This window comes from Thalassophryne amazonica, chromosome 1 (assembly GCF_902500255.1).
Source record: "Thalassophryne amazonica chromosome 1, fThaAma1.1, whole genome shotgun sequence".
NCBI classification, from domain to species: domain Eukaryota; kingdom Metazoa; phylum Chordata; class Actinopteri; order Batrachoidiformes; family Batrachoididae; genus Thalassophryne; species Thalassophryne amazonica.
In genome coordinates, this window is record NC_047103.1 from 125,415,194 (window position 1) to 125,703,551 (window position 288,358).

General features: G+C 41.9%; 3 protein-coding genes, 1 long non-coding RNA gene, 9 other non-coding genes and 1 pseudogene across 13 annotated transcripts; 3 read left to right on the top strand and 11 right to left on the bottom strand.

The window, feature by feature from the left end:
• Window positions 1-79,314: 79,314 nt before the first annotated feature.
• On the bottom strand, window positions 79,315-91,642 carry LOC117513204 (coiled-coil domain-containing protein 122-like). Its single transcript, XM_034173517.1, has 6 exons — window positions 91,637-91,642; window positions 85,561-85,668; window positions 81,538-81,936; window positions 80,615-80,731; window positions 80,376-80,449; window positions 79,315-79,666 (listed from the first exon to the last, which is right to left on the bottom strand). The coding sequence occupies exons 1-6, from the start codon at window positions 91,640-91,642 to the stop codon at window positions 79,570-79,572; spliced, it is 801 nt and encodes a 266-aa protein (XP_034029408.1). The 3' UTR covers window positions 79,315-79,569.
• Window positions 91,643-91,765: 123 nt separating this feature from the next.
• Window positions 91,766-94,472, top strand: LOC117513321 (annotated as a pseudogene).
• LOC117513433 (peptide chain release factor 1, mitochondrial-like) lies at window positions 94,472-103,481 on the top strand. Its single transcript, XM_034173644.1, has 4 exons — window positions 94,472-94,496; window positions 97,813-98,085; window positions 103,190-103,287; window positions 103,374-103,481. Exons 1-4 carry the CDS (start codon window positions 94,472-94,474, stop codon window positions 103,479-103,481), a joined length of 504 nt encoding a protein of 167 aa, XP_034029535.1.
• Window positions 100,566-181,388, top strand: mtrf1 (mitochondrial translational release factor 1). The gene is made up of 11 exons (XM_034174230.1): window positions 100,566-100,577; window positions 116,494-116,503; window positions 121,637-122,116; window positions 127,242-127,339; window positions 127,426-127,507; window positions 132,390-132,497; window positions 156,155-156,327; window positions 156,515-156,632; window positions 173,034-173,170; window positions 173,248-173,346; window positions 181,109-181,388. The coding sequence occupies exons 3-11, from the start codon at window positions 121,726-121,728 to the stop codon at window positions 181,223-181,225; spliced, it is 1,323 nt and encodes a 440-aa protein (XP_034030121.1). The 5' UTR covers window positions 100,566-100,577; window positions 116,494-116,503; window positions 121,637-121,725; the 3' UTR covers window positions 181,226-181,388.
• Window positions 152,020-166,634, bottom strand: LOC117513973. The gene is made up of 3 exons (XR_004561759.1): window positions 166,404-166,634; window positions 152,640-152,649; window positions 152,020-152,031 (listed from the first exon to the last, which is right to left on the bottom strand). It is a non-coding gene; the product is annotated as an uncharacterized LOC117513973 (long non-coding RNA).
• Window positions 181,389-182,340: 952 nt separating the features above from the next.
• On the bottom strand, window positions 182,341-182,503 carry LOC117521188. Its single transcript, XR_004563907.1, has one exon. It is a non-coding gene; the product is annotated as a U1 spliceosomal RNA (small nuclear RNA).
• A 3,035-nt stretch (window positions 182,504-185,538) lies between these two features.
• LOC117521211 lies at window positions 185,539-185,701 on the bottom strand. The gene has a single exon (XR_004563910.1). It is a non-coding gene; the product is annotated as a U1 spliceosomal RNA (small nuclear RNA).
• Window positions 185,702-188,737: 3,036 nt separating this feature from the next.
• LOC117521204 lies at window positions 188,738-188,900 on the bottom strand. The gene has a single exon (XR_004563909.1). It is a non-coding gene; the product is annotated as a U1 spliceosomal RNA (small nuclear RNA).
• Window positions 188,901-191,936: 3,036 nt separating this feature from the next.
• On the bottom strand, window positions 191,937-192,099 carry LOC117521242. Its single transcript, XR_004563914.1, has one exon. It is a non-coding gene; the product is annotated as a U1 spliceosomal RNA (small nuclear RNA).
• Window positions 192,100-195,135: 3,036 nt separating this feature from the next.
• On the bottom strand, window positions 195,136-195,298 carry LOC117521196. Its single transcript, XR_004563908.1, has one exon. It is a non-coding gene; the product is annotated as a U1 spliceosomal RNA (small nuclear RNA).
• Window positions 195,299-198,334: 3,036 nt separating this feature from the next.
• LOC117521219 lies at window positions 198,335-198,497 on the bottom strand. Its single transcript, XR_004563911.1, has one exon. It is a non-coding gene; the product is annotated as a U1 spliceosomal RNA (small nuclear RNA).
• A 3,036-nt stretch (window positions 198,498-201,533) lies between these two features.
• LOC117521227 lies at window positions 201,534-201,696 on the bottom strand. The gene has a single exon (XR_004563912.1). It is a non-coding gene; the product is annotated as a U1 spliceosomal RNA (small nuclear RNA).
• Window positions 201,697-204,730: 3,034 nt separating this feature from the next.
• LOC117521234 lies at window positions 204,731-204,893 on the bottom strand. The gene has a single exon (XR_004563913.1). It is a non-coding gene; the product is annotated as a U1 spliceosomal RNA (small nuclear RNA).
• Window positions 204,894-255,895: 51,002 nt separating this feature from the next.
• On the bottom strand, window positions 255,896-256,058 carry LOC117521182. Its single transcript, XR_004563906.1, has one exon. It is a non-coding gene; the product is annotated as a U1 spliceosomal RNA (small nuclear RNA).
• Window positions 256,059-288,358: the final 32,300 nt, after the last annotated feature.

Below are 288,358 nucleotides of genomic sequence, written 5' to 3' on the forward strand. Positions count from 1 at the left end.
CAACCCACAAGACGAACGGTCTTAGGGCCAGTGAGGTTGGGGTTAGGGAAGCAGGGAAATAAAAAACAACAAAACAAAACGACCCCATACCCAAACAGAAAATACCTAAATACAAACAATAAAAACTAACGATTAACTGAGTCCAGCCGAGCTCTGAACCACCTGTTGTTCACTCCACCAGAACCGCCTCTGAATCCCCAAACAATTTATAACCCCTTTCAAAAAAAGACAAGCAGCCCAAATAAATTTTTTTTATTTTTTTTTTATTTTTTGTGTGTACTATTTTGCCTGTCCCAGAACACCTGGAGATACGTCACCACTATTTTTCTTGACGCTTATATGACGGGGCAATATAGCGACTTCAGCTCGTCCAAGCTGCATGGACTCATCCGCAAGAGGAGCCAGAGGTCCCGTCGGAGGAGTCTCAGTGGAGCGAAGAAGAGGCAGCCCAGACCTGTGTCGGGGAAAGCCCCGAGACGAAAAAACCCGTTCTGATGGCCGCCCTCTCTCGCGTCCACGCTCCTTTATCCGATCATCTAGACGAATCACCAAAGATATTAGCTCATCTAAATCATTTGGTTCGTCACGGACTACTAGCTCGTCTTTTAATGGATCATTTAAACCATCCACAAACACTCCGCTTAATGCTGCGGCATTCCAACCGGACTGAGCAGAAAAAATTCGGAAATCCACAGAATAATCCGCCGCACTCCGCCTCCCCTGCCTGAGATTCAGCAACCGTTGGGCAACGGTATAAGCAAAAACAGAAAACATTGCATCAAAAACAGAGCACAGGCTTCAACGTTTCCCGCATAAGGCTCCGGACGACAAACAATCAGTTCGGAAGCCGAATCTCTGGGTGACGGAATTATCTGCACCGGTATCGATGGTGCCGCAGCTGGAGCAGCAGGAAGCGGAACGGCTTGCGCTGCAAGCTCCATAACGCGGGCATCTGTTTGTTTAATTTGGTTTGCGAGATGCTGTAATTGCTCCCATATTTTCTCCAAGTGTTCTTGAACTCTTTCGGCAAATGGAACCGCCTCTGCCGCTGGGTCCATTTTAGAATGGCCGGGAACTACTGTTATGTGTCGACGCGGGTTGAGGAGTGGACCTGCGTCTGACTGAACCCAGCGCCAAAACAACCAGAAAGCAGTTCCAATAACAAAACAATTTATTTTCCCCCTTCTGTGCAATACAAAGTGTACAAACGTAAAATGCGTCTGTCTGGCGGAGTGAAGGACGGCGCGCTCTCCAGCGCTCAAAAGGATCGAAGCCCGGCACTTCTGGACCCACGTTCACCGCCAAACACCCCCCAGGTGGACACGACAAACCGACTCTGCGAAGGATAGAAAAGGTGAGGTAAGTCAGCAGCTACAACTAATATCCTTCAAAGGCACACACTATCAGCAACACATTCAGGTCTGAATTTAAGCTTTATGTAAATGAGCAGCTTCTCACAACAGGTGGAGGATCATCAGTCCGCACGCCACGGCAGTGAGAAGCGAGCTGCACAACTCTCATCAATATTCACATATACTGCGTAACAAAATACCAAGTTACTGTTAACAATTATTCAGACAATCAAATCACCTCTGATGTGTGCTGACAGCATGTGTCCCTCACCCGTCCTCCTTCACAGGCACGATGTGTCAAACCCAGGCGCGGTCCTCAGCGTCTCACAAACGAACATCACAAGGTTGACTTCCTGGCAATTCTAAATAAATCCAACTGGGCCATCTGTGTCATCTGCCATGAGGACCCGCAACGACATCACTTCCGGCTTACTTCCATGTCAGATCGCGGAGCCTTACTTCTGGTTTTCTTCCGTGTCAGATCAGTGTCTGCCTCATCCACCTTAAGGACCCCTAGAACTGAAGGTCACATGATGTGATCTAAAATAGCATTGGGGAACAACTGATTTTGTCACCGCATATATATATATATATATATATACGAGGTCTGTTAGAAAAGTATCTGACCTTTTTATTTTTTTCAAAAACCATATGGATTTGAATCACGTGTGATTGCATCAGCCAAGCTTGAACCTTCGTGCGCATGCGTGAGTTTTTTCACGCCTGTCGGTTGCGTCATTCGCCTGTGAGCAGGCTTTGAGTGAGCACTGGTCCACCCCTCTCGTCGTTAAGGAAATGGCGGAATGATTTAGAGCTTTGCTGCATCAATTTTTTCCTGAAACTGTGAGAGACCTCCAGGTGGACACCATTCGGAAAATTAATATGGCTTTCAGGGACGATTTTATGGGGATTACACAGATTAAGGAGTGCTCCAGCCAGTTTAAAGACCACCCACAGCGTCTGAGAGCACAGCGCGCTCTGAGCGCCGGTCGACAGGCTCAAACCCCGCTGAAACAACCAGATCATTTCCAATGTGAAGGCTTTGTTGATCTAGGACGTCGTCTGACTTTCACAAAAAGGCAGAAGGCGTGGACATCAGCACTTTTTCGGCACATTCCACTGTTACAGGAGTTTTTTCATGGAAAAAGAAGCGGATGAATGTGCCACCGTGCCGCTCATGGTGCGGGACAAAACCACCTCCATGTTGGTCTCTCAGGGCGGCTTTCAGGTGGCTTTCAGACGGCTTCTGGTTGCTTTTCAGTCGTGTGAATATCCGAGAAATTGAGCATGAGCTGGACATGCCCCAACATGTCCTGTGAGGCTTCATCACGGCGTTGCTTTGCGCCATGCGGCTCCGCTGAACTGAGCCTAGCACCCACAGCTATAGGTATAGCTATAGGTATAAAGCTTTGCTACTGGCCTGCTGGTCCAGCACACAGCACAACACACTCAGCACAGCACACTCAGCACAGCACAGCCACAGCACATTCAACAAAACAACAACATGCTTAGGCTGAGGGTGTGGGTATGAACAGGTAGATTCAAATTTCCAGGCCTGTATGTGTGTTGGCCATCTCTGTTTATTTAATCCCTTTCTTCAGTTACTTTATGTTCTCAACCTGACTGTCCTGTACAACCCAGTTTGCCTTCCTGTTTGAATACATACACCACTACCTCAATTTTGATTCATTGATATTTACATTTATTGTTACCTACCTTTTGTGTGTAATTTTGTTAGAAATTTGATTGCAAAACAAAGTCTGCATGAAGGACTTCAAATGTGTTTGTATTTAACCAAGTATTTCCACTTAGTTTGGGGAGTCCACCTCTTATATTTCTGCTGGACAAACTTTAGCCCATTAACTATTATATTTATAAGACATCAGCATTACAAAAACAAATGTTGGGCAATTGTTTTGATTAAAATGATTGGCATTCGGCTTATGTCTAAAACAGGTTAACCCGGGCAGCGCCGGGTACATATATATATATATATATATATATATATATATATATATATATACACACTCAACAAAAATATAAATGCAACACTTTTGGTTTTGCTCCCATTTTGTATGAGATGAACTCAAAGATCTAAAACTTTTTCCACATACACAATATCACCATTTCCCTCAAATATTGTTCACAAACCAGTCGAAATCTGTGATAGTGAGCACTTCTCCTTTGCTGAGATAATCCATCCCACCTCACAGGTGTGCCATATCAAGATGCTGATTAGACACCATGATTAGTGCACAGGTGTGCCTTAGACTGCCCACAATAAAAGGCCACTCTGAAAGGTGCAGTTTTATCACACAGCACAATGCCACAGATGTCGCAAGATTTGAGGGAGCGTGCAATTGGCATGCTGACAGCAGGAATGTCAACCAGAGCTGTTGCTCGTGTATTGAATGTTCATTTCTCTACCATAAGCCATCTCCAAAGGTGTTTCAGAGAATTTGGCAGTACATCCAACCAGCCTCACAACCGCAGACCACGTGTAACCACACCAGCCCAGGACCTCCACATCCAGCATGTTCACCTCCAAGATCGTCTGAGACCAGCCACTCAGACAGCTGCTGAAACAATCGGTTTGCATAACCAAAGAATGTCTGCACAAACTGTCAGAAACCGTCTCAGGGAAGCTCATCTGCATGCTCGTCATCCTCATTGGGGTCTCGACCTGACTCCAGTTCGTCGTCGTAACCGACTTGAGTGGGCAAATGCTCACATTCGCTGGCGTTTGGCACGTTGGAGAGGTGTTCTCTTCACGGATGATGCGAAGGAGATGTGTTGCACTGCATGAGGCAAATGGTGGTCACACCAGATACTGACTGGTATCCCCCCCAATAAAACAAAACTGCACCTTTCAGAGTGGCCTTTTATTGTGGGCAGTCTAAGGCACACCTGTGCACTAATCATGGTGTCTAATCAGCATCTTGATATGGCACACCTGTGAGGTGGGATGGATTATCTCAGCAAAGGAGAAGTGCTCACTATCACAGATTTCGACTGGTTTGTGAACAATATTTGAGGGAAATGGTGATATTGTGTATGTGGAAAAAGTTTTAGATCTTTGAGTTTGTCTCATACAAAATGGGAGCAAAACCAAAAGTGTTGCGTTTATATTTTTGTTGAGTAAAGATTCAGTCACTGAATGTCGCTTCTGGGTTGCTTCTGCATCATGTCAGTGTCCGGCATTGCTAAGCGCATTCCTAAAACCTCACAGACGGAGTGCCCAGATGTGTGACCAAGTCAATAGACCAAAAGTCCGTTTTGGATTTCAAAGTAAGTAGTGGGCAGTGACCAAACTACTTAAATTTAAGCAAAAACAAATGAAAAAGCTGGATTTTAATACGTAGTGGTGCTGTGGCATGTTTTGTTTTTATGTGATGTTTTAACTTGATTGTATGTGTGTTTTGTATGCTTAAAATGGTCTTGGGAGTCAGGAGGGCCCTGGTTGGGGCTGAAGGATTTTAGCCATGCTAATGTTTCCCAGAACCATTTTACTGAAAAAAGTCTGAAGGGCCGAAATGACAAAGCTGAAGGGTTTTAGCCATGTTAATGCTCCTCAGAGCCATTTTACTGGAAAAAAATGCCTGAAGGACCCAAATGTCATGGTGAGATGGTGAGGAGGTTCGCTTATTCATGGCAACATAAACATATTATTTACTGTTGTTGTAAATTACATTGGTCATTCAATAAATATATTGATCTTGAGAATACAGAAGTTTCTGTTCTCGATATTGTACTTAGCAATGATATTTTCATAAATACCTTTAATAAATCCATATATGTATGTACCATTAAAGCCTACAATAGTCTGTCATTAACAAATCATTTCAGTCTATTTTAAAGTACCTTCATCTAAAGACCTTCATACACCAAAGCAATTTGGTGTATCACATACAATCGACACAATATATTTACATCAACCTATTTCGATGTTCGGTCCAAGGCTTTGCTTTAGTTATATTATCACATGAAAGTTATTGAACTGCTATATACAAGGTCTGTTAGAAAAGTATCCGACCTTTTTATTTTTTTCAAAAACCTGATGGATTTGAATCACGTGTGCTTGTGTGAGCAAACCTTGAACCTTCGTGCGCATGCGTGAACGTTTTCACACCTGTCGATTGCATCATTTCCTGGTAAGCAGCCTTTATATGAGGTGTGTGTCGTGCGCTCTGCGTTTTTTCATTCCAAGGAAAAAGACAGAACGACTGGAGCAGCGCCGCATCAAATTTAGTCAGAAACTGGGCAACAGCCAGGTGGAAACCATTCGGAATATTCAGACGGCTTTCGGTGACGATCCTATGAGCATCACACAGATTAAGGAGTGGTACAACCGGTTTAAAGACGTCCGCACAACGGTGGAGAGTGAGCCACGCTCCAGTTGGCCATCAACATGCTGAAACGATCAGATCATTTCCAAAGTGAACGCTGTGGTGATGCGGGGCCGTCGTGTGACTGTCCGAAAATTGCGGAAGAGGTGGACATCAGCACTTTTTCGGAACATTAGTAAATCACTGCATTTACTCCATATAATACACAGCGGTGAAATTCAGAGTGATACCTGCTCATCATCACATCATAAGAGAAGGCGAATATTTTGGGGATGAAATGGCTGTACAGGCTGTGGAAGAATTCCAGCAGCCATGTTTGATGCACAAGTGAAAGACGTCAGATATTGTTGTGTGGGCCGCTGAAGAGGAGGTACTGCTGGCCCACCACCAGAGGGCGCCCTGCCGGAAGTGCGGGCTTCAGGCACGAGAGGGCGCCAGAGCAACTGGGAGTGGCAGCTGTCACCCATCAACAACTCCAGCTGTCACTCATCATCATCAATCACACATCCATAAGAGCCGGCAGCATCTTCACCTCACTGCCGAGAAATCGTCTACCGATTCAGGTAAACCGCTCAGCCTGTATCAACAACAGTAGTAACGTATTTGCTTCTGTGTGTGACATTGCTTTTGCAGACTATCCTGTTTATAAGTAAGGAGTAGTCGGGTGTTTGGGGAGTTTGCGTATTCCGCTCCTCGGTTAAGGACTACTGAGTCTACCAACAGGTTCTGCACGTAATTCTGGATCGCTGTGATTGAGAGGTGGAGGTGCTTTCCACCTTTGTACTGAACTGTTTGCTGGGTGTTCACACACCCACCATCACCTGTCTGTTCTTTCTGCCAGCAGTACCCGATCTGACAGCTGGAGGCAGTGGCCACCTGGGGACCCAGTGCTTGGAGGCTCCAGGGTTGCTTCAGATCCAGTGGAAGTGGAAGGCGTGTGGGATCCGGCTCTTTTCTGGATGGGCGTCTTCTATCCTCGAGCCTGCCCACACATCACTGTGACTAATTTGACTGTTGATCTCAATTGTGTTGTCTGTTGCTCTGTTGTGCACATTCATAACATTAAATTGTTATATTTTTGTCTTATTCCATTGTCCATTCATTTGCGCCCCCTGTTGTGGGTCCGTGTTCCTACACTTTCACAACAGATATCGTGGTACAGGTTTTTTAGTTGCAGATGATCTTTTCTAGTTCAGATGTCAGTTTTGTGGTAATGAATCTGAAAGGAAGGATATGGATTAAAATCTAGCTAATTGTCATAATGGCAGTATGGATGATAAAGTAACAAATGGGTATTGTGTCACTAAACACAGGTCAGTTTTTTAAGTATTTGATAATCTAGACATTTACACAAAGGAAAGATATGAGTAAAGTTGTTTACTCACAAGGGGTAAAAAAAGACAGAACAATGTTTACACTGGCAAACAATTTCCTTTGGGATTAATAAAGGTCTTTCTTATTCTTGTTCTTATTCTTAAGCCACTGTTTCTTCCATTCACGACCTTCCAAATCACCATGGGCGCACTTGGGGAAGCTCCCTGGAAATGTACCATGATAATTCTGAACATGACTGAGGATGGACTTCCACTTGTCAACAGAAAGTTCTGGATTTCCTGGTGGTGTTGAAACTACTGACCAATAAAGGTGATTGATGATACTACCAGTCCATTGTGTCAGGGCTTCACATCCTCGGAGCTTCCTCAAAGTTTGTAGTTTTTTCTTGATCCCTGTATACAAGAGCAAAATCAAATTATGCATTGAAATCATAGATACAAATAGGCCCAACGTCCTTAGGCTCATCGCTAATATAGATATCAGTATATAAATTTGATGGGACCATCAGAATTACAGTCTGGTTGAGTTACATAATGTTACCATTGGCAACATGTCAAATGTCGAAGAGATGTTTGGATGTGTGGATATTTCTGCCTGACCGTCTTGTTGATGCTCATATGCCAGTCACTCACCAAGGTGACAGTCTGCACCTATTCTTCCAGCATACAAAGCGACCTGGAAGGCTTTTCCTGTTCTGTGTAGTAGCTCCTGCCAAATTCATTGCTCTGAGTGTTTAAAGATAAGAAGAGGGACGACTTGAAAGTGAAAACCAATAATTGTCACAAATGTATGCAGTTCTATACCTGCACAACTTGAACATCCAGGATTGCTTTCTTCTGGAGCTCCAGCATGGTATATGTTCCAAATTTAGCACTATGTCCAGGGGAGTCGGCTCTTTTGTCTACTCCAAAAACGCAGCCTTCCCCTTCAGATGGAAAGTGCTAAGCATCCATATCTGATGCTCTTTCCATAGACTTATGACATCTCTGTGCAGGTACTGCTGTTGGTGTTGGAAGTATGATCGTGCGGAGAAGACAGCAACACCAATATGGGACAACACACAAAGCACTTTTGTAACAGAGGCACCAGCAAATAAGATAGCTGCAGAGAGGAAAATGTTACCAGCGGCAATTTTACTGATGTATGGTTGACTATTCCAGGAAGAATTGTAGCCACACCCAGCTTCTGAACACCTCAATACAAGCACCAACATGGGCCCATTCTCAGTGGAAGTCCAAGTCACTCATCGACATCTGCATGATGGACAACTGCCCCATAGAATGATGAGCTGACTTAGGGCAACCCAGTAGATCAGGTACACCTTGCTGCTTGGGTTGTTAGATGTTGCGTCGGCTTTAGCATAACTGCCACTGTCTTCAGTGTCGGACGGAGCATCGGAAGGCTCATAATCTGCATCTTCAATGGACATTTCAGATGCAGTGTCACTGCTGTCCATGGGGACATCCGGCTCGGGGTCAAGGAGCACCGACTGGCACCATTGCAGGCCATAGTGTGTCTGAACACCTGAAAAATATCTAGAAACATCGCTGGAACTCAGATGTTATTCTCAGAACAACATGACCGAATTTACAAACCCCATGCACCAAGCTCCGGCAGCAGGCACCTGGTGAGGAAATGAATGACAAAACTTGCAACAAGAAACCTCAAACTATGTAGCATCAGCTCCTCTGCAGATCAGCAAAACATTTTAAATTAGCAACTAAAACAACACATCAAACTTATATGTAAAATCTTAACAGCAATCCTTCCAAAAAAAAAAATGTTTTTTTTTTTCAAATTACCTTTACTTCGTCTGTGTTTGCGCAGTCTTGCATTCACTGCTACAGTACGACACGGAGGCCGACATGATGCAGACATGAAGCATCAGCCTGTGAAAACAGAGTACAAATATACTTTGTAACTAAAGCACTGGACATACACGCACACACAGACAGACATACGGACACAAACACACATACATGCACACACACATACACGCACACATACACAGACAGATATGCACACACATACACACACACGCACACACAGACATGCGCACACACATACACACACACAGAGACAGACAGACATACATGCACATGTAACGGAGGCCAGCAGGTGTCGCTGTGCAGATGTAGTTAGTAAAGCTCACTCCCAACAGATCAAAAGGATTCTCTGGTCACAAGGCCAGAGCCCTGGGTTTTGGCCTTCTGGTTAGAGAGTCCGACTCCCATGCTGGAGCTCGTGAGTTTGCGTCCCGAGGGGAGCAAATGGGCGGAGTCATAACAACACAACGCAGAGTGCAACCGCTAGGCACACACAGACAGACATACATGCACACACGCACACATTCACACACAGACAGACATACGCACACACACAGACACGCACACATTTTATGTGGTTTTATGTGGACACCGACAAAAAAGAAAAAAATATTCACATTGTGACCAAATCTTAATACAGATTCCACCTCTTACAGGGTGGGAAACTGCTTAATAAAGATCAGTCAGAAATGCTAAATACTCTGGAATCCACATTACCAAACTCACGTGAACGACGGCAGCCTGATCAAAATCGGCAGTGTCGACATCAGATCACCCTCAGCAGTGACAGTCCCTCTAGCTGTTTCTTCCAGAGCCTCTCTCAATGTCTGAAAATAAATAAATCCATTAAGTGAGCAGATCAGATTAATACAACTCACAGCTTGACTGCAACATTTGTTCGTACACTAGTCATGTGGTTAAGGGCCACATTTATTGGAAGGAACTGCTTGAAGCCCATGTCCAATTATGATCACTAAACTGGAACATGTTATTTGAATGCTATTAGTTCCGTTTCCGTCCACGGATATTCATGAATGTCCACGACGTTTTTTGGATGTGTCAGCTATGTGGTCATAAACGATTGATAATGAGAAGGCCAGCTTGCAATCTGCTCACTGCCTGTTTAGCCCGCTTGTCCACAGCTTTTGAACTTCTGGTTCCAGCAGCTTTCTCACCCTGTTGACAAGGCAGCGGAAATACGAGGTCTGTGAGTAAAGTATCGGACGTTTTCATTTTTTTCAAAAACTATATGGATTTGAATCACGTGCAATTACATCAGACAAGCTTGAACCCTCGTGGGCATGCAAGAATTTTTTCACGCCTGTCGGTTACGTCATTCACCTGTGGGCAGGCTTTGAGTGAGGAGTGGTCCACCCCCCTCATCAGAATTCCTTTGTCTGACTTCTTCCTGAGAGACTGGTGCTTTGCTTTATCCAAATTTTTTCAGAACCTGTGAGGCAGATCGAAGTGGACACCATTCGAGAAATTCAGCTGGTTTTCGGTGAAAATTTTAATGGCTGATGAGAGATTATGGAGTCTTACTGTTGCTTTAAGGACTTCCCATGGTGCGGGACGTTGCGCCGCGCTCTGAGGCACTGTCGTCAGCCTGTTTCGAGCTGAAAACCTCCAAATTTAAGCCTCGGTTGACCCAGGACGTCGTGAGAGAACAGAGAACTTTCAGAAGAGGTCGGGATCAGCAGTTTATCCGGACATTCCACTGTTAACGGAGATTTTGTAATGAAAGACGTGCGGACGGATTGGTGCATCGGCAGGCAGCCGCCACAGGAAAAACTTAAGGACAAGTTGGAACATGTCCAGCTGTTAAACAATTTCTCAGATACTCACTCTACTGAAAACCATCAAAAGCCGCCTGGTTTACAAATGGTTATCAACACGGAGGTGTTTTTCCTGTGGCAGCGCGCCGCGCCGGCTGCCTGCCGATGCGCCAATCCATCCGCACGTCTTCAAATCTCGAGCCTCATTCCCAAGTTTTGAGTTTTTAATGGTGCACATTTCAAAATCTGAATATTTATCACTTTAGTAACTTTGAACCGGGAAATTATTAATTTCAAACTCTTGTTTAATTTTAGTATTAAATACTCAAAAATACATTAAATATCATGTCACCTACTCTTTAAACATCAAAATCCCAGCAATTTTTTCCAAACTGGGAACAAAAACTGCAGATGTACATGGAGAGACTCCCCCCCCCCCCCCCACCTCCTCTACAGTTTGCTATTAAGCTTGACAATGTAAATATGATAAAGACAGCATAAACTGGTGCATGCTCACAAGCAGTGTTACATATTTTATAATTGAAGAGATGCAGCCATTCAACAGTTGAAAAACCAGTGTTTGAAATGATGACCTTGAATTATTGTGCTATATAATTATATCAATGGCATAAAATGTTCTTAAAATAACAACAATAATATCACAATATTATCGATAATCATGATATTTTCTGAGGCAATATATTATCCTGCAAAATTTATTGTGACAGGCTTAATCACAGCATTTCCAAGTCTCAAGACCAAGAGTGCGAAGTATCATCAAGAAGTTCAAAGACATCTACACTGTACACAACAAGCCTGGCAATGGTAGGAAGCGAAAGAGTTCACAGACTCTGGAAAGAAAAACTAGTGAGAGATGGGTCTAAAGACCCCAGAACAACTGTCAACACACTAGTTAATGCCTTAGTCAAGTTTGGCAATGTAGTCTCAAAGACAATAACTAGTTCTCTGGACAGGAAAGGACTCTGAGGTTGCAGACCAAGAGGAACTCCACTTCTGCAGTCAAGACACCATCAAACCAGACTAAAGTCATGTACTAAAGTACACTAAGGACAGAATGCAGAAAGATTATGTATACTGGAAGAGTGTCCTGTTGTGGCATGCTGCATATGTTTGAAGAAAGAAGTTGAAGGCGTATAACTCAAGGAACAGCATCCCCACAGTGAAACATGGCAGTGGGAGTATTATGCTGTTGGGATGCTTCGGTATGTCTGGAAGTGGGAATCTCCTCAAGGTGGAAGGAATCATAAAGAAAGAAGGATATATGAAGATTTTGAAAGAAAACAGTCCACAGCAAGGCTGTGTCTGGGTCGTTGTTTTGTCTTCCAACATGACAACAACCCAAAACATGTTACTACTGGTGAAGAACTACCTCCAGAAGACCAAAGTGAATGTTACTGACCTACACAAAGTCCTAATTTGAATCCATTGAAAATCTGTGGGGTGAACAGAAGACCAAGGTCCATGCCAGAGGACCATCAAATCTGGAGGAGCTTGAGAGATTCACCAAGTAAGACTCAGCTGGGATTCCTCAGGAGACATTTCTGAGACTTGTTATAAACTACAGCAAATAACCTCAGGCTATCCAGCAAAAAGGACACACAATTAACTATTACCATCAAGTGGGCTAATAAGTTTTTGTTTCTGTGTACAAAGTAAAATAATGTTGTTGTCTATTCAGCTGCTCCCGTTTTGTGTTCGGGGTTGCCACAGCGAATACAGCCAGATCCGCATTGGTAGTTGGCACAAGTTTTGCACCAGATGCCCTTTCTGATGCAACTCCAGTTTTACCTGGAGAAACACACACAGCCACTGGTGTTCCAAAAAGGTCTCCCATCCAAGTACTAACCAGGTCCCACACTGCTTAGCTTTTGAGATCTGATGGGATCAGGCTGACACAGAGCAGACCGGCTGCAAAGTAAAATAATGTAAGCATCCAAAATAAAACTAGGATGTTCAGAAATGCTATTGTTTGATATATCTGCGTGTTTATTTTGTATTATGTGTGTTTATCTTTCTATATCAGGAGAGATGATGGTCTAGTGGTTAAAGTGTTGGGCTTGAGACCAGAGGATCCTCGGTTCAAATCCCAGCCTGACCTGAAAATCAATAAGGGCCCTTGGGCAAGGTCTTTAATCCCCTAGTTGATCCCGGTGTGTAGTGAGCACCTTGTATGGCAGCACCCTGACATCGGGGTGAATGTGAGGCATTACTTGTAAAGTGCTTTGAGCGTCTGATGCAGATGGAAAAACGCTATATAAATTCAGTCCATTTACCATTTATTTTGTTATTTTGTTTTAATATAAAGTATTTGATTTACTTAAATAGTCATACTTTTATGAGTTCCCGTTACCTGTTTAAACGTGCATGTGAACTGGTGAACATGCACTGTGCACGCGTGGGCTTCAGGCATAGGGTGGGCTTCCCCCTCTGCCTACGGGAAGCCAATAAGGTCAGGAGTTGTGAGAATAAAGTCCGCCCATCGTACTGCCTACAATTACCTTTTATAAAAAGTACTTGCATTCTTTGTTCGTGATTCTTACTGGGTGAAACTCGTACGTGAGCAACATCTGTTAGAATCCAGGCCTGTATCTCACCGCAAATTTGAATAAATTTAACCTGAGAAATAGTTTGTTTACGGACCTTATTTGGGACTGAATAAAAAGAACCGTGAGAAGTTAACACTATATTGAAAATTCAAAATCCTTGCTCTGTTATAAAGCACTTGGGAAATTAAAAAAAAAATGTTAAAATTCATGGTGGGGTACTCTAGTAATATTGTCCTCATCTGTAGTGCATTATCTACAGTCTTGTTGTTTAAAGCATAACAAACCATGTCAGTTGCACTTTAACACAGGCTGCAAAAAAGCACTGCTCAGTGCAGCTCCATGTTTTCTACAGCCCTTACTCAAACTTTTCTTTGAAAGTGATGAATGCAATTTGAATATAAGATAAGTGAAGTGCCGCTCAATGGTAGATGAAGGCACAAACCAGAAATGGCACAAAAAATCTGCCCATGGGAGATGAAGCCACAAACCGGACAATATTGTCATAAAAAGCCGCAAACCGATGGTAGATGAAGCCAGTACTTTGAGGTTCTGCAACAATTATTCAATTTTAAATTATTGATTGATGATATGGAGTGTCCTTGCCTCAAGTGGAGGAGTTTAAGTATCTCGGGGTCTTGTTCATGAGTGAGGGACGGATGGAGCGTGAGATCGATAGACGGATCGGTGCAGCATCTGCAGTGATGCGGTCGCTGTATCGGACCGTCGTGGTGAAGAGAGAGCTGAGTAGGAGGGCAAAGCTCTCGATTTACCGATCGATATACGTTCCGATCCTCACCTATGGTCATGAGATTTGGCTCATGACCGAAAGAACGAGATCGCGAGTACAAGCGGCCGAGATGGGTTTCCTCCGCAGGGTGGCTGGGCGCTCCCTTAGAGATAGGGTGAGGAGCTCGGTCACTCGGGAGGAGCTTGGAGTCGAGCCGCTGCTCCTCCACGTCGAAAGGAGTCAGTTGAGGTGGCTCGGGCATCTTTTCCGGATGCCCCCTGGACGCCTCGCTGGAGAGGTGTTCCGGGCACGTCCCACTGGGAGGAGGCCCCGGGGAAGACGGACACGCTGGAGGGACTACATCTCTCGGCTGGCTTGGGAACGCCTTGGGGTTCCCCCGGAGGAGCTAGAAGAGGTGTGTGTGGATCGGGAGGTCTGGGCGGCTTTGCTTGAGCTGCTGCCCCCGCGACCCAACTCCGGATAAAGCGGAAGAAAATGGATGGATGGATGGATGGATGGATGGATGGATGGATGGATGGATGGATGGATGGATGGATGGATGATTGATGATATATGCACAGATAGTGAAGAGCTTCACTCATTAATGTCGGCGACATCGAACATATAATGTGTGAAATACCAAGTGTTCCAATACTTTTGGAGGGCACAGTATCCTGACCTTATGATGAATGCAAAATGAGTGTGGTATTATTACTGTTTTGTTTAAGAATGTCTAATTTTCACTGTTGCTGCACTTTGTGCGAAATCATAGTCATATTGTATATCATATTGCTCCACCCCCCAGAAGCTGAAAGGCAAAAACTAAAAAAAAAGAATTTAAAAGGTGGGGGGTAAGGGGGGGGGGGGTGGCGCTCTGCCAGAAGCTGAGAGGCAAAAAAAATATAAATTTTTAAGAGGTGGGGAGTCGGGGGGGGGGGGGGGGGCAGTAGCTGAAAGGTTTTAGCCATGCTCATGCTCCACCGAAGCATTTACTCAAAAAGAAAAGAAAAAAAAAATTAAAAAGTCTGAAGGACCTAAATGATACGGTGAGATGCTGAAGAGCTTCGCTCGTCATGTCCGCGATGTATACATATAAGACTTCCCCCTGAGTGTAGTCTTGCGTATTCCTTTGGAATGTAGTTTCTACTGTGCCTCCCTTCAGGTCAATCTGGCCTCAGACGATCAGACACTGTTGGGCTGTTGTTGCTCCCCTTCTTCTGTCCAGATGGCACTTTCACAAATCCCCTGTCATCAGCAAAAGGTGTTTTCTTCAGGCTGGCCATCGTGTGGACAGGATGTCCTCAGCGGCTGAAGGATCACATGTGGATTAAGCTCCTCTACTTGTCAGCAGTGATGTTAGGCAGCACAAAAATAGACGGTGGTTTTTACTTCGGTCAAGGAGGTTGTTTTGTTCACACAGTAAACGAAGACATTTTTCTGAAACTTGATGAACAGGAAAATTCTCATACTGTGACTGGAGACAAATTCAGTTTGGACCAGACAGAGATCCTGATCTGTCAGATCACTCTTTGGTTTGGAACCTTTCATGTAATCACACCAATAAACACAATATGTAGGTCCCAGACATGAAAGAACCCCTCTGTCCCAGAACACACCCCTAAAATCCTCTTTGTGTCTCTGTGGCATGGATGGTGTCTTTATTGTTCACAAAGCAGGTGGCCTGCTGGTTAAAGTGCGACTGTCCGGACTGAAGCCTCATCCTGTGAGTCCCCAGACCCCCGTGATGCTGGGATTAGCTTGTCCAGTATGCAGCATCAGCAACATGGGACATGTTTGCACACACAAGCAGTGTGCTAACACACAAACACTAAATCCTCAATTTGTAGCTGACAGCAACAAAACACAGTAACTTGAAATACAAATTATAATCCGGATGGTCTCAAACTGTCTGAAGTGTAAGTGGCAGCAGGTTACACGTTGTGTTACAGTTTTCTGAGTACAGAGATCTGGTCACACATGGACTTCACAAAATTGGAAATTCTGATGTTTTTTGACACGACAGGTGGGAGTATATGCCAGCAATATGTTGCCACATATGGAAGTCTCACAGGACAAGTTGTGGCATGCCCAGCTGTTACACAATTTCTCGGATACTCACTCGACTGAAAAGCCACCGAAAGCCGTCTGAATCTTTTGAATGGTTTCCAACACGGAGGTGTTTTTTGTTGTGCGCCATTAGCGGCTCCGTCCAGACGCGCGAATTCCTCCGCACGTCTTTCATTACAAAATCTCCTGTAACAGTGGAATGTGCCACAAAAGTGCTGATGTATACCTCTTCCACAATTTCTCTGGTAGTCAGACGACGTCCTGGATCAACACAGCCTTCACTTTGGAAATGATCTGGTCGGAGCGCAGCGCACCCTGCGCCACTGTGGGCCGTCTTTAATCCGGTTGTAATGATCCTTAATCTGTGTGACGCCCAGAGTATCTTCACCGAAAGCCGTCTGAATCTTCCGAATGGTTTCCACCTGGCTGTCTCTCACAGTTTCTGGAAAAATTTGATTCAGCGCTGCTCCAATCGCTCAGCCATTTTCCTGACAATGAAAATCCGACGCGGGGGGTGGACCAGTGCTCACTCAAAGCCTGCCCACAGGCGAATGACGCAACCGACAGGCGTGAAAAAACTCACTCATGCGCACGAAGGTTCAAGCTTGGCTGATGCAAGCGCACATGATTCAAATCCATATAGTTTTTTAAAAAAATAAAAAGGTCAGATAGTTTTCTAACAGACCTCGTACACACACTGACTCCCACGACTCCAGAACACAGTGAGCGTGATACATACAAAAACAGACATGTTTGGAATATTTACTACTTGAACATGTAAAACATTGAAATCATGATTAATTAGCATTTGTTTGCACCACAGAGTAATATTTTTAGGCTCCTAATGTTATCTAATAATCTGAAATCAAAATGGCTTACTGACGTCTAGCTGGTTTGGAAACATTCTCAAAGAATGTGTGGACGTGCGTGTGTCAGTGATACGCTGCATTCTTTGCGTTGGCTAATAGTGGCCATATTGTGAGGGGCATGACAGCGTTTTAAATAAGGCCCCATTAAAAAAACATACAAACAATAACAAAAAATTAGCCTTCGCCTTGTTTATAATAGCTCTCCTTCAGTCCATTGTTTCCCACGCCAGGCGAGTGAACTGTCCAAAAAAATGCCCTCAGACCCCAGAGGGTTAACCACTGAATCTGAAACATGATGGTAGATGCATGAAATGACGTGGAATAAGTCTCTTTGCCAAAGGGTACCCCATGTGACGTCAGTGACCCTATGGCCTTGGCGGAGGTTTGCACTCTCCAAGTGCTTCTAGTTTCTGTTAGGTTCACGTTTTTTCCTGAAAGAGTCGTATTTTATTTCCTGGTTTACTGTTCATCTGTGTTTTTACCTTTATGAATACCGTGATCATGGTTTATTTTCTAGGTTCCCTCTGATGTCACTTAGTCCTCACAAGCTTGTGTTCATTCTTTCCCAGATTGATCATACCTGTCACTCATTGATCTGGGCTTATTTACTCACACCTTTGTGTTTGCCGGTTGCCAGTTGATTGTAAATGTTTAACCCAGGTTTTCTGCCACACGTCCTGTTTCGTCCACTTTGAAATTTCAACTATTTGTAAGTCATCCACTCTGTCAGGGTTTTGAACAGTTGTTTTTATAATCACGTTTGTTATAATTCTTCCTTGCTGGAGTTTAGTCTCACTGTCAGTTTTGACAGTCATCTTTAGTTCATTCTTTTTTACTCTATAGTAGAGAAGCTTGAATCTTCGACTGGACTGGGTTGCTTGAACACGAGGATGTTTCGCTTCTAATCGCAGAAGCTTCCTCAGCTAAAATTCTTGCTCTGGTAGTCTGACTTCTGTCTTGACTCTTGAAGAGAAGAATAACAGAAGCCAGCAAAGCTGGAGTTATTAAACCTAACCAGACCCCTCCTACCTACAGGCAGACTGCTATTGGCTAGTGACTAACAATTGCTCTAATTAGCACCTATTGTTCTCTAGTTAGCACCCTCCTAATGACAGGGCAGCTGTCCCTCCTAACGATGGGACTGACGCCTCTCCTGACAACTTTCCTGATGACTCTCCTGATGACGTGAATGACTCATTACCATGAACAAAAGACTGAAACTGCTTTGACCTGAGTACCCCATTGTAAACAGGGGACAAAGTGTGTCTCAGACCCCCTTCCCAGTTAAGGTTGGGTTTCAACTGTTTCACATACAATGCTTCCTTCACTCCCCTCTCAAACCATTTATTTTCTCTGGCTAAAATTTTAACATTCTTGTTCTCAAACTTGTGGTTAGTGTCTTTAAGGTGGAGATGAACTGCAGACTGAGGTCCACTGGTGCCCTCTCTACGGTGCTGGTATAGCCTTTTGTGCAACGGCTGTTTAGTCTCACCTATGTAGTGTTTGTTACAGTTTTCCTGACATCTGATAGAATACACTACATTGCGTTCTTTGTAACTAGGGATCCTGTCCTTAGGGTGAACTAATTTCTGTCTCAAGGTGTTAACAGGTTTAAAGTAAACTGGGATTTTGTGCTGTCTGAAGATCCTCAGTAGTTTTCCCCCTACTCCTGCTAAATAAGGGAGAGACACTCCTCTTCTTCTTGGCTCTGTCTCCTGTCTGTCTGGTCTCTTTGTTCTTTGGGACTTCTGCACTTTATCCAGGGACCATCGTGGGTACCCACATACTGTGAGGGCTTTCCGTACATGTTGTTGTTCTTTAGCCCTTCCCTCTGTAGCTGTGGGCACCTGTAGGGCTTTGTGTTGAAGAGTCCTGATCACCCTGAGCTTGCGTTCAAGGGGTGGTTTGAGCCAAAGAGCAGATATTGGTCAGTGTGAGTGGGTTTTCTGTAAACCCCTGTCTGGAGCTGCCTGTTCTCTCCAATCATAACATCACAGTCCAAGAGGCCTAAATGGTTGTTTCTGGCATCCTCACATGTGTGAACTTGATATTGGAGTGGATGTGCTCTGTAAAGGCCTCCACTTCCTGTTGCTTGATTTTAACCCATGTATCATCGACATATCTGAACCAGTGTCTGTTTAAACCATTTTTGATACTGTTTGTTTTTTTTGTTTTTCTTTACTTTTTTCCTGTCTTTGCCCTCCACACCCGATGGCCTCCTACGACTATTCTTCTCACCACCCTGACCATTGCAGTTTTTCTGTTAAAGAAATCACTTATCATTTTTACTAGCTTATATCAGGTCTGGTTGACGGAAATGGCTGGACACAAATGCAGGACTCAGACAAAGAGCTCTGTATGTAATACAGTTTACTGAAGCAGTAAGCAGCGTCCGGTACACAAAAAGGCAGTCCAACAAGAGCAAAAATACATGGAACATCAGGCTTAGGCGTGGTCGGTAATTCAGGCAGGTGGTCAAAACACACAAGAGGCAAGCAGGTCGAGAATACACAAAACACAGCTGGAGAGAAGGTACAAGGCACATCAATCTGGCGAAGATGCAGAGCAGAATGAAGAGCTTATATACACCAAAGTGATGAGCTGCAAATTGAGAACAGGTGAGTGTGGAAAGCATCAGAATGAGGGTGTGGCCAGACAGCGAGAAAGACACCCATCACCAAGAACTGAGAGACAGACAAGAGATACAGGGACAGACAAACCCAAGCAAGAAAATTTAACCAAAGCATAAAAATAAAACATGGCAAAACTCACATCCTGACAGCTACAGTTTTTGTCTGCATATTGGGGTCTGATCCTCACATTAGAATCTCACTGATGGGTGATTGGTGGAGAGTAGGCACAGACAAAAAAAAAGTGTCAAAACATGCAAAAAGACATTAATTCTTTCATGTGGAATGTCACTGAATTGGTCCCCCTGACACATGCACTAATGGTGGCCGTCTATCCACTGAATGACTTCCGGAGTGGTGGCGAAAATATGGCACACATGCGAAAGTCAAACTGCAATGGCACGGCCTTTATAGGTGCAAGGATTTGCGTGTGAATACCACGCACCACTCTGACGGATGTTGAGCATCACTGGCGCCCCTGAAATGATGACATGTTTATGCACACAGTGCTCAGTGCTCCTTCACCGGCTAAGCACCATGATCCGCTTGAAGCGCTGCTTGATACGTGCATGGGCTCTGTCTTTTAGAAGCAGTCCAATAAAAATAAAATAAAAAAATTAAGTCGAAGTACAGGCGTTGTCCTCAACCCCTGTGCAGGTGATGTCCAGCACGTTGTCCATGTGTGCACAAAGGGTCTTGAGCCTTAAGCTTATTTCTAATGTGGTGCTTAATAAAAATAATAAAAAAAATGAAGCCAGAGCACTCGCATTGTCCTCATCTTCCACACAGGTGACGCCCAGCACATTGTCCATGCATGCATAGCAGCTAGCCTCTGGTCAACAGAATTACACTTATTTCCACTGCTGTCCTCAGAAAAATAAATAAAAAGAGGAAAACACAATAAATCCAGTTCGTGTGGCTCCTTCATAGCCGGACAGGACGCATCCAATCCGCTGATGCGCGTGCATGGTGGGTGGGTGCCAGCATGGCTGCAGAGCCAGGTGCCTGAAGGCTGATGGACTTGTTTGACCACTTCCAGAAACACTGTTCCTCTTCGATCATATAACAGTAAAAGTGTATGTCAAGTTGTCCCACATGTTGTGCAAGTTCTGTGTCATGGAGACTATGTGGTACAAGAGTACAAGGCGCCCCACCTCACTATTTAGTGAGGATGTTTGTCATCATCATCATCATCATCAATTTTATTTATATAGCGCCAAATCACAACAAACAGTTGCCCCAAGGCGCTTTATATTGTAAGGCAAGGCCATACAGTAATTACGTAAAAACCCCAACGGTCAAAACGACCCCCTGTGAGCAAGCACTTGGCAACAGTGGGAAGGAAAAACTCCCTTTTAACAGGAAGAAACCTCCAGCAGAACCAGGCTCAGAGAGGGGCAGTCTTCTGCTGGGACTGGTTGGGGCTGAGGGAGAGAACCAAGAAAAAGACATGCTGTGGAGGGGAGCAGAGATCAATCACTAATGATTAAATGCAGAGTGGTGCATACAGAGCAAAAAGAGAAAGAAACAGTGCATCATGGGAACCCCCCAGCAGTCTAAGTCTATAGCAGCATAACTAAGGGATGGTTCAGGGTCACCTGATCCAGCCCTAACTATAAGCTTTAGCAAAAAGGAAAGTTTTAAGCCTAATCTTAAAAGTAGAGAGGGTGTCTGTCTCCCTGATCCGAATTGGGAGCTGGTTCCACAGGAGAGGAGCCTGAAAGCTGAAGGCTCTGCCTCCCATTCTACTCTTACAAACCCTAGGAACTACAAGTAAGCCTGCAGTCTGAGAGCGAAGCGCCCTATTGGGGTGATATGGTACTATGAGGTCCCTAAGATAAGATGGGACCTGATTATTCAAAACCTTATAAGTAAGAAGAAGAATTTTAAATTCTATTCTAGAATTAACAGGAAGCCAATGAAGAGAGGCCAATATGGGTGAGATATGCTCTCTCCTTCTAGTCCCCGTTAGTACTCTAGCTGCAGCATTTTGAATTAACTGAAGGCTTTTCAGGGAACCTTTAGGACAACCTGATAATAATGAATTACAATAGTCCAACCTAGAGGAAATAAATGCATGAATTAGTTTTTCAGCATCACTCTGAGACAAGACCTTTCTAATTTTAGAGATATTGCGTAAATGCAAAAAAGCAGTCCTACATATTTGTTTAATATGCGCTTTGAATGACATATCCTGATCAAAAATGACTCCAAGATTTCTCACAGTATTACTAGAGGTCAGGGTAATGCCATCCAGAGTAAGGTGTTATGTGTCGGACGCAGCTCGGAGAACCGACCAGCGTTTGAAGGACCCAGTATGAAATAAGCAGAGCACGGTACAAAGGCTAACTGAATTTAATACATAACAGTGATACAAAAATAACAGAAAGTGCGGTCTGGCGTGGTGCGCTCCCAGCAGCGCTAACGGTCCGGAGCCAGAAGCTGTTCGGACCCAAGGACCCCGCCGACACCCCCCAGGTGGCCGCAACAAACCGAGTCTGTGAAAGAAGGAACCATTATGTGAGTCCACACTCTACACACAGAGAGAACACTTAAAGGTGTACAAACAGCAAATACTTCCTGGCTTGATTACTAATCAGCTTCCCAACCTGCAGGCATGGAACATCCAGTTCACAAAACTCCACTGCAGTGGAAGCCGATACATGACTAACATACAGCTCAATATAATAAAGGTGTGAGGGACACCACATTTACTGACTGTATAAATGTTAGTCACAAAATCTAACGTACCTCAGGAAGTGTGCTGACGAGCGTGAGACCTCACCCCCTCCTCTTTCACAGACCGTGCATCAAACCCTGGACGTTCTCTGCATCCACTGATGATGAGATGGCTCCCGAGACGACGATCTCACCCGTCTGGTCACAAGGTCGAGTCTCTGGCAAATACACACTGTATACGCCAGTCTTAAATGCCACCATGTTCCAATCCATATAGATGCACCTCAGCTGTGAGTCCTGACGAGCCGCAGGTGATCAGGGTGAGGTCCTGATAACCGCAGCAACACAGCCACTCAGTCCCAAATGCAAGCCACCTGGAAGGAAAAACAAAAGACAGAAACAAAAAGGCAGCCAGGCCCCCCAGCCATACAACATAAGGATCTGGTTAGACACCATGTTTCTAAGATTTGTGGGGCCAAGTACAATAACTTCAGTTTTATCTGAGTTTAAAAGCAGGAAATTAGAGGTCATCCATGTCTTTATGTCTATAAGACAATCCTGCAGTTTAGCTAATTGGTGTGTGTCCTCTGGCTTCATGGATAGATAAAGCTGGGTATCATCTGCGTAACAATGAAAATTTAAGCAATGCCGTCTAATACTGCCTAAGGGAAGCATGTATAAAGTGAATAAAATTGGTCCTAGCACAGAACCTTGTGGACCTCCATAATTAACCTTAGTCTGTGAAGAAGATTCCCCATTTACATGAACAAATTGTAATCTATTAGATAAATATGATTAAAACCACCGCAGCGCAGTGCCTTTAATACCTATGGCATGCTCTAATCTCTGTAATAAAATTTTATGGTCAACAGTATCAAAAGCAGCACTGAGGTCTAACAGAACAAGCACAGAGATGAGTCCACTGTCCGAGGCCATAAGAAGATCATTTGTAACCTTCACTAATGCTGTTTCTGTACTATGATGAATTCTAAAACCTGACTGAAACTCTTCAAATAGACCATTCCTCTGCAGATGATCAGTTAGCTGTTTTACAACTACCCTTTCAAGAATTTTTGAGAGAAAAGGAAGGTTGGAGATTGGCCTATAATTAGCTAAGATAGCTGGGTCAAGTGATGGCTTTTTAAGTAATGGTTTAATTACTGCCACCTTAAAAGCCTGTGGTACATAGCCAACTAATAAAGATAGATTGATCATATTTAAGATTGAAGCATTAAATAATGGTAGGGCTTCCTTGAGCAGCCTGGTAGGAATGGGGTCTAATAGACATGTTGATGGTTTGGATGAAGTAACTAATGAAAATAACTCAGACAGAACAATCTGAGAGAAAGAGTCTAACCAAATACCGGCATCACTGAAAGCAGCCAAAGATAACGATACATCTTTGGGATGGTTATGAGTAATTTTTTCTCTAATAGTTAAAATTTTATTAGCAAAGAAAGTCATGAAGTCATTACTAGTTAAAGTTAAAGGAATACTCGGCTCAATAGAGCTCTGACTCTTTGTCAGCCTGGCTACAGTGTTGAAAAGAAACCTGGGGTTGTTCTTATTTTCTTCAATTAGTGATGAGTAGTAAGATGTCCTAGTTTTATGGAGGGCTTTTTTATAGAGCAACAGACTCTTTTTCCAGGCTAAGTGAAGATCTTCTAAATTAGTGAGACGCTATTTCCTCTCCAACTTACGGGTTATCTGCTTTAAGCTGCGAGTTTGTGAGTTATACCATGGAGTCAGGCACTTCTGATTTAAAGCTCTCTTTTTCAGAGGAGCTACAGCATCCAAAGTTGTCTTCAATGAGGATGTAAAACTATTGACGAGATACTCTATCTCACTTACAGAGTTTAGGTAGCTACTCTGCACTGTGTTGGTATATGGCATTAGAGAACATAAAGAAGGAATCATATCCTTAAACCTAGTTACAGCGCTTTCTGAAAGACTTCTAGTGTAATGAAACTTATTCCCCACTGCTGGGTAGTCCATCAGAGTAAATGTAAATGTTATTAAGAAATGATCAGACAGAAGGGAGTTTTCAGGGAATACTGTTAAGTCTTCAATTTCCATACCATAAGTCAGAACAAGATCTCAGATATGATTAAAGTGGTGGGTGGACTCATTTACATTTTGAGCAAAGCCAATTGAGTCTAATAATAGATTAACTGCAGTGTTGAGGCTGTCATTCTCAGCATCTGTGTGGATGTTAAAGAGAAGCTGCAGAGAGGTGTGTAAGACTACAACTCTGCTTCCTGGTCCCAACCCTGGACAGTCACGGTTTGGAGGATTTCAGAAAACTGGCCAGATTTCTATAAATGAGAGCTGCTCCATCTAAAGTGGGATGGATGCCGTCTCTCCTAACAAGACCAGGTTTTCCCCAGAAGCTTTGCCAATTATCTATGAAGCCCACCTCATTTTTTGGACACCACTCAGACAGCCAGCAATTCAAGGAGAACATGCGGCTAAACATGTCACTCCCGGTCCGATTGGGGAGGGGCCCAGAGAAAACTACAGAGTCCGACATTGTTTTTGCAAAGTTACACACCGATTCAATGTTAATTTTAGTGACCTCCGATTGGCGTAACCGGGTGTCATTACTGCCGACGTGAATTACAATCTTACCAAATTTACGCTTAGCCTTAGCCAGCAGTTTCAAATTTCCTTCAATGTCGCCTGCTCTGGCCCCCGGAAGACAATTGACTATGGTTGCTGATGTCGCTAACTTCACATTTCTCAAAACAGAGTCGCCAATAACCAGAGTTTTAGCCTCGGCGGGTGTGTCGCCGAGTGGGGAAAAACGGTTAGAAAGGTGAACGGGTTGGCGGTGTGAGGAGGGCTACGCTTCCTCCTCACAGTCACCCAGTCGGCCTGCTTTCCCGGCTGCTTGGGATCTGCCAGAGGGAAACTAACGGCGGCTAAGCTACCTTGGTCCGCACTGACTACAGGGGCCTGGCTAGCTGTAGAATTTTCCACGGTGCGGAGCCGAGTCTCCAATTCGCCCAGCCTGGCCTCCAAAGCTATGAATAAGCTACACTTATTACAAGTACCATTACTGCTAAAGGAGGCCGAGGAATAACTAAACATTTCACACCCAGCGCAGAAAAGTGCGGGAGAGACAGGAGAAGCCGCCATGCTAAACCGGCTAAGAGCAAGTAGCTGTGCTAAGCTAGCGGATTCCTAAAAACACACAAAATGAATAATGTGTAAATAATTTAGAGGTGATTCAGCAGAGGGAGTGCTTTAGTTCAGGCACGTGCAGATTACACTGTGAAGCAAATCGTTATCTAGGTAACTAGATCAATCTAACCGTGCAGATTAAACAGCTAACAGATACAGCAAAACACTGCTGTGCTCCGGAACAGGAAGTGATACAATACCGCAGTGAGAGCCAACCACCAGTAGAGGCAAGTTTGTCACACGAATTGTTTGGTCTGTTCAAAAATCAAGCGACACGTGGGTGCCACCTTGCGACTCAGGCGGGGGGAAGGAGAACAGCTGCAAATGTCACATGGAATTGCACAAATTTCCTTACGGATGCATTCGCAGGTTGTCACAGCCCAGTAAGATACTACCCTTCCATCTGCATCACAGAACAAATTGGCCAACATGGACCCTGCAGACACAGTTCAGTGACCTGCATCCTATCAGGGACATCTTCTTGATTAACATGATCAGCTCATTAAGGCTTTCAGTGAGAACACATTGAAGGTAGCTAGTCAGACAACCGAAATGGTTCGACGGATTACCCATTTTATCACTTCAAGCCCGCCTCATCCAGAAGCACCAGCACCTTGAGCTGCCAATAGGGACACTCCTTGAGTTCCTCTCAATGTTGAGGAACCAGGACCAAGCACTTTGTGGGGAATTCTTTCATCAGATGCTGTTAAATCTGTGCTTTTGTTTCTGGGTCTTCAAAGTTTGGTGATTTCACGGTTGGCTGGTAAAGCAGGCTGGACAGAAATACAGGATGCAGGTACACAGCTCAGTGGCATTAAAGCATTTACTTGGTTTGTTAGCTGGGGTCGGTACACAAATAGGCTGTCCAAAAGAAGCAACAGTAACAAAATCATCAGGCTTAGGCATGGTCGAGGTACACAGGCAGGCAATCAAAAACATGATGAAGCAATCTAGGCAAGGCAAAAAAAAAAAACAGCTGGAAAGAGGCACAAGGCACATCAATCTGGTGAGGGACAAAGGCAAACTGTGAGACTTATAAAGCACCTAGGTGATTCATTGCAAATCAAGAACAGGTGTGTGGAGAAGCTCCCAGAACCAGGGTGTGGCCAGACAGAGAAAAACACCCACCAGCAAGAGCCAAGAGAGAAACAAGAAAGAGCAGGACAGAGAAAACCCAAGCAGAAAGACAGATCACAAAGGCATATCAAACAAGACAGTAAAACAGAACACAGCCTAAATGGATCCAAAACTTGACAGTAACCCAAAAGGGCCGACTCCTGACAGCCTAGGAGCAGGGTGAGAAGCATGAAAACTCACAAATAGGGTTGGGTATCAAGAGTTAGGCTAGGGTTGGGTTCTTTTCGGGTATCGTTAAGAAATGATTCGATCCACCGATATCAATAGTCTTTTTGCTTAACGATTCCCTTATCGATCCTTCAGAGCGGCCGTTGTGTTTGAGGGTGTTTGTCGGGAAAATGATCATTCCTCTACGTTGATTACAGACCCTGCAGACACTTTTGTGTGGGTTAAAGTCACTAACTGGGACTCTTGTTTTGTTGCAGTCAAGAAACAATAATCATCCTCCATTCCGTTGGCACAGCTCCAAATGCTGCGTGGCTCTCTGTCAAGACAGAGTCTGGTCGGAATTAATAACTTCAAAACGAATTGCCGCTTCAAATCAAATCAAATCAATTTTATTTATATAGCGCCAAATCACAACAAACAGTTGCCCCAAGGCGCTTTATATTGTAAGGCAAAAGCCATACAATAATTACAGAAAAACCCCAACGGTCAAAATAACCCCCTGTGAGCAAGCACTTGGCGACAGTGGGAAGGAAAAACTCCCTTTTAACAGGAAGAAACCTCCAGCAGAACCAGGCTCAGGGAGGGGCAGTCTTGTGCTGGGACTGGTTGGGGCTAAGGGGAGAGAATCAGGAAAAAGACATGCTGTGGAAGAGAGCAGAGATCAATCACTAATGATTAAATGCAGAGTGGTGCATACAGAGCAACAAGAAAAAGAAACACTCAGTGCATAATGGGAACCCCCCCAGCAGTCTAAGTCTATAGCAGCATAACTAAGGGATGGTTCAGGGTCACCTGATCCAGCCCTAACTATAAGCTTTAGCAAAAAGGAAAGTTTTAAGCCTGATCTTAAAAGTAGAGAGGGTGTCTGTCTCCCTGATCCGAATTGGGAGCTGGTTCCACAAGAGAGGAGCCTGAAAGCTGAAGGCTCTGCCTCCCATTCTACTCTTAAAAACCCTAGGAACTACAAGTAAGCCTGCAGTCTGAGAGCAAAGTGCTCTATTGGGGTGCTATGGTACTATGAGGTCCCTGAGATAAGATGGGACCTGATTATTCAAAACCTTATAAGTAAGAAGAAGAATTTTAAATTCTATTCTGGAATTAACAGGGAGCCAATGAAGAGAAGCCAATATGGGAGAAATATGCTCTCTCCTTCTAGTCCCTGTCAGTACTTTAGCTGCAGCATTTTGAATTAACTGAAGGCTTTTCAGGGAACTTTTAGGACAACCTGATAATAATGAATTACAAAATGACACCTGTTTCCAAAAGCTGTAATACAGACAATAAACTACAATTGACTAAAACGTTTTTTTCCCTCCCAAAATGAGACATGCTGCATTCTTTATGAATTACATCCTGACGTGCAGCACAGCCAGCTGCAAGAACTCAGATGTATGGAAAGACATTCATGCCAGTAATGTCTGAAAGCAAATGCTTTTGACAAAAACGACAGATTTTATTTTTGTTTATGTCTAGAGATCAAGGATCCACCATGTAGAGTTTATTATGTCCAGAGTTTAAGGATCCAGTGACCAATTTCATATTTATTTACTTTAAGACTCAATAAAATGTTGTTGACATAGAAAACCTGTAAAGCCCACTTTTAGTACACAGAAAATTCACACGAGGTATCGATAAGCGGAATTGATAATGGTATCGATATCGATAAAATCTTATCAATACCCATCCCTACTCACAAATAAGGGCGGAGTCCAAAACAAACCGGGAGGAAATCCAGGACCACACCTCGGGGCCATAACCTTCCCAATCCACCAAATACTGGAAACCACGACCCCACCAGTGGGAACCCAGGAGGCGCCGCACCGTGAAGGCGGGCCCCCATCCGCGGAACCGGGCGGACGGTGGAGGATTGGCAGGTGGGCACAAAGAGCTTGACCATACAGGCTTCAGGTGGCTGACATGGAATGTTGGGTGAACCCTCATGGACCTTGGAAGGCGGAGACGGACAGAGATAGGGTTAATGATCTTGGATACTGGGAATGGGCCAATGAATGGGCCAATGAACCTGGTAGCCATTTTCCGAGGCACATCTTGCAGTGGCAGGTGGCACGTGGAAAGCCAAACCCATTGTCCCGGGGTGTAGGAGGCGCTATGGACCATTTGTGATCCATCTCAGTCTTGTAAGCCTGCGAAGTTGGTGGATATTTTAGGGGTGAAATCTCAAATATTAAAGTAGTAATGTGTGTAACACATGCTTCAACAGAAGAATGACTCATGCTTGTAACAAAACTGCTCCAAGTTCAATTATTAGTTTTATATAACAGCTGAGTGGATCCTTGTAATTTGATTGGTGCTTTGCATGTCACATGACATGGATTCATTCATCCCATTTGTGTTGCATTGCATTTAGAGTGTGGCTTGGTTCCATTTAGAGTGCAAATTTGGTTCCATACATTTGGTACCATTGTACTCTGCACACACACGCACACATGTGCACGCGTAGGTCCTCATGCATGCACGCACACATGATCGCGCATGCACATGCGTGCGCACGTCATCATGCTTCGCCTCCTTGAATGGTTTGTTCCAGCTTTCACCTCATGAAATATTCGTACCATTGAACTGATAAACATTCATTATTTGTATAGCAAATGACAAACATTTGCCATTTGCTATCACTCTAATTGTGACAAAGCATAGTTTAACCAGTCATAAGTAAATGTGTGCCAAGCATCAAATTCAAGGCAGTAACCAAGGAGCTAATTGCTCCTCCCTGTAAGATATAAAGTTATTTAGCATGTAAGGGCATGTTTATTCTCCAGCAGACCGTTTAATGATCAACCACAACCAGCATGCATACAATGCTGTCAAACTGCCAGCACGAGCTGTAAATGCATCCTTCCTCTGCCTTCTACTGACTTTGAACTGGATGATGTTGGACATTCCACCTGCAGTGGCTCAGCAGTGTGACATATGGGGGACATGATGGTCTGAAGGGTAAAGTGCTGGATTAAACCCAGCAGATGTTTACTACAAATCCATATTAGTCCAGAAAAACACCAAGGACAAGGTCCTTAATCCTCAGGTTGGTCTGCCTGAATGTGTGTACACATGCATTTGCTTCATGTAGAAAAGTGCATAGAAATGCAGCACATCCACTATTTCCACATAACATTCAATGTCAATAATGTTCACTGGCGACAGTCATGTTCACCTACTGTGATGGTGTTCAGTCAAATCCATGCATGATGCGATTTTTTTTTTTTTTTTTGGAGATACAGTTTTTCCTTCATCTGCACATTCACCATGTACTTCAGCAGGTGTGCACCAAACTTTGGACAAGCCTAAGGTTGAGAATGTGATCAGGGCAAAGTGCAAGTCCAGAATAACCACATGAATCCTCTAAATCTGATTTCAGACACTTTGTGTAAAGAGGCCAACAAAGATGCAGACATCATCTGCATGGGGGACATCTGGAGTGACTAGAAGAATACACAAAGGCCTTGACAGAAACTCTCACATCCTCTGTTTCTTTCAAAAGGATGAGCACAGTGTAAAGTTTGATTCAGCAAAGTCAAGGCACATTTGCTTTGAGGTCATGTTTTCTCTCGTTTCAACAATATAACACATTGCTTCATCTGTACCTTCTCTTGCAAACTGGAGTATAACATTTGATCCTGATCTACATCATTAAGCCACACTTTTTTTCAGTGTTGGTTTGTTGCCGTGTCTGAAGCCTTCATTCAGTTTCAGAATTTGTCTTTGTTTCTGTCCTCAAACCCTGACGTCTTCGAGGTATGACTCGTGTGGAGCTCAACCTTGCCTGTGTGTAAACAGACATAAACAGTCTGAGGTCGTTTCCTGTTTGTTTTCTGAGACAGGAAGAGAAATGACCAGCCTTCTTTTCTTTCTCTTGATGCACACAGTTCTCACTCTCATTTCCACTTCTATTAGTTTTGACATAGACAGTGTGCAGCAATTACATTTTTTCACCACATTGAATCCCGAATCATGACTTCTTTCCCTTTCATGTTCCTCTCATGCTATTTTAGATACCAAATGATGTCATTTTTCCATCTTCCATATTGATGCCATTAGCAGATCCGGGTGTTTACAGATGGTGCTGTGAAGCTGATCCATCGTTTATCAACCGTTCAGACATACAGATTTGTGATTTAACCATGCGCATGAACATTTCTATACAAAGTGGGGAACTTACCAACTGTGTGTTAATATACACACAGCTATGACCACGCATACGCAAAGCATCTAGTGGCAGAAGAGGGGAACTGCAAATACGAGGTCTGTTAGAAAAGTAGCCGACCTTTTTATTTTTTTCAAAAACCTGATGGATTTGAATCACATGTGCTTGCATGAACCAACCTTGAACCTTCGTGCTCATGCATGAATTTTTTCACGCCTGTCGATTCCGTCTGAATCTTCCGAATGGTGGACATCATTTTTTGGAGTCCAGCATGTCCTGTGAGAATTCGTGTCCTGTGGCGCTTTTGCTCCGTCAGCAGCTTTGTGCCGAAGCCATCGGCATGAATTTCGCTGCAACTCTTTTCATGGCAAAATCTTCTGTCACAGTGGAATGTGCTGAAAAAGTGCTGATGTCCACCTCTTCCACAATTTCTCGGATAGTCACACGACGGTCCCACATCATCACAGCGTTCACTTTGGAAATGATCTTTTGTCATTTCAGCATGTTGATGGCTGCCGGGAGCGCGACGTGCTCTCCACCATTGGGCGGACGTCTTTAAACCGGTTGTACCGCTTCTTAATCTGTGTGATGCTCATAGCATCGTCACTGAAAGCCGTCTGAATAATCCGAATGGTTTCCACCTGGCTGTTGCCCAGTTTCTGGCAAAATTTGATGCAGTCGAGCTGCTCCAGTTGTTCTGCCATTTTTCTTGCAAAGAAAATCCGACGAGAGACTCCACCCATCCTCACACAAAGGCTGCTTACAAGCAAATGACGCAATTGACAGACGTGAAAGGTTCAAGGTTGGCTCATGCAAGCACACGTGATTCAAATCCATCAGGTTTTTGAAAAAAATAAAAAGGTTGGATACTTTTCTAACAGACCTCGTATAATGCATTGCTACCTTTAGAGCATTTCCTTAAATTAATAAGTATACAATTAGTAATTATGTCTTGTTAGAAAGAGACATGTAGCCACATTGGTGTCAAAACCTACAAAAGACATCTGTGTGAACGAAACAGCAGTTTTTGGCTTCAACCTCACCAACAAGCACCTTGAGCTCTGCCTGCTGCTACAAGGGATGAAGCAAATCATTTCCCTCCTGCAATTTTCAATTAAAGATGGGACTACTTCACCCCCCCCCCCCCCCCCCCCCCCCCAAAAAAGAACTAGGTTAGATCATTTAAATTCAGCAGCTTTTACATTCTCAGTCCAGCTCAAAGCAGGAGAAGGCAGCACGTGGAGTCCACATCAGCAGGAAGAAAATGAAGGCAAGAGTGAAGAAATGAGGACAAGCACAAGCTGAGAAAGACACACGTGCCAATGTGGACAAAAACAAACAAAAAAACAAGTCTCAGCCAGGAGACATTTCTTATCAGGACATGCGGTCTCTAATTATTGATGTAGCATCTGAATGTTCCATTAAAGAAGATAAAGTGCCAAAGACAAAAGGGAAGAAAGAAACAGAAACAGAAAGAATGAACACCTGTTTTGTTCAAACAAAGATTCTTCTCATCACAATCTTTTGATTTCCATAAATCCCACTGTAACACTAACTGCCCTCTGTTTGGATGTTTTTAGGAAGAGCACAGTCTGAAACTGCTGTGCTGATGCATCCTGTACATATTCACAAACAACTTTTTAAAAAGGGGTTCTTGTTTCTGTAAAACTCTGTTTGCACTGAAGAATGAAGTAAACTGATGATGATGCACCTGACCACATGTGCCTTCAGGCATCCCAAGGTTTCACTCACGCCTACTTCTCATTCCTATAGTCACTAATTATATCAGAAGGATTGTCTGAGCACCTTGTTCCTTGTTACGCCTGTTGCTGTGTTGCAGCCGCCTGCTTTTTTGTCACCTACGGGTGTAGCTACTGCATAGGGACATTAGTGAGTTAGCCAGATATGTTAAACCAACATGATTTTCAGGGACACGTACGTGGCTCTCTGTTAACCTGGCTGGATCACTGTGGTAACCTTTTCAACCTGGCCTCGATTTTTGGAAGTTGCAGGGTTCATCATTTCACTCAGGATAAAAATGAACTGTAGACAAGCCCCTTGTCAGCAATCAAACTGTCATGCCTCAGTGGGCAGCAGCTCCAGCCATTCGAATGAGCATGAATGCCGTACGAATGGTCACTTGAACGACATTCGTGGAATTCGTGCTGCATTCAAACTACACTCGAACGTCTCGTACAGCATTCCTACAGCAGTCAGCACATACATGCACTCTACACTTGTGTGTCGCTTGTGCTGGAAAACATTCAAATGGTGGTCAAGTTGCAGTCGTACCACATTATTACTGCTGTACGAATACAGTATGACATTCATATGGCAATTCGTATGCAACTCGAACCATTCGACCTGCGTTTGAGGGGCTGTGTGAATCATTTGAGCAGGTTGAATCCTGGCTGAATGTCTCAACCATCCTCCCCATCACACTAGAGCACGAATGAGCACGAATGCCGTACAAATGGAAATTCAAATGTCATTTGTGCAATTCGACCTGCAGTCAAACTGCATTCAAGTTCCTCGGACAGCATTTGTGTGGAAAATACCCTGAATTTGCAAGGCAAGCACTAATGTAGAGAACAGGCATACTATTGTTGTGCTGCATTTGAACTGGAAAATATTCGTACAGCGGTCGTACTGCTATGTAACTGCTTCTTCAAATGGCATTTGAACTGGCATACAAACTGGCATCTGAAATGGCAACCCACCAGCATTTGTAGCAGTCTGACCGCGTCGGCATGTCCCGATTGTGCCCAAAATGAGGTGGACCCCCTCCCCCCCAAGTGCATCCTGTGAGGGGAATGCGCAAAGGAAATATTGTAATGTGCAAAGTCTTTGGCACGCAATCATTACGTGCAGTAGACAGGAATGTTGCGCAATCACACCAAATACGACATGTGTCACAACGTGTCAGTGTGTCTCTGTGACTCGCTGACGCATAGTGCTGCCATCTAAACAGGGTTTAACAGCCATGTTAACATGAGATTACAGATACATCCTCTGACACATGAGGTGGACTGGCAATGGATCTGTAATATCATGCACATTATGGGTGTAAGTGGTGCATCACACAGAGCCTTTGACTCGCCATGGGACAGGGTGCCACACAACTGCACATGATGTTACAGCTAAGATGATGATCATAATCCACATATGTTGTGTAACCCATGACAGGGCATGACCATGTATCTGTAACAGCCTGGTCAGGTGAGCTGTGCAACGAGTCAGTGCACCTCAGAGCGGGCTGAATAGGCTGGCACTGTGATGCTGAGCATGTTGACCCCCAAAACGTGAATCTGCTGCAAATTGTGAACTATACATACACCAAATCGTGAAAAAATTCACGTGTTTGCAACTTATTTTGTGAGACCCGCGTTCACATTTTGGGAAATATTTTTTTCAGTATTCATGTTTTGCAATTCACAGTTTGTGGATAATTCAAGTTTTAAGCATCAAGTGCTGTGTTTGACTGTGACATGAAACAAGTTTAAAGGGCAAAAAAAAAACAACAAGATGGTAGGTTGAATTTGCGTCACCGCTAAGGAAGAGGATACTGTGGAGAGTGAAAAGGGGGCCATCTGCACTCTGTACTCCAAATGTGCACACACTGATGCACACACACATAAACACATATCGGCTCCCAATGAAGTGGAGCGCACAATCGTGTTAACACACACTTAGAGGAAGAACATCAGTACTGAAAAAACTGCCCGGCGTGACTGTTTTGTTTCATTTATTTTATTTTAAATTTTCACTGAGAAGCACTGTGTAAAAGCAGTTTGGATTCGAGAGGGCAAAAGAGCGCCCGAAAGCTGATAATAATCGTCTTTCCCTGTCGATTGTCTCTGCTCAATGCCACAGGTGGGTTAAGAGCGGTCTTTAATATCTTTAATATGATGGGAGCATGAAACCCAGCAGGGTGATACGGCAGGTCTTCTAAAGAGCAGACCACAGCGCTCACCTTGCCATGCTTGCTTTCTGCCCAGATCTCGGGTAGCATGTACAGCTTTGGAGGGGCATTCTGCATATTCCTGCTGCATTCTTCCAGCATTGTGGGGTTCTTGTTTCTTGTTCAATGCCTTCTTCTTTCTACATTCTTTCTGTCACCGCACACTGTCTGGAATTAGCACTAATTTATGATCTATAAAATATATAGATCCACTGTGGAAACACTCGGATCTCCTCATCATGTTCTCAGACAAGACACTTCCTCCCCAGGGCTTATATCTGTCCGACGTCTTTTCTCTCATCGTTCAATAGGCCCACTGATACTGTAACTTTAGAAATGTGAGAATTGACGCTCTATAAAAGAAGTTAGAGAGCGAGCAGATGGCACAAAGAATCACAGATGCAGCGACCACAGAGGAAGCATTGAGAGCTGACACACAAAGGTAGAGGCAGGGCTACAACTGTGTCTGGTTTACAGTTTGTTACAGCTTTGTGTTTTCATCAGTGTGTTGTGTGTGTGCACGTGTGTGTTGTGTGTGTGTGTGTGTGTGTGTGTACGTGTGTGTTTGCAGGATTACACAAAATCTTCCAGGCAATCTCTTCAGAACACTGGGAAATTATCATATTAATAATTTCAGTCTTGACTGAGCTTGTAGTTTTTATTATTATTATTAGTATTAGTAGTAATATGATTATTATTAATATTACTGTATCCGGCTGGATGAGGGTTCTTGGCAGGCGTGTTAAATATTAAAAAGGTACGGGATGACTGTGGACCGTTCGAGCGCAGCAACAGCATGGCTCCTTTATTGCACATTCCCGCGCACGTGCACACACACACACACACAAGCAGGAGCATGTCACTCTGCACCTCCCGTTCTACGGCAACACAACAGTGCCAAAATTAAACTGTGCAGCCTCACAGTAAATAAAGCAAAGACATCAGAAAGTCTGTTACACATGTCTCTCCCCCCCTCCACTGCAAAATAAAATGTCCCCATTTCTGGTACCACAGTAAACAAAACAGATAAATAAAAACAGCATAACAGACTCCCAAATACCCAAATCAACATCCACCAAACAACAGTAAAACCATAACAAAACCTAACAAAGACGTCGCACCACTCTCTGGGCAGGCAGCCTGAGACCCCCCCCCCCCATAGGTGAGACCCCCCCCCCCCCCCCCCCATAGGTGCTCTTGGGCTTGGAACAGGGCACCGGCGGGTCTCACACTGCTCGCACCAATGTTTAATGTCTCTCAACATAAAGGGCCAATAGTAAGACCGTCTGGCCGTCTCCCACACTCACTCTGCGGAGAAGTGTGCCACGGTAGTTTCACCATGCAGGAGCTCAGGCACAATGGACGAGAGGACCACCACCTGAATTTAATCCTCTCCCGACGCTGTCAGCCGCACAGTTCGACACAACAGTCCACCTACCATCGACAGGTGAGAGTTTGACAGACCCTGGCCAGTCGTAAAGGCTGTCTTCTCGCAGTCCTCCTCAGCTACTTCAACCTGCCAGTAACTGCTAGAAAAGTCAAGTGTGCTGAACCAGGCCAAGCCTTCCAAGCCATCAAGGCTGTCATCCACATGTGGTTGAGGATGTGAATCTTTAACCATCGCCACATTAAGGCGATGATAATCAATACAAAATCTCCACTGTTCTCCTTTTTTCCTAACCAGCACCACCGGGGATACCCAGGGGCTGCAACTCTCCTCTACCACTCTGTCTGCCAGCAGGCCAGCTCCCTACCACTCAGTCTCTGCTCTTTTCTCTGGAGATGTGCAATAGAGACCTTGTTTAACAGGGGGGTGGTCACCAGTTCTAATGCGATGCCACACCAATGTGCACTTGCCCGTGTTCCTGTCACACAGGTTGAAAACATCAGAAAACCTAAGAAGGGGCTCCAAGAGCTCCTCCCGTTGCTGTGTCATGATTGGGTGAATCATCCAAGACAAATGTGCCCCTCGGCATCGCCGGCGTGGCGTACCCCCATATTAACAATACTAGGGAGTGCTACCATGTCATCTCTCCCCACCAACTGGAGCTGACCAAGGTGCAGCCCCTGCTGAAGTTCAACGGCTCCCCCAGATGAATTGAATACCCGGACTAATGTGACCCCATTTTTCACACTATTCACCAAATGAGCTACAACTAGCCCTGTCGACTCAGGGGCATTGGGTTCGAGATACCCTTCACCCTTTAGCAGGCAGCATAGCACCACTGAGAGAACCAACGTCACTGGCACCAGGGCCTCACTTAAGGGGGGTATAGTCACAAGATTCGCCACCAACATGTTATAGTCGGGGTGAGCTCCCTGCCTCGCAGCAGGGGCACAGCGACATCCCATAATTGCAGTACTCCCCGCCACAAGTCCAGCAACGCACAGTTCTTAGTCAAAAAGTCAAGCCCAAGTAGGACACTCTGAGTAGACTCTCTCAGCACATAGAAGCTGTGCTGCCAACAGGTCCGACCCAATCGAAATGTAACCTCAATGGCCCTCTGAAGGCCATCCGCAGCTGACACAGACTGGACAGCTGTACTCTGACCCAGGTAAACACCCGTGAATGAACCCACACTGTCTCTCAGTAGGGCCTCCCTGGCGTTTCCACAGTGCTCAGCCACAGCCAGGGCCTCTTCAACATTCGTCATGCCCTGTTCCAGGCACTTAGCTTTCAATGCTGGGTCCAGGCCGGCCAGGAAGCGTTGAAACTTCTCCTGTCGCTGTGCATTGCCACCATAGTCCAGGAACGCCTCCACCACTAGCTGGCTCATGTCAACTGCATACACCTCTAGACTCTCTCCCGGAGCACGCACAGGTGTAGAGAGACTGTCTCTGAAGCGGACCATGAGCTGTCTCTGCCAAAACGCTGGCCGGAGCTTGTCCTTAACAGCAGAATAGGTCGACTTACTGAGGCAAGTAGACAGAATACGCGCCAATTCATCACTGCAGTCACTGCCGACAGATGTCGCACGGATGGCCATCTCCAGCTGCCACATAACAGCTGCGGAAACTGTGTGGCAGGTCGACTCTAGCTTCCCCACCAAGTGAGCTCCTGGTGGTCCACGTCATGCAGGGCTTCAACGGGTCCTTGTCCCCACTCCACATGTCACCAAATCACTGCGCTCGTTAGCAGGTTAGCTAAACTGAAACAGCTAAGTTAGCACGGCCACAATTCAGAATAACCATTCAGCACGAATGCCAAAATGTGCAACAACCTGCACATATATATTATAATAGCATAATAATATAAATAAGTGGTTAATGCACTTGGTTTCAGTTCAGAAGGTTCCGGGTTCAAATCCCACCCCTGCCACATTTCTCCATGTAATGTGGAGTTGCGTCAGGAAGGGCATCCGGCGTAAAACTTGTGCCAATTCAACATGCAGATCCACCTTGGATTTGCTGTGGCGACCCCAAGTGCAAACAAGGGAGCAGCCGAAGGGACTTACTTTAATATAAATATCATAGTATAAAATATGAAGAAACAAGAGCAATCACAGATTTCTGACATTAGCCAATCCGGATCCGGCTCACCTCCAAAATTCAGTGGATTCTTCCATGCCCTAATATCTATCTATGGTGAAAAATTCATCAAAAGTCATGCAGTAGTTTTGATGTAATCCTGCTAAGACAGACCATTTTCAATTTTTCTTTTTTTTTTTTTTATTTATATAGCTCCAAATCACAACAACGTTGCCTCAAGGCGCTTCACACAAGTAAGGTCTAACCTTACCAACCCCCAGAGCAAGCACACAGGCAACAGTGGTAAGGAAAAACTCCCTCTGACGAAGAAACCTCAAGTAGACCATACTCAAAGGGGTGACCCTCTGCTTGGGCCGTGCTATCGATACAATTTATAAAACAATTCACAAAATGAATATACAGGAGATGTTGCCAGTACACAGGAAAGGAGGGCTCAGAAAACAGACACCACACCCATCCCTGGATGGAGCCGCACCTGAAACAGAGAGAAAAACAGAATCAGGCATCAGAAAGACAATAAATACAGTATAATTTGTCAGCATTAAGCAACAAGAAAAACAAAAGAAATACTAACGTGACTGCCGACCACCAGCCCTAAGCTTCACTAAAAGACCTAGAAATTGGATAAAGTTGAGGCCGAGGCCCGCTCCGTTTCCTAATAAAATGAATTAAAAGAGTAAAAAGCATAGTAACATACTATGCCAGTATACTAGCCATACAAAAGGTAAAATAAGTGCGTCTTAAGTCTGGGGTCTCAGCATCAGCCATAGACAGGATGGGACGAATCTTCGCTATATTTCGCAGGTGGAAGAAAGCAGTCCTCGTAATATCTCTAATGTGGAGGTCAAAGGATAATGTAGGATCAAAAATTACCCCAGGGTTCCTCACTTTGTCAGTGTAATGTATGGCACATGAGCCTAGGCTAAGTGTTAGCTGTTCAAATTGATGCCGATATCTCACTGGACCAGGAACCTGTTATGTGCCGACGCGGGTTGAGGAGCGGACCTGCGTCTGACTGAACCCAGCGCTAAATAACCAGAAAGCGGTTCCAAAAACAAAATAATTTTATTTTCCCCTCTTGTGCAATACTCGGTGTACAACATAAAATATGTTTTGTCTGGTGGAGTGAAGGACGGCGCGCTCTCCAGCGCCCAAAGGGATCGAAGCCCGGTGCTTCTGGACTCACATTCACCCCCAAACACCCCCCAGGTGGACACGACAAACTAACTCTGTGAAGGATAGAAGAGGTGAGGTAAGTCAACAGCTACAACTAATATCCTTCAAAGGCACACACTATCAGCAACACATTCAGGTCTGAATTTAAGCTTTATGTAAATGAGCAGCTTCTCACAACAGGTGGAGGATCATCAGTCCGCACGCCACGGCCGTGAGAAGCGAGCTGCACAATTCTCATCAATGTTCAAATATACTGCGTAACAAAATACCAAATTACTATTAACACTTATTCAGACAATCAATCACCTCTGATGTGTGCTTACAGCATGTGTCCTTCACCCGTCCTCCTTCACAGGCACGATGTGTCAAACCCAGGCGCGGCCCTCAGCGTCTCACAAATGAACGTCACAAGGTTGAGTTCCCGGCAATTCTGCTTGAACCACTCATGGCTTAAATGCAGAACGCCATCTAATTATCTGCTTCAGCTGAAAGTCCTTAAGTCTGCACGTGAGCATCATCCACAGGTGTTGCGAGTCATTAGGCCTGCACGTGGACATCCTCCACAAGTGCAGCCAATAATGTTGATGAGGGTGAAGGATTCTTCTGCCAGCACCGTCTCCACAGACAAAAAACAGTTTGCATACCACCTGGAGAGCAAAGAAAAGAAAACAACACAAAAACATCCAGCCAAACCCCCCAACACACAACAGAACCATCATTTCAGTCTTATGAGAGTTTAAAATTAGGAAGTTGCTAGACATCCAGCTTCTCACTGATGCAAGGTAATCTTCTAAGGATTTCATGTGGAAGAGATTACCAGCAGTTATCAGCATGTATAACTGAGTATCATCAGCATAGCAGTGAAAGGTAATCCCAAAACACCGCAATATGTGCCCAAGGTGTGCTATATAAAGGGAGAAAAGCAGGGGGCCTAAGACAGACCTCTGTGGAACCCCAAATTTCATGTCACAAAGGTTAGAGGTAGTGTTATTGTACAAAACACAGTGAGAACAACTGGTCAGGTATGATGTCAACCATGCAAGGGCACTCCCAGTAATCCCAAAATTATTCCCAGCCTATCGAGTAGAACATGATGATCCATGGTATCAAATGCAGCACTGAGATCTAACAGCAGCAGAACTGTAGTGGTGTCCGAATCCATTGCAAGTAGAAGATCATTCACCACTTTAGTGAGAGCTGTCTCTGTGGAATATTTTCTAAAAGCAGACTGCAGTTTTTCAATACACTAGGGTCAAGATTAGATTTCTTAAGTAATGGTTTAATCACTGCAGATTTGAAACATTTAGGAACAGATCCAGAGGTTAATGAGAGATTAATAATTTGCAGCACAGTTGGTCCAAGAGTGGGCCACAGGTCCTTAAACAGTTTTGTTGGTATGGGATCAAATAAGCAGGTTTGTCAGGAATGGCACAAACTGGACAGACGCAGTTGCAAACTTAAAGGGCCAGATCATGACAGTACCCCCCCAAGGGACTAACCCCGATGGCTCCCCCGAAGACCATGGCCCCAAACCGACCACGGGTGGAGGGATGGGGGAATGGCCAGAGGAAACCAAACTCCCTGAAGATGGGCCGGAACTGAAGGGAACCACCTACAAACCAGGAAACATCAGGCGCACGGCTGCAAAGCTGACCAGAAACAAACATCCCTACAAAGGGCGAGCCAGCACACAGTGGGAGACAAACGGGCAGGCAGTCAAATGGACCACAGAGGAATCTGGAAGGTGACCATTAGGCAGACTAAAGTAAAAAGGCAAAGTCAGAGGTTGGCTACGGTCCACAGCAGAAAAAAAATGGCAGGACTGATGGAAGGACAGGAGGACCCCCTGACCACCACTGGTGAGTCAGGGGGTTGGACCTGATGGCACAGGTCCGACCCCCCGAACTGACAATTCAGGGGAATAACCTGGAGTTTGGCTGGGACAGTTGGCGAGCACATAAGCTGAACCCAGGTCAGATGTGGGACATAAATAGTCAGAGTACTCAACACCCCTTCGGGCAATGGACCTATGGGACTGCAAAGGACATCGTGACAAGAGCGACATGACTGCACTGCAGAGGAAGGGAAAACCTGTCTCATGAACAGAACAAGTGAATGGAATAACCAGATGTAACAAAAACTTGAACAAAGAAAAACAGCCAACCCATGTAATCCCTGAATAACCAAGACATGAAAGCCAAACTAAACACAAACTCCCCAGACACATAATAAAGCAACTGGCCAATGAACAGAATGAAAAATAAATGGTGAAATGAGCTGAGAGAAAAACTGGCTTCATGAAGGAACTGAAAAAGAAAGAAACCAATCAAATGGAAGGCTGTGAGGCCCAGGTAAATTCAATACCTTAAAATGCCCATTAGGGGAGCAGAACTGTGGGACAATGGATCGGAATATAGAAAAACCTTTGTGCAAAGGATTGAGGATGCCTTCAAAAGGGGACAAATCAACAAAACAATAACAAGGGGAGAAAAACTAATTAACCAAAGCTTGCATGTAGGGAAAAATACCTAGGGCATAACCAAAAATCGGGAGTCTTAAAAAGGACCTGGGTGAGAACTTAACAAGACTAAAAGATGGGTGGTGGATCATTTTCAAACCAAAATGAGAATGGTGCACATTCATAAACATAAAGATACACAGAGAAACAAAATGAACAAACACCCTGTCAAACCAATAAGGACAAAGTCCTAAGACAACCCAAGAAGGTACTGACAGGAGAGAAATAAGTGTTTTCTTGTCGGACCCAACAGGTGGAATATTACTCCAAAAACCATTATTAAGCAAGAAGACAAACTAACAGTCCTACCACCAAAGTGATCTGTATTCTTCTTCTGAAATGGTACTATAAGTATGGTGGAAGTGCAGGTGTGGCAGACTTGACTGGATCTCCTGGAGATGGATATGGTGCAGGTTCTCCCACGGACACCTACAATGACTTTGGAGGAGGTTGTGTTGAGGGTGATTCAGCACACAAAGTGGTGACATTTTCCACAAGTCCTTTTGGCAGTTCAGAAGGAATGAAAACAGCTGAGAGCTGAGGAGATGTGTGTGTCTTCAGAGTTTCTGCTGGTGCTTCAGTCGACATGGTTAGACCTTACTTGTGTGAAGCACATTGAGGCAACCTTGTTGTGATTTGACGCTATATAAATGAAAATGAATTGAAATTGAAACTGACCCTGCAGAAGAGCAGGCTGCAGAAGAGAAAGCTGTGGCAATGTCCTGGAGCACCTGACCTTAGGCCTCAGATGACGTATCATCATCAACGTCCTCCCACTTGGAGTCGCTGTGAATGGGAGGTTGGATGACAGGTGGAGTTTGGACTGTCTGATTCAGGCTGGGAGTCTCTCTGCAGCAAAAAAGTCATCCAGACTTTCCAGGTCTGGGAAAAACTGATACAGCCAAGTGTTAGCTTCTACAATGTCCCAAGCTTGGTCAAGATAATCAAACTTCTTCTTTGGTGTGAAACAGGAGTGAAAACAATCAAAAAAAGAAGTAGATTTCTGAAAAAATGTCTTTGATGGCGGCCAGGTCGTTGGCTGTGATGGCAGGTGAAGAGTTCGCTGCGTCCATGTTTGGCAAGATTGTTATGTCAGGCGTGGCACAAACCAGGTGGACACAATTTCAAACTCTCACAGCGAATACAGTTAGAATTCGGTTTAATAGAAGAAACACGCAGGGATTCAGTACACGTGTGTTCCAGCAGCAAAGTGATGGTACAGACAGGTGGGAGACTAAGGCTAGGTCCAATAAACAGGCTGAGGTCAAAGTAAACAGCGTGGTGGCATTCAGAGGCAAAGATAAAATTGTGGTCATGGACTAAACAAGGTCAAATACCAGCAGGCTGATCACAAGGCAAAACAAGACAAGGTGTGAGGGCTGGAAAGTGAAATACATTCAACAATCTGACAGGGGAGTGTGAGACTGTGAGGGTTTAAATAGTGGCAGGCTAATTAGAGCGTGGAATGAGGAACAGGTGTGCAGAATGTTCTAGAAGGGGCATGGCCACAAAAGAGAAGAGCAGGTGCAAGATGGTGCAGTGAGACAAAGAGCAAAGAGGACTGGAGCAACAGTGTGAGTAGTTGCGTCAGTGCACCGCATCAGAGTGCAGCTCGTCTGAATGATTATAATGAGATGTTAAATCTCTCATAAACATACTTTAACAGCTGCACACAAGAAGGAAAGAACACACAACTGTTTTACCCAGCCATGACAATGTAAACATAACAAATAATTACCTTTTTAGGCACGCACGCGCGAACGGCTGAAGCTGGAGCGGTCCACTGTGATTCAGAAAGTGAATACAGGCATTTTCAATGGCCAATTTGCAGAGAAAATGATTAATCCCACACAAAATAAGTATTTTATATACACAGCGTCACACCAGGCCTGTTTCAAGTTGCTTCATGCGGTGTCATGACTACGCAGAAATGTCTGCGCCAGGTGCGTGCAGCAGGGGGGCAGAGAGGAGGTGAGAATGTAGAGGAGGATCTGCAGGCAGTCTGGCTGCAACCACACTGTGCACTCTGATTTCTCTTCTAGTTTATATTTGTTCTTGTGCAGGGCTGCGCTTTGATTTCTGTTATAGTTTATCTTTCTTCCTTTGACCGCAAGCTGCGTCCATGAGTAAATGTGGAGATGTCTGAAGTTATACTTGATGTGGACATGTCCTGTCTCCTGCAATCAGTCTGTGAGCAGGACCTATGTCTTTTGTGTCCTTTATTTAACACATTTATGAGAGAGTTTAAGGAGAGAGCGAGGAAGTGCCTGCAGTCAGCCAATTTTTTTTCTTTTAATTGTTCACGTGTGCATGCGAACAAATCGTCTGTGAGTGGACTGAAGATGTCTATTGGGGTGAGCCATTAAATGTAACAGTGGAAGTGGTAGTTTTGGCTGTATTCCCTCTGCCATTGTACCGAAATGAACTTCTTCAGTGAAATGAGGTGAGTGCACACGCAGAGGGAGGGAAGGACAGAGGGGGCGTTGAGCCGGGTGACGCAAGCGGGAAGAACTAGACATGAAGGCATCTGATTGTTTTTTTGAGAGCGGACCGCGGGGCTCATACTGGTCGAAGGTTTATCGATCCTACAGCTGCTGCAGACATCTGATTTTTTTTTTGTTCCATTTTCTGAATACATAATGTATTGATGACTGTTAGGATAGATCATAGGTGTCAAACTGATTCCAGAAAGGGCCAAGAGGGTGCAGGTTTTCTTTGTAACCACCAACTCCACCAGGTGATTTCACTGATGAACATCAATTTGAGCAGATGGGTAGAGTTCATCAGTGAAATCACCTGGTGGAGTTGGTGGTTTTGTCAGCCGAGTTTCTGAGTTTTGTCAGCACGCCTAGTGAGATACTATCAAAATCTGTAAATCTAGGTAATACCTCAGTGATGGCACCCACCTCAATAGCAGGGTGTAGTGGCTGGGTTAAGGCATGCTGAAATATGTTTAACCTAATGTCATCTATTTTCTTCAAGAAATCTTGTGCTGTAAAAGGAGAGTGAGTTATAGGTGGTTGTCCATGAATAAGTGTTGCCACGTGATGAACAAGAAGTTTGAGTTATGCTTGTTTTTGTTTATCAAATCAGAGTAATAAGCTCACATTGGTTTGGAGGAAACCAGGCATCATCCCTACAGCAAAGCATGGTGGTGGCAGCGTCATTCTGTGTGGGGATGTATTTCAGCGGCAGGAACTGGGAGACTAGCCAGGATTGAGAGAAAGATGAACGCAGTAATGTACAGATGAAAACCTGCTCCAGAGCTCTCCAGAGTTCTCAGACTGGGGCAACACTTCATGTTTCAGCAGCACAATATCCCAAAACACACAGCCAAGATATCAAAGGAGTGGCTTCAGGACAACTCTGTGAATGTCCTTGAGTGGTCCAGCCAGAGCCCAGACCTGAATCCAATTGAACATCTTTGGAGAGATCTGAAAATGGCTGCATACAGATGCTCCCCATCCAACCTGATGGAGCTTGAGAGGTGCAAAGAGGAATGGGCAAAACTGCCAAAAGATAGGTGTGGAAGACTTGGGGGTGTAATTGCTGCCAAAGGTCCATCAACAATGTATTGAGCAAAGGGTGCGAATACTTATATACGTGTGATTCCTTAGTTTTCTTTTTCTTTTTAATAATTTTGCAACAATTAAAAAAAAACTTTTTTCATATCGTCATTATAGGGTGTTGTGCGTAGAATTTTGAGGGAATTTTTTTACTCCCCTTCAGAATAAGACTGTAGCATAACAAAAAGTGAAAGTGGAAAAAGTGAAGCACAGTGATTTGTAAATTAAATATTTTGACCATTTGTAAGTTTTATTCTTTTACCGATTTACACAACATGAATGATGATAGCTAAGTATCTCAAGGGTCTTGTTACAGAGTGGGGGGAAGAGCATGTGAGATTGATAGATGGATTTGGGGTGGCAGGCCATCATGGTGAAGAAACAGCTGACCTAGAAGGCAATGTAGGCTCCTATCCTGTCCTATGGCCACGGGCTTGACTGAAAGAACAAGGTCGCGGGCACAAGTGGCAGAAATTAGATTCCTCCATCAGATAACTGGGCTTACACTCCAGGACAAGGTGAGAAACTCCAATATCTGTGACGGACTCTGAGTAGAGTCGTTGCTGCTTCACTTTGAAAGGAGCCAGCTGAGGTGGTTTGGGTATCTGGTGAGGATGCTCCCTGTTTGTTTTCCTAAGGAAGTCTTACAGGCACATCCAACTGGGAGGATGCCCTGGGGAAGATCCAGGCCATGCTGCTTTCCCAGCTGGCTTGGGAACACCTGTGGATCCCTCAGGAAAAGTTTGAGGACTTGGCCGAGGATAAGGAAGTGCGGTGTGAGCTGATTGGTCTACTGCCACCACAACCCAGACCTGGATAAGCAGCAGAAAATGATGATAATGATTGGAAATTTATCTGAAGGCAACACTAAGGGTAAGCGTGTCCCCTGGGCTGTCACAACAATAGACAGCTGTTGTCACTGGGAAACAATCACTTTACATCAGAATGATAATAATGGAGCAGATTATTGCTTTTTGTGTAGAGAGAATTGTATGCTCAAACTAAAGCCCCCCTGACACTTGCATGACTTTGATCTGCACACTTACACGCACATCGTCGTGAAGATCCCACCCGCTATGTTCCCAGCTGGACTCCGTGCTTTGTTCCACTGGCTACCATGCATTGTGTGCTGAACGCTGCATCTGTAAAATAATTATTTCTTAACGGATTAATCATTTTCTCTGCAAGTTGGCTGTTGAAAACGGCTCTAGTCACTTCCGGAATCATAGAGGACTGCTCCAGCCGCAGCTTTGCTCGCTCGCACACTGAACTACGTAGAGAAAGCATTTGGAGCCATCTTAAAAGGTAATTATTTGTCACGTTTACATTGTCATGGCTTGGTAAAACAGTTGCGAGTTCTTTCCTTCTTGTGTGTAGCTGTAAAAGTATGTTCATGAGAGATTTAACATCTTGTTATAATCATTCAGACGAGCTGCGCTCTGATGTGGTGCGCTGACGCAACCACTCACACTGTTCACTTTATTCAACTTGACAAACTGCACGTAGTGCTGGCGAGTAGATTGCGCAACATTGCACGACATTTATGAGTGAATGATTTTTTTCAACATTTCAAAATTCTCTTTGTGCAATTGCATGTGTTGACGCACCTCTCACATTCAATCTACACCCGTTAACGACAAGCTTACTCTCCTGCATGACACAGTGCATGCAAGTGCATGCATCAAAGTTGTGCAAGTGTCAGGGCACCTTAACAAGCATTTCTGTCTCGATATAAGAGAGAGGAAAATGGTTGAAGACTCTGAATCTTCAGGTCCTGCATGCTGATGGAGCCTTCTAGGCTTCATTTATAATTTACTGCACAAGTATTCTGTCTGCAATTAGGACACAAGGAGAAAACAAGCTAAGGCAAGTTCTCTCTCTTCCCAATCTGGCTCATATGATGTCAGTGTGGACTCGGACTCCCCGCTGCTCCTTCTAGCTGGCCTACTTTCTGGGTGTGGAGAAACAATTTCAGCATCTCATTTCCAGTGCTGCAAATCCAAAGGAAGCTCAGGGTTTTGTTTTGTTTGTTTGTTTGTTTTGTTAACACTCTGCAGATGGCATTTGAAGCATTTGGTACCATCCCCTCCAAAAATATTGGGGTCCGTATTCACAAAGATTCTCCAAGTCTTCTCAGAGAGCTCCCACGTTAGCAAGATTCTTAGCAAGGAATCTAAGCCTAATGCCGCGTTCACACTGCACGTGACACGACGCCACAAATTCGCTTCCTTCGCCTGCCGATGGACGCGCCACCATCGCTGCTGCCCCTGTGGTTCCTCGCTCTCTCTCCCCTTAAATTCTGTCATCATTGTGTTATAAACCAGCCACCATTTGTTTTATTATGCATCTGTGTAGTTAATAAAATTATCTTCACGGATGATTCATTCGTGCGTGCACATGTAAACAAAGAAAAAAAAACGGCTGCTCCTGTGGTTCCTCACTCTCTCTCCCCTCAAACTCTGTCATCATTGTGTTATAAACCAGTCACCATTTGTTTTATCATACATCTGTGTAGTTAATAAAATGATCTTCACGGACGATTCGTTCGCGTGCGCACGTGAAAAAAAAACAACAACTAGCTGCTGCTGCGGTGCTGCTCACTCTCCCCTCAAACTCTGTCATAAGTCCTGCTCACAGGCTGGCTGCCAGACACAGGACATGTCTACATCAAGTATAAACTCCAGACATCTCCACGTCACTACATATCCAGTCCCTGATTGGTCATCGCGGCGTGACAAGACGAAAAAGTTCAGATTTTTCAACTTGGGGAGGATGGCAACGCGACACGATATTGCGCCGCAAATGCGGCAATTGCTCAAAATCGCTTCATTCGCGTTGCTTCATTCAGGTCCATCGCGTCGCATTGTGTGGCTTGAACTTTTGTGGCACCACAACGTGTCCTTCCATAGGGATTACATGGCAACCTGTCGCCGCCGTCGCTCGTGTCGCGCCGGTGTGAGCGCGACATAAGAGTGGTCCAGGAAGTGTCTGAGAGCAACTCTGAGCAAAGAGGGGACAAAAACCTTTATCTTTGTGAGGAGGCGGGATTGACCCTGTTGCTAGGTATGACACAGTCTTCTAAAAGCTGTGATTGGTTGTCACAATAAGGGAAAGAGAAAAAAGTGAATGCACTCCTAGTTATGAATGGACAGTAAAATCAAATGATCATATAACCTGAAAGAAAGGGCTGGAGAGGACTGGCAACTAGATCCCCTAAAACTGGGATGTCGGAGATCATGTCCGCTGAACCGCTATTCTGGTACCTGGAACAGCAGTCTTAGGGCTGGGAACAGAAATCTGTCAGGACTTCCTGCCACAGGATATTACTCAAAATGCGAATCTCTGGGATTGTCGTGAAGCATAGTGTCTTCTTCCCCATCCTGGAGGAGGGAGGAGTAGGACTCCCCACAGGACCCCCCTCTGGGACCTATTAATTATCTCAGGAACTGCACATTGTTGAGGAAGACACTAAAGGACAGTATCCCAAAAATTTCATGAGGGATTCTCAGGGTTATAACACCCTGAGAATATGTAATGCCCGTGCTCAGTGCCGCACTCACCGCAGGATCCCAGTGGTAAGAACATGCCATTGTGAACCATGATGGTGGTTCAGCAGGTTTTGGCAGTGGACCCCCAGTATGAATTTGTGAGACACTGAGTGAAATAAGCACAAGAGTGATTACATAAGGACAATAAAGCAGAAGCCAAAAGCCAATAGTATACTATGGTACTAAAGAAGGTGAGAGCTAACCCGTAAGAACCACTCAAACAGAAAAATCTCGCTACATGCAGGATCATTAATAAGGTGTGTAACTAAACTTCAATCTACAAAACACTGCTTATCCAAACTCGGGACTAAACTGTAATTTGGAAAGAAAGAAACAATCCACAACTGTGATTAACTTAAGGGAAATGAGGAAGCAGTAAAGACTGCAGTTCAAAGTTCAAAGTGACAGTGTCCAAGTCAGCAGGCTGCGTCAAGGTGAAAGACAATGTCCCGGCAGAGAACACACATGAGTCAGTGTCTTTAAGGAAGCTAAAAACAAAAGTGTGTGTGAAAAAAAAAAAAGAGAGTAATCTAAGGAGCACCTGCTCACTAATACACACGGGGAGGAGGTGAATGAGGGCCAATACTGAACTGGGACAAACTAAGACAAAGGTCATCAAGGAAATGTGAGGTAGGACCAGTGTTGCCATAGTTACTTTGAAAAAGTAATCCAATTACTGATTACTTACTACTCTTTGAAAAAGTAACTTAGTTACTTTACTGATTACTCAATTGTAAAAGTAACTAAGTTAGATTACTAGTTACTTTTTTAGTTACTTTCCCCAGCTGTTGACAACAACCCTCTGCCACCTCAACATGACAGTGATACTTGTTTTGCCAAAACTCACTTTATAGTCATTCTTTCTTGACTTCAATGAAAATAAATACTTGTTTTATAAAAAGTAAAATAAAGACCTCTTTCTTGACCTCATATTTAACTGTTGACAGCACTGTAACAGTAAAACTTGCAATTTCTAACCTACATTGTTTATAAATGTAACTATTACATTGTTTCTAACATTTAAATTCTCTCTAAACATTTTACTTGTCAAAATTATTATTGTTATAAGTAGTATTAGTAGTTGTAGTAAAAAAGGCTTCAAATCTGGACCTTTAATCTAGGGGTGTTGTGGGGGGCACATCCTTGCCCATGCCCCCATTCCATCTGGATTTGCCCCTGCTTTGGCGTTTGAGCACAAAGAATGGATAACATTTATTTATGCAGAAAACATGACCAGATTTACAGGTAAGAAAGTTTTTTTGTGTTTTCACATTATGTTGTCCTCAGAAAGAGAGTTTAGGTGCATTTGAGTGGAAAATAGGGTTAGTTGCTGATGTCGCGGAGGATCAGCTGTTTTTAACGAACAGATATGGAGCGGCTCAGCTCAGAATTCTAAATAAAGGAGGAAAAAAAAAGCATAAAAATGTCTTTGTAAAGCTCAGTGCAGGTGTGCTGTTGTCACCGTGCTTTAAGAGGTAAGGACGAGTCATAGCTGCAGAAATCCACGGATGAAAAGCTCACAGCTCGCTTAAAGTGGGCAGTTCAGTCGAACCCCGACCTCCTGCCCACGGACCAAGTTTAATGCTGCTATTGACCCACAATGCAAAAATAATAGTAACGCACAGTGACTTGGAGAAGTAACTTTAATCTGATTACTGATTTGGAAAGATTAACGCGTCAGATTACTTGTTACTAAAATAAGTGGTTAGATTAGAGTAACCGGCATCACTGGGTAGGACACAGTGGACGTGGAGAACAAAGGTCTGAAATTGGGTGCATTGAAACCGCAAGTAAACTAAAGAGAAACCACCTCGCTGACCCGTGCTATACAAATGTGCAGAGATGGAGACAGAAACAAACCACAATACTGGGAAATAAAACTAGAAAGGAACAAAAAGCAAGATGTAGAATGTGACACTAATATGATTATGATGATCATTCATTTGGATATTTTGGTGCTCCATACACACTGTATGATGGGAGCAGTGTATCTGAGTAAGAATATCTTCATCAATACCTTACAGCGAATCACTCAATAATGACACAAACCTGTGCCCCCTATCAGTCTATGTATCAGTGTACAGGGAGGGCCAGCTGTGATTCAGATGGCTACGATTAATTTGGGGCCTGTATGTTTCAATACTACATGCATGCAGGTCAGTACATTCTCATACATAATGGTTGTAATTCTAAATGTCACACATCAACCTCACAAGAAGTAGGTGATACTCCTGCTGCTGTGTGCACACGCTGAATCATAGCATTTGGACAGCAGAAGCAAATGGTTCTGCAGGACCTCAGGTCTTCACATTGTATGACTTAAATTAAAGTTGCAGGCAGAGCTTCCCCTCCGCTTTGCAGCTACTGTAGGAGACATTTAATTATTGTTGGAAGGTTTAAGAGGGCAAAATTTTAAACAGTATTTTCTGAAATAGTTCACTGGGGTGTAGGTGCATGGGATGCTTTGACTCTGCACGCTTCCAAACTTGCATTAAATTGTTGCTTTTTATGGTTCCCTCAAATGTGGCAGGGGAACAAAAAACATACAAAATGCCGTATATGTTTGCATGGATTGATGACTCATGTGAGCAACTGTTGTTGCCATGAGGACGCAAGTGGTTGAGAACAAAATACTCCACCCACATGTATTAGAGGAGAGAAGCTTGTTTTATGGACTGATTTGCATCACGTTTATAACTTATTAGCTCTCACAAATTGAAATATGTTCTTAACTGGTCCTGGATACCAGTTATGAAAGCATTTGCATTGCTCAGGTACATAGAGCAGTAGGGTGTGGTTTAGTTTGTTTATAGATCAAGTGGTTAATTTAATACATCTGTTTTTGGTCTATACTGTTTGATGTGAGACCATTCAGCATCATGATTGTAAATACCCTCCTCCCACATTCCCATGTATAGTTTGCCAAGAGTGGGCACACTTCTGACTGGAAACATTAACCAAACACATAAAACTAAAAACTGATATATTAAGAAACTTTTAGTCATTAATGTGAACAATGGTGGGCACAGCTAATCAAAAAGCTAGCTTTGATAACTGGTAATCAGCAAACTGAAAAGTTATCATTTTTAACTCTAAACCAATAAACTGCCTAAAAACTTATCAGAAGCTACAGAACAGAGGTGGGCGGATCGATCCTAATATCGATAATATCGATACCAACGCTGGTATTGATGTTGAACGATCCTCGTGTAAAAAGATCGATACTCGTGCTTTTTTCTCTCTCACACGCACTGACTGCTCCGCACGCAGATTCATCAAAGTCTACTCTCTGTCTGTAAGAGCAGCGCTGCGCTGTGTCACACAACACAGAGCAGTGCACCCTCCCCCCTCTGGTCTTTTGTTGTTGCGCCGTCACGTGGCTCAGTGGCGCCAGCCAACAGCCATGCAGGTAGGCTCAGCCTGGCCTGCCCACTCAGCGCTCTCCTCGAGTCAGCCCTCTACCTCAGGAGATTTTGTTTTAAGTTGTGTTGAGTGATATTTTTTAAACAAAAATGTTGATTGTGATAAAGTATTTTGTTGTCATGTACAATGTTTGGTGAAATTCTATCCTAGGTCTTTTAGATCCTTTGGATCTATGAAGCTTAAATATGAAAAAGTATTGGTATCTGTATTGTTATCAGCATCAATATCAGCAATACTGGGCCTGTATTTACTTGGTATTGGATCAACAGCAAAATTCCTGGTATCGCCCACCTCTACTACAGAAAACCAATAACCTTCCATTTTGCCTCCTTTACACTCTCAGCTACTAAGAAGCTGATTTTGAGTTTAAACACCACCAAACAAGCCAGCCTTTGTACACTCTGCCCCCCTGCTGTAGTTGTCCAATGATGAGGCAGAGGTCTTGAAATGGAAAGCATGTTTGAATTATGGTTTTGCTTTATAAATAAAATTATTCTGAATAGAATAACTACATTAATGTAAACTCTTAAAATGTACAAAGTGATATATAACACATATCTGTTGATTTTAAAATAATGCACTAATTCTGAAGATTTGATCATTAACACACAGATGCCCAAAGGGATTATGGGTAAACTAAGCCTCCACTCATACTGATTGGTTGATTCATTCATTCTATGTAAAAACCAACACAAGTGAATCAATTTGTGTTGATGTTTACAAATAAATGTGCTTTTGTAAAATATGTCATTTTTTTCCATTTGTGTAAAAAAAAAAAAAAAAAAAAAAAAAGCATTTGCAAAGCCAAAAAGTCTGTTAAATTGTGATTCAGGCTGAGGTTTTAAAATTTATCTGAAAAGCTAATCTGCTAACAAAAGCATTAGCTTCGATAATTATCTGGTATTGGATTAGCTGAACAGTGCCCACCACTGAATGTGAGTTACATTTCAATGAAAATTTTAAATGAATGTAACCACATTTTACCAATGAAGTCAGAGTTGAGGTGGAACGCAGACAAACCGATCACATCTCCTTCAGAGTTTAGTGTGATTACTGGAGACACATTAATACCAGATGTAAATATACAAGTAATCAGGTTCAAATCATATTTAGATACAACCATGATACCGAGCCTCAGTCACAAAGTATTGGCTAATTTGACTGGCCACAATCCTACCTGTTTTGTTTATTTTTTTAAACTCTTGAAAATTTTCACTTACATTAGATTACATTTAGTGAAGGGAACATGCACACATTTACCACAGATAAAAATGTCTTTAGTGGTAACAAGATTCAGTTTATTCTTGAGTTCTTTGTGCCTCATACAATAATATTAATTAGCCCATTAGCCTCTGCTCACAAATGAGGTGTTTGAGATATAAATTAATCATGTGTGGATTTTGCCTTTTGTTGCATAAATCAACAGTATCACATTTTAAAAAATAAATGTGACATTTGTTTTTCTTTTCATGGTGCACAGATGTGACTGGTACTCTGGTGTGACATATGGTCCAGAAATACTTGCATGTAAAGGCCATCTGAGTGTTGCACTTTTGATGATGCTGCAAATGCATTCTGGTACCAGATGATACAAACATGCCAGCTCTGTTCTGGTCAAGAATGTTCTTGGGTAAAACCTATTTCTCTGCTTGATACATGATGGAGAATGATCCCTTTCAGTGTTGCTATAATGGCTTAGAGAATAATAAATGAATGCATTTGTCCTTCATCATTTCAATATTTTCCTGCCGACCAATATATTTGCCGACCGAGGGAGGACTGACGACTTGGTGGGATATCGATTGAACTGCGACCCGCAAGGAGAAGCCGGGATTTGGGGCATCATCCCTGTGTAGAGCAAGGTAGGCAGCCGGGGGGATGGAGCAAACCTACTAAGTCCGAAACCTCCCACTTTTTGGATATATGCGAAGTCCCAGTTTGCCCAACGGAGTTTAGTTCTGCATCTTTATCGAGGTGAGAATAATATAAAAATAAAACGTGACGTTTACTGCGCTGCTGTGAAGGTTTAATGATCGGCTAACGTTAGCTTAGCCTTTTAGCACAGTTGATCTGAATGAATTTTGTAAATGGTTCACTCTTTTTTATTTTTAACAAATAAAGCTACAGCTTTTTTGGAGAGAACAAAAGCTCAACTTTTTCCATCGTTTTCCATTTTTTTCTTTTTATATATATATATATAAACTGTTTAGTGTTTCTTTATATTTAAAGAAATATTTTTATTTGTCCCAATTAGGAACATTTGCTGTGCAGACAACCAAACTTCCACTGATGAGCTGAACACCATGAAGTCCAGTTGAAAGAAAACATCTCTGTTCTTCAGCAACACCACCACAGTTCAAAGCTGCAGAAGAGACCTTCATCTGGTCCCGAGAATTCAGCAGAACATCACCTGCTTCTAAATAAAAGGCTCTTCCAACAGCAACTATTTTATTATTTTTTAAAAAGCTTTTTCATTTTATATTTTCTTTTCAAAATCTTTTTATTAAATTTCCCAAAGCGAACATATATATATATATATATATATATATATATATATACTCAACAAAAATATAAACGCAACACTTTTGGTTTTGCTCCCATTTTGTATGAGATGAACTCAAAGATCTAAAACTTTTTCCACATACACAATATCACCATTTCCCTCAAATATTGTTCACAAACCAGTCTAAATCTGTGATAGTGAGCACTTCTCCTTTGCTGAGATAATCCATCCCACCTCACAGGTGTGCCATATCACGATGCTGATTAGACACCATGATTAGTGAACAGGTGTGCCTTAGACTGTCCACAATAAAAGGCCACTCTGAAAGGTGCAGTTTTGTTTTATTGGGGGGGGGATACCAGTCAGTATCTGGTGTGACCACCATTTGCCTCATGCAGTGCAACACATCTCCTTCGCATAGAGTTGATCAGGTTGTCAATTGTGGCCTGTGGAATGTTGGTCCACTCCTCTTCAATGGCTGTGCGAAGTTGCTGGATATTAGCAGGAACTGGTACACGCTGTCGTATACGCCGGTCCAGAGCATCCCAAACATGCTCAATGGGTGACATGTCCGGTGAGTATGCCGGCCATGCAAGAACTGGGACATTTTCAGCTTCCAAGAATTGTGTACAGATCCTTGCAACATGGGTCTGTGCATTATCCTGCTGCAACATGAGGTGATGTTCTTGGATGTATGGCACAACAATGGGCCTCAGGATCTCGTCACGGTATCTCTGTGCATTCAAAATGCCATCAATAAAATGCACCTGTGTTCTTCGTCCATAACAGATGCCTGCCCATACCATAACCCCACCGCGACCATGGGCCACTCGATCCACAACATTGACATCAGAAAACCGCTCACCCACACGACACCACACACGCTGTCTGCCATCTGCCCTGGACAGTGTGAACCAGGATTCATCCTTGAAGAGAACACCTCTCCAACGTGCCAAATGCCAGCGAATGTGAGCATTTGCCCACTCAAGTCGGTTACGACGACGAACTGGAGTCAGGTCGAGACCCCGATGAGGACGACGAGCATGCAGATGAGCTTCCCTGAGACGGTTTCTGACAGTTTGTGCAGAAATTCTTTGGTTATGCAAACCGATTGTTTCAGCAGCTGTCCGAGTGGCTGGTCTCAGACGATCTTGGAGGTGAACATGCTGGATGTGGAGGTCCTGGGCTGGTGTGGTTACACGTGGTCTGCGGTTGTGAGGCTAGTTGGATGTACTGCCAAATTCTCTGAAACACCTTTGGAGACGGCTTATGGTAGAGAAATGAACATTCAATACACGAGCAACAGCTCTGGTTGACATTCCTGCTGTCAGCATGCCAATTGCACGCTCCCTCAAATCTTGCAACATCTGTGGCATTGTGCTGTGTGATAAAACTGCACCTTTCAGAGTGGCCTTTTATTGTGGGCAGTCTAAAGCACACCTGTGCACTAATCATGGTGTCTAATCAGCATCTTGATATGTCACACCTGTGAGGTGGGATGGATTATCTCAGCAAAGGAGAAGTGCTCACTATCACAGATTTAGACTGGTTTTATGAACAATATTTGAGGGAAATGGTGATATTGTGTATGTGGAAAAAGTTTTAGATCTTTGAGTTCATCTCATACAAAATGGGAGCAAAACCAAAAGTGTTGCGTTTATATTTTTGTTGAGTGTATATATATATATATATATATATATATATATATATATATATATATATATATATATATATATATATAATGTCAATGAATTTCCCCGGGATCCCAAACCCCTCAAGACACTGGCGATTTAATTCTACACTACTTTCAGATGATAGCTTTATCAAGTTTATAGAGGAACATATCTCTCTATGTCTTGAAACTAACAATACTGTCATCATCAGGATGACGATGGCGCCAAACGTCGGAGATTCCACCTTCTAACAGAAACGATTGAATGTACGATGCTGACTTAGTCCTCGTAGTTGGCTTGGAGGAAGAGCGATCTAGTACTGGATCAAGCCAGCAATTAAAGTCCCCGCCCATGATTAGATAATGTGAGTCCAACTCGGGAAGCTTAGAAAAAAATTTTTTCAAAGAAGGTAACATCTGCATTTGAAGCATAAATGTTAACTAGGACAACACTGGTATCAAAAAGTTTTCCAGAGACAAAAACCTAAACCTTAAAAACCTGCCATCTCTGTCAGCCATGACGTGAGTTGGTTCAAACAGTACATCCCTAGACATAAGAATGGCCACCCCCTTGCCCTGGCCCGGAAGGTAGAATGAAAACACAGCCCTGGCTAAGCTCCTCTAGTAGCTTAGTCAGGGCCACCATGTTAGCACCTGCAGACTCTTTTTTCCCGTCTTTCCTGGCTGACTTTGACTCCATTCAGACTCCGGGCAGTAGTAGATTGGCAGTAAAGGCAAACACCACTATGTGAACACACAGTCCTTGTTAAATATTAATTTACATCGAAATGTTGCGGGAGCGCGAGCAACGAGCGTCTACTCCATTCGTGACCCGGAAGTCCCTCCTTTCATTTTATATTTTAACAATAAATGAACGGATCATTAAAAATGTCCACGAATCAAAGTCAAAAGACATTTGCACAGGTAGAAGCTCTCCATATTGTGCTCAAATTCATATTTTAGAAATGACTCTGTCCTGATAACAACATTAAAGGCAGTTACATATTTTGACAAGATTACAAGTTGAAATGACCATTAAAAAAAAAATTCATCATGTCACAGAAATCCTACTTTACAATCACACTGCAGTCATTGTTAAATTATTTCCTGTTGCATTTATAATAAACATTTGTATTTATTTACAGTGTCTGTTTTTCTGGTTGAAATGAGATATAAATAATCTACCAGACTTAAAAAATGTACAAATTTCCATGTTATTTTATTTGTCTAAATATAAATGTCCGAGGTTCCTTATGTTAAACAAGAAATGATCTAATCTGAAATAACAGGTGGCTTTAATTTACAGATGAAAGATTTCTAAAGAACCATTTATTGATTTATTTAGCTATTTTAATTACAAGTGTTCTAAACTTTTTTTTAACAGTAATCAGAAATTTTGAGGTAACAAACAACAACAACAAAAAACATTTCCAAGGATTTTTCTTCAGACACGTTTCTGTTTTGTACAGATCAGTGGTTTCTGCACCAACCTGTTTTGTACAGATCAGTGGTTTCTGCACCAACTTGTTTTGTACAGATCAGTGGTTTCTGCCACTAGTCTTCCATGTTTTGGCCCGACGCGTCATTCCTGTTGGACAGCGCAAAGCTACGTCACAGCTCACAGCGTTGAAAGTTGGATTTAGTTGAATTTGACTGCGTCAGCCTGCCGACAAGTGACAATACGCGCTCTTATCAGAAGCATCACTTTAGCTCGGCTTTTGACGTGACGCTTCTGACGTATCTAAAAAGCAACGCGTCTTATTGAAAATAATGCTTTTTAGACCGATTTTTGATGCATTTGATGCTTCTGACATGTTCAGTGTGAAAGGCCCATCAGTGTGAGCTGCAGCTGAAGTTGTGGTGCTGTCTCGGATCTGCTCTTTGCTCTGCTCCCCCTCCCCTCCCCTCTCTCCAGGTGTCGCGTCATTAAGCTGATTGGGAACAACTGCCAGCACTCATCTAGCAGCAGCATTTGAACCCTGGTTCTGCCACTCCACAAATGCCAGAAACTCAATTCTACCCGTGTGTTATCCTGGTCTCAGCTTCTCCAGTTTGTCTTTTTGCTCATGTTTAATTCCAGCATTTCTAACAAACTATTTCCTGTGTTTTCAGTAACCTCATCTCCAGTCAGCTCTGATGCAGCCACCTGGTCCTGGCTCCAGGCACCATCCATTTTGGGAACTCTGCAGCAGCTTTGGGTCTGGTCGGTGCCTCCCCCTCCCAGCACCTCGCTCCACGGATTTGTAGATTTATCATTTACCATTTCTTGTTCAATAAATTGTTATTCCGTTTATCTCTGGTTGTTGGCTCCCTGCATTTTGAGACCTAAACTGTTTTCTGGTTTGCACCATAGCACAAGTGGAGTAAATGATGTAACTGAAGTAACTGGAAGTGGAGATACGCAGGGATATTTTATTAAGAGGAGGTGATGGTCCAGTGGTTAAGGCATTGGGCTTGAGACCAGAAGATCCTCAGGTCAAATCCCAGCCTGACTGGAAAATCACTAAGAGCCCTTGGGCAAGGTCTTCAATCCCCTAGTTGCTCCCAGTGTGTAGTGAGTGCCTTGTATGCTGCCATTGGAGTGAATGTGAGGCATTATTTGTAAAGCGCTTTGAGTGTTTGATGCAGATGGAAAAGCGCTATATAAATGAAGTCCATTTTTTTGGTACCCTGTCAATCAGAATAAACATGAAGCGGAAGCAACACGCACACACACTGAATGTGTCATGGCTGATACAGGGTGAAAAGGAGGAGGGGGGTGGTCTGGGGGAGGTTGTGGTTAGGGCAGGGAGATACAGTTAGAAATAGTAAAATAAAAAAGCAATGTTACTCATTTTGTGACGGGAGGATCAAGAAAACCCAACCAGGCTGTTAGTCAGGTTGAATGAGTCGTGCGTTGAACCAGGCCACCTAGCCACGATGCTAGTTAGATGCATTTGTGCATCACATATGATTTGAACATTCTGAAATAAAAATTGTTTCCTATTAACAAAAACAAATTTATCATGTGATGGTGCCTGTATAGCAATATGTGTGCAGTCAATAGCTCCCATTACATTAGGCAACCTGGCTCTCGGTGCAAATTGCACTTTAATGTTGGAATGTGATGTACCTGGATGACATTCAGACGACTGTGTTACCAGTGATGCCGGTAACGCGTTACTTAACGCGTTACTCTAATCTGACCACTTTTTTTTAGTAACGAGTAATCTAACGCGTTAATCTTTCCAAATCAGTAATCAGATTAAAGTTACTTCTCCATGTCACTGTGCGTTACTATTATTTTTCATTGTGGGTCGATAGCAGCATTAAACTTGGTCCGTGGGCAGGAGGTCGAGGTTCGACTGAACTGCCCACTTTCAGTGAGCTGTGAGCTTTTCATCAGCGGTTTTTTGCAGCTGCTCGACTCGTCCTCACCTCTTAAAGCGCGGTGATCAGCACACCTGCACTGAGCTTTACAAAGCCATTTTTATACTTTTTTTCCTCCTTTATTTAGAATTCTGAGCTGAGCCACTCTGTATCTGGTCGTTAAAAACAGCTGATCCTCCGCGACGCGTCAACAACTAACACTATTTTCCACTCAAATGCACCTAAACACTCTTTCTGAGGACCACATGATGTGAAAACGCAACAAAACTTTCTTACCTGTAAATCTGGTCATGTTTTCTGCATAAATAAATGTTAACCATTCTTTGTGCTCAAATGCCAAAGCAGGGGCGAATCCAGATGGAATGGGGGCGTGGGGCAAGGATGTGCCCCCCACTCCCACAACACCCCTAGATTAAAGGTCCAGTTTTGAAGCCGTTTTTTACTACAACTACTAATATTGCTTAAAATAATAATAATTTCGACAAGTAAAATGTTTAGAGAGAATTTAAATGTTAGAAAAATGTTAGAATTTAATAGTTACATTTATAAACAATGTAGGTTCAAAACTGCACGTTTTACTGTTACAGTGCTGTCAACAGTTAAATATGAGGTCAAGAAAGAGGTCTTTATTTTACTTTTTATAAAACAAGTATTTATTTTCATTGAAGTCAAGAAAGGGTGACTATAAAGTGAGTTTTGGCAAAACAGGTATCATTGTCATGTTGAGGTGGCAGAGGGTTGTTGTCGGCAGCTGGGAAAAGTAACTAAAAAAGTAACTAGTAATCTAACTTAGTTACTTTTACAATTGAGTAATCAGTAAAGTAACTAAGTTACTTTTTCAAGGAGTAATCAGTAATCAGTAATTGGATTACTTTTTCAAAGTAACTATGGCAACACTGTGTGTTACACACAACTGGCATGACTCAGCTCAAGGTTGACTGACACACTCCTGACTGATTGGCCAGCTTCTGCTGGAATGCCCCTGTTGCCAGGAAGCCCAGCGTGGTCAGGACCTGTGTGGGCACGCACAACCTGTATGGTGCATTGCGCTCTAGGGCCAGCCACAGTTCTGCGCACAACTCCAGTAACAGTGTCCTTGGTAAACAAACTCGGCTTATGAGGTAATTATCATCATTTGCAAGTAAATCCTTGTGTTCCCTGAATACATGCTCATGTCAGATTGCACCAATTGCAATTACCTCTAACAACACTAACGCAGCCATTGTTAATGCGATTTTATGCAACACTTTGCGCATGCTTTTATATCGACCCATATAATTGCATACATGTTGGCGTATTAATTGTTCATAAGTGTGTCTCAGATGTTCACATCACTCTGATGACTTGATGTTTTCACACTTAACAGTTTCCCAGCATCACCTCTACACATTGGCAGTGGAACAATAGCTGTAGAAACGTGCACACGCTGACCAGGATTTTTGCATGACGCACTGCACATTTCCAAGGTCATTTCACTTTTGACACACCTGAACATTAGAGTTGAGATGGGCATATGCCACATTTTTATGCGTACGCATACTTTGTACATGAGGTCCCAGTTGGGATGTGATCTCAGGGCCTTCTTGTTGTGAAGCAACAGTACCAACCACTAATCCACTGTGCCCCCCTTATTCAGAGTGCAACAATACAAATAATTATTATGAGTCTGAACAGACAAAAGCAGTGGAAAAATAATCCAGGATGTTTAAAGCAGCTTTAAGTGTCACCACATCTTGTTGGCAAACTAGAAGGCGAGGGATACGCTGTTATTTAGTTTAACAAGGATCATGGGAGTACTTAAAGGCTGGCAGAGTCCCAGTTGTTTCCCCTGTGTTTGACCTCACCTTCTGAGGGATATCCCCTGTCTTTTTTTATTTCCATGCGCAAGCTACACAATTAAGATTAACTGTGCTAACACAGAAGAGGGTTTGGCTGATGAATCAGGATTAGTGTGAGACAGGCCTTCAGAGTTAAAGTAAATGGATGCACAAACAAAACGTGCCATGATCAAGAGCAACCAAACACTGCTTTCTGTCCGGACTTGTCAGTCTGTTGCTGCCATACAGGTAGAAGTGAGATCAAGAACAGTTTCAGAAACACACAGCAGTTAATCATTTCTCACCTACGGCCATCTGATGTGAAAAAACTGCTAATGTCACAAAGGGAAACTTTGCTGTGTTCACACCAGGTCAGCTGATTGTGTGTGCAGTGCCGTCCTACGTTCACCAGCTGCTGTCTGAGTGAAACTGAATGTGTGAGAGACTCAAAGTCAGCAATAATACGACTTGATCACTTGGATGTGGGCAGCAATCACAAGCACAAATTCTCTTCAGAAACACAGTGGAGTTGTGGAGCATGACTCATCCCAACCTACGCCGCCCTCACCCATGTGGACCAGCTTCACCTACGACTGAATAAATCCCAGCAACATAGAAACCAGGAGCAGATCACTGGGAAATAGAAAATGTCTTTCAGCAGACATCCATAACTGGCATTAAATACAAAAGTGGCTTTACATGAAGAGTGAGGTTAGCCAGGCTACACAAAATCAGATTTATCTCCACCACTGTTTGTTTATGAACAGTCTGTAACCCACAGTTTGGCATATATCGTTATAAATGTTTTATAAAGGATTCATATCCTGACAGGCAAGAACTGATTCAATCTTCAAAGTCATAGGTCAAAGTCAGGAAAAATCTTGGAAAATTTGAAAAATTCCTATCTAACATTGAACAAATTTTAAAAAATTCATAACTCTGTCAATAAAGATCAAATTTCTTTCATATTTATGTAGGATGGTAACTTCTAACGACTGACAAAGTTTGATCCAGATCTAAACCAGATTACAGATTTTGTGGCCAATTAAATTTACCATTGAAATTCCATTTAATGTATATTTTATATTATATCTTAATCAAACCGATTGGCCAGCCCTGTTGCCTGAATGCCCAACGTGGTCAGCACCTGTGTGGGCACAGACAACCCCTGGCTTCTTGCCGTATTGCACTCTGGGCCAGCCGCAGTTCTGCGCACAACTCCAGTAACACTGGCCTTGGTACAGGAAATCAGCTTATAAGCCAATTATTATCATTTGCAAGTAAATCCTCACTTTCCCTGAATACTCGCTCACATCGGACTGCACCATTTGCAAGGTCCTCTAACAACGCTAACGCAGCCACTGTTCATACCTTTTTCTTCATCACTTTGTGCGTACTTTTATATCCACCCATATAATTGCAAACATGTGGGTGTGTTAATTGTTCATAAATGTGCACATCACTCTGATGACTTCTTGTTTTTGCACTATTAACAGTTTCCCAGCATCACCTCTATGTGTCGCCAAAGAAACAATAGCAGTAGGAACGTGCGTACACCAGCCATGAACTTGGCGTGGCGCACCACACATTTCCATGGTCATTTCACTTTTGATACATCTGAACATTTGCGAGACAGATGTACACCACGTTGTTGTGTGTACGCAACCTTTGTACATGAGGCCCCTAGTGTTCTGTGTTGTGCTGATTACCTTCCTGTCTAGAATGCTGTTTTCTGGCTTGCCTGCCTCTCTGGACTCTGGTGCCTGGTTCGACTGCCTCACTGACCCCATGCCTGATCCCTTACTGGTTTGATTGCTGTGTGTAACCCACACTGTTACATCCTCTGAACTTGTGCTGGTCTTGATTAAAGAATGTTTAAACTACTTCTTTCTCTGTAAATGAGTCCTAGTTATACTTGAGCCAGTGCAGAACTCACTACTAAAGATTACTTCAAGTTTGAATTACAAAGTATATACGAGGTCTATTAGAAAAGTATCCGACCTTATTATTTTTTTCAGAAACCATATGGATTTGAATCACGTGTGATTACATCAGACATGCTTGAACCCTCGTGGGCATGCGAGAGTTTTTTCACGCCTGTCGGTTACGTCATTCGCCTGTGGGCAGTCTTTGAGTGAGGAGTCGCCCAGCTTCTCGTCGATTTTTTCATTGTTTAGGAATGGCTCAGAGACTGCTGCTTTGTTTGAACAAAATTTTTTCAAAACTGTAAGGCACAACTGAGTGGACACCATTCAATAAATTCAGCTGGTTTTCGGTAAAACTTTTAACGGCTGATGAGAGATTTTGGTCTGGTAGTGTCGCCGTAAGGACGGCCCACGGCGCCTGACGGCGATCTGCGCTTCGAGGTGGCAGCGTCTTGCCGTTTCAAGTTGAAAACTTCCACATTTCAGGCTCTGTTGACCCAGTAAGTCATCAGAGAACAGAGAACTTTCAGAAGAAGTCGGCATGAGGAGTTTATTCAGACATTCCATTGTTAACGGACATTTTGTAATGAAAGAACATGCGGGCAGAGTCGCATGTCGGGCCGGACCCGACCGCGGGGGGTCGCGACAGGAAAAACACCTCCGTTGGAAACCTTAACGGACAAGTTGGAACATGCCCAAGCTGTTAAACAATTTCTCAGTTACTCACTTGTTGAAAGCCATCAAAAGCCGCCTGAATTTTACAAATGGTTTTCAACACGGAGGTGTTTTTCCTGTCGCGGCGCACACAGATTTGCCGAGTCGTCACGGAAACGACTCGGCGAATTTGCGCGCACGTCTTTCATTAAAAAATGTCCTTAAACAGTGGAATGTCCACATAAAGTCCTCATGCCGGCCTCTTCTGAATCTTCTCTGTTCTCTCACGATGTCCTGGGTGAATTAAGCCTTAAATTAGGATGTTTTCAGGTCGAAATAGGCCGACAACGGCACCTGGAAGCGCTGCGCGACGTCCCGCTCCGTGGGAAGTCCTTACAGCGACAGAAACACCCCATAATCTCTCATCAGCCGTTAAACTTTTCACCGAAAACCAGCTTAATTTCTCGAATAGTGTCCACTCGGATATTCCTCACAGGTCCAGAAAAATTTTTGATAAAGCAACGCGCGCCGTCTCGAGCAGCGTGTGAAACAAAGGAATTCAGCCGAGAGGGCGGGACCACATCTCACTCAAGGCCTGCCCACAGGGAAATGACGTCACCGACACGCGTGAAAAAACTCACGCATGCGCACGAGGGTTCAAGCATGATTGGTGTAATCGCACGTCATTCAAATCCATATAGTTAAAAAAAAATAAAAGTGTCGGTTTCTTATCTAATAGACCTCGTACAAAATTCATTAGTGGTATTGCAGTTCTTTTATGTATTCCTAGATGGCCCGTTGTGCTCCACACAACCAATGCCTGGAGTGTTTTTTTCCAGATAAGATTTGTTGAATGGATTATTGATTCCATGTGACATCGCACTGCCATAATTGCTACTTCTTAAACAGTCCCCCTTCTCCCACTACATCACCAGAGGTACAGAACCACCATACTCTGGGCCCTGCGATCCCTTCAATGAAATGAATCAATCGTCACTTTGACAAAAGAATTTAATCTTATCTTTTCATCTTGGGAGGTGAAGGTCTTGTGGTTGAGTTGGGCTAACCAGAAGTCCAGCATTCAAACCCCAGCCTGACCAGAAAATCACTAAGAGCTCTTGGGCAAAGTCCTTAATCCCCACAGGAGATCCGAGGTGAACCCGCAAGTTGATTTGGCTCCAGTTTTACGTCAGATGCCCTTCTTGCCGCAACTCCATATTACATGGAGAAATGGGCAGTGGTGGGTATGAAACAGGAACCTTCTGCACTGAATACAAGCACACTTAACTGCAGGGGTGGTGGCTCAGTCCCTTTTTGGTGTGGCCCGGCTCTGTCTGGATTCCCTAGTTCTGACCTCTGGCCTGACATCGACTCCCGCACCCTGTCTGTTGAACTAAGTGAGTCACTCTAAATTATTATTGTTAAGTCCACTTGCAGTGAAGAAGATTATTGTTGATTGTGAAACTACTTACCAGCCTGCACATTGGTGAAGAGGAGTTACTCTGCTGGTTTTGCCATGATTTATGGGGGCCTATGAATGTCATGTCTGTGATAACCACTTCCTGTGTGCAGGTTTTCCACTCACCTGTCTTCTTAAAAGTGTGGTTCAGACCTCAGCTTTTGTCTTTCCCAAACCATTGCCAGCACATTTTCACAGTCCTAACAAATATGTTAATAAATCCATTTTACCTTAATCACTTGTGTTCTGTGTGCTGCATTTGGGGTTCTCATCTGTGTAACACTGTGCTCCAGACCAAACAGCAAAAAGATAAAATGCTGATGAGTCCATTTTTCTGTTGAGTGAGTGCTGACTTGCTGGCACCGACCAAATGTCTGTGACATGACTGTTTGTTTAACTTATTATTATGAATACTACTGCTTGGAAACTTTTCTCCAGGTAAAACTGGAGTTGCGTCAGGAAGGGCATCCGGCGTAAAACTTGTGCCAATTACCAATGCAGATTTGACTGTGTCCGCTGTGGCAACCCCAAACGAAACTGGGAGCAGCTGAATGAACAACAACAACTGGTTGGATAATACAGTCTTCCATTCATTCAGACAACATTTAGGTTAAAAACAAGTCTGGTTTTGCGCCTTATTGATGAACAGGAATTATTGTCAGCACATAAAAGCCACAAATTATTTCCTCTTCTGCCTCAATGAAAATGTTATCATGCGTCCAGAATGATTGATAATTGATTGATAAATCTCTTATTGTATAGTTTATTTGGACAGCTTTATATGGGGAAGTGGAGTGAAGTAAATATTACCAGAAATCCTCAGTAGTTTGTGGCATCCTGAATGGTACATGCAGACTGCGCTCATCCATGCAGTTAATTTTTTTTTTTCCTTCTGTAAAATTTCAGCTGCTCCCATTAGGGGTCGCCACAGCAGATCAATCATATCTATCACAGCCTGTCCTCAGCATCTTCCTCTGTCATCTGCATGTCCTCCCTCAGCACATCCATAAACCTCCTCTTTGGCCTCCCTCTTCTCAGCATCCTTCTCCCTATATACCCTGGGTCCCTCCTCTGCACATGTCCAAACAATCTCCATCTCGCCTCTCTCACTTTCTATCCAAATTGTCCTACCTGTGCTGTCCCTTTGATATGGTCATTCTTAATCCTGTCCATCCTCCCAAAGAGAATCACAGCATCTTCAGCTGTACTTACTGTCTTTTTGTTAGTTCCACTGTCTCTAAGTTGTACAACATAGCTGGTCTCACTATTGTCTTTCAGACTTCTCCTTTACTCTTGCAGATATTCTTCAGTCACAAATCACTCCTGCCACCTTTCTCCACCCACTCCACCCTGTCTGCATTCTCTTCTTCACCTCTCCACCACACTCTCCATTACTTTGGACAGTTGAAACCAAGTATTTAAACTCATCTGATTTCTTCACTTCTACTCCTTGTAACTGCACTATTTCACTGGGCTCTCTTTCATTCACACATGTACTCAGTCTTGCTCCAACTGAGTTTCATTTCCCTTCTCTCTAGAGCATATCTCCAGGTTAGACTCAGCCTGCTCTCTACTCTCACTACAGATCACAATGTCATCAGCAAGCATCGTAGTCCGTGGAGACTCCTGTCTGATCTGGTCTGTCAACCTGTCCATCACCACTGCAAACAAGAAAGGGTTCAGACACAATTCTTAGTGCCATCCCACCTGCACCTTGAATTAATGTTATTTCTGCCACACATCTCACCCCTGTCACATTGTCCTTGTACATATCCTGCACCACCTTCATGTATTTATTTGCCACTCCAGACTTCCTCATACAATACCGAAACCTTTCTCTTGGAAACCTGTCATAACATTTCTCTAAATCCAGAAATGCACAGTGCAACTCCTTTTGGCTTTCTCTATACTCCTCCATCAACACTCTTAGAGCAAACATTGCATCTGTAGTGCTCAGATTCTTACCTCCTTTCTCAGCCAAGCTTCTACTACTCTTTCCCTTAACTTCATGCTGTTGCTTATCAACTTTATAGATGGACAGATTAACTTTATTCATCACCAAAGGGAAGTTTCAGATGTCATAGTAGCCAGGCACCTCAGAAAGATAGAAACAAAAACATAAAAAACAAAAAATAGCATAGCAGCCAGGTACCTCAGAAACATAAAATTAGAACAGGTACCTCTAAAAGATAAAACATAAAACAATACAAACAATAAGAATACAAACAAGCAATAAGAAAAACTGATGTAGGAACCCATGTGCAACAGATAAATAGTACAGGCTTTTTAATCTAGTTCAGAGACCACAGGTCTAGCAGAAGCAGATGTATTAAAAAGTCTGATGGCACTGGGCAGGAACAATCTCCTGTACCATTCCCTTAGGTCGCATGGTTGTATGAGTCTGTTGCCAAAGCTGTCTTAAGATTTATGCCCCTATAGTTACTGCATCACCCTTGTTCTTAAAAATGGGAACCAGCACACTTCTTCTCCACACCTCAGACATCCTCTCACTTTCCAAGATTTTATTAAACAATCTGGTTAGAAACTTCACTGCTATCTCTCCTAAACATTTCCATGCCTCCACTGGAATGCCATCAGGACCAAATGCCTTTCCATTTTCCATCTTCGTCTTCATAGCTGCTCTCACTTCATCCTTATGAATCCCTTGTACTTCCGGATTTTCTCTCTCCAGGACATCCAACTTTTTCTCTCTCATTTTATTCATTAGCTCCTCAAAATATGTCCTCCACCTTCTCAACACGCTATCCCCGCTTGTCAACACATTATCAGCATCCTTTATCAACCTAACCTGCTGTACATTCTTTCCAGGTTTGTCCAGTACGAAGCTGGAAAGAACTCCAGCCAGTTTGTCAGCGCACCTGGCCAATCGGTAAACATCCTTTTCTCCTTCCTTGGTGTCTAAACTCATGTACAGCTCAATGTAGGCCTTTTCTTTAGCTTTTGCCACTTCTCTTTTACATTACACCACATTTCCTTGTACTCCTGTCTACTTTCTTCATCTCTCTGACTATAACAGTTTATTTTTGCCAACCTCTTTTTCCTTGTTTTCCTGAAGATCTTCGTTCCATCACCAAGTCTCCTTGTCTTCTTCCACTGTCCAGATGTCACACCCAGTACCTTCCTAGCTGTTTCACTCACTACATCTGCAGTACTTTTCCAGTTGTCCAAAAGTGCTACCCCTCCATTCATTGCCTTCTCACCTCCTTTCTGAATTTCACACACATTTCTTTTTTCAGCTTCCACTATCTGATCCTTTGAGCTCTCACTCTCTTCCTCTTCTTTACCTCTAAACTTGTCCTACAAACCGCCATCCGATGCTGTCTAGCAACTCTCTCCTGCCACCACCTTATAGTCTCCCATTTATTTCAGGTTGCATCTCTTACAAAGAATGTAGTTCACCTGGTTGCACCTTCCTCTACTCTTATATACTGTGGCTAAAATAAATATTGAACATGTCACCATTTTTCCCTGTATATGTAATTGTAAAGGTGCTTTTGACATGACATTTTCACCAGGTGTCAGTAACTACCCAATTACTACATACATGCACAGACCTCTCCATTCTTTGTAGGTGGGAAAATTGACAGTGTATCAAACACTTATTTGCTTCACTGTATATAGGGAAGGGATTACTGGCAAATGTACTGAAAGACTTATACCAGTGCTTTGATCATCAGAATCAGAATCGCCTTTATTGTCATTGTAATTTGCATTGCAACAAGATTTGAGTGCAACTCCAAAAGGTGCTTTTCTGAGGTGCGAGTAATTGTTAGCCAAATGTTGTGTGGGCCGCCGGAAGAGGAGGTACTGCTGGCCCACCACCAGAGGGCGACCTGCCTGAAGTGCGGGCTTCAGGCACGAGAGGGCGCTGCCGCCTCCAGGAACTGCCGAAGTGACAGCTGTCACCCATCAACCATGACAGCTGTCACTGATCATCTACATTACACCAGGAATAAAAGCAGGAAGACACCTCCACCACATCGCCGAGATATCAACTTCATTGAAAGGTAATATCCTCAGCCGTTTGTGTGGTACAATATAATTTGTATATTGTGAGTGTTTGCAGGAGTACCGGTACCTCTGTCGGTGGAAGCTGAGAGAGTGCTGGACGGCACTCTTTTCCCCTGAGGAATCACTGCGGTACTCTGCAAGATATTGAGTGAGAGGTGGAGGTGGAATTCCCACCATAATTGTTACTGGGTGTACACACACCCACACTTGACTGTTTTTGTTTTCCGCCAGCAGTACCAGATCCGACACGCCGAGACGGTGGCCACCTGGGGACTTCGGGACTTGGCGGCTCCAGTATCCCTCGGGTTCGGTGGCGGTGGAAATCGTGTGGTTCCGGTTTGTCTCCAGACGGGCGTCTCCTATCGTCGAGCCTGCCCACACGACACCTTTATTGATTGACTTGTATTCATTCTGTAATCTGCTGTGTTTGGTTGTGGCATTCACAACAGTAAAGTGTTCTAATTTAACTCCTTCTATTGTCCGTTCATTTACGCCCCCTGTTGTGGGTCCGTGTCACTACACTTTCCCAACACCAAATAGAAGATAATAAAATTTAACAATAAATTATTCAAAGTATATGTACAACTAAATAAAATAAAATGTGGACCAAATAAAATGTAAAACGAGAATTATATACAACTGTGGGATAATATTGCACATGGTTTACAGATATTGCACAAGAAACTTGAAAAGTGCAGATTAAAGTGGTTTGTTATTGTTCAGTGCAGTGATCACTCTGGGGAGAAAGCTGTCCCTGAGTCTGTTTGTCCTGGTTTTGAATAAACCTATACCGTCAGCCGGAGGGTAGTAGGTCAAACAGGTGGTTGCTGGGGTGGGATGTGTCTTTGCTGATGCTGGCAGCTCTGCTGAGGTAGCGAGAGCTGGCAATGTCTTCCAGTCTGGGCAGAGAGCAACCAATGATCCCCTGGGCCGTTTTGATCATCCTCTGCAGCACTCTCCTGTCTGCTGCTGATCACCCCCCCGTACCACGCTGTGATGCAGTACGTCAGGATGCTCTCGATGGTGGCTCTGTAGAACAACACCAGCAGCTTCTCCTCTAGATTGTTCCTCCTGAGCACCCTCATCAAGTGGGGTCGCTGCTGGGCTTTCTTCACCACCACTGTGGTGTTGGCAGTCCAGGAGAGGCTGTCACAGAGCTGTACTCCCAGGAACCTGATGAAGCTGACCCTTTCCACACAGTCCCCATGGATGTAGAGCGGGGGCTGGGTCCTCCCTGCCCTTCCTGAAGCCCAGTATTATTTCTTTTGTTTTTGTGGTGTTCAGCGGCAGGTTGTTAGCTGAACACCACGCTGTCAGTCGATTGACCTCATCTCTGTAATTGGACTCATCCCCCCCCGAGATGAACCCAACCACGGTGGTATCATCCGCTAACTTTATGACTGTGTTTGAGAGATGGGTCGGAGAGCAGTCGTGTGTGTAAAGGGTGAACAGGAGGGGGCTCAGTACACAGCCTTGAGGGGAGCCAGTGCTGAGTGTGATGGTGGAGTAAAGGTAGGGGCCAAGTTTCATGGACTGTGGACGGTTTGTGAGGAAGTCCTTGGCCCACTGGCAGATGGGGGTGGAGATGCCCAGATGCTGGGCCAGGATCTCCGGGATGATGTGGTTGAAGGCTGAGCTGAAGTCCAGGAAGAGCATCCTCACATAGCTCCCCTGGTGCTCCAGGTGGCTCAGCGTGGTGTGGAGAGCTGTGGTGATAGCGTCCTCTGTGGAGCGGTTTGGCCTGTAGGCAAACTGGTGGGGGTCCAGAGTGGGAGGCAGATAGGCCCTGATGTGCTGAGAGGCCAGTCTTTCAAAGCACTTCATGACCACAGGCATAAGTGCCACAGGCTTGTAGTCATTTATGCTCTCTACTGCTGACTTCTTTGGGACTGGGATGATGGTGGAAGATTTGAGGCAGAGTGGGATGATGGCCTGTGACAGGGACAGGTTAAAGATGCGGGTGAAAACTCCAGCCAGTTGGTCAGCGCACGCTTTGAGTACGTTGCCAGGTACACCATCGGGGCCAGCCACCTGCCTGGGGTTCACTGCCTTCAGCACACGTCTCACTTCATGCTCCTGAAGTGTTAGCGTGCTAGTGCTGGAGGGTGGTGGGTGTGGAGTTGCTGCTGGTCTGTCTGCTTCGAAGCGGGCAAAGAAGCGGTTCAGCTCCTCTGCCAGCAAGGCATCAGACCTAGCATTTCCTGGGTTGCTGCTTTTGTAGTTGGTTATATGATTTATTCCCTGCCACATCCTTCTGGGGTCATTCACAGTGAAGTGGTCCTCTATCTTTTTCTTGTAGGCAGCCTTGGCCTCTCTGATGCCTCTTTTCAGGTCAGACCTGGCTGCGCTGTACAAGGCCCTGTCCCCTGATTTAAAGGCGGTGTTGCGGCTTTTTCATAGGGACTGGACTGCACTGTTCATCCAGGGCTTCTGGTTTGGAAAAACCCTGACCCTTTTGTTGACAGTGACAGTGTCAACACAGTTCTTAATGTAAGAGAGTACGGTGTCAGTGTACTCCTGCAGGTTGTGGCTGGAAAATAAATCCCATACAGTTTGTGAGAAGCAGTCCTGTAGCTGGGAGAGCGCTCCCTCAGGCCAGGTTTGGATTGTCTTTCGTTGAGGCTTTGTTTGCCTCAGCAGGGGGGTGTAGGTGGGGGTGAGCGACAGGCAGAGATGGTCTGATCGAGCGAGATGGCAGAGGGGAGTGACTTTGTACGCATGTTTTATGTTTGAGTAAACAAGGTCCAAAATATTTTCCCCTCTGGTGGCACACTTCACGTACTGGACGAACTTAGGGAGCACAGTCTTTAAACACGCTTGGTTGAAGTCACCAGCAACAATACAAACGCCATCCGGGTGGGCCAGCTGCTGTTTGTTTACACAGGCAAGCAAGAGGCAAAGGGCCGTGCTAACGTTAGCATCGGGTGGGATGTAAATAGCAGACACAATGACTACTGTGAACTCCCTTGGGAGATAAAAAGGTCTGCACGAGACTGCCAGCACCTCTAAATCAGGAGAACAGTGAGAGTCAATGAGCCTGCTGTTACAGCACCACTTGCGGTTCACATAAACACAGAGCCCCCCCACCTTTGCGCTTACCCGAATCACTGGTTCTGTCCTGCCGGTGTAGCGTGCGGCCTGCTAGCTCAACTGCAGCGTCGGGGATCAGCGGATGAAGCCACGTCTCCGTGATGAAAATAACACTGCAGTTCCGCACAAAGCTGTTTGTGGCCATCTGTAGCGCCAATTCGTCCATTTTGTGGGTGATGGATCTAGCATTTGAGAGGAAGATGCTCGGTAATGCTGGCTTGTGAGGTTGTTTACGTAGCCTAGAATCGGAGCTGGGCCGACATCCTCACTTCTGCTTCCTGTCGCTGCGTCACCTTCTCCGCCTGCTGGGCAAGCTGGTAATCCATGGAGAGCCAGATGTTTTCGCTATGTCCTCCAGGATGTAGTGGTACTGGTGGAATTCGCTTGTAACTGACAATTTGTACCTCAGAGCGAAGTCAATAAGGTTCTTTCGGCTAAAGCTGTGGGTCGCTTTATAAAACTCGAAGAATATACGCAAAAAAAGTAACAAAAACAAGCACCAAATTGGAGAGCTAAAAGCTGCTGCACCCGTGCGAGCCGCCATCTTACAAATACCATGCCTGGTGTAGACCCCTAACCATGACGAAACAATGCCATGGGGGCAGGCTGTGGGTGTGTCCAGAAGACAAACCAACTGCCAACATGTAAGATTCCCAATGCACCATGTTTTGTGTCACAAAATGTGTCCTAATTGCTGTTGTATTGCCAATCAAGGTGCACCCATTTAATGTTGTCTGGGCACACCTGATCTCAGACGTCCTGCAGAGTAGGTCCAGATTATTACTTGGCTGGGAGACCGCCTACCAGGAGCTTTGTGTTCTCAACACAAAGCCTTTTTTTCATGTTTATTGTGGCTCGTAAGTCCCCAAGTGTGTGCAAAAATTGTCAGGATATATAGTAGGAAGGAAATATGAAGTCATGCGTAACCTTTTTATGGACGTGAAAGTGCTATAAAATTCCAATAAATTTCCCATGTGAGTTACAGAAAGTACAGACTGAGTACAGACCATTGATTTCTATTTAATCCACTAGATGGCGGATGTAGCCTGTGAGCTGTTGCCAGCAGCCTCCATCTTGCTTAGCGTTATTACGCATCGTCATTCATTAGATTAAATAGAAATATGATGATGCACTGATGTAAATTTTGGTTAAAGTGATCTGAAAATGCTGTTTTGTGCAGTGTTCAGGTGCTGCGATAAGCTAATAAAGGACTATCAGCTGGTTAAATAAATAAAAAATAATAAATGGAGTGAGCTTTCATAAGTGAGTATTATATGTAATATAAGTGATGTCGGGAAATGACTAACATTGCTGAATAAAGGTTAGAAAATGATTTATTTTTTGTGTCGATCTGTATTCTGCAGTGACTTTGATTTTACTGCCTGAATGCTTCGTTGTGATAAATATCGCCATTTGTTTACCGATTGAATTACAACCCCAATTCCAGTGAAGTTGGGACATTGTGTAAAATCCAAATAAAAACAGAATACAATGATTTGCAAACCCTCTTCATTCTATATTTAATTGAATACACCACAAAGACAAGATATTTCGTGTTCAAACTGATAGACTTTTGTTTTTTGCAAATATTTGCTCATTTTGAAATGGATCCCTGCAACATGTTTCAAAAAAGTTGAGACAGTGGTATGTTTACCACTGTGTTACATCACCTTTCCTTCTAACACTCAATAAGTGTTTGGGAACTGAGAACACTAATTGTTGAAGCTTTGTAGGTGGAATTCTTTCCCATTCTTGCTTGATGCACGATATCAGTTGTTCAACAGTCCGGGGTACCCATTTGTTGTGAGTGTCATGATAGGGTATAAAGGAGCATCACCAAAAGGCTCAGCCGTTCACAAGCAAAGATGTGGCGAGGATCACCACTTTGTGAACAACTGCATGAAATAATAGTCCAACAGTTTAAGAACAATGTTTCTCAATTTTCAATTGCAAAGAATTTAGGGATTCCATCATCTACAGTCCATAATATAATCAGAAGATTCAGAGAATCTGTAGAACTTTCTACATCTAAGCGGCAAGGCCGGAAAACCAACATTGAATGCCCATGACCTTTGATCCCTCAGGCAGCACTGCATTAAAAACCGACATCATTGTGTAAAGGATCTTACAGTGTGGGCTCAGGAACACTTCAGAAAACCATTGTCAGTTAACACAGTCCGTCGCTACATCTACAAGTGCAAGTTAAAACTCTACCATGCAAAGTGAAAGCCATACATCAACAACATCCAGAAACACCGCCGCCTTATTTTGGCCTGAGCTCATTTGAAATGGACACACGCAAAGTGGAAAAGTGTGCTGTGGTCTGATGGGTCCACATTTCAAATTGTTTTTGGAAATCATGGACGTCGTGTCCTCTGGACAAAAGAGGAAAGAGACCATCAAGATTGTTACCAGCACAAAGTTCAAAAGCCAGCATCTGTGATGGTATGGGGGTGTTAGTGCCCATGGCATGGGCAACTTAGACATCTGTGATGGCACCATCAATGCTGAATGTTACATTCAGGTTTTGGAGCAACACATGCTGCCATCCATGAAACGTCTTTTTCAGGGACGTCCCTGCTTATTTCAACAAGACAATGCCAAGCCACATTCTGCATGTATTACAACAGCGTGGCTTCATAGTAAAAGAGTACAGGTACTAGACTGGCCTCCTGCAGTCCAGACCTGTCACCCATTGAAAATGTGTGGCACATTATGAAGCGCAAAATACGACAATGGAGACCCCGGACTGCTGAACAACTGAAGTCGTACATCAAGCAACAATGGGAAAGAATTCCACCTACAAAGCTTCAACAATTAGTCTCCTCAGTTCCCAAACGCTTACTGAGTGTTGTTAGAAGGAAAGGTGATGTAACATGCTGCAGGCATCCATTTCAAAATGAGCAAATATTTGTACAAAAACAATAAAGTTTATCAGTTTGAACATTAAATATCATATTCAATTATCATATTCAATTAAATATAGGTTGAAGAGGATTTGAAAATAATTGTATTCTGTTTTTATTTACATTTTACACAACGGCCCAACTTCATTGGAACTGGGGTTGTACAAGTCACACTTTCATAAGTCTCAGTTTATCCCTTTTTAACTAGCCTCGGGTTATTTCTTCACATCAGGTTTTCCATCCTGAGATATTCTGTAATAGCAAAATCCATCCATCCATTTTCTTCCACTTTATCCGGAGTCGGGTCGCGGGGGCAGCAGCTCAAGCAAAGCCGCCCAGACCTCCCAATCCACACACACCTCCCCCAGCTCCTCCGGGGGAACCCCAAGGCGTTCCCAAGCCAGCCGAGAGATGTAGTCCCTCCAGTGTGTCCTGGGTCTTCCCTGGGGCCTCCTCCCAATGGGACGTGCCCGGAACACCTCTCCAGCGAGGCATCCAGGGGGCATCCGGAAAAGAAGTCCGAGCCACCTCAACTGACTCCTTTCAACGTGGAGGAGCAGCGGCTTGACTCCGAGCCCCTCCCGAGTGACCGAACTCCTCACCCTATCTCTAAGGGAGCACCCAGAATGGAAATGCTTTTACTCTCAATTTGGTGGGTGACATGACAGTCACTTTGACATATTTGACAAATATAAGAATATACACAAATGACATTAATATTTTCACCGTGGCTGGCGTGGATGTTCCATTTTATTTGATATTTTCATGAAGAAGCGCTTTGCAAAAGCGGCACCGCAGGTGGGTTAAGAGCAGTCTTTAATAATAATATTTTTAATATGATGCGAGTGCATGAAGCTCTTATTTTCACCTCTGATTATTTCCCTTCTTTAACTTCATAATGAAATGAATTAAGGATCAGACTGGTATCTGGTGTCGTGGCAGACAGAGTGTGTTTGACAAACTGATGGTATTATTTTCTATCTGGACTGGGACAAACAAATTCATTCAAGTCTATTATATAAATAGTATTTGTATTCTGTATTTGTTTTGACAAATAGTGGCTGTACAAATATGGGACTGAGTTTGAATAAATGTAACAGCACAGAAAATGCAGATTTACGGTGAAACTCTATTAAAAACATTGATCATGTCCACAATGATTTCTATTATGTCTGGTTGTTGGACGCTAACCAAGATGGTGGCACTCTGGCAACAGCCAGTGAATGAGCGGATCCCCGCGATCCTCCTTCCAGTGAGCAAATAGAAATCAATGGTACAGACCATAGGCGTAGGAGGTGGGGGGGCAGGGGGGCAACCACCCCCCGGGCTTGGTAAAATGCTCAAATTCGGGCAGATGGGCTGGGAAATTTGGGCATGGGCCATGTAGACTCTGAATACAGAATAGAATAACCTAAAATGTTGTCAGACTTATTTTCGCAATTAATGTAAGCAATAAAACCGCTATTTGGTCACCAATATAAATATAAATATGGGTGTATAAATATATGGTAATTTAAAGAATCATGGGAGTTTCTGAAATTCGGGCAAATTTGGTGTCGCCCCCCCCCCCCCCAAATAGACCCCACCTCCTACGCCTATGGTACAGACTCATTTGTTGGTGCTAAAAAAACTGGTACTTTTGGTGTAAATTTCATTCTCTCATGGGGTTTAATTACAAGGACATGGAGGATTCTTTGAATGTTTCACTGAACAAAATTTATTATAACCACTGTTCAGCATGGAAGCTGCTCATGTTACCACAACAGTGTGCATGACGCTCAGCATTGTTACTTAAGAACTCAGTGCTGTGGTTTAATGGGACATTTCATGCCTGCACAATAGGAAACTTATTTTATTATATTCTTTTTTGACATACAAGTCACTATGAGGAAAGCAAACATGAGCGCAAAGAGGGTGAGCAGAAACAAGCTCATCTCATGTCATTCAAAAGGTCACAATAAGGAGTGACTTTGTGGGTGTGAGTGTACACGCACGTGCTTGTACTGTACAATGTGAATGCTGGGGTGAAACATTGCATTATGTTCTACAGTACACACTACTGTTTCTAAGAGGATTTTTTTTTTTTTTTACTTTTCTGGACTTTGTTCATTCGGCAAAGTCCTGTCTTATTTGAAAAATGCTTATTTTTATGTCACACTGTGACTGCGTAATTTGAGCAGCAGAAGCTCAGAGTGGAATTCACAGGAGAGAGCAGTTAAGGTGAGAACATGTTCACCAGGTCAAAGCATTGGCAGCTTGCCACGCAGTCTTTGTGCACTTTAAGGAAACAGCCCACTGAACAGCAGATTGTGGTTGAGTGGATAATGAAACCAGAAATTCAGCAAACTTTAACCTTCACCACCCACACGCTCTGCATCCCTGACTACACAACAAAACATGTATGATGACATACTTTGCTACACACAGCCCAAAATACTTCTACAGATAGTAAGTCCCTTCGGCTGCTCCCTTGTTTGCACTCGGGGTTGCTACAGCAAATCCAAGGTGGATCTGCATGTTGAATTGGCACAGGTTTTATGCCGGATGCCCTTCCTGACGCAGCTCCACATTACATGGAGAAGTGTGGTAGGGGTGGGATTTGAACCCGGAACCTTCTGCACTGAAACCCAGCGCATTAACCACTTGGCCACCACACCTCAAAATACTTCTACAGATACTTTACATAAAATATTAGTTTCATGCTGAATAGTTGCAATTATTTTATGTTAAAATCCTTTAAAATTATGTTGTTAATCTGTTTTGTGTTCCTTATGAATAATCTGCATCTATCAACTATAAAATTTCATTTAACTTGGGAAATATACTTCGATGCTTTTATTGAATTTAAGTTATTGTGTTGTTCATGATACTGATACCAGAACCTTATGTATCGGGAGGATCAGAAAGTTCCAGTATAAGTATCATAGCAGTATCATATCAGAAAAAGTGGTATTGTGCCATCCCTAGACTAAAGGAGCATTCGTGCCCTGTCAGAGTCTGAAGGAATGCATTGTGATGATGAGTCATTCTCTGAATAGGAAATCTGACTGTTCAGTTAACGTGGAATTGTGGTTGAATTAACAAAGTTCCACCCATATTAGCTGGAACTGGGACCGTCATGTTGCTGTTTGACCACAGGTAGAGTGAAGCACAAGCTGAGACAGGCCTGTACCAGGACAGCACGGCCACTTTGGCAGTTACAGTAGACACTTTTGTACTGGATGGGTCACTGTGAGGGACACGGACTGGACAAGCCGATGCTCTTTTACCATCTGATGCATAGTGCTTGTGTCAGAATAATTTCTGTGCCAAAACTGCAGCACAAAATTAAAAAGGCAGCCTCATAAAATGTCCTTACAACCAAAAAGCAAATGATGTGATAACAAATATTTTAATATGACTTTGTGTTTCTCTCCTGACAGACCTTCAACATGCTGATATCATCAAACTACATAACATACAAGGTCATGGGTTCCACAAAGACATTTCCTTGACTCTACTGCCCTCAACTGGGCAATGGTAGTAACAGCTTAAATTCTTCAGTTAAGTCATGGGCAACTACTTCAATAAATAACAACTTTCATCCACAAAACGGGGAGATAATACATTTTTATGTGTATATACGTATGTCTGTACTTTTAATTTCCACTATCCACTGAGTCCTGCCATGACTCCAGCTGCCTCTTGAGTTCAGTTATTTGTCTCTCCATGTGGTAAATATCTGCAGACATTTGCCTGAGTAAAAACACACAGAGTTCAGAGTTCATACAATATATTATTCAAAACAACATCCAAAACATTCACAAATATCCTAAAAACAATTCAATTCAATATAGTGTTTTGAAATCATACACCTGTGATAATCAATGTGATTACAGTTGATTCAAATGTGCTATTTAACATGACCAATTTGTTTACCATCATGTGCCTTTTAAAGCCAGTTATTTATGAAGGAAAATAATGTAATCATGCTTGGGTTGCTGTTTTTAAAATTTTAGGATTTATCTCATTATTGCTTTTCTTTTCCCACAGAGACCCCAGTTATACCATTGTTTATGACTGAGTTACGGAATGCTGAGTTAAGGAATTTTCACACGCACGCATGCACGCATGCACACACACATCCATTTATATTCTTATTAAATGGCAACAACCATATAGCCTCATATATGTATTTTTGTAAGTCTAGACTCTAGAGTATCAGTCTTGCAGCAAATAATTAATTCATTGTGTTTTCAGTGCTTCCTCTGCCAAGTAACTGTCAAATCATGTTTTTCTTTTCACAAATATTGGAATGAGAGTTTAAAATGCATAATTTTAGATAACGGTAAAACGGTATAAAAATTTTCTGCTGGCCTAGTGTCCGGCTATGGGGTGGTGGGGGGGGTGAGTGCCAAGTAACAGCGACTACAGAGTGCTGTGTGGCTGTTATACTCATATGTACCTGTGCACAGCTTGGGCTTTACTCCGCTGGCAGTGGAGGCGCTTTATGATGGCTTCATAACGTCTGTTCTGGATCTGAATAAGCAAAAAAACAAAACAAAAGTAAAATAATCAGTGCCATGAGTTTTTGTGGGGCAGGTTCCCTTTAAACTCCAATACCATCCTTTGTTAAATTGATTTATTGTCATTTGTTGTAGTATGTGCTTTTAAATACACATTAACAAAGCAGTAATTTCAGACCTCTATGTCTTTCTTTAGCTGTGTCTGAGTGTCAAACTCCTCTTGCAGTTTTGCCCTCTTTTCAGCAACAGCAGTTTTCAGTATGTCAATCTGCTCTTTCACAGCGTCAATCTCTCCCTGCGGATAACAAGTAGAAAAAAATATATTGGACACAGAAAATCTGGCATATGTTAAAGTGAGAGAGGAGGAAAGAAACAAAACTGTTCACTTAAACCAAAGTAAATGCTGTCACTGGTGTTATGTAGATACACAGGATAAGGACATGATTTGTTTTTATATTTATTAGACCAAAAAGCTGCACCACAAGCTCAAGTTTTCAGCCTTACTTATAAAAATTAAACACAGGGAGGTGATAGTCTCCTCCTGCTCCATGCCCCCTTCCAGCATGAAGTAACATTACAAAAACTGTCACTGTCACATAACAAAAAGTGGAAAAATGTGCAGCACTGTGAAAACTTTCCAGATGCACCGTATCTGGAGAAGGCAGTTCTCAAAAAACTGAGTGCTTGTGCAAGAAGGAGACTATTGAAGGAAGCCATCAAGACATCATGACAACTATGAAGGAGTTCTAGGTTTGTGTGGCTGAGGCTTAAGAAGTGCCAGTTGCATTACCAGGGTAACATTAATGTAAGAAAACAAATGAAATCTAAACTGAATTATTATTTTTTTTGTCTCTCTGCCACTTCGCCATGAAACTGTATAACTGGTGAAAGTCTACACTACAAGCCCATTTTGATTGATTCATTCAACTCCATTCCAATGGTGTAAAAATGCAAAATTACAAATACGAGTGTGTGGGTTGCAAATAAAATAGAGTGGCTCTTTCAGTTCACATTTTCAAAAAGAATCAAGATTATATGGTTGTATACACACACACACACACACACACACACACACACACACACACACACACACACACACACCTTCTCTACACTCAGTGTGTTTCCATTTGGATTTTCCAAATCTTCCATGAGCTCTTGTTTTTTTTGAGTCATTATCCTGACCCGTGCTTTCTTCTCCTCCAGCTCTTTGTGGGCCTCCGTCTGCCTCAGTGCATGCAAAACAGCAGCTCTGTGCCCCTCCATTTTCTTTTGGTAAACTTCATAGCCTGCCAGTGCTGTACAGGCTTTCTCCTCCTCCTCGTTTACACGAAGCCGCAGGTTGGTGATATCAACGCTGATGGATGTGCAGCGAACCTGCAGCAGGTAAGTCTGACGCTCCAGTTGCTCCATGTTCTCCTCCAGCATGAGGCTCTCCCTCACCTTGGACTTCAGCTCCAGCTCTGCTTCATTACCCCTTTTTTCCACATCTGACAGAATTTGCTTGGGGAAAAAAAGAACAACTTCAAAGTAAGAAAGTGTTTTGGTTGAGTTCTGAAAGCCTCTGAAAAAAGGATTAAGTAAAACATTTGTACCCTGTATAACTCATGAGGAGCAGTTCAAGAGAAACGACTTTGATGCTCCTTTCATTCACCTTGAAAACCTCATGTTAATATAAAATGTTGTGTTTTTAGTTCACACGGTCATCTTCACAAACTACAATTTAAACATTTCAGCACCAAAAACCAGAAAAATGTGAAAATGACAAAGAATAAGTATGATGTTTATTTCAAGATTTGTTGCTCAAAATACTTAGGTTGGATTGTTTTTAAGCCCCAAATGAGACAGATGTCTCATTCAGTGGTTTATAGCATGGAAGCATGGACTTCAAATATACTGAACAAACCCTGCACAATGTCACCTGGAGATTTTTTGGAAAAGCTGTTTTGAAGCTCAAATAGTGCAGCTTTAGAGGTTGGCATCTGGGCAGCACTTAACTCTGCTTAGCTCCTGGTCAACCCATAAATGGGCAAAGAGGTGGGCGGTGGGCAAGAACCTGACCAGGGTGGGATAAAAGAACAGTAATATGCGGCCCTGCACAAGTACCCAAATGGGCAAAGCTATGGCTGACAGGCTAACTGTGGTTTGGGTGTTTAATTAAGCCATATTTTTGTTAACTGGATGTGGTTTTCATAACAGATGAAACAGGCTTGGGTGTGGGTATTAAAAGAGATGACCGGCATATTGTCTTAGGAGTCATCAACTATCAGCGAACCTAATGTCACCAAACCACTTGCTAATTAGTGCTAATGGTGCTAATAAACAGTACTATGAAAGACATTAGAGGACTGATCTACCCCAACACACTATGATAGAAATGCCCAAGTAAATATACTCGTACATGTGTCTGTAATGGTGGTTTTTTTTTTTTGACTATGTATGACTTTATTCATACCATTCATTCATTTTCCGGACTTGCTTGCACCAATCAAGGGTCACAGGGTGATGGAGCGTATCCCAGCAGTCATAGGGCGAGAGACGGGTTACACCCTGAACAGGACACCAGTCTGTCCAGGGTCACATACAGACAAACAAACACAACCACACGCACAACTATGGTCAATTCAAAGTTTCTGATTCACCTTATTCACAAGTCTTTGGAAGTTGGAGGAAGATGGAGCACCTGGAGGGAACCCACACAAACATTGGGAGAACATGCAAACTACACAGAAAGGGCCGCATGTGATCCCAGGACCTTCTTGCAGTGAGGCAACAGTGCTAACCACTAACTACCTCATTTGTACCAGAACATCAAAATTTTTAGCTGATGAATATATAATCTAGAGTGTCTATCTATACATCCTGATTGTTGAGAATTACAAAAAAACATGGTTTTTGCAGACCAGTGTCCCGATGAGATGATCTACCTATCGAGAGGATCTCCACTGCGCAACTGCGCATTCGGTTCTCTCTACCCCGGACTTTAACACCTCCCCCCGTCTGGTTTATCTACCTTTCTTTACTACGCAACTGCACATCTCCCCGTCAAGATGATCTCTCCATCATCTAACGACAATATTCGGCTTTAAAGACAGTGTGTACATGCAAGGCATTACTTTTACAAATTGAAAAGACACATTTTATGTAAAGATATTTTTATGTAAAGACAAAACTTACGTGGGTTTTAAATGGTAAATGGACTGTATTTATATAGTGCTTCTCCATCTGCATCAGATGCTCAAAGTGTTTTACAATTATGCCTCACATTCACCTATTCACACAAACACACACACAATGTCAGGGTCGCAGCCATGCAAGGTACTCATTACGCACTGGGTGTTATGTGTCGGACGCAGCTCGGAGAACCGACCAGCGTTTGAAGGACCCAGTATGAAATAAGCAGAGCACGGTACAAAGGCTAACTGAATTTAATACATAACAGTGATACAAAAATAACAGAAAGTGCGGTCTGGCGTGGTGCGCTCCCAGCAGCGCTAACGGTCCGGAGCCAGAAGCTGTTCGGACCCAAGGACCCCGCCGACACCCCCCAGGTGGCCGCAACAAACCGAGTCTGTGAAAGAAGGAACCATTATGTGAGTCCACACTCTACACACAGAGAGAACACTTAAAGGTGTACAAACAGCAAACACTTCCTGGCTTGATTACTAATCAGCTTCCCAACCTGCAGGCATGGAACATCCAGTTCACAAAACTCCACTGCAGTGGAAGCCGATACATGACTAACATACAGCTCAAAATAATAAAGGTGTGAGGGACACCACATTTACTGACTGTATAAATGTTAGTCACAAAATCTAACGTACCTCAGGAAGTGTGCTGACGAGCGTGAGACCTCACCCCCTCCTCTTTCACAGACCGTGCATCAAACCCTGGACGTTCTCTGCATCCACTGATGATGAGATGGCTCCCGAGACGACGATCTCACCCGTCTGGTCACAAGGTCGAGTCTCTGGCAAATACACACTGTATACTCCAGTCTTAAATGCCACCATGTTCCAATCCATATAGATGCACCTCAGCTGTGAGTCCTGACGAGCCGCAGGTGATCAGGGTGAGGTCCTGATAACCTCAGCAACACAGCCACTCAGTCCCAAATGCAAGCCACCTGGAAGGAAAAACAAAAGACAGAAACAAAAAGGCAGCCAGGCCCCCCAGCCATACAACACTGGGAGCAATTTGGGGATTAAGGATCTTGTCCAAGGACCCTTACTGATTTTCCAGTGAGTTTGGGGTTTAAGCCGAGGATCCTCTGGTCTCAAGCCCAACGCTTAACCACTAGACCATCACTTCCCCAATCAAAAAGTTTTCTACTTTTCTTCGGTGGGTGAGCTCACCTCGACGGGCGAGGTGTACATGCGCAGGTGCTTAGTGGAGCTCATCTTGAGGGGCCACAGTCAGTCGGTCACCTGTTGAGAGGTAGCTCCACTACCGAAGAAAACCCATGTAAGTTTGTATTTACATAAAAATACAGTAATAACTGTTTTTTTTTTTTTTCAATTTTAAAAAAAGTAAAGATATGCATGTACACATGCTGTCGTTAAAGCAAAATGTCATTAGATGACGCTCCCCCCTTCCCCCCATACCCTTGTCATGAAGGAGGAAACTAGCTAAACAGCAAAACCATTTTTTGTACCAGGAAGCAGGAAGGTCATGGGATTGATTCTCACCTTTGACCTTTCTGTGTGGAGTTTGCATGTGCTCCCCGTGTTTGCTTGGGTTCACTCCGGGGGCTCCGGCTTCCAAAGACATGCAGGTTAGGAGAATTGGAAACTTTGAATTCTGCGTGCAGGTGTGAATGTGTTTGTTTGTCTGTATGTGGCCCTGTGACAGACTGGCATCCTGTCCAGGGTGTACATCACCTCACACCCTATGACTGCTGGGATAGGCACCGGCCGACACCCCCGTGACCCTTAATTGGGGTAAGCGTTTGAAGATGTGTGAGTGAGTGAATACTATTAATGCCATTTTACCATTCCCAAGAATAGTTTATTACAACCATTCCTAAAGTTCATAATATAGCCTTCTGGTATACAGAGAAATACAAAGGAATGTTTTATGTACACAATGAACAGAAAATTAAAAGAAGTTAAAGTCATAAAGCTGAACCTGGAGTTTGACGAGGAACTTTTCATTCTCTTTCAAAACTTCACTCTGGGTGTGCCCATGTTGATTAATGTCCTGTACGGCTTTGGTTAATGAACAGTCAGAATTCTCCTGTGTTAATGAAAACAGTTCATGAAAAAATGGATTATGACAATAAAATGTACACAGAGTAACGCTAGCAGAGTTAAGAGCAACCTCAAAACAAGTGAGCGAGTTAGCCAAAATTAGCTATGTGGCTAGGTGAAACTAATTTAAAAAACTATTCTAGCATAATTTTTTCTTCTATTCAAGTAAGAAAAATAAATGAATAACATCCTACCATGCTCACTGTGGCATTCAACATTTTTAACAACAGTTAGCTCAACAAGCTAATGTTAAATGCTGATGAAGCTGTACTGACTTAAACTAATGTTCAACATTTACATTGTAAACTGTGAAATTAACAGTGAAATACTAAAATTTTGAAAGAAAACGTGTAAACAGAAAAATAAGGACGAAGTGTGATAATTTACAGTATGCCACAGTAGAATACTTAACAGAGCTGTTAATTTTATGGAAATAAAACATGAAAAATGTCATATCTATTTGTAGAATTTATTACTGCAAACACAGAAAAATTTGAATACAAAAAGCAATACAGTGTTGTTCAAAAATGCAGGTAGATTTAGGTTTTTTAAACACAGAATAAAACCTGAATTCTATTTTACAAATAATAATATGTACAAATACAGTAAAACTATGATAATATTTTGAAAATTATGTCTGTTTAGATGAGTATGAGTATTCTAAAACAGATTATTATGTGACCAATATATTAATATACTAGCTGGGGTGCCCGGGTTAACCTGTTTTAGACATAAGCCAAATGCCAATCATTTTAATCAAAACAATTGCCCAACATTTGCTTTTATAATGCTGATGTCTTATAAATATAATAGTTAATGGGCTAAAGTTTGTCCAGCAAAACTATAAGAGGTGGACTCCCCAAACTAATTGGAAATACTTGGTTAAAAGACAGACACATTTGAAGTCCTCCATGCAGACTTTGTTTTGCAATCAAATTTATAACAAAATTACACACAAAAGCTAGGTAACAGTAAATGTAAACATCAATAAATCAAAATTGAGGTAGTGGTGTATTTCACTGTTTTTACATTGCAGTTTTACAAACATAAAATGAATGTATTCAGCCAGGAAGGAAAACTGGGTTGTACAGGACAGTCAGGTGCTTAACAGTTGAGAACATAAAGTAGCTGAAGAAAGGGATTAAATAAACAGAGATGGCCAACACATATACAGGGCTTGAAATTTGAATCTGCCTGGTCATACCCACAGCCGGCTATTTTGGGGGTAATTTTCAGTTCCATTTTTAAAAAAATGGTACCAGTTTGTTCCCCATGCCATGATGATTAAGAATATATATAGCTTTTAGGGCTACATATTATAGTTTGGGAGTTTGTCCCGGACAGACAGAAAGACAGACAGAAGTGGCAGCATGAAAAGTACATGGTACAACACTGTATGGTCTTACATAAAAGGCTATTTCTTACATAAAAGGCTATTTTGAGGGTAATTTTCAGTTCAACTTAAAAAAAAAACAGTACCAGTTTGTTTCCCATGTCATGAGGATTCAGAATATATATATATTTTTTAGGACTACATATTATAGTTTGGGTGGGGTGGATTTAGAATTGACCACTTTATACTTTTTGTACTCAGGCTTTCTTGATGACATCTTCAGGATTGGGGGGGGGACTTGATGACATCATCAGGATGAGAGGGGAGATTAGAATTCTGACCACTTTAAAAATGGTACCAGTTTGATCCCCATGTCATGGGGATTCAGAATATATATAGTTTTTAGGGCTACATATTATAGTTTGGGTGGCGTGGATTTAGAATTGACCACTTTATACTTTTTGTACTCAGGCTTTCTTGATGACATCATCAGGATGGGAGGGGGGATTAGAATTCTGACCACATTCTAATTCTTGTACTCAGGCTTTCTTGATGACATCATCAGGATTGGGGGAGTGGAACTTAATGACATCATCAGGATGAGAGGGGGGAATAGAATTCTGACCACTTCCTAAATGTTGTACTCAGGCTTTCTTGATCAGGATTGGGGGGGTAATGGAATTAGAATTCTGACTGCTTTAGAATTTTTGTACTCATGCTTTCTTGATGACATCATCAGGATGATGGGGGGGGGGGGGGTGGAAGCTGAATTCTGTAATAGATAAAGAGAATAGAATAAAGTATTAAATTACTGGTTGAACAGACCTTTTAATAAATGGTACCAGTTTGTTCCCCATGTCATGATTCAAAATATACAACCCTGGCAATAAGATGTTCATTCAGTTGTTTAATTTTGTAGAAAAAAAAAGCAGATCACAGACATGACACAAAACTAAAGTCATTTCAAATGGCAACTTTCTGGCTTTAAGAAACACTATAAGAAATCAGGAAAAATAATTGTGGCAGTCAGTAACGGTTACTTTTTTAGACCAAGCAGAGGGAAAAAATATGGACTCACTCAATTCTGAGGAATAAATTATGGAATCACCCTGTAAATTTTCATCCCCAAAACTAACACCTGCATCAAATCAGATGTGCTTGTTAGTCTGCATCTAAAAAGGAGTGATAACACCTTGGAACCTGCAAAGATGATCTGGCAACAGCAATCAGAGAAAGTTGGAGCCAGATTGATGAAGAGTACTGTTTGTCACTCATGAAGTCCATGCCTCAGAGACTGCAAAGCTGTTATAAAAGCCAGAGGTGGGTGCAACAAACTACTAGTGATGTGTGGAGCGTTCTTTTGTTTTTCATGATTCCATAATTTTTTCCTCAGAATTGAGTGATTCCATATTTTTTTCCCTCTGCTTGGTCTAAAAAAGTAACCGTTACTGGACTGCCACAATTTTTTTTTCCTGATTTCTTATAGTGTTTCTTAAAGCCAGAAAGTTGCCATTTGAAATGACTTAGTTTTGTCATGTCCGTGATCATCTTTTTTTCTACAAAATTAACAACTGAATGAACATCCTCCAAGGCCGGTGATTCCATAATTTTGCCAGGGGTTGTATATACGAGTAGCTGAATTCTGTAATAAATAAACAGATAAAGAGAATAGAATAAAGTATTAAATTTTTGGTTGCCCCAGTAACCATAAAGATAAATAAATAAAGAGAATAGATTAAAGCATTAAATTATTGGTTGCCCAGAACTTAAAAAAAAATGGTACCAGTTTGTTCCCTATGTCATGAGGATTCAGAATATATACAGTTTATAGGGCTACATATTATAGTTTGGGAGTTTATCCCGGACAGAGAGGATTCAGAATATATATAATTTTTAAGGCTACATTTTATAGTTTGGGAGTTTATCCCGGACAGACAGACAGAAGTGGTAGCATGAAAAGCACATCACTCTTACATAAAAGGCTATTGGGGGTAATTTTCAGTTCAGCTTAAAAAAAAAATAGTACCAGTTTGTTTCCCATGTCATGAGGATTCAGAATATATATAGTTTTTAGGGCTACATAATATAGTTTGGGAGTTTATCCCGGACAGACAGACAGACAGAAGTGGCAGCATGAAAAGCACATCACTGTATGGTCTTACATAAAAGGCTATTTTGGGGATAATTTTCAGTTCAACTTAATAAAAAATAGTACCAGTTTGTTTCCCATGTCATGAGGATTCAGAATATATATAGTTTTTAGGGCTACATATTATAGTTTGGGTGGCGTGGATTTAGAATTGACACTTTATACTTTTTGTACTCAGGCTTTCTTGATGACATCATCAGGATGGGAGGGGGGAATTAGAATTCTGACCACTTTCTAATTGTTGTACTCAGGCTTTCTTGATGACATTAGATTGGGGGGGGGAGTGGAATTAGAATTCTGAGCGATTTATACTTTTGTACTCAGGCTTTCTTGATGACATCATCAGGATGATGGGGGGGGGGGGGTGGAAGCTTAATTCTGTAATTGATAGAGAATAGAATAAAGTATTAAATTATTGGTTGCACAGTACCCATAAAAGTAGAGAAGCTTGAATCTTCGACTGGACTGGGTGCTTGACGTGAGGACGTTTTGCTTCAAATCACAGAAGCTTCCTCAGCTACAATTCTTGCTCTGGTAGTCTGACTTCTGTCTTGACTCTTGTAGAGAGGAATAAACCAGAAGCCAACAAAAGCTGGAAGTTTTTTTAACCTAACCAGACCCCACTACCGAGAGGCTGGACTGCTATAGGCTAGTGACTAAACAATAGCTCTAATTAGCACATGAGGGGGTAGTGGAATTAGAATTCTGACCGCATTATACTTTTTGTACTCAGGCTTTTTAACATCATCAGGAATGGGGGGGGGGGGGGGGGGGGGAGCTGAATCCTGTAATAGATATAAGAGAATAAATTAAAGCATTAAATTATTGGTTGCCCAGAACTTTTTTAAAAATGGTACCACTTTGTTCCCTATGTCATGAGGCTTCAGAATATATATAGTTTTTAGGGCTACATATTATAGTTTGGTAGTTTATCCCGGACTGTTGTGAAAGTGTAGTGACACGGACCTACAACAGGGGGCGCAAATGAACGGTCAATAGATGAGCCAAAAAGTAACAATTTAATGTTGTGAAATGTGCACAACGAATATACAGCCAATCTCAGAATATGATTACAGTCAAATTACAAAGGTGACGTGTGGGCAGGCTCGAGGATAGAAGACGTCTGTCCTGAGAAGGGCCGGAACCACACGATTTCTGCCACCACAGAACCTGGTGAATACTGGAGCCGCCAAGTCCCGAATTCCCCAGGTGATCACCGTCTCCGACTGTCGGATCTGGTACTGCTGGCGAAGAACAAAGACAGTCAAGTGTGGGTGTGTGTACACCCAGTAACAACAACGGTGGGAATGCCACCTCCACCTCTCACTCAATATGTGATGAGTACCGCAGTGATTCCTCAGGGGAAAAGAGTGCCGTCCTGCACTCACTCAGCTTCCACAGATAGAGGAACCGGTACTCCTGCAAACACTCACAATATACAGATATATTGTAACACAAAACGGCTGAGGATATTACCTTCAATGAAGTACGATATCTCGGCGATGAGGTGGAGATGACGTCTGGGTTTTATGGAGTGAGGTGATGAAGAATGAGTGACAGCTGTCAGGAAGTAATGAGTAACAGCTGTCACTCCCGGCTGTGTCCGTGGCGGCAGAGCCCTCTCGTGCCTGAAGCCCGCACTTCAGGCAGGGCGCCCTCTGTTGGTGGGCCAGCAGTACCTCCTCTTCTGGCGGCCCACACAACACGGACAGATGGACAGACAGACAGACAGACAGACAGAATTAGCCCTTTATGTATTTAGAATACCATTTAATGAAGAGCCCAAAAGGTCATGGCACTATTATGTGCAATTCATTATATTTCAGAGTAGTTCCCCAAGTGTGACATCATAGCAGTGTAAACAATTAGTGCACTTGCCTCCAAAACAAAACATTCCTGCTTCAAAGCAGTCTGTGGCTAGTTCCTCTTGTACAGTGTAATGGGAAAAGCCATATCAACGTGTGGTAACCCTGAGAAATATCAGAGAAGCTCAAAGAAATCTCACTGATTGCTTCAATGTGCAATAAGTGATAACTACACATACAGTGAGGCAAATAAGTATTTAATTCGATGGCAGTATGCATGGTGTCTCTGCTCAGTGTTTGTCTGTTTTAATCATTTTTACTTTTTTATACTGGTTTTTAGTATCTTTTGACAGTTTCACTCATCCTTTTAAGCATAATAGCTTTTATTGCTGAGCTACAATTACTTGATTTCCAACAAGCTCTGTGGAATTAGACAATTTTGTGTCTGTCTTGGGAGACGATCCCTCTCTGCATGTCTGACTACTCCATAGGGCTAGAGTTAGTTAGCATCTAGGATTAGCCTCTACTTTGGGCTACCATAGATTGCCTCCTCTGCCTGTTCTAAGACTTTGGGAGCTGCTGCAGTGTGGCTAGTTTTCAGCCTAGAACTGCAGAAGTACAGCAGCCTGAGGCCTACCTCCATCCAGCTTTGAGGCCTGGGGCCTACCTCCATCCTCCCAGCTCTGCACCCAAGGCCTATTTCCATCCACCCAGCCCTGCAGCCTGAGCCTCACCTCCGTCCGTCCATCTGGCCGTCCATCCATCCATCCAGCTCTGCACCTGTGTCAACTCCATCATGGGCTGGAGGTAGTTAGCATCCAGGATTAGCCTCTACTATGGGCTACCATAGATAGCCTCCTCTGCCTGTTCAAAGACTTTGGAGCTGCTGCAGTGTTGCTGGTTTTCAGCCTAGAATATGGAGCAGTAGCCTGAGGCCTACCTCTATCCACCCAGCTCTGCAATCTAAGGCCTACCCCCATCCACCAGCTCTGCAGCCCGAGGCCTTCTTTCATCTATCCAGCTCTGCAGCCTGAGCCCTACTTTCATCCATCCAAGCTCTGCAGCCTGAGGGCCTACCCTCCATCCACCCAGCTCTGCAGCCCGAGGCTTAACTTCATTCACTCAGCTCTGCAGTCTGAGGCCTACCTCCATCTACCCAGCTCTGCAGCCCGAGGCCTTAACGTCATTCACTCAGCTCTGCAGTCTGAGGCCTAACTTCATCCACTCAGTTTGCAGTCTGAGGGCCTACCCCCATCCACACCAGCTCTGCAGCCCGAGGCCTACCTCCATCCACCCAGCTTTGCAGCCCGAGGCCTAATTTCATTCACTCAGCTCTGCAGTCTGAGGCCTACCCCCATCTACCAGCTCTGCAGTCTGAGGCCTAACTTCATCCACCCAGCTCTGCAGTCTGAGGCCTAACTTTATCCACCCAGTTCTGCAACCTGAGGCCTTCTTTCATCTATCCATCCCTGCAGCCTGAGGTCTACTTTCATCCATCCAGCTCTGTGGCCTGAGGCTTACCTTCGTCCAGCCCGTCCATTCATCCAGCTCTGCACCTGTGCCAACTCCATCATGAGAATCCCTGTAATCTACAAGAGACGCAAGCCTTTCTACCAGATTTATCAACACAGACACTTGTCCAATCTCCGGCCACTGCAACCAGCTCCTTCACTGTTGGACTCTGGAACTGCCAATCTGCTGTCAACAAAGTGACTTCGATCTCCAGCCTATGCCAGTAGCCTCTCTGTAGACCTGTTGGCATTAACAGAAACCTGGTTGAAGCCTGAAAACACAGCTTACCCCAGCAGCACTGTCCTCTACCCACTCCTTCTCACACAACCCCGCGTCTAATACAACGAGGAGGAGGAACGGGGATCCTAATCCACAATCAATGGAACTACACTCCCCTGCTACCCAAACTAACTACAGCTCCTTCGAATACCATGCCATCAAGGTGACGGCTCCAATCAAGGTGTCTGTAGTTGTGGTCTACTGTCCCCCAGGTCCACTAGTTGACTTTGTTGATGACTGGACTCACTGATCTCCTCCATCCCAGACCTGGACTGTCCCCTACTCATCCTCTGTGATTTCAACATACACCTAGACAAGCCATATGCCTCTGACTTTAAGGTCCTGATGAACTCATTTTACATTCAACTAGCCAGCTCACAAAAGACTCACAAAATGGAAATCACTCGACCTGAGCCTGACTAAGAACTGTCAAGCAAATGACATGAAGATCACACCATTGCACGTGTCAGACCATTTTTTCATTCATTTCACAACTACTGGACCCAAAAGAATCCGGCTTCAGAAGTGGACACTCAACTAAAACCGCTTTATTGTCAGTAACTGAAGCTCTGAGGACTGCAAGAATGGAAGGACTATCCTCTGTCCTCATCCTACTAGACCTATCAGCAGCCTTTGACACAGTCAACCACAAGATACTCCTTAGGATACTGACAACCATGGAATCACTGGTGCTGTCCACTCCTGGTTCAACTCGTCTCTGGACGCTCCTTCGGTGTGTCATGGCAAGGAAAATTGTCTTCAACTCACACCCTCACCACAGGTGTACCCCAAGGATCTGTGCTGGGGCCCCTTCTGTTTGCATTGTACACCAGCTCCCTGGGACACGTCATTTGAGCACATGGGTTCTCCTATCACTGCTATGCTGACGATACCCAGATGTATCTGTCGTTCCAATCAGATCACTCCACGGTTTCAGCATGCATCTCAGCCTGCCTCTCTGACCTGTCAACATGGATGAAGGAACACCACCTACAGTTGAACCTGTCCAAGACAGAGCTCCTAGTGATCCCAGCTAAAGAGTCAATCTGTCACAACATCAACCTCAAGATGAGCTCTGCCACTGTGGCCCCAAACAAAGTCACCAAAAACCTTGGCGTCATGATTGATGACCATCTGGCATTCAACCATATTGCATCTGTCACCCGGGCCTGCCGATTTGTGCTGTACAACATACAGAAAATCAGACCCTACCTGACCCAACACGCAGTGCAACTACTGGTTCAGGCCATGGTTATCTCCCGTCTGGATTACTGTAACTCCCTCCTGGCAGGTCTAACTGCTTGTGCAATAAAACCACATGCAGATGGTACAGAACGCGGCGGCGGTTTGGTGTTCACTCAACCCAAAAGAGCCCATGTTACTCCTCTATTAATCGAGTTGCAATGGCTTCCAGTGGCTGCCCCGATCAAGCACAAGGCCCTAACCCTTGCCTACAAAACCACCTCAGGAACGGCCCCCTTATCTGAAGGACATGCTAAGGCCGTATGTTCCTGCCAGAGATCTGCGCTCCTCCAACACAAACCGTCTAGCCATGCCCCCTGCTCGCTCTAAGCGATCCCAGTCAACTGTTCTCTGTCACTGTCCGTCAGTGGTGGAACAAACTTCCAGAAGCAACAAGACTAGAATCATCTCTCTCAACCTTCAAGAAGCAAGTAAAGACTCTCCTTTTTCATGACTATTTACTGCACTGATGCTTGAGCTGGCCCAGACCTGGGGTAGACTCTAAGGCATGTTGTGTTTGGGTTTGTGGGTGTGTGTGTGTATGTGTGTCTACTCTACTTAACCCTGTGTTAATGTACTTAAATTAAAAAAGAAAAAGGAAAAGAAAAAAAAGAAAAAAAAAAAACTAACCCCATTTGGCATTTGCACCTATTGTTCTGTATATTTCCTGTGCACTTTGTATTTGCAAGTGTTATATGCTATGATTATGTCCTCGATTGTAAGTCGCTTTGGATAAAAGCGTCTGCCAAATGTAATGTAATTCACTGTCGATTTTGCAAGTTTTCCCACCTACAATGAATGGAGAGGTCTGTAATTTTTATCTTTACACTTCAGCTGTGACAGACAGAATCTAAATAATATAATAATCATCATCATCATAATAATCATAATAATAATAAGAAATAATTAATTTGCATTTTATTGCATGAAATAAGTCTTTGATCACTTACCAACCAGCAAGAATTCTGGATCTCACAGCCAGGCTTCTGGCTCTCTTCATTAAGAAGCCCTCTTATTCTCCACTCTTTACCTGTATTAATTGCACCTGTTGGAACTCATTACCTGTTTAAAAGACACCTGTCCACACAATCAATCACACTCCGACCTATCCACCATGGCCAAGACCAAAGAACTGTCTAAGGACACCAGGGACAAAAAGGCTGGGATGGGCTACAGGACAACAGGCAAGCAGCTTGGTGAGAAGGCAACAACTGTTGGCACAATTAATAGAAAATGGAAGAAAACAAGATGACTGCCAATCTTCCTTGTTCTGGGGCTCCATGCAAGATCTCACCTCATGGGGTAAGGATGATTCTGAGAAAGCCCAGAACTACACGGAAGGACCTGGTCAAAGACTTGAATGAGAGCTGGGACCACAGTCACAAAGATTACATTAGTAACACACGATGCTGTCATGGTTTAAAATCCAGCAGGGCAGCAAGGTCCCCTGCTCATGCCAGCACATGTCCAGGCCCCGTTCGAAGTTCACCAGTGACCATCTGGATGATCCAGAGGAGACATGGGAGAAGGTCATGTGGTCCGATGAGACCTAAATAGAGCTTTTTGGTATCAACTCCACTCACCGTGTTTGGAGGATGACAACAACCGTGAAACATGGGGGTGGAAACATCATTTTTGCGGGTGCTTTTCTGCAAAGGGTACAGGATGACTGCACGGTATTGAAGGGAGAATGGATGGAGTCACGTTTCTTGAGATTTTAGCAAAACAACCTCCTTTCGTCAGTAAGAGTATTGAAGATGGGTCATGGCGATGGGTCATGGCTGGGTCTTCCAGCATGACAATGACCCCAAACACACAGCCAGGGCAACTAAGAAGGGGCTCCATAAGAAGCATTTCAAGGTCCTGGAGTGGCCTGGCCAGTCTCCAGACCTGAACTCAATAGACAATTTTTGGAGGGAACTGATACTCAAAACCTGAAAGATGTGGAGAAGATCTCTGTGGTGGCATCAAATGTGCAAAATACCTGCTACAGTGTTTACAATCTTGGCCAAGAACTACAGGAAACGTCTGACCTCTGTAATTGCAAACAAAGGCTTCTGTACCAAATACTTATTTCATGCAATGAAATGCAAATTAATTATTGAAAAATCATACAATGCCATTTTATGATTTTTTTTTATTAGGATTTTGTCTCTCACAGGTGAAGTGTACCTACAATACAAATTACAGACCTCTCCATTCTTTGTAGGTTGGAGGACTTGCAAAATCAACAGTGGGTCAAATACTTAGTTGCCTCACTGTAAGGTCTTCATGGATTGTGATCAAACATGATACTGTAGATTATATGTTGTTATGACCTTGTACAAGTTCGAGTTTTAGTTTGGAAATTCATATATTAATAGCCAAGTGGCCTCTGTATGCCTGCATGCTTGCATGCGTGTGTGCGTGCATGTGTATAACTTTGATCACGGACAAACTGGGGAGAGATGACATTTGTCCTTTGGTATGCTTATGTATTTTGGGTCAAGGATGATCACCGCCAAAATGGAATGTTGATAGGACTGATATTTTTGGAGAAACTATATTGGCTCACAAAACTGAACATTGGATGTTGACAGTTACATTTTGGACTCGCACTTTATTCCAGCAGGGGTCGGTAAATCATCTATGTATTAAAAGTGAAGTGGTGTGTGTGTGTGCGTGCGTGCGTGGTTTTATTTAGTAAGTTAAATGTAAGTACATGATATAATTGTAAATACATTAAAAATACATATGTGTCATCCATATATGACACAAGAAATACATAGATTTTTGTATGCCACATTAATTCTGGATTCACATCAGAATTAATGTGTGCCATTAATTCTGGCACACATTAATTCTGATGTGTGCCAGAATTACGGTAAACAAGTAATAATTGTGGACTAATTGCTGTCTGAGGTAACTGGAGTGTAAACGTAATTCTTCTCCATTGTGAGATCAATAAGTATCTATCTATCTATCTAAACCACTTATTTCCACTGTGGTCCATTTAAAATCAAATGACAAAATAGAAGGAATAATAATAATAATAATAATAATAATAATAATAATAGTGTGTATATGATAACAGAACTAAACAATTTATAAATACACACCTTACTTAATACTTAGAAGTAAAATTAACATTAAAAAATTCTGTAATTAACAGTAAATAAAAGGGTTGAGTTCTCCTCGTGTAAAACATGTTGAGGTCTAGGTTTCTAAAAACATTCTAGACTCGCACACCATTCCAACTCATTACAGAAACTTTGCATAATTTATTTGTTTGTTTTGTTTGCTTGACATAAAAAAACTTTATTTTGAAAACACATCCGACGTCACCATACTTTAAAGTATTCTTTATTCTTGAGAAATTAAATTGGACTTTATTGTTTTTTTTTCTCTATACATTATAACTTTCATTTTTATTGTTCTGCCTGACAAAAATAATTCTCACAATAACACCTAATAGCTCTTTTGCCCTGGGAATTTACGTATTTAATTTGTAAACGAAGAAAAATTGTACAAAACTACAACTCCTTCGAATAAAACTACAATTCCCTAACTGTCACGGCTTATTTTTTTACATCCGGTTTCCGGTTTATAGTAGCGAGGTTGAAGTATATCCCTTGGTGTCAAGTGAAGACAGTGAAATTAAACGTTTGAATATCACTCTTCTTTTTTTATTTTACTGTTTAAATGCGGTCGAATGTTCGTAGTTCGATGTGTTAGGCTCTGCGTCTTTGGCAGCCGTGTAGGAAGACGGTGGACACCCACTTACGCGGCACAGCAGTGTCAGACGTTGCTAACCATGCTAACTGCTTCCAGAGGAGCTGCAGCACTGCGGGGCTGCAGCCACAAAACGCTTCTGTCACACTGATTTGCAGATTTGTACAAGAATTGAGTCGGTGCAGAGGTATCTCCAGCAGCTCATGGAGGAATATGGGGAAGTCAGTAAGAAACTGCAGTATGCACATCTCAGCGACTCGGAGAGAAAATTGCTGATGAAGAAACGCACAAAGCTGCTGCCACTGGCGAATGTATTTCACAAAAGTGAGCAGGCTTTAAAAGACCTGCAGGAGGTTTCGTCAGGTCTGGATGGTGAGCATTTTTCTGTAGTCAGTGAGGTTTGTTGTTGATACATAAGAACTTTTGAACGTTCGACTGTATACTTTGTGCGCATTATGTGGAAAAGCTCCCAACACTGAACGCGTTTTTGCCAAGAACTTAGCTTCAGTGGAATTTCTGTACTCAGCCATCAGAAGTGCTGCTGTACACAATGAAAGTTGTGGAACCATATAGAATCGTTCAGACGTTATGGAGGCGTGAGATCACCAGACAGGGTTTTTTTTTTTTTTTTTTTTTTTCCTGATACCGATGCCTGGGTAGGGGAACGAAGGTCCAAGTTTGTGCTTTCTCTTTTTACCCTATGATTGTTGAGACTTGAATGCTAATCTGATGTAAATTGTTGACTGGTTGTCTTTGATCCTAGGTACCTCTAGAGTGTCTTTGGTTACCACTTGAGTCAAATTACATTTGCATAGGCAGACGCACAGGAGGAATGTCACGTGCCAACAAGAATTTGGTATCATGGTGCATTTCTCTGGGCATGATCCAAGATGTAGGCGCCTACTTCAGACTTCAAACAACTTTATTGATCCCAAAAAGGGCAATTACGTTTACACTCCAATTACCTCAGACAAGATACAGCAATTAATCCACAATTATTACTTGTTTACCGTAATAATGGCACACATCAAATTAAAGACAGCACATATACATTTGACATTAGTGCACTGAACTTGAAGTATCTGTCTTCCGAATTGAGGCAAAGTAGGTGAAGGCCACCGCAGGAGGGGGCCCGCGCCCGCCCAGCCTGGGGGTTGAAGGCTGCAGCAGTAACGCTGCCTTCGCGGTGGCAAGGAGGAAGCCAGGTGGGGGGAGTGGCGAGACACGGGGGGGGGTAAAGGGATGGAGGGAGGGAGACATGCGTCGTGTGCAGATGAGTTAAATTTCTGTCAATTTCTGTCCGTGTGTGCGTAAAGTCTGACAGTTTCTGTCCGTGTCCGTGGGGAGATGAGAAGGGTGGGGGGGCGAATTCCTTCACCAAGGCTGTAGATCCTTCTGGGGGAAGAGCAGGGAATTTGGCCTTCAGGAGCCGATAAGGCCGCCATGTTGATGTTTGGCGGAGAGATACAGAATTCTATTTACTGCCCCCCTGACCGTCGAGAGTCCAAATTTATGAAGAATATTCTCTGGTCCTCAGCAGTACATTTCTTTGCAATGCAGTGATTTGCTCCGACTTGAATCCATTTTGCGTTTGAGTTCAAGAGTTCACGCAGTCTGAGATTACACAGCATTGCCCAACTCATTAATTATGACGGACTGATGAGGGGACAAAATTCTGGAAGCAGCCATCTTGCTAATATTCCTGTGGGTCAGGGCAGCGCACAAACCAATCAGCACCAAACCTCCCACCATAAAAGCGAATCGAATGAATCCTCAACATCTTCCACAGAGAGTGGAGTCGTATGTCACACTCCATTCTCTCAGCCATCGAGAGCAAAGCCCGCTGGGTAGGTTCCATCAGGGCACGCAGGGTCCCCAAACCCTGATCTCCTTGTCGAAACAAATGGTATCAATGGCGTTGAGAGACCAGCTGATCAATTCCATAGTTAATCCCAATCATAATTTGAAGAATTCACAGTCTGGTGAAGCTGGGACTTTGAAGGTCGGAGCAGAGATAGAGAGCAGAAAGGAGGAGAGGGGAGGAATGCGACCGTCCTTGCTGGAGGCCAAGCTGTTCTCCAAGCCTAAGCATTGACCCCCAGCAGGTGTGGAGACCAAGGGGATGTACACTTTACACCTGGCTGCATCAGAGAGATGGTTAGCTTCTAGAGGGGTAACCAGAGCAGTTGTTCTACATGGGTGGTTGCCATCCAGGACTCAAAGTGATCCTGTGGTGAGGTGGATCTGGCCCAGAGCAGCACCAGTGCATGCACCCAAGACCTGACAAGACCTTCTGGTGTGGAATGAGGTGCTAAACATGATGTGTCCAGCTGTTGAGCAAGCTTAGAGATCTCTTTAAGATAAGCAATTTCTGACATTTTTTAACTTTGTGTTTTTAGATTGTTTTGGGTTTGTAAAAGATTTTAATTGATCTGTATTTACTTTGTTTAAACTGTCATGAGCTCTAAATAGCTATATAAGAGCTGTTTGGTGCAATCAGAAAATACAGCATTACAGGACATGGCTGCCCAGAATTCATAACAACTCAGATTTAGGGTAGGAGTACACCATGTGATTATATACGTGTATTAAATGTGTGCACTGCTGTGAACTAGTCTTAACACATACGCCAATCAAAACAACAGCTACGGAGACTGCCAAAACAAAGTACTAATTTTTCCAAGTGTTCCAGCAGCATTTATGCCACTATGGGCAAGCATGCCAGTGCGCGTTGGATTGGAGTTTAGACAAACTGTTGCTAACGTTACGAATGGAGCTTTGGTTAGTTGTAACGTTTACATAAGTTTGATGCCGTGATGATTCATTTTTGAAGTGATAGCTGTGTTAACTTTGATGAAGTCACTGTAAAAGCAGCAGCCGCTCTCTTTGAGAATACTTACTGTCTATTTGCCATGAATGCGGTCTGTTAAAAATAGTCTCTGCTAGAGGCACAGCTTGTGCATGGTCATAAATGTTGTCATTGATGCCATAACTGTGAAAGTCTAAGGGCCCCTTCACACATAGTGCGAATTTGGTCGAAGTGCGCATGAAGCAGGAATCGTATGCAAAACGTATAAATTCATAGCTGCCTCAAATGCCTTGTACACCTGTTGCTACAATTATTAGCGCAGACCAGTGGCTGAAAGACAGTGTGCAGTGCGCAAGCCCATCAAACCCTCTCACAGCAGGTGCCGGCCAAATTCCAGCTGACACACACAAACATCTAACACACTCGTTTGGCACTTTGAAAATGTGTGGCCATTCGCACTATCATCACGAAAACATTCAGCAGACAACCATTGTCAGCTGGATATGAAATTTATCTAAGTTCCCTACGACTGTGGAGTTGCCAAGTGCACGTGACGTGCCAGAGTGCCGGCTTCCCCACAACACGCCAGCCACAGGATGAATATGTCCAGCTGTCCACGGCATCAAGGTCCTGGCTGGAACCGTTGCACAAGGATGACGCCCGACATCCCCCTGTGGACAGATGGCCTCCTTGGTTCTGGTGTGCTGAAGCCCACTTCTGTGCATGGGCTGACCATGTGTGCACACGGCTCTTGCCCGCCAGCATGAGACGTTCGGTTTGGCCATTGTGGTCCTGATTTAGAAGGAAAAAGATAATCCCTGCTGACCATGAGCCATGGCTGCTGGGATCCCTCGGCCACTTCCATAAGTGCTGTGTCTCTCAGATTATCGCTGCTATTTTGGAACGCCCCAGGGCAGCCTGTGTGTCTCCCACAAGGAATGTCAGATCCTCATTTTTGTTTCCAATCACTCCCAATCTAGTTTCATGTGTCGTTTGCCCCTCACAAAGTTCTCTCACAATTCGCGTATGTTAGATAGAAAGTCCATTATCTCTAGAAAATAACATATTCCCAACTTTTTCCAATGTAAGAAATACAGCTGCATTTTTAGGCAGCCTGTAAAACAGCATTGTGGTGGCGTTTCAGATACACATACACACAGCTGGGTTGAAAAGAGCATTGCAGAGAGAGCTTCATGTGCGCTTTCACAGTGGCAGTTATAACAGGATTAAAATAGCGTCCTGCTCCACAGATAGCAGACTTGGCACACATCAGGATCTGAAATCTGACAGACTATCTAAAAAAAATTAAGAGTTTTGGGAAGAAGTGTGTCATCTCCTCTGTACGTACGGAGTACTGAACTAGGTGGTGAACGTGATGCTTGTTGACAATGGTAGGAAGTCCATTATCTCCTGATATAGTATTCCCAACTTTTTACAAGCATCTTCTCGCAGGTCCACTGATCTGAATGAATGCTGAGCCATCAGTTTGTATGACTGGTCAGTACTTACATTTGTTTCATTCTGGCTGTTATTGTGCTGCTGTTTTGCTCAGACTGATGTCACCCACCAAGAAATGCCGAGTAAAATGTTTTCTGGAATTGCACCTGCTGACTCACAGAGCGAGAGGTTTAATCAGCAATAAAACACAGGGAACACTAATCGTGACCACATGCACGGATACATAGAATCACAAATACTTTGATGTTGTGCTGTTGAACGGCACATTAAATAACATGAGATGTCATTTAAAATGCTTCTTGTTGACACTAGATTAGATGTGTCAGGGAGCCTGGAACAGATCCCTGCAAATATGCATATTTACTTCAGTAAATGTAAATAAATGTTTTAAACCATTCTAATTAGAAAGGCAACACCTTTCCTCAGTATTTGTCTGGTGGCGCTGAAGCATTACAGTAAGTCCACACACACGTTCACCCTTAATATTGTGTGTGTGTTGTGTGTGTGTTTTTGTTTGTTTTTTATGAATACCAAAGAGATGGTAAAGTCTGTTTTCAAAATCATAGCAGAATATTTAGATCATTTTGCAAGTAGAGATTTGCCATTTAATTTGTATGGCTGTCCAAATTAACTTGAACAAAATCTACTGATGAACATGTGACTTGCAGCAGCAGATTGTCCGTTTATGCTGCATGGTGTTGGCAAGTTATTCTGAGCAGAAGCTGCCATAGCCAGATTGGTTTTTGCTAAATGTCATTGCATGAAGAAGTCATCACAATGCTGCAGAACAGTGGCCATGACAAAAATGATTTTCACAAATAAAATGTGTTAAATTAATACATTTATGGTTGTACTTGTCACAGAATTTTTTTGCTGACACTGTTCTGTTACACATGATGTCATGACATAACAAATGAAGTGAAACAAGCAAGATGTGCTTATTAGTGTAGATTTTTAAATTTAATGCATTTTCCAGGGTATCTGCAGACCCAACAGGAGAGAGACAATGGAGAGTTTATATGAATCAGTACATCATTTGTATCCAAACTGCATCAGTGATGTTAGCATAATCCCTGTGAAAGACTGGCGTCCTGTCCAGGGTGCACCCTGCCTCACACCCTTCCACAGTGAGGCTTACAGAAAATTGAGGGATGCATAACTGTTCAGGAAACATGCTAATATAATGTTTTACTTTGCACTTGATTGCAGGTTCTTCTGGGGCCACAGAGGAAGATGCACATTTGACAGAGCTGTTGAAAGAGGAGGAAGCTCAGATTTCTCACAAGATTTTGACTTTAAGAAGAGATGTAAGAACACCGACTCATAACCAGACATTTGTAGAAAAGTATGTGGAGTGATACAATATCTGACTGTTTTTTTTTTTTTCCTCCAGCTTATCAAGGCTCTTGTGCCCACTGACCCATTGGACTCCAGTAACATTGTGCTGGAGGTTGTGTCAGGACGAACAACAGGAGGTAAGTGTTACATACCATTTTTTTAAAAATTTGTAATTATTACAGACTTCTTTGCAGTGAATGTTCACTTTTAGATACATTCTGTGCAGATGTTTGTGCAGACTTCCCACTTCTGAAAAGCAGCGAAGCAATGAACCAACAAAGCAGGGGCAGAGCACTACTCTGATGCTTCAAACTTCAAGAACAGCCATTACAGAAGCGGTTGATTACAGACCTGCTGCAGGGTCTGCAATCAGCGTAAAGAAATTATCATTTTCCTGATCATTTCCTGTACAATATCTGTAACCATGTGCAATATTTCAAGTGCAATATTATTCCGCAGTTGTAAATAGTTCTCGTTTTACATTTTACTTTGGTCCACATTTTATTTAGTTGTACATATACAGTATTTAAATAATTTATTGTTTATATTCATTATCTTTTATTTGGCTAACAATTACTCGCACCTCGGAAAAGCACCTTTGGAGCTGCACTCAAATCTCGTTGCATTGCAAATTACAGTGACTACGTTTACATGCTGTTAATATTCGGCTTAAGGTCAATATTCCGGTTTCTGAATCATTAAGAATAACCCATTTACATGCTTAAGCAGACAGAGTTACTCCTGTATACATGGTCACTGGTATCATTTGGAATATCCCCATCTAAACAGCGACGCATGGACAACGTCCAGACGCACGGAGAATGTCATGACGCAAATATGCGTCATTTCCGTTTCTTCTTCCTCTTTCTACCGTCAATAAAAGACATTATATTCATGTCTTTCACAATACTAATGAAGTATTCGGTTTCCTCCTCGCTCCAAAAGTGTGGTGCTGTGCTGTCGTGTCTGGATTTCGCCATACTTCTTTACCTCTGCTTCTGTAGTGTCCGGTGGGTTGCGCGTGCCGCATACAAGTGGTTGCCGTACTCAAAAGACCAAGATTCCTTGCAGATAGGACATGCGCAGAACACAAAATAATGTTCCTTTCTATGGGGATATTCTGACATGCGTTTTATATGACCTGATATTCAGGTTAGAAAAGGAGTAACCCAGGATCATATTTGGGTTTTTAAAAACTGGAATATGAGCATATTCGGGTTTTTGCGGGTTGTTTACATGGCCGTGCGCAACCGGGTTATTGCTAATATTCTGGTTATGAAAGGGTTATTGGTTGCATGTAAACGTAGTCAATGATTCTGATTCTGATTCAAACACCCTCAAAAACAATGGCTGCTCTGAAGGACCGATAAGGGAATTGTTAAGCAAAAAGGCTATTGATGTCGGTGGATCAAATAATTTAACGATTCTCGAAAAGAACCAGTTCTCAATACCCCCCAAAGAACTCTGGCACCCCCCGGGGGAGAGGGCTCACACTTTGAAAACCACTGGTCTACTCCATACAGATTTACCATAGAGTGTCATACTGTTTGTATTTCTTCATAATTGATGTAAATAAAGTCCGAGAGACATTCATTGACTTGGAAATGTTCATGTATCAATCCCCTGACTTGTGTAAAGAAAACTGGTAATCAAACTGATTATTTACAGGTATTATACCGAAAGGTCCCACTACGTTTGCAACCTATCATCTTGGCTTTTATATTTGTAATTAATTTAGATCAAGTTGTGGAGATTTGCTTTCAATTTGAGTTTAATGAAGATAGCTTTAGAATTGTATTTTATTTTTATTTTTATTTATTATATAGTTTGTATTTCAAATGGCATAAACAAATTAAAATGTGTGAAATACCAAGTATGTTCCAATACTTTTGGAGGGCGCTGTATGCATGTTCCATCTTTCAAGTCATGCAAAATTCTTACCATTGCACTCAAACAGTCATTATTAATATCTGAACAAAGATCAACTGTCAGTTTAATTTTTTTTCATTTATATAGCGCCAAATCACAGCAAGGTTACCTCAAGGCATTTCACACAAGTAAGGTCTATCCTTACCAACCCCCAGAGCCCTCCACTTGGGCCATGCTACAGACACAAATTACGAAACAATTCACAAAACGAACATACAGGAAATGTTGCCTGTGTACAGGACAGTTTCCGGAATAGACACCACACTCATCTCTGGAAGGAGCCGCACCTCAAACAGAGAGAAAAGGAAAAAGCAGAAGGAAGCATTAGAAAGACAACAAATACATTGTAATTTGTCAGCATTAAGCAACAAGAAAAACAGAACAAATACTAAGGTAAATGCCAGCTACTAGCCCTAAGCTTCACTAAAAGACCCAGAATTTAGATAAAGTTGAGGCTGCGGACTGCTCCATTTCTTAATAAAATGAATTAAAAGAGTAAAAAGTATAGAAACATACTATGCCAGTATACTAGCCTTACAAAAGGGAAAATAAGTGGGTCTTAAGTCTGGACTTAAAAGTCTACAGAATCTGACTGTTTTATTGACACAGGGAAATTATTCCACAGAACAGGGGCAAGATAAGAGAAACCTCTGTGACCTGCAGACTTTTTATTCAGCCTAGGGAAACATGAGAATGCAAAGCCCGGGCCGGTACTTAGGGTTTAATTAGGTCAGCTAGGTAGGGAGGTGCCAGTTCTTGAACAATTTTATAGGCTAGGAGCAGAACCTTAAAATCTCATCTCATTGGGACAGGAAGGCAGTGAAAAGATGACAAAATGGCATTTTAATTTAGTTCATTATAGAGATTAATAGATCAGTTTCTACAACCCCAATTCCAATGAAGTTGGAATATTGTGTAAAATGTAAATAAAAACAGAATACAATGATTTGCAAATCCTCTTCAACCTATATTCAATTGAATACACCACAAAGACAAGATATTTAATGTTCAAACTGATAAACTTTATTGTTTTGTGCAAATATTTGCTCATTTTGAAATGGATGCCTGTAACACTTTCAAAAAAGCTGGGACAGTGGTATGTTTACCACTGTGTTACATCACCTTTCCTTCTAACAACGCTCAATAAGTGTTTGGGAACTGAGGACACTAATTGTTGAAGCTTTGTAGGTGGAATTCTTTCCCATTCATGCTTGATGTACAACTTCTGTTGTTCAAAAGTCCGGGGTCTCCACGCTGTTGTAACGTGCAGAATGTGGCTTGGCATTGTCTTGCTGAAATAAGCAGGGACGTCCCTGAAAAAGATGTTCCTTGGATGGCAGCATGTGTTGCTCCAAAACCTGGATGTACCTTTCAGCATTGATGGTGCCATCACAGATGTGTAAGTTGCCCATGATGTGTAAGTTGCCCATGCTATGGGCACTAACACACTCCCATACTATCACAGATGCTGGCTTTTGAACTTTGCGCTGGTAACAATCTGGGTGGTCTTTCCTCTTTTGTCCGGAGGACACGGCGTCCATGATTTCCAAAACCAATTTGAAATTTGGACTCATCAGACCACAGCACACTTTTCCAATTTGTGTCTGTCCATTTCAAATGAGCTCGGGCCCAGAGAAGGTGGCGGTGTTTCTGGATGTTGTGTTATGGCTTTTGCTTTGCATGGTAGCGTTTTAACTTGTACTTGTAGATGTAGCGACGAACTGTGTTAACTGACAATGGTTTTCTGAAGTGTTCCTGAAACCACACGGTAAGATCCTTAACAACATGCTGCCATCCAAGGAACGTCTTTTTCAGGGACGTCCCTGCTTATTTCAGCAAGACAATGCCAAGCCACATTCTGCACAAGTTACAACAGCGTGGAGACCCCACTTTTGACAACTGAAGTTGTACATCAAGCATGAATGGGAAAGAATTCCACCTACAAAGCTTCAACAATTAGTGTCCTCAGTTCCCAAACACTTATTGAGGTGTTGTTAGAAGGAAAGTGATGTACACAGTGTAAACATACCACTGATCTATACATCCTGATTGTTGAGAATTACAAAAAAACATGGTTTTTGCAGACCAGTGTCCCGATGAGATGATCTACCTATCGAGAGGATCTCCACTGCGCAACTGCGCATTCGGTTCTCTCTACCCCGGACTTTAACACCTCCCCCCGTCTGGTTTATCTACCTTTCTTTACTACGCAACTGCACATCTCCCCGTCAAGATGATTCTCTCCATCATCTAACGACAATATTCGGCTTTAAAGACAGTGTGTACATGCAAGGCATTACTTTTACAAATTGAAAAGACACATTTATTGTAAAGATATTTTTATGTAAAGACAAAACTTACGTGGGTTTTAAATGGTAAATGGACTGTATTTATATAGTGCTTCTCCATCTGCATCAGATGCTCAAAGTGTTTTACAATTATGCCTCACATTCACCTATTCACACAAACACACACACAATGTCAGGGTCGCAGCCATGCAAGGTACTCATTACGCACTGGGTGTTATGTGTCGGACGCAGCTCGGAGAACCGACCAGCGTTTGAAGGACCCAGTATGAAATAAGCAGAGCACGGTACAAAGGCTAACTGAATTAATACATACAGTGATACAAAAATAACAGAAAGTGCGGTCTGGCGTGGTGCGCTCCCAGCAGCGCTAACGGTCCGGAGCCAGAAGCTGTTCGGACCCAAGGACCCCGCCGACACCCCCCAGGTGGCCGCAACAAACCGAGTCTGTGAAAGAAGGAACCATTATGTGAGTCCACACTCTACACACAGAGAGAACACTTAAAGGTGTACAAACAGCAAACACTTCCTGGCTTGATTACTAATCAGCTTCCCAACCTGCAGGCATGGAACATCCAGTTCACAAACTCCACTGCAGTGGAAGCCGATACATGACTAACATAAAGCTCAAAATAATAAAGGTGTGAGGGACACCACATTTACTGACTGTATAAATGTTAGTCACAAATCTAACGTACCTCAGGAAGTGTGCTGACGAGCGTGAGACCTCACCCCCTCCTCTTTCACAGACCGTGCATCAAACCCTGGACGTTCCTGCATCCACTGATGATGAGATGGCTCCCGAGACGACGATCTCACCCGTCTGGTCACAAGGTCGAGTCTCTGGCAAATACACACTGTATACTCCAGTCTTAAATGCCACCATGTTCCAATCCATATAGATGCACCTCAGCTGTGAGTCCTGACGAGCCGCAGGTGATCAGGGTGAGGTCCTGATAACCTCAGCAACACAGCCACTCAGTCCCAAATGCAAGCCACCTGGAAGGAAAAACAAAAGACAGAAACAAAAAGGCAGCCAGGCCCCCCAGCCATACAACACTGGGAGCAATTTGGGGATTAAGGATCTTGTCCAAGGACCCTTACTGATTTTCCAGTGAGTTTGGGGTTTAAGCCGAGGATCCTCTGGTCTCAAGCCCAACGCTTAACCACTAGACCATCACTTCCCCAATCAAAAAGTTTTCTACTTTTCTTCGGTGGGTGAGCTCACCTCGACGGGCGAGGTGTACATGCGCAGGTGCTTAGTGGAGCTCATCTTGAGGGGCCACAGTCAGTCGGTCACCTGTTGAGAGGTAGCTCCACTACCGAAGAAAACCCATGTAAGTTTTGTATTTACATAAAAATACAGTAATAACTGTTTTTTTTTTTTTCAATTTTAAAAAAAGTAAAGATATGCATGTACACATGCTGTCGTTAAAGCAAAATGTCATTAGATGACGCTCCCCCCTTCCCCCCATACCCTTGTCATGAAGGAGGAAACTAGCTAAACAGCAAAACCATTTTTGTACCAGGAAGCAGGAAGGTCATGGGATTGATTCTCACCTTTGGACCTTTCTGTGTGGAGTTTGCATGTGCTCCCCGTGTTTGCTTGGGTTCACTCCGGGGGCTCCGGCTTCCAAAGACATGCAGGTTAGGAGAATTGGAAACTTTGAATTCTGCGTGCAGGTGTGAATGTGTTTGTTTGTCTGTATGTGGCCCTGTGACAGACTGGCATCCTGTCCAGGGTGTACATCACCTCACACCCTATGACTGCTGGGATAGGCACCGGCCGACACCCCCGTGACCCTTAATTGGGGTAAGCGTTTGAAGATGTGTGAGTGAGTGAATACTATTAATGCCATTTTACCATTCCCAAGAATAGTTATTACAACCATTCCTAAAGTTCATAATATAGCCTTCTGGTATACAGAGAAATACAAAGGAATGTTTTATGTACACAATGAACAGAAAATTAAAAGAAGTTAAAGTCATAAAGCTGAACCTGGAGTTTGACGAGGAACTTTTCATTCTCTTTCAAAACTTCACTCTGGGTGTGCCCATGTTGATTAATGTCCTGTACGGCTTTGGTTAATGAACAGTCAGAATTCTCCTGTGTTAATGAAAAACAGTTCATGAAAAAATGGATTATGACAATAAAATGTACACAGAGTAACGCTAGCAGAGTTAAGAGCAACCTCAAAACAAGTGAGCGAGTTAGCCAAAATTAGCTATGTGGCTAGGTGAAACTAATTTAAAAAACTATTCTAGCATAATTTTTTTCTTCTATTCAAGTAAGAAAATAAATGAATAACATCCTACCATGCTCACTGTGGCATTCAACATTTTTAACAACAGTTAGCTCAACAAGCTAATGTTAAATGCTGATGAAGCTGTACTGACTTAAACTAATGTTCAACATTTACATTGTAAACTGTGAAATTAACAGTGAAATACTAAAATTTTGAAAGAAAACGTGTAAACAGAAAAATAAGGACGAAGTGTGATAATTTACAGTATGCCACAGTAGAATACTTAACAGAGCTGTTAATTTTATGGAAATAAAACATGAAAAATGTCATATCTATTTGTAGAATTTATTACTGCAAACACAGAAAAATTTGAATACAAAAAGCAATACAGTGTTGTTCAAAAATGCAGGTAGATTTAGGTTTTTTAAACACAGAATAAAACCTGAATTCTATTTTACAAATAATAATATGTACAAATACAGTAAAACTATGATAATATTTTGAAAATTATGTCTGTTTAGATGAGTATGAGTATTCTAAAACAGATTATTTATGTGACCAATATATTAATATACTAGCTGGGGTGCCCGGGTTAACCTGTTTTAGACATAAGCCAAATGCCAATCATTTTAATCAAAACAATTGCCCAACATTTGCTTTTATAATGCTGATGTCTTATAAATATAATAGTTAATGGGCTAAAGTTTGTCCAGCAAAACTATAAGAGGTGGACTCCCCAAACTAATTGGAAATACTTGGTTAAAAGACAGACACATTTGAAGTCCTCCATGCAGACTTTGTTTTGCAATCAAATTTATAACAAAATTACACACAAAAGCTAGGTAACAGTAAATGTAAACATCAATAAATCAAAATTGAGGTAGTGGTGTATTTCACTGTTTTTACATTGCAGTTTTACAAACATAAAATGAATGTATTCAGCCAGGAAGGAAAACTGGGTTGTACAGGACAGTCAGGTGCTTAACAGTTGAGAACATAAAGTAGCTGAAGAAAGGGATTAAATAAACAGAGATGGCCAACACATATACAGGGCTTGAAATTTGAATCTGCCTGGTCATACCCACAGCCGGCTATTTTGGGGGTAATTTTCAGTTCCATTTTTTTAAAAATGGTACCAGTTTGTTCCCCATGCCATGATGATTAAGAATATATATAGCTTTTAGGGCTACATATTATAGTTTGGGAGTTTGTCCCGGACAGACAGAAAGACAGACAGAAGTGGCAGCATGAAAAGTACATGGTACAACACTGTATGGTCTTACATAAAAGGCTATTTCTTACATAAAAGGCTATTTTGAGGGTAATTTTCAGTTCAACTTAAAAAAAAAACAGTACCAGTTTGTTTCCCATGTCATGAGGATTCAGAATATATATATATTTTTTAGGACTACATATTATAGTTTGGGTGGGGTGGATTTAGAATTGACCACTTTATACTTTTTGTACTCAGGCTTTCTTGATGACATCTTCAGGATTGGGGGGGGGACTTGATGACATCATCAGGATGAGAGGGGAGATTAGAATTCTGACCACTTTAAAAATGGTACCAGTTTGATCCCCATGTCATGGGGATTCAGAATATATATAGTTTTTAGGGCTACATATTATAGTTTGGGTGGCGTGGATTTAGAATTGACCACTTTATACTTTTTGTACTCAGGCTTTCTTGATGACATCATCAGGATGGGAGGGGGGATTAGAATTCTGACCACATTCTAATTCTTGTACTCAGGCTTTCTTGATGACATCATCAGGATTGGGGGAGTGGAACTTAATGACATCATCAGGATGAGAGGGGGGAATAGAATTCTGACCACTTCCTAAATGTTGTACTCAGGCTTTCTTGATCAGGATTGGGGGGTAATGGAATTAGAATTCTGACTGCTTTAGAATTTTTGTACTCATGCTTTCTTGATGACATCATCAGGATGATGGGGGGGGGGGGTGGAAGCTGAATTCTGTAATAGATAAAGAGAATAGAATAAAGTATTAAATTACTGGTTGAACAGACCTTTTAATAAATGGTACCAGTTTGTTCCCCATGTCATGATTCAAAATATACAACCCCTGGCAATAAGATGTTCATTCAGTTGTTTAATTTTGTAGAAAAAAAAGCAGATCACAGACATGACACAAAACTAAAGTCATTTCAAATGGCAACTTTCTGGCTTTAAGAAACACTATAAGAAATCAGGAAAAATAATTGTGGCAGTCAGTAACGGTTACTTTTTTAGACCAAGCAGAGGGAAAAAAATATGGACTCACTCAATTCTGAGGAATAAATTATGGAATCACCCTGTAAATTTTCATCCCCAAAACTAACACCTGCATCAAATCAGATGTGCTTGTTAGTCTGCATCTAAAAAGGAGTGATAACACCTTGGAACCTGCAAAGATGATCTGGCAACAGCAATCAGAGAAAGTTGGAGCCAGATTGATGAAGAGTACTGTTTGTCACTCATGAAGTCCATGCCTCAGAGACTGCAAGCTGTTATAAAAGCCAGAGGTGGGTGCAACAAAATACTAGTGATGTGTTGGAGCGTTCTTTTGTTTTTCATGATTCCATAATTTTTTCCTCAGAATTGAGTGATTCCATATTTTTTTCCCTCTGCTTGGTCTAAAAAAGTAACCGTTACTGACTGCCACAATTTTTTTTTCCTGATTTCTTATAGTGTTTCTTAAAGCCAGAAAGTTGCCATTTGAAATGACTTTAGTTTTGTCATGTCCGTGATCATCTTTTTTTCTACAAAATTAAACAACTGAATGAACATCCTCCAAGGCCGGTGATTCCATAATTTTTGCCAGGGGTTGTATATACGAGTAGCTGAATTCTGTAATAAATAAACAGATAAAGAGAATAGAATAAAGTATTAAATTTTTGGTTGCCCAGTAACCATAAAAGATAAATAAATAAAGAGAATAGATTAAAGCATTAAATTATTGGTTGCCCAGAACTTAAAAAAAAATGGTACCAGTTTGTTCCCTATGTCATGAGGATTCAGAATATATACAGTTTATAGGGCTACATATTATAGTTTGGGAGTTTATCCCGGACAGAGAGGATTCAGAATATATATAATTTTTAAGGCTACATTTTATAGTTTGGGAGTTTATCCCGGACAGACAGACAGAAGTGGTAGCATGAAAAGCACATCACTCTTACATAAAAGGCTATTGGGGGTAATTTTCAGTTCAGCTTAAAAAAAAAATAGTACCAGTTTGTTTCCCATGTCATGAGGATTCAGAATATATATAGTTTTTAGGGCTACATAATATAGTTTGGGAGTTTATCCCGGACAGACAGACAGACAGAAGTGGCAGCATGAAAAGCACATCACTGTATGGTCTTACATAAAAGGCTATTTTGGGGATAATTTTCAGTTCAACTTAATAAAAAATAGTACCAGTTTGTTTCCCATGTCATGAGGATTCAGAATATATATAGTTTTTAGGGCTACATATTATAGTTTGGGTGGCGTGGATTTAGAATTGACACTTTATACTTTTTGTACTCAGGCTTTCTTGATGACATCATCAGGATGGGAGGGGGGATTAGAATTCTGACCACTTTCTAATTGTTGTACTCAGGCTTTCTTGATGACATTAGATTGGGGGGGGGGGGGGGGGGGGGGGGGGAGTGGAATTAGAATTCTGAGCGATTTATACTTTTTGTACTCAGGCTTTCTTGATGACATCATCAGGATGATGGGGGGTGGGGGGTGGAAGCTTAATTCTGTAATTGATAGAGAATAGAATAAAGTATTAAATTATTGGTTGCACAGTACCCATAAAAGTAGAGAAGCTTGAATCTTCGACTGGACTGGGTTGCTTGACGTGAGGACGTTTTGCTTCAAATCACAGAAGCTTCCTCAGCTACAATTCTTGCTCTGGTAGTCTGACTTCTGTCTTGACTCTTGTAGAGAGGAATAAACCAGAAGCCAACAAAAGCTGGAGTTTTTTTAACCTAACCAGACCCCACCTACCGAGAGGCTGACTGCTATAGGCTAGTGACTAAACAATAGCTCTAATTAGCACATGAGGGGGTAGTGGAATTAGAATTCTGACCGCATTATACTTTTTGTACTCAGGCTTTTTTAACATCATCAGGAATGGGGGGGGGGGGGGGGGGGAGCTGAATCCTGTAATAGATAAAGAGAATAAATTAAAGCATTAAATTATTGGTTGCCCAGAACTTTTTTAAAAATGGTACCACTTTGTTCCCTATGTCATGAGGCTTCAGAATATATATAGTTTTTAGGGCTACATATTATAGTTTGGTAGTTTATCCCGGACTGTTGTGAAAGTGTAGTGACACGGACCTACAACAGGGGGCGCAAATGAACGGTCAATAGATGAGCCAAAAAGTAACAATTTAATGTTGTGAAATGTGCACAACGAATATACAGCCAATCTCAGAATATGATTACAGTCAAATTACAAAGGTGACGTGTGGGCAGGCTCGAGGATAGAAGACGTCTGTCCTGAGAAGGGCCGGAACCACACGATTTCTGCCACCACAGAACCTGGTGAATACTGGAGCCGCCAAGTCCCGAATTCCCAGGTGATCACCGTCTCCGACTGTCGGATCTGGTACTGCTGGCGAAGAACAAAGACAGTCAAGTGTGGGTGTGTGTACACCCAGTAACAACAACGGTGGGAATGCCACCTCCACCTCTCACTCAATATGTGATGAGTACCGCAGTGATTCCTCAGGGGAAAAGAGTGCCGTCCTGCACTCACTCAGCTTCCACAGATAGAGGAACCGGTACTCCTGCAAACACTCACAATATACAGATATATTGTAACACAAAACGGCTGAGGATATTACCTTCAATGAAGTACGATATCTCGGCGATGAGGTGGAGATGACGTCTGGGTTTTATGGAGTGAGGTGATGAAGAATGAGTGACAGCTGTCAGGAAGTAATGAGTAACAGCTGTCACTCCCGGCTGTGTCCGTGGCGGCAGAGCCCTCTCGTGCCTGAAGCCCGCACTTCAGGCAGGGCGCCCTCTGTTGGTGGGCCAGCAGTACCTCCTCTTCTGGCGGCCCACACAACACGGACAGATGGACAGACAGACAGACAGACAGACAGAATTAGCCCTTTATGTATTTAGAATACCATTTTAATGAAGAGCCCAAAAGGTCATGGCACTATTATGTGCAATTCATTATATTTCAGAGTAGTTCCCCAAGTGTGACATCATAGCAGTGTAAACAATTAGTGCACTTGCCTCCAAAACAAAACATTCCTGCTTCAAAGCAGTCTGTGGCTAGTTCCTCTTGTACAGTGTAATGGGAAAAGCCATATCAACGTGTGGTAACCCTGAGAAATATCAGAGAAGCTCAAAGAAATCTCACTGAATTGCTTCAATGTGCAATAAGTGATAACTACACATACAGTGAGGCAAATAAGTATTTAATTCGATGGCAGTATGCATGGTGTCTCTGCTCAGTGTTTGTCTGTTTTAATCATTTTTACTTTTTTATACTGGTTTTTAGTATCTTTTGACAGTTTCACTCATCCTTTTAAGCATAATAGCTTTTATTGCTGAGCTACAATTACTTGATTTCCAACAAGCTCTGTGGAATTAGACAATTTTTGTGTCTGTCTTGGGAGACGATCCCTCTCTGCATGTCTGACTACTCCATAGGGCTAGAGTTAGTTAGCATCTAGGATTAGCCTCTACTTTGGGCTACCATAGATTGCCTCCTCTGCCTGTTCTAAGACTTTGGGAGCTGCTGCAGTGTGGCTAGTTTTCAGCCTAGAACTGCAGAAGTACAGCAGCCTGAGGCCTACCTCCATCCAGCTTTGAGGCCTGGGGCCTACCTCCATCCTCCCAGCTCTGCACCCAAGGCCTATTTCCATCCACCCAGCCCTGCAGCCTGAGCCTCACCTCCGTCCGTCCATCTGGCCGTCCATCCATCCATCCAGCTCTGCACCTGTGTCAACTCCATCATGGGCTGGAGGTAGTTAGCATCCAGGATTAGCCTCTACTATGGGCTACCATAGATAGCCTCCTCTGCCTGTTCAAAGACTTTGGGAGCTGCTGCAGTGTTGCTGGTTTTCAGCCTAGAATTGGAGCAGTAGCCTGAGGCCTACCTCTATCCACCCAGCTCTGCAATCTAAGGCCTACCCCCATCCACCCAGCTCTGCAGCCCGAGGCCTTCTTTCATCTATCCAGCTCTGCAGCCTGAGCCCTACTTTCATCCATCCAAGCTCTGCAGCCTGAGGCCTACCTCCATCCACCCAGCTCTGCAGCCCGAGGCTTAACTTCATTCACTCAGCTCTGCAGTCTGAGGCCTACCTCCATCTACCCAGCTCTGCAGCCCGAGGCCTAACTTCATTCACTCAGCTCTGCAGTCTGAGGCCTAACTTCATCCACTCAGTTTTGCAGTCTGAGGCCTACCCCCATCCACCCAGCTCTGCAGCCCGAGGCCTACCTCCATCCACCCAGCTTTGCAGCCCGAGGCCTAATTTCATTCACTCAGCTCTGCAGTCTGAGGCCTACCCCCATCTACCCAGCTCTGCAGTCTGAGGCCTAACTTCATCCACCCAGCTCTGCAGTCTGAGGCCTAACTTTATCCACCCAGTTCTGCAACCTGAGGCCTTCTTTCATCTATCCATCCCTGCAGCCTGAGGTCTACTTTCATCCATCCAGCTCTGTGGCCTGAGGCTTACCTTCGTCCAGCCGTCCATTCATCCAGCTCTGCACCTGTGCCAACTCCATCATGAGAATCCCTGTAATCTACAAGAGACGCAAGCCTTTCTACCAGATTTATCAACACAGAAACTTGTCCAATCTCCGGCCACTGCAACCAGCTCCTTCACTGTTGGACTCTGGAACTGCCAATCTGCTGTCAACAAAGCTGACTTCATCTCAGCCTATGCCAGTAGCCTCTCTGTAGACCTGTTGGCATTAACAGAAACCTGGTTGAAGCCTGAAAACACAGCTACCCCAGCAGCACTGTCCTCTACCCACTCCTTCTCACACACCCCGCGTCTAATACAACGAGGAGGAGGAACGGGGATCCTAATCCACAATCAATGGAACTACACTCCCCTGCTACCCAACAATAACTACAGCTCCTTCGAATACCATGCCATCAAGGTGACGGCTCCAATCAAGGTGTCTGTAGTTGTGGTCTACTGTCCCCCAGGTCCACTAGTTGACTTTGTTGATGAACTGGACTCACTGATCTCCTCCATCCCAGACCTGGACTGTCCCCTACTCATCCTCTGTGATTTCAACATACACCTAGACAAGCCATATGCCTCTGACTTTAAGGTCCTGATGAACTCATTTTACATTCAACTAGCCAGCTCACAAAAGACTCACAAAAATGGAAATCAACTCGACCTGATCCTGACTAAGAACTGTCAAGCAAATGACATGAAGATCACACCATTGCACGTGTCAGACCATTTTTTCATTCATTTCACAACTACTGGACCCAAAAGAATCCGGCTTCAGAAGTGGACACTCAACTAAAACCGCTTTATTGTCAGTAACTGAAGCTCTGAGGACTGCAAGAATGGAAGGACTATCCTCTGTCCTCATCCTACTAGACCTATCAGCAGCCTTTGACACAGTCAACCACAAGATACTCCTTAGGATACTGACAACCATGGAATCACTGGTGCTGTCCACTCCTGGTTCAACTCGTCTCTGGACGCTCCTTCGGTGTGTCATGGCAAGGAAAATTGTCTTCAACTCACACCCTCACCACAGGTGTACCCCAAGGATCTGTGCTGGGGCCCCTTCTGTTTGCATTGTACACCAGCTCCCTGGGACACGTCATTTGAGCACATGGGTTCTCCTATCACTGCTATGCTGACGATACCCAGATGTATCTGTCGTTCCAATCAGATCACTCCACGGTTTCAGCATGCATCTCAGCCTGCCTCTCTGACCTGTCAACATGGATGAAGGAACACCACCTACAGTTGAACCTGTCCAAGACAGAGCTCCTAGTGATCCCAGCTAAAGAGTCAATCTGTCACAACATCAACCTCAAGATGAGCTCTGCCACTGTGGCCCCAAACAAAGTCACCAAAAACCTTGGCGTCATGATTGATGACCATCTGGCATTCTTCAACCATATTGCATCTGTCACCCGGGCCTGCCGATTTGTGCTGTACAACATACAGAAAATCAGACCCTACCTGACCCAACACGCAGTGCAACTACTGGTTCAGGCCATGGTTATCTCCCGTCTGGATTACTGTAACTCCCTCCTGGCAGGTCTAACTGCTTGTGCAATAAAACCACATGCAGATGGTACAGAACGCGGCGGCGCGTTTGGTGTTCACTCAACCCAAAAGAGCCCATGTTACTCCTCTATTAATCGAGTTGCAATGGCTTCCAGTGGCTGCCCCGATCAAGCACAAGGCCCTAACCCTTGCCTACAAAACCACCTCAGGAACGGCCCCAGCTTATCTGAAGGACATGCTAAGGCCGTATGTTCCTGCCAGAGATCTGCGCTCCTCCAACACAAACCGTCTAGCCATGCCCCCTGCTCGCTCTAAGCGATCCCAGTCAATACTGTTCTCTGTCACTGTCCGTCAGTGGTGGAACAAACTTCCAGAAGCAACAAGACTAGAATCATCTCTCTCAACCTTCAAGAAGCAAGTAAAGACTCTCCTTTTTCATGACTATTTACTGCACTGATGCTTGAGCTGGCCCAGACCTGGGGTAGACTCTAAGGCATGTTGTGTGTTGGGTTTGTGGGTGTGTGTGTGTATGTGTGTCTACTCTACTTAACCCTGTGTTAATGTACTTAAATTAAAAAAGAAAAAAGGAAAAGAAAAAAAAGAAAAAAAAAAAAACTAACCCCATTTGGCATTTGCACCTATTGTTCTGTATATTTCCTGTGCACTTTGTATTTGCAAGTGTTATATGCTATGATTATGTCCTCGATTGTAAGTCGCTTTGGATAAAAGCGTCTGCCAAATGTAATGTAATTCACTGTCGATTTTGCAAGTTTTCCCACCTACAATGAATGGAGAGGTCTGTAATTTTTATCTTTACACTTCAGCTGTGACAGACAGAATCTAAATAATAATAATAATCATCATCATCATAATAATCATAATAATAATAAGAAAATAATTAATTTGCATTTTATTGCATGAAATAAGTCTTTGATCACTTACCAACCAGCAAGAATTCTGGATCTCACAGCCAGGCTTCTGGCTCTCTTCATTAAGAAGCCCTCTTATTCTCCACTCTTTACCTGTATTAATTGCACCTGTTGGAACTCATTACCTGTTTAAAAGACACCTGTCCACACAATCAATCACACTCCGACCTATCCACCATGGCCAAGACCAAAGAACTGTCTAAGGACACCAGGGACAAAAAGGCTGGGATGGGCTACAGGACAACAGGCAAGCAGCTTGGTGAGAAGGCAACAACTGTTGGCACAATTAATAGAAAATGGAAGAAACACAAGATGACTGCCAATCTTCCTTGTTCTGGGGCTCCATGCAAGATCTCACCTCATGGGGTAAGGATGATTCTGAGAAAGCCCAGAACTACACGGAAGGACCTGGTCAAAGACTTGAATGAGAGCTGGGACCACAGTCACAAAGATTACATTAGTAACACACGATGCTGTCATGGTTTAAAATCCAGCAGGGCAGCAAGGTCCCCCTGCTCATGCCAGCACATGTCCAGGCCCCGTTCGAAGTTCACCAGTGACCATCTGGATGATCCAGAGGAGACATGGGAGAAGGTCATGTGGTCCGATGAGACCTAAATAGAGCTTTTTGGTATCAACTCCACTCACCGTGTTTGGAGGATGACAACAACCGTGAAACATGGGGGTGGAAACATCATTTTTGCGGGTGCTTTTCTGCAAAGGGTACAGGATGACTGCACGGTATTGAAGGGAGAATGGATGGAGTCACGTTTCTTGAGATTTTAGCAAAACAACCTCCTTTCGTCAGTAAGAGTATTGAAGATGGGTCATGGCGATGGGTCATGGCTGGGTCTTCCAGCATGACAATGACCCCAAACACACAGCCAGGGCAACTAAGAAGGGGCTCCATAAGAAGCATTTCAAGGTCCTGGAGTGGCCTGGCCAGTCTCCAGACCTGAACTCAATAGACAATTTTTGGAGGGAACTGATACTCAAAACCTGAAAGATGTGGAGAAGATCTCTGTGGTGGCATCAAATGTGCAAAATACCTGCTACAGTGTTTACAATCTTGGCCAAGAACTACAGGAAACGTCTGACCTCTGTAATTGCAAACAAAGGCTTCTGTACCAAATACTTATTTCATGCAATGAAATGCAAATTAATTATTGAAAAATCATACAATGCCATTTTATGATTTTTTTATTTTATTAGGATTTTGTCTCTCACAGGTGAAGTGTACCTACAATACAAATTACAGACCTCTCCATTCTTTGTAGGTTGGAGGACTTGCAAAATCAACAGTGGGTCAAATACTTAGTTGCCTCACTGTAAGGTCTTCATGGATTGTGATCAAACATGATACTGTAGATTATATGTTGTTATGACCTTGTACAAGTTCGAGTTTTAGTTTGGAAATTCATATATTAATAGCCAAGTGGCCTCTGTATGCCTGCATGCTTGCATGCGTGTGTGCGTGCATGTGTATAACTTTGATCACGGACAAACTGGGGAGAGATGACATTTGTCCTTTGGTATGCTTATGTATTTTGGGTCAAGGATGATCACCGCCAAAATGGAATGTTGATAGGACTGATATTTTTGGAGAAACTATATTGGCTCACAAAACTGAACATTGGATGTTGACAGTTACATTTTGGACTCGCACTTTATTCCAGCAGGGGTCGGTAAATCATCTATGTATTAAAAGTGAAGTGGTGTGTGTGTGTGTGCGTGCGTGCGTGGTTTTATTTAGTAAGTTAAATGTAAGTACATGATATAATTGTAAATACATTAAAAATACATATGTGTCATCCATATATGACACAAGAAATACATAGATTTTTGTATGCCACATTAATTCTGGATTCACATCAGAATTAATGTGTGCCATTAATTCTGGCACACATTAATTCTGATGTGTGCCAGAATTACGGTAAACAAGTAATAATTGTGGACTAATTGCTGTCTGAGGTAACTGGAGTGTAAACGTAATTTCTCCATTGTGAGATCAATAAAGTATCTATCTATCTATCTAAACACTTATTTCCACTGTGGTCCATTTAAAAATCAAATGACAAAATAGAAGGAATAATAATAATAATAATAATAATAATAATAATAATAGTGTGTATATGATAACAAGAACCTAAACAATTTATAAATACAACTTACTTAATACTTAAGAAAGTAAATTAACATTAAAAAATTCTGTAATTAACAGTAAATAAAAGGGTTGAGTTCTTCCTCGTGTAAAACATGTTGAGGTCTAGGTTCTAAAAACATTCTAGACTCGCACACCATTCCAACTCATTACAGAAACTTTGCATAATTTATTTTGTTTGTTTTGTTTTTGCTTGACATAAAAAAACTTTATTTTGAAAACACATCCGACAGTCACCATACTTTAAAGTATTCTTTATTCTTGGAAAATTAAATTGGACTTTATTGTTTTTTTTTCTCTATACATTATAACTTTCATTTTTATTGTTCTGCCTGACAAAATAATTCTCACAATAACACCTAATAGCTCTTTTGCCCTGGGAATTTAAGTATTTAATTTGTAAACGAAGAAAATTGTACAAAACTACAACTCCTTCGAATAAAACTACAATTCCCTAACTGTCACGGCTTATTTTTTTTACATCCGGTTCCGGTTTATAGTAGCGAGGTTGAAGTATATCCCTTGGTGTCAAGTTGAAGACAGTGAAATTAAACGTTTGAATATCACTCTTCTTTTTTTATTTTACTGTTTAAATGCGGTCGAATGTTCGTAGTTCGATGTGTTAGGCTCTGCGTCTTTGGCAGCCGTGTAGGAAGACGGTGGACACCACTTACGCGGCACAGCAGTGTCAGACGTGCTAACCATGCTAACCTGCTTCCAGAGGAGCTGCAGCACTGCGGGGCTGCAGCCACAAAACGCTTCTGTCACACTGATTTTGCAGATTTGTACAAGAATGAGTCGGTGCAGAGGTATCTCCAGCAGCTCATGGAGGAATATGGGGAAGTCAGTAAGAAACTGCAGTATGCACATCTCAGCGACTCGGAGAGAAAATTGCTGATGAAGAAACGCACAAAGCTGCTGCCACTGGCGAATGTATTTCACAAAAGTGAGCAGGCTTTAAAAGACCTGCAGGAGGTTTCGTCAGTTCTGGATGGTGAGCATTTTTCTGTAGTCAGTGAGTTTGTTGTTTGATACATAAGAACTTTTGAAACGTTCGACTGTATACTTTGTGCGCATTATGTGGAAAGCTCCCAACACTGAACGCGTTTTTGCAAGAACTTAGCTTCAGTGAATTTCTGTACTCAGCCATCAGAAGTGCTGCTGTACACAATGAAAGTGTTGAACATATAGAATCGTTCAGACGTTATGGAGGCGTGAGATCACCAGACAGGGTTTTTTTTTTTTTTTTTTTTTCCTGATACCGATGCCTTGGTAGGGGAACGAAGGTCCAAGTTTGTGCTTTCTCTTTTTACCCTATGATTGTGAGACTTGAATGCTAATCTGATGTAAATTGTTGACTGGTTGTCTTTGATCCTAGGTACCTCTAGAGTGTCTTTGGTTACCACTTGAGTCAAATTAACATTTGCATAGGCAGACGCACAGGAGGAATGTCACGTGCAACAAGAATTTGGTATCATGGTGCATTTCTCTGGGCATGATCCAAGATGTAGGCGCCTACTTCAGACTTCAAACAACTTTATTGATCCAAAAAAAGGGCAATTACGTTTACACTCCAATTACCTCAGACAAGATACAGCAATTAATCCACAATTATTACTTGTTTACCGTAATAATGGCACACATCAAAATTAAAGACAGCACATATACATTTGACATTATGTGCACTGAACTTGAAGTATTCTGTCTTCCGAATTGAGGCAAAGTAGGTGAAGGCCACCGCAGGAGGGGCCCGCGCCGCCCAGCCTGGGGGTTGAAGGCTGCAGCAGTAACGCTGCCTTCGAGGTGGCAAGGAGGAAGCCAGGGTGGGGGGAGTGGAGAGACACGGGGGGGGGGGGTAAAAGGGATGGAGGGAGGGAGACATGCGTCGTGTGCAGATGAGTTAAATTTCTGTCAATTTCTGTCCGTGTGTGCGTAAAGTCTGACAGTTTCTGTCCGTGTCCGTGGGGAGATGAGAAGGGTGGGGGGGCGAATTCCTTCACCAAGGCTGTAGATCCTTCTGGGGGAAGAGCAGGGAATTTGGCCTTCAGGAGCCGATAAGGCCGCCATGTTGATGTTTGGCGGAGAGATACAGAATTCTATTTACTGCACCCCTGACCGTCGAGAGTCCAAATTTATGAAGAATATTCTCTGGTCCTCAGCAGTACATTTCTTTGCAATGCAGTGATTTGCTCCGACATTGAATCCATTTTGCGTTTGAGTTCAAGAGTTCACGCAGTCTGAGATTACACAGCATTGCCCAACTCATTAATTATGACGGACTGATGAGGGGACAAAATTCTGGAAGCAGCCATCTTGCTAATATTCCTGTGGGTCAGGGCAGCGCACAAACCAATCAGCACCAAACCTCCCACCATAAAAGCGAATACGAATGAATCCTCAACATCTTCCACAGAGAGTGGAGTCGTATGTCACACTCCATTCTCTCAGCCATCGAGAGCAAAGCCCGCTGGGTAGGTTCCATCAGGGCACGCAGGGTCCCCAAACCCTGATCTCCTTGTCGAAAACAAATGGTATCAATGGCGTTGAGAGACCAGCTGATCAATTCCATAGTTAATCCCAATCATAATTTGAAGAATTCACAGTCTGGTGAAGCTGGGACTTTGAAGGTCGGAGCAGAGATAGAGAGCAGAAAGGAGGAGAGGGGAGGAATGCGACCGTCCTTGCTGGAGGCCAAGCTGTTCTCCAAGCCTAAGCATTGACCCCAGCAGGTGGTGGAGACCAAGGGGATGTACACTTTACACCTGGCTGCATCAGAGAGATGGTTAGCTTCTAGAGGTGTAACCAGAGCAGTTGTCTACATGGGTGGTTGCCATCCAGGACTCAAAGTGATCCTGTGGTGAGGTGGATCTGGCCCAGAGCAGCACCAGTGCATGCACCCAAGACCTGACAAGACCTTCTGGTGTTGGAATGAGGTGCTAAACATGATGTGTCAGCTGTTGAGCAAGCTTAGAGATCTCCTTTAAGATAAAGCAATTTCTGACATTTTTTAACTTTGTGTTTTTAGATTGTTTTGGGTTTGTAAAAAGATTTTAATTGATTCTGTATTTACTTTGTTTAAACTGTCATGAGCTAAATAGCTATATAAGAGCTGTTTTGGTGCAATCAGAAAATACAGCATTAAAGGACATGCTGCACAGAATTCATAACAACTCAGATTTAGGGTAGGAGACACCATGTGATTATATACGTGTATTAATGTGTGCACTGCTGTGAACAGTCTTAAACATACGCCAATCAAAACAAACAGCTACGGAGACTGCCAAAAACAAAGTACTAATTTTTCCAAGTGTTTCCAGCAGCATTTATGCCACTATGGGCAAGCATGCCAGTGCGCTGTTGGATGGAGTTTAGACAAACTGTTGCTAACGTTACGAATGGAGCTTTGGGTTAGTTGTAACGTTTACATAAGTTTGATGCCGTGATGATTCATTTTTGAAGTGATAGCTGTGTTAACTTTGATGAAGTCACTGTAAAAGCAGCAGCCGCTCTTCTCTTTGAGAATACTTACTGTCTATTTGCCATGAATGCGGTCTGTTAAAAATAGTCTCTGCTAGAGGCACAGCTTTGTGCATGGTCATAAATGTTGTCATTGATGCCATAACTGTGAAAGTCTAAGGGCCCCTTCACACATAGTGCGAATTTGGTCGAAGTGCGCATGAAGCAGGAATCGTATGCAAAACGTATAAATTCATAGCTGCCTCAAATGCCTTGTACACCTGTTGCTACAATTATTAGCGCAGACCAGTGGCTGAAAGACAGTGTGCAGTGCGCAAGCCCATCAAACCCTCTCACAGCAGGTGCCGGCCAAATTCCAGCTGACACACACAAACATCTAACACCACTCGTTTGGCACTTTGAAAATGTGTGGCCATTCGCACTATCATCACGAAAACATTCAGCAGACAACCATTGTCAGCTGGATATGAAATTTATCTAAGTTCCCTACGACTGTGGAGTTGCCAAGTGCACGTGACGTGCCAGAGTGCCGGCTTCCCCCACAACACGCCAGCCACAGGATGAAATATGTCCAGCTGTCCACGGCATCAAGGTCCTGGCTGGAACCGTTGCACAAGGATGACGCCCGACATCCCCCTGTGGACAGATGGCCTCCTTGGTTCTGGTGTGCTGAAGCCCACTTCTGTGCATGGGCTGACCATGTGTGCACACGGCTCTTGCCCGCCAGCATGAGACGTTCGGTTTGGCCATTGTGGTCCTGATTTAGAAGGAAAAAGATAATCCCTGCTGACCATGAGCCATGGCTGCTGGGATCCCTCGGCCACTTCCATAAGTGCTGTGTCTCTCAGATTATCGCTGCTATTTTGGCACGCCCCAGGGCAGCCTGTGTGTGTCTCCCACAAGGAATGTCAGATCCTCATTTTTGTTTCCAATCACTCCCAATCTAGTTTCATGTGTCGTTTGCCCCTCACAAAGTTCTCTCACAATTCGCGTATGTTAGATAGAAAGTCCATTATCTCTAGAAAATAACATATTCCCAACTTTTTCCAATGTAAGAAATACAGCTGCATTTTTAGGCAGCCTGTAAAAACAGCATTGTGGTGGCGTTTCAGATACACATACACACAGCTGGGTTGAAAAGAGCATTGCAGAGAGAGCTTCATGTGCGCGTTCACAGTGGCAGTTATAACAGGATTAAAATAGCGTCCTGCTCCACAGATAGCAGACTTGGCACACATCAGGATCTGAAATCTGACAGACTATCTAAAAAAAAATTAAGAGTTTTGGGAAGAAGTGTGTCATCTCCTCTGTACGTACGGAGTACTGAACTAGGTGGTGAACGTGATGCTTGTTGACAATGGTAGGAAGTCCATTATCTCCTGATATAGTATTCCCAACTTTTTACAAGCATCTTCTCGCAGGTCCACTGATCTGAATGAATGCTGAGCCATCAGTTTGTATGACTGGTCAGTACTTACATTTGTTTCATTCTGGCTGTTATTGTGCTGCTGTTTTGCTCAGACTGATGTCACCCACCAAGAAATGCCGAGTAAAATGTTTTCTGGAATTGCACCTGCTGACTCACAGAGCGAGAGGTTTAATCAGCAATAAAACACAGGGAACACTAATCGTGACCACATGCACGGATAGACATAGAATCACAAATACTTTGATGTTGTGCTGTTGAACGGCACATTAAATAACATGAGATGTCATTTAAAATGCTTCTTGTTGACACTAGATTAGATGTGTCAGGGAGCCTGGAACAGATCCCTGCAAATATGCATATTTACTTCAGTAAATGTAAATAAATGTTTTAAACCATTCTAATTAGAAAGGCAACACCTTTCCTCAGTATTTGTCTGGTGGCGCTGAAGCATTACAGTAAGTCCACACACACGTTCACCCTTAATATATGTGTGTGTGTGTGTGTGTGTGTGTTTTTGTTTGTTTTTTATGAATACCAAAGAGATGGTAAAGTCTGTTTTCAAAATCATAGCAGAATATTTAGATCATTTTGCAAGTAGAGATTTGCCATTTAATTTGTATGGCTGTCCAAATTAACTTGAACAAAATCTACTGATGAACATGTGACTTGCAGCAGCAGATTGTCCGTTTATGCTGCATGGTGTTGGCAAGTTATTCTGAGCAGAAGCTGCCATAGCCAGATTGGTTTTTGCTAAATGTCATTGCATGAAGAAGTCATCACAATGCTGCAGAACAGTGGCCATGACAAAAATGATTTTCACAAATAAAATGTGTTAAATTAATACATTTATGGTTGTACTTGTCACAGAATTTTTTTGCTGACACTGTTCTGTTACACATGATGTCATGACATAACAAATGAAGTGAAACAAGCAAGATGTGCTTATTAGTGTAGATTTTTAAATTTAATGCATTTTCCAGGGTATCTGCAGACCCAACAGGAGAGAGACAATGGAGAGTTTATATGAATCAGTACATCATTTGTATCCAAACTGCATCAGTGATGTTAGCATAATCCCTGTGAAAGACTGGCGTCCTGTCCAGGGTGCACCCTGCCTCACACCCTTCCACAGTGAGGCTTACAGAAAATTGAGGGATGCATAACTGTTCAGGAAACATGCTAATATAATGTTTTACTTTGCACTTGATTGCAGGTTCTTCTGGGGCCACAGAGGAAGATGCACATTTGACAGAGCTGTTGAAAGAGGAGGAAGCTCAGATTTCTCACAAGATTTTGACTTTAAGAAGAGATGTAAGAACACCGACTCATAACCAGACATTTGTAGAAAAGTATGTGGAGTGATACAATATCTGACTGTTTTTTTTTTTTTCCTCCAGCTTATCAAGGCTCTTGTGCCCACTGACCCATTGGACTCCAGTAACATTGTGCTGGAGGTTGTGTCAGGACGAACAACAGGAGGTAAGTGTTACATACCATTTTTTTAAAAATTTGTAATTATTACAGACTTCTTTGCAGTGAATGTTCACTTTTAGATACATTCTGTGCAGATGTTTGTGCAGACTTCCCACTTCTGAAAAGCAGCGAAGCAATGAACCAACAAAGCAGGGGCAGAGCACTACTCTGATGCTTCAAACTTCAAGAACAGCCATTACAGAAGCGGTTGATTACAGACCTGCTGCAGGGTCTGCAATCAGCGTAAAGAAATTATCATTTTCCTGATCATTTCCTGTACAATATCTGTAACCATGTGCAATATTTCAAGTGCAATATTATTCCGCAGTTGTAAATAGTTCTCGTTTTACATTTTACTTTGGTCCACATTTTATTTAGTTGTACATATACAGTATTTAAATAATTTATTGTTTATATTCATTATCTTTTATTTGGCTAACAATTACTCGCACCTCGGAAAAGCACCTTTTGGAGCTGCACTCAAATCTCGTTGCATTGCAAATTACAGTGACTACGTTTACATGCTGTTAATATTCGGCTTAAGGTCAATATTCCGGTTTCTGAATCATTAAGAATAACCCATTTACATGCTTAAGCAGACAGAGTTACTCCTGTATACATGGTCACTGGTATCATTTGGAATATCCCCATCTAAACAGCGACGCATGGACAACGTCCAGACGCACGGAGAATGTCATGACGCAAATATGCGTCATTTCCGTTTCTTCTTCCTCTTTCTACCGTCAATAAAAGACATTATATTCATGTCTTTCACAATACTAATGAAGTATTCGGTTTCCTCCTCGCTCCAAAAGTGTGGTGCTGTGCTGTCGTGTCTGGATTTCGCCATACTTCTTTACCTCTGCTTCTGTAGTGTCCGGTGGGTTGCGCGTGCCGCATACAAGTGGTTGCCGTACTCAAAAGACCAAGATTCCTTGCAGATAGGACATGCGCAGAACACAAAATAATGTTCCTTTCTATGGGGATATTCTGACATGCGTTTTATATGACCTGATATTCAGGTTAGAAAAGGAGTAACCCAGGGATCATATTTGGGTTTTTAAAAACTGGAATATGAGCATATTCGGGTTTTTGCGGGTTGTTTACATGGCCGTGCGCAACCGGGTTATTGCTAATATTCTGGTTATGAAAGGGTTATTGGTTGCATGTAAACGTAGTCAATGATTCTGATTCTGATTCAAACACCCTCAAAAACAATGGCTGCTCTGAAGGACCGATAAGGGAATTGTTAAGCAAAAAGGCTATTGATGTCGGTGGATCAAATAATTTAACGATTCTCGAAAAGAACCAGTTCTCAATACCCCCCAAAGAACTCTGGCACCCCCCGGGGGAGAGGGCTCACACTTTGAAAACCACTGGTCTACTCCATACAGATTTACCATAGAGTGTCATACTGTTTGTATTTCTTCATAATTGATGTAAATAAAGTCCGAGAGACATTCATTGACTTGGAAATGTTCATGTATCAATCCCCTGACTTGTGTAAAGAAAACTGGTAATCAAACTGATTATTTACAGGTATTATACCGAAAGGTCCCACTACGTTTGCAACCTATCATCTTGGCTTTTATATTTGTAATTAATTTAGATCAAGTTGTGGAGATTTGCTTTCAATTTGAGTTTAATGAAGATAGCTTTAGAATTGTATTTTATTTTTATTTATTATTTATTATATAGTTTGTATTTCAAATGGCATAAACAAATTAAAATGTGTGAAATACCAAGTATGTTCCAATACTTTTGGAGGGCGCTGTATGCATGTTCCATCTTTCAAGTCATGCAAATATTCTTACCATTGCACTCAAACAGTCATTATTAATATCTGAACAAAGATCAACTGTCAGTTTAATTTTATTTTCATTTATATAGCGCCAAATCACAGCAAGGTTACCTCAAGGCATTTCACACAAGTAAGGTCTATCCTTACCAACCCCCAGAGCCCTCCACTTGGGCCATGCTACAGACACAAATTACGAAACAATTCACAAAACGAACATACAGGAAATGTTGCCTGTGTACAGGACAGTTTCCGGAATAGACACCACACTCATCTCTGGAAGGAGCCGCACCTCAAACAGAGAGAAAAGGAAAAAGCAGAAGGAAGCATTAGAAAGACAACAAATACATTGTAATTTGTCAGCATTAAGCAACAAGAAAAACAGAACAAATACTAAGGTAAATGCCAGCTACTAGCCCTAAGCTTCACTAAAAGACCCAGAATTTAGATAAAGTTGAGGCTGCGGACTGCTCCATTTCTTAATAAAATGAATTAAAAGAGTAAAAAGTATAGAAACATACTATGCCAGTATACTAGCCTTACAAAAGGGAAAATAAGTGGGTCTTAAGTCTGGACTTAAAAGTCTACAGAATCTGACTGTTTTATTGACACAGGGAAATTATTCCACAGAACAGGGGCAAGATAAGAGAAACCTCTGTGACCTGCAGACTTTTTATTCAGCCTAGGGAAACATGAGAATGCAAAGCCCGGGCCGGTACTTAGGGTTTAATTAGGTCAGCTAGGTAGGGAGGTGCCAGTTCTTGAACAATTTTATAGGCTAGGAGCAGAACCTTAAAATCTCATCTCATTGGGACAGGAAGGCAGTGAAAAGATGACAAAATGGCATTTTAATTTAGTTCATTATAGAGATTAATAGATCAGTTTCTACAACCCCAATTCCAATGAAGTTGGAATATTGTGTAAAATGTAAATAAAAACAGAATACAATGATTTGCAAATCCTCTTCAACCTATATTCAATTGAATACACCACAAAGACAAGATATTTAATGTTCAAACTGATAAACTTTATTGTTTTTGTGCAAATATTTGCTCATTTTGAAATGGATGCCTGTAACACGTTTCAAAAAAGCTGGGACAGTGGTATGTTTACCACTGTGTTACATCACCTTTCCTTCTAACAACGCTCAATAAGTGTTTGGGAACTGAGGACACTAATTGTTGAAGCTTTGTAGGTGGAATTCTTTCCCATTCATGCTTGATGTACAACTTCTGTTGTTCAAAAGTCCGGGGTCTCCACGCTGTTGTAACGTGCAGAATGTGGCTTGGCATTGTCTTGCTGAAATAAGCAGGGACGTCCCTGAAAAAGATGTTCCTTGGATGGCAGCATGTGTTGCTCCAAAACCTGGATGTACCTTTCAGCATTGATGGTGCCATCACAGATGTGTAAGTTGCCCATGATGTGTAAGTTGCCCATGCTATGGGCACTAACACACTCCCATACTATCACAGATGCTGGCTTTTGAACTTTGCGCTGGTAACAATCTGGGTGGTCTTTCCTCTTTTGTCCGGAGGACACGGCGTCCATGATTTCCAAAACCAATTTGAAATTTGGACTCATCAGACCACAGCACACTTTTCCAATTTGTGTCTGTCCATTTCAAATGAGCTCGGGCCCAGAGAAGGTGGCGGTGTTTCTGGATGTTGTTGATGTATGGCTTTTGCTTTGCATGGTAGCGTTTTAACTTGTACTTGTAGATGTAGCGACGAACTGTGTTAACTGACAATGGTTTTCTGAAGTGTTCCTGAAACCACACGGTAAGATCCTTAACAACATGCTGCCATCCAAGGAACGTCTTTTTCAGGGACGTCCCTGCTTATTTCAGCAAGACAATGCCAAGCCACATTCTGCACAAGTTACAACAGCGTGGAGACCCCGGACTTTTGAACAACTGAAGTTGTACATCAAGCATGAATGGGAAAGAATTCCACCTACAAAGCTTCAACAATTAGTGTCCTCAGTTCCCAAACACTTATTGAGTGTTGTTAGAAGGAAAGGTGATGTAACACAGTGGTAAACATACCACTGTCCCAGCTTTTTTGAAACGTGTTACAGGCATCCATTTCAAAATGAGCAAATATTTGCACAAAAACAATAAAGTTTATCAGTTTGAACATTAAATATCTTGTCTTTGTGGTGTATTCAGTTGAATACAAGTTGAAGAGGATTTGAAAATCATTATATTCTGTTTTAATTTACATTTCACACAACATCCCAACTTCATTGGAATTGGGGTTGTAGACCATAACTGAAAAAAACAACTTGATCGCTTCATAGATATCCTGCCCAGTCCACAGCTGCACAAAGGCAGTTTCAGGTTATCACTCAGTAATAAAATGATTGTAAAAACCTGTTTAAATGCAAACCGGTTTGTTATAAATGGAAGAATACCACCTAAAATATTATGTAATCTATTTTTTTTTTAGTATTTAATTTACAAATATCAAACACATTCCCTAAATTATTTTATTTTTTTCAAACTATTTTAATTACATTACAATTAATTATTTAATGTAAGAAATCGTTACAGGAAAACTTTAGGGGGTGTATGAGAACTTTTCCTATTGCTGCCACACCAGAGAACTTTTGTGCACTGTCCCACAGAAAATGCACATTATGAGGAATAAAAAAAAAAAAAAAAAAGCCTTATGGGGTGAAACAGCAAGTGATTCTCTTTTCTTGCCCTCAATAACAGACGATAGTCCGGAAACGACTTTAATCAGTAGAAAAGTGACTCACGATTGACATCTTAAAATGGCTTTGACTGAGGTTGATAAAATAAAGGAGCATTTCTCTAGGTTAATTGTGGACCTGCAGCAGGTCCACAAACAACCTAGAGAAATGATCATTTTCCTGCTACACACCCCCAGAAACAGCATAATGGCCCAACTGCAGTGTAATTTTTTTCAGGCAGCAGTGTAACTGCCGTTACGCTGTTATAATGCTGGAGAGAACCCAGAGTATGTGTAACTACAGTTACAGCTCAGTCCACTGATGCATGTTCATCATCAACAAAATTATTTTTTTTCCATCCAAAATTAAACATAATTTTTTTGTGTGTGGTTATAGGTGACATCTGTCAGCAGTTCACCAGAGAAATGTTTGAAATGTATCAGGGCTTTGCCCACTACAAAAACTGGGACTTTGATGTCATAAACTACACACCTTCTGATGTGGGTAAGATATAATTGTCTTTTTTTTAACAAGTGTCACCTCCAGCTTCTGCCATATATCTGTTTTTCTATCTTATCTGGCTAACTAGTTGACTGTGGACAGCAATGCAAGATGCCATGTCCAGTAGCCAGCAGCTGAAACATGACGAAATTACAGTATGCAATATTTAATATGTTGACACTCTTGTGTTCCGATGTACCTGCCAGGATAGGCAGTTTTGTAAATATTTTCATTTGCATTTGCAAGCACTCTTGGTGCAGACTAAGTTTATATTATTTTGCCAAACTGCATAAAATAAGTATAATTCGCCTCACCGCTGTACATGAGGAGGAAAAAAGCCCACACATTACGCTCAGATTTGATCCAGCAGTCACGGGCATCAGGCAGGATACATCCCAGATGGTGGAGCAGATACAAATTTAACGGATGAAGAATTTCTGCTTTTACTTCCATCAGGCATCTTGTTGGGCAGCAAGGGGCCCTTGAAGTGAATCTGTTGGTTTTTATTTTACATTCTCTTCATTTTTCCCCACTAAAACCATAAAGAGCATATGTCTGTGGATAGTATTTACCTTTTTATGTTAAACTAATCTGTTATGGTCTTCTGAAACATGTATTTTATAACTTTAAAATTGGAGCGATGCTAATGTGTTAGCATGTGTATGGCATTTTCAGTGTTAAAGTTAGCATTAAGCTGTCGCCTGGCAGCACGTTTGTGTGCATTTGTGTTCAGTGTAATTAGTATAATTAAAGACTCAGCATTTGTTGATGTAAAAGAGTCAAATGCATTACAAATTGTAATTTTTTTTTCATTTATTTTTATTTATATATTGTAGTTTCACAGTGATCATCACACTGAACATCTCAAACTTACCTGGTGACTCCTGGATGTTTACTGGCAAATTATTGGTTGAGTTAATAGGGTTTCAAAAAGAAATAGTTTGCATCTTGTGTCATTCTTAGTTATCATGATATTCGGTAACATACAGTGAGGAAAATAAGTATTTGAACACCCTGCGATTTTGCAATCTCTCCCACTTAGAAATCATGGAGGGGTCTGAAATTTTCATCTTCGGTGCATGTCCACAGTGAGAGACATAATCAACAAAAATCCGGAAATCACAATGTATGATTTTTTTTTTTTTCTTTTTTTTTTTTTTTTAATAATTGGGCAATTCTATGGCAACGGAATTACAACAGCAGCAAAATCTGGATATATGGCATCGAACCATGACAGATTTGCTCAGATTGTAATTCTGTTACCGTGGAATTGCCCATTTTGTATTTTACTGCTGCAAATAAGTATTTGAACTCCTACCAACCAGCAAGAATTCTGGCTCACACAGACCTGTTAATTTTTCTTCAAGAAGCCCTCTTATTCTGCACTCTTTACCTGTAATAATTGCACCTGTTTGAACTTGTTACCTGTATAAAAGACACCTGTTCACACACACAATCAATCACACTCCAACCTGTCCACCATAGCCAAGACCAAAGTGCTGTCTAAAGGACACCAGGGACAAAACTGTAGACCTGCACAAGGCTGGGATGGACTACAGGACAGCAGGCAAGCAGCTTGGTAGAAGACAACAACTGTTATGCTTATTTATTAGAAAGTGGAAGAAACACAAGATTACTGTCAGTCTCCCTCGGTCTGGGATTCCATGCAAGATCTCACTTTGTGGTTTAAGGATCATTCTGAGAAAGCTCAGAACTACACAGGAGGACCTGGTCAGTGACCTGAAGAGAGCTGGGACCACAGTCACAAACATTACATTAGTAATGGTTTAAAATCCAGCAGGGCAGCAAGGTCCCCCTGCTCAAGCCAGCACATGTCCAGGGCGGTTTGAAGTTCAACAGTGACCATCTGGATGATCCAGAGGAGGCATGGGAGAAGGTCATGTGGTCAGATGAGACCAGAATAGAGCTTTTTGGAATCCACTTACCATGTTTAGAGGATGAGAACAACCCCAAGAAAATCATCCCAACCGTGAAGCATCTTCCACCTAATTATTGATCATCACTTAGATATGATTGGGCTACGTGAAACCTGGCTTAAACCTACAGCTGTCCTCCCCTTAAATGAGGCCTGCCCACCAGCATATACATTTAGTCACGTCCCTCGTGATGCAAAGCAAGGCGGGGGTGTTGCTCTTATTTATAAATCTAGGTTTAGTATAGATAACATTCTGATCATTGGTGACTTTAACATTCATATAAATAAGCCTTCTGATCCCCTCTGCAAATCATTTATGGAAATTGTGGATGCATTAGGATTTCGGCAATGCATTCAGGATTCGACGCACATTAGTGGAAATACCCTGGATCTGGTTCTCGCACGTGGTATTGCTGTCACGAATATTGACATCATGCCTCTTACATCAGTGGTGTCTGATCACTCACTTATTAAGTTTACAGTTTCGCTGCTGTGTTTAGTGGAACAACACCTTTATATATCTTTACGGCGATTCATCAACTCCTCAATTAAGACTGAACTCGAAGCTAGACTGCCTGATGTCTTAGCTTCACATTTGACAAATACCCAGTCAGTAGACAGACTTATGGATAGTTTAAACTCAGTGCTCAAAACTACACTCGACATGATTGCACCACCTGTGTTAAAACCGCGCTCCCCCAAATCACAGTCACCTTGGTTCAGTGATTATCTGCATGACCTCAAGCATAAAGCAAGAGGTCTAGAACGGAAATGGCATTGTTCAAAATTAGTAGTATTTCACCTTGCATGGCGTGGTGCTATCTTAGACTATAAGCATGCATTATTGGCTACAAAGCGGACTTACTACTCTGATTTGATCACCAAAAACAAGCATAACTCAAAGTTCTTGTTCGCCACAGTGGCAACACTTTTGCATGGACAGCCACCTGTAGTTCGCTCTCCTTTTACAGCACAAGATTTCCTGTATTACTTTGGGAAGAAAATAGAAGACATCAGGTTAAACATATCCCAGCATGCCTTAATCCAGCCACTACATCCTGCTATTGATTGTGGGCGCCACTACTGAGGTATTACCTAGATTTACAGAATTTGACAGTATCTCACTAGGCATGCTGACAAAACTCGTAAGTCAACAAAAAGCACAACCTGTTTATTTGATCCTATACCAACAAAACTGTTTAAAGACCTGTGGCCCACTCTTGGGCCGACTGTGCTGGAAATTATTAATCTTTCTTTAACTTCTGGATCTGTTCCTAAATGTTTCAAATCTGCAGTGATTAAACCATTACTTAAGAAACCTAATCTTGACCCTAGTGTATTGACAAACTATCAACCGACATCAAATCTATCATTTTTCTCTAAAATTCTGGAAAAAGTGGTGTCATGGCAGCTCGTAGACTATCTTACTGAAAATAATCTCTTTGAGCCACTGCAGTCTGTTTTTAGAAAATATTCCACAGAGACGGCTCACTAAAGTGGTGAATGATCTTCTGCTTACAATGGATTCGGACACCACTATGGTTCTGTTAGATCTCAGTGCTGCATTTGATACAGTGAATCATCATATTCTACTTGATAGGCTGGAAAATAATTTTGGGATTACTGGGAGTGCCCTTGCATGGCTGACGTCATACTTGACCAGTCATTCTCACTGTGTTTTGTACAGTAACACTACCTCTAACCTTAGTGACATGAAATTTGGGGTTCCACAGGGGTCTGTCTTAGGCCCCCTGCTTTTCTCCCTTTATATAGCACCCCTTGGGCACATATTGCGGTGTTTTGGGATTACCTTTCACTGCTATGCAGATGATACTCACTTATACATGCCAATAACTGCTGGTAATCTCATTCACATAAAATCCTTAGAAGATTGCCTTTCAGCAGTGAGAAGTTGGATGTCTAGAAACTTCCTACTTTTAAACTCTGATAAGACTGAAATGATGGTTCTTGGTCCAGTGAGACATCGGCATCAATTTGACCAGTTAACGCTCAGCCTCAGCTCGTGTGTCATACATCACACTGACAAAGTGAGGAACCTTGAGGTAATTTTTGATCCTTCCTTGTCCTTTGGCCTCCACGTTAGAAATATTACTTGGACTGCTTTCTTCCACCTGCGAAATATAGGGAAGATTCGTCCCATCCTGTCTATGGCTGATGCTGAGACCCTGATCCATGCATTTATCTCTTCAAGATTGGACTACTGCAGTGTTCTATTTTCTGGTTTACTGCAGTCTAGCATTAGGGGTCTCCAATTGGTTCAAAATGCTGCAGCCAGACTTTTGACACGAAGCAGAAAGTTCGACCACATTACACCCATTTTGGCATCCCTTCACTGGCTTCCTGTCCCATTGAGATCAGATTTTAAGGTTCTGCTACTAACCTATAAAATTATTCATGGACTGGCACCCTCCTACCTAGCTGACCTAATTAAACCTTACGTACTGGCCCGGGCTTTACGTTCTCAGGGTGCAGGACTACTTTGTGTCCCTAAGGTGAATAGGAAGTCTGCGGGTCACAGAGCTTTCTCTTATCGTGCCCCTGTTCTGTGGAATGATCTCCCTGCGTCAATAAAACAGTCAGATTCTGTGGAGACTTTCAAGTCCAGACTTAAGACGCACTTATTTTCCCTTTCATATGGCTAGCATACTTGTACAGTTTTATTTTATGCTTTTTACTCTTTTTTTTTATTTTTTTTATTAGTAATTAGAGCGGTCCGCGGCCTCAACTTTACCTAAATTCTGGTTCTTTTAATGAAGTTTAGGGCTAGTGGCCGGCGATCACCTTAGTATTTCTCAGTTTTTGTTGTTGTTTAATGCTGAAAAATTATACAGTATTTCTTGTCTTTCTGATGCCTGATTCTGTTTTTTCTCTCTGTTTAAGGTGCAGCTCCATCCAGAGATGGGAGTTGTATTCGTGTTGACGATCCTCCTGTCCTGTGCGCCAATAGCATTTCTTGTATATTTGTCCGTGATTTGTTCTGTGAATTGTTCTGTAATTTGTGTTTTGTAGCATGGCCTAAGCAGAGGGTCACCCCTTTGAGTCTGGTCTGCTTGAGGTTTCTTCCTCAGAGGGAGTTTTTCCGTACCACTGTTGCTCTGGGGGTTGGTAAAGTTAGACCTTACCTGTGTGAAGTGCTTTGAGGCAACTCTGTTGTGATTTGGTGCTATATAAATGAAAATAAAATGAAATTGAATTGAAATTGAAAAGCATGGGGGTGGAAACATCATACTCTGGGGGTGCTCTTCTGCAGAGGGGACAGGACGATTGCACTGTATTGAAGGGAGGATGGATGGGGTCATGTATTGCGAGATTTTGGCAGACAACCTCCTTCCCTCAGTAAGAGCATTGAAGATGGGTCATGGCTGGGTCTTCCAGCATGACAGTGACCCCCAAACACACAGCCAGGGCAACTAAGGAGGGGCTCCATAAGAAGCATTTCAAGGTCCTGGAGTGGCCTGGCCAGTCTCCAGACCTGAACTCAATAGAAAATCTTTGGAGGGAGCTGAAACTCCAAACCTGAAAGATTTAGAGAAGATCTGTATGGAGGAGTGGACCAAAATCCCTGCTGCAGTGAGTGCAAACCTGGTGAAAAACTACAGGAAATGTTTGAGATCTGTAATTGCAAACAAAGGCGACTGTACCAAATATTAACATTGATTTTCACAGGTGTTCAAATACTTATTTGCAGCAGCAACATACAAATAAATTATTAAAAAAATCATACATTGTGATTTCCGGATTTGTTTTTTAGATTATGTCTCTCACAGTGGACATGCACCTAAGATGAAAATTTCAGACCCCTCCATGATTTCTAAGTGGGAGAACTTGCAAAATCTCAGGGTGTTTAAATGCTTATTTTCCTCACTGTATGTCACATGTCATCGAATCCTTTGGACGTCAGCATTGTTTGACCTTTGCTTTGGAGACCAAGCATTCAGCACTGTCAAAACTATTCCATTTATTAATCCTGTTTGCTCAACCAATAATTTGCACCACTTTTTACCAAAATTGGAGTAACTTTAACTTTTGACCCTGTACAAACTGAACTTGACCTTCGTCACCATTCTTCAAATCAAATCAATTTTATTTATATACCACCAAATCACAACAAACAGTTGCCCCAAGGCGCTTTATATTGTAAGGCAAAGCCATACAATAATTACGGAAAAACCCCAACGGTCAAAATGACCCCCTGTGAGCAAGCACTTGGTGACAGTGGGAAGGAAAAACTCCCTTTTAACAGGAAGAAACCTCCAGCAGAACCAGGCTCAGGGAGGGGCAGTCTTCTGCTGGGACTGGTTGGGGCTGAGGGAGAGAATCAGGAAAAAGACATGCTGTGGAGGGGAGCAGAGATCAATCACTAATGATTAAATGCAGAGTGGTGCATACAGAGCAAAAAGAGAAAGAAACACTCAGTGCATCATGGGAACCCCCCAGCAGTCTAAGTCTATAGCAGCATAACTAAGGGATGGTTCAGGGTCACCTGATCCAGCCCTAACTATAAGCTTTAGCAAAAAGGAAAGTTTTAAGCCTAATCTTAAAAGTAGAGAGGGTGTCTGTCTCCCTGATCCGAATTGGGAGCTGGTTCCAGAGGAGAGGAGCCTGAAAGCTGAAGGCTCTGCCTCCCATTCTACTCTTGAAAACCCTAGGAACTACAAGTAAGCCTGCAGTCTGAGAGCGAAACACTCTATTGGGGTGATATGGTACTATGAGGTCCCTAAGATAAGATGGGACCTGATTATTCAAAACCTTATAAGTAACAAGAAGAATTTTAAATTCTATTCTAGAATTAACAGGAAGCCAGTGAAGAGAAGCCAGTATGGGTGAAATATGCTCTCTCCTTCTAGTCCCTGTCAGTACTCTAGCTGCAGCATTTTGAATTAACTGAAGCCTTTTCAGGGAACTTTTAGGACAACCTGATAATAATAAATTACAATAGTCCGACCTAGAGGAAATAAATGCATGAATTAGTTTTTCAGCATCACTCTGAGACAAGACCTTTCTAATTTTAGAGATATTGCGCAAATGCAAAAAAGCAGTCCTACATATTTGTTTAATATGCGCATTGAATGACATATCCTGATCAAAAATGACTCCAAGATTTCTCACAGTATTACTAGAGGTCAGGGCAATGCCATCCAGAGTAAGGATCTGGTTAGACACCATGTTTCTAAGATTTGTGGGGCCAAGTACAATAACTTCAGTTTTATCTGAGTTTAAAAGCAGGAAATTAGAAGCCATCCATGTCTTTATGTCTGTAAGACAATCCTGCAGTTTAGCTAATTGGTGTGTGTCCTCTGGCTTCATGGATAGATAAAGCTGGGTATCATCTGCGTAACAATGAAAATTTAAGCAATGCTGTCTAATAATACTGCCTAAGGGAAGCATGTATAAAGTGAATAAAATTGGTCCTAGCACAGAACCTTGTGGAACTCCATAATTAACCTTAGTCTGTGAAGAAGATTCCCCATTTACATGAACAAATTGTAATCTATTAGATAAATATGATTCAAACCACTGCAGCACAGTGCCTTTAATACCTATGGCATGCTCTAATCTCTGTAATAAAAGTTTATGGTCAACAGTATCAAAAGCAGCACTGAGGTCTAACAGAACAAGCACAGAGATGAGTCCACTGTCTGAGGCCATAAGAAGATCATTTGTAACCTTCACTAATGCTGTTTCTGTACTATGATGAATTCTAAACCCTGACTGAAACTCTTCAAATATACCATTCCTCTGCAGATGATCAGTTAGCTGTTTTACAACTACCCTTTCAAGAATTTTTGAGAGAAAAGGAAGGTTGGAGATTGGCCTATAATTAGCTAAGATAGCTGGGTCAAGTGATGGCTTTTTAAGTAATGGTTTAATTACTGCCACCTTAAAAGCCTGTGGTACATAGCCAACTAATAAAGATAGATTGATCATATTTAAGATTGAAGCATTAATTAATGGTAGGGCTTCCTTGAGCAGCCTGGTAGGAATGGGGTCTAATAGACGTGTTGATGATTTGGAGGAAGTAACTAATGAAAATAACTCAGACAGAACAATCGGAGAGAAAGAGTCTTACCGGCATTACTGAAAGCAGCCAAAGAGAATGATATGTCGTTGGGATGGTTATGATAGTAGTTAAAATTTTATTAGCAAAGAAAAGTCATGAAGTCATTACTAGTTAAAGTTAAAGGAATACTCGGCTCAGTAGAGCTCTGACTCTTTGTCAGCCTGGCTACAGTGCTGAAAAGAAACCTGGGGTTGTTCTTATTTTCTTCAATTAGTGATGAGTAGTAAGATGTCCTAGATTTACGGAGGGCTTTTTTATAGAGCAACAGACTCTTTTTCCAGGCTAAGTGAAGATCTTCTAAATTAGTGAGACTCCATTTCCTCTCCAACTTACGGGTTATCTGCTTTAAGCTGCGAGTTTGTGAGTTATACCACGGAGTCAGGCACTTCTGATTTAAGGCTCTCTTTTTCAGAGGAGCTACAGCATCCAAAGTTGTCCTCAAAGAGGATATAAAACTATTGACGAGATAATCTATCTCACTCACAGAGTTTAGGTAGCTACTCTGCCCTGTGTTGGTATATGGCATTGGAGAACATAAAGAAGGAATCATATCCTTAAACCTAGTTACAGCGCTTTCTGAAAGGCTTCTACTGTAATGAAACTTATTCCCCACTGCTGGGTAGTCCATCAGAGTAAATGTAAATGTTATTAAGAAATGATCAGACAGAAGGGGGTTTTCAGAACAAGATCTAAGGTATGATTAAAGTGGTGGGTGGACTCATTTACATTTTGAGCAAAGCCAATCGAGTCTAATAATAGATTAAATGCAGTGTTGACGCTGTCTTTCTCAGTATCTGTGTGGATGTTAAAATCGTCCACTATAATTATCTTATCTGAGCTAAGCACTAAGTCAGACAAAAAGTCCAAAAATTCACAGAGAAACTCACTGTAACGACCAGGTGGACGATAGATAACAACAAATAAAACTGGTTTTTGGGACTTCCAATTTGGATGGACAAGACTAAGAGTCAAGCTTTCAAATGAATTAAAGCTCTGTCTGGGTTTTTGATTAATTAATAAGCTGGAGTGGAAGATTGCTGCTAATCCTCCGCCTCGGCCCGTGCTACGAGCGTTCTGACAGTTAGTGTGACTCGGGGGTGTTGACTCATTTAAACTAACATATTCAACCATTTTAAACCTGCTGTAACCAGGTTTCTGTAAGGCAGAATAAATCAATATGTTGATCAATTATTATATCATTTACTAACAGGGACTTAGAAGAGAGAGATCTAATGTTTAATAGACCACATTTAACTGTTTTAGTCTGTGGTGCAGTTGAAGGTGCTATATTATTTTTTCTTTTTGAATTTTTATGCTTAAATAGATTTTTGCTGGTTATTGGTGGTCTGGGAGCAGGTACCGTCTCTACGGGGATGGGGTAATGAGGGGATGGCAGGGGGAGAGAAGCTGCAGAGAGGTGTGTAAGACTACAACTCTGCTTCCTGGTCCCAACCCTGGATAGTCACGGTTTGGGGATTTAAGAAAATTGGCCAGATTTCTAGAAATGAGAGCTGCTCCATTCAAAGTGGGATGGATGCGTCTCTCCTAACAAGACCAGGTTTTCCCCAGAAGCTTTGCCAATTATCTATGAAGCCCACCTCATTTTTTGGACACCACTCAGACAGCCAGCAATTCAAGGAGAACATGCGGCTAAACATGTCACTCCCGGTCCGATTGGGGAGGGGCCCAGAGAAAACTACAGAGTCCGACATTGTTTTTGCAAAGTTACACACCGATTCAATGTTAATTTTAGTGACCTCCGATTGGCGTAACCGGGTGTCATTACTGCCGACGTGAATTACAATCTTACCAAATTTACGCTTAGCCTTAGCCAGCAGTTTCAAATTTCCTTCAATGTCGCCTGCTCTGGCCCCCGGAAGACAATTGACTATGGTTGCTGGTGTCGCTAATTTCACATTTCTTAAAACAGTCGCCAATAACCAGAGTTTGTTCCTCGGCGGGTGTGTCGCCGAATGGGGAAAAACAGTTAGAAATGTGAACGGGTTGGTGGTGTACACGGGGCTTCTGTTTAGAACTACGCTTCCTCCTCACAGTCACCCAGTCGGCCTGCTTTCCCGGCTGCTCGGGATCTGCCGGAGGGGAACTAACGGCGGCTAAGCTACCTTGGTCCGCACCGACTACAGGGGCCTGGCTAGCTGTAGGATTTTCCACGGTGCGGAGCCGAGTCTCCAATTCGCCCAGCCTGGCCTCCAAAGCTATGAATAAGCTACACTTATTACAAGTACCATTACTGCTAAAGGAGGCCGAGGAATAACTAAACATTTCACACCCAGAGCAGAAAAGTGCGGGAGAGACAGGAGAAGCCGCCATGCTAAACCGGCTAAGAGCTAGTAGCTACGCTAAGCTAGTGGATTCCTAAAAATACACAAAGTGAATAATGTGTAAATAATTTAGAGGTGATTCAGCAGAGGGAGTGCTTTAGTTAAGGCACGTGAAGATTACACTGTGAAACAAATTGTTATCTAGTTAACTAGATCAATCTAACTGCGCAGATTAAACAGCTAACAGATACAGCAAAACAACACTCTTGTTTTTACCCCATAACTCCAGAACATTCAGACATAGATAGTCCAAACTATATGTTTTTGGACTCTTTATGATCAGACAAATATTGTGGTATAATTTTCACTATGATTGGAGCATTTTTAATTTTTGACCCCTGTGTAATTCCTCAATTAACCTCTACCTGGCTGCCTGTTGAAAATTCAAGGGGCCATTCGTTTTTTCAAAAGAGTAATGTCAAAGGAGCATTTGTGCCAAATTTGGTGCTTGCTTCACCATTTGAACGATTGTTTCAGTTATCTGCTGCACTATAACGTTTACATTTTTGCTATTTACATATTTATAGGTTACAAACACATGCGACTGAGATTTTGAGAATATTGATAATGATTCATAATTTTATTGCTGATGATATGATGAGACCTGAAACATCCAGAAAAAGGGGAAAGTGAAAGAGAAACAAAATATGAAATTCATAAGAACAAATTTAGTTGGAGTTTTGTTGTAAATTTTGGGTTCACAAATTATTGTTATTATAAAGAAAATTTAAAGGACATGTCGCAACAATTTAGATTTAGGCAATAAATTTGCACCACCTTTTACCAAAATTGGAGTAACTTTAACTTTTGACCCTGTACAAATTGAACTTGACCTTCGTCACCATTCTTGTTGTTTTTACCCCATAACTCCAGAACATTCAGACATAGCTAGTCCAAACTATATGTTTTTGGACTCTTTATGATCAGACAAATATTGTGGTATAGTTTTCACTGATTGGAGCATTTTTAATTTTTGACCCCTGTGTAATTCCTCAATTGACCTCTACCTGGCTGCCTGTTAAAAATTCAAGGGGCCATTTGTTTTTTCAAAAGAGTAATGTCAAAGGAGTATTTGTGCCAAATTTGGTGCTTGCTTCACCATTTGAACGATTGTTTCAGTTATCTGCTACATTATAACGTTTACATTTTTGTTATTTACGTATTTATAGGTGACAAACACATGCGACTGAGATTTTGAGAATATTGATAATGATTCATAATTTTATTACTGATGATATGATGAGATCTGCAACATCCAGAAAAAGGGGAAAGCAAAAGAGAAACTAAATATGAAATTCATAAGAATAAATTTAGTTGGAGTTTTGTTGTAAATTTTGGGTTCACAAATTATTGTTGTTATAAAGAAAATTTAAAGGACATGTCGCAACAATTTACATTTAGGCTGTTAGTGACCATCCGATGAAATTACGTTGCACATTTCCATGACTGGTTTCAAAGTATACAGCGTTCGCAGCATATAGCTACGGAGACTTCCAAAAACAAAATACTCATGAGTTTCTGACAGGTGACATAGTTACTAGAAGCATCCCAGCGTGCACTGTTAAGAACGAAGGCACAGATTAATTCCAAAGTTTACACAAGTGTGATGTTGTGTTATGAGGAGTCGTTTTTAAGTGATAACTGTTCTTTTTGATGCAGTCATGATAAAAGCAGCAGCTGTGAGGTTTTTTGCACCTGCGGCAATTAGTCATAAATGCAGCCTGTTAAAAATGCTAAAAAGTGTTGTATATAACTGTGAAAAATCTAATAAATATATCTGTCATCATGTTGCCTGTACAAATGTCACAGAGACATTCCACATCAAGTGGCAATAAACATGTGACATGCGGGTTAAAGCAGTCTAACAGCTGTTTTAACCTGCATGTCAGCTGTTTTTTAAAGGGATTATTCAACATTAGGTAATTCTCTTTTAAAAAGTTCCTTATAGAGATTGACCGTTTTATGACATTTGGGAGCGTCTGCAAGCTTAATACTGATTCAGATTCAGCCAGACGTCTGTGTATATTGGTGCTTAAAACAGCTGCTACACACACACACACACAGTCCCAAAAACCCAACAGTAGGCAATTGTCTATTCTTGCCCGCAATAAAAGCGACTTTAATCAGCAGAGAAGTGAATCACGATTGACACCGTTAAATGGCTTTGACTGAGGTTGATGAAATAAAGAAGCATTTCTCTAGGTTAATTGTGGACCTGCAGCAGTTACAAGCTTAATACTGATTATATATTGTTCAGAGTCAGCCAGACGTCTGTGTAAATTGGGGGTTAAAACAGCTGCTACACACACACACACACACACACACACACACACACACACACACACACACACACACACACACACACACACACACACACACACACACACACAGACGGTGTCAAAGTAAAAAAAAAAGTACTTTCATTGAAAGTGCCATTGAAAAGAACACAAAGCAAAAGATGAGGAAAAAAAACATTCCACTCACCCCAGTGTAAAGATTTACAAATTAGTCCACAACAAAAAGAAGCCCTCATGCTCGTGTGTGATCGCAATTATGATCAGATCCACAGCCAGAGATCATTTTCAAGTTCAACTCGACCAGAAAATAATGTACCGATCCACTTGTTCTCAGGTTCTGATCACTCACGCCTGTGCGCATGTAATGTCTGATTGCAGCTCTGCCTTGTGGCACATTATATCCTGAAAATAGCATCTTCTGAGGTTTTCCAATACAAGACATACATCTGCATGTCCAGGCATGTCCATGATCACAGTAACAGTAAAACCAGCATCCTGCCACACAAACAGCAGTGTCACGACACTTTAAGTTCCAAAGTCTGACAGACTGAAAAAGTTAAGAGCTTTGAGGTGAAGTGTGTCATCTTTCTCTGTAAATCTGAGCCACTGCTTTCAAAGAAAACCTCAGAAACTTCGTTATCTGACATAACCTCATTTGTTTTGCTCTATCTGTCTCTGTCTGGGATGTTTCTGTTTTGCTCTTAACTACATCACACACAGAGCAATGCTGAGAATTGCAGAGTGAGACGTTTTCCGGAAATGCACCTGTTACCTCACTTTGGGAGAGGAATAAAAAAATATCAGAAACCGCTAATTATGAGAGCATGTGCGTAGGGAGACATACAGTCATGTGTACTTTGATGTTTTGTTGCTAACTGTGACGTTAAAAAGCATGCGACATGTCCTTTAACGTTGCATGACTGACAGCAAAGACCATTAGAACACTTGAAGCATCACTTATCCGAGCCCTTTGGAGTGAGTGAAATGGAGAGGTCCGGTCCGGTTTCCAGATCGGCTGTTTGCTGGCCTTCTTTAATTGACCTGTGTCAGGGGTTAATCCACTGGGTCTGCCAGCTGACCACAGATATAAGGATGGCTTGTTTTCCCAGCAGGGCCAAATGTGGGTGTTTAGCAGTTTCTTTTGAAGTTGGTGGTTTGACTTCCCACACGGAAGGTGATCGGTGTTTGCTGTCAAAAATACTCCGGCGGGTTCCAAAACTTCAAACTCCCAAATCAATTTAAAGTCTTTGTAAAAATTTGAAAAGGCTCAAGACTTGCCAAAGAAAATTGTGGAGAAAAATTAAAGTTGGCTTAAAGAATTTGATATCAAATGACAAATTTGGATGCTCACAAATTCGCTCTGAATTTGAAAACTCTGCCTGGAAGTTGTTTTTTCAGCTCAGATGGCTTGACTCATGCATTAAAAGTCATTTACAGTGTTGAAACTTTTCTAAAAATTACCAGAAATCCTGGATTTTACTTATGTGGTGAACATTTCCGGGTTATTTTTGACAGCATACGTCAGAATCCATTCATTCAGTTCCATTCAGTTCCACGCACAAACAGTTGTTGGCAGTAATGCGCCATGTTGGTTTAGAAGCCTCCAATAATCTCCAAAGAAGAAGGGTTATTTTTGTTTTGAGAGTTTATTGTCATATTTTTGGGGACTGCAAGGTGGTGGCCAAGTTGTTAATGCACTTGATTTCACTTCAGAAGGTTCCGGGTTCAAATCCCACCCCTGCCACATTTCTCCATGTAATGTGGAGTTGCGTCGGGAAGGGCATCCGGCGTAAAACCTGTGCCAATTCAACATGCAGATCCACCGTGGATTTGCTGTGGCGACCCCGAGTGCAAAAACAAGGGAGCAGCTGAAGGGGCTTACTTTTTACGGTTATTTTACTAACGGTTTACTTTGTCGTGGACATTAAAATTTATGAGCTGCATATTTTTTCCAGTAATGATACATTAAGTGTAGTTAATGGGTGATGCTTCCAGCTGCTAAAAGTGCTAATTCCATTAGCATTCAGATGAGAGTTTAACTCTTAAGCCCTGGTCCCACTGAATAATGAAGGATGAATAATGAGCCATGTAGCATGTTTTTTTTTTTTTTTTTTTTTTTTTTTTTTTTTTTTTTTTTTTATGTACATGCCCAGTTATTCAACAATCGTAGGAGAATAGTGGCTCTGAGAGGCTCTTAGAGGCAGAATATTTGGCTAACGAGGGTCATCTTGGAGCATGGCGCTAATTTCAAGAAGTTCAAAATTAGCAACAACAGTGTGGGGCAGTTTGTGTACGGGGTACTACGAGGACTAACAAACATGGTAACTTAAATCATATAATAATAATAATTAAAAAAACTGACTGCAAGGCTTGCATGTTCAACCTCCAGCTGAAATGCATCTGCTGAATCGCAGAGAAAGGGATTAAAAAAAAAACACGCAGGGACCCAGTCCACCAACCTTTATATAAAAAAAAAAATTAAAAATGGTTAAATTTTTCAAGTTGGAGAAAACAAAACAGAAAGCCATATCCCATTGCCATTTCAGCAAAAATGTTAACACTTTGGCGCAGCGATATTGTGCCATTGCTTAGGGAGAGCCCTGGACTATTGATGTTTAAAAGTACTTTTTGTCCGATTACTCGATTAATCACCAGAATAATCGATAGAATACTCGATTACTAAAATAATCGATAGCTGCAGCCCTAATTCAAATGAATAAAACGACAAGGGTGCCCAAAATTAATGCACCTGCTTAATTTTGTTTAAATAATTATTGCACACTTTCTGTAAATGCTAGAATCTTCATTTCACTTCTCAAATATCAGTGTGTTTGTCTGCTATATGATATACTTTATTATTATTATTAGTATTTAACTGAAATTTTTGATCCAGACAACCAATGATTTATAAAGGAAAATCATGAAAGTTATCAGGTGCGCCCAAACTTTTGTATACAACTGTATGTGGCTTGAGGTGGATCATATGCTGCGACATGAGCCATTTCTTCTCCATGAGGCTGGGGGACTCCTGCTCCTCTTCTGCTCCCCTGCAGTGCGGTGTCCCCCAGGGTTCTATCTTAGGCCCAATTCTTTTTGCTCTGTATCTCCTCCCACTCGGGGAGGTATTTAGAAAACATGGCATGTCATACCATTTTTATGCTGATGACTGCCAAATTTACATGCCCATTCTCAAAAATAACCACTGCCCCCTTGATACCCCTTCTCGACTGTCTCTGTGATGTCAAGGCTTGGTTAGCACAGAATTATTTAAAACTTAACGAGGGAAAAACTGAAATAATTCTGTTTGGCAATTCCCGCTATGACTTGGGACCTCTCCAAAGTTTTGTGCGTCCCAAAGTCACCAGCCTTGGTGTCACCATAGACAGCGATCTTAAACTTGATAAACAGGTTAACACGGTTTTAAAATTGAGCTTTTTTTTTTTTTTACTTTCGTCTTTTATCAAAAGTGAAACCTTTTATCCCTTTTAATTTGTTTGAACAAGTCATGCATGCTTTTATTTCTTCTCGTTTAGACTACTGCAATGCACTTTATTCCGGAATTAGCCATAATGCACTTTCCAGACTGCAGTTAGTCCAGAATTCAGCGGCTCGACTTTTAACAGGGGCCAGAAAGCGTGAGCACATTACCCCAATTTTGGCTTCTCTGCACTGGCTCCCTGTACGTTTCAGAATTGATTTTAAGATACTTTTGTTTGTTTTTAAAGTTCTGAATGGACTGGCCCCGCAATATATCATTAACTGCCTCCAGGTTTACACTCCAGCACGAGCTCTGAGGTCCAAGGGCCAGTCCCAACTCATGGTGCCTAGGACGAGACTTAAAACTCGAGGGGACAGAGCCTTCATTATTCAGTGGGACCGAGGCTTTACTCTGTCTCCGAGTCAAAACCACAAGATTAATGAGTTTGAGCAATGGACAAAAATTTGTCTGAGGTGAGTAAGTAATTGAAAATGATATGTGACGTTAGTGTTCTGCTGAAGTTTTACAGCTAATGTTAGCCTTTTAGCTGTAGGATGTTAAATCAATCACTCTAGAGCTGAGTGAGCGGTTTATATTCGTAAATTGTTCGATGTGTTTTTACCAAATAAAGCTACACAGTTTTTAATTGCAACTGCAAGAAAAGTCTCAACTTTAAATAACTTAGATTTTTTTATTTTATTATTTTAACGATCAAGTAATCAAAGAAAATAGCACAGCACTGTTTCATATTTCATTTTGTTTAATGTACACATTACTTTTCCATTCATCCATTTTCTTCTGGTTTATCCGGAGTCGGGTCGCGGGGGGCAGCAACTCAAGCAAAGCTGCCCAGACCTCCCCATCCACACACACCTCCCCAGCTCCTCCGGGGGAACCCCGAGGCATTCCCAAGCCAGCCGAGAGATGTAGTCCCTCCAGCGTGTCCTGGGTCTTCCCCGGGGCCTCCTCCCGATGGGACGTGCCCGGAACACCTCTCCAGGGAGGCATCCAGGGGGCATCCGGAAAAGATGCCCGAGCCACCTCAGCTCGGGCATCTTTTCCGGGCATCAACATTACTTTTCATGCTTTTTTATTATTATAATGTTAATCAAGAAATTATCTTAACAACAACAGATAAGGTATGGCTTTAATTTGTTATTAAAACTATTTTAATTACAAGTCTTCCAATGTAAGAAAAGTTTTTTTTTAACTTAAAAATGTACAGTAATCAGAAATTAATGTTGAAGTAAAATCACATTTATAAGAATTTTAAGGTGGCCAGGAATTTGAAAACAGAGATAATTAGTAGCTCCAAAGCTCCTGCCAAAACTAGGAAAATTCAGAAGTGAAGGTTTAACAAGTTGATGCATCATGATTAATATAAATAAGCCTTCTGATCCCCCTCTGCAAATCATTTATGGAAATTGTGGGTGCATTAGGATTCCATCAATGCATTCAGGACTTGACGCACATCAGTGGAAATACCCTGGACTTGGTTCTCACACGTGGTATTGCTGTCACAAATATTGACATCACGCCTCTTGCATCGGTGGTCTCTGACCACTCATTTATTAGGTTTTGCTGCCCTGTTTAGTGGAACAACAACCTTGTTTATTACTGTGGCGACGCATAAACTCCTCAACTATGACTGAACTTGAAGCGAGACTGCCTGGTATCTTAGCTTCACATTTGGAGAATGCCCAATCAGTGGACAGTCTTGTGGATAGTTTAAACTCTTGATGAGATTGCACCACCTCTATTAAAACCATACCTTCCTAAAACACAGTTGCCTAGGTTCAGTGGTTACTTGTGTGACCTCAGGCAGAAAGCTAGAGGTTTAGAGTGGAAATGGAGTAGCTCCAGATTAGAAGTATTCCACCTTGCGTGGCGTGATGCTATTTTAGACTATAAGTATGCCCTACTGACTACAAAAGCGGGCCTATTACTCTGATATGATTAACAAAAACAAATATCACTCAAAGTTCTTGTTTGACACTGTGGCAGTACTAATTCATGGACACCCACTTGTAAGTCGCTCTCCCTTTTCAGCACAGGGCTTCTTGGAGTACTTCGAGAAGAAAATAGAAAACATTAGGTTGAGCATATCCTAGCATGCCTTAACCCAGCCACTACACCCTGCTATTGAGGTGGGTGCTACCACTGAGGTGTTACCTAGATTTACAGAATTTGATAGCATCTCACTAGGCGTGCTTACGAAACTCGTAATATCGACAAAAAACACAACCTGCTTATTTAATCCTATACCAACAAAACTGTTTGACCTGTGGCCCATTCTTGGGCCGACTATGCTGGAAATTGTTAATCACTCATTAATTTCTGGATCTGTTCCTAAATGTTTCGCATCTGCAGTGATTAGACATGGGCTGATAACTGGTTTCACGTTATACCGCAGTATGAAAAAAACCACAGTATCAAAACCACTAAAATTTTCTGTTATACTGTCCCTACGGTATGAGCGGGTTATGAGAATTCTTGACAGGCAGAACGGAGGCGGCGGCTGCCGTCCTTCCTTCTAGCGTGCACCTCTGTCTCTGTTAACAAACAAGCAGCTAATGTTAGCTAGCTCTGCATCATGGCTGAAGGAGGCGAAGCCTGCACTGAACTTTTCTCTCTGCTAAAAGGACCAAGTCGGCTGTATGGGATTAATTTGGCTACCAGTTTAATAGAAAAAATTGCCGGCTTTTTCGTTTTATTTTCCCCGAAATAGCCCTTCAAACTGGACTCGGACTCTGAGCGATTCAAGATACCCGCAAAGGATTACATGGAAGGAGTAAACCTTATCCCATCTTTGAAACCACTGAGAGGTACAAGCGGCAGACTCGAGGCGTCTTGTGGTCGACCAAATTTCTTCCACAAACATGTCAAGAAGGACACATACATCTATTCCAAGCACTTTTGTTGGTGAAGCTGGGCCAAGTATTGAGCATCCGGAGTTCTGGACCATATTCCAGCCACTTTTCTCCCTGAGGACTCTCTCTCACTGCCTCTGATGCGCTTACTGAGTCTGCGGGCTCGGTAAGCGCCGCAGTGGGCCATTCACACCGCCCCCGTCTGCTCTGGGGAGCTGCGGCCAACTCCGGCAACAGGTCCAGAGAGTACGCTCGCTGTTTTGATGCGGAGCTCTTCGGCAGCCCGCAAGGATAGACTTCTTGCGGAAAATTCCACAGCGCCGCAGGGTTTCGGTAACCGCAGCCGCAGAGCTCCGTGGCCACTGAGATAGGTTTGTATCTTTTTAATGACTTGGATTCTCTGTGGGTCCCGCATCCGTACCCCGCAACGGTAACACCGGAGGCAGTGTGAGCGAGGGTTAAGCAAGTAAGTCATGTTTCTCACAAGGCAGATGCTACATGTCTAAAAGAGAGACTAACATTTTGGTATTTTCTCTAAAGTTATCAGTGGTATAGTCATCGTAGTGGTAGACATTGCGTCAGTTATTGTCTGAATCACGCGCCCTTCATATGCAAATAGCCATAATGTTGTTAAAGCACATTTTAAAGCTATACATAATACTGTGAAACCCTGAAACTGCTGTATTTTTGCCCACGGTTATCATACTGTCCAAATCTCATACCGGCCTGTGCTTAGCAGTGATTAACCCATTACTTAAGAAATCTAATCTTGATATTGAAAAATTATAGGCCGATATTAAATCTATCATTTTGCTCTAAAATTCTGGATAAAGTGGTTTCACGGCAGCTTGTGGACCACCTTACTGAGAATAATCTTTTTGAGTCACTGCAGTCTGCCTTTAGAAAATATCACTCCACAGAGTCAGCTGTCACTGAAGTGGTGAATGACCTTCTGCTTGCAGTGGACTCGGACATCACTACGGTTCTGGTGCTGTTAGATCTCAGCGCTGCGTTTGATACCGCGGCTCATCATATTTTACTTGATAGGCTGGAAAATCATTTTGGGATGACTGGAAGTGCCCTAGCGTGGTTCACATCATACCTGTCCAGTCGTTCTCAATGTTTTTTGTAAAATAACACTTCCTCTAACCTTAGTGACATGAAATTTGGGGTTCCACAGGGGTCAGTCTTAGGCCCCTGCTTTTCTCCCTTTATGTAGCACCCCTTGGGCATATACTTTTGCGTTTTGGGATTGCCTTTCACTAGTGATGGGATAAACAACACTGGTGCGTCAACACTGGTGCGTCAACACTGTGCCGAGCACACGAGTGAAACCCCATACTGGTGCGTGTATCGTTTTAAGAAAAAAATCATGTGACCGATATAGGAACTGTGTCGTTCGACTGCACCGTGCCAAATTGTGTTTATAAGGAAACAAACTGTATCAACATGTTGCGGATTTGTTGGATGGAGTTTTCTTGTTGGATTTTTGCTTGCCCTCACCTTGTTCCACTGACTTCATGGATCGTTCAAAGACATTTCCCCAGTCTGGAATAATTTTGATCTTTTGACGCCAAATAAGGTAAATCTTTTTCTCCATTAGGGATTATTTACTGTTATTTTTCCAATTAGATATGTTTGTACTCCTTTACAATACTGGAAGAATAACCAGAAAACATATCCACACCTTTATCAACTCGCACTGAAATTTTTATGCTCACCATCTTCATCTGTACCCTGTGAAAGAGTTTTTTCTAAGGCAGGGGAACTAGTGTGTAAGAGGAGAAATCGCCTTGGAGCAAAGACACTTCACAAACCTTTGTTCCTCAATAAAAATGCATAAATTAATCTATTTTTAGTCTTTTATTTCATATGCTTTAACACTTAAGTTAACAAATTTCCACACATAAGTTACAAATTTTAACTCTGAATTTTATTACAGACAAATTTGCTATATTTTACAAACCAACTCAGTTTAGCATTTACACAAACAAGGTTTTAAGCAAATTTTAAACTCTTCTCATGAACAGCTTAACTCGACACAAATTGAGCACATGAAATTATGCAATGGTGAGATCATAATTTAAAATAGAGGACTGGCGATTAACTATTTCACAGGCTGATGTTGCGTTTGCAGCATGTTAGCTTTTCCATCTTATTTTCATTTTATTTACCTGCAGTGATTTTATAACTACTGCAGGGGTCACTATTGAGCGACCAACACAGTGTCAATACAGTGCTGACACAGTTTGTGTAGTGTGTCAATACACTCCTTGAGGTATCATCATCCCATCACTACCTTTCACTGCTATGCTGATGATACTCAATTGTACATACCGATAACTGCTGGTAATCTCATCCACATGAAATCCTTAGAAGATTGCCTTGTATCAGTGAGAAGCTGGATGTCTATTACCTTCCTACTTTTAAACTCTGATAAGACTGAAATGATGGTTCTTGGTCCAGTGAGACATCGGCATCAATTTGACCAGCTAGCGCTTAGCCTAGGCTCGTGTTTCATACATCATACTGACAACGCGAGGAATCTTGGGGTCACTTTTGATCCTACGTTGTCCTTTGACCTCCATATTAGAGATATTACGAGGACTGCTTTCTTCATCTGCGAAATATAGCGAAGATTTGTCCCGTCCTATCTATGGCTGATGCCGAGACCGATTCATGCAGTTGTCTCTTCTAGATTGGATTATTGCAATGTTCTGTTTTCTGGTTTGCTGCAGTCCAGCATTAGGGGTCTCCAATTGTTTCAAAATGCTGCTGCCAGACTTTTGACACGAAGCAGAAAGTTTGATCACATTACACTCATTTTGGCATCTCTTCACTGGCTTTCTGTCCCAGTGAGATCGGATTTTAAGGTTCTGCTACTAGCCTATAAAATTGTTCATGGACTGGCACCTCCCTACTTTAGCTGATCTAGTTAAACCATACCTACCGGCCCGGGCTTTGCGTTTGCAGGATGCAGGACTACTTTGTGTCCCTAGGGTGAATAAAAAGTCTGCGGGTCACAGAGCTTTCTCTTATCGTGCCCCTGTTCTGTGGAATGATCTCCCTGTGTCAATAAAACAGTCAGATTCTCTGGAGACTTTCAAGTCCAGACTTAAAACGCACTTATTTTCCCTTTCGTATGGCTAGCGTACTGGATATTGTGTTACTATGCTTTTTACTTTTTTACTCTTTTATTGTGCTTTTTTAATCTTTTAATTTATTTTATTTTGTTTTTTGAATTGTTTTGTGTGAAGTGCCTTGAGGTGACTCTGTTGTAATTTGGCGCTATATAAGATAAATATATTACAGGGGTGGTGGCCAAGTGGTTAATGCACTTGGTTTCAGTGTGGAAGGTTCCCGGTTCGAATCCCACCCCTACCACATTTCTCCATGTAATGTGGAGTTGTGTCAGGAAGAGCATCTGGCGTAAAATTTGTGCCAGTTCAACATGCAGATCCACCTTGGATTTGCTGTGGCGACCCCGAGTACAGAACAAGGGAGCAGCCGAAGGGACTTACTATAAGATAAATACATTGAATTAAATTGAAATTTAACTAAATATTAGTTGGGGTGCATGTATATATTTGAGCCTGTATTTATATTCATTTATATATTCATAATAACTGAGTGTCAGTCCATGTGGGCATTTGCCCCTCTCAACTGCCCGTGAAACAGTGCCCCAAACCCTTTACATGCTCCGTGGCATTGTGTGGCGGTGGAAATGAGATTTCTCCATCGGGTATCTGGGCTTACACTCCGGGACAGAGTGAGGAGCTCGACCATCCTGCTGCTGCTGCTTCTAAGCAAAAGAAGCCAGGTGAGATGGGTTGGGTATTTGTTGAGGATGCCCTCAGGTCGTCCAGGCACATTCAGCTGGGAGGAGGCTGTGGGGAAGACCCAGGGCATGCTGGAGGGATTATATTTTCCAGCTGTCTTGGGAATGCCTCAGAATCCCCTGGGAAGAGTTACAGGACTTGGCCGAGGATAGGAATGTATGAGAGGAGCTGCTTGCTCTGCTGCCACTGTGACCCAGACAAGCAGCAGAAAATGAATCAATAGATGTATGTATAATTTTGACCCTGTGTGGACTAGAGAAGATCTAAAATAAAGTCAAACGTGCATCCAGTTCTTATTATTAAAGTCATTAATGATGTATGCTGTACAATCACTCCAACCTGACAAAAGACACCATAAAAAGCCCAAAATGGCTATGACAGTCATGCCCATCATGAGTTTATGTAATCTTCAGACCACAACTGGAGAACACAGCAGGTGTGAAAGAGGTGTCACATAGCCCTGCAGTGCTGATGTGAGTGCTGTGAATGCACCAAAATGATTTCCAAATTAATGGGTATTTTGTGTTATTTTTGATAATATCATTGTCATTATTTTCATTGCAGTTATTACAAAAAATTGTTCTGGCCTGGTGGGGGCTCTTGTTGGCCTGGTGGCCTGTCAGGCATGTACAATTATAGGTGAAACCCTGAATTATCAATTAACTGTTAATGGTCACAAAATCAGCTTCTAATTTTTTGCCTTTTGTGTCAACAACTGTCTTGTTTCTTCAGAGTTTTTTTTTTTGTATTTGCTTTCACAGAGCTGTCCAGTACATTACAGAATAAATATGTAAATTCTAATTAACTGTCTCTTAGGTGGTTTGCACCATGCTGCGGTAAGAATACAAGGGGAAAGTGTGTACAGACATCTGAAGCATGAAGGTGGCACACACAGGGTGCAGAGGATTCCTCAGGTGGGCCTTTCTTCCAGGATGCAGCGTATCCACACTGGAACGATGACTGTCATTGTCCTGCCTCAGCCGATTGAGGTACACACCTGGTACATTTTATATTTCATTCAAGGTTTACCCCACATGATCTAAATCAAACTTCGATCTTTCCACCAAATGTTTTTGATAAATACAGTTTGGGTTATTTGTGTCAGCGTGGTTAGAACCTGCATACAATTATTTGTCCTTTGTAAATTGTATTTAAAAGACCAATTTGCTTTTACAGTTTGAGATCAAAATTGATCCCAAGCACCTTCGCATCGACACATTTAGAGCTCGAGGCGCTGGAGGCCAAAGTGTCAACACAACAGACAGTGCTGTACGCATTGTTCATCTTCCCACAGGTAAAAACCAGAGTTTCCCAAGACTGAAGACTCACCACTGCATGCAGGAAATTGTCCAAATTGGGCTCTAATCTGTAACCCAGCAAGTTAAGACAAGCATTGTTCGAGGTCATGTCTAAATTTTGCCAAGAAAACTACTCTTCAGGATATTAACATCAAATCAGATCCTGACTCCGACCTCAGAGAAAGTAGGTCACCATAAAAATAAATAATCATGCTACAGTTTTTGAGAACATTGCTTGACATTTAGGTATCTTTTCAGTGCTCTAACAAAATTAATAGCCAAAGGAATGTAACTAGCGCATTGCCTGTGGGGATCCACGGGCTCTAGATTGGGTAGTGATAATAAAATAGGTAGACATATTTAAGGGTGGTAATAAATTATTTTATAATGACTTAGAATGCTCTGTCAGTCCAGAATATTTTTAAAACCTTAGAACTCAACAGTTTTTAGACAAACTACTCAACCCTTTTATTTCTTGTTAATTACGTGATTTTTTTATGTTAATTTACTGTCTTAATGTATTTATAAATGGTTTAGGATCTTGTTATCATATACACACTATTATCATCATTATTATTATTATTACTTCTATTTTGTCATTTGGTTTGAAAGGGACCACAATTTTTCACTTTCTTGTGTCATCCATGTTTTTAACATATTTACAATTATATTATGTACTTACATTGAACTTACTAAATAAAATCATGCACATATGCACGCACGCATTTAATATATAGATGATTTACTGCCCATTGCTGGCATGGCGTGTGAGTCTTGAATGTAATTATCAACATCCATTGTTCAGTGTTGTTAACTAATATCCATAGTTTCTCCAAAAATATTAGTCCTATTAACATTCTGTTTTGGTGGGGTTCATCCTTGACCCAAAATACATAAGCATACCAAATGGCAAATGTCAGCTCTCCCCAGTTTGTTCATGATCGAAATTATACGCACGCACACAGAGTTTTTTGTCTTTTCTGCATTCTGCTTCAAACGGGTGCTTTTATTTTTACACACCCGCAAACAGACATGGCGGAAGACATCAAATGCACTACATGTCTCACTCATGGTAATGGCAACATGACAGTTAACTAAACTGACTAAACCAATTGAACTACAAAACACAATAAATCAATAACCCTAGCAACATTGTAAAAAAAAAAAAATCCATCAAAGTCTGGAATAAGGAAACGGAAAAAAAAAACATTGAGAGGCTTTTTGGAACTGACAGACTGGGACATATTTTTTAATGACAGTGGTGAGGATCCTGACACACTAACAGATGTATGGACCTCTTACATTTTATTCTGTGAGAATGCTGTCACATCCGCAAACCAAATAGCTATTCACCCAAACAATAAAGAGTGGGTTACCATGGACATGAAGGCCTGTCTGGTTCAGAAGAAAAAAACTTTTTTTTTTTTTGCAGGGAAACAAGCTTGGGGTGAAGGAGCTGGAGGAAGAGTTCAGGAGGCAAGCTAAGCTTGCTAAAATAAATTACAAGAAAAAAGTGGAGCAGAAATTAATTTCTGGAAATGCAAGGAAGGTTCGGCAGGGTCTAAACACCATGATGGACGTAGCCCCCAAACCCACAGTGGTCAACTTCACAGACTCCACCTCCTTCGTATTGCAGTTAAACATTTTCTTCTCCCGGTTCAACAGTAGCAGCACACCAACCACCTGGACCTCCCCCATTCTCTTCTCTGTTTATACCACAAACATCTCCTGCAGCATTGAAGGAATGACTCTTTTTAAATATGTAGATGACATGGCTCTGGTTGTGCAATTGACTGTCAGTGATGCTCTGTCCCACTACCAGCTCACAGTCAGCAACTTGGTCCAGACATTTTGTGACCACTCCCTGGAACTGAACATCTCTAAGACCAGGGAGCTGTGGTGTGGGGGTAGAGACAAAACACCATCTTCGCTGTTCTAGCCACTCAGTATCCACTATCAGATGGTGGAACAGGTTCAGTCATTCAAATACCTCGGAACAGAGATAGACACTGGCCTGTCCTTCTCAACACACAGTGACACTGCTTGCAAAAAAAGTACAACAGCACCTCCACCTGCTGAGGAAACTGAGGACTTTCCACATCAGGAAGGACATTTTAACTCTTGTCTATAAATCTCTCATTGAATCACTTCTTATTTACAATAATGTCTCATCCTGGTCTGTCTGAAGTACAACCCCAATTCTAATGAAGTTCGGATGTTGTGTGAAATGTAAATAAAAACAGAATACAATGATTTGCAAATCCTCTTCCACTTATATTCAACTGAATACACCACAAAGACAAAATATTAAATGTTCAAACTGATAGACCTTTTTGTTTTTGTGCAAATATTTGCTCATTTTGAAATGGATGCCTGCAACACATTTCAAAAAAGCTGGGACAGTGGCAACAAAAGACTGGGAAATTTGATGAATGTTCAAAGAACAACTGTTTGGAACATTCCACGGGTGAACAGGTAAATTGGAAGCAGGTGAGTGTCATGATTGTGTATAAAAGGAGCATCCCCAAAAGCAAAAATGGGGCGAACATCACCACTTTGTGAACAACTGCCTGAAAAAAAGTCCAACAGTTTAAGAGCAATGTTTCTCATCGTTCAGTTGCAAGGAATTTAGGGATTCCATCATCTAAGGATACTACTAAGTACGAAGTACTTGGATACCCAAGATTGGATAGGATCTTACAATGGCGCTGGTCATGGCGACAAGCAGCAGCAGCATGTTGAGTGTGCAGTGTGTATGAGGACTATCTTTTGGGTGTGATCGCTCCTTCTGGTGCTAAAGTGACTGTCCTGCAATAATTGACAGCCGATCGCATCATCTGTGGTGCATATTTTTGCTACAGAATGGCCTGGTTGGGATATTTGCTCATTCTTACCTGTGTGGTATACCTGTCCTGGGGCCTGTACGCAAACAGCGGCGGCGTCCAGTACACCCGCGAATTTCTTCTCCGTCTCCAAGACTCGGGCGCTGGATCTATTAATCCATGAGTGGTTTTCCCGAATTAAATGCTTCGATCCAGGGTAGAAGTTAGAGAAGCTTTTGGGCGGCATAAAACGCTTCTTCCAAAGAAAAGGGAAGACGTGGTGGAGTTCGCCAGCGGCTAAGAAGAGAGGGGATGCGTCGGATTCCCCTTCCTACTATAATCCTTTTGTAATTCCCAGTCCTTACGGAGTAAAATCGACGAGTTACGAGCCAATGTGCACTTCTTGGAGGAATATAAAAACTCTTGCCTCATCGTGCTCACGGAAACGTGGCTAAAGAACTAGGATGTAAACTCGGAGCTGGACTTAGCTGAGTTTGGACAGCCACTCAGACTCGATCGGGACTCCCAAGTGACCGCTAAGTCACTCGGGGGTGGAGTATGCCTGTACGTGAATCAAAATTGGTGCAAGACCGAAATTGTGAGGGAGTCTGTGTGTACGGAGGACATCAAACTCCTGTCAGTGTCTCTGCGCCCGTTCCACCTCCCGAGGGAATTCCCTCAGCTGTTTGTGACTGTTGTTTACATTCATCCAAAGGCGAATGCTGACGTAGCTGCGCGGATGATTACACGCACTGTGCGCAAACTCCAGGACATCTCCCCAGATGCGCCTAATTTAATCATGGGAGATTTTAATAATTGTAACCCTGCTAAATTACTTCCAGGGTTTGAACAGTATGTAACTTGCCCCACACGATGCACAGAATGTCTCGATCTTTGTTTTGGGTCAGTCAAAGGCGCATATAAATCCTTCCGCAGAGCGCCACTAGGGTCGTCCGACCATAATGTCATTCACCTTGTGCCCTATTACCAACCTCTCTTTAAGAGAGTCAAAGCAGAGAGACGCACAGTGCCTGTGTGGAACGCAGATTCCATTCAGTGCCTCCAGGAGTGCCTTGATTGCACAGATTGGGATGTTTTTAAAGACAATTGCAAAGATCTTGACGAACTTACAGAAACTGTGTCTGCCTACATCTCATTTTGTGAAAAGTTCAGGGCCTGATGGTATTGGGGAAAGGGTACTTAAAAACTGTGCAGAGCAATTGGCTGATATATTCTGCCACATCTTTTCTTGTTCAATGGAACGTCGCAGAGTACCCTCCCTTTGGAAATCCTCAACAATTGTTCCAATACCAAAAAACAAGTCACCTAAAGAACCGAACAATTACAGTCCTATAGCACTAACATCTCTTGTTATGAAGACTTTTGAGAAAATTGTGAAAGAGGAGCTTTTAAGACAAACACAGGGAGTGTTAGACCCACTCCAGTTCGCATACAGATATGGAAGGGGCGTGGATGATGCGATCTCCACTCTACTTAATCTGGCTTTGCAGCATCTTGAAGGTGCAAATACTTTTATTCGGATGTTTATTGATTTCTCCTCCGCTTTTAACTGCATACAACCACATGTATTGGCAGAGCGATTAAGAGACATGAACATTGATGTTGCCCTAATTTTATGGATTATTGACTTTTTAACAAACAGATCGCAGAGAGTCAGAGTTAATGAAACTCTCTCCGATGCTGTTGTATCATCCACTGGAGTCCCTCAGGGCTGCGTTTTATCTCCTTTGTTGTTTGTTCTTTATACTAATCTCTGTCAAAGTCAACATGATAATCATCACATCATAAAATATGCAGATGATTCAGTTATCCTGTCCCTTCTGCACGGTGATGACTCCTCAGACCATAGCTTGGTCTTGCTGGACTTTTTAGAGTGGTGCCATTCATCCTCTCTATATATAAATGTGGACAAAACTAAAGAAATGCACATTGATTTCAGGAAAACACCACCTGTTCTGAATCAAATTTCCATTGATGGGAAGCCCATAGATGTTTTTGAGAATTATAAGTATCTGGGCACCCAAATTGACAATTAATTATCTTTTGAATTGCAGATTAACGCAGTGTGCAGTAAGGCGCATCAAAGAATGCACTTTCTTGGAAAACTTAGGAATTACAACGTAGATGGTGTCTTCATGAAAATGTTCTACAGTTGCTTTGTGGAGTCTGTGTTAACCTTTTCCTTCCTGTGTTGGCTCAACTTATTGAACCTTAAGAATCGCAACTGTCTTTGTAATATTGTCAAGGAATGTGGTAAATTATGGGAACTCAGTGCACGGACATCATGGACCTTTTTAAAACAAGGGTTGTGTCAAAAGCCAGGAAAATTATGGCGGATTCGGCACACCCTCTGCACTCACAATTTAAGTTTCTGCCCTCGGGCAGACGCCTGGTAATGCCCAGATGCAGAACCAACAGACTAAAAAACACTTTTATTCCCACAGCCATTGCTCTCCTAAATAACACCTAAGGACTCACTGTTGCACTTAAGTCTACACTGACTTGCACCTTATTTCTTGGTTTTTGTTTTGTATATTTATTCTGCTGTGTTTTTATGAATGCAATTTTTAAGGCTGACTGCACCTGAATTGCCCCCATGGGGACTAAATAAACGATCAAATCAAAATCAAATCAAATCTACAGTCCATAATATAATCAGAAGATTCAGAGAATCTGAAGAACTTTCTACACGTATGCGGCAAGGCCGAAAACCAACATTGAATGCCCGTGACCTTTGATCCCTCAGGTGGCACTGCATTAAACGCCGACATCATTGTGTAAAGGATCTTACCGTATCGGCTCAGGAACACTTCAGAAAACCATTGTCAGTTAACACAGTTTGTCGCTACATCTACAAGTGCAAGTTAAAACTCTGCTATTCAAAGCGAAAGCCATACATCAACAACATCCAGAAACGCCGCCGCCTTCTCTGGGCTCGAGCTCATTTGAAATAAACAGACGCAAAGTGGAAAAGTGTGCTGTGGTCTGATGAGTCCACATTTCAAATTGTTTTTGGAAATCATGGACGTCATATCCTCCGGACAAAAGAGGAAAAAGACCATCCAGATTGTTACCAGTGCAAAGTTCAAAACCCAGCATCTTTGGTGGTATGGGGTGTGTTAGTGCCCATGGCATGGGCAACTTACACATCTGTGATGGCACCATCAATGCTGAAAGGTCCATCCAGGTTTTGGAGCAACACATGCTGCCATCCAAGCAACGTCTTTTCAGGGACGTCCCTGCTTATTTCAGCAAGACAATGCCAAGCCACATTCTGCACGTTACATTAGCATGGCTTTGTAGTAAAAGAGTGCAGGTACTAGACTGGCCTGTCTGCAGTCCAGACCTGTTGCCCATTGAAAATGTGTGGTGCATTATGAAGTGCAAAATACGACAACGGAGACCCCGGACTGTTGAACAACTGAAGTCATACATCAAGCAAGAATGGGAAAGAATTCCACCTTCAAAGCTTCAACAATTAGTGTCCTCAGTTCCCAAACACTTATTGAGTGTTGTTAGAAGGAAAGGTGATGTAACACAGTGGTAAACATACCACTGTCCCAGATTTTTTGAAAAGTGTTGCAGGCATCCATTTCAAAATGAGCAAATATTAGGTTGAAGAGGATTTGAAAATCATTGTGTTCTGTTTTTATTTACATTTTTATTTAATGTGTTTTTATTGAGGCTGTTGAAGAAGAATTTCTGACCTTTCTTGGATAGACAATAGTTTATTCTATTCTAAACTAAGATCAACCACACTATCATTTAAAACCCCAAATTCCCATAGTTCATTGCAGCACAACATCCATTGTTCACTGTTGTTCACTAATATCGATTATTTCTCCAAAAATATTAGTCCTATCAACTTTCCGTTTTCACAGCGTTTATCCTTGACCCAAAAAACATAAGCATATGAAACAGCAAATGTCAGCTCTCCCTAGTTTCTCCGTGATCAAAGCCATACACACGCACTCATACACGCACACAGAGGCCACTTGGCTATGATAATATAGATTTCCATTTTATAATATAATTTTCCATTCCCCATCATAGCTGGAGCTCCTTCAATAGCAACTGACACAATCTTCTTCACATCTATTCCTTTTTCATTCAGCATTTCCAGTATTGCATTATAAATGTCTTTTCCCTTTGTTTGTCCAAAGAGGGTCACCATGCCCAACACATCTTCAACAAACTCCCTCTTTGGCTCATCATAATATCTCACAAACAGCATCAGCTGAGCATTATCAGTGGTGTTAGTGGACTCATCCATATCTAAGGAAAGGCACTCTTCATTTTTTATTCTATCATAAAGCCATGTCATTTTTCAGTTTTCAGTTTATTGTCATTTATATAACGCCAAATCAACAGAGTTGCCTCAAAGCGCTTCACACAGGTAAGGTCTAACCTTACCAACCCCCAGAGCAACAGTGGTAAGGAAAAACTCCCTCTGAGGAAGAAACCTCAAGCAGACCAGACTCAAAGGGGTGACGCTCTGCTTGGGCCATGCTACAAACATAAATTACAGAACAATTCACGGACGAATATACAAGAAATGCTATTGGCGCACAGGACAGGACGATCGCCAACATGAATACAACTCCCATCTCTGGATGGAGCTGCACCGTAAACAGAGAAAAAACAGAATCAGGCGTCAGAAAGACAAAAAATACTGTATAATTTGCCAGCATTAAACAACAAGAAAAACAGAGAAATACTAAGGTGATCGCCGGCCACTAGCCCTAAACTTCACTAATAGTAGAGGACCCTCCTATTGAGTTTGTGACCAATTTTTTAATGCAGATTCTGTTGTGTGGGCCGCTAAAGAGGAGGTACTGCTGGCCCACCACCACCAGAGGACACCCTGCCTGGAGTGCGGGCTCCAGGCACCAGAGGGCGCTGCCGCCTCACAGGAGCAGCCGGGGTGACAGCTGACACTCATCACCTGTGACAGCTGTCACCACTCATCTGATCTGCATCGGTATATCAGCAAGACGTCATCTCCACCTCTTTGCCGAGATATCGTTCTACCTGAAAGGTAATATCCTCAGCCTGACTGCTTGATAGAAAGCCCTTTTTGTGATTTTTGTGAGTGATAACAGACTTTTTCTCCAACGAGAGGTGGAGGTAGCTTCCCTGCCGTGCAGATTGCTGGGTGCAGACGCACGCACGTTTAATTGTGTTTTTGTTCCTCGCCAGCAGTACCAGGTCCGACACGTGGAGGCAGTGGCCACCTGGGAGTTCGGGACTTGGCGGCTCCAGTATTCCCGGGGTCTGGTGGCGGAGGAAATCGTGTGGTTCCGGTTCTGCTTTGGACAGACGTCTCCTATCTTCGAGCCTGCCCACACGACACCTTGTAATTTGACCTTTGATCTATTGTGTAATCTGTTGTGTTTGTTGTGCACGTTCGCAACAGTAAAGTGTTGTTATTTGACCTATTCCATTGTCCGTTCATTTGCGCCCCCTGTTGTGGGTCCGTGTACTTACACTTTCCCAACAGATTCTTGGAGACTGGCCCAAAATAAAAGATTTTGGCTGGGGTATCTTTCTCAAAAGTGTGGGCTAACTCCACCAGGGAGCATTATTCAAAATGGCTGCCAAAAATCTATGATGTACCTTATTTTCACTTTTGACTGGCCTAGAATATTCATCTTGTTGTCTAAATGTATGTTTTGGAGGTCCAGGAATTCATTTCTGCCCTAAAAAGTAATTTATATGGAACACCAGAGGCAAAAATCCAAGATGGCTGCCATAATGGCTACCGTAAATAGGAAAACGGGTATTATGCTCCTATTTGATACTAATAGGGCATGTAATACCTAAACTACAGTGTTTTTCAGAGTGTTTAGTCCAATTTTGTATGTTACAAAGCTCTAACCTGTCTGTATATTGAGATATTCAAGATGGCGGCCAAAATGGCTACCACATATGGCCAAATGGCTACAGTTATTCCATCCCCACCTCCCCATGAGTGATAAAAGCACGTTTTGTGACAAGTTTGGCATATATCAATGAACATAAAGTGGTTAGTCATACTTAAAAGTAAAAGTCTCATTTAAATTCAACCATTCAATTTCAGTTTATTTTCATTTATATAGCGCCAAATCACAACAGAGTTGCCTCAAAGCGCTTCACACAGGTAAGGTCTAACCTTACCAACCCCCAGAGCAACAGTAGTAAGGAAAAACTCCCTCTGAGGAAGAAACCTCAAGCATTACCAGACTCAAAGGGGTGACCCTCTGCTTGGGCCATGCTACAAACATAAATTACAGAACAATTCACAGAACAAATCACGGACAAATATACAAGAAATGCTATTGGCGCACAGGACAGGAGGATCGCCAACACGAATACAACTCCCATCTCTGGATGGAGCTGCACCTTAAACAGAGAGAAAAAACAGAATCAGGCATCAGAAAGACAAAAAAATACTGTGTAATTTGTCAGCATTAAACAAGAAAAACAGAGAAATACTAAGGTGATCTCCGGCCACTAGCCCTAAACTTCACTAAAAGACCCCAGAATTTAGGTAAAGTTGAGGCCACAGCCCGCTCCAATTACTAATAAATGAATTAAATGAGTAAAAAGCGTAAAACAAAACTATACCAGTATGCTAGCCATATGAAAGGGAAAATAAGTGCGTCTTAAGTCTGGACTTGAAAATCTCCACAGAATCTGACTGTTTTATTGACGCAGGGAGATCATTCCACAGACCAGGGGCACGACCATTGATGTCTTTCACATACAATAATGTGTAACACCAAGTTCATAGCACATAAAATGTAACAATCTAGATAGAAATGTAACAACTTTATAATAACAAGCAAGATTTATACACTCTCATTATCAATACGTCAGGTTCAGAGTCCTCCAAGAGTCAGGTAAAATCATCATTACAAAACAGTCAAACATCCTCTGTATCACTGTAATCATTGTCTCCATCACTTTCATCAGACATGTCATCTTCAGCCACGTCCTGCAAGGATCCCAGAAGGTCTTTGGATAGGCATGGCTTTGTGTATCTAAGGGGGACACATTTACCATTGTCAAGTTTCCAACCGCTGTTTAGTGATGATGGGATCAGCTCTGTCATGTGAAAGTGAAGAAAGAGATGAGACTGGTAGTTAACTCTCTGCACTTTCAGGTTGTGGGAGTGTCTGACTTAGATCTTCTATTTCCACAGGTATATCACAATGAGTACTGCTTTCTGCAGTTTTCTCTAGCCTTTTCCGTTTGATGGCTTGTGACAGCTTGTATTGGCTGGCAATCTGAGCCCTGCAAAATTTATGGAAATAGATTCCCTGTGGACCACTTTCCCACTGAACTGCATCGTATACTGTGCCAAATATATCAAGTTCTTTCCAGTTTTTGGCATGGTCACGCAGGGTTTCCCAGGATTCTGATGTGGTTGTGCTTCTGTCTTCATCACAGTCCTTCTGACAAATTATGCATACCCCTATTGACGCACTGCTTCTTTTCTTTCCTCTTCTTTCAGCCATTATTACTTAGTCCATCTGAAACAGTGGCACAGTTCATAAGTTTCATTGATAATGGTTATTGACAAAACTATAAATCCTTACAGCTAGTAGCATAAACTTGAAACTGAACATTAGTTTAACTCTATATTTTATTAATTAAATGCAAAGTTTGCTATACTGATGCCAATCTTTACAGTTAGTGGTATCAACATGAAATTGAACATTCACTTAGGTCTATGTTTGAGTTGGTATCCTCTTGAAAAGGGAAGCCATCTGAGCCTGAACCTTGAAATTTTAACTCCGAACATATTCAGGTTAGAATGGAAAATATAAAATACAAAGTACAGAAATCTTTAAAAAGTACCAAAAACTTAAGCGCAATGCAAACAAAGCAAACACATATTAGTGCAAATATGGACCCCCCCAAAAACCATGTATTACTATCATTCATAGTGAAAATAACTGTAGCCATATGGCTATATGTAGTAGCCATTTTGGCCGCCATCTTGAATATCTCAATATACAGACAAGTTAGAGCTTTGTAACATACAAAATTGGACTAAACACCCTGAAAAACCCTGTAGTTGAGGTATTACATGCCCTATTCGTATCAAATAGGAGCATAATACCCCTTTTCCTATTTACAGTAGCCATTATGGCAGCCATCTTGGATTTTTGCCTCTGGTGTTCCATATAAATTATTTTTGGGGGCAGAAATGAATTCCTGGACCTCCAGAACATACATTTAGACACCAAGATGAATATTCTAGGTAGGTCAAAGGTGAAAATAAGGTACATCATAGATTTTTGGCAGCCATTTTGAATAATGCCCCCTGGTGGAGTTAGCCCACACTTTTGAGAACGATACCCCAGCCATAATCTCTTATTTTGGGCCAGTCTCCAAGAATCTGCATTAAAAAAATTGCTCCCGGAAAATTGGTCATGAACTCAATTGGAGGGTCCTCTACTATAAAAGACCCAGAATTTAGGTAAAGTTGAGGCCGCAACCCACTCCAATTACTAATAAATGAATTAAAAGAGTAAAAAGCATAAAACAAAACTGTACCAGTATGCTAGCCATATGAAAGGGAAAATAAGTGCGTCTTAAGTCTGGACTTGAAAGTCTCCACAGAATCTGACTGTTTTATTGATGCAGTGGGCTCATTCCACAGAACAGGGGCACGATAAGAGAAAGCTCTGTGACCTGCAGACTTCTTATTCACCTTAGGGACACAAAGTAGTCCTGCACCCTGAGAACGTAAAGCCCGGTTTAATGTAAGGTTTAATTAGGTCAGCTAGGTAGGAAGGTGCCAGTCCATGAATAATTTTATAGGTTAGTAGCAGAACCTTAAAATCTGATCTCACTGGGACAGGAAGCCAGTGAAGGGATGCCAAAATGGGTGTAATGTGGTTGTACTTTCTGCTTCGTGTCAAAAGTCTGGCTGCAGCATTTTGAACCAATTGGAGACCCCTAATGCTAGACTGCGGTAAACCAGAAAATAGAACATTGCAGTAGTCCAATCTAGAAGAGATAAATGCATGGATCTGGGTCTCAGCATCAGCCATAGACAGGATGGGACGAATCTTCCCTATATTTCACAGGTGGAAGAAAGCAGTCATAGTAATATTTCTAATGTGGAGGCCAAAGGACAACGAAGGATCAAAAGTGACCCCAAGGTTCCTCACTTTGTCAGTGTGATGTATGACACACGAGCCGAGGCTGAGCGTTAACTGGTCAAATTGATGCCGATGTCTCACTGGACCAAGAACCATCATTTCAGTCTTATCAAAGTTAAAAGTAGGAAGTTTCTAGACATCCAACTTCTCACTGCTGCAAGGCAATCTTCTAAGGATTTTATGTGAACGAAATTACCAGCAGTTATCGGCATGTATAACTGAGTATCATTTGCATAGCAATGAAAGGTCATCCCAAAACACCGCAATATGTGCCCAAGGGGTGCTATATAAAGGGAGAAAAGCAGGGGGCCTAAGACAGACCTCTGTGGAACCCCAAATTTCATGTCACTAAGGTTAGAGGTAGTGTTACTGTACAAAACACAGAACGACTGGTCAAGTATGACGTCAGCCATGCAAGGGCACTCCCAGTAATCCCCAAAATGATTTTCCAGCCTATCAAGTAGAAAATGATGATCCACTGTATCAGATGTAGCACTGAGATCTAACAGCAACAGAACTGTAGTGGTATCTGAATCCATTGTAAGCAGAAGATCATTCACCACATTAGTGAGAGCCGTCTCTGTGGAATGATATTTTCTAAAAGCAGACTGCAGTGGCTCAAAGAGATTATTCTCAGTAAAATGGTCTATGAGCTGCCGTGACACCACTTTCTCCAGAATTTTAGAGAAAAATGATAGATTTGATATCGGCCGATAGTTTGTCAATACACTAGGGTCAAGATTAGGTTTCTTAAGTAATGGTTTAATCACTGCAGATTTGAAACATTTAGGAACAGATCCAGAAGTTAAAGAAAGATTCATAATTTCCAGCACAGTCGGCCCAAGAGTTGGCCACAGGTCCTTAAACAGTTTTGTTGGTATAGGATCAAATAAACAGGTTGTGCTTTTTGTTGACATTACGAGTTTTTTCAGCATGCGTAGTGAGATACTATCAAATTCTGTGAATCTAGGTAATACCTCAGTAGTGGCGCCCACCTCAATAGCAGGGTGTAGTGGCTTTGTTAAGGCATGCCGGGATATGTTTAACCTGATGTCTTCTATTTTCTTCCCAAAGTAATCCAGGAAACCTTGTGCTGTAAAAGGAGAGCGAACTACAGGTGGTTGTCCATGCATAAGTGTTGCCACCGTGCCGAACAAGAACTTTGAGTTATGCTTGTTTTTGTTGATCAAATCAGAGTACTAGGTCCATTTTGTAGCCAGTAATGCATGTTTATAGTCTTATGCCGCGTTCACACCGGGCACGACACGAGCGACTGCAGCCACAAGTTGCCATGTAATCCCTATGTAAGGACGCGTTTTGGCGCCAAACCGCGCAGCGTGACGCGATGGAGGCGAGTGAAGCGACGCGAGTGAAACGATTTTGAGTGTTTTGCGCGTTTGTGGCGCGATATTGTGTCACCTCACGTCGCACTGCCCTCCTCCCCAAGTTCAAAAATCTGAACTTTTTCGTCTCGTCGCGCCGCGATGACCAATCAGGGACTGAATATGTAGTGACGTGGAGATGTCTGGAGTTTGACTGAAGAAGTGAACATGTCCTGTATCTGGTAGCAGCCTGTGAGCAGGACTTATGTCTCTTTTGTCCTTTATTTCACAATGATAACAGAGTTGTTGGAGCGAACAGCAGCACCACAGCAGCGGGGAGTGGAGTTTCTTTTTATTTTTATTTTACGTGCACGCGCGAATCGTCCTGGAGGTTATTTTACTTATTAACTACACACCTGTATAAAGCAAATGGTGACTGGTTTCTAAACACAATTATGACAGAGTTTTTGGAGCGAGCAGCAGCCCTACTTGCAGCAGTGGGAGCAGAGCTTTTTCCTTTTCTTTTTTTTCTTTATGTGCACACGCGAGCGAGTCGTCTGTAGAGAATATTTTATTAATTAACTACACAGATGTGACTGGTTTCTAAACACAATTATGACAGCGTTTTTTTGGGGAAGAGCCAGCTGCAGCAAGCAGTGGAATTTTATTTATTTATTTTTTAATTGTTTACATGTGCGTGCGAACGGGACAGTTGATCCTCAAACTGGGTCCCGCAGAGGTGGAAGGACCGCTGAAAGCGGCCGTCACCCAGACACAGCTCCTGCAGCAAATAATGATACTCTCTGTATTGGGAGCTTTTCACAACAACTTGCTCCGTATGATCAAGGTCCGTCATGTTAACTTGACTGACAACCGGAGCCGGCGAGCGGAATGGAAGCTCCTCCTATTTGATGATGCGCCGGGGCAAATTTTCGCAGCGAAAGTCCCCCCAAGCAGAGCGACACACCTGGCGAAGGAGGCGCGTCCGTCGCCTGGCGACCCCCGTGAATTTGTAGCGTCTGATCGCGCCCGGTGTGAACGCGGCATAAGATAGCATCAGGCCACGCAAGGTGAAATACTTCTAATTTTAAACGATGCCATTTCCGTTCTAGACCTCTTGCTTTATGCTTGAGGTCACGCAGATAAGCATTGAACCAAGGTCACTGTGATTTGGGGGAGCGCGGTCTTAACACAGGTGGTGCAATCATGTTGAGTGTTGTTTTGAGCACTGAGTTTAAGTCTGTCCACTGACTGGGTATTTGTCAAATGTGAAGCTAAGACATCAGGCAGTCTAGCTTCGAGTTCAGTCTTAATTGAGGAGTTGATGCATCGCCGTAATAATATATAAAGTTGTTGTTCCACTAAACACCGCAGCGAAACTGTAAACTTAATAATTGAGTGATCAGACACCACTGATGTAAGATGCATGATGTCAATATTCGTGACAGCAATACCACGTGCGAGAACCAGATCCAGGGTATTTCCACTAATGTGTGTCGAATCCTGAATGCATTGCCGAAATCCTAATGCATCCACAATTTCCATAAATTATTTGCAGAGGGGATCAGAAGACTTATTTATATGAATGTTAGTCACCAATGATCAGAATGTTATCTACACTAGTTGACAAGTTAGAGATGAACGCACCAAATTCATCTAAGAATTCAGAATATGGGCCAGGAGGCCTATATACAGTGACAAAGTAATACGACTGATTTTTATTCTTCTGACCTTGGCAATGTGTAATATCCTGAGCAGAGCGGAGAATCAGATGCTCAAATGAGTTATATTTGTAACCCCCAACAGCTAATAAGCTAAACCTAGATTTATAAATAAGAGCCAACACCCCCGCCTTGCTTCGCATCACGAGGGACGTGACTAAATGTATATGCTGGTGGGCAGGCTTCATTTAAGGGGAGGACAGCTGTAGGTTTAAGCCAGGTTTCACATAGCCCAATCATATCTAAGTGATGATCAATAATTAGATCATTGATCAACAATGATTTTGAGGACAGTGATCTTAGTGATGTCATTAGATCACAAGTCAGTATTTCAGTACGTTTCTTTGCCCATGATCCACGCCACTCTTAGTGCACATTCTGTTTGTTTTTTGTTGCTGTCTCATAGATGTTACAAGAATCCTGCTTGCAGATTGAAATGACAATTTCAGTGCATTTATTTTTGTTGTTCTAACCAACTGAATTTGGATGAACTGTCTTTTCAAAATTTCCATGCTTAGTCTCATAATGGCATTTCAAATTAGAAATCTTCATCGCAGCTGTGGTCTCCTGGCATATTAAGCACATCAGTTTTGTGCTGGTTGGAGGTTCATTCATCTTTGAATTACCAATTTTCATTGTCCACTTTCCTTTTAGCAGTGAACTTGAAACACACCATTTTGATCCAATAGGCCTCTACTGCTGGGAAAGTACTGTAGCAGTATTGTATGCCAATAACATGGACTGAGAAATTATGTCATTTTTACTAGCTTTTTCTGTGCCCTAGACACTGCGCAACCACAGTACCACACACTTTATTGCTGAACACGATCCATTATGCACCCGTTCTAATGGCAGGTCACCAGCCGTGCCAACACCCACACTTATGGTGTGACAAAACAACACCCCAGACCACAGTGGGAACACTGGGGAATCCCTAAGGCAGCATCAATAAGTGAACCGCACCGACAGTGGGAAACCACACTGAAAGTGGGGGAAACACAAAAGAAAGATGCCACTCGTGCTGCAGCCACTGGTGCGTCAGCTGCTCACGCTGACAGACTGGTGTATCGTTGGCATGGAGGGCCACTGTCCACTTTCACACATGCTGGCCAAACCAAAACACATAGTGAAGGAACACAATTTGCTATTGAGGGCCACAGTGCTCCAGTGTCCGGGGATAAGCACCGACCCTATGAGTCTCAGGGCCGATGTAGGACTTACTGTTCTTCCTTTAATGAATTGATCGAAAGCCAGATTTGTAGTCTTCTGGACCTAAGATAACTGTTCTGCTGCAGCACTATGTTATTGTGTGACCTGGTTTCCACCTTTTTTCATAATGTTGTCATGTTCCGACAGGCATTACAGCTGAGTGTCAGCAGTCTCGCTCTCAGCTGCAGAATAGGGACACAGCCATGCACGTGCTGAAGGCTCGAATCTATCACAGTATTCTCAATGAAGAGAATGAGAAGAGGCACACAGCACGGAGGAAGCAGGTGATTCAGTGTCTCCAAACCAGCCAAACTCATTCTGTAAATGTTTTTGCTGCTAACTCTGACGTCCGTTCTTGCAGGTGGGCACACGTGCACAGTCAAACAGGATTCGCACCTACAACTTTAGTCAGGATCGTGTCACAGACCACAGGACGGGCTGCGTTACCAGAGATATCAAGGTGACAGAGTGGGAGTGTTGTGAAATATTACAAGTGATCACTGGTTTGAAAATTCTTGATACATTTGTTGCACAACTGGTTCAAGATTTTATTGCAGATATTACAAATGAGAAGTCGGTGAAACTCTCAAGCTTTGATGGTTTGGAATGACTACAGTCATATCTAGTAACTAGAAAGTCTTTTATACCTTCTTATCATTAAATCAGATCTACGACGTCATTAAATTTAACGTGCATCAGTCCTTAAAATATTAATCTGTGAATTAGTGCTGTCAGGTGATTAAAAAATTTAATCTAATTAATTGCAGGATTTGTAATTAATTAATCTAATTAATCACATTTTTAATCTCATATCTGCTTAAGGTCCCCAAATAAAGATTTTGAATTCTGGGACATTACAAAATTTTAGTGCATGACTAATCAAATGAATACACTAAGAAGAGAAGATTTGAAACCCACTTTTTATTGGTGATTGAACCAAACTAGATAAACCTAAGTCAGGGCATCTTGTTCAAAATAAATTCTGAACTCAATCAGGCAACTCAAATTACACGTTCAGTGTGTTTCATAAATGAAATTCAAAAGAAGAAAAGGTCAAGCACATCCCAGCAAACCAATTAGGCCCGGTGCAGTATTCAAAAATGCAGTACAAATACAAAATAAATAAAATAGGGCTGAGTCTCAAATAGGCACTTAAGCAGACTCTCAGTTCAGAATGAATACTAAAGCTGATTTAACACAGAAATTCAAAATGAATATTGAAAGTACAATACACCTCTCAATAAGACCCCTCAAGAACAAGAAGCCAATAGACATTTTTTTTAGGCCTATCACTTAGGCCACATTTGTTGCTGAAACAGTGGGTCAGTCAGGAGAACATGATATTGTTTAACAAAAATCAAAAGCTACAGTATCTGGGGCATAACAACTCAAACCCAAAAGCCCACTAGAAGATCTGGGGCTACAGTAACTTCTCAAATCAAAAACCCACCCCAAGCCAACGTTACAGAATCTGACAACTCTGTCTCCTTGAGCCAGTTGCTTAGACAAACAAGGTTGTTTACATTGTTTGAGTGTAAGTGTAAGGCTGCCCTCTTCTTTTGTATGATGTTACCTGCAAGAGAAAAGAATCTCTCACATGGCGCAGAGGTTGTAGGAGGATCCAGGTATTTGCGAGCAAGAGAGGACAGCTGCCCATAGGCTCCTGCATGAGCTGCCCACCACTCCAGTGGACACTGATGCATTCCACTGCAAGGCTCAGCTTTATAGTGGACTAGAGGCCCCGGTTCCTCCTTGTCCGAGTCAGAGTCAGGAGGAGGCTCTTCTTTGCTGCTGGCTCGTCCTCTGTGGGTTGAGGACCAGCAGGTCCCGTTTCTGATCCTGCCAGCATCTCCACAATCCAGGTCCACACCTTAAAAGAGGGAAAATTAATTTGTTGCATAGGACTTTCTAACCAATGCACTCACAAAACACATCTTCTCAGTCACACACATACAGTAGTGTTCAGAATAATAGTAGTGCTATGTGACTAAAAAGATTAATCCAGGTTTTAAGTATATTTCTTATTGTTACATGGGAAACAAGGTACCAGTAGATTCAGTAGATTCTCACAAATCCAACAAGACCAAGCATTCATGATATGCACACTCTTAAGGCTATGAAATTGGGCTATTAGTAAAAAAAAAAAAAAAAAAAAAAAAAAAAAGTAGAAATGGGGGTGTGACACGTCTTGAATCAGGGGCTCTCTGGCTGGTCCGAGGGCAGTCTGCTGCTGGTGCAGTTCTTCTGTACTGAGATGAGATGTACTTTATTGATCTCACAGTGGAGAAATTATGTTTACACTCCAGTTACCGCAGACAGCAATTAGTATACAATTATTACTTGTTTACCATAATAATGGCACACATCAGAATTAAGGACAGCACATACACATTTGACATTGTTTATGTGCACTAAATTTGAAGAAGTCCGTTATCCGAATTGAGGCAAGTGGGTGAAGGTCTCGCAGCAACCCTGAGTTGCACCACCATCAGGGGAACGGGGACCAGCTGCAGCTAAAACCGCGCCACCCCCGCAGAAGGGAAGAGATGACGTGAGCAGAAGCCGGAGTGGGGTGTGTGTGATGGGGGGTAGGAGGGGAGTGGGGAGAGGGAGTGGAGCATGCTTCAGTCCTGTGAAACAGTTTGTCTTTGTGAGTTGAGATAAGAAACAAACAAATGTTCACCAAGGCCAAGAAGACAATCCTCTGGAGGAAAACAGCAGGGCAATTTGTCCTTCAGGCTGATAAGCCTGCCGTGTTGTGATTTGAGCAGTGAAAAACACTTTTTACAGCTTCACTTGAACAACCAAATCCCAATTATGAATTAAGAATATTCCCCGGCCTCCAAAATCTTCATCTTCATCTGCAAGGTGCGCATCTGTTCCAAGATGTCATCCAATTTGCGTCTGAGTTCAAGAGTCATCGCAGTCTGAGAATGCACTGCCTTGCCCAACTCGTTAATCATGACAAGCAAGGGGCCGTGGTTCTTGATGCCGCTGTCTTGCCAATTTTCCAGTAGATCAGGGCAGCACATAAGACAGAAAGTACCAGCCCTGCTACCATAATACCAAATATGAATAAATCCTCGACGTCCTCAACAGAGAAAGGCGCAAAGCATGCCACACGCCACGACCCACAGGAGTCAAAAACATAGCCCGCAGGATACGTTCCATCTGGGCAGGTAGGATCCCCCGGTCCTGACCTTCTTGTAGAAAAGATGGTGTCAATAGCGTTCAGAGACCAGCTGATCAATTCCATGGTTAATCCAATAGTAGTCCAATAGATTCAGTATCCAATATAATTTGAGGAATTCACAGTCTGGTGAAGTACGGACTTGAAGGTTAAAGCAGAGAGCAGAAATAAGGCATGGGTTAAAGTTCTCCGTCACCACGACGGATTTCTGTCATTTGGAAAATTTAACCACACAGACGGGCGCGCATGTGGTGTCATGCGTGTTTTCGGGCCGAAATATACTGTCAAAGCAACATCCCATTCTGCTCTAATCAAAGCAGCAGCAATGTCAGCGTGTATGGCGCCACACGGCGGCGGAAGGGACTGTGTGAATTTTCACTCATTTCTGCTGTTTTTACTGCTTGCCATGAGCCAAGGTTCTCCTCCCTGTCTTCGTGGGAACATTGGCAGACCTTCCCCAAGTAGAGCAAGGCGTGGCTTTGCTTTGAACCAATGAAGCATTGATCCGACTCACTGCTTTGATGCTTCATTGTTTTATTTCGTTTTATCTTAATTTTGCCCCGCTTAAACCCTAAAGAGCATATGTTTGTGAGTAATATTTACCTTTTTTTATGTTAAACCAACCTGTTATTGTCTTCTGAAACAGTTGATGTATTTTATAACTTAAAAACAGGACCAATGCTAACATGTTAGCATGTCTATGGCGTTTTCAATGTTAAAGTTAGCATCTCAGCACAGTTTGTGTGCGTTTCTGTATAATTAATGGCTCAGCGTTTGTTGTCGCAAAAGAGTCAAATGTATTACAAATTGTAATTTTTATTTATTTATTTTATTTATATAGTAGTAAGCCCCTTCGGCTGCTCCCTTGTTTGCACTCAGGGTCGCCACAGCAAATCCAAGGTGGATCTGCATGTTGAATTGGCACACGTTTTATGCCGGATGCCCTTCCTGACGCAACTCCACATTACATGGAGAAATGTGGCAGGGGTGGGATTTGAACCCGAAACCTTCTGAACTGAAACCAAGCGCATTAACCACTTGGCCACCACCCCTCCTATTTATTTTTTTATTTATATAGTAATAATAATAGCAACAACAACAAAAGTAATATTAATAAGACAGTGGCTATTCGCACGGCCGCCGTGTCCATAACTCTCATTTGGCTATTCGCATGGCAAGACTCTACTTGTATAAACAAACATACTGCATTAAATGAGAGTTATGGACACAGCTGCCTTTCGAATAGGGTCGGCCTTTTGCCACCAGAGTCTTGCCGTGCGAATACTGAAATGAGTTATGGACACAGCCGAATAAAAAAAAAAAAATCATCAAAATCAAAAAATATTAAAGGAGTTAAGACATCTTGAATGCAGTATGTTTGTTTATACAAGTAGTTCCAAGTTTTGCCACCAAAGTCTTGCTGTGCGAATATATGTACCAGAGTCTTGCCATGCGAATAGCCAAATGAGAGTTATGGACACGCCGCCGTGCGAATAGCCACGGCCTACTAATAATAATGCTACAATACAATTTTACAGAAACAGACAAAAAGAACCTGATAAAACACAACAGAAAAGGTAAAACCAGCTAACAATGAACATGAATAAATCAATATAGAAATAAATAACTGTTTCCTGTGAACACCTAGTGATTCCACTTCATCCCTGTTTTATTTAAGTTTAATGACAATTTGTTTCAGTCAAACCACATCTAAGCTGTGTTTTTACACAAGAAAAAAAAAATATAGTAAACAGCACATTTGTGTCTTTTTTCATGAAATTATCTTATTAAAGATCACATATTACACTTTAGTCAGGCTTTTAAAATACTTTTGTGGACTCTTGCTGTAATATGTTGTCAGTGGTTGAGATAGTCGCTGTAGGCATCGAAAAATGCTCATAATCGGGTTAAACCTGATGGAAATTTCTCTGTGGTGTGTCGGTGATGTATGTATGTGCAAAATAAAACAAAACACTACTCCAGGTATGTTTTTGATGACAATATAACATCATAACTTTATTTCAAGCTCAAATGTTGATGTTGTGTGACAAAGGCCTTTTAATAATAACTCACTTAACGAAATAATGGCAAAGCTCAAATGTAAGTACAAAACAACAACAAAAAAAGAATCGAAAAAATAAACAATTACTAAAATAATCGTCAGTTGTAGCCCTAGTTTGTTTTACGAGTGAGAGCATTTTATAGATTATAGATTAAATGTGAATAAGCCAGTTTTGAGTTTCTCAGTGTGCATACGTTTTCAAAACTGGTGACAGTGTTACTTTGTGCACAACAGGACAACGTGGTCAGTTACTTTAGGCCCTAATTTTGTATTTTATTGACTGTATAGCCAGCGACACAGCACCCTTTTGGCGCATTCACCAGATTAGAACCGATCAAAATACTACAGAAGACAAAAAATTTTTACTTCACAGTTTGAAGTGAGTTTTCTTTGTTTCAGAGGGCTTCATATCCATTAAAATTCACCAGAATATACAAAATTTGACTTGCTCTTTTAAAAAATTTCTGGGGGAGCACCTCCAGACCCCCCATAATCAATACTGTGTTTTTACTTCACAGTTTGAAGTGACTTTTATTTGTTTCAGAGGCTTTCATACCCATTAAAATTCACCAGAATATACAACATTTGACTTGCTCTTTTAAAAAATTTCTGGGGGAGATCCCCCAGACCCCCTCCCCCATAATTAATACTGTGTTTTTACTTCACAGTTTGAAGTGTGTTCTTTGCTTCAGAGGGCTTCATACCCATTAAAATTTGCCAGAATACACAAAGTTTGACTTTGTCTTTTAAAAAATTTCTGGGGGAGCACCCCAGACCCCCCAGAATCAAGACTACACCCTGCCACCACCACCCTCCTTTATATTCAGGTTTTGCTTTCTTTTTATGCTTTGTCTATCTCTCCTTAGAGGCTATTTAGAATAGATTTGTATAATATGTTTATTGTATTTATTGAGGAAAAAAGAGTGTGTGGCCACATTTCAGGGAATTGCTGGCATTGATTTTTGCCAGGAAAAAATTTCAGTCAGATGAAAATTTATTGCTTTAACCCATGAGATAAGGGAGATGCGAGTGCCCTCATCTGAGTCCCAAGCTGCTATTGTGGTAGTCCTGCCAGTAGCAGGACTGTGCTTGAAATGCCCCACTATTTTGCAGCATTTTGCCAGGGCGGTGTCAAAAGCTGTTGTCCTCAAGGCAGACTGTGATGGTTATTTGCAGCATATGTGTGGAACACAGGACTTGCTCGAATGCCAGCCAGCGTGCTGCTGCGACCTTGTTTCTTGCACTATCGGTTCCGATGGTTGTCACTTTGTTTTCTATGTCCCATTCCTTTTGTCACAGCATCGAACTGCTCAGCGCATGAATCGGTGTAATGGCGGGTCACCGTTTTGCTCACGGTTAATGCAAAAGACTTAAGTTTCCACTCACTATTGATTAGGTGTGCTGTGACTCCCAAATAGTTATGATTGCTCACCGACGTCCAGTGATGCCTTGTTAAGGCGATGTGAAAAGCCCCTGCCAACAGTTTTTTTGCCTTCCTTTCATCACCGTACAACTGGTGAATTTTTTTTTCATCACAGTAGTTATCGAAGGTAGCTTGAAAGTTGCATCCGACGACGCTATCTGAAATGCTTCGTTTAGCCCTTCATCCTCTATGACTGAAATTGGCCTGCAATCTCCAGCAACCCACTTTGCGATTGAGTTTGTCAGTTTTTATATGGTGGCTTTGCTCATTCATTTTCCAGGTTCTGTAAGTGTGGGTTGGCAAAGTGAGCTCAACACTGGCAACACTGGAACTTGCTTGGATGTGTTTAGCGTTTAAATGATACATCAGGCTGGAGCAGCTTCGGTGATAAGAAAATTATTTTTTTACAAAAGCTACAAATCACTGTGTTCTTGTTGACTGTCCCATCTGTTTTTTTTGTTTTTTTGTTGTTTTTTTTTTTGTAAATAAACCTGTCGTTCAAAGGCCCTAGCAAAGATTTGCTCGCCTCACTCACCTGAGTCGTGTCCATTTCTTAGTCCTGCTTTGTTCAGTTTGTGAAGTGACGTGCCACTGCCTATGGGTCCTTCAGTGGGCCAAATTTAAAATGCTTGTGTCTGGGTAAAATTCGCATTGAATTGTCACTCAGGTGTGCTATAATTTAATCTTGCGTTAATTTTTATAACACTTTAATATGCGGTGTAATTAATCAGTCTAAGTAACGCATTAAAGTGACAGCCCTACTGTGAATGTTTCCTTTTTAAAGGAATGATCACGTGGTTTCAGCTGCCAGTACACGTACAATAGTGTTCAGAATAATAGTAGTGCTATGTGACTTAAAAAGATTAATCCAGGTTTTGAGTATATTTCTTATTGTTACATAGGAAACAAGGTAGCAGTAGATTCAGTAGATTCTCACAAATCCCCAAAAAAGTTTTTTATTATTTTATTTTTGTAGCAGCCTGGTGGCGAGGCTCCTTCTGCTGGGGTAGAGTTAAGCTCAGCTCCCCACAGCTGCCTCACTGCTGCAAAATATGTAGCAGACAGGAGCCAACAGTGTTTATTTCACCATTACAAACTATGCAAGTAAATGTTAGGAGTCTAAAAGTTATTGGAATTAAATTTATTGGAAGCTAATTCGTCCGCTGATGGATTTTGAACTTAGCTGAAAAGCTAATCCGCTAACAAAAAAGTTAGCTTCGATAATTAGCAGTTAGCGGAGCTGTGCCCACTACTGGGTATTTTACATAATCATAAAGTGGTTTATTCAATTGATCTGGTACATGAAAAGTTAGCCATCCTCTCATCAGATCATCTTTATTATGCACTCTTTAAATTTAGTGCTACAAGATGATATTTATTGTTTTTGAATTATTTACACAGGCATGGACAAACCCACTGAGTAAATCATCTACCTTGTTGATGCTTTAGTCCTACACATGGAAAATATATATATGTTAAAAATTAAGTTTTCTTTGGTGCAACGTATTAAATTTTTTATTTCTTTTATAACTGCTCTGTCTGTGCAGGAGTTCATGAGAGGCGGTGAGGCCTTCAGTGATCTGGTATCAGCGGTACTTGAACACACAGAGAGGGAGGTTCTTCTGGAGGAAGTGCAGAACAGCAGCAGCCTGCAGCAGCCTTAACACCTACAGCTCCCCTCTACCTGCTCTTTGTGGGCTTGTTGCATTTCTTTTGGGGCAGATTTCATTGTTTTTCCAGTATCTGGTTAAACTAAAAATTGATTTGAAATGGAGGAATCCAATAATTATTTTTGTTTTTGCAATAAAATATTGCATTCTGTATTAATCGTGTGGTGATTTTGCAGATGGCCACAGTGTAAATAAATATCCTGTAGATCTTTTCCACACGAGTCTGGTTCTTGGTGGGTGGACGTCATTAACATATCATTCATGCTGTGAATGGACAAACTGCAAACAGCAAATTCCTACTGTTGCAAATTTTTGTGGGCCATAGTAAACATTAAGTGTTTAGACACTTTAGGTGCTACTAAAAACCTATTTGACTTGTGGATTACAAGTGCAGCTCAAAAATTTGAATATTGAGAAAAAGATCACTATTTATATATTTTTTTTATTAGTTTATCAGTGTTCGCCAGAGTATGTGTATTTCAGTTTGTGGAACGGGTTGGATGAAGAATTACAGAAAAGTGCTAATACCAGAGCACTTATGCTGTGTGTGTTTCTACGACTTATTGGGAACTGGTTATGTTCACTGTAACTTGGTGGCCTAGAAAGTTGGCGAGACCTGTTATCTATATATTAAAAAGCCAAGTGGCCTTTGTGTGCGTGTGTGTAACTTTGAACACGGAGAAACTGGGAGAGCTGACATGAGCCATTTGGTATGCTTTTGTATTTTGGGTCAAGGAGGAACGCCACGAAAACGGAAAGTTGATAGGACTGATATCTTTTGGAGAAATTAGGAATATTCGGTAACAACAGTGAACAATGGACATTAATATCAGCATTAATCAGTCGCTGGTAACCAGACAAGATCTGAACAAAGGAAATATCTCAACCTTGCCAGTTCTAAAACATCAATAATATGTGGCAAATAATAATACAATTATTCAGAAAACTTTTTTAATTTGCTGCACTTTCACTTTAAATCCTTATAGAAACATAATTTATTACCAAGTTTAAAAGACGTTAGTTATCTACTTAAACACTTTTCAATGTAAAGCCCATTTTGCCTGAGTAAACAGGACCTGATAATAAGTTGTTTATTTTTAACAGTATGTCAGGGATAAGCGCGAACGCAGTCCCCCACTACCATAAATTATGCAGTCGAGATTCCCACATTTGGGGAATTCGCAAAGGTCAGTCAGCCGCAGTGCAATGGCTGAGCCTCACTTTGGGTGAACCACCTTCTTGATCATGGTGTCACCCCTGCCAGGTAAGTATGGCTTGCACTTCGAAACACACCGTACTCCTTCACCCACCTACCACACACACTCATGGTACTCACAAAAACAAAACACCAAAACTACAACCTTTAGCCAGGCACCATGACGACAATTCTTTTCAACAAAAAACGTCACATATCTAACAGATATTTGACTGTAAAGAACAATTTTAAACAGCCGCTATCTTTCCCATCATGCAATGCTGCATGACCATTTCAAACCAAATGCTCATTTTATCTGTGTTACATACAAAGTATAAGTATTAACTCAGATCAAGTGATTTAGCATCATGTTAATATTTTAGTAGTCTTGTCCACCTTTAAAGGTCAGAAAAATAGAAGATGAAAAAAATCACAGAACGAAAACAAAACAATGACGTGGCCCCTTGACGTCACACACTCAAAGCAGTTTCAAGCATTTATACTGCCACCTGTTGATCAAAACTACAGACTACGTAAATGAACTTGTCTGGGCTGCGGCCTCGTCTTTAACCTGTTTCTGTGTTTATTTTATGAATTTTCTGTATTTTCACATTACTTATTTATTCTAAAAATATTAATATAAATAGATCTTCGTCTGAGGTAAAGTATGAGTGGGTTTTCATTGCTAAATCAGGCAATCTGTGAGTAACGGTGCAGAGCTTTTTTCAGATCTCCATAGATGTTCAATCGGATTCAGCTCTGGGATCTGGCTCGGCCACTCAAGGACATTGACAGAGTTGTCTTGAAGCCACTCTTTTGATATTTTGGCTGTGTGCTTCAGGTCATTGTCCTGCTGAAAGAACTGTCGCACCAGTCTGAGGTTTTTATGTTTGTTTTGTTGCCGCGACCGAATCAGTTATTCCCCATTGCTATTTTAGATCACATCATGATGTGACCTTTGATTCGTGGGGTTCTTAAGGTGGATGAGGCAGACATTAATGAAACAATCTGGGAGTGACGTTCCGCAATCTGACGCAGAAGTAAACTGGAAGCGACATCATCGCGGCCGGGTCCTCATGGCGGATGAAACGGATGGCATGGCGTATGTGACCATTCAAAATGGAAGCACCCATGGTTCGATGGGTCTTTATGGCGGATGACGCGGATAAACAGTAACTCAGATCAAGTGATTTAAAATGATTTTTTCCCATAAATCATTCAACATTGTCATTATGGGGTATTGTATGTAGAATTTTGAGGAAAAAAATGAATTTCATCCATTTTGGAATTAGGCTGGAACAAAATGTGTGAAGAAAAGAGAAGCGCTGTGAAAACTTTCCAGATGCACTGTACGTTCAATCAAAGATGGCAGAGATTTAGGATTGGGATTATGCATAATGTACGGTACAGGGAGCACACAGACTGTTTTTGAGGTCACATGCATTGGAATTTGAGGAAATAGTCAAATTTAAAATGGCACAGATCTTGTACGAAGAAAAAAATAATTTACTTCCGGGTAATATTCCGAAAATGTTTCGTGACAGGGGTGGCGGTGGTGATAATTTAAGAAGTACTTTAAACTTCAAAAAAAAAAAGGCATTGTGTTGGCAAGAGTATGTGTATTTCAGAATTAAAGAGAAGTGCTAATACAGAGCACTTTTGCTATGTGTGTTTCTCCAGGTAAAACTGGAGTTGCATCACGAAGGGCATCTGGTGAAAACCTCGTGCCAAATACGTATACGGATCTGGCTGTATCCGCTGTGGAAACCCTGGACAAACGGGAGCAGCCGAAAAGACAACTCAAATGGAGCACTTTTAATAAATAGACAGAAGGAACACTTTAAGAGCGTATGTAGACAAGGAGGTTCACAAAGAGAAATGGGTTAAGTGTAGATAAAAATCTTTTTCACTGTGAATGTAATTGATTTATTTAATTATTGCCAATTTTTGTCTATTATTTTTATTTATTTATTTATGCATTTTAATTAATGCCGTTCACTAACTTTCTGCCACACCGGCTCCCTTTCTCTTCAACACGATTGAAACATTTTTAAATGTTGACCTTTGTGTAATCATTCATTGACTCCTGTCAAGCTGCCACTCTGGGAAATGAATTGCAAATTTTTGTGGGCCATAGTAAACATTAAGTGTTTAGACACTTTAGGTGCTACTAAAAACCTATTTGACTTGTGGATTACAAGTGCAGCTCAAAAATTAGAATATTGAGAAAAAGTTAATTATTTATATATATTTTTTAATCAGTTATTTCAGAAAAAAAACAATTGAATACATTCCACACTCATTACATACATAGACAGGGGAAACTGCAAATACAGTCCCCCACAACTATAAAATATTTTTTAAAAATTATATGAGTATTATGGCGTCCAGCTCCAGGGAAGGGGAGGGGGTGGAATGCGTCATTGAAACGTGTCTTAAAATATTAGAATATTTCATTCCAAGTCTGAGTAACTCACCATTTATGCAGTATCAATAGAATATCCCCGTCTGCTTGAGTTCACACAATCATTCAGCGGGGCTTGGCACCTGTACACAGTATCAAAAACTACGACTTATTGGGAACTGGTTATGTTCACTGTAACTTGGTGGCCTAGAAAGTTGGCAAGACCTGTTATCTATATATTAAAAAGCCAAGTGGCCTTTGTGTAAGTTTGAACACGGAGAAACTGGGAGAGCTGACATGAGCCATTTGGTATGCTTTTGTATTTTGGGTCAAGGAGGAACGCCACGAAAACGGAAAGTTGATAGGACTGATATCTTTTGGAGAAATTAGGAATATTCGGTAACAACAGTGAACAATGGACATTAATATCAGCATTAATCAGTCGCTGGTAACCAGACAAGATCTGAACAAAGCAAATATCTCAACCTTGCCAGTTCTAAAACATCAATAATATGTGGCAAATAATAATACAATTATTCAGAAAACTTTTTTAATTTGCTGCACTTTCACTTTAAATCCTTATAGAAACATAATTTATTACCAAGTTTAAAAGACGTTAGTTATCTACTTAAACACTTTTCAATGTAAAGCCCATTTTGCCTGAGTAAACAGGACCTGATAATAAGTTGTTTATTTTTAACAGTATGTCAGGGATAAGCGCGAACGCAGTCCCCCACTACCATAAATTATGCAGTCGAGATTCCCACATTTGGGGAATTCGCAAAGGTCAGTCAGCCGCAGTGCAATGGCTGAGCCTCACTTTGGGTGAACCACCTTCTTGATCATGGTGTCGCCCCTGCCAGGTAAGTATGGCTTGCACTTCGAAACACACCGTACTCCTTCACCCACCTACCACACACACTCACGGTACTCACAAAAACAAAACACCAAAACTACAACCTTTAGCCAGGCACCATGACGACAATTCTTTTCAACAAAAAACGTCACATATCTAACAGATATTTGACTGTAAAGAACAATTTTAAACAGCCGCTATCTTTCCCATCATGCAATGCTGCATGACCATTTCAAACCAAATGCTCATTTTATCTGTGTTACATACAAAGTATAAGTATTAACTCAGATCAAGTGATTTAGCATCATGTTAATATTTTAGTAGTCTTGTCCACCTTTAAAGGTCAGAAAAATAGAAGATGAAAAAAATCACAGAACGAAAACAAAACAATGACGTGGCCCCTTGACGTCACACACTCAAAGCAGTTTCAAGCATTTATACTGCCACCTGTTGATCAAAACTACAGACTACGTAAATGAACTTGTCTGGGCTGCGGCCTCGTCTTTAACCTGTTTCTGTGTTTATTTTATGAATTTTCTGTATTTTCACATTACTTATTTATTCTAAAAATATTAATATAAATAGATCTTCGTCTGAGGTAAAGTATGAGTGGGTTTTCATTGCTAAATCAGGCAATCTGTGAGTAACGGTGCAGAGCTTTTTTCAGATCTCCATAGATGTTCAATCGGATTCAGCTCTGGGATCTGGCTCGGCCACTCAAGGACATTGACAGAGTTGTCTTGAAGCCACTCTTTTGATATTTTGGCTGTGTGCTTCAGGTCATTGTCCTGCTGAAAGAACTGTCGCACCAGTCTGAGGTTTTTATGTTTGTTTTGTTGCCGCGACCGAATCAGTTATTCCCCATTGCTATTTTAGATCACATCATGATGTGACCTTTGATTCGTGGGGTTCTTAAGGTGGATGAGGCAGACATTGATGAAACAATCTGGGAGTGACGTTCCGCAATCTGACGCAGAAGTAAACTGGAAGCGACATCATCGCGGCCGGGTCCTCATGGCGGATGAAACGGATGGCATGGCGTATGTGACCATTCAAAATGGAAGCACCCATGGTTCGATGGGTCTTTATGGCGGATGACGCGGATAAACAGTAACTCAGATCAAGTGATTTAAAATGATTTTTTCCCATAAATCATTCAACATTGTCATTATGGGGTATTGTATGTAGAATTTTGAGGAAAAAAATGAATTTCATCCATTTTGGAATTAGGCTGGAACAAAATGTGTGAAGAAAAGAGAAGCGCTGTGAAAACTTTCCAGATGCACTGTACGTTCAATCAAAGATGGCAGAGATTTAGGATTGGGATTATGCATAATGTACGGTACAGGGAGCACACAGACTGTTTTTGAGGTCACATGCATTGGAATTTGAGGAAATAGTCAAATTTAAAATGGCACAGATCTTGTACGAAGAAAAAAATAATTTACTTCCGGGTAATATTCCGAAAATGTTTCGTGACAGGGGTGGCGGTGGTGATAATTTAAGAAGTACTTTAAACTTCAAAAAAAAAAAGGCATTGTGTTGGCAAGAGTATGTGTATTTCAGAATTAAAGAGAAGTGCTAATACAGAGCACTTTTGCTATGTGTGTTTCTCCAGGTAAAACTGGAGTTGCATCACGAAGGGCATCTGGTGAAAACCTCGTGCCAAATACGTATACGGATCTGGCTGTATCCGCTGTGGAAACCCTGGACAAACGGGAGCAGCCGAAAAGGACAACTCAAATGGAGCACTTTTAATAAATAGACAGAAGGAACACTTTAAGAGCGTATGTAGACAAGGAGGTTCACAAAGAGAAATGGGTTAAGTGTAGATAAAAATCTTTTTCACTGTGAATGTAATTGATTTATTTAATTATTGCCAATTTTTGTCTATTATTTTTATTTATTTATTTATGCATTTTAATTAATGCCGTTCACTAACTTTCTGCCACACCGGCTCCCTTTCTCTTCAACACGATTGAAACATTTTTAAATGTTGACCTTTGTGTAATCATTCATTGACTCCTGTCAAGCTGCCACTCTGGGAAATGAATTGCAAATTTTTGTGGGCCATAGTAAACATTAAGTGTTTAGACACTTTAGGTGCTACTAAAAACCTATTTGACTTGTGGATTACAAGTGCAGCTCAAAAATTAGAATATTGAGAAAAAGTTAATTATTTATATATATTTTTTAATCAGTTATTTCAGAAAAAAAACAATTGAATACATTCCACACTCATTACATACATAGACAGGGGAAACTGCAAATACAGTCCCCCACAACTATAAAATATTTTTTAAAAATTATATGAGTATTATGGCGTCCAGCTCCAGGGAAGGGGAGGGGGTGGAATGCGTCATTGAAACGTGTCTTAAAATATTAGAATATTTCATTCCAAGTCTGAGTAACTCACCATTTATGCAGTATCAATAGAATATCCCCGTCTGCTTGAGTTCACACAATCATTCAGCGGGGCTTGGCACCTGTACACAGTATCAAAAACTACGACTTATTGGGAACTGGTTATGTTCACTGTAACTTGGTGGCCTAGAAAGTTGGCAAGACCTGTTATCTATATATTAAAAAGCCAAGTGGCCTTTGTGTAAGTTTGAACACGGAGAAACTGGGAGAGCTGACATGAGCCATTTGGTATGCTTTTGTATTTTGGGTCAAGGAGGAACGCCACGAAAACGGAAAGTTGATAGGACTGATATCTTTTGGAGAAATTAGGAATATTCGGTAACAACAGTGAACAATGGACATTAATATCAGCATTAATCAGTCGCTGGTAACCAGACAAGATCTGAACAAAGGAAATATCTCAACCTTGCCAGTTCTAAAACATCAATAATATGTGGCAAATAATAATACAATTATTCAGAAAACTTTTTTAATTTGCTGCACTTTCACTTTAAATCCTTATAGAAACATAATTTATTACCAAGTTTAAAAGACGTTAGTTATCTACTTAAACACTTTTCAATGTAAAGCCCATTTTGCCTGAGTAAACAGGACCTGATAATAAGTTGTTTATTTTTAACAGTATGTCAGGGATAAGCGCGAACGCAGTCCCCCACTACCATAAATTATGCAGTCGAGATTCCCACATTTGGGGAATTCACAAAGGTCAGTCAGCCGCAGTGCAATGGCTGAGCCTCACTTTGGGTGAACCACCTTCTTGATCATGGTGTCACCCCTGCCAGGTAAGTATGGCTTGCACTTCGAAACACACCGTACTCCTTCACCCACCTACCACACACACTCATGGTACTCACAAAAACAAAACACCAAAACTACAACCTTTAGCCAGGCACCATGACGACAATTCTTTTCAACAAAAAACGTCACATATCTAACAGATATTTGACTGTAAAGAACAATTTTAAACAGCCGCTATCTTTCCCATCATGCAATGCTGCATGACCATTTCAAACCAAATGCTCATTTTATCTGTGTTACATACAAAGTATAAGTATTAACTCAGATCAAGTGATTTAGCATCATGTTAATATTTTAGTAGTCTTGTCCACCTTTAAAGGTCAGAAAAATAGAAGATGAAAAAAATCACAGAACGAAAACAAAACAATGACGTGGCCCCTTGACGTCACACACTCAAAGCCGTTTCAAGCATTTATACTGCCACCTGTTGATCAAAACTACAGACTACGTAAATGAACTTGTCTGGGCTGCGGCCTCGTCTTTAACCTGTTTCTGTGTTTATTTTATGAATTTTCTGTATTTTCACATTACTTATTTATTCTAAAAATATTAATATAAATAGATCTTCGTCTGAGGTAAAGTATGAGTGGGTTTTCATTGCTAAATCAGGCAATCTGTGAGTAACGGTGCAGAGCTTTTTTCAGATCTCCATAGATGTTCAATCGGATTCAGCTCTGGGTTCTGGCTCGGCCACTCAAGGACATTGACAGAGTTGTCTTGAAGCCACTCTTTTGATATTTTGGCTGTGTGCTTCAGGTCATTGTCCTGCTGAAAGAACTGTCGCACCAGTCTGAGGTTTTTATGTTTGTTTTGTTGCCGCGACCGAATCAGTTATTCCCCATTGCTATTTTAGATCACATCATGATGTGACCTTTGATTCGTGGGGTTCTTAAGGTGGATGAGGCAGACATTAATGAAACAATCTGGGAGTGACGTTCCGCAATCTGACGCAGAAGTAAACTGGAAGCGACATCATCGCGGCCGGGTCCTCATGGCGGATGAAACGGATGGCATGGCGTATGTGACCATTCAAAATGGAAGCACCCATGGTTCGATGGGTCTTTATGGCGGATGACGCGGATAAACAGTAACTCAGATCAAGTGATTTAAAATGATTTTTTCCCATAAATCATTCAACATTGTCATTATGGGGTATTGTATGTAGAATTTTGAGGAAAAAAATGAATTTCATCCATTTTGGAATTAGGCTGGAACAAAATGTGTGAAGAAAAGAGAAGCGCTGTGAAAACTTTCCAGATGCACTGTACGTTCAATCAAAGATGGCAGAGATTTAGGATTGGGATTATGCATAATGTACGGTACAGGGAGCACACAGACTGTTTTTGAGGTCACATGCATTGGAATTTGAGGAAATAGTCAAATTTAAAATGGCACAGATCTTGTACGAAGAAAAAAATAATTTACTTCCGGGTAATATTCCGAAAATGTTTCGTGACAGGGGTGGCGGTGGTGATAATTTAAGAAGTACTTTAAACTTCAAAAAAAAAAAGGCATTGTGTTGGCAAGAGTATGTGTATTTCAGAATTAAAGAGAAGTGCTAATACAGAGCACTTTTGCTATGTGTGTTTCTCCAGGTAAAACTGGAGTTGCATCACGAAGGGCATCTGGTGAAAACCTCGTGCCAAATACGTATACGGATCTGGCTGTATCCGCTGTGGAAACCCTGGACAAACGGGAGCAGCCGAAAAGGACAACTCAAATGGAGCACTTTTAATAAATAGACAGAAGGAACACTTTAAGAGCGTATGTAGACAAGGAGGTTCACAAAGAGAAATGGGTTAAGTGTAGATAAAAATCTTTTTCACTGTGAATGTAATTGATTTATTTAATTATTGCCAATTTTTGTCTATTATTTTTATTTATTTATTTATGCATTTTAATTAATGCCATTCACTAACTTTCTGCCACACCGGCTCCCTTTCTCTTCAACACGATTGAAACATTTTTAAATGTTGACCTTTGTGTAATCATTCATTGACTCCTGTCAAGCTGCCACTCTGGGAAATGAATTGCAAATTTTTGTGGGCCATAGTAAACATTAAGTGTTTAGACACTTTAGGTGCTACTAAAAACCTATTTGACTTGTGGATTACAAGTGCAGCTCAAAAATTAGAATATTGAGAAAAAGTTAATTATTTATATATATTTTTTAATCAGTTATTTCAGAAAAAAAACAATTGAATACATTCCACACTCATTACATACATAGACAGGGGAAACTGCAAATACAGTCCCCCACAACTATAAAATATTTTTTAAAAATTATATGAGTATTATGGCGTCCAGCTCCAGGGAAGGGGAGGGGGTGGAATGCGTCATTGAAACGTGTCTTAAAATATTAGAATATTTCATTCCAAGTCTGAGTAACTCACCATTTATGCAGTATCAATAGAATATCCCCGTCTGCTTGAGTTCACACAATCATTCAGCGGGGCTTGGCACCTGTACACAGTATCAAAAACTACGACTTATTGGGAACTGGTTATGTTCACTGTAACTTGGTGGCCTAGAAAGTTGGCAAGACCTGTTATCTATATATTAAAAAGCCAAGTGGCCTTTGTGTAAGTTTGAACACGGAGAAACTGGGAGAGCTGACATGAGCCATTTGGTATGCTTTTGTATTTTGGGTCAAGGAGGAACGCCACGAAAACGGAAAGTTGATAGGACTGATATCTTTTGGAGAAATTAGGAATATTCGGTAACAACAGTGAACAATGGACATTAATATCAGCATTAATCAGTCGCTGGTAACCAGACAAGATCTGAACAAAGGAAATATCTCAACCTTGCCAGTTCTAAAACATCAATAATATGTGGCAAATAATAATACAATTATTCAGAAAACTTTTTTAATTTGCTGCACTTTCACTTTAAATCCTTATAGAAACATAATTTATTACCAAGTTTAAAAGACGTTAGTTATCTACTTAAACACTTTTCAATGTAAAGCCCATTTTGCCTGAGTAAACAGGACCTGATAATAAGTTGTTTATTTTTAACAGTATGTCAGGGATCAGCGCGAACGCAGTCCCCCACTACCATAAATTATGCAGTCGAGATTCCCACATTTGGGGAATTCGCAAAGGTCAGTCAGCCGCAGTGCAATGGCTGAGCCTCACTTTGGGTGAACCACCTTCTTGATCATGGTGTTGCTCCTGCCAAGTAAGTATGGCTTGCACTTCGAAACACACCGTACTCCTTCACCCACCTACCACACACACTCATGGTACTCACAAAAACAAAACACCAAAACTACAACCTTTAGCCAGGCACCATGACGACAATTCTTTTCAACAAAAAACGTCACATATCTAACAGATATTTGACTGTAAAGAACAATTTTAAACAGCCGCTATCTTTCCCATCATGCAATGCTGCATGACCATTTCAAACCAAATGCTCATTTTATCTGTGTTACATACAAAGTATAAGTATTAACTCAGATCAAGTGATTTAGCATCATGTTAATATTTTAGTAGTCTTGTCCACCTTTAAAGGTCAGAAAAATAGAAGATGAAAAAAATCACAGAACGAAAACAAAACAATGACGTGGCCCCTTGACGTCACACACTCAAAGCCGTTTCAAGCATTTATACTGCCACCTGTTGATCAAAACTACAGACTACGTAAATGAACTTGTCTGGGCTGCGGCCTCGTCTTTAACCTGTTTCTGTGTTTATTTTATGAATTTTCTGTATTTTCACATTACTTATTTATTCTAAAAATATTAATATAAATAGATCTTCGTCTGAGGTAAAGTATGAGTGGGTTTTCATTGCTAAATCAGGCAATCTGTGAGTAACGGTGCAGATCTTTTTTCAGATCTCCATAGATGTTCAATCGGATTCAGCTCTGGGTTCTGGCTCGGCCACTCAAGGACATTGACAGAGTTGTCTTGAAGCCACTCTTTTGATATTTTGGCTGTGTGCTTCAGGTCATTGTCCTGCTGAAAGAACTGTCGCACCAGTCTGAGGTTTTTATGTTTGTTTTGTTGCCGTGACCGAATCAGTTATTCCCCATTGCTATTTTAGATCACATCATGATGTGACCTTTGATTCGTGGGGTTCTTAAGGTGGATGAGGCAGACATTAATGAAACAATCTGGGAGTGACGTTCCGCAATCTGACGCAGAAGTAAACTGGAAGCGACATCATCGCGGCCGGGTCCTCATGGCGGATGAAACGGATGGCATGGCGTATGTGACCATTCAAAATGGAAGCACCCATGGTTCGATGGGTCTTTATGGCGGATGACGCGGATAAACAGTAACTCAGATCAAGTGATTTAAAATGATTTTTTCCCATAAATCATTCAACATTGTCATTATGGGGTATTGTATGTAGAATTTTGAGGAAAAAAATGAATTTCATCCATTTTGGAATTAGGCTGGAACAAAATGTGTGAAGAAAAGAGAAGCGCTGTGAAAACTTTCCAGATGCACTGTACGTTCAATCAAAGATGGCAGAGATTTAGGATTGGGATTATGCATAATGTACGGTACAGGGAGCACACAGACTGTTTTTGAGGTCACATGCATTGGAATTTGAGGAAATAGTCAAATTTAAAATGGCACAGATCTTGTACGAAGAAAAAAATAATTTACTTCCGGGTAATATTCCGAAAATGTTTCGTGACAGGGGTGGCGGTGGTGATAATTTAAGAAGTACTTTAAACTTCAAAAAAAAAAAGGCATTGTGTTGGCAAGAGTATGTGTATTTCAGAATTAAAGAGAAGTGCTAATACAGAGCACTTTTGCTATGTGTGTTTCTCCAGGTAAAACTGGAGTTGCATCACGAAGGGCATCTGGTGAAAACCTCGTGCCAAATACGTATACGGATCTGGCTGTATCCGCTGTGGAAACCCTGGACAAACGGGAGCAGCCGAAAAGGACAACTCAAATGGAGCACTTTTAATAAATAGACAGAAGGAACACTTTAAGAGCGTATGTAGACAAGGAGGTTCACAAAGAGAAATGGGTTAAGTGTAGATAAAAATCTTTTTCACTGTGAATGTAATTGATTTATTTAATTATTGCCAATTTTTGTCTATTATTTTTATTTATTTATTTATGCATTTTAATTAATGCCGTTCACTAACTTTCTGCCACACCGGCTCCCTTTCTCTTCAACACGATTGAAACATTTTTAAATGTTGACCTTTGTGTAATCATTCATTGACTCCTGTCAAGCTGCCACTCTGGGAAATGAATTGCAAATTTTTGTGGGCCATAGTAAACATTAAGTGTTTAGACACTTTAGGTGCTACTAAAAACCTATTTGACTTGTGGATTACAAGTGCAGCTCAAAAATTAGAATATTGAGAAAAAGTTAATTATTTATATATATTTTTTAATCAGTTATTTCAGAAAAAAAAAAATTGAATACATTCCACACTCATTACATACATAGACAGGGGAAACTGCAAATACAGTCCCCCACAACTATAAAATATTTTTTAAAAATTATATGAGTATTATGGCGTCCAGCTCCAGGGAAGGGGAGGGGGTGGAATGCGTCATTGAAACGTGTCTTAAAATATTAGAATATTTCATTCCAAGTCTGAGTAACTCACCATTTATGCAGTATCAATAGAATATCCCCGTCTGCTTGAGTTCACACAATCATTCAGCGGGGCTTGGCACCTGTACACAGTATCAAAAACTACGACTTATTGGGAACTGGTTATGTTCACTGTAACTTGGTGGCCTAGAAAGTTGGCAAGACCTGTTATCTATATATTAAAAAGCCAAGTGGCCTTTGTGTAAGTTTGAACACGGAGAAACTGGGAGAGCTGACATGAGCCATTTGGTATGCTTTTGTATTTTGGGTCAAGGAGGAACGCCACGAAAACGGAAAGTTGATAGGACTGATATCTTTTGGAGAAATTAGGAATATTCGGTAACAACAGTGAACAATGGACATTAATATCAGCATTAATCAGTCGCTGGTAACCAGACAAGATCTGAACAAAGGAAATATCTCAACCTTGCCAGTTCTAAAACATCAATAATATGTGGCAAATAATAATACAATTATTCAGAAAACTTTTTTAATTTGCTGCACTTTCACTTTAAATCCTTATAGAAACATAATTTATTACCAAGTTTAAAAGACGTTAGTTATCTACTTAAACACTTTTCAATGTAAAGCCCATTTTGCCTGAGTAAACAGGACCTGATAATAAGTTGTTTATTTTTAACAGTATGTCAGGGATCAGCGCGAACGCAGTCCCCCACTACCATAAATTATGCAGTCGAGATTCCCACATTTGGGGAATTCGCAAAGGTCAGTCAGCCGCAGTGCAATGGCTGAGCCTCACTTTGGGTGAACCACCTTCTTGATCATGGTGTCGCCCCTGCCAGGTAAGTATGGCTTGCACTTCGAAACACACCGTACTCCTTCACCCACCTACCACACACACTCATGGTACTCACAAAAACAAAACACCAAAACTACAACCTTTAGCCAGGCACCATGACGACAATTCTTTTCAACAAAAAACGTCACATATCTAACAGATATTTGACTGTAAAGAACAATTTTAAACAGCCGCTATCTTTCCCATCATGCAATGCTGCATGACCATTTCAAACCAAATGCTCATTTTATCTGTGTTACATACAAAGTATAAGTATTAACTCAGATCAAGTGATTTAGCATCATGTTAATATTTTAGTAGTCTTGTCCACCTTTAAAGGTCAGAAAAATAGAAGATGAAAAAAATCACAGAACGAAAACAAAACAATGACGTGGCCCCTTGACGTCACACACTCAAAGCAGTTTCAAGCATTTATACTGCCACCTGTTGATCAAAACTACAGACTACGTAAATGAACTTGTCTGGGCTGCGGCCTCGTCTTTAACCTGTTTCTGTGTTTATTTTATGAATTTTCTGTATTTTCACATTACTTATTTATTCTAAAAATATTAATATAAATAGATCTTCGTCTGAGGTAAAGTATGAGTGGGTTTTCATTGCTAAATCAGGCAATCTGTGAGTAACGGTGCAGAGCTTTTTTCAGATCTCCATAGATGTTCAATCGGATTCAGCTCTGGGATCTGGCTCGGCCACTCAAGGACATTGACAGAGTTGTCTTGAAGCCACTCTTTTGATATTTTGGCTGTGTGCTTCAGGTCATTGTCCTGCTGAAAGAACTGTCGCACCAGTCTGAGGTTTTTATGTTTGTTTTGTTGCCGCGACCGAATCAGTTATTCCCCATTGCTATTTTAGATTCACATCATGATGTGACCTTTGATTCGTGGGGTTCTTAAGGTGGATGAGGCAGACATTGATGAAACAATCTGGGAGTGACGTTCCGCAATCTGACGCAGAAGTAAACTGGAAGCGACATCATCGCGGCCGGGTCCTCATGGCGGATGAAACGGATGGCATGGCGTATGTGACCATTCAAAATGGAAGCACCCATGGTTCGATGGGTCTTTATGGCGGATGACGCGGATAAACAGTAACTCAGATCAAGTGATTTAAAATGATTTTTTCCCATAAATCATTCAACATTGTCATTATGGGGTATTGTATGTAGAATTTTGAGGAAAAAAATGAATTTCATCCATTTTGGAATTAGGCTGGAACAAAATGTGTGAAGAAAAGAGAAGCGCTGTGAAAACTTTCCAGATGCACTGTACGTTCAATCAAAGATGGCAGAGATTTAGGATTGGGATTATGCATAATGTACGGTACAGGGAGCACACAGACTGTTTTTGAGGTCACATGCATTGGAATTTGAGGAAATAGTCAAATTTAAAATGGCACAGATCTTGTACGAAGAAAAAAATAATTTACTTCCGGGTAATATTCCGAAAATGTTTCGTGACAGGGGTGGCGGTGGTGATAATTTAAGAAGTACTTTAAACTTCAAAAAAAAAAAGGCATTGTGTTGGCAAGAGTATGTGTATTTCAGAATTAAAGAGAAGTGCTAATACAGAGCACTTTTGCTATGTGTGTTTCTCCAGGTAAAACTGGAGTTGCATCACGAAGGGCATCTGGTGAAAACCTCGTGCCAAATACGTATACGGATCTGGCTGTATCCGCTGTGGAAACCCTGGACAAACGGGAGCAGCCGAAAAGACAACTCAAATGGAGCACTTTTAATAAATAGACAGAAGGAACACTTTAAGAGCGTATGTAGACAAGGAGGTTCACAAAGAGAAATGGGTTAAGTGTAGATAAAAATCTTTTTCACTGTGAATGTAATTGATTTATTTAATTATTGCCAATTTTTGTCTATTATTTTTATTTATTTATTTATGCATTTTAATTAATGCCGTTCACTAACTTTCTGCCACACCGGCTCCCTTTCTCTTCAACACGATTGAAACATTTTTAAATGTTGACCTTTGTGTAATCATTCATTGACTCCTGTCAAGCTGCCACTCTGGGAAATGAATTGCAAATTTTTGTGGGCCATAGTAAACATTAAGTGTTTAGACACTTTAGGTGCTACTAAAAACCTATTTGACTTGTGGATTACAAGTGCAGCTCAAAAATTAGAATATTGAGAAAAAGTTAATTATTTATATATATTTTTTAATCAGTTATTTCAGAAAAAAAACAATTGAATACATTCCACACTCATTACATACATAGACAGGGGAAACTGCAAATACAGTCCCCCACAACTATAAAATATTTTTTAAAAATTATATGAGTATTATGGCGTCCAGCTCCAGGGAAGGGGAGGGGGTGGAATGCGTCATTGAAACGTGTCTTAAAATATTAGAATATTTCATTCCAAGTCTGAGTAACTCACCATTTATGCAGTATCAATAGAATATCCCCGTCTGCTTGAGTTCACACAATCATTCAGCGGGGCTTGGCACCTGTACACAGTATCAAAAACTACGACTTATTGGGAACTGGTTATGTTCACTGTAACTTGGTGGCCTAGAAAGTTGGCAAGACCTGTTATCTATATATTAAAAAGCCAAGTGGCCTTTGTGTAAGTTTGAACACGGAGAAACTGGGAGAGCTGACATGAGCCATTTGGTATGCTTTTGTATTTTGGGTCAAGGAGGAACGCCACGAAAACGGAAAGTTGATAGGACTGATATCTTTTGGAGAAATTAGGAATATTCGGTAACAACAGTGAACAATGGACATTAATATCAGCATTAATCAGTCGCTGGTAACCAGACAAGATCTGAACAAAGGAAATATCTCAACCTTGCCAGTTCTAAAACATCAATAATATGTGGCAAATAATAATACAATTATTCAGAAAACTTTTTTAATTTGCTGCACTTTCACTTTAAATCCTTATAGAAACATAATTTATTACCAAGTTTAAAAGACGTTAGTTATCTACTTAAACACTTTTCAATGTAAAGCCCATTTTGCCTGAGTAAACAGGACCTGATAATAAGTTGTTTATTTTTAACAGTATGTCAGGGATAAGCGCGAACGCAGTCCCCCACTACCATAAATTATGCAGTCGAGATTCCCACATTTGGGGAATTCGCAAAGGTCAGTCAGCCGCAGTGCAATGGCTGAGCCTCACTTTGGGTGAACCACCTTCTTGATCATGGTGTCGCCCCTGCCAGGTAAGTATGGCTTGCACTTCGAAACACACCGTACTCCTTCACCCACCTACCACACACACTTATGGTACTCACAAAAACAAAACACCAAAACTACAACCTTTAGCCAGGCACCATGACGACAATTCTTTTCAATAAAAAACGTCACATATCTAACAGATATTTGACTGTAAAGAACAATTTTAAACAGCCGCTATCTTTCCCATCATGCAATGCTGCATGACCATTTCAAACCAAATGCTCATTTTATCTGTGTTACATACAAAGTATAAGTATTAACTCAGATCAAGTGATTTAGCATCATGTTAATATTTTAGTAGTCTTGTCCACCTTTAAAGGTCAGAAAAATAGAAGATGAAAAAAATCACAGAACGAAAACAAAACAATGACGTGGCCCCTTGACGTCACACACTCAAAGCCGTTTCAAGCATTTATACTGCCACCTGTTGATCAAAACTACAGACTACGTAAATTAACTTGTCTGGGCTGCGGCCTCGTCTTTAACCTGTTTCTGTGTTTATTTTATGAATTTTCTGTATTTTCACATTACTTATTTATTCTAAAAATATTAATATAAATAGATCTTCGTCTGAGGTAAAGTATGAGTGGGTTTTCATTGCTAAATCAGGCAATCTGTGAGTAACGGTGCAGAGCTTTTTTCAGATCTCCATAGATGTTCAATCGGATTCAGCTCTGGGTTCTGGCTCGGCCACTCAAGGACATTGACAGAGTTGTCTTGAAGCCACTCTTTTGATATTTTGGCTGTGTGCTTCAGGTCATTGTCCTGCTGAAAGAACTGTCGCACCAGTCTGAGGTTTTTATGTTTGTTTTGTTGCCGTGACCGAATCAGTTATTCCCCATTGCTATTTTAGATCACATCATGATGTGACCTTTGATTCGTGGGGTTCTTAAGGTGGATGAGGCAGACATTAATGAAACAATCTGGGAGTGACGTTCCGCAATCTGACGCAGAAGTAAACTGGAAGCGACATCATCGCGGCCGGGTCCTCATGGCGGATGAAACGGATGGCATGGCGTATGTGACCATTCAAAATGGAAGCACCCATGGTTCGATGGGTCTTTATGGCGGATGACGCGGATAAACAGTAACTCAGATCAAGTGATTTAAAATGATTTTTTCCCATAAATCATTCAACATTGTCATTATGGGGTATTGTATGTAGAATTTTGAGGAAAAAAATGAATTTCATCCATTTTGGAATTAGGCTGGAACAAAATGTGTGAAGAAAAGAGAAGCGCTGTGAAAACTTTCCAGATGCACTGTACGTTCAATCAAAGATGGCAGAGATTTAGGATTGGGATTATGCATAATGTACGGTACAGGGAGCACACAGACTGTTTTTGAGGTCACATGCATTGGAATTTGAGGAAATAGTCAAATTTAAAATGGCACAGATCTTGTACGAAGAAAAAAATAATTTACTTCCGGGTAATATTCCGAAAATGTTTCGTGACAGGGGTGGCGGTGGTGATAATTTAAGAAGTACTTTAAACTTCAAAAAAAAAAAGGCATTGTGTTGGCAAGAGTATGTGTATTTCAGAATTAAAGAGAAGTGCTAATACAGAGCACTTTTGCTATGTGTGTTTCTCCAGGTAAAACTGGAGTTGCATCACGAAGGGCATCTGGTGAAAACCTCGTGCCAAATACGTATACGGATCTGGCTGTATCCGCTGTGGAAACCCTGGACAAACGGGAGCAGCCGAAAAGACAACTCAAATGGAGCACTTTTAATAAATAGACAGAAGGAACACTTTAAGAGCGTATGTAGACAAGGAGGTTCACAAAGAGAAATGGGTTAAGTGTAGATAAAAATCTTTTTCACTGTGAATGTAATTGATTTATTTAATTATTGCCAATTTTTGTCTATTATTTTTATTTATTTATTTATGCATTTTAATTAATGCCGTTCACTAACTTTCTGCCACACCGGCTCCCTTTCTCTTCAACACGATTGAAACATTTTTAAATGTTGACCTTTGTGTAATCATTCATTGACTCCTGTCAAGCTGCCACTCTGGGAAATGAATTGCAAATTTTTGTGGGCCATAGTAAACATTAAGTGTTTAGACACTTTAGGTGCTACTAAAAACCTATTTGACTTGTGGATTACAAGTGCAGCTCAAAAATTAGAATATTGAGAAAAAGTTAATTATTTATATATATTTTTTAATCAGTTATTTCAGAAAAAAAAACAATTGAATACATTCCACACTCATTACATACATAGACAGGGGAAACTGCAAATACAGTCCCCCACAACTATAAAATATTTTTTAAAAATTATATGAGTATTATGGCGTCCAGCTCCAGGGAAGGGGAGGGGGTGGAATGCGTCATTGAAACGTGTCTTAAAATATTAGAATATTTCATTCCAAGTCTGAGTAACTCACCATTTATGCAGTATCAATAGAATATCCCCGTCTGCTTGAGTTCACACAATCATTCAGCGGGGCTTGGCACCTGTACACAGTATCAAAAACTACGACTTATTGGGAACTGGTTATGTTCACTGTAACTTGGTGGCCTAGAAAGTTGGCAAGACCTGTTATCTATATATTAAAAAGCCAAGTGGCCTTTGTGTAAGTTTGAACACGGAGAAACTGGGAGAGCTGACATGAGCCATTTGGTATGCTTTTGTATTTTGGGTCAAGGAGGAACGCCACGAAAACGGAAAGTTGATAGGACTGATATCTTTTGGAGAAATTAGGAATATTCGGTAACAACAGTGAACAATGGACATTAATATCAGCATTAATCAGTCGCTGGTAACCAGACAAGATCTGAACAAAGGAAATATCTCAACCTTGCCAGTTCTAAAACATCAATAATATGTGGCAAATAATAATACAATTATTCAGAAAACTTTTTTAATTTGCTGCACTTTCACTTTAAATCCTTATAGAAACATAATTTATTACCAAGTTTAAAAGACGTTAGTTATCTACTTAAACACTTTTCAATGTAAAGCCCATTTTGCCTGAGTAAACAGGACCTGATAATAAGTTGTTTATTTTTAACAGTATGTCAGGGATAAGCGCGAACGCAGTCCCCCACTACCATAAATTATGCAGTCGAGATTCCCACATTTGGGGAATTCGCAAAGGTCAGTCAGCCGCAGTGCAATGGCTGAGCCTCACTTTGGGTGAACCACCTTCTTGATCATGGTGTCGCCCCTGCCAGGTAAGTATGGCTTGCACTTCGAAACACACCGTACTCCTTCACCCACCTACCACACACACTCATGGTACTCACAAAAACAAAACACCAAAACTACAACCTTTAGCCAGGCACCATGACGACAATTCTTTTCAACAAAAAACGTCACATATCTAACAGATATTTGACTGTAAAGAACAATTTTAAACAGCCGCTATCTTTCCCATCATGCAATGCTGCATGACCATTTCAAACCAAATGCTCATTTTATCTGTGTTACATACAAAGTATAAGTATTAACTCAGATCAAGTGATTTAGCATCATGTTAATATTTTAGTAGTCTTGTCCACCTTTAAAGGTCAGAAAAATAGAAGATGAAAAAAATCACAGAACGAAAACAAAACAATGACGTGGCCCCTTGACGTCACACACTCAAAGCAGTTTCAAGCATTTATACTGCCACCTGTTGATCAAAACTACAGACTACGTAAATGAACTTGTCTGGGCTGCGGCCTCGTCTTTAACCTGTTTCTGTGTTTATTTTATGAATTTTCTGTATTTTCACATTACTTATTTATTCTAAAAATATTAATATAAATAGATCTTCGTCTGAGGTAAAGTATGAGTGGGTTTTCATTGCTAAATCAGGCAATCTGTGAGTAACGGTGCAGAGCTTTTTTCAGATCTCCATAGATGTTCAATCGGATTCAGCTCTGGGATCTGGCTCGGCCACTCAAGGACATTGACAGAGTTGTCTTGAAGCCACTCTTTTGATATTTTGGCTGTGTGCTTCAGGTCATTGTCCTGCTGAAAGAACTGTCGCACCAGTCTGAGGTTTTTATGTTTGTTTTGTTGCCGTGACCGAATTAGTTATTCCCCATTGCTATTTTAGATCACATCATGATGTGACCTTTGATTCGTGGGGTTCTTAAGGTGGATGAGGCAGACATTAATGAAACAATCTGGGAGTGACGTTCCGCAATCTGACGCAGAAGTAAACTGGAAGCGACATCATCGCGGCCGGGTCCTCATGGCGGATGAAACGGATGGCATGGCGTATGTGACCATTCAAAATGGAAGCACCCATGGTTCGATGGGTCTTTATGGCGGATGACGCGGATAAACAGTAACTCAGATCAAGTGATTTAAAATGATTTTTTCCCATAAATCATTCAACATTGTCATTATGGGGTATTGTATGTAGAATTTTGAGGAAAAAAATGAATTTCATCCATTTTGGAATTAGGCTGGAACAAAATGTGTGAAGAAAAGAGAAGCGCTGTGAAAACTTTCCAGATGCACTGTACGTTCAATCAAAGATGGCAGAGATTTAGGATTGGGATTATGCATAATGTACAGTACAGGGAGCACACAGACTGTTTTTGAGGTCACATGCATTGGAATTTGAGGAAATAGTCAAATTTAAAATGGCACAGATCTTGTACGAAGAAAAAAATAATTTACTTCCGGGTAATATTCCGAAAATGTTTCGTGACAGGGGTGGCGGTGGTGATAATTTAAGAAGTACTTTAAACTTCAAAAAAAAAAAGGCATTGTGTTGGCAAGAGTATGTGTATTTCAGAATTAAAGAGAAGTGCTAATACAGAGCACTTTTGCTATGTGTGTTTCTCCAGGTAAAACTGGAGTTGCATCACGAAGGGCATCTGGTGAAAACCTCGTGCCAAATACGTATACGGATCTGGCTGTATCCGCTGTGGAAACCCTGGACAAACGGGAGCAGCCGAAAAGACAACTCAAATGGAGCACTTTTAATAAATAGACAGAAGGAACACTTTAAGAGCGTATGTAGACAAGGAGGTTCACAAAGAGAAATGGGTTAAGTGTAGATAAAAATCTTTTTCACTGTGAATGTAATTGATTTATTTAATTATTGCCAATTTTTGTCTATTATTTTTATTTATTTATTTATGCATTTTAATTAATGCCATTCACTAACTTTCTACCACACCGGCTCCCTTTCTCTTCAACACGATTGAAACATTTTTAAATGTTGACCTTTGTGTAATCATTCATTGACTCCTGTCAAGCTGCCACTCTGGGAAATGAATTGCAAATTTTTGTGGGCCATAGTAAACATTAAGTGTTTAGACACTTTAGGTGCTACTAAAAACCTATTTGACTTGTGGATTACAAGTGCAGCTCAAAAATTAGAATATTGAGAAAAAGTTAATTATTTATATATATTTTTAATCAGTTATTTCAGAAAAAAAACAATTGAATACATTCCACACTCATTACATACATAGACAGGGGAAACTGCAAATACAGTCCCCCACAACTATAAAATATTTTTTAAAAATTATATGAGTATTATGGCGTCCAGCTCCAGGGAAGGGGAGGGGGTGGAATGCGTCATTGAAACGTGTCTTAAAATATTAGAATATTTCATTCCAAGTCTGAGTAACTCACCATTTATGCAGTATCAATAGAATATCCCCGTCTGCTTGAGTTCACACAATCATTCAGCGGGGCTTGGCACCTGTACACAGTATCAAAAACTACGACTTATTGGGAACTGGTTATGTTCACTGTAACTTGGTGGCCTAGAAAGTTGGCAAGACCTGTTATCTATATATTAAAAAGCCAAGTGGCCTTTGTGTAAGTTTGAACACGGAGAAACTGGGAGAGCTGACATGAGCCATTTGGTATGCTTTTGTATTTTGGGTCAAGGAGGAACGCCACGAAAACGGAAAGTTGATAGGACTGATATCTTTTGGAGAAATTAGGAATATTCGGTAACAACAGTGAACAATGGACATTAATATCAGCATTAATCAGTCGCTGGTAACCAGACAAGATCTGAACAAAGGAAATATCTCAACCTTGCCAGTTCTAAAACATCAATAATATGTGGCAAATAATAATACAATTATTCAGAAAACTTTTTTAATTTGCTGCACTTTCACTTTAAATCCTTATAGAAACATAATTTATTACCAAGTTTAAAAGACGTTAGTTATCTACTTAAACACTTTTCAATGTAAAGCCCATTTTGCCTGAGTAAACAGGACCTGATAATAAGTTGTTTATTTTTAACAGTATGTCAGGGATAAGCGCGAACGCAGTCCCCCACTACCATAAATTATGCAGTCGAGATTCCCACATTTGGGGAATTCGCAAAGGTCAGTCAGCCGCAGTGCAATGGCTGAGCCTCACTTTGGGTGAACCACCTTCTTGATCATGGTGTCGCCCCTGCCAGGTAAGTATGGCTTGCACTTCGAAACACACCGTACTCCTTCACCCACCTACCACACACACTCATGGTACTCACAAAAACAAAACACCAAAACTACAACCTTTAGCCAGGCACCATGACGACAATTCTTTTCAACAAAAAACGTCACATATCTAACAGATATTTGACTGTAAAGAACAATTTTAAACAGCCGCTATCTTTCCCATCATGCAATGCTGCATGACCATTTCAAACCAAATGCTCATTTTATCTGTGTTACATACAAAGTATAAGTATTAACTCAGATCAAGTGATTTAGCATCATGTTAATATTTTAGTAGTCTTGTCCACCTTTAAAGGTCAGAAAAATAGAAGATGAAAAAAATCACAGAACGAAAACAAAACAAAGACGTGGCCCCTTGACGTCACACACTCAAAGCAGTTTCAAGCATTTATACTGCCACCTGTTGATCAAAACTACAGACTACGTAAATGAACTTGTCTGGGCTGCGGCCTCGTCTTTAACCTGTTTCTGTGTTTATTTTATGAATTTTCTGTATTTTCACATTACTTATTTATTCTAAAAATATTAATATAGATAGATCTTCGTCTGAGGTAAAGTATGAGTGGGTTTTCATTGCTAAATCAGGCAATCTGTGAGTAACGGTGCAGAGCTTTTTTCAGATCTCCATAGATGTTCAATCGGATTCAGCTCTGGGTTCTGGCTCGGCCACTCAAGGACATTGACAGAGTTGTCTTGAAGCCACTCTTTTGATATTTTGGCTGTGTGCTTCAGGTCATTGTCCTGCTGAAAGAACTGTCGCACCAGTCTGAGGTTTTTATGTTTGTTTTGTTGCCGTGACCGAATCAGTTATTCCCCATTGCTATTTTAGATCACATCATAAACGTAAGTATTAAACGTAAACGTAAGTATTAACTCAGATCAAGTGATTTAGCATCATGTTAATATTTTAGTAGTCTTGTCCACCTTTAAAGGTCAGAAAAATAGAATACTATAAAAATCACAAACTACGTAAATTAACTTGTCTGGGCTGTGGCCATTTGTTTATTCTAAAAATATTGTAGTTATCACCGGCACTGTAATGCCGCAGAGCATCATGGGAGTACGGGTTTTTGGGGTTTTAAAGCACCGTTTTTGTCTTTCATAGTTTGTTTAATAGTGTGCTTGGAGATACTCATTTAGTGTGTTCAATTTCGTTCAATGTTAGTCGAGTTTAGATAAGTGTTCTGTTTTCACCATAAGCAAAAAGTGTATTATGTTTGATGTTTTCCTCTATTTCCATATTAATATTTCGACAGAGCGAACTAAGCCAAAAACAAAAATCAAAACAAAATCAATTTACAGTTTAATCTGGCTTTAATTGGAGAAATTAACTACAGTGCAAGTTACACAGTTTCGTAATGAAGTGGCACGGAGGAACATTTTCAAAAAAAAAGAAGACATGAAAGTTCACCTACTATTTGCTAGAATGTACATCTGAGATGCGAGTCTAGATTTGATGTTTTGGTGAAAGAAAATCTTACATTTTGAAATAACTGACCTTCTAACAGACAGATAAACAAAAATGATGGTGTCTGTTAAAACCAAAACCATGAACATAAAGCAGAACTGTCCATGGATATGAAACTGTTAGACTCCATAGAACAGTGGAGAAGGAACCACTTTCCTCAGTCATCACACTGGATCTGAGGAATTGGGGGAAAAAACCTGATTTATTTATTTGTTTTTGCTTTGATATTTGACCCAATATGCTTGTCCCTTGGTTTTCCTTCAGTACTGAAGTGTTCTTGTTCTGTCTCCATCATAATTCCACAGTGGAACTGCTGCTTGAAAACGACTCAGCTCGTCTGTTAAGGCAGGTCCAGACCTCAAAGAGCCATGCAGCACCATCACAACGTCATACTGATTTATTTACAGATCAGCCACCACCAAGAATGTTGGTGAAAACAACAATAAAATAAAATTAAATACACGACTGTACTTGTGAATATTGCAGTAATTTGTACATTCACTGTCTGAATCCAGTTTATTGAGGAAAATTGAGGTGACAATGAAAAGTGTAATTGTTTGCTATGAAATAAACATTCTATTGACAGAGAGAAGCAGCTCCAGGTACTGAAGCTGAATAAACTGTTTAGTCCTGGAACAGTGCTGATTTATCCAGAAGGAAAAACATTTGAAATTAAAGTATTTACACCCTGAAGAACTTTAAATAAAACAGTACTGCTGAAAAACACAGTAAGAATGAGGTTTTTATGAAAAACCTTGTGCATTGTGTTGGATGATGTGATGCGACCTTTAGCCTTCAACAGTGAAGACACATAATATAGAATGATGAACAAATTCCCCAGCAGCTGTGAATGCATCATAGACCAGAAAACTGACCAGCACGTTATTGTGCTGCAATTAATAACCTCATCACCAAAATTTCAACTTGGCCTGTGACTTTGAATTTTAACCAATTTTCCTAAAAAATCAAACCACTTTGTCCTTTGTTGGCCGTCAATCATGACACCAAGTTGGGTCAAAAAGGGATCAAACTCTGAGTTTATTTGTTGACACTCAGGAATCAAAACGACATCCTCTCATGCACTGTGGCTGTGTGCAGAGAAGCATGATGGTGGTCTTGTCACAAACTGAGCCTCTCATCAAAGAATTCTGACTGGCCCATGTCAATTTTTTGGTGAGGTTATGATCAGCTGACTGAAGTTAGTTGGGCGCTACCAGCCCATTAAGCCCCGCCTTTAGCCGCCTAAGATGAGGTTGTCTTCTTTCAGCTGCTCCTGTTTGGTGTCACCACACCAGATCATTGCTCTCTATCTCACCCTGTCCTCCACATCTTCCTCTGTCACACCAAACACCTACATGTCCTCCTTCACCACATCTATGAACCTCCTCTTTGTCCTTCATCTTCTCCTCCTACGTGGTAGCTCCTTCCTCTTCACACATCCAAACCATCTCAATCTCACTTCTCTCTCTGACTTTGTCTCCAAACCGTCCTACCTGTGCTGTCCCTCTGATATGTCCTAATTCTGTCCATCCTTGTCGCTTCCAAAGAAAATTGTAGCATCTTCACCAAAAACATTTCAAAGTCCAAAGGAGTGAGGACATTTCATTTCATTTTGTGTACCTGACAGATGATTTTATCCTTATAGTTTTACAGGACAAATTCAGACTCTGATTTCAAACTTTGGTGGATTATAAGACAAATTGTTTTGGGACACCGTTTGCATCTCATTGGTCCCAGCCTGAAACAGCTTTGGTTCCGAGGGGTACAGGGAGCTCGCAGCCTTTAAGATTTGCTTCGAAATCTGTAAACATTTTTTTTTTCTTTCAGATTGTCTCTTCTCATATTCAGTGTGTGCTGATTACAGAACTCCTGTGTTTGGAGAGAACCAAGAGACTCCTCAGACTCTGTCCAAGTCCAAGAATTAAATAAGTGACCTGCTGGTAAAAAAGCCACAAAACAACAAATATATTCAAACATTTTACACTCAACAAAAATATAAACGCAACACTTTTGGTTTTGCTCCCATTTTGTATGAGATGAACTCAAAGATCTAAAACTTTTTCCACATACACAATATCACCATTTCCTTCAAATATTCTTCACAAACCAGTCTAAATCTGTGATAGTGAGCACTTCTCCTTTGCTGAGATAATCCATCCCACCTCACAGGTGTGCCATAACAAGATGCTGATTAGACACCATGATTAGTGCACAGGTGTGCCTTAGACTGCCCACAATAAAAGGCCACTCTGAAAGGTGCAGTTTTGTTTTATTGGGGGGGATACCAGTCAGTATCTGGTGTGACCACCATTTGCCTCATGCAGTGCAACACATCTCCTTCGCATAGAGTTGATCAGGTTGTCAATTGTGGCCTGTGGAATGTTGGTCCACTCCTCTTCAATAGCTGTGCAAAGTTGCTGGATATTGGCAGGAACTGGTACACGCTGTCGTATACGCCGGTCCAGAGCATCCCAAACATGCTCAATGGGTGACATGTCCGGTGAGTATGCAGGCCATGCAAGAACTGGGACATTTTCAGCTTCCAAGAATTGTGTACAGATCCTTGCAACATGGGGCCATGCATTATCCTGCTGCAACATGAGGTGATGTTCTTGGATGTATGGCACAACGATGGGCCTCAGGATCTTGTCACGGTATCTCTGTGCATTCAAAATGCCATCAATAAAATGCACCTGTGTTCTTCGTCCATAACAGAGGCCTGCCCATACCATAACCCCACCGCCACCATGGGCCACTAGATCCACAACATTGACATCAGAAAACCGCTCACCCACACAACGCCACACACGCTGTCTGCCATCTGCCCTGAACAGTGTGAACCGGGATTCATCCGTGAAGAGAACACCTCTCCAACGTGCCAAACGCCAGCGAATGTGAGCATTTGCCCACTCAAGTCGGTTACGACGACGAATTGGAGTCAGGTCGAGACCCCGATGAGGACGACGAGCATGCAGATGAGCTTCCCTGAGACGGTTTCTGACAGTTTGTGCAGAAATTCTTTGGTTATGCAAACCGATTGTTTCAGCAGCTGTCCGAGTGGCTGGTCTCAGACGATCTTGGAGGTGAACATGCTGGATGTGGAGGTCCTGGGCTGGTGTGGTTACACGTGGTCTGCGGTTGTGAGGCTGGTTGGATGTACTGCCAAATTCTCTGAAATGCCTTTGGAGACGGCTTATGGTAGAGAAATGAACATTCAATACACGAGCAACAGCTCTGGTTGACATTCCTGCTGTCAGCATGCCAATTGCACGCTCCCTCAAATCTTGCAACATCTGTGGCATTGTGCTGTGTGATAAAACTGCACCTTTCAGAGTGGCCTTTTATTGTGGGCAGTCTAAGGCACACCTGTGCACTAATCATGGTGTCTAATCAGCATCTTGATATGGCACACCTGTGAGGTGGGATGGATTATCTCAGCAAAGGAGAAGTGCTCACTATCACAGATTTAGACTGGTTTGTGAACAATATTTGAGGGAAATGGTGATATTGTGTATGTGGAAAAAGTTTTAGATCTTTGAGTTCATCTCATACAAAATGGGAGCAAAACCAAAAGTGTTGCATTTATATTTTTGTTGAGTGTATGTTGCAAAGATTAACAAACACACATTTCAACATATTTACATAAATACAGTCAAAAAAGTGCTGTGGACCATCAATCGATACACAGAGAGATAGATAGATAGATAGATAGATAGATAGATAGATAGATAGATAGATAGATAGATAGATAGATAGATAGATAGATAGATAGATAGATAGATAGATAGATAGATAGATAGATAGATAGATAGATAGATAGATAGATAGATTGATTGATTGATTGACGGAAAAGCCGCCTGGATTTTACAAAAGGTTATCAACACGGAGGTGTTTTTCCTGTGCTGCCGCACCGCGCCGGCTGCGTCCCGACACGTGGACCCGTCCGCACGTCTTTTATTAAAAAAATCTCCTTTAACAGTGGAATATCCGGATAAAATGCTGAAACCGACTTCTTCTGAAACTTCTCTGTTCTCTCATGACGTCCTGGATCAATAGAGCCTGAAATGTGGAGGTTTTCAGCTTGAAACAGGTTGACGACGGCGCCTGGGAGCGCTGCGCGACGTCCCGCTCCGTGGGAAGTCCTTAAAGCGACAGAATCACTTCAAAATCTCTCATCAGCCGTTAAAATTTTCACCGAAAACCAGCTGAATTTTTCGAACCGTGTCCACTTCGATGTGCCTCACAGGTTTAGAAAAAAATTTTGATCAAACAAAGCGCCAGTCTCTCAGCAACTTCTCAGACAAAGGAATTCCGACGAGGGGCTGGACGACTCCTCCCACAAGGAGTGCTCACAGGCGAATGATGTCACCGACAGGCGTGGAAAAACTCACGCATGCGCACGAGGGTTCAAGCATGTCAGACATAAAAACATATGAATGAAATCCATATAGTTTTTGAAAAAAATAAAAAGGACCTATACTTTACTGACAGACCTCGTAAACCTGCATCCTGGGACGACAGTGCAGGAGATAGTACATAAGGCTCGATACATTCCATCAGAAAAGAGGAAGTACAACTATGAACATTCTAAAACATACAACATTCGAAAAAAAAGGCATGTTCAAAAAAAGCCAAGTTGTAATTAGATAACCATCTGATATAACCGGTGTCAAAATAAATAGAACACTGCCATGAGTTAAAATTGTCTCATTAATATTTGTAAATGCACGCAGGGTGATCTACAAATAATCATTGATTTGCAAATGTGTTCAGATATCCACAAATGCACATTTCATATTTGTAACTTGTAAATTGGTCTTTGCAAATAATGTTGTATTTGCAAATATAAAACTTAATTTGTAAAAAAAAAAAAAATTACATTTGTAAAACTGGAAATTGTATTTGTGAATTGAGTTTCAGCATTTGTGGACCAGTTACACGCATTCATCACTTTCCTCTGCGACGTCATTTTGAGACATTCTTTTCGCGAACACAGATCCACAAACAAATGCCGACTGATTCACAAATACACACGCACACTGGATATCCACTAGATGGCAGTGTGGTTCCATTCATTGATGTGGCAAGCTGAAACTATATGCTCCCGGATGACTCTTTAATCATGATCGTTACTGAGTATTTAAAATGCTTATCGCAAAGCGTTCTTTTTTACGACATAATGCAAGTTTTATATGTCCGCGGACACTGTGTGTTACAGATACAAATCAGTTTCCTGGGATCCGCGGAGCCTGTCTGTTGCGACAGTTATCGTAAAGCGGGACTGGTTGGTTGCTGCGGTGATGCTGTGTAGCTCCTGTGCGAAGCTTAGCTAAATGTAGCAACTTTTAGAACTTTAACGTTTTTAAAAGAAGAATTTTTGCAGCATGTCTGTCACGGAGCACGCACAGGCGCAATGCTGTTTAATACGCTTATTTGAACCACTGCGTTAAAGAGTATAACACTAACACCCCCCGCCCCCTTTCCCATGATGAAATCCGCGGACACATAATTTAAAAAAATAATTCAGCTTGCCACATCAATGAATGGAACCACACTGCCATCTAGTGGATATCCAGTGTGCGTGTGTATTTGTGAATCAGTCGGCATTTGTTTGTGGATCTGTGTTCGCGAAAAGAATGTCTCAAAATGACGTCGCAGAGGAAAGTGATGAATGCGTGTAACTGGTCCACAAATGCTGAAACTCAATTCACAAATGCAATTTCCAGTTTTACAAATGTAATTTTTTTTTTTTTTTTTTTTTACAAATTAAGTTTTATATTTGCAAATACAACATTATTTGCAAAGACCAATTTACAAGTTACAAATATGAAATTTGCATTTGTGGATATCTGAACACATTTGCAAATCAATGATTATTTGTAGCTCACCCTGTGTGCATTTACAAATATTGAGACAATTTTAACTCCATAGCCATAATCTACTGGTGCCCAGATGCTCAGTACTTAAGGTGGGTTTACACTGTGTGAATTTTGGTCCTTTTTCAGCTGATTTTTCACTCGTGCAAGAATTTTTTGGATCGCGCCGAGTTTCAGCTTAATCGCGTGTCCTGCATCGTGTAGTATACATGGAGTAACGAGCTGCGTTTAACCTCTCACGACCACCTCCTGATCGGCAATCGTATGGTCGCATGAAAATCAAACTTGTTTGATATTCTGGTTGGACGTTGTGAGGGTATTCCGCTGCTGAAGTGCTACAAGTGTCCAACCTCTCGCGCTGTGCATGTGCAAACACCGAAGCAGAATTGGAGAGAGCATAAACAGCGATCATCTCTTTGGGAGAGCAGCTTCTGTCCCCCCCCAACTCATGTAAAGTCTTGTATTGGTTTTTTTTTTAAGTTTGATGTCTCCCATCAAGAGTTTTTGTAATAATAAGAAATGTAAATAAAGTTTGAAAAAAAAGCTTCTGTTTACGTTTTGCTTCTAGAAACACAAGTCTGACATGTGGTTTTTGAACGCACAATGAGAGCAGTCAGATCGCATCATAGCATCGGGCCATATAGTGTGAGAACACAAATCGTGCGCTCTGAGCTTTTACACTGTGCAGTTTTGTTGTACAGTTTGAGATGCAGCTAAGTACAATGATTGAAAATATTGTAGAGTGTCTGCCCAGCTTTAAGGCAAATACTGCCATGAACACTACTGGCCAGTAGATGGCAGTAGAGACTGTGAAAACTTGCCAAAACAAAATTCCAGATAATCCATGTCTGCTACGTTTAAGATGCGTGGAATTTAATAAATGCAAACTCAATTTCAGACATCTTATATATATTACTCTGGAACAAAGACAACAGACAGTGTTTGACATAAGCAGGACTCTAAACAGCAAACAAGAATCGATTGCAATGATTCCAATTGAAAATAATGAGAAGCAATCTGAGCTTCTTCTGGCATTTTTACATAAAACAAACACAATAACAACATCTATAAACCCAAAGAATATATTCACGAGAATTTTAGACACAATATACAAATGGTTTAATGCTGTTTTCCATGTGGAGCCTGATCAGAGCATCTCAAATGCATTTCTTCTATCGTGAATGTAGTGACAATACCCATAATGCACTGTTGGGCACAGCATGTCCACACTAAAACCTTCAAAATTAGTGCATTACTTTAAAACTAAAACATATATCTGATATCTTCACTTCATAAAACTTCAGACGTGAAGTTAATTCAAATAACTTGTCCGAAATGAGTTTGGTTAAAATTTTAAGCATAAGTTAAAATAATAATTAATAAAAATTAATAGAGATGAGTTCCACCCCCCTGGCTAGTTCTCCTTTGCCTGCAGAGGATAGAGTGGTTTCTTTTAGAATCAACTCTTGTCTGTTTACAGAGGATAGAACTGCATATCCATTACTAAACATTTAACAGGTTGGTACTCAAGTGATTTTATAAATGTTTGTAACTGTTCAGCATTGTTTACCATGTCTGCGTTAGTGATCTAAAAGTTAACTGGAAGATAATTAGTCCAATAATGGTTTTTAAAGTTATCTGAAAAGCTAATCCGATAATGAAAACATTATCTTTGATAGTTAGCTGATTAGCGGAACTGTGCCCACCACTGGGAAGTGAGGACACTAATTGTTGAAGCTTTTTAGGTGGAATTCTTTCCTATTCTTGCTTGATGTATGACTTCAGTTGTTCAACAGTAAAATATGCTGTTGTCGTATTTTGCACTTCATAATGCGCCACACATTTTCAATGGGTGACAGGTATGGACTGCAGGAAGGCCAGTCTAGTACCAGTCTAATACTCTTTTACTATGAAACCATGCTGTTGTAACACGTTCACAATGTGGCTTGGCATTGTCTTGCTGAAATAAGCAGGGATGTGCCTGAAAAAGATGTTGCTTTGATGCCAGCGTGTGTTGCTCCAAAATCTGGATGTACCTTTCAGCATTGATGGTGCCATCACAGATGTGCAAGCTGCCCATGCCATGGGCACTAACACACCCCATACCATCACAGATGCTGGCTTTTGAACTTTGCTTTGGTAACAATCTGGATGGACTTTTTTCGCTTTTGTCCAGAGGACACGACATCCATGATTTCCAAAAACAATTTGAAATGTGGACTCATCAGAGCACACCACACTTTTCCACTTTGCGTCTGTCCATTTCAAATGAGCTTGGGTCTAGAGAAGGCAGTGGCATTTCTGGATGTTGTTGATGTATGGCTTTTGCTTTGCATGGAAGAGTTTTAACTTGCACTGGAAGATGTAGTGATGAACTGTGTTAACTGACAATGGTTTTCTGAAGTGTTCTGAGCCCACGCGGTAAGATCCTTTACACAATGACGTTGGTTTTTAATGCAGTGCCACTTGAGGGAGCAAAGGTCACGGGCATTCAAGTGTTGGTTTTCGGCTTTACTGCTTGTAAACGTGTAGAAAGTTCTCCAGAGTCTCTGAATCTTCTGATTATATTATGGACTGTAGATGATGGAATGCCTAAATTCCTTGCAATTGAACATTGAGAAACACTGTTCTTAAACTGTTGGACTATTTTTTCATGCAGATGTTCACAAAGTGGTGATCCTTGCCCCATCTTTGCTCGTGAACGGCTGAGCCTTTTGGGGATGCTCCTTTTATACCCAATCATGACACTCACCTATTTCCAATTAACCTGTTCACCTGTGGAATGTTCCAAACAGGTGTTCTTTGAGCATTCATCAAATTTCCCAGTCTTTTGTTGCCCCTGTCCCAGCTTTTTTGAAATGTGTTACAGGCACCCATTTCAAAATGAGCAAATATTTGCACAAAAACAATAAAGTTTATCAGTTTGAACATTAAATATCTTGTCTTTGTGGTGTATTCATTTGAATATATGTTGAATAGGTTTTGCAAATCATTGTATTCTGTTTTTATTTGCATTTCACACAACGTCCCAACTTGATTGGAATTTTGGTTGTATGGCGTTACAGCCCCTTTCGCACCAGGCTTGCATAGGGGAAACCAGGGCATGGTGAATCACGGGGAACAGTGAATCAGCTGCTATCTCTGCAAAACTACATATATATATTTGCAGCAGTTCTGCCATATTTTTATGCATAAAGACATCCCACTTATAAATGAGTGGTTTGTTTTTGGATATATTATGGGTAAAACTGAGTGGCAAGTGAAGTCAGTTTTTTTCCTATCAAAAGTAAATTTTGTGGATGTCAGTGTCTTTGTATTTATTTCTCACAACAGAGGAAAGGGGGCCCAAAAAATGTTATTAATTTGAAGACTACCCCGTCCAACTGATGAGCATGTGCTATGTCTTCTCCAGACTATCAGCTATTTGATAACATGACTCATGTGTGTCACATGCACCCTGGGCACAGTGAATCAGGGCACAGTGAATCAATCTAGAAAGTGATTTACCAAGCCCCAGTATCAAGTGGATGACAAATATTACTTGTTGAAGCTTATACATTTATTTTTTCAGGAATTATTTCTATGATTTGTGTATATAAACAACTGTTTTCATGTTTGAACAGAAATTATGACAGTTGTATTTATAATAGTTTCTGAAGGACTTGTATCACTATATAAGACACTCACACATTACATAGCTGGTTTGCTGGATTAGAGTTTGTATATGCATCAGAATATATTTCATAATTTTGAAGACATCTTAATAATCATGTGTTTTTTCATTATATTCTAAGTTGACTCATTGTGCCCCGGACAGTGAATCACGGGGCACAGTGAATCAAAAATTTTAAAATCGATTTTAAACACCTGTAAATTACACTTGGGGAGACATAAATAACACAGCCATATAAACAGTAACTTGCTGTATTAAATCCACAATAGAATGACTTAAACCCATGCATAATGCATTTATGCTGCTACAAAACAACATTTCTGATCCACTGTGCCCCGACTTCCCCTACAGCTGCATTGTGATGCGTATGGAGTACACTGGAAAATTGGCAGACTGTCGAATTCCCTGTGTAGGCTGGTGTATGATGGCTTGTGGTTGCGTTCCTTGTCATGCTTACAGTTACATATGGTTGCTTACTGTATGCTTACTAATTATAATAATAATAAACAGACAGTATAAAACACTGCAAAAATACCTAAAATAAATCAAAATTACTCAAGAAACATAGCAAAACGTAAACAAGTGGGTCTTTAGGTTTGCCTTAAAAACATCCACAGCCAGTCTAATGTCCACAGGAAGATCATTCCACAGCTTAGGGCGCAAAGATAAGTAATCATTGCCAGGAACAATGAGGTTGCACTACTCAATGACGCAATGACATCTGCATCATTCATAACAGTAAGGCAAACACAACTGACTTTGTACGCTTCTCAAATCTACCAAATGCCCAGGAACGATTTGAAAAAATACTCGAAGTCAGGGATAAGAGACTAGCTCAGCCGCCTGGGTCGGTACATCGGCGTGATGCCATTTGTGCCCAAATTCCCGAGCAGCTTGGGGAAAAACACGGTTACCATCGTGAATGCCACTCGAGTTTCACCAATCATCTTAGCCGCCTGAAGCCGACGAATGCTACTGATGAAGAACGGCCAACAAGACAGAGTTGTCGCAGTTCAACTGAAAAGTTCATATTTGAGCAGAACTGCATCTTTTGTAAAAGCTATGGGTGAAAGAAAGTCCTCGTCAGTGGGTCTTGGACCACGGATAGATAATGGTTTTTAAAGTTATCTAAAAGATAATCCAATAATGAAACCATTATCCTCAATAATTATCTGTTATCGGATTATCGGAACTGTGCCCACCACTGCCCAGGAGTGCCACTGAGTCCCTATATTTTTGGTGGCAACATGGAAAATATGAAAATATAGATCTAATACTACAACCTACATCAACTTTCATCACTTTTGGGGGGAGGGGGGGAGGTGCAAGGTGAGCCCACCCAGCCCACGGACTATCATTGTGACTCTGGAGGAACCAACATCTTAGTTCCAGGACGTATTTGGTTCGCTTTCCTCAGTGAGCAGGTAGTACACATAATCCACCACTAGAGGGCAGAGTTCACACACTGCATGATCAATCAATCAATCAATTTTTTTTATATAGCGCCAAATCACAACAAACAGTTGCCCCAAGGCGCTTTATATTGTAAGGCAAGGCCATACAATAATTATGTAAAACCCCAACGGTCAAAACGACCCCCTGTGAGCAAGCACTTGGCTACAGTGGGAAGGAAAAACTCCCTTTTAACAGGAAGAAACCTCCAGCAGAACCAGGCTCAGGGAGGGGCAGTCTTCTGCTGGGACTGGTTGGGGCTGAGGGAGAGAACCAGGAAAAAGACATGCTGTGGAGGGGAGCAGAGATCGATCACTAATGATTAAATGCAGAGTGGTGCATACAGAGCAAAAAGAGAAAGAAACAATGCATCATGGGAACCCCCCAGCAGTCTACGTCTATAGCAGCATAACTAAGGGATGGTTCAGGGTCACCTGATCCAGCCCTAACTATAAGCTTTAGCAAAAAGGAAAGTTTTGAGCCTAATCTTAAAAGTAGAGAGGGTGTCTGTCTCCCTGATCTGAATTGGGAGCTGGTTCCACAGGAGAGGAGCCTGAAAGCTGAAGGCTCTGCCTCCCATTCTACTCTTACAAACCATAGGAACTACAAGTAAGCCTGCAGTCTGAGAGCGAAGCGCTCTATTGGGGTGATATGGTACTACGAGGTCCCTAAGATAAGATGGGTGTTATGTGTCGGACGCAGCTCGGAGAACCGACCAGCGTTTGAAGGACCCAGTATGAAATAAGCAGAGCACGGTACAAAGGCTAACTGAATTTAATACATAACAGTGAAAATATAATAACAAAAAGGTGCGGCCTGGCGTGGTGCGCTCCCAGCAGCGCTAACGGTCCGGAGCCAGAAGCTGTTTCGGACCCAAGGACCCCGCCGACACCCCCCAGGTGGCCGCAACAACCGAGTCTGTGAAAGAAGGAACCATTATGTGAGTCCACACTCTACACACAGAACACTTAAAGGTGTACAAACAGCAAACACTTCCTGGCTTGATTACTGATCAGCTTCCAAACCTGCAGGCATGGAACATCCCGTTCACAAAACTCCACCGCAGTGGAAGCTGAATCATGACTAACAAACAGCTCAATACAATAAGGTGTGAGGGACACCACATTTACTGACTGTATAACTGTTAGTCACAAAATCTAACGTACCTCAGGAAGTGTGCTGACGAGCGTGAGACCTCACCCCCTCCTCTTTCACAGACTGTGCATCAAACCTGGACGTTCTCAGCATCCGCTGTTGATGAGATGGCTCCCAAGACGACAATCTCACCCGTCTGGTCACAAGGTCGAGTCTCTGGCAAATACACACTGTGCACTCCAGTCTTAAATGCCAACATGTTCCACTCCATCCAGATGCACCACAGCTGTGAGTCCTGACGAGTCGCAGGTGATCAGGGTGAGGTCCTGACAGCCTCAGCAACACAGCCACTCAGTCCCAAATGCACGCCACCTGGGAGGAAAACCAAAAAACAGAAACAAACCGGCAGCCAGGCCCCCCCCAGCCATATAACAGTACCCCACCCTCACGGGAAGCCTCCCGGCGACCACACACACCTGGCCCAGGAGAAACACCCCCCTCCAGGGACCATGGCTGGAAACCGCGTCTGCGTTCATCCTCCAACAGACTGGTTGAACTGGCTGCATCTTTGCCCCTGTCTCCGACAGTCTCTTAGCACAGGTGTGGCCAGGAGTTCTTACACCTGTGCGGTCAGCCTTTATCCAAACATGTGTGATTAGTCATAAAACAAAACAACCAAAACACCCCCCCCTCCCCAGGGGACCGTCCCATCAAACCCCAGGGAAGGGGAGAAAGGAAAAACAACCCAAACCCAAGCCTACAAACAAAAATACTAAAACACCCCCCCCCCCAGAGGACCGTTCCATCAAACCCTAGGGAAGGGGAGAAAAGAAAAACCTAAACTTGAGCTCACAAACACAAATGCCAAAATACCCCCCCCCCCCCCCCCCCCAGAGGACCGTTCCATCAAACCCCAGGGAAGGGGAGAAAAGAAAAACCCAAACTCGAGCTCACAAACAAAAATGCCAAAATACCCCCCCTCCTCCCCCCAAATGACACGTAGGGACCAACACCCCCCAGAGGGCCACCCGCCAGCTCCAGGAGTAATAACCACGGCCGAGGTCCCTCTGGGATCCAACGTCACCCACGGGGACTACCAGCGCCTCCCAGAGGACCACTCGTCAACCCCAGGAGACGCCTCCCCTCATGACCAATGGACCCAGCCTCGGCCGTCCACGGCTAGATGGACCCAACGCCCTTTCCCCCCCAGAGGACACCACAGTCAAACCCTGAGGGCGGAAACTGGGGGGGGGAAAACAAAAAGACACCCCAAACCCCCCCCCTCCCCTCCCGGGTGCAGAGGCTACCTGGGAAACGCCCAGCACAACCTAACTGCACCCCTCCAGCAATGCCGACACTACGGCACACCCGGCTGGAGTCAGAGGAGAAGAGAGGGCATAACAAAAAACAAAGAAAAAACAACCCAAGTACCACCCCATCACCCCCCAGGGGACCGTTCCATCTAACCCTGGGGATGTGAAACAAAAAGAAATAAAAGAAAAACAAACAGACCAACACACAGTCGTTTGGGTCCTTTTTTTTTTGTTCTTTGTCAAACAGGCTGCAGGGTCACAACCCCAGACAAATAGTGAACAACAAAAAATAAAATCCCACACAAAAACCAACTCAAACAACACCCACACAAAATGAACTAACACAAAACAAATCAGTGAGTTATACCGTCAAGCTCAACCAAATGGAACACACCTGTTCCTACTCAAGAGCTTGACGGTAACGTGATTCAGTCACCACAAGGGGGAACCAGAGTGCAAAAAATGAAAAAACCCCTTTGGCGACAGAAAAAACAAACGAGCTGCTCTTATGTGCGCAGCTGAGTGCAACACACAACCAAAATGTGCTCAACTAAATAACGCCGGAGCTGATACAACAGACGCAGTAGTTACCTTTGTCCGGGGAAACGGGGCTACGACTGTAACACAGGAAGCCCAGCGACCCGTGCTAACAGAGCTCCGCCGTGCGCGTGAACCCATTACAAACGCACTCTTGCAGCTCCCGTTTAAACCTCTTATCCGGTCGGAGCGTGACGCGAAGCCGTCGCCAGTCACACTCCACCACGACCCACGGATAAGGCACAACACAGGAACACGGCTGCAAGAGAGCACAAATCAGTATCCAGTAATGGGTTCTCAAACACGCACCTTCCGGGCGGAGAGCCCCGCAACTGATCCGGATAACCACTGAACGTCTGCTGCCGCCTTCCCGGCGCGTTACCGTCTCTGCTACCGCTGGGTCCGTGATGTTTGGCCAGAGACTACTGTTATGTGTCGGACGCAGCTCGGAGAACCGACCAGCGTTTGAAGGACCCAGTATGAAATAAGCAGAGCACGGTACAAAGGCTAACTGAATTTAATACATAACAGTGAAAATATAATAACAAAAAGGTGCGGCCTGGCGTGGTGCGCTCCCAGCAGCGCTAACGGTCCGGAGCCAGAAGCTGTTTCGGACCCAAGGACCCCGCCGACACCCCCCAGGTGGCCGCAACAACCGAGTCTGTGAAAGAAGGAACCATTATGTGAGTCCACACTCTACACACAGAACACTTAAAGGTGTACAAACAGCAAACACTTCCTGGCTTGATTACTGATCAGCTTCCAAACCTGCAGGCATGGAACATCCCGTTCACAAAACTCCACCGCAGTGGAAGCTGATACATGACTAACAAACAGCTCAATACAATAAGGTGTGAGGGACACCACATTTACTGACTGTATAACTGTTAGTCACAAAATCTAACGTACCTCAGGAAGTGTGCTGACGAGCGTGAGACCTCACCCCCTCCTCTTTCACAGACTGTGCATCAAACCTGGACGTTCTCAGCATCCGCTGTTGATGAGATGGCTCCCGAGACGACGATCTCACCCGTCTGGTCACAAGGTCGACTCTCTGGCAAATACACACTGTGCACTCCAGTCTTAAATGCCAACATGTTCCACTCCATCCAGATGCACCACAGCTGTGAGTCCTGACGAGTCGCAGGTGATCAGGGTGAGGTCCTGACAGCCTCAGCAACACAGCCACTCAGTCCCAAATGCACGCCACCTGGGAGGAAAACCAAAAAACAGAAACAAACCGGCAGCCAGGCCCCCCCCAGCCATATAACAATGGGACCTGATTATTCAAAACCTTATAAGTAAGAAGAAGAATTTTAAATTCTATTCTAGAATTAACAGGAAGCCAATGAAGAGAGGCCAATGTGGGTGAGATATGCTCTCTCCTTCTAGTCCCCGTCAGTACTCTAGCTGCAGCATTTTGAATTAACTGAAGGCTTTTTAGGGAACTTTTAGGACAACCTGATAATAATGAATTACAATAGTCCAGCCTAGAGGAAATAAATGCATGAATTAGTTTTTCAGCATCACTCTGAGACAAGACCTTTCTGATTTTAGAGATATTGCGTAAATGCAAAAAAGCAGTCCTACATATTTGTTTAATATGCGCTTTGAATGACATATCCTGATCAAAAATGACTCCAAGATTTCTCACAGTATTACTAGAGCTCAGGGTAATGCCATCCAGAGTAAGGATCTGGTTAGACACCATGTTTCTAAGATTTGTGGGGCCAAGTACAATAACTTCAGTTTTATCTGAGTTTAAAAGCAGGAAATTAGAGGTCATCCATGTCTTTATGTCTGTAAGACAATCCTGCAGTTTAGCTAATTGGTGTGTGTCCTCTGGCTTCATGGATAGATAAAGCTGGGTATCATCTGCGTAACAATGAAAATTTAAGCAATACCGTCTAATAATACTGCCTAAGGGAAGCATGTATAAAGTGAATAAAATTAGTCCTAGCACAGAACCTTGTGGAACTCCATAATTAACTTTAGTCTGTGAAGAAGATTCCCCATTTACATGAACAAACTGTAATCTATTAGACAAATATGATTCAAACCACCGCAACGCAGTGCCTTTAATACCTATGGCATGCTCTAATCTCTGTAATAAAATTTTATGGTCAACAGTATCAAAAGCAGCACTGAGGTCTAACAGAACAAGCACAGAGATGAGTCCACTGTCCGAGGCCATAAGAAGATCATTTGTAACCTTCACTAATGCTGTTTCTGTACTATGATGAATTCTAAAACCTGACTGAAACTCTTCAAATAGACCATTCCTCTGCAGATGATCAGTTAGCTGTTTTACAACTACCCTTTCAAGAATTTTTGAGAGAAAAGGAAGGTTGGAGATTGGCCTATAATTAGCTAAGATAGCTGGGTCAAGTGATGGCTTTTTAAGTAATGGTTTAATTACTGCCACCTTAAAAGCCTGTGGTACATAGCCAACTAACAAAGATAGATTGATCATATTTAAGATCGAAGCATTAAATAATGGTAGGGCTTCCTTGAGCAGCCTGGTAGGAATGGGGTCTAATAAACATGTTGATGGTTTGGATGAAGTAACTAATGAAAATAACTCAGACAGAACAATCGGAGAGAAAGAGTCTAACCAAATACCGGCATCACTGAAAGCAGCCAAAGATAACGATACGTCTTTGGGATGGTTATGAGTAATTTTTTCTCTAATAGTTAAAATTTTGTTAGCAAAGAAAGTCATGAAGTCATTACTAGTTAAAGTTAATGGAATACTCAGCTCAATAGAGCTCTGACTCTTTGTCAGCCTGGCTACAGTGCTGAAAAGAAACCTGGGGTTGTTCTTATTTTCTTCAATTAGTGATGAGTAGAAAGATGTCCTAGCTTTACGGAGGGCTTTTTTATAGAGCAACAGACTCTTTTTCCAGGCTAAGTGAAGATCTTCTAAATTAGTGAGACGCCATTTCCTCTCCAACTTACGGGTTATCTGCTTTAAGCTACGAGTTTGTGAGTTATACCACGGAGTCAGGCACTTCTGATTTAAAGCTCTCTTTTTCAGAGGAGCTACAGCATCCAAAGTTGTCTTCAATGAGGATGTAAAACTATTGACGAGATACTCTATCTCACTTACAGAGTTTAGGTAGCTACTCTGCACTGTGTTGGTATATGGCATTAGAGAACATAAAGAAGGAATCATATCCTTAAACCTAGTTACAGCGCTTTCTGAAAGACTTCTAGTGTAATGAAACTTATTCCCCACTGCTGGGTAGTCCATCAGAGTAAATGTAAATGTTATTAAGAAATGATCAGACAGAAGGGAGTTTTCAGGGAATACTGTTAAGTCTTCTATTTCCATACCATAAGTCAGAACAAGATCTAAGATATGATTAAAGTGGTGGGTGGACTCATTTACTTTTTGAGCAAAGCCAATAGAGTCTAATAATAGATTAAATGCAGTGTTGAGGCTGTCATTCTCAGCATCTGTGTGGATGTTAAAATCGCCCACTATAATTATCTTATCTGAGCTAAGCACTAAGTCAGACAAAAGGTCTGAAAATTCACAGAGAAACTCACAGTAACGACCAGGTGGACGATAGATAATAACAAATAAAACTGGTTTTTGGGACTTCCAATTTGGATGGACAAGACTAAGAGTCAAGCTTTCAAATGAATTAAAGCTCTGTCTGGGTTTTTGATTAATTAATAAGCTGGAATGGAAGATTGCTGCTAATCCTCCGCCCCGGCCCGTGCTACGAGCATTCTGACAGTTAGTGTGACTCGGGGGTGTTGACTCATTTAAACTAACATATTCATCCTGCTGTAACCAGGTTTCTGTAAGGCAGAATAAATCAATATGTTGATCAATTATTATATCATTTACCAACAGGGACTTAGAAGAGAGAGACCTAATGTTTAATAGACCACATTTAACTGTTTTAGTCTGTGGTGCAGTTGAAGGTGCTATATTATTTTTTCTTTTTGAATTTTTATGCTTAAATAGATTTTTGCTGGTTATTGGTAGTCTGGGAGCAGGCACCGTCTCTACGGGGATGGGGTAATGAGGGGATGGCAGGGGGAGAGAAGCTGCAGAGAGGTGTGTAAGACTACAACTCTCCTTCCTGGTCCCAACCCTGGATAGTCACGGTTTGGAGGATTTAAGAAAATTGGCCAGATTTCTAGAAATGAGCGCTGCTCCATCCAAAGTGGGATGGATGCCGTCTCTCCTAACAAGACCAGGTTTTCCCCAGAAGCTTTGCCAATTATCTATGAAGCCCACCTCATTTTTTGGACACCACTCAGACAGCCAGCAATTCAAGGAGAACATGCGGCTAAACATGTCACTCCCGGTCTGATTGGGGAGGGGCCCAGAGAAAACTACAGAGTCCGACATTGTTTTTGCAAAGTTACACACCGATTTAATGTTAATTTTAGTGACCTCCGATTGGCGTAACCGGGTGTCATTACTGCCGACGTGAATTACAATCTTACCAAATTTACGCTTAGCCTTAGCCAGCAGTTTCAAATTTCCTTCAATGTCACCTGCTCTGGCCCCCGGAAGACAATTGACTATGGTTGCTGGTGTCGCTAACTTCACATTTCTCAAAACAGAGTCGCCAATAATCAGAGTTTGATCCTCGGCGGGTGTGTCGTCGAGTGGGGAAAAACGGTTAGAAATGTGAACGGGTTGGCGGTGTACACGGGGCTTCTGTTTAGGGCTACGCTTCCTCCTCACAGTCACCCAGTCGGCCTGCTTTCCCGGCTGCTCGGGATCTGCCAGGGGGTAACTAACGGCGGCTAAGCTACCTTGGTCCGCACCGACTACAGGGGCCTGGCTAGCTGTAGAATTTTCCACGGTGCAGAGCCGAGTCTCCAATTCGCCCAGCCTGGCCTCCAAAGCTACGAATAAGCTACACTTATTACAAGTACCGTTACTGCTAAAGGAGGCCGAGGAATAACTAAACATTTCACACCCAGAGCAGAAAAGTGCGGGAGAGACAGGAGAAGCCGCCATGCTAAATCGGCTAAGAGCTAGTAGCTGCGCTAAGCTAGCGGATTCCTAAAAACACGCAAAGTGAATAATGTGTAAATAATTTAGAGGTGATTCAGCAGAAGGAGTGCTTTAGTTAAGGCACGTAAAGATTACACTGGGAAACAAATCGTAATCTAGATAACTAGATCAATCTAACTGTGCAGATTAAACAGCTAACAGATACAGAAAAACACCGCTGTGCTCCGGAACAGGAAGTGATACAATACCGCAGTGAGAGCCGCAGTGAGAGCCAACCACCATGAGAGCAGCAGCCGCTCGCACTCATCCCTACACTCAGATGCTGACCTGATCTGAGCCCAAATCTGAACATCACAGCTGCTTCATTCATGTATCAGTGAGTGGAAACATGCAGATCCCCACAAAATATGGATCCTGTAATCTGGATCATATCAGCACACAGTGGGAGACGTCAGTCATTAGAACTGGACAGTTTTTGTTTCTGTGCACTGCCACAGCAGATATGAAACAAAATAAGATGTGGATTGAATGAAGACATTCAGGTTTAATTTAAGCTTATTTTGCAGCAACAAAGCTTTAAGAATTACAGTTTTAGTGGGTTGAAAATAACAGCTGTTGCACATCCAGTTGTACAATCAGGTCCATAAGTATTTGGACAGTGACACGAGGTGTGAAATTTGACCTCTGTGCACCACACAGGGGTTGAAATGAAATATACAATATGCTTGTGGTGAACTTTAAACTTTAATTCAAGGGAGCAGGGTTTATAAAAGATGCTGCATAAACTATTTAGGAATTAAAATCATTTTTATAAAGTCCCGTCATTTACAGAGCACAAATAAAATATATGGATTATTGTGAATACAAATCATCACTTTTACAGCCAGTTTGCTTTTGACCAGTCATGGAAAATATACATGAACATTTCCAAGTCACTGACTATGTCTAAGACTTCATTCAGATCAGGTCAGGAAGTGTGAGCTGGTGCTATGTGTCACTACATTACTGAACCAACTTCGGTCATGGACAGGAACCAACAACCAGTCCACCCCCACATCTCAAAATCAATACGACACAGCCAGGTGAAACACGAGCCGTCCCTTTGACCTTTTCTAGTTGGTGGGGTCCTCAACCCTGAGGAGCCTGTGTGCAGAGACACACACAACATGAACAAAATGTCAAACTTGACGTTCCTTCACAATGCAGCTGATTGTCTTTAGCAGCAGTTCATACCACGCCACGTTTTCAGCAGGACCAAAAGGTCCTCTGAATGGACGGATTATCAAAGAGTTCACACATCTAAAGGGTAAAGTAATGATCCAACTCAAGATTTTTAAGAAATCCCTTTATTTCATAGACTGAAAAATGCATCATATAAGCAGCACTGACATTACATGGATTTAAACTGTAAATACAACAATTTACTTCAATATATTTTCTAAAAAGTACCCAAAAGTATATCATACTGCGTTTCCAGACTTGAGGTGAGGACAGACTCGCGCAACCAACAGGTTGACTCCCCAGTTAAGTGGGAGTGTGAGCGCCGGGTGAGTCTCGGTTTTATTTAGCTGCTGTTCACAGTGAGAGCTGAATGTGAGTGATGGGTCGATGTGAACACCGAGGGCTTTCTCCACGGATGTTCTCTCCATTCAACAGAGTGGTCATCTTTCATCATCACCTACTTGAAGTGATGTTTTGGACAAAGATGCATCACTTGACATTGTTCATTGTTGAATCTTTGGAGCCAGTTGTGGGATCATTCTTCTGGGACTTCAGTTCTCAGTGAGAGCATCCTTTGGTTTCTCTCTTCACTGCTGTACGGTGTTTTTGTGGGAGCAGTCATTGACTTCAACACGAATCATCTGTTTGAGTGCAGACTGACTGACATGTTGAGCTTTAATCAGACATTAAATGTCTTAAATCTGAGAACAGACATTTGTGAGGTCATATGATTGGACACGGGCACATCATTATTTTACAGGGACAGTGAGACACTCAAGATAATATTTCATGGACTTTTTAAAAACCATATTTCTATTATTTTTGATAATTCTGTTTTGTTTTGTTTTTCCTCTGTCTTTTAACAATGTAATGTCAACCTGTTCTGACATCCGGCCATCAGGGACCCTGACCCTGCAAACTCTTCATCTTTTAATCATCTGAGCACATGTGCAGGTTAGTGCATGTGTGGCTGTGTAAATGTACTGATTTCAATTATTACATGGTGCTTTTATTATTTATATAATGTTTACAATCTTAGATGTGTAATGAAATGAGACTGTATGAATGTTCAAGCTGAGTGTGAATAGATTTTTTTTTTAGCTCAGTAACATTTACATGATGAATTAATTTAGCCTCCTAAAAAATGATCTTGCCTCTAAAACAGCTCTTCAGTGCACCCATGAGCAGAAACAATCCAGGAAAAAGAAATATTACAAAATACACACATCTATGTTTGCAGGTATTTGTTTTGCAGCAATATAACTATAACAACTTTAATTCACATTTAGTGTTTAGTGATGATCAAATTACATGAATCATAAATGTTCAAATAGAAAAAAAATGCTGTAATACCACCACCAGATGGCGCATGTGCTATGTTTACATTCCTGTTGATTGCACCCATTGGACGTACTGACTGGGGTGCAGGTCGACTGAAATGGTTTCAGAGTTCAGTCTTGGCATATCTGATTAAAAGACTGAATTTCATGTATCATGAGCGTCTCTATAATGGAGCGGGAACTTTTAAAATGTGAATATTTGACTCCCAGAATCACGCTGCATATCAATCCACGGACCTTTCATCACCCTGGCAGTCATTTTGCTGCCAAGAACTCTGCCTCATCTGTTTCTTCTGCACACGGTTGTTGATTCGATGTATCACAGCATATCGGTTGTTTATTTGTAGTTTTATCTCTGCAGAAGTATCTAATGTATTTTTCACTTTTGGTGCCTGTTTGTTTCTTTGCTCGAACCGACTGAGAGATTTCAGAACAGCACTGCTGTATCTGTTAGCTGTTTGAACTGAGCTGTTTGAGTTCTTTGAATTAACAGTCTTTTTCAAGACTTTTTTACTTTTTTTACTTTTTTTTTTACTTTTTCGCCGTGCTCCAACGCCTAGAGAAGACCTCTAGCGGTCGAAACATCGCGACGGAGCGCTTTTGACGGCTAACTTTCATCGGCGTTGGCAAGCTAGCTAGCTTGCTAACGCTTTCGTTTTTATTTTGTTTTTTAGCACTGTTGTCGTGCTGCTCCACAGCCTGCCTAGTGGATTTTTATTTTATTTTAGCACTGTTGTCGTGTGTTACCTGTGCTGCTCCACAGCCTGTCCAGTGGATTTTTATTTTATTTTTTAGCACTGTTGTCGTACCTGTGCTGCTCCACAGCCTGTCCAGTGGATTTTTATTTTATTTTAGCACCGTTGTCGTGCGTTACCTGTGCTGCTCCACAGCCTGTTCAGTGGATTTTTATTTTATTTTTTAGCACTGTTGTCGTGCGTTACCTGTGCTGCTCCACAGCCTGTTCAGTGGATTTTTATTTTATTTTTTAGCACTGTTGTCGTGCGTTACCTGTGCTGCTCCACAGCCTGTTCAGTGGATTTTTATTTTATTTTTTAGCACTGTTGTCGTGCGTTACCTGTGCTGCTCCACAGCCTGTCCAGTGGATTTTTATTTTATTTTTTAGCACTGTTGTCGTGCGTTACCTGTGCTGCTCCACAGCCTGTTCAGTGGATTTTTATTTTATTTTTTAGCACTGTTGTCGTGCGTTACCTGTGCTGCTCCACAGCCTGTTCAGTGGATTTTTATTTTATTTTTTAGCACTGTTGTCATGTGTTACCTGTGCTGCTCCACAGCCTGTCCAGTGGATTTTTATTTTATTTTTTAGCACTGTTGTCGTGCGTTACCTGTGCTGCTCCACAGCCTGTTCAGTGGATTTTTATTTTATTTTTTAGCACTGTTGTCGTGCGTTACCTGTGCTGCTCCACAGCCTGTCCAGTGGATTTTTATTTTATTTTTTAGCACTGTTGTCGTGCGTTACCTGTGCTGCTCCACAGCCTGCCTAGTGGATTTTTTATTTTATTTTAGCACTGTTGTCGTGCGTTACCTGTGCTGCTCCACAGCCTGTCCAGTGGATTTTTATTTTATTTTTTAGCACTGTTGTCATGTGTTACCTGTGCTGCTCCACAGCCTGTCCAGTGGATTTTTATTTTATTTTTTAGCACTGTTGTCATGTGTTACCTGTGCTGCTCCACAGCCTGTTCAGTGGATTTTTATTTTATTTTTTAGCACTGTTGTCGTGTGTTACCTGTGCTGCTCCACAGCCTGTTCAGTGGATTTTTATTTTATTTTTAGCACTGTTGTCGTGCGTTACCTGTGCTGCTCCACAGCCTGCCTAGTGGATTTTTATTTTATTTTAGCACTGTTGTCGTGTGTTACCTGTGCTGCTCCACAGCCTGCCTAGTGGATTTTTATTTTATTTTAGCACTGTTGTCGTGTGTTACCTGTGCTGCTCCACAGCCTGCCTAGTGGATTTTTATTTATTTTGGCGCTGTTGTCGTGCGTTACCTGTGCTGCTCCACAGCCTGCCTAGTGGATTTTTATTTTATTTTAGCACTGTTGTCGTGGTTACCTGTGCTGCTCCACAGCCTGTCCAGTGGATTTTTATTTTATTTTTTAGCACTGTTGTCGTACCTGTGCTGCTCCACAGCCTGTCCAGTGGATTTTTATTTTATTTTAGCACCGTTGTCGTGCGTTACCTGTGCTGCTCCACAGCCTGTCCAGTGGATTTTTATTTTATTTTTTAGCACTGTTGTCGTGCGTTACCTGTGCTGCTCCACAGCCTGTTCAGTGGATTTTTATTTTATTTTTTAGCACTGTTGTCGTGCGTTACCTGTGCTGCTCCACAGCCTGTCCAGTGGATTTTTATTTTATTTTTTAGCACTGTTGTCGTGTGTTACCTGTGCTGCTCCACAGCCTGTTCAGTGGATTTTTATTTTATTTTTTAGCACTGTTGTCATGTGTTACCTGTGCTGCTCCACAGCCTGTCCAGTGGATTTTTATTTTATTTTTTAGCACTGTTGTCGTGCGTTACCTGTGCTGCTCCACAGCCTGTTCAGTGGATTTTTATTTTATTTTTTAGCACTGTTGTCGTGCGTTACCTGTGCTGCTCCACAGCCTGTCCAGTGGATTTTTATTTTATTTTTTAGCACTGTTGTCGTGCGTTACCTGTGCTGCTCCACAGCCTGCCTAGTGGATTTTTTATTTTATTTTAGCACTGTTGTCGTGCGTTACCTGTGCTGCTCCACAGCCTGTCCAGTGGATTTTTATTTTATTTTTTAGCACTGTTGTCATGTGTTACCTGTGCTGCTCCACAGCCTGTTCAGTGGATTTTTATTTTATTTTTTAGCACTGTTGTCGTGTGTTACCTGTGCTGCTCCACAGCCTGTTCAGTGGATTTTTATTTTATTTTTTAGCACTGTTGTCGTGCGTTACCTGTGCTGCTCCACAGCCTGCCTAGTGGATTTTTATTTTATTTTAGCACTGTTGTCGTGTGTTACCTGTGCTGCTCCACAGCCTGCCTAGTGGATTTTTATTTTATTTTAGCACTGTTGTCGTGTGTTACCTGTGCTGCTCCACAGCCTGCCTAGTGGATTTTTATTTTATTTTGGCGCTGTTGTCGTGCGTTACCTGTGCTGCTCCACAGCCTGCCTAGTGGATTTTTATTTTATTTTAGCACTGTTGTCGTGTGTTACCTGTGCTGCTCCACAGCCTGTCCAGTGGATTTTTATTTTATTTTTTAGCACTGTTGTCGTACCTGTGCTGCTCCACAGCCTGTCCAGTGGATTTTTATTTTATTTTAGCACCGTTGTCGTGCGTTACCTGTGCTGCTCCACAGCCTGTCCAGTGGATTTTTATTTTATTTTTTAGCACTGTTGTCGTGCGTTACCTGTGCTGCTCCACAGCCTGTTCAGTGGATTTTTATTTTATTTTTTAGCACTGTTGTCGTGCGTTACCTGTGCTGCTCCACAGCCTGTCCAGTGGATTTTTATTTTATTTTTTAGCACTGTTGTCGTGTGTTACCTGTGCTGCTCCACAGCCTGTTCAGTGGATTTTTATTTTATTTTTTAGCACTGTTGTCGTGCGTTACCTGTGCTGCTCCACAGCCTGCCTAGTGGATTTTTATTTTATTTTAGCACTGTTGTCGTGTGTTACCTGTGCTGTTCCACAGCCTGTCCAGTGGATTTTTATTTTATTTTTTAGCACTGTTGTCGTACCTGTGCTGCTCCACAGCCTGTCCAGTGGATTTTTATTTTATTTTAGCACCGTTGTCGTGCGTTACCTGTGCTGCTCCACAGCCTGTCCAGTGGATTTTTATTTTATTTTTTAGCACTGTTGTCGTGCGTTACCTGTGCTGCTCCACAGCCTGTTCAGTGGATTTTTATTTTATTTTTTAGCACTGTTGTCGTGCGTTACCTGTGCTGCTCCACAGCCTGTCCAGTGGATTTTTATTTTATTTTTTAGCACTGTTGTCATGTGTTACCTGTGCTGCTCCACAGCCTGTCCAGTGGATTTTTATTTTATTTTTTAGCACTGTTGTCGTGCGTTACCTGTGCTGCTCCACAGCCTGTTCAGTGGATTTTTATTTTATTTTTTAGCACTGTTGTCGTGCGTTACCTGTGCTGCTCCACAGCCTGCCTAGTGGATTTTTTATTTTATTTTAGCACTGTTGTCGTGCGTTACCTGTGCTGATCCACAGCCTGTCCAGTGGATTTTTATTTTATTTTTTAGCACTGTTGTCATGTGTTACCTGTGCTGCTCCACAGCCTGTTCAGTGGATTTTTATTTTATTTTTTAGCACTGTTGTCGTGTGTTACCTGTGCTGCTCCACAGCCTGTTCAGTGGATTTTTATTTTATTTTTTAGCACTGTTGTCGTGCGTTACCTGTGCTGCTCCACAGCCTGCCTAGTGGATTTTTATTTTATTTTAGCACTGTTGTCGTGTGTTACCTGTGCTGCTCCACAGCCTGCCTAGTGGATTTTTATTTTATTTTAGCACTGTTGTCGTGTGTTACCTGTGCTGCTCCACAGCCTGCCTAGTGGATTTTTATTTTATTTTGGCGCTGTTGTCGTGCGTTACCTGTGCTGCTCCACAGCCTGCCTAGTGGATTTTTATTTTATTTTAGCACTGTTGTCGTGTGTTACCTGTGCTGCTCCACAGCCTGTCCAGTGGATTTTTATTTTATTTTTTAGCACTGTTGTCGTACCTGTGCTGCTCCACAGCCTGTCCAGTGGATTTTTATTTTATTTTAGCACCGTTGTCGTGCGTTACCTGTGCTGCTCCACAGCCTGTCCAGTGGATTTTTATTTTATTTTTTAGCACTGTTGTCGTGCGTTACCTGTGCTGCTCCACAGCCTGTTCAGTGGATTTTTATTTTATTTTTTAGCACTGTTGTCGTGCGTTACCTGTGCTGCTCCACAGCCTGCCTAGTGGATTTTTATTTTATTTTAGCACTGTTGTCGTGTGTTACCTGTGCTGCTCCACAGCCTGTCCAGTGGATTTTTATTTTATTTTTTAGCACTGTTGTCGTACCTGTGCTGCTCCACAGCCTGTCCAGTGGATTTTTATTTTATTTTAGCACCGTTGTCGTGCGTTACCTGTGCTGCTCCACAGCCTGTCCAGTGGATTTTTATTTTATTTTTTAGCACTGTTGTCGTGCGTTACCTGTGCTGCTCCACAGCCTGTTCAGTGGATTTTTATTTTATTTTTTAGCACTGTTGTCGTGCGTTACCTGTGCTGCTCCACAGCCTGTCCAGTGGATTTTTATTTTATTTTTTAGCACTGTTGTCGTGTGTTACCTGTGCTGCTCCACAGCCTGTTCAGTGGATTTTTATTTTATTTTTTAGCACTGTTGTCATGCGTTACCTGTGCTGCTCCACAGCCTGCCTAGTGGATTTTTATTTTATTTTAGCACTGTTGTCGTGTGTTACCTGTGCTGTTCCACAGCCTGTCCAGTGGATTTTTATTTTATTTTTTAGCACTGTTGTCGTACCTGTGCTGCTCCACAGCCTGTCCAGTGGATTTTTATTTTATTTTAGCACCGTTGTCGTGCGTTACCTGTGCTGCTCCACAGCCTGTCCAGTGGATTTTTATTTTATTTTTTAGCACTGTTGTCGTGCGTTACCTGTGCTGCTCCACAGCCTGTTCAGTGGATTTTTATTTTATTTTTTAGCACTGTTGTCATGCGTTACCTGTGCTGCTCCACAGCCTGTCCAGTGGATTTTTATTTTATTTTTTAGCACTGTTGTCGTGTGTTACCTGTGCTGCTCCACAGCCTGTTCAGTGGATTTTTATTTTATTTTTTAGCACTGTTGTCGTGCGTTACCTGTGCTGCTCCACAGCCTGCCTAGTGGATTTTTATTTTATTTTAGCACTGTTGTCGTGTGTTACCTGTGCTGCTCCACAGCCTGCCTAGTGGATTTTTATTTTATTTTAGCACTGTTGTCGTGTGTTACCTGTGCTGCTCCACAGCCTGCCTAGTGGATTTTTATTTTATTTTAGCACTGTTGTCGTGCGTTACCTGTGCTGCTCCACAGCCTGCCTAGTGGATTTTTATTTTATTTTAGCACTGTTGTCGTACCTGTGCTGCTCCACAGCCTGTCCAGTGGATTTTTATTTTATTTTTTAGCACTGTTGTCGTACCTGTGCTGCTCCACAGCCTGTCCAGTGGATTTTTATTTTATTTTAGCACCGTTGTCGTGCGTTACCTGTGCTGCTCCACAGCCTGTCCAGTGGATTTTTATTTTATTTTTTAGCACTGTTGTCGTGCGTTACCTGTGCTGCTCCACAGCCTGTTCAGTGGATTTTTATTTTATTTTTTAGCACTGTTGTCGTGCGTTACCTGTGCTGCTCCACAGCCTGTCCAGTGGATTTTTATTTTATTTTTTAGCACTGTTGTCGTGTGTTACCTGTGCTGCTCCACAGCCTGTTCAGTGGATTTTTATTTTATTTTTTAGCACTGTTGTCGTGCGTTACCTGTGCTGCTCCACAGCCTGCCTAGTGGATTTTTTATTTTATTTTAGCACTGTTGTCGTGCGTTACCTGTGCTGCTCCACAGCCTGTCCAGTGGATTTTTATTTTATTTTTTAGCACTGTTGTCATGTGTTACCTGTGCTGCTCCACAGCCTGTTCAGTGGATTTTTATTTTATTTTTTAGCACTGTTGTCGTGTGTTACCTGTGCTGCTCCACAGCCTGTTCAGTGGATTTTTATTTTATTTTTTAGCACTGTTGTCGTGCGTTACCTGTGCTGCTCCACAGCCTGCCTAGTGGATTTTTATTTTATTTTAGCACTGTTGTCGTGTGTTACCTGTGCTGCTCCACAGCCTGTCCAGTGGATCTTTATTTTATTTTTTAGCACTGTTGTCGTACCTGTGCTGCTCCACAGCCTGTCCAGTGGATTTTTATTTTATTTTAGCACCGTTGTCGTGCGTTACCTGTGCTGCTCCACAGCCTGTCCAGTGGATTTTTATTTTATTTTTTAGCACTGTTGTCGTGCGTTACCTGTGCTGCTCCACAGCCTGTTCAGTGGATTTTTATTTTATTTTTTAGCACTGTTGTCGTGCGTTACCTGTGCTGCTCCACAGCCTGTCCAGTGGATTTTTATTTTATTTTTTAGCACTGTTGTCGTGTGTTACCTGTGCTGCTCCACAGCCTGTTCAGTGGATTTTTATTTTATTTTTTAGCACTGTTGTCGTGCGTTACCTGTGCTGCTCCACAGCCTGCCTAGTGGATTTTTATTTTATTTTAGCACTGTTGTCGTGTGTTACCTGTGCTGTTCCACAGCCTGTCCAGTGGATTTTTATTTTATTTTTTAGCACTGTTGTCGTGTGTTACCTGTGCTGCTCCACAGCCTGTCCAGTGGATTTTTATTTTATTTTTTACCACTGTTGTCGTGTGTTACCTGTGCTGCTCCACAGCCTGTCCAGTGGATTTTTATTTTATTTTAGCACCGTTGTCGTGCGTTACCTGTGCTGCTCCACAGCCTGTCCAGTGGATTTTTATTTTATTTTTTAGCACTGTTGTCGTGCGTTACCTGTGCTGCTCCACAGCCTGTCCAGTGGATTTTTATTTTATTTTAGCACCGTTGTCGTGCGTTACCTGTGCTGCTCCACAGCCTGTCCAGTGGATTTTTATTTTATTTTTTACCACTGTTGTCGTGTGTTACCTGTGCTGCTCCACAGCCTGTCCAGTGGATTTTTATTTTATTTTAGCACCGTTGTCGTGCGTTACCTGTGCTGCTCCACAGCCTGTCCAGTGGATTTTTATTTTATTTTTTACCACTGTTGTCGTGCGTTACCTGTGCTGCTCCACAGCCTGTCCAGTGGATTTTTATTTTATTTTAGCACCGTTGTCGTGCGTTACCTGTGCTGCTCCACAGCCTGTCCAGTGGATTTTTATTTTATTTTTTACCACTGTTGTCGTGTGTTACCTGTGCTGCTCCACAGCCTGTCCAGTGGATTTTTATTTTATTTTTACCACTGTTGTCGTGCGTTACCTGTGCTGCTCCACAGCCTGTCCAGTGGATTTTTATTTTATTTTTTACCACTGTTGTCGTGCGTTACCTGTGCTGCTCCGCAGCCTGTCTAGTGGATTTTTATTTTATTTTGTACCACTGTTGTCGTGCATTACCTGTGCTGCTCCACAGTCTGTCTAGTGGATTTTTATTTTATTTTTTACCACTGTTGTCGTGCGTTACCTGTGCTGCTCCACAGCCTGTCTAGTTGATTTTTATTTTATTTTTTTCCACCGTTGTCGTGCGTTACCTGTGCTGCTCCACAGCCTGTCTAGTGGATTTTTATTTTGTTTTTTGCCACCGTTGTCGTGCGTTGCCTGTGCTGCTCCGCAGCCTGTCTAGTGGATTTTTATTTTATTTTTTGCCACCGTTGTCGTGCGTTACCTGTGCTGCTCCACAGCCTGTCTAGTGGATTTTTATTTTATTTTTTACCACTGTTGTCGTGCGTTACCTGTGCTGTTCCACGGCCTGTCTAGTGGATTTTTATTTTATTTTTTTTACCACCGTTGTCGTGCGTTACCTGTGCTGCTCCGCAGCCTGTCTAGTGGATTTTTATTTTATTTTCTACCACTGTTGTCGTGCGTTACCTGTGCTGCTCCACAGCCTGTCTAGTGGATTTTTATTTTATTTTTGCACCGTTGTCGTGCGTTCGCTGTTGCCGTGCGTTACTTGTGCTGCTTCGTGGCCTGTCTGGTGCCTTAACTAAAGCACTCCTTCTGCTGAATCACCTCTGAATTATTTGCACATTGTTCGCTTTGCGTGTTTTTGGGAATCCACTAGGTTGCGTAGCTACTGGCTTTTGGCCGGTTTAGCATGGCGGCTTCTCCTGTCTCTCCCGCACTTTTCTGCTCTGGTTGTGAAATGTTTAGTTGTTCCTCGGCCTCCTTTAGCAGTAACGGTACTTGTAATAAGTGCAGCTTATTCGTAGCTTTGGAGGCCAGGCTGGGCGAATTGGAGACTCGGCTCCGCACCGTGGAAAATTCTACAGCTAACCAGGCCCCTGTAGTCGGTGCGGACCAAGGTGGCTTAGCCACCGTTAGTTCCCCCCTGGCGGATCCCGGGCAGTCGGGAAAGCAGGCTGACTGGGTGACTGTGAGGAGGAAGCGTAGCCCTAAACAGAAGCCCCGTGTACACCGTCAACCCGTGCACATCTCTAACCGTTTTTCCCCACTCGACGATACACTCGCCGAGGATCAAACTCTGGTTATTGGCGACTCTGTTTTGAGAAATGTGAAGTTAGCAACACCAGCAACCATTGTCAATTGTCTTCCGGGGGCCAGAGCAGGCGACATTGAAGGAAATTTGAAATTGCTGGCTAAGGCTAAGCGTAAATTTGGTAAGATTGTAATTCACGTCGGCAGTAATGACACTCGGTTACGCCAATCGGAGGTCACTAAAATTAACATTAAATCGGTGTGTAACTTTGCAAAAACAATGTCGGACTCTGTTGTTTTCTCTGGGCCCCTCCCCAATCAGACCGGGAGTGACATGTTTAGCCGCATGTTCTCCTTGAATTGCTGGCTGTCTGAGTGGTGTCCAAAAAATGAGGTGGGCTTCATTGATAATTGGCAAAGCTTCTGGGGAAAACCTGGTCTTGTTAGGAGAGACGGCATCCATCCCACTTTAGATGGAGCAGCTCTCATTTCTAGAAATCTGGCCAATTTTCTTGGATCCTCCAAACTGTGACTGTCTAGCGTTGGGACCAGGAGGCAGAGCTGTGGTCTTATACACCTCTCTGCAGCTTCTCTTCCCCTGCGATCCCCTCATTACCCCATCCCCGTAGAGACGGTGCCTGCTTCCAGACCACCAATAACCAGCAAAAATCTATTTAAGCAAAAAAATTCAAAAAGAAAAAATAATATAGCACCTTCAACTGCACCACAGACTAAAACAGTTAAATGTGGTCTATTAAACATTAGGTCTCTCTCTTCTAAGTCCCTGTTGGTAAATGATATAATAATTGATCAACGTATTGATTTATTCTGCCTAACAGAAACCTGGTTACAGCAGGATGAATATGTTAGTTTAAATGAGTCAACACCCCCGAGTCACACTAACTGTCAGAATGCTCGTAGCACGGGCCGGGGCGGAGGATTAGCAGCAATCTTCCATTCCAGCTTATTAATTAATCAAAAACCCAGACAGAGCTTTAATTCATTTGAAAGCTTGACTCTTAGTCTTGTCCATCCAAATTGGAAGTCCCAAAAACCAGTTTTATTTGTTATTATCTATCGTCCACCTGGTCGTTACTGTGAGTTTCTCTGTGAATTTTCAGACCTTTTGTCTGACTTAGTGCTTAGCTCAGATAAGATAATTATAGTGGGCGATTTTAACATCCACACAGATGCTGAGAATGACAGCCTCAACACTGCATTTAATCTATTATTAGACTCTATTGGCTTTGCTCAAAAAGTAAATGAGTCCACCCACCACTTTAATCATATCTTAGATCTTGTTTTGACTTATGGTATGGAAATAGAAGACTTAACAGTATTCCCTGAAAACTCCCTTCTGTCTGATCATTTTTTAATAACATTTACATTTACCCTGATGGACTACCCTGCAGTGGGGAATAAGTTTCATTACACTAGAAGTCTTTCAGAAAGCGCTGTAACTAGGTTTAAGGATATGATTCCTTCTTTATGTTCTCTATTGTCATATACCAACACAGAGCAGAGTAGCTACCTAAACTCTGTAAGGGAGTTAGAGTATCTCGTCAATAGTTTTACATCCTCATTGAAGACAACTTTGGATGCTGTAGCTCCTCTGAAAAAGAGAGCTTTAAATCAGAAGTGTCTGACTCCGTGGTATAACTCACAAACTCGTAGCTTAAAGCAGATAACCCGTAAGTTGGAGAGGAAATGGCGTCTCACTAATTTAGAAGATCTTCACTTAGCCTGGAAAAAGAGTTTGTTGCTCTATAAAAAAGCCCTCCGTAAAGCTAGGACATCTTTCTACTCATCACTAATTGAAGAAAATAAGAACAACCCCAGGTTTCTTTTCAGCACTGTAGCCAGGCTGACAAAGAGTCAGAGCTCTATTGAGCTGAGTATTCCATTAACTTTAACTAGTAATGACTTCATGACTTTCTTTGCTAACAAAATTTTGACTATTAGAGAAAAAATTATTCATATCCCAAAGATGTATCGTTATCTTTGGCTGCTTTCAGTGATGCCGGTATTTGGTTAGACTCTTTCTCTCCGATTGTTCTGTCTGAGTTATTTTCATTAGTTACTTCATCCAAACCATCAACATGTTTATTAGACCCCATTCCTGCCAGGCTGCTCAAGGAAGTCCTACCATTATTTAATGCTTCAATCTTAAATATGATCAACTTATCTTTGTTAGTTGGCTATGTACCACAGGCTTTTAAGGTAGCAGTAATTAAACCATTACTTAAAAAGCCATCACTTGACCCAGCTATTTTAGCTAATTATAGGCCAATCTCCAACCTTCCTTTTCTCTCAAAGATTCTTGAGAGGGTAGTTGTAAAACAGCTAACTGATCACCTGCAGAGGAATGGTCTATTTGAAGAGGTTCAGTCAGGTTTTAGAATTCATCATAGTACAGAAACAGCATTAGTGAAGGTTACAAATGATCTTCTTATGGCTTCGGACAGTGGACTTATCTCTGTGCTTGTTCTGTTGGACCTCAGTGCTGCTTTTGATACTGTTGACCATAAAATTTTATTACAGAGATTAGAGCATGTCATAGGTATTAAAGGCACTGCGCTGCGGTGGTTTGAATCATATTTGTCTAATAGATTACAGTTTGTTCATGTAAATGGGGAATCTTCTTCACAGACTAAAGTTAATTATGGAGTTCCACAAGGTTCTGTGCTAGGACCAATTTTATTCACTTTATACATGCTTCCCTTAGGCAGTATTATTAGACGGTATTGCTTAAATTTTCATTGTTACGCAGATGATACCCAGCTTTATCTATCCATGAAGCCAGAGGACACACACCAATTAGCTAAACTGCAGGATTGTCTTACAGACATAAAGACATGGATGACCTCTAATTTCCTGCTTTTGAACTCAGATAAAACTGAAGTTATTGTACTTGGCCCCACAAATCTTAGAAGCATGGTGTCTAACCAGATCTTTACTCTGGATGGCATTTCCCTGACCTCTAGTAATACTGTGAGAAATCTTGGAGTCATTTTTGATCAGGATATGTCATTCAAAGCGCATATTAAACAAATATGTAGGACTGCCTTTTTGCATTTACGCAATATCTCTAAAATCAGAAAGGTCTTGTCTCAGAGTGATGCTGAAAAACTGATTCATGCATTTATTTCCTCTAGGCTGGACTATTGTAATTCTTTATTATCAGGTTGTCCTAAAAGTTCCCTAAAAAGCCTTCAGTTGATTCAAAATGCTGCAGCTAGAGTACTGACGGGAACTGGCAGGAGAGAGCATATCTCACCCGTGTTGGCCTCTCTTCATTGGCTTCCTGTTAATTCTAGAATAGAATTTAAAATTCTTCTTCTTACTTATAAGGTTTTGAATAATCAGGTCCCATCTTATCTTAGGGACCTCGTAGTACCATATCACCCTAATAGAGCGCTTCGCTCTCAGACTGCAGGCTTACTTGTAGTTCCTAGGGTTTGTAAGAGTAGAATGGGAGGCAGAGCCTTCAGCTTTCAGGCTCCTCTCCTGTGGAACCAGCTCCCAATTCAGATCAGGGAGACAGATACCCTCTCTACTTTTAAGATTAGGCTTAAAACTTTCCTTTTCGCTAAGGCTTATAGTTAGGGCTGGATCGGGTGACCCTGGACTATCCCTTGGTTATGCTGCTTTAGACGTAGACTGTGGGGGGGTTCCCATGATGCACTGTTTCTTTCTCTTTTTGCTCTGTATGCATCACTCCGCATTTAATCATTAGTGATCGATCTCTGCCCCCCTCCACAGCATGTCTTTTTCCTGGTTCTTTCCCTCAGCCCCAACCAGTCTCAGCAGAAGACTGCCCCTCCCTGAGCCTGGTTCTGCTGGAGGTTTCTTCCTGTTAAAAGGGAGTTTTTCCTTCCCACTGTTGCCAAGTGCCTGCTCACAGGGGGTCGTTTTGACCGTTGGGGTTTTTCATAATTATTGTATGGCCTTGCCTTACAATATAAAGCGCCTTGGGGCAACTGTTTGTTGTGATTTGGCGCTATATAAAAAAAAAGTTGATTGATTGATTGATCTTCAAAGCTGTCACAGATCGCTGCCAGAATAACCTTCTGTCTGCTCAGTGATTTCCATCAGTTTCATGGTGTTGCTCCCCTATACATGAAAGATCACCAGTTACATGGATTATTCTGTTCATTTTGTCTTCTGCTTATGTAAAAGCTGTATGTGGGTTTACAAATAAATTTAGACAAAAATTATGTGAAGTAATATCTTACAGTTTCTCCTGTTAAGATGAGTCACAGGACTCCCTGTCTCTGTACTTTTTTTTTTTTTTTTTGGAAAAAGACAGGCTTTTGTTATATGAAAGAATAAGTTGGTTATCATTTGAAAATACAATATATGAGTCATGAAAATAAAAACAATAATCAGAAAATAACTTGGTAGATTTAAACACTGTAACTGTAGTTTGGGCCTCCATTTCATTCTTTTCATTGTGGGTCTCTAAAACTACAAAAATGAATGAACCTGAAAATAGTTCTCATGGACATTATTCTGATCCACCTTCTACAATATTTGACATGATTCCATCTGACCGACAGGACCATTTTCTGATTTTGTCTTTGCTGTTGTGGTGTGAATGTCCAAAGGGGACACCCAGGTATCACCTGGCTGCAGCAGACAGATGGCTACTTATATCAGCTTTGGACCGCTGATGTGCCCGAGTGGTCACCAGTCGATGCCAAGGGTGACTGTGTGAGGTGGTGCATGTGACATAGTGCAGCACAAGCACATTTTCACAGATATGACTTAACTGTTAAGCACCACATGTGCACATGCATGTATTTCTTACATGATAAAAGGCTGACTTGGGCTTCTTCAAAATGATACATGTACTCATGTGTCATTTTTGGGACAGGTGTGCTAACTTCAGCCACTGACCCAGACTGACTTCGAAAATTGAAAAATAATTAATACAAGTGAAGGGATGCGCAGCAGCGTGAAGCTCTCTCATGGTACACTGTGTCCCAAACAGGAAGTGCCAAATTTTTAGTCCACAGTGAAACAGGAAATGTGAGATGTTGAATACTTCCTGGATCAACACTTCCTGCATTGACAATAGCCGAGATCTCATGGAATCTCGTGGGAATTCAGTGGCAAGTTCACACTGATACAGGAAGTGCCAAACTTTGAGGCCAAGTGAAACATGAAATGTCAAATGCTGAACACTTCCTGGCATGGGTGGAGTTGGGTGTCCCTGGACTACCTTGAAATCTGATTAGATACCCCAGGTCCCACCCCAGATGAATGACATGTCACAGCACCGCAGGTCTGGTTGAAAAGAGCCATTTTGAAATCTGTGACACATATTGACTGCTAGGTCTCTGCTGTACAGTCTTGGCCACTGTGTAACACAAAAAGTTGTAATCCACCTTAGTAGAAGAAGAAAAATCTTCATATTTGAATCTGAACATGTCGTCTGAACTGTGGACTATTATGACACCAAACTTATATTGGTGAATAAACGACCATATTGTATGCCAGAAATGAGGTCCAGGTTGTTAAAAGCAGCATTTCTCCTTTAATTTGGGTTGTCTTATATATACACACACATGTTTTTCCAGTGATTTAGATTAATAAAGGTAACAGACAGTAGCTGTGTCATGCTCTGTTGGCTTATTAGTGCAGCAGATAATGGTGATACAAGCATCAAATTCAGCACAAATACACCTTAAAGCCTGGTCCCACCAAATAATGAGCAGTGAAATAATGACCCACACAGCATGTTTTTGTTTTTTTTGTTTTTTTGGTACAAGAGGAGGTATTCAACTATCGTGGGAGAATAGTGGCTCTGAGAGGCTCTTAGAGGCAGAATATTCAGCTAACGAGGATCATCTCTGAGCGTGGCACTAATTTCAAGAAGTTCAAAATTTAGCAACAACAGTGTGGGGCAGTTTGTGTACGGGGTACTATGAGGACAAACAAGGATATTAGAGGCATGTGTGTGGTGGGGACAAGGCTGTAAAACCCCATTATCTGAGCACCTGGCAGCTAAGAGGACAGGACAGACTATTTTGGACAGGTGATTTGGCTCAGCCCTCTTGCACACTACAATTCAACCTGCTTTGTACGCCGTACGCTGTACATAAAATAATTATTTCATAGCAGATTAATCATTTTCTGTCAGAGCTTGGATGTTGAAAACACCTCTAATCGCTTCTGGAATCACAGAGGACTGTTTCATCTGGACCATTTTTTCCTCTCTCTCTCGTGCATTGAGGTGGAGAACATATTTGAAACAGCTTAAAATGTCAGGTTTGGGCCTTGTTTGGGGTTATGATTTCTTTTTCCCCCTTTCTTGTACGCAGGTTCTGCTCTGGCCTTGATTTGATTGTTGTTTTTTTTGTTTGTCACATGTTTATTCTCTGTTCTGTTTTGCTTTGCCAGTTTTGTATCTTTATTACTTTTCATTCTTTAGCCATTCTGTGTTTTTTCATCTGGGTCATGTTGTATTTATGATTAGTTTTGTTTCATTTATTTTCTGTGTTGCCATGTACAACCAATTCCAATGAAGTTGGGACATTGTGTGAAATGTAAATAAAAACAGAATACAATGATTTGCAAATCCTCTTCAACCTATATTCTGTTGTGAAAGTGTAGTGACACGGACCCACAACAGGGGGCGCAAATGAATGGTCAATAGATGAGCCAAAAAGTAACAATTTAATGTTGTGAAAGTGCACAACGAATACACAGACAATCTCAGAATATGATAACAGTCAATCCACAAAGGTGACGTGTGGGCAGGCTCGAGGATAGAAGACGTCTGTCCTGAGAAGAGCCGGAACCACACGATTTCCGCTGCCACCGAACCTGGTGAATACTGGAGCCGCCAAGTCCCGAATTCCCAGGTGATCACCGTCCCCGACTGTCGGATCTGGTACTGCTGGCGAAGAACAAAGACAGTCAAGTGTGGGTGTGTGTACACCCCGTAACAACAACGGTGGGAATGCCACCTCCACCTCTAACACACACTCGTGCAGCGTCTGTTTAACCACTTATCTGACGGACGTAGGACGAAACAGTCACGACCCATGCCGGTCCTCTGGTTGACAGCTGCAAAACAATAGCTCTTAGAATCAATTAATATAGGCAGAGAAAGTTACCTCCATAGAAGTACGATATCTCGGCAACGAGGTGGAGATGACGTCTGGTCTTTATGCAGTGAGATGCTGTAGAGTAGATGGGTGACAGCTGTCAAGAGATAATGAGTGACAGCTGTCACCCCCGGCTGTGTCCGTGGCGGCAGCGCCCTCTCGTGCCTGAAGCCCGCACTTCAGACAGGGCGCCCACTGGTGGTGGGCCAGCAGTACCTCCTCTTCTGGCGGCCCACACAACAGGACCCCCCCCTCAACGGGCGCCTCCTGGCGCCCGACCAGGCTTGTTCGGGTGACGGTGGTAGAAGTCGGCCAGGAGGGCCGGATCCAGGATGAAGCTCCTCTTCACCCAGGAGTGTTCTTCGGGTCCATACCCCTCCCAGTCCACCAAATACTGGAACCCCCGGCCCATCCGACGGACGTCCAGGAGCCGGCGCACTGTCCAAGCTGGCTCCCCGTCGATGATCCGAGCAGGAGGCGGTGCCGGTCCGGGAGCACAGAGGGGTGAGGTGTGGTGAGGTTTGATCCTGGAAACATGAAAGACCGGGTGGATCCGTAGTGAAGCCGGGAGTTGGAGCTTCACTGCGGCAGGACTGAGGACTTTGAGGATCTTGTATGGTCCGATATATCTGTCCTTGAGTTTCGGGGAGTCCACCTGGAGGGGGATGTCCTTCGTGGATAGCCACACCTCCTGCCCGGGCTGGTAAGCAGGGGCCGGGGATCGCCGGCGGTCTGCATGGGTCTTCGCCCTCGTCCGGGGCTTCAACAAGGCAGAACGGGCGGAGCGCCACACCCGACGGCACTTCCGCAGGTGGGCCTGGACCGAGTGCACACCGACCTCTCCCTCCACCATGGGAAACAACGGGGGCTGATACCCCAAACACACCTCAAATGGGGAGAGGCCGGTGGCAGAGAACACCTGGCTGTTATGCGCATGCTCGATCCAGGCCAGATGTTTACTCCAGGCCGTCGGGTGTGTGGACGTCACACAGCGCAGGGCTTGCTCCAATTCCTGATTGGCCCGTTCTGCCTGTCCATTGGTCTGCGGGTGATACCCGGACGAGAGGCTCACAGTAGCCCCCAGTTCCCGGCAGAAGCTCCTCCAGACGTGTGAGGAGAACTGGGGACCACGATCAGAGACGATGTCGGTGGGTATCCCATGCAGACGGACGACGTGGTGGACCAGGAGGTCTGCTGTCTCCTGGGCTGTTGGGAGCTTCGGGAGGGCCACAAAGTGGGCCACCTTGGAGAATCGGTCCACTATCGTGAAGATGGTGGTGTTGCCCTGGGACGGCGGGAGGCCCGTGACGAAATCCAGGCTGATGTGGGACCAGGGGCGATGAGGCACAGGTAGTGGCTGGAGAAGTCCTTGGGACCTTTTATGGTCTGCCTTGCCCCTGGCACAGGTGGTGCAGGCCTGGATGTACTCCCGGACGTCGGCCTCCATAGACGCCCACCAGAAGCGCTGCCGGACAACTGCCACGGTCCTTCGCACCCCTGGATGACAGGAGAGCTTGGAACCATGACAGAAGTCCAAGACTGCAGCTCTGGCCTCTGGTGGGACGTACAAACGGTTCTTCGGACCAGTTCCGGGGTCCGGGCTCCGTGCCAGGGCCTCCCGGACGATCTTCTCCACGTCCCAGGTGAGGGTGGCCACGATGGTGGACTCAGGCAGGATGGGCTCCGGTGGATCCGACAGTGCAGTTTTGACCTCCTCTTCGTGTACCCGGGACAAGGCATCCGACCTCTGGTTCTTGATCCCGGGGTGATAGGTGATCCTGAAGTCAAAACGCCCGAAGAACAGTGACCAGCGGGCTTGCCTGGGGTTCAGCCGCTTGGCGGTCCTGATATACTCCAGGTTCCGATGGTCAGTGAAAACCGTGAAAGGCACAGACGCTCCCTCCAACAGGTGTCTCCACTCCTCAAGAGCCTCTTTCACCACAAGGAGTTCTCGATTGCCGACGTCATATTTCCGTTCAGTCGGGGTCAACCTGCGTGAAAAGTAGGCACACGGGTGAAGAACCTTATCAGTCTCTCCGCTCTGGGATAGCACGGCTCCTATCCCTGAGTCAGAGGTGTCCACTTCAACCACGAACTGGCGGCTAGGGTCGGGCTGCACCAAAACTGGCGCAGTAGAGAACCGTCGTTTCAACTCCTTAAACGCGGCTTCGCACTGATCCGACCAGGTGAAGGTGACTTTTGGAGAGGTCAGGGCTGTCAGGGGGCTAACTACCTGACTGTAGCCCTTAATGAACCTCCTGTAGAAATTAGCGAAGCCGAGGAACTGTTGCAGCGTCCTACGGCTTGTTGGTTGGGGCCAATCTCTCACCGCCGCAACCTTGGCCGGATCAGGGGCGACGGAGTTAGAGGAGATGATAAACCCCAGGAAGGACAAAGACGTGCGGTGAAACTCGCACTTCTCGCCCTTCACAAACAGTTGGTTCTCTAACAACCGCTGCAGGACCTGACGTACATGCTGGACATGGGTCTCAGGATCCGGAGAAAAGATGAGAATGTCGTCCAGATATACGAAGACGAATCGGTGCAGGAAGTCCCGCAAGACGTCGTTAACCAAGGCTTGGAACGTCGCGGGGGCGTTGGTGAGGCCGAACGGCATGACCAGCTACTCAAAGTGACCTAACGGGGTGTTAAATGCCATCTTCCATTCGTCTCCCTTCCGGATCCGAACCAGGTGATACGCATTTCTAAGATCCAGCTTAGTAAAGATTTTGGCTCCATGCAGGGGGGTGAACACGGAATCCAACAATCAATCAATCAATTTTTTTATATAGCGCCAAATCACAACAAACAGTTGCCCCAAGGCGCTTTATATTGTAAGGCAAGGCCATACAATAATTATGTAAAACCCCAACGGTCAAAACGACCCCCTGTGAGCAAGCACTTGGCTACAGTGGGAAGGAAAAACTCCCTTTTAACAGGAAGAAACCTCCAGCAGAACCAGGCTCAGGGAGGGGCAGTCTTCTGCTGGGACTGGTTGGGGCTGAGGGAGAGAACCAGGAAAAAGACATGCTGTGGAGGGGAGCAGAGATCGATCACTAATGATTAAATGCAGAGTGGTGCATACAGAGCAAAAAGAGAAAGAAACAGTGCATCATGGGAACCCCCCAGCAGTCTACGTCTATAGCAGCATAACTAAGGGATGGTTCAGGGTCACCTGATCCAGCCCTAACTATAAGCTTTAGCAAAAAGGAAAGTTTTAAGCCTAATCTTAAAAATAGAGAGGGTGTCTGTCTCCCTGATCTGAATTGGGAGCTGGTTCCACAGGAGAGGAGCCTGAAAGCTGAAGGCTCTGCCTCCCATTCTACTCTTACAAACCCTAGGAACTACAAGTAAGCCTGCAGTCTGAGAGCGAAGCGCTCTATTGGGGTGATATGGTACTACGAGGTCCCTAAGATAAGATGGGACCTGATTATTCAAAACCTTATAAGTAAGAAGAAGAATTTTAAATTCTATTCTAGAATTAACAGGAAGCCAATGAAGAGAGGCCAATATGGGTGAGATATGCTCTCTCCTTCTAGTCCCCGTTAGTACTCTAGCTGCAGCATTTTGAATTAACTGAAGGCTTTTTAGGGAACTTTTAGGACAACCTGATAATAATGAATTACAATAGTCCAGCCTAGAGGAAATAAATGCATGAATTAGTTTTTCAGCATCACTCTGAGACAAGACCTTTCTGATTTTAGAGATATTGCGTAAATGCAAAAAAGCAGTCCTACATATTTGTTTAATATGCGCTTTGAATGACATATCCTGATCAAAAATGACTCCAAGATTTCTCACAGTATTACTAGAGGTCAGGGTAATGCCATCCAGAGTAAGGATCTGGTTAGACACCATGTTTCTAAGATTTGTGGGGCCAAGTACAATAACTTCAGTTTTATCTGAGTTTAAAAGCAGGAAATTAGAGGTCATCCATGTCTTTATGTCTGTAAGACAATCCTGCAGTTTAGCTAATTGGTGTGTGTCCTCTGGTTTCATGGATAGATAAAGCTGGGTATCATCTGCGTAACAATGAAAATTTAAGCAATACCGTCTAATAATACTGCCTAAGGGAAGCATGTATAAAGTGAATAAAATTGGTCCTAGCACAGAACCTTGTGGAACTCCATAATTAACTTTAGACTGTGAAGAAGATTCCCCATTTACATGAACAAATTGTAATCTATTAGACAAATATGATTCAAACCACCGCAGCGCAGTGCCTTTAATACCTATGGCATGCTCTAATCTCTGTAATAAAATTTTATGGTCAACAGTATCAAAAGCAGCACTGAGGTCTAACAGAACAAGCACAGAGATGAGTTCACTGTCCGAGGCCATAAGATCATTTGTAACCTTCACTAATGCTGTTTCTGTACTATGATGAATTCTAAAACCTGACTGAAACTCTTCAAATAGACCATTCCTCTGCAGATGATCAGTTAGCTGTTTTACAACTACCCTTTCAAGAATTTTTGAGAGAAAAGGAAGGTTGGAAATTGGCCTATAATTAGCTAAGATAGCTGGGTCAAGTGAAGGCTTTTTAAGTAATGGTTTAATTACTGCCACCTTAAAAGCCTGTGGTACATAGCCACCTAACAAAGATAGATTGATCATATTTAAGATCGAAGCATTAAATAATGGTAGGGCTTCCTTGAGCAGCCTGGTAGGAATGGGGTCTAATAAACATGTTGATGGTTTGGATGAAGTAACTAATGAAAATAACTCAGACAGAACAATCGGAGAGAAAGAGTCTAACCAAATACCGGCATCACTGAAAGCAGCCAAAGATAACGATACGTCTTTGGGATGGTTATGAGTCATTTTTTCTCTAATAGTTAAAATTTTGTTAGCAAAGAAAGTCATGAAGTCATTACTAGTTAAAGTTAATGGAATACTCAGCTCAATAGAGCTCTGACTCTTTGTCAGCCTGGCTACAGTGCTGAAAAGAAACCTGGGGTTGTTCTTATTTTCTTCAATTAGTGATGAGTAGAAAGATGTCCTAGCTTTACGGAGGGCTTTTTTATAGAGCAACAGACTCTTTTTCCAGGCTAAGTGAAGATCTTCTAAATTAGTGAGACGCCATTTCCTCTCCAACTTACAGGTTATCTGCTTTAAGCTACGAGTTTGTGAGTTATACCACGGAGTCAGGCACTTCTGATTTAAAGCTCTCTTTTTCAGAGGAGCTACAGCATCCAAAGTTGTCTTCAATGAGGATGTAAAACTATTGACGAGATACTCTATCTCACTTACAGAGTTTAGGTAGCTACTCTGCACTGTGTTGGTATATGGCATTAGAGAACATAAAGAAGGAATCATATCCTTAAACCTAGTTACAGCGCTTTCTGAAAGACTTCTAGTGTAATGAAACTTATTCCCCACTGCTGGGTAGTCCATCAGAGTAAATGTAAATGTTATTAAGAAATGATCAGACAGAAGGGAAACACTTATTGAGTGTTGTTAGAAGGAAAGGTGATGTAACACAGTTGTAAACATACCACTGTCCCAGCTTTTATGAAAAGTTTGAAACTGAAAAAATGAGATCTGAAACTGAAAAAAGATCTGAAGGTGAAAAAAAGAAATATGAAACCAAAAAGATAAGATTTGATTGTGAAAAATTTAATCCTGCAACTGATAAAAATGACACATCACATGTTCAAATATATGTCAGAGTAAAAAATGAAAATAAATTATTTGATCAAAGTAATTACAGAGCTGAATCAGAAGTATATTTAAACTGAAAATACATATATCTTACACTTATTTTATTTTAATAATACTTTTTAAATGATTAGAAATTTCAAGAACAAACATTAAATTTTCAGTTTCAAAATTATTTTTTTCTATCTTTTATTTTTTTTTTTCTCAGATTACAAAACTTTTGGCTTGGATTTAGCTCCATACAACTCTACTACTGCACCACAATCCCTGTCTTGTAACAGGCGTGTGAAATGGCTCTAATTAACAAGCAGACAAACGTATTTTCTAAAAAAAAAAAAAGAAAGAAAGAAGAAGAAAAGCACTGTGATAACTGACCAAACAGCATTTGCTATGGTGGCGTATTTGTCGTACTGTTGGCCTGTCATATGCATGGGCGCAATTTGGTGGGGGATAGGGGGGACATGACTCCCCCACCTTTTCAACCAGGGGGGGACAAAATGTGGTATGTCCCCCTACCTTCTGACATATATATGTGTACTTGAAACATGCTATGCCAGTCTTATGTGCAAACCATGTCAGTCTTATGTGCAAAACCATGTCAGAATACTATCTTTGGTTCTGCAAGTTTGTATTTTTAGCAGCATTGACTTGTTTACAACACCTGTTTCTTGTTTGTCACATTCGGAATTTTCTGGGACTGCATTTGCCCTGATTTGAAACCAAAAATAGTTGTCTTTAGGGACTACTGTCTACACATAAGTATCAATGGACCATATGCTAATTTACTAAATTCTGAAAGTTAGAAAAGGAAATCAGAAAAGCTATCTGGAACCTCAGAAAGCCCATCTGCAATATTGCTTGATCTCCAAAATCAGTCTATACAAGCGAAATTATGTTCAGTATGAGTGTTGTCATTCGTGCCACTTTGAAAATTAAATTCATGATAATTTATCCTAAACTTATGATCTGTTGTTTTTTCAAAGTTATGCAAAAACAAATCTTGAGGAAAAAAATACAGTATGCGATAGTTAATAATTATTAAGAGCCTGTTCTTTCATATTTATGAATACATTTTACCACATTGCAGTTTTTTTTAATGAGAACTCAACCTATCATTCTTTTTTAATTCTACACATGTGGTGATACCTTATTTACACCAGGATGTTAATAAAATCAATGCTGGCTATTCTCAGAATAAAGTACTTATATCCACAGTTTCAAATTGCATAAGTCAAATGGTGTCCACTTTATGGTCTTCTCAAAACATTAAAATTACTGTTCAGGTTGCTCAGAATGCATCTGAGCTTATCTAGAAACCGTTGACCCCCAGCCTATGGGCTTCGGCTCTGCGGGCCTCGCTCTTTGTCCCCCCCAATTTCTAGTTCTAAATTGCGCCCTTGGTCATATGGTCCTGCGGTGTGCAGCTCACTGTCCTGCCAGACATACATGATGTTCAGATCGCCTGCTGCGTGTCCACATAAACTGACGGCCCGTTCCACCTGGACCTGTAAGAGGGCGCGCTCTCCAACCCATTGCAAACAATATGTTTTTATGTTTTTGATGTGAGTACAGCAAGCACACACGCGCGTGTCCATCAAGACATGGTGCATGTTCTGCAGCTCTGATGTCCAGGGCGAGCCATGTCAACAAGTGTCACTGATCAGATGAGATTCGCCTCGGCTGCAGGGGGCGCGCAAACCACACACATGCACATGTGGGGGGGGGGGGGGCTCTCGACACACACACACACACACACATTGTGGGGGAGCTGATGGCACACCACATCTCTGCAACTCCACAGTCGTGGGGAACTTAGACGAATTTCACAGCGAGTACGACAGTAAACAGTCTGCAGTCTCTTGTCGTGCCAACAGTGCGACTGGCAACACATTTGGCCATGGCCATGGGAGTGGTGTTAGATGTTTGTGCGTGTCACCTGGAATTTGGTCGACACCTGCCGCGAAAAGGTGTGATGGGTTCATACAGTGCACTCTGTCATTCAGCTGCTGGTGTGCGCAAATTGTTGTAGCAACAGGTGTATGAGGCGTTTGAGGCAGGGACAATTTTGCATGGTTTGCACACGATTCCTGCGTCATGCACACTAAGTGCACACTTCGTCCAAACTTTGCACTATGTGTGAAGGGGCCCTTACTCTGTAACATGATAACTAAGCATGACACATGATGAAAACTGTTACTTTTTAAAAATCCAATTAACTCAACCAATAATTTGCATTTTTGTTTTTTACCAAAATTGGAGCAAACTTAACTTTTGACCTCTGTACAAACTGAAACTGGCCTTTGTCACCATTCTTGCTGCTTTTACCTCATAGCTCCATAACATTCAGTCATAGATAGTCCAAACTATACCTTTTTGGAATCTTTATGATCAGGCAAATAATGTGGTGTAGTTTTCAATATGACTGGAGCATCTTTTAATTTTAAGGGTAAATCCCAGGCTGCTTGAATTATGTAACACAAACCAAAAAAACCTCATAATGCTAAATTCTAAACTGTGTATGACTAATTAAACATCATGAGAAAATCTCTGGAGTATTTTTGATAACAATATGGACTTAAAATATTTGTTATTTGGTGAACTGTTTCATGTCCACTGCTGCCAGTGCAACCCAGATAAGCATCTGAAAATGAATGAATGATTTGCGCATTGGTTTCGCACTTAAGCCCCTTTCACACCGGGGCCAATGTAGAGTTGTGTATTGCAGCGCACTGACTACGCTGAGTAATGCAGCTGTACGCCGAGTTTTTTGCTTCCCTTCGCAGCAGTATGCTGAGGGCTATGCGAGGCGGACGCAAAAAATAAAACACTTAATTTTTTTCAGCGTAGAGCACAGGACATAAAAAGTATGCCGTTTTTAAGCAAGTCTACACAACACTCCTCAAATGTATGTAAATCTACACCACACTGTGCTACTGTACACCAAGCCTCCGCAATTCTACACAACCCTACACCAGGGTGAAAAATCCTTTTAGGTTTTTTATCAGTACATACCTGGATTGATAGACTTCATTCATCCCGCTGAACTTTGCTGGCAGTGAAGCTTCAAAACCATGGAAGAAAAAGAGGCAGGCCAAGCTTCCACATTCAGAGGTCATGTCCACATCCACTCCTCATGGACAGATTGCCAGTGAGAGGACATGTCCACACCCACTAACTTCGCATGGACGGATCGTGCAAGCCATCATTGCTGTAGCTTACTTTCACCTCCAAGTTCTCTCAAGACTGTGGCAAGTTAAATAAAGTCCATTAACTCCCGCTCATGGACCAATCGCCAGCAAGAGGACATGTCCACTGTCCACTCCTCATGGACAGACCACGTGCGTGATTGCCGGCTTCCGCTCTGCAGCACTTTCACCTTCTTAAGTCCTCTCATGATTGTGGCACATTCATGAAGTCCATTACCTCCTGGAAATAATGTATTCTGACTTTATCCAATGTCTCAATTCCATCTGCGTGTCAGTCTGTAACATCATGGAGCTTCTCTCCTTTGCACGCAAGGTTTTTTTTTCTCTCTCTCTTTCTCTCTCTCTCTCTCTCTCTCTCTCTCTCTCTCTCTCTCTCTCTCTCTCTCTCTCCCTGAGCGCAACTACGCAGCTGTAACAAGGCATCAGCTTGTGTCCTGCTGTAGGTCTGGAAATGTGAGTGTCATTTGCTTCATGTACTGTCTCGAGAATGGAACGCATTTCCACAATGCCAAAAAAACAAAAAACAAAAAGTAGGCAGGAGTGGATTGTGAGAGGCAGAAAAATAGCGACGAGGGCTACATACGTGGCAGTAAGCATACAGTAGGCAACCTTATGCAACTGTAAGCAAGACTAGAAACGCAAACCATCACACACCAGCCTTCACAGGACTATGCCAAATCTGTGCAATTTTCCAGCGTACTCCATACGTATCACAACGCAACTGTATGCAAGCCCGGTGTGAAAGGGGCTTGAGCATTCATCACTTTGCAGTAAATCCATGAAGAAATTACACAGGCCAGCCCACACGTTGTTACAGAACTCTTTGGCCGCTTTGCGATCTTCCGCATGTTTGGTTCATGCTGTCGGACCGTTCGCCACTGGGGTGGACCTCCTGAAGTGGCAGAGGAATTTCCCTGTGCGCACTGTGGGGTGCACACTTGCACATCCACACCTTCACCACCGCATGGCCGTCTGTCCTCCACACCTTTCCCTGCAGCTTTTTCACAGCATGACTCACCTGCTTCCGGAAGCCTTTGGGGTCGGACTGGAAGCCCCGGAAGCCCACACAAAGTGTGGGTTTGGCGTAATATTCACACTGCAGTTCAGTTCTTGACTGGAGCTGAAAGCAGTGTGCAAGTGTACGTGGCTTGTCTGTGGTGGAGTCGTGGTAACACCAGGCACCAGCAGAGATGTAAAGTTACTGTACATTAAAGTTTTGACCACTTTCTCCCACGCACATATGTCACGATGATATCTGGACAGTGCACACAGTCTCAATCACAACTTTATGGAGTGTGACATTTTATGAGACAAAAATTAAGATCATTTTAAACTCCATTAAAATAATGTTCAGTTTAAGGCTTTCGTCATGCAGCTTAGACCATTAAATCAATGATTCTTAAGCATCTTTAGCGACAGACCATAAATGAAGAATTACGTTTCAGCCGAGGCTCCCGGCTCTCAAGACAGCACTTAATCGTGTCGAAGACAGAGCTCCTAGAAACACAACTCCGGAGTGTTCTAATGTTTTCCTAGTCACTTCAGAATTATTTTTTTACTTTTCCTTATCACAAATATGCATGTGTCTCTTTGGGACTTTCACTGCTGACCTTGCCATCCTTTCATGTGAACTCAGACATGACTATTAAGCTGTTTTTTGAGCAGCTGTAAAGAGTCTAAACACTGTGAAAGATCTTTGTGACATACAAACTACATGAAGACCTTTGTCACATATGAAGTGCTGTAAAAATAGCCTTATTTGAAGCCTCCGCTCCTCTTTCCATGACAAAAACTCCTGTAACAGTGGAATGTGCCGTTCATTTCCAAACTGGATGCTGTGTTTTATCCAGGACGTTGTCTGACTAGCACAGGAATTGTGAAAAGACGTGGACATCAGCACTTTTTCGGCACATTGAGACAGACGTGCGGAGGAATTCCGCGCGTCGCGGCGGTGCCGCATGGCGCACAGCAACGCCGTGATGAAGCCTCATGGGACATGTTCTGGCATGTCCAGGCAAGAAAACAATTGTATACAGTCCACACTCATTACATACATAGACAGGGGAAACTGCAAATACAGTCCCCCACAACTATAAAATATTTTTTAAAAATTATATGAGTATTATGGCGTCCAGCTCCAGGGAAGGGGAGGGGGTGGAATGCGTCATTGAAACGTGTCTTAAAATATTAGAATATTTCATTCCAAGTCTGAGTAACTCACCATTTATGCAGTATCAATAGAATATCCCCGTCTGCTTGAGTTCACACAATCATTCAGCGGGGCTTGGCACCTGTACACAGTATCAAAAACTACGACTTATTGGGAACTGGTTATGTTCACTGTAACTTGGTGGCCTAGAAAGTTGGCGAGACCTGTTATCTATATATTAAAAAGCCAAGTGGCCTTTGTGTGCGTGTGTGTAACTTTGAACACGGAGAAACTGGGAGAGCTGACATGAGCCATTTGGTATGCTTTTGTATTTTGGGTCAAGGAGGAACGCCACGAAAACGGAAAGTTGATAGGACTGATATCTTTTGGAGAAATTAGGAATATTCGGTAACAACAGTGAACAATGGACATTAATATCAGCATTAATCAGTCGCTGGTAACCAGACAAGATCTGAACAAAGGAAATATCTCAACCTTGCAAGTTCTAAAACATCAATAATATGTGGCAAATAATAATACAATTATTCAGAAAACTTTTTTAATTTGCTGCACTTTCACTTTAAATCCTTATAGAAACATAATTTATTACCAAGTTTGAAAGACATTAGTTATCTACTTAAACACTTTTCAATGTAAAGCCCATTTTGCCTGAGTAAACAGAACCTCATAAGTTGTTTATTTTTAACAGTATGTCAGGGGTCAGCGCGAACGCAGTCCCCCACTACCATAAATTATGCAGTCGAGATTCCCACATTTGGGGAATTCGCAAAGGTCAGTCAGCCGCAGTGCAATGGCTGAGCCTCACTTTGGGTGAACCACCTTCTTGATCATGGTGTCGCCCCTGCCAGGTAAGTATGGCTTGCACTTCGAAACACACCGTACTCCTTCACCCACCTACCACACACACTTATGGTACTCACAAAAACAAAACGCCAAAACTACAACCTTTAGCCAGGCACCATGACGACAATTCTTTTCAACCAAAAACGTCACATATCTAACAGATATTTGACTGTAAAGAACAATTTTAAACAGCCGCTATCTTTCCCATCATGCAATGCTGCATGACCATTTCAAACCAAATGCTCATTTTATCTGTGTTACATACAAAGTATAAGTATTAACTCAGATCAAGTGATTTAGCATCATGTTAATATTTTAGTAGTCTTGTCCACCTTTAAAGGTCAGAAAAATAGAAGATGAAAAAAATCACAGAACGAAAACAAAACAAAGACGTGGCCCCTTGACGTCACACACTCAAAGCCGTTTCAAGCATTTATACTGCCACCTGTTGATCAAAACTACAGACTACGTAAATGAACTTGTCTGGGCTGCGGCCTCGTCTTTAACCTGTTTCTGTGTTTATTTTATGAATTTTCTGTATTTTCACATTACTTATTAATTCTAAAAATATTAATATAGATAGATCTTCGTCTGAGGTAAAGTATGAGTGGGTTTTCATTGCTAAATCAGGCAATCTGTGAGTAACGGTGCAGAGCTTTTTTCAGATCTCCATAGATGTTCAATCGGATTCAGCTCTGGGTTCTGGCTCGGCCACTCAAGGACATTGACAGAGTTGTCTTGAAGCCACTCTTTTGATATCTTGGCTGTGTGCTTCAGGTCGTTGTCCTGCTGAAAGAACTGTCGCACCAGTCTGAGGTTTTTATGTTTGTTTGTTTTGTTTTGACCGAATCAGTTATTCCCCATTGCTATTTTAGATCACATCATAAACGTAAGTATTAAACGTAAACGTAAATATTAACTCAGATCAAGTGATTTAGCATCATGTTAATATTTTAGTAGTCTTGTCCACCTTTAAAGGTCAGAAAAATAGAATACTATAAAAATCACAAACTACGTAAATTAACTTGTCTGGGCTGTGGCCATTTGTTTATTCTAAAAATATTGTAGTTATCACCGGCACTGTAATGCCGCAGAGCATCATGGGAGTACGGGTTTTTGGGGTTTTAAAGCACCGTTTTTGTGTTTCATAGTTTGTTTAATAGTGTGCTTGGAGATACTCATTTAGTGTGTTCAATTTCGTTCAATGTTAGTCGAGTTTAGATAAGTGTTCTGTTTTCACCATAAGCAAAAAGTGTATTATGTTTGATGTTTTCCTCTATTTCCATATTAATATTTCGACCAAGCGAGCTAAGCAAAAAACAAAAAACGAAACAAGACAAGAACAGATCAATTTACAGTCTAATCTGGCTTTAATTGGAGAAATTAACTACAGTGCAAGTTACACAGTTTCACAATGAAGTGGCACGGAGGAACATTTTCAAAAAAAGAAGACATGAAAGTTCACCTACTACTTGCTAGAATGTACATCTGAGATGCGAGTCTAGATTTGATGTTTTGGTGAAAGAAAATCTTACATTTTGAAATAACTGACCTTCTAACAGACAGATAAACAAAAATGATGGTGTCTGTTAAAACCAAAACCATGAACATAAAGCAGAACTGTCCATGGATATGAAACTGTTAGACTCCATAGAACAGTGGAGAAGGAACCACTTTCCTCAGTCATCACACTGGATCTGAGGAATTGGGGGAAAAAACCTGATTTATTTATTTGTTTTTGCTTTGATATTTGACCCAATATGCTTGTCCCTTGGTTTTCCTTCAGTACTGAAGTGTTCTTGTTCTGTCTCCATCATAATTCCACAGTGGAACTGCTGCTTGAAAACGACTCAGCTCGTCTGTTAAGGCAGGTCCAGACCTCAAAGAGCCATGCAGCACCATCACAACGTCATACTGATTTATTTACAGATCAGCCACCACCAAGAATGTTGGTGAAAGCAACAATAAAATAAAATTAAATACACGACTGTACTTGTGAATATTGCAGTAATTTGTACATTCACTGTCTGAATCCAGTTTATTGAGGAAAATTGAGGTGACAATGAAAAGTGTAATTGTTTGCTATGAAATAAACATTCTATTGACAGAGAGAAGCAGCTCCAGGTACTGAAGCTGAATAAACTGTGTTTAGTCCTGGAACAGTGCTGATTTATCCAGAAGGAAAAACATTTGAAATTAAAGTATTTACACCCTGAAGAACTTTAAATAAAACAGTACTGCTGAAAAACACAGTAAGAATGAGGTTTTTATGAAAAACCTTGTGCATTGTGTTGGATGATGTGATGCGACCTTTAGCCTTCAACAGTGAAGACACATAATATAGAATGATGAACAAATTCCCCAGCAGCTGTGAATGCATCATAGACCAGAAAACTGACCAGCACGTTATTGTGCTGCAATTAATAACCTCATCACCAAAATTTCAACTTGGCCTGTGACTTTGAATTTTAACCAATTTTCCTAAAAAATCAAACCACTTTGTCCTTTGTTGGCCGTCAATCATGACACCAAGTTGGGTCAAAAAGGGATCAAACTCTGAGTTTATTTGTTGACACTCAGGAATCAAAACGACATCCTCTCATGCACTGTGGCTGTGTGCAGAGAAGCATGATGGTGGTCTTGTCACAAACTGAGCCTCTCATCAAAGAATTCTGACTGGCCCATGTCAATTTTTTGGTGAGGTTATGATCAGCTGACTGAAGTTAGTTGGGCGCTACCAGCCCATTAAGCCCCGCCTTTAGCCGCCTAAGATGAGGTTGTCTTCTTTCAGCTGCTCCTGTTTGGTGTCACCACACCAGATCATTGCTCTCTATCTCACCCTGTCCTCCACATCTTCCTCTGTCACACCAAACACCTACATGTCCTCCTTCACCACATCTATGAACCTCCTCTTTGTCCTTCATCTTCTCCTCCTACGTGGTAGCTCCTTCCTCTTCACACATCCAAACCATCTCAATCTCACTTCTCTCTCTGACTTTGTCTCCAAACCGTCCTACCTGTGCTGTCCCTCTGATATGTCCTAATTCTGTCCATCCTTGTCGCTTCCAAAGAAAATCGTAGCATCTTCACCAAAAACATTTCAAAGTCCAAAGGAGTGAGGACATTTCACGTACACTCAGTGGAAATCACATTTATTTTGTGTACCTGACAGATGATTTTATCCTTATAGTTTTACAGGACAAATTCAGACTCTGATTTCAAACTTTGGTGGATTATAAGACGAATTGTTTTGGGACACCGTTTGCATCTCATTGGTCCCAGCCTGAAACAGCTTTGGTTCCGAGGGGTACAGGGAGCTCGCAGCCTTTAAGATTTGCTTCGAAATCTGTAAACATTTTTTTTTTTTCTTTTCAGATTGTCTCTTCTCATATTCAGTGTGTGCTGATTACAGAACTCCTGTGTTTGGAGAGAACCAAGAGACTCCTCAGACTCTGTCCAAGTCCAAGAATTAAATAAGTGACCTGCTGGTAAAAAAGCCACAAAACAACAAATATATTCAAACATTTTACACTCAACAAAAATATAAACGCAACACTTTTGGTTTTGCTCCCATTTTGTATGAGATGAACTCAAAGATCTAAAACTTTTTCCACATACACAATATCACCATTTCCTTCAAATATTCTTCACAAACCAGTCTAAATCTGTGATAGTGAGCACTTCTCCTTTGCTGAGATAACCCATCCCACCTCACAGGTGTGCCATAACAAGATGCTGATTAGACACCATGATTAGTGCACAGGTGTGCCTTAGACTGCCCACAATAAAAGGCCACTCTGAAAGGTGCAGTTTTGTTTTATTGGGGGGGATACCAGTCAGTATCTGGTGTGACCACCATTTGCCTCATGCAGTGCAACACATCTCCTTCGCATAGAGTTGATCAGGTTGTCAATTGTGGCCTGTGGAATGTTGGTCCACTCCTCTTCAATGGCTGTGCAAAGTTGCTGGATATTGGCAGGAACTGGTACACGCTGTCGTATACGCCGGTCCAGAGCATCCCAAACATGCTCAATGGGTGACATGTCCGGTGAGTATGCAGGCCATGCAAGAACTGGGACATTTTCAGCTTCCAAGAATTGTGTACAGATCCTTGCAACATGGGGCCGTGCATTATCCTGCTGCAACATGAGGTGATGTTCTTGGATGTATGGCACAACAATGGGCCTCAGGATCTTGTCACGGTATCTCTGTGCATTCAAAATGCCATCAATAAAATGCACCTGTGTTCTTCGTCCATAACAGAGGCCTGCCCATACCATAACCCCACCGCCACCATGGGCCACTAGATCCACAACATTGACATCAGAAAACCGCTCACCCACACAACGCCACACACGCTGTCTGCCATCTGCCCTGAACAGTGTGAACCGGGATTCATCCGTGAAGAGAACACCTCTCCAACGTGCCAAACGCCAGCGAATGTGAGCATTTGCCCACTCAAGTCGGTTACGACGACGAATTGGAGTCAGGTTGAGACCCCGATGAGGACGACGAGCATGCAGATGAGCTTCCCTGAGACGGTTTCTGACAGTTTGTGCAGTAATTCTTTGGTTATGCAAACCGATTGTTTCAGCAGCTGTCCGAGTGGCTGGTCTCAGACGATCTTGGAGGTGAACATGCTGGATGTGGAGGTCCTGGGCTGGTGTGGTTACACGTGGTCTGCGGTTGTGAGGCTGGTTGGATGTACTGCCAAATTCTCTGAAATGCCTTTGGAGACGGCTTATGGTAGAGAAATGAACATTCAATACACGAGCAACAGCTCTGGTTGACATTCCTGCTGTCAGCATGCCAATTGCACGCTCCCTCAAATCTTGCAACATCTGTGGCATTGTGCTGTGTGATAAAACTGCACCTTTCAGAGTGGCCTTTTATTGTGGGCAGTCTAAGGCACACCTGTGCACTAATCATGGTGTCTAATCAGCATCTTGATATGGCACACCTGTGAGGTGGGATGGATTATCTCAGCAAAGGAGAAGTGCTCACTATCACAGATTTAGACTGGTTTGTGAACAATATTTGAGGGAAATGGTGATATTGTGTATGTGGAAAAAGTTTTAGATCTTTGAGTTCATCTCATACAAAATGGGAGCAAAATCAAAAGTGTTGCATTTATATTTTTGTTGAGTGTATGTTGCAAAGATTAACAAACACACATTTCAACATATTTACATAAATACAGTCAAAAAAGTGCTGTGGACCATCAATCGATACACAGAGAGACAGATAGATAGATAGATAGATAGATAGATAGATAGATAGATAGATAGATAGATAGATAGATAGATAGATAGATAGATAGATAGATAGATAGATAGATAGATAGATAGATAGATAGATAGATAGATAGATAGATAGATAGATAGATAGATAGATAGATAGATAGATAGATAGACGGAAAAGCCGCCTGGATTTTACAAAAGGTTATCAACACAGAGGTGTTTTTCCTGTGCTGCCGCACCGCGCCGGCTGCGTCCCGACACGTGGACCCGTCCGCACGTCTTTTATTAAAAAAATCTCCTTTAACAGTGGAATATCCGGATAAAATGCTGAAACCGACTTCTTCTGAAACTTCTCTGTTCTCTCATGACGTCCTGGATCAATAGAGCCTGAAATGTGGAGGTTTTCAGCTTGAAACAGGTTGACGACGGCGCCTGGGAGCGCTGCGCGACGTCCCGCTCCGTGGGAAGTCCTTAAAGCGACAGAATCACTTCAAAATCTCTCATCAGCCGTTAAAATTTTCACCGAAAACCAGCTGAATTTTTCGAACCGTGTCCACTTCGATGTGCCTCACAGGTTTAGAAAAAAATTTTGATCAAACAAAGCGCCAGTCTCTCAGCAACTTCTCAGACAAAGGAATTCCGACGAGGGGCTGGACGACTCCTCCCACAAGGAGTGCTCACAGGCGAATGATGTCACCGACAGGCGTGGAAAAACTCACGCATGCGCACGAGGGTTCAAGCATGTCTGACATAAAAACATATGAATGAAATCCATATAGTTTTTGAAAAAAAATAAAAAGGACCTATACTTTACTGACAGACCTCGTAAACCTGCATCCTGGGACCACAGTGCAGGAGATAGTACATAAGGCTCGATACATTCCATCAGAAAAGAGGAAGTACAACTATGAACATTCTAAAACATACAACATTCGAAAAAAAAGGCATGTTCAAAAAAAGACAAGTTGTAATTAGATAACCATCTGATATAACCGGTGTCAAAATAAATAGAACACTGCCATGAGTTAAAATTGTCTCATTAATATTTGTAAATGCACGCAGGGTGATCTACAAATATTCATTGATTTGCAAATGTGTTCAGATATCCACAAATGCACATTTCATATTTGTAACTTGTAAATTGGTCTTTGCAAATAATGTATTAGCAAATATAAAACTTAATTTGTAAAAAAAAAAAAAAATTACATTTGTAAAACTGGAAATTGTATTTGTGAATTGAGTTTCAGCATTTGTGGACCAGTTACACGCATTCATCGCTTTCCTCTGCGACGTCATTTTGAGACATTCTTTTCGCGAACACAGATCCACAAACAAATGCCGACTGATTCACAAATACACACGCACACTGGATATCCACTAGATGGCAGTGTGGTTCCATTCATTGATGTGGCAAGCTGAAACTATATGCTCCCGGATGACTCTTTAATCATGATCGTTACTGAGTATTTAAAATGCTTATCGCAAAGCGTTCTTTTTTTACGACATAATGCAAGTTTTATAAGTCCGCGGACACTGTGTGTTACAGATACAAATCAGTTTCCTGGGATCCGCGGAGCCTGTCTGGTGCGACAGTTATCGTAAAGCGGGACTGGTTGGTTGCTGCGGTGATGCTGTGTAGCTCCTGTGCGAAGCTTAGCTAAATGTAGCAACTTTTAGAACTTTAACGTTTTTAAAAGAAGAATTTTGCAGCATGTCTGTCACGGAGCACGCACAGGCGCAATGCTGTTTAATACGCTTATTTGAACCACTGCGTTAAAGAGTATAACACTAACACCCCCCGCCCCCTTTCCCATGATGAAATCCGCGGACACATAATTTTAAAAAATAATTCAGCTTGCCACATCAATGAATGGAACCACACTGCCATCTAGTGGATATCCAGTGTGCGTGTGTATTTGTGAATCAGTCGGCATTTGTTTGTGGATCTGTGTTCGCGAAAAGAATGTCTCAAAATGACGTCGCAGAGGAAAGTGATGAATGCGTGTAACTGGTCCACAAATGCTGAAACTCAATTCACAAATGCAATTTCCAGTTTTACAAATGTAATTTTTTTTTTTTTTTTTTACAAATTAAGTTTTATATTTGCAAATACAACATTATTTGCAAAGACCAATTTACAAGTTACAAATATGAAATTTGCATTTGTGGATATCTGAACACATTTGCAAATCAATGATTATTTGTAGCTCACCCTGTGTGCATTTACAAATATTGAGACAATTTTAACTCCATAGCCATAATCTACTGGTGCCCAGATGCTCAGTACTTAAGGTGGGTTTACACTGTGTGAATTTTGGTCCTTTTTCAGCTGATTTTTCACTCGTGCAAGAATTTTTTGGATCGCGCCGAGTTTCAGCTTAATCGCGTGTCCTGCATCGTGTAGTATACATGGAGTAACGAGCTGCGTTTAACCTCTCACGACCACCTCCTGATCGGCAATCGTATGGTCGCATGAAAATCAAACTTGTTTGATATTCTGGTTGGACGTTGTGAGGGTATTCCGCTGCTGAAGTGCTACAAGTGTCCAACCTCTCGCGCTGTGCATGTGCAAACACCGAAGCAGAATTGGAGAGAGCATAAACAGCGATCATCTCTTTGGGAGAGCAGCTTCTGTCCCCCCCCAACTCATGTAAAGTCTTGTATTGTTTTTTTTTTTAAAGTTTGATGTCTCCCATCAAGAGTTTTTGTAATAATAAGAAATGTAAATAAAGTTTGAAAAAAAAGCTTCTGTTTACGTTTTGCTTCTAGAAACACAAGTCCGACATGTGGTTTTTGAACGCACAATGAGAGCAGTCAGATCGCATCATAGCATCGGGCCATATAGTGTGAGAACACAAATCGTGCGCTCTGAGCTTTTACACTGTGCAGTTTTGTTGTACAGTTTGAGCTGCAGCTAAGTACAATGATTGAAAATATTGTAGAGTGTCTGCCCAGCTTTAAGGCAAATACTGCCATGAACACTACTGGCCAGTAGATGGCAGTAGAGACTGTGAAAACTTGCCAAAACAAAATTCCAGATAATCCATGTCTGCTACGTTTAAGATGCGTGGAATTTAATAAATGCAAACTCAATTTCAGACATCTTATATATATTACTCTGGAACAAAGACAACAGACAGTGTTTGACATAAGCAGGACTCTAAACAGCAAACAGGAATCGATTGCAATGATTCCAATTGAAAATAATGAGAAGCAATCTGAGCTTCTTCTGGCATTTTTACATAAAACAAACACAATAACAACATCTATAAACCCAAAGAATATATTCACGAGAATTTTAGACACAATATACAAATGGTTTAATGCTGTTTTCCATGTGGAGCCTGATCAGAGCATCTCAAATGCATTTCTTCTATCGTGAATGTAGTGACAATACCCATAATGCACTGTTGGGCACAGCATGTCCACACTAAAACCTTCAAAATTAGTGCATTACTTTAAAACTAAAACATATATCTGATATCTTCACTTCATAAAACTTCAGACGTCAAGTTAATTCAAATAACTTGTCCGAAATTAGTTTGGTTAAAATTTTAAGCATAAGTTAAAATAATAATTAATAAAAATTAATAGAGATGAGTTCCACCCCCCTGGCTAGTTCTCCTTTGCCTGCAGAGGATAGAGTGGTTTCTTTTAGAATCAACTCTTGTCTGTTTACAGAGGATAGAACTGCATATCCATTACTAAACATTTAACAGGTTGGTACTCAAGTGATTTTATAAATGTTTGTAACTGTTCAGCATTGTTTACCATGTCTGCGTTAGTGATCTAAAAGTTAACTGGAAGATAATTAGTCCAATAATGGTTTTTAAAGTTATCTGAAAAGCTAATCCGATAATGAAAACATTATCTTTGATAGTTAGCTGATTAGCGGAACTGTGCCCACCACTGGGAAGTGAGGACACTAATTGTTGAAGCTTTTTAGGTGGAATTCTTTCCTATTCTTGCTTGATGTATGACTTCAGTTGTTCAACAGTAAAATATGCTGTTGTCGTATTTTGCACTTCATAATGCGCCACACATTTTCAATGGGTGACAGGTATGGACTGCAGGAAGGCCAGTCTAGTACCAGTCTAATACTCTTTTACTATGAAACCATGCTGTTGTAACACGTTCACAATGTGGCTTGGCATTGTCTTGCTGAAATAAGCAGGGATGTGCCTGAAAAAGATGTTGCTTGGATGACAGCGTGTGTTGCTCCAAAATGTGGATGTACCTTTCAGCATTGATGGTGCCATCACAGATGTGTAAGCTGCCCATGCCATGGGCACTAACACACCCCATACCATCACAGATGCTGGCTTTTGAACTTTGCTTTGGTAACAATCTGGATGGACTTTTTTCGCTTTTGTCCAGAGGACACGACATCCATGATTTCCAAAAACAATTTGAAATGTGGACTCATCAGAGCACACCACACTTTTCCACTTTGCGTCTGTCCATTTCAAATGAGCTTGGGCCTAGAGAAGGCGGTGGCATTTCTGGATGTTGTTGATGTATGGCTTTTGCTTTGCATGGAAGAGTTTTAACTTGCACTGGAAGATGTAGTGATGAACTGTGTTAACTGACAATGGTTTTCTGAAGTGTTCTGAGCCCACGCGGTAAGATCCTTTACACAATGACGTTGGTTTTTAATGCAGTGCCACTTGAGGGAGCAAAGGTCACGGGCATTCAAGTGTTGGTTTTCGGCTTTACTGCTTGTAAACGTGTAGAAAGTTCTCCAGAGTCTCTGAATCTTCTGATTATATTATGGACTGTAGATGATGGAATGCCTAAATTCCTTGCAATTGAACATTGAGAAACACTGTTCTTAAACTGTTGGACTATTTTTTCATGCAGATGTTCACAAAGTGGTGATCCTTGCCCCATCTTTGCTCGTGAACGGCTGAGCCTTTTGGGGATGCTCCTTTTATACCCAATCATGACACTCACCTATTTCCAATTAACCTGTTCACCTGTGGAATGTTCCAAACAGGTGTTCTTTGAGCATTCATCAAATTTCCCAGTCTTTTGTTGCCCCTGTCCCAGCTTTTTTGAAATGTGTTACAGGCACCCATTTCAAAATGAGCAAATATTTGCACAAAAACAATAAAGTTTATCAGTTTGAACATTAAATATCTTGTCTTTGTGGTGTATTCATTTGAATATATGTTGAATAGGTTTTGCAAATCATTGTATTCTGTTTTTATTTGCATTTCACACAACGTCCCAACTTGATTGGAATTTTGGTTGTATGGCGTTACAGCCCCTTTCGCACCAGGCTTGCATAGGGGAAACCAGGGCATGGTGAATCACGGGGAACAGTGAATCAGCTGCTATCTCTGCAAAACTACATATATATATTTGCAGCAGTTCTGCCATATTTTTATGCATAAAGACATCCCACTTATAAATGAGTGGTTTGTTTTTGGATATATTATGGGTAAAACTGAGTGGCAAGTGAAGTCAGTTTTTTTCCTATCAAAAGTAAATTTTGTGGATGTCAGTGTCTTTGTATTTATTTCTCACAACAGAGGAAAGGGGGCCCAAAAAATGTTATTAATTTGAAGACTACCCCGTCCAACTGATGAGCATGTGCTATGTCTTCTCCAGACTATCAGCTATTTGATAACATGACTCATGTGTGTCACATGCACCCTGGGCACAGTGAATCAGGGCACAGTGAATCAATCTAGAAAGTGATTTACCAAGCCCCAGTATCAAGTGGATGACAAATATTACTTGTTGAAGCTTATACATTTATTTTTTCAGGAATTATTTCTATGATTTGTGTATATAAACAACTGTTTTCATGTTTGAACAGAAATTATGACAGTTGTATTTATAATAGTTTCTGAAGGACTTGTATCACTATATAAGACACTCACACATTACATAGCTGGTTTGCTGGATTAGAGTTTGTATATGCATCAGAATATATTTCATAATTTTGAAGACATCTTAATAATCATGTGTTTTTTCATTATATTCTAAGTTGACTCATTGTGCCCCGGACAGTGAATCACGGGGCACAGTGAATCAAAAATTTTAAAATCGATTTTAAACACCTGTAAATTACACTTGGGGAGACATAAATAACACAGCCATATAAACAGTAACTTGCTGTATTAAATCCACAATAGAATGACTTAAACCCATGCATAATGCATTTATGCTGCTACAAAACAACATTTCTGATCCACTGTGCCCCGACTTCCCCTACAGCTGCATTGTGATGCGTATGGAGTACACTGGAAAATTGGCAGACTGTCGAATTCCCTGTGTAGGCTGGTGTATGATGGCTTGTGGTTGCGTTCCTTGTCATGCTTACAGTTACATATGGTTGCTTACTGTATGCTTACTAATTATAATAATAATAAACAGACAGTATAAAACACTGCAAAAATACCTAAAATAAATCAAAATTACTCAAGAAACATAGCAAAACGTAAACAAGTGGGTCTTTAGGTTTGCCTTAAAAACATCCACAGCCAGTCTAATGTCCACAGGAAGATCATTCCACAGCTTAGGGCGCAAAGATAAGTAATCATTGCCAGGAACAATGAGGTTGCACTACTCAATGACGCAATGACATCTGCATCATTCATAACAGTAAGGCAAACACAACTGACTTTGTACGCTTCTCAAATCTAACAAATGCCCAGGAACGATTTGAAAAAATACTCGAAGTCAGGGATAAGAGACTAGCTCAGCCGCCTGGGTCGGTACATCGGCGTGATGCCATTTGTGCCCAAATTCCCGAGCAGCTTGGGGAAAAACACGGTTACCATCGTGAATGCCACTCGAGTTTCACCAATCATCTTAGCCGCCTGAAGCCGACGAATGCTACTGATGAAGAACGGCCAACAAGACAGAGTTGTCGCAGTTCAACTGAAAAGTTCATATTTGAGCAGAACTGCATCTTTTGTAAAAGCTATGGGTGAAAGAAAGTCCTCGTCAGTGGGTCTTGGACCACGGATAGATAATGGTTTTTAAAGTTATCTAAAAGATAATCCAATAATGAAACCATTATCCTCAATAATTATCTGTTATCGGATTATCGGAACTGTGCCCACCACTGCCCAGGAGTGCCACTGAGTCCCTATATTTTTGGTGGCAACATGGAAAATATGAAAATATAGATCTAATACTACAACCTACATCAACTTTCATCACTTTTGGGGGGAGGGGGGGAGGTGCAAGGTGAGCCCACCCAGCCCACGGACTATCATTGTGACTCTGGAGGAACCAACATCTTAGTTCCAGGACGTATTTGGTTCGCTTTCCTCAGTGAGCAGGTAGTACACATAATCCACCACTAGAGGGCAGAGTTCACACACTGCATGATCAATCAATCAATCAATTTTTTTTATATAGCGCCAAATCACAACAAACAGTTGCCCCAAGGCGCTTTATATTGTAAGGCAAGGCCATACAATAATTATGTAAAACCCCAACGGTCAAAACGACCCCCTGTGAGCAAGCACTTGGCTACAGTGGGAAGGAAAAACTCCCTTTTAACAGGAAGAAACCTCCAGCAGAACCAGGCTCAGGGAGGGGCAGTCTTCTGCTGGGACTGGTTGGGGCTGAGGGAGAGAACCAGGAAAAAGACATGCTGTGGAGGGGAGCAGAGATCGATCACTAATGATTAAATGCAGAGTGGTGCATACAGAGCAAAAAGAGAAAGAAACAATGCATCATGGGAACCCCCCAGCAGTCTACGTCTATAGCAGCATAACTAAGGGATGGTTCAGGGTCACCTGATCCAGCCCTAACTATAAGCTTTAGCAAAAAGGAAAGTTTTAAGCCTAATCTTAAAAGTAGAGAGGGTGTCTGTCTCCCTGATCTGAATTGGGAGCTGGTTCCACAGGAGAGGAGCCTGAAAGCTGAAGGCTCTGCCTCCCATTCTACTCTTACAAACCCTAGGAACTACAAGTAAGCCTGCAGTCTGAGAGCGAAGCGCTCTATTGGGGTGATATGGTACTACGAGGTCCCTAAGATAAGATGGGACCTGATTATTCAAAACCTTATAAGTAAGAAGAAGAATTTTAAATTCTATTCTAGAATTAACAGGAAGCCAATGAAGAGAGGCCAATGTGGGTGAGATATGCTCTCTCCTTCTAGTCCCCGTCAGTACTCTAGCTGCAGCATTTTGAATTAACTGAAGGCTTTTTAGGGAACTTTTAGGACAACCTGATAATAATGAATTACAATAGTCCAGCCTAGAGGAAATAAATGCATGAATTAGTTTTTCAGCATCACTCTGAGACAAGACCTTTCTGATTTTAGAGATATTGCATAAATGCAAAAAAGCAGTCCTACATATTTGTTTAATATGCGCTTTGAATGACATATCCTGATCAAAAATTACTCCAAGATTTCTCACAGTATTACTAGAGCTCAGGGTAATGCCATCCAGAGTAAGGATCTGGTTAGACACCATGTTTCTAAGATTTGTGGGGCCAAGTACAATAACTTCAGTTTTATCTGAGTTTAAAAGCAGGAAATTAGAGGTCATCCATGTCTTTATGTCTGTAAGACAATCCTGCAGTTTAGCTAATTGGTGTGTGTCCTCTGGCTTCATGGATAGATAAAGCTGGGTATCATCTGCGTAACAATGAAAATTTAAGCAATACCGTCTAATAATACTGCCTAAGGGAAGCATGTATAAAGTGAATAAAATTGGTCCTAGCACAGAACCTTCTGGAACTCCATAATTAACTTTAGTCTGTGAAGAAGATTCCCCATTTACATGAACAAATTGTAATCTATTAGACAAATATGATTCAAACCACCGCAACGCAGTGCCTTTAATACCTATGGCATGCTCTAATCTCTGTAATAAAATTTTATGGTCAACAGTATCAAAAGCAGCACTGAGGTCTAACAGAACAAGCACAGAGATGAGTCCACTGTCCGAGGCCATAAGAAGATCATTTGTAACCTTCACTAATGCTGTTTCTGTACTATGATGAATTCTAAAACCTGACTGAAACTCTTCAAATAGACCATTCCTCTGCAGATGATCAGTTAGCTGTTTTACAACTACCCTTTCAAGAATTTTTGAGAGAAAAGGAAGGTTGGAGATTGGCCTATAATTAGCTAAGATAGCTGGGTCAAGTGATGGCTTTTTAAGTAATGGTTTAATTACTGCCACCTTAAAAGCCTGTGGTACATAGCCAACTAACAAAGATAGATTGATCATATTTAAGATCGAAGCATTAAATAATGGTAGGGCTTCCTTGAGCAGCCTGGTAGAAATGGGGTCTAATAAACATGTTGATGGTTTGGATGAAGTAACTAATGAAAATAACTCAGACAGAACAATCGGAGAGAAAGAGTCTAACCAAATACCGGCATCACTGAAAGCAGCCAAAGATAACGATACGTCTTTGGGATGGTTATGAGTAATTTTTTCTCTAATAGTTAAAATTTTGTTAGCAAAGAAAGTCATGAAGTCATTACTAGTTAAAGTTAATGGAATACTCAGCTCAATAGAGCTCTGACTCTTTGTCAGCCTGGCTACAGTGCTGAAAAGAAACCTGGGGTTGTTCTTATTTTCTTCTATTAGTGATGAGTAGAAAGATGTCCTAGCTTTACGGAGGGCTTTTTTATAGAGCAACAGACTCTTTTTCCAGGCTAAGTGAAGATCTTCTAAATTAGTGAGACGCCATTTCCTCTCCAACTTACGGGTTATCTGCTTTAAGCTACGAGTTTGTGAGTTATACCACGGAGTCAGGCACTTCTGATTTAAAGCTCTCTTTTTCAGAGGAGCTACAGCATCCAAAGTTGTCTTCAATGAGGATGTAAAACTATTGACGAGATACTCTATCTCACTTACAGAGTTTAGGTAGCTACTCTGCACTGTGTTGGTATATGGCATTAGAGAACATAAAGAAGGAATCATATCCTTAAACCTAGTTACAGCGCTTTCTAAAAGACTTCTAGTGTAATGAAACTTATTCCCCACTGCTGGGTAGTCCATCAGAATAAATGTAAATGTTATTAAGAAATGATCAGACAGAAGGGAAACACTTATTGAGTGTTGTTAGAAGGAAAGGTGATGTAACACAGTTGTAAACATACCACTGTCCCAGCTTTTCTGAAAAGTTTGAAACTGAAAAAATGAGATCTGAAACTCAAAAAAGATCTGAAGGTGAAAAAAAGAAATATGAAACCAAAAAGATAAGATTTGATTGTGAAAAATTTAATCCTGCAACTGATAAAAATGACACATCACATGTTCAAATATATGTCAGAGTAAAAAATGAAAATAAATTATTTGATCAAAATAATTACAGAGCTGAATCAGAAGTATATTTAAACTGAAAATACATATTTCTTACACTTATTTTATTTTAATAATACTTTTTAAATGATTAGAAATTTCAAGAACAAACATTAAATTTTCAGTTTCAAAATTATTTTTTTCTATCTTTTATTTTTTTTTTTCTCAGATTACAAAACTTTTGGCTTGGATTTAGCTCCATACAACTCTACTACTGCACCACAATCCCTGTCTTGTAACAGGAGTGTGAAATGGCTCTAATTAACAAGCAGACAAACGTATTTTCTAAAAAAAAAAAAAAAGAAAGAAGAAGAAAAGCACTGTGATAACTGACCAAACAGCATTTGCTATGGTGTATTTCTGCTCATATGTGACTGAAAGTGGCGCATTTGTCGTACTGTTGGCCTGTCATATGCATGGGCGCAATTTGGTGGGGGATAGGGGGGACATGACTCCCCCACCTTTTCAACCGGGGTGGACAAAATGTGTATGTCCCCCTACCTTCTGACATATATGTGTGTACTTGAAACATGCTATGCCAGTCTTATGTGCAAACCATGTCAGTCTTATGTGCAAAACCATGTCAGAATACTATCTTTGGTTCTGCAAGTTTGTATTTTTAGCAGCATTGACTTGTTTACAACACCTGTTTCTTGTTTGTCACATTCAGAATTTTCTGGGACTGCATTTGCCCTGATTTGAAACCAAAAATAGTTGTCTTTAGGGACTACTGTCTACACATAAGTATCAATGGACCATATGCTAATTTACTAAATTCTGAAAGTTAGAAAAGGAAATCAGAAAAGCTATCTGGAACCTCAGAAAGCCCATCTGCAATATTGCTTGATCTCCAAAATCAGTCTATACAAGCGAAATTATGTTCAGTATGAGTGTTGTCATTCGTGCCACTTTGAAAATTAAATTCATGATAATTTATCCTAAACTTATGATCTGTTGTTTTTTCAAACTTATGCAAAAACAAATCTTGAGGAAAAAAATACAGTATGCGATAGTTAATAATTATTAAGAGCCTGTTCTTTCATATTTATGAATACATTTTACCACATTGCAGTTTTTTTTAATGAGAACTCAACCTATCATTCTTTTTTAATTCTACACATGTGGTGATACCTTATTTACACCAGGATGTTAATAAAATCAATGCTGGCTATTCTCAGAATAAAGTACTTATATCCACAGTTTCAAATTGCATAAGTCAAATGGTGTCCACTTTATGGTCTTCTCAAAACATTAAAATTACTGTTCAGGTTGCTCAGAATGCATCTGAGCTTATCTAGAAACCGTTGGGCACGCAAACCACACACATGCACATGTGGGGGGGGGGGCTCTCGACACACACACACACACATTGTGGGGGAGCTGATGGCACACCACATCTCTGCAACTCCACAGTCGTGGGGAACTTAGACGAATTTCACAGCGAGTACGACAGTAAACAGTCTGCAGTCTCTTGTCGTGCCAACAGTGCGACTGGCAACACATTTGGCCATGGCCATGGGAGTGGTGTTAGATGTTTGTGCGTGTCACCTGGAATTTGGTCGACACCTGCCGCGAAAAGGTGTGATGGGTTCATACAGTGCACTCTGTCATTCAGCTGCTGGTGTGCGCAAATTGTTGTAGCAACAGGTGTATGAGGCGTTTGAGGCAGGGACAATTTTGCATGGTTTGCACACGATTCCTGCGTCATGCACACTAAGTGCACACTTCGTCCAAACTTTGCACTATGTGTGAAGGGGCCCTTACTCTGTAACATGATAACTAAGCATGACACATGATGAAAACTGTTACTTTTTAAAAATCCAATTAACTCAACCAATAATTTGCATTTTTGTTTTTTACCAAAATTGGAGCAAACTTAACTTTTGACCTCTGTACAAACTGAAACTGGCCTTTGTCACCATTCTTGCTGCTTTTACCTCATAACTCCATAGCATTCAGTCATAGATAGTCCAAACTATACCTTTTTGGAATCTTTATGATCAGGCAAATAATGTGGTGTAGTTTTCAATATGACTGGAGCATCTTTTAATTTTAAGGGTAAATCCCAGGCTGCTTGAATTATGTAACACAAACCAAAAAAACCTCATAATGCTAAATTCTAAACTGTGTATGACTAATTAAACATCATGAGAAAATCTCTGGAGTATTTTTGATAACAATATGGACTTAAAATATTTGTTATTTGGTGAACTGTTTCATGTCCACTGCTGCCAGTGCAACCCAGATAAGCATCTGAAAATGAATGAATGATTTGCGCATTGGTTTTGCACTTAAGCCCCTTTCACACCGGGGCCAATGTAGAGTTGCGTATTGCAGCGCACTGACTACGCTGAGTAATGCAGCTGTACGCCGAGTTTTTTGCTTCCCTTCGCAGCAGTATGCTGAGGGCTATGCGAGGCGGACGCAAAAAATAAAACACTTAATTTTTTTCAGCGTAGAGCACAGGACATAAAAAGTATGCAGTTTTTAAGCAAGTCTACACAACACTCCTCAAATGTATGTAAATCTACACCACACTGTGCTACTGTACACCAAGCCTCCGCAATTCTACACAACCCTACACCAGGGTGAAAAATCCTTTTAGGTTTTTTATCAGTACATACCTGGATTGATAGACTTCATTCATCCCGCTGAACTTTGCTGGCAGTGAAGCTTCAAAACCATGGAAGAAAAAGAGGCAGGCCAAGCTTCCACATTCAGAGGTCATGTCCACATCCACTCCTCATGGACAGATTGCCAGTGAGAGGACATGTCCACACCCACTAACTTCGCATGGACGGATCGTGCAAGCCATCATTGCTGTAGCTTACTTTCACCTCCAAGTTCTCTCAAGACTGTGGCAAGTTAAATAAAGTCCATTAACTCCCGCTCATGGACCGATCGCCAGCAAGAGGACATGTCCACTGTCCACTCCTCATGGACAGACCACGTGCGCGATTGCCGGCTTCCGCTCTGCAGCACTTTCACCTTCTTAAGTCCTCTCATGATTGTGGCACATTCATGAAGTCCATTACCTCCTGGAAATAATGTATTCTGACTTTATCCAATGTCTCAATTCCATCTGCGTGTCAGTCTGTAACATCATGGAGCTTCTCTCCTTTGCACGCAAGGTTTTTTTTTCTCTCTCTCTTTCTCTCTCTCTCTCTCTCCCTGAGCGCAACTACACAGCTGTAACAAGGCATCAGCTTGTGTCCTGCTGTAGGTCTGGAAATGTGAGTGTCATTTGCTTCATGTACTGTCTCGAGAATGGAACGCATTTCCACAATGCCAAAAAAATAAAAAACAAAAAGTAGGCAGGAGTGGATTGTGAGAGGCAGAAAAATAGCGACGAGGGCTACATACGTGGCAGTAAGCATACAGTAGGCAACCTTATGCAACTGTAAGCAAGACTAGAAACGCAAACCATCACACACCAGCCTTCACAGGACTATGCCAAATCTGTGCAATTTTCCAGCGTACTCCATACGTATCACAACGCAACTGTATGCAAGCCCGGTGTGAAAGGGGCTTGAGCATTCATCACTTTGCAGTAAATCCATGAAGAAATTACACAGGCCAGCCCACACGTTGTTACAGAACTCTTTGGCCGCTTTGCGATCTTCCGCATGTTTGGTTCATGCTGTCGGACCGTTCGCCACTGGGGTGGACCTCCTGAAGTGGCAGAGGAATTTCCCTGTGCGCACTGTGGGGTGCACACTTGCACATCCACACCTTCACCACCGCATGGCCGTCTGTCCTCCACACCTTTCCCTGCAGCTTTTTCACAGCATGACTCACCTGCTTCCGGAAGCCTTTGGGGTCGGACTGGAAGCCCCGGAAGCCCACACAAAGTGTGGGTTTGGCGTAATATTCACACTGCAGTTCAGTTCTTGACTGGAGCTGAAAGCAGTGTGCAAGTGTACGTGGCTTGTCTGTGGTGGAGTCGTGGTAACACCAGGCACCAGCAGAGATGTAAAGTTACTGTACATTAAAGTTTTGACCACTTTCTCCCACGCACATATGTCATGATGATATCTGGACAGTGCACACAGTCTCAATCACAACTTTATGGAGTGTGACATTTTATGAGACAAAAATTAAGATCATTTTAAACTCCATTAAAATAATGTTCAGTTTAAGGCTTTCGTCATGCAGCTTAGACCATTAAATCAATGATTCTTAAGCATCTTTAGCGACAGACCATAAATGAAGAATTACGTTTCAGCCGAGGCTCCCGGCTCTCAAGACAGCACTTAATCGTGTCGAAGACAGAGCTCCTAGAAACACAACTCTGGAGTGTTCTAATGTTTTCCTAGCCACTTCAGAATTATTTTTTTACTTTTCCTTATCACAAATATGCATGTGTCTCTTTGGGGCTTTCACTGCTGACCTTGCCATCCTTTCATGTGAACTCAGACATGACTATTAAGCTGTTTTTTGAGCAGCTGTAAAGAGTCTAAACACTGTGAAAGATCTTTGTGACATACAAACTACATGAAGACCTTTGTCACATATGAAGTGCTGTAAAAATAGCCTTATTTGAAGCCTCCGCTCCTCTTTCCATGACAAAAACTCCTGTAACAGTGGAATGTGCCGTTCATTTCCAAACTGGATGCTGTGTTTTATCCAGGACGTTGTCTGACTAGCACAGGAATTGTGAAAAGACGTGGACATCAGCACTTTTTCGGCACATTGAGACAGACGTGCGGAGGAATTCCGCGCGTCGCGGCGGTGCCGCATGGCGCACAGCAACGCCGTGATGAAGCCTCATGGGACATGTTCTGGCATGTCCAGGCACATCCACAATTTCTCGGATAATCACTCGATGGAAAAATCACCGACAGCTGTCTGAACACCATCTCAAAGCCGTTCTGTGAGACCAAAACGGAGGTGGTTTTGTCTCGCTCCAGTAGCGAATCCATTGTGACGCGCAAAGCCTCCGCTCGGCTTTCCATGACAAAATCTCTTGTTAAAAGTGAAATCTGCCGGAAAATGGTTGATGTCCAGCTCTTGTGATAACCAGAGAAATGGCACACGATAGTCACGGATCCAGACAGCCATCCATTTAGAAATGAAATGGTCGTTCAGCCTGTCGATGGCGGCTTCGGAGCGCGGCGCGCCCCACAACCGCTGGGGGCCATCCTTAAAGCAACAGTAACACTCCTTATTCTCTACCAAGCTCGTAACATTTTCACCGAAAGCCAGATACAGTTTTCTAATGGTTTCCAGCTGCCAGTCTCTAACAGTTTCTGAAAAAATTCTGATGGAAAAAAAAGCCCAAATCATTCCGCCATTTCCTGACAATGAAAATCCGATGAGGGGCTGGACCACTCCTCACTCAAAGCCTGCTCACAGGAGAATGACGCAACCGACAGGCGTGGAAAAACTCATGCATGCGCACGAGGGTTCAAGCTTGTCTGACGCAATCACACGTGATTCAAATCCATATGGTTTTTGAAAAAAAAATAAGGTCGAATACTTTTCTAATAGACCTCATATGTGCGAGGGGAGTTGAGTTGCATCTGGTTTGGGGTGCCGGTAAGAATTCACAGCTCCGTGTGGAATGCTCTTTGGGGTAATCTTAAATCCTGAATGTGGTGGGGGTTTGTTGACAGATCCAAGCTGTGCATGGCTTAGAGCGTCTCTTCTTTGACACCTGGAAATATACCAGCCCTTGCTGTATGGAGTTTATCTTTCTTTGAAAAACTCAATGGCTTCATCTTAATGCAAGCTTAAGATGTTGGCTGTTTGATCACAGCTTTCCGCTACACAAATGTATTAGATTAATATGGTTGAGTTGTGTTATATGTAGATGCTGTTGTACTGGAACCTTTGTTTTTTTGTTGTTGTTTTTTTTTTTTGTGAGTTGTCTGGAGAAATATTTGGCTTCTTTTATCTGTAACTATGTGCTGCTGTGTTCAGATTGTGTTGGATATAAATGTCTATGAACAGGCATATATGCCTGTTTGATTGATTTTATATAGGAGTGTAAGCATGGATAAGCATTGCTTCTGCCTACACCTTTAGGCACCATGTATTTGGTTTATTTTCTTATATTTCTTTTTGTTTTTGACTTTTCTGAGTTTGGTTATTTGTATATGAGTGAATTTCTGTTATGCAAGAGTGTCTAATAAATTATTATTATTATATAAAATACCTTTGTTACATATAAAACACTAAGTCCTTTGTGAAATATAAAACACTGTCGAAAGGCCCGCTGATTCAAAAACACTTGCACCCATAAGACTTATGGGTGCAAGATTCCCATTTACAGATTGGTTTCCATCAATTTATAATTACTCTCCATCACAGCCATCCGCTGTAGTCAAAACTGAGTTGCAGCTCAGTATCTGAAGCATTAGTTGAATCAGAGTCTTATGAAGTATTGCTTCATATCACTTCACTTACAGTGCAGTCAGAGACAAAGCTACTCATGACATAATGTTATTGGCCAATAAAAACAAGAATACTAGCCAGAGAGAAAAGTCATAGAACGGTATCAGATCGGCTGCTGTGTTTGGTGATGCTACAAATTCTGAGCATCATATTCCTGGGTGTGCATAGGCAGCTTTGATGTCATTTTCATTAAGGGTTTGTTGCTTTTCAGTGATGTCTGGCAGAGGTGAGAATAAGTCACCATCAAGTCACTCTCAAGTCATGAATCAGCAAGTTTCAAGTCATAATATACCACCATGTGTTGACAGCTGACTTGAAACTTGACTTGGGACTTGCAGATTGATGACTTGAGGATGACTTGACAGTGACTTAATCCCACCTCTGCTGTATGGCTCAGTGACACCGACAATGTTTATGGGTCCAAGCGGGGTTGGAAGCTGCACTTGCAAAGCAATATTGTTCCTAGTCCTATTGTTTAGAAAATGAAATTAAGATGTAATCCAAATGTATAAGCAATAAACACCACAACTGATTGATAATGATGATTGTGATATTGATGATAGTGATAAAGGTTATATAATGATTGTGGTACTGATGATGGTGATGGTGATTATGGTCATAATGGTCGCATTGGTGATGGTGATTATATTGTTGATAATGGTAGCAGTTCTGCTGGTCGTGTTCAGGCTCAACAAACAAGTGTGTTATCTGAAAAATATTGATGCAAAAATTGATCATGCTCAGTCACAAAAGTGGTCCAAAAAACATGCCAGAATGCACCAGACTGCACCATTTCACTTCAATGTTTACAAAATATTTACAGGGGAGCATCATGCCCCCAGCCACCCCTAGGTGGATGAGAGCCCACACAGCTTTAAATTCAGAATTTCATTAAAATTTAATAATGCTGTATTAGGGACAGACCAGATGGCCAGAGACTTGTGAAGAAAGACTTTACACTTGACTTGAGCTTGTCCCTCAAATACCTGAGACTTGACTTGGACACAAGCTCAAAGACTTGACTTGGACTTGCAAAAAAATGACGTGTGAACATCTCTGGCATGCAGTGGTGTACACATGAATAGTATTGGCAGTACCAAGATGATCAGCAGCAACAAATAATGGTGCAAAGTTTTAAGAGACCAAGTCCACAGTTTCTCACAAGTATGTGGCATTGCCATTACACAGTGACAGTTTGAAAGGTTGGAAGAAACCAGTCAAATTTTAAGTTTATTACAGCATGCAAATCCAGAAGTTCTACACAGTCTGAGTACCTTGAGTCCTCCAGTAACGTATAGTCTGTAAGCAAATCTGTACAATTACATTCATGATGCAGATTGCTGTCTATGTGATTGCTATCTACGTGAAGACGCGGTTAAAAAGCAAGTACAGTTCTGTTTGAACACAGTAACAAGTAAAAACATGGCTTGCTTCTCAATGCTGAGAAGACTTGGAACATGGCTTGGATTCGACAGCACGGTGGCTTAATGGTTAGCACTGTTGCATCACAGCGATGTCAGGTTCATGTCTGGGTTTTCCCCTTATTTGGGTCTAGGCTTACGCTGAGGATTTTTACAGTTTTATTTTTCATATCTTTGTACATTGTCAGTTAAGTCTTGGTTTGGTACTCACAGATGTATGCTCTTTAGGGTTTTAGTGGGGGAAAAGTAAGATAAAGCAAAAGGAAAGAAATTAATAAATGAAGCAATAGATTAAAGCACTGCTTCGATTGGTTCAAGGTTCAAAGCAAAGCCGCGCTGCAGAAAAGTTGATTATGGACCCGCTGCAGTGTCTGTAATCAATGTAGAGAAATGATAATTTTCCTGACAAACACCCCCCAAAACAACTGCCACTCTAAAGGACCGATAACAAATCGTTAAGCAAAAGCTATTGATGTCGGTGGATCGAATCATTTCTTAACAATACCCCTCGATACCCATCCCTACTACTGACCTTGCTTTGTCTTTCGGATCTGCTTTTGCCTCAGCCCAAGAACTTAGTCTCTCCTTGTTACTGAACCCTGCTCGTTTTTTGACCACGCCTTTTGTCTCATGCCTGCTTGTACCTCCGCTTTTGCTGTCTGCCAGCTTGTGTACCGAACCACTGCTTTGCCTCCTGATAAAGTTCTTTTGATTATGCTTGATTTTTGATGATTTTGATTTATGATTTGATTTTAATAATGCTTAAAATTGAAAGATTGTATTGTAAAAGGGGCAGAAAATATAAGACTTGTTCTTCTCTCTGCTCCTTTTCATTCAGTGGCTTGTAATGTACTCATTTCTGCTTGTCTGCTTTTAAATGAATGAAATAAATATTAAAAAACAAAAACAAAATTATTCCAACAACTTTGCCTGTGGGTCTGCATTTGTGTCCTCCACCTTCTGTGCCACAAGTTCACGATTCCTGACAAGCGAGGTATCTGGTTTGCTCCAACCTGGGGCCTCATGTACAAAGCGTGCATAGCACAAAAACGTGGTATGTCTGTCTCCACGCCAATGTTCAGATGTATCAAAAGTGAAATGACTATGGAAATGTGCAGTGCTTCACGCAATAATCCTGGCTGGCCTACGTTTGTTTCTACAGCTATTAGTCCAATATGTGGACACATAGAGGTGATGTTGGGAACCGTTAATAGTGTGAAAATAAGAAGTCAGAGTGATGTGCACATCAGAGACACAATGATGAGCAATTTACACACCCACGTGTTTTCAATTGTATGGACTGATGGAAAAGCATGCACAAAGCGATGCGTAAAATGGCATTAACAATGGCTACCTTTGCATTGTTAGAAGATCTTGCAAATGGTGCAATCAGACGAAAGCGTGTATTCAGGGAAAGCGAGGATTTACGCGCAAATGATGTTCATTTCCTTCTAAACCGATTCCGATTACCAAAGACAGTGTTAATGGAGTTGCACGCATAATATGGTGAAGAGCCAGGGGTTGTTTGTGCCCACACAGGTGGTGACCACGCTGGGCTTCCTGGCAACAGGGGCATTTCAGCGGGAGCTGGCCAATCGGTCAGGAGTGCCAACCTCGAGCTGAGCAATGCCAGCTGTGTGGATTGCAATCATCCGAATGTTATCCAGGTACATCACATTCCAACATTAAACTGCAATTTGTAACGAGAGCTGGTTTCCCTAATGTAATCTGAGCTATTAACTGCACACATATTGGTATAAAGGCACCATCATGATGAATTTGTTTTTGTTAATAGGAAACATTTGCATTCTACCAATGTTCAAATCATATGTGATGCGCAAATGAGCATCAGACTGGAGGCTGGCACAGTGTGCAATGGATGGCTGCTTGGTGGTTAAATAATTTATTTGTGTAATTGTTCCTAATGATAACCAGTGCAGACACATTTGGGCATGGGTGCATTCAATTTTTTTTTGTTGTTATTATTATTAATGTGTTTACTTTTTCTTGATAGTGGAACTAGAGAGCTTCTTAACAAGCCCCCAATGTCACCCTGTGTTCAGTATTTGTGTAATGTTGTGAATGTCACACGGTCAGCTGCCATGCACCTAATATATTTTTATTTCAGTGTGTGCTCTGTTAAGCACACACATGGGTGCATTCATTTTATTTCCCTTTTTACATTACAGAGAGCTGTGTGGAAGAACAGCGACCAAGCCACACCTTTCATTGTTTTTTCATGCTGCCTCTAAAAGTTCCTTAATTATACACATAACACAATGACAGACATCTTCAAACACATTACACCTCACATATATGGTACCATCAGCATGACACATCCAAAGTATTTGAATAAATTAGCATATTCAGATGGGGGCATGACCAGGGAGGAGTTTGATGCGTGTGCACGTGTGCTCAATTCCACATTTAGTCGGATGTAGAAACCAACATGCGTGGATCCACGACTACGCACCCTTTGATACATCTGAATTTTTTTGTGCTTACGCCACTTTCTGGGTTTTGGCGCATTTTCTACATGAGGCCCCTGGTCGTTTCTGTGCAGAGTTTGCATGTCCTGCTCATATCTGCGTGTGTTCCCTGCAGGTGCTCCAGCTTTTTCTCACTTCCAGTGATATGTATGTTTGGTGAGGTGGTGACTCCAAATTGAGTGTGTGAGTCTGATTTGAGAGTGTCTGCTTATATGTTACTAGCGTCACATAACATGATGCTAATGGCTAAGGTTATCATGAGTGAGTGGCTCCTTTGTGAGCATTTTATTACAAATAACTAATGCATCTTGTTACATGGTTAATTGTTCGAACAGGTCATATTAGAAGTGTGTGTGTCCAGTATTCCACAGAGTGAAATTTTTATGTAATTTATGTTAGAGGCGTTAATGCATTAGCAGGTATTGGGGAAGGTCCACTAGTCCTAGGGTTAACTGGTTCTAACCACTTTATATTTGATGGTGTATATTACAACCCCAAACTGATTTTAAAGTTCACAAAAAATGTAATACTTTCAAATAGCTAACCAATCAGATCCAATTTTGCTCAATTTACAGAAATAAAACATGATTCTGTTGACATACATTAATCACCTTTTATTGTACTGTTGTCAATAAACCTGTTGAATTGAAAATCAAGAAATAATGGTAATTCAAAATAAATGTTTTTTTGTTTTTTAATTGTCACACTTTCGTTACATTATTTAACCTACTTTAGTGCAACATGTAGTCTATCATAAATGTAAAAAAAATAACTTCAACATGCTGTCCTGAATACTAGGACTAGTGGACCCTGGGACGAAGTTCCTCAGGTATTGCAACTTATCTGATGCTAGGCGCACTCAACACAAACCCAAACAGTGTACTATTACTGAGGCAGTAATATGTTCATAATTCTTAATACCCCACCAAAGACAACCCATCAAAACCATACCAACTTTATTTATAAAGCACTTTAACAACTACCACTGACACAAAGTGCTGTACATTAAAACATACATTTAAATAAATGAATAATAAATACATTTTAAAACTAAGTTGTCATGGTTCGAGTCAGGAACAGAGTCAGACAGATAACCCCACAATGCAGAGCAGCCAGGACAATGGGATGGAGAAAAAAAGAACAGTTTATTGGACACCAATGGCAATAAATCAGATTACAGTGCAGACAAACGTCAAGACTCCTCTTCTTTGTCAGTAGTGCAGAGGAACTTGGGTGCAGTCAGCAACACAGGCTTCTTCTACCGTAATGGTACAGACCAAACTCGGGTGTTGAAGTGCAAACAGGAACTCCGGAATTGTCCTTAGTGTTGGTGCTGACCAAACTGAGGTTACGTCCTATGTATTTAAAGTGCAGATAAAACTCCGATAGCTTCTTTAATATTAGTGCAGGTCAACTCAGGACTGCCTCTTAGAAGTGTGGAGTAACTTAGGAATTGTCTTGTAGATGGAGCAGACTCAGGAATCTTCTTTGAGCGAGTGCAGACAAAATGCAGATTTCTTTCTCTTAAGCTCAGTGCAGAATAACTTGTTTCAAGTGCAGATGAAAACAAATATCACCTTTTGGTATCTGTGCAATATCAGTGCAGAATAACTCAGGTACTTCTTTCAAGTGCAGACAAAAACTCAAATATCGTCCTTTGGTATCGGTGCAGACAGGCTGAGGAACTTCGTGCTCAAAGGATCGTTCATCCACCATTCTTGTCAGGAAGGTGTGCATTAACTAAAGAGATGCTCAGCCTTCTGGGACAGAAACATTCAGAAGAACAAAGTCCAACTACTCCCTCAACAGAGGGAGTAGTTGGACAGAAGAGTCAAGGCACTTAACAAAGGGCAACGAAGGACAACTCCCTCAACAGAGGGACAACTCCCTCAACAGAGGGAGAGTACAAACATATTGGCCCACTCACACAGCATACAATGATTCCTGAATGAAGGGGAAAAAGTAAAAAAGTCACAAATCATTGAGAAAAGGTGGATGAACGAGCTTTATCACTGAATAGCCTGCGAATCAAGAGCGCAAAAGGAATGAAAGAGCAACAAAACGAAACCAAAGCTAACGTTGATCTCGACACTTTAAACGAAACGCACCTGGAGCCACTGCTGGAGCAGTGTCTGTCTGCATCTTGCTCTGCATTTCAGGACTCGGCGCTGGGACGGAGTTCTGTACCACCTGCAAACAGAAGCACGTGATCTGACCCACTGTGGAGATCTGTGCGCACGCTGGTGGATCCACCTGCTCTGGTTGCTCGTCCAGAACAAAAGAGGAATCATCTCCTTCATCATCAGAATCCTCACTATCTGGTTCAGAGTCTGATGATGTGCTGCAGGCTCTGTCTTGCTCCAATAAAAAGAAAACTGTTGTGTGGGCCGCTGAAGAGGAGGTACTGCTGGCCCACCACCACCAGAGGGCGCCCTGCCTGGAGTGCGGGCTCCAGGCACCAGAGGGCGCTACCGCATCATGGGAGTAATCTGGGTGACAGCTGTCACCCATCTCCAAACACAGCTGTTTCTACTCAGCACCGAGGTATATCAGGAGGACGGCGTCTCCACCTCAGTGCCGAGATATCGCCTTAAGACTGAGGTAACATTCTCTGCCTTCATATTCTGAATAACCAGCTAAGATTTGTAAACCGTTTCAGGACTGCTGACTACTAACAGCTAAATTGCTTGAATAAGTACTCACCTTCCTGCTGTATATTGTCAAGAGGTGGAGGCGGCTTCTCCCCTCTCCGTGGCTGGGTGCTGTCGCATCCACATCTGTGTGTTGTTGCTCTCTCCTGCCAGCAGTACCGGATCCGACGAGCGGAGGCAGTGGCCACCTGGGAATTCGGGACTTGGCGGTTCCAGTATTTCCGGGGGTCGGTGGCAGAGGAGATCTGGGTGGTTCCGGTTCGACTGAGACGGACGTCTCCTACCTTCGAGCCTGCCCACACGACACCAGTGGAATTCGGTGTAAACCCAAAGTGTCAATTGTTGTATTGGTTGTGCATTTTCACAACAGTAAAAATTGTTATTTACTTTCTCCATTGTCCGTTCATTGCGCCCCCTGTTGTGGGTCCGTGTTCCTACACTTTCACAACAAAAACTCGAAGCACTTGCTCAACATTGTTTTTACAAAACAACAACAAAAAAACATGTTTGGAGTACACCTAAAATGTGCGCATACTTGGCCTTTTTCCTGCGTATTCACGTAAGAGGGACAGCGTGCACTGTCTCTCTGTCTGTTCTTTTTTTTTTCGACCTGTTGTTTGTGTTCTCTGGATTTTGAAAGAAATCCATTTTATGAATTGAAAGAATTAACCATGTTTTCTGATGTGCATTTGACAGATGGATCCCTGCCGGCTCATACGCACACGCTGTGGGCTGTGTGGATCATTTATCACAGACTCACGCACGTTGCATCACACGTGCTGCGGGCTGTATGGATCAAACATGTTCACACGCGAATGTCCGCTGTTGCTGGAACGTTTTCCACACTTAATGCTCAAAGTCATGCTTCTGTAAACTGCCACCTGGTTTGCAGAAACCGAGGTGCATTTTGCTCTGAGAGATCATCGCAGACGCAGCCCAGTCTCACGTTTTTTTTTTCGTGCTCCCGTCATGAAATGAGTAAAATTTTTGTGACGGGGTTTTTATAACCCACTATTACTAACCCTACTCCTACACCCAACCCTAACCTTAACCATAACCTAACCCTACTCCTTCCCCCAACCCTAACCATAACCACCCCATAATTTAATGCAGCCATCACGGAATGAATGAGAATGAATTTGTGCTGCCCTAACGAAAATGAGGCACTTTTTGTCACAATATCATGAACCAATAGATTAATGTATATTTTGTGCTCCTGAATCATGGCATGCTGTGAGACTGGGTTGCACAGATAACACAAAATATTATTACATCGTGTCAGCCCTCAGCAACACCATGGAAATGAGCTGAAACTTTTTCCACACTTGATGCTCAATGTCACGCTTCTGTAAACTGCCGCCTGGTTTGCACAAACCAAGGCGCAGTTCGCTCTGGGGGATCAATGCAGTCGACATGAAGTATTACTATATGAGGAGGTGATCACACTCCTGCAAAGCCCCCCCACCACGACTGCAAACAAATACGTAGCAATAAAGCATCACCTCCTCAAAACTTTTGAACTGTCAGACTGAAAGGGCCAGCGGGCTCTTCTCTCTGGACAGGCTGGAGGGCAACAAGCCCTTCAATGTTCATAGACAGAATGCTGCAGCTCCTGACAGGACACCGACCGGACTTCGTGTGCAGCAACTCTCTCCTGAGGTGCACGCAGTGCTGGAACAACATCATGAAAATTCAGTAAAGTATATCTTCTATTATACATTTCAAATAGAAGAGCCACTTAGGTGCCTGGTCTTGAGAACCAGGGATGGTAGATTGAAAAGCTACCATGATCATGGACGGCCGTGTGCTGGTGGAGGAGGCAGACAAATTCTTCCTGGCCAGCCGGGTGTGACAGCAGCCACACTCACCCATATCACATGCAGCGGCAGAAGTGCTACACCACACACACCCACCACACACACCAGCTCCGCTGCGGAGGAGCTGCATCTCTCCTCCACAGCAGCGCTCACAAACCTGCTTCTGTGCTGTATGAAAACATTCAGGTGGTTGAATAAAGTCAAACTAAAGGCTAATGTTACAAAAACTAAGCAAACAACAACAACAACAACTAAACATCAAGAATGACAGCAAAACTAAATATGGACGAATTAAGGTTTTTAGAGGCGTTCGTTCAAATTTTTCATCAGTTTAAAAATCCTGATGAAGTGTGGTAAATTATTTGAAACAAGTTCTTTTGCCACACAGGGATTACAAAGTCCAACCTTGTCAGTCACTGGATGCGTTGACTTAATCGAGGGACTGAAAGACAGTTTTGCAGAGTTTAGAGACAAGCCAGAATGTGTTTTCCAACAAGTGATGAAGCTAACCGAAGACCTTATGCAAAAATGTGAAATCATAAGCTGGGATATCACAGTGGGGACCAGAAAGAGGAGCCTCCCTTCCAGGCTCACTGATTCTGTGGTCTCGACGACTGTGGGAAAAGCAACAGCTGTGAGGAATGATGACGACCTGAGACACATCTGGAATGACATATTTGACAGGTAACATAGGCTGATAGGCTGTGTATATTGACCTTTTGCATTTATTGAAGGCTATGCATTATTTTGTTTGTGTTCTATTCTTCAGATCCTGCAGAACAATGTCATTGATTTATATAACCTATTGTGTCAACTGAAGTAGAGTGTAGAATGCCATAGATTGGGCCTATAGTTGTTTTCAGTATATGCAATTGGGGACAGTCTTGTCCATGTTGTTTATCTAGGCCACATTAACAAATTTATAGAACATTCTGGTACTAAGTTAGCCTAATGTAATACCATTGTAATAACCAATAACAGCATACCACCTCTTTCATTAGGCAAAGGCAATTCATAATGAAATATATATCTGTATAATAATCTGAGTTTCCTCGTCCCTAATTTCCTTTTACTCCTTAGGCGTCCTGTATTCATCATCATTACTTTTTCTTTTGCTGTGGCCTATGGCATGCATAGCCTACTGTAGCCTGCATTTGATAGACTATTCTTTCTTTTTCTGACAGGCAGCTGACCGAGCTTGATACCCGGTTTCAGGAGGACCAGTACGGCATCATGAAAGCTGCAGCAGCTTTCCTACCACAGTCACAAACCTTTGGCGAGAAGGAATCTCTGCACTCTGTATGTAATCACTACAACATTTCAGTCAGGGATGCAGAGTTAGCGGTATTCTACGAGCAACTGAAAAGGAAAGGCTTAAAAGAAACTTTCCTTCACTGATGGAGGTACTGGACATCTGTCCAGCAGACATATTCCAAAACCTGAACAGAGTCCTTCAAGTCATCCTAACCCTTCCTATAACCTCGTGCAGTGTAGAAAGACTTTTCTCAACTGTGGGCCGCATCAAAAATGACCTTAGATCTCAACCACTTGTCCCTCTTGTCATTTGAAAGGGAAATTAGTGACTCTTTGGATTATGATGAGATCATCACAATTTTCAACTGCAAAGCCAGGCGTTTGCGCCTTGTTTAACTCTATAGGAGAACAGAGCAGAAGAGAACCAAGTAGAATAGAACAGCAGAACATGAATAGAGCAGAAGAGAAGAGTAGAATGGAAGAGCAGGACATGAGCAGTGCAGAAGAGAACAGAATAGAATTGAGAAGAATATTAGGCCAATATAGCAGAGCAGAATACCATTAGAATAGAGCAGAAGAGAGCAGCAGGACATAAACAGAGCAGAATAGAACAGAACAATGTAGAATATAACAGCAGAGCACAACAACTAAAGAGCAGAACTATTGAGAAGAAAAAAACAGAAGAACAGAATAGGAAGAGAGCAGAATAAAAAGAGCTGTTTCGAACAAGAGAACAAGACAGCAGCACAAGTTTTAA

What these genes read in the sequence shown, in the direction of transcription:
- LOC117513204 (XM_034173517.1), bottom strand. An exon ending in AGTTCCTCGTCAAACTCCAG is followed by an intron (nt 81,937 to 85,560) that starts GTTCAGCTTTAT and finishes TTTTTCCCCAAG; the next exon opens with CAAATTCTGTCAGATGTGGA. An exon ending in AAAGCCCAAGCTGTGCACAG is followed by an intron (nt 79,667 to 80,375) that starts GTACATATGAGT and finishes GTTTTTACTCAG; the next exon opens with GCAAATGTCTGCAGATATTT.
- mtrf1 (XM_034174230.1), top strand. Translation starts at nt 121,726, where the DNA reads ATGTTCGTAGTTCGATGTGTTAGGCTCTGCGTCTTTGGCAGCCGTGTA. An exon ending in CATTGTTCATCTTCCCACAG is followed by an intron (nt 156,633 to 173,033) that starts GTAAAAACCAGA and finishes ATGTTCCGACAG; the next exon opens with GCATTACAGCTGAGTGTCAG. An exon ending in GCGTTACCAGAGATATCAAG is followed by an intron (nt 173,347 to 181,108) that starts GTGACAGAGTGG and finishes CTGTCTGTGCAG; the next exon opens with GAGTTCATGAGAGGCGGTGA.
- LOC117513433 (XM_034173644.1), top strand. Translation starts at nt 94,472, where the DNA reads ATGCTTGAGCTGGCCCAGACCTGGG. An exon ending in TGAGCTGGCCCAGACCTGGG is followed by an intron (nt 94,497 to 97,812) that starts GTAGACTCTAAG and finishes AACTGCTTCCAG; the next exon opens with AGGAGCTGCAGCACTGCGGG. An exon ending in GGTTTCGTCAGGTCTGGATG is followed by an intron (nt 98,086 to 103,189) that starts GTGAGCATTTTT and finishes ACTTGATTGCAG; the next exon opens with GTTCTTCTGGGGCCACAGAG.